Here is a 222,726-nt window from a genome sequence, read left to right as displayed (position 1 = left end):
AAATAAATCAAGAGTTCTTGCAAAGATATTTCCCTATAGAGAATGGTACAAGGTAACAAGTCATAGAAAAAGTACATCTAAGAAAGAATTGGACTTGAGGAAGCATTGGCCTGGTTTCAGACTATATAACTACATAAGGACAGCATTCAAACTAGTAGTATAGAGCCTATAGTTTGATTTTACACTAGATGACTTGCATTAAAAGTAGTGGTATAGACTACGTTTAGGCCTACACTACATGACAACATGCATTAAAAGTAGTGGTATAAACTAATTTTTGCACTACTAACAACATACATTAAAAATAGTGGTATAGACTAACTTTACACTAGATCACATGCATTAAAAGTAGTGGTATAGACTAAGTTTACACTACTGACAACATACATTAAAAGTAGTGGTATAGACTAAGTTTACACTACTGACAACATACATTAAAAGTAGTGGTATAGACTAACTTTACACTAGATCACATGCATTAAAAGTAGTGGTATAGACTAAGTTTACACTACTGACAACATACATTAAAAGTAGTGGTATAGACTAAGTTTACACTACTGACAACATACATTAAAAGTAGTGGTATAGACTAAGTTTACACTAGATCACATGCATTAAAAGTAGTGGTATAGACTAAGTTTACACTACTGACAACATACATTAAAAGTAGTGGTATAGACTAAGTTTACACTACTGACAACATACATTAAAAGTAGTGGTATAGACTAACTTTACACTAGATCACATGCATTAAAAGTAGTGGTATAAACTAATTTTTGCACTACTAACAACATACATTAAAAGTAGTGGTATAGACTAACTTTACACTAGATCACATGCATTAAAAGTAGTGGTATAGACTAAGTTTACACTACTGACAACATACATTAAAAGTAGTGGTATAGACTAAGTTTACACTACTGACAACATACATTAAAAGTAGTGGTATAGACTAACTTTACACTAGATCACATGCATTAAAAGTAGTGGTATAAACTAATTTTTGCACTACTGACAACATACATTAAAAGTAGTGGTATAGACTAACTTTACACTAGATCACATGCATTAAAAGTAGTGGTATAGACTAAGTTTACACTACTGACAACATACATTAAAAGTAGTGGTATAGACTAAGTTTACACTAGTCGCCAACATTTATTAAAAGTTCAAAATAAAACATACATTTTGGTACATTTTTTTACAAATCTCATAGATCCAGATCTAGCGTTTCGTGTAATGTAGTGTAGAAAGTAATTACTTGTATTGTCTTGTATGGCATGCCTCTAGACAAACTGTCTTTACTTCTTATCGATCTGAAATGCGTGATACTGATAACTGGGTATAAAAAGTCAAGTATCTACTGGGTTATATAATGTCTGATGACTTATAATTGAGTGAGATCGATGACTTCTCTACATTAAACACTGCACAGAGACAACCAAGTCTACATCTGACTCAAAAAATAACAGATGGAATTTATTGGATACATTTTATAGGACACTCTCTTTCTATCTTTTTTTTTAAATCTCTTTTCTCTCTCTTTCTTTGTACACAAGTTTATCAAAAACAAGAAAAGCATTCTAAAAATACATTTTTAAATTTTTATAGTTCGTCCATCAACTAAGAACAGGACACACACCACTATTAAATTACCACCTGAACAAAATAAACACACAACTCTCCCTTTGCAGACAACTGCGCCCACCCCTTTGAAACCGTAAACCATATCCTCTTTGAATGCCCCTCCCTAATCCACCTTAGGCAGACCCTACTTCCACTACAGCCCAACATAACCAACACCCTGTACGACAGTGCTGAACAACTGAAGAAAGCAGCACACTTTTTTTCCTTGGCACAGTCAGCAAAAGAGCTCACAGCTCAGTAGCAATAAAGCTGGCTAGAAGAAAAAGAAGAAGAATAGTTCGTCCATCGTGGTTCGATGATGACCACTTTTGTCATCCAGGGGGCTGAGGGCTTTGCACTGGGGTTTTGTGCCACCTCATGTGGCTGGTGAGACCTATGTGAGCCCGGAATGTTTGGCTGCACACTGGGCAGGTTATTCCAGCTGGAGCTAGTGTCGTGGGCCTTGCTTTTCTTCTCTGGCGTCTTTCTTCTGCCAGCGTTGTTCTCTTTTCCTCAGCAGCCTGTGTGCCAGTTTTCACAGCGCGACGCCATGATGCTCTGTCATGTGCCTCTGTCTCCCAGGTGGCTGGGTCTATGCTGAACGCCTTCAGACAATACCTCAATAATACAACTTAAAATACAATAAAATATTTTTTTTAAATTAATTTTAAACAAATTTCGCTTAAGCCGGGTAGCGTTCTCTGTCAGCACGATGTAGCAACGGCTTTAGCTACTGAGCCAGAGATACATTGGTACTTTCATTTTAGAGACATCTATAACTAGATCTAGATCTAGACTTCTGATTTTAAGATTTAGTCTAGAACTAGATCTACTTTTACATTTAGAATCTAGAATCTAGATGTAATTTATATAAGATTTATTACATAATTTATCTATGAACTCAAAGCAACTTTCAATTTAAGCAACAACTCTGTTATCGGTACGCTACGACAGACTACGCTATGTTGTTTTTTTTTAGCCAAATTTAAACTTTTTTTTTTTTACTTTGAAAAATTCTAACAGTTCAACTAGAGTTTTCCTAATGTGGCCAGCGAGATAGTAATTCTTTTCTCAACGATATACTTCAACTCAGAGGCGTAGTGATGGGGTACGATGCCCCTGGCGCCTCCCTTAGGGGGGCGCCACATACAGCCTATATTTTTATGTGATGTTCATGGAAAATGGGGGGGGGGGGGACGCGCCAATAAAGTAATTTGCCCCACTACGCCTCTTCTTCAACTGTTAAATTTCTAGGAAAAACGTTAGAGCCGTTTTAGATATCCAAGTCTAGGTTCCACCTTCCGTCCTTCCGCTAGGTTCCATGAAGTTCTGACTTGTACTGTCTTAAGTTCCACTTTGTATTAGCATTTTAATTGGTAAAGGTTTACAACTCAAGCAATACGCATGAACCTGTACGCTTGCTCAGAGAAATGCTCATATCAAAGATAGAATAATGTCCAAGTGCAATAGACATATCTAATATAATAACAAAAGGTTTAAGTTCTCCGTTACGCTTTAGTCCACACCAGCCAGTAGACTGCTACAGTTGGCTAGCAATGTTTTCTTTGTGACAAAACTACAAGCAGGAACTAGATGTCATGCTAACCAAAAACAAAGGAAGAAAAAAAGACAAGACATGGAGAGAGAGGGAGAGAAGAGTGAGTGAGAGGGAGTGAGAGAGAGAAACCGAGTGAGAGGGAGTGATTGAGAGAAAGAGGAGAAGTAACCCGGAAGAAATTGCTTAACAACGTACAAAAAATAAAAAAAAAATGGGCATAGCACATTTCGTCCATCCAATGTCCATCATTTTTTTTCACTTTGTGACGGACACAAAAAAACTCTAAAATTCCCTATCCTGTCAAAGCCGGGCCCGTTGTCTCTGTCTCCTATCATTACTTTTCTTAGGTTTCTTTCTAATTCAGACGAACAGAAAAAACAAAAGACTACAATCAATCCATCTCATGCAGATAATTTAGCTATACATTTCATCTTTGACAAATTTAATTCAATAAAAAAATTAGTTGGTTCTAAATTATTTACATATCCTAAATGAGGTAAACCTGAAAGATGAGCAGTTATCATTGGAGGGCCACATTGACCTCATTATATTACCTGTAGAGGTCATTGGCCACTTCCCGTATTGCTTGGGGCTGCAATTGTACAGAGATTTCTTTATTTTACATTGTAACTATGATCTTAGTCGCGTAGACTAAAAGATTTTTCTATTTCACATGGCATACGTTCTTTGTAGCCTAGACACACATGCACAAAGTATTGAGATACACACATAGTATTGAGAGACACACATGCACAAAGTATTGAGACACACACATAGTATTGAGAGACACACATGCACAAATTATTTAGAGACACATGCACAAAGTATTGAGACACACACATAGTATTGAGAGACACACATGTAATAAATATTGAGAGACACACATGCACAAAGTATTGAGAGAGACACATGCACAAAGTATTGAGAGACACACATCAACAAAGTATTGAGAGACACGCATAGTATTGAGAGACACAAATGCACAAAGTATTGAGAGACACACATGCACAAAGTATTGAGAGACACGCATGCACAAAGTATTGAGACAAACGCATAGTATTGAGAGACACACATGCACAAAGTATTGAGAGACACACATGCACAAAGTATTGAGAGACACACATGCACAAAGTATTGAAACAAACACATAGTATTGAGAGACACACATGCACATGGCATTGAGAGATGACACACACATGCACAAAGATGAAATGAAATGTAAAAATGTTCTTTTCTTTGCACGATTGAGTTACAATATTTATTTTATGTTCCTTGGCAGTCAAGAGTTACCTTTCGTTAATGTTGTAAATTATTTGTTTTTTTAAGAGCAAACTGTAGAATTTATCATTGTTTGGACTCGTAATGAATCTTCCGTATAAACTCCAGGATTATAATACTCAATAGGATACTGGAAGATATTTACAATCTTTAAAAAAAAATCCATATTTATGGTAAATATTCATTTCTTCATATTTTCTGTAGACATATTTTTTATTTCTTTATAGTTTTGCCTAAACTCACATGGAACGTAATAACACAAAGCATGTTGCTATTTGGCTGTCTCTCAGCTTCGGGTGTAACAATGCGGAAAATTAGCAAAGCAAAATTATTTAAAGTGAAGTGCACAGCTTTTGAAAACAGAATAAAAAAGGAGACCATTTTTTAACCCAGTTTTCTGTACAGTTAGGATTTCTCGTAATGAATCTTTGTTTGGTTTCATGTTCAGTGGGTTTTTTTTAAATATAAAATGTCAACAAATATTTGTGTAAATGACACTTGTAATGAAACAGATAGGAACATGAATATATTGTCTGTACGTGTAGTGAGACCCTTGATTCATAACAAGTCCAGGACATTATAAAGTAAATGTAAAGCTCTATATACTTACATACTATATATCTAACTATACCATTTTCTGGTATGTCCCCCAATGGAAAATAAGTATCTACTCTTATTAGACAAAATTTAAAATATAACTAATATCAGGTTTGTAAAGCTATCATGGAAAAAAGTGTAGCTATATTGCAATCATGAGCTGAAGTGTAGTTACAGAGCAACCATAAAATAAAGTGTAGATTTAGATCAATCGTAAACTAGAGTGTAGTTATAGAGCAATCGTAAACTAAAGTGTAATTACAGAGCAATCATTAACTAAAGTGTGGTTATATACGGTTATCTGCCTGTACATATTATTTGCAAATAACCGATATTTAACAAACTCTAATTTGACTTTATACAAAGGAATACATTGTCTCCCCATAATTGTAGTGGACTGCATCAGTGGTGCATGATGGTCATTTCGAATCGATAAATAATAATGTACTCATTCTGCTTATTGATCTAAGTGAAATGTAAGTACTTCTTATAATGAGAGATGTAAGTACTTAGTATCACGAGGTGTACGCTTCAGGGTCTCAAGAGAAGTGTAAACAGGATTTTTTTCTTAAACATTGGCTATGGAAGATTCAAGTTTCTACAAAGAGTTGTAAAAATGTAATGGAATAAGTAATGTACCTCTATTTTTGTGTCTTTCTGAATAGTTTATTAGGTTTTGTATTTGAAGATTATGGTTCAGTGTTTTATGTCTAATTGCAACTTTACTTATGAGGCTTCTATCCTGAAGGGTTTCTAAATTTTAGTTATTGTACTAAAGGTGTTACTTTAATCTGATGTGAATATTCGTTTGCTGGCTCCCTGTTCCTTCTAAATGCAGAGAAGACTGGGAGAGGGGATTGAACGCGACATTACAATGTTGAGAAATCTAACTCAATCATTTAAAGAATATTTTTTTCTTGAGAGTTGGGTGAGGTGAGGTGTCTAGAATTTGAAACAGCGGCTAACAGAGTATCTCCTCCGTTACATTCTCCCCAATTAAGTCGTATCAGCCAAGAGCACACACCAGTACGGGAGGTTGATGAATTTCTCTGCGAATAGTTCTGCAACTGATACTCCGTAATGAGCTCTGAGGCTCAATTAATTTTATGGTGGAAAAAAATGCTAGAATGTTCTAATGTTCTTGTGTTGATTGCAAATGTCCTCCACCCTTGTTTGCCCATATGAGCTTCAAGTTGTCTCCATGTCCATTTTACCAGTAAGAGTTTAAAGGTTTATAGGGCAAGTACAAATCCAAACATTTAACGCGTGAAGGAAGCAGGGTTAAAGACTATATCTAAAATGTATTTTTTAAACCATGCAGATGTCTAATAATTTTCCCCTTTTTTAACACTGTAGAAGTTTCTTCTTCTTCTTCTTCGTTCTCATTTTACATGTCGTACGGTTCAGATCAGTAATCCTATATCTGAGATGAACCGCGTAGTGGGTTCCAGATAAGGCAGTTCTCTGTATGGTTTTTATTCTATTGGAGGGTTTTGGGGCGAGAGTGTTGTTGAGGCCTCTGTAGATTTAATAAAACAAGGTTATCATACTAATTTAGAGGCGGCGCCCACCAGATCCGTCTATGGACAGGGAATATTCAATTAATGGTCTTGTTTTGATTAGTAAAAGTAATATATTTAAAAGAAATAAATACAAACCTAGTGCTAGATCTTTAATAACACGAACCATTGTGTAGTCAACATGATTTTAAACATTGATATGTACTATCTACACAAAATGTGCATTCTTAACATTTACGAACAAAAATTCAACTTGAGAGTTCTAGACCTTTTGTCCAGCTAAATGTAAGGAACCACTTTGTATTAAATTAAGAACCTTAAAAATGAATATCTCCTCTTCCACAAATAAAGAATTCTAAAGATAGAGATTCATAGCCGGATGGACTACGGAAAATGAAAGAACACGGACAAATGGATATATGCAAATCTATCTTATCTTATCTTATATAATACAGACGTTACTTCAAAAAAGAAGATGATTACGTCCTACGCGTCATGCATTTAGTCATGCATATTAACCAATGACTTAAATTCTGCCAAGTCACTGGTTTTCCTGGCTAGCTCAGGCAACCCATTCCATGCTCTAATAGCACTAGGGAAGAAGGAGTATTTGTACAAATTTGTCCTAGCATATGGGACGAGGAATGTGCCTTTATCTTTGTGTCTTTCAGAGTATATTATTAAATTTTGTTTTTGTATTTGAAGATTATGATTCAGTGTTTTATATATGATTGCTACTTTACTTTTGAGCCTTCTGTCCTGAAGGCTTTCTAAATTTAGTGATTTTACTAAAGGTGTTACTCTAGTCAAATGTGAATATTCGTTTGTTATGAATCTCACTGCTCTATTTTGTGTCTGTTCTAGTTTCTTAATGTTTTCTTGAGTTGAGGGGTCCCAAACAGAGGATGCATATTCTATTATTGGCCTAACCAAGGTTAGATTTGATCTAGATTTAATCTGCAGATAATTGATAACATTATAACTGCATAACGGATCTCTAGCCCGTTTTATCTTAAAATTATTAAATGTTTATTGTTTTATGATTTTTTAATTGTTTTTGAATTATTAACAACATTAGATCTAGATGTAGGTTTCATCTAGATCAGGGGTTCTCAACCTGTGGATCGCGACCCCCTTGGGGGTCGATTGACAATTTACCAGGGGTCGCCTAAGACCATCGAAAAAATGGATTGTTTTGTCTATTCTTCTGTTGCTGTATGTGTGTGTGGGGGGGTCGCGACAGAGTGGGGGATTGTAAAAAGGGGTCGCCGAGCATAAAAGGTTGAGAACCGCTGATCTAGATTGACGTCAGGTGCATATCGGTATGTCCTAATTGGGCGCTGAAAAGGTAATCCATTTTATAGATTCACAACTAAAGCGAATAATCGGATCGAAAAATGTTTGAATAAGTATTATACTAAATAAGTTAGTTAATAAATGGACAAGATTGTTAATAATGAACTATTAATATTTTTTTATTGTGACCTTCGAAGCAGTTTGTTTCGGACCACCAATCCATCAATGAAGCCAGAGTTATCATAGAAGTCTGTGACCCACCTGTGATTTACTTCCCTTAAAGCCTTAAAAAGTGGTGAATTTTTATTTTAACAAAAAATGATTGAATAATGTATTTTTTCAGATGATAAAGTGAACCGTTTTCCTATACCTTTGCAAAATCTAAAATATGAGGATATCGGATTTTCAATATCTTTTTTTTGTTTTGGCAATCTACGGACAGACAAATCACTCAATACTAATAGCGGCCAATAAAAATGAGAATATAAACAATGAGAAGACTACTTTAAATGAACTTTAACTTCGAAATCTCCGATTTTTAATTATTTTTTCATTTTGAAGCCAGCCATTTTTTAAATCGATTTTAAATGAAAAATATTTCCATTTGACATTTAATTCTAAGATTTATATTTCCCTAAAATAAAATATCCTCCAGATTATGTCAAAGAAATAGAATACACTTTTGTATACTTACAATGAAATTATAACATATTTCGCCATTGTTATGACTGTGCCTGTCCATCTCTCTGCAGGGCTATATTATATTAATATGTTATACTATATATACACACAGAGAGAGGCCCGGAGTTTGAATCTTGGTGAAGACTGGAATTTTAATTTTCGGGATATTTAAGGTGCCTCTGAGTCCACGCAGATCAAATTAGTTTGGGGAAAAGTAAAGGCCGTTAGTTGTTGTGCTGGTCGCATGACACCCTCGTTAGAAGCAGAGGACCTTTACATCGTCTGTTCTCTAGATCGCAAGGTCTAAAAGTGGAATTTTGCTTTTAGTGGTCAGTCAATTCATCCCTTCCTCCCCCCCCTCCTGAAAAGTGAACCTCTCCCCCAAGAAACAAATATCTTAACAGCGCTTTTCATTATTTCAAAGTTTAATCGTAAATTTTTATCACAAGCGAAAAAAAAAGCAAAAAAACTTTTACTGCTGAGTAGGGTGGGGGAAAATGTCAGAGTTGAATCCGGTCCCTCCCCTTCTCCTGCATGTGACCTGAACAAAGAAATCTGCGTCTTCTTGACCTGCTCCACTAGTGGACGTTTAGACACACACATCATTGTTGGAAATGACCAACAAGTGGAAAATAGAAGTGAGATTTTAAAACCAATTACTTACACAAATTGAGTCATTTCTCTACAAAAGTACATTCCGTTCGATAACGCGGGACATTCTCGGAGAGGGGTGCTCATCCCTATTGCGTCACCCTCCTCGATTAGCAAGTGTGGAGAGTCATGATTCGTTACGAAAATGTGACAGAAAAAAGAAAAGTCTCTGTTAAAATGACATTTTTTATTTTTATATTTCTCTTCTTTTTAAAAGCCTCTCCCACTCCACCCCCGGCCCACATGTCTCGCTCTCTATTCCATGACTTTCATTCCTTCCTGTGATAGTGAAATGACAAATTGCAATCCTATTTGCTGCTCTTCTGGTGGATCATTCTGATAGTGTCCACTTACAGTCCAAGATCTATGAATTTTTAGTGTGTGTTATTTTTTTGCCAGATATAGTAATTGTATTAAGTTTTCTATGATTGTCGAGCCCTTGGTATTAGAATTGAGTGTACATAAGATAAAGTTGAGTGTACATAAGATAAAGTTGAGTGTACATAAGATAAAGTTGAGTGTACATAAGATAAAGTTGAGTGTACATAAGATAAAGTTGAGTGTACATAAGATAAAGTTGAGTGTACATAAGATAAAGTTTAGCTGGAATGTATTCTTTTTCGTTTGGTCAGAAAGTAGAAAATTGATTAGACTATCATTGCAAAGTAATCGTGTACAGTGATGTATGGCACAGACGTTTTATATGAAGTGTTTACGATTTCAGAGTTCCTCGGCGAGTTTAATATACATATTTGTACTTTTACAAATGAAATTGAAATGGAACAAATTAAGGAAAAAAAATATTCCCAATAGTCACGTGTCTAGATTACATTTGTTACGAATATCAATGGAAGATGTTTAGTGACATCACCCTACGAGAGAACAAGTCGATAAATGGTTCAGGGAAGACAAATATGGTAATTAAATGTGACTTCCGTTTCCGGATTGCTTGTACACACCGAACTACAAATATTATATATATATATACTGACAGATAAATATATCTGTCTGTGGCAGAACATCTTTTTTTGCCTTTGCAAATTCTTGTGTGACTAAAGAGTTCAATCCTTGATACACAGCTACGGCCACAGGTTAGGCATATTTAATCACCAGGCGTCGTTGCAATGCAAATGCAATATACATATATATATATATATAGATAGATAGATAGATAGATAGATAGATAGATAGATAGATAGATAGATAGATAGATAGATAGATAGATAGATAGATAGATAGATAGATAGATATAGATATAGATATAGATATAGATATAGATATAGATATAGATATAGATATAGATATAGATATAGATATAGATATAGATATAGATATAGATATAGATATAGATATAGATATAGATATAGATATAGATATAGATAATAAGCCCTGTCTTCGAGTTATTAGTGAGGAGTGCAGTATTTCCGTGGCTGCGCAGCCCCAGCTGTGACCTACATATTTTGCCACATCCATTGCAAGCGTAACCATTGTCCGCAGGTGGTCGATTTAGATTTTCTTTTCGCCGTCTGCTTTTGTCCTCGGCAGCGGATTTTCTTTTGGTCTCAAATGTGTATCCCGCGACCTTGGTGAGTGACCTCCAGCTGTCTCGTTCTGAGGCCGCATGCAACAAGGTGCTCTCTTCTATGTCAGCCAATGAAAGTTGACGCCTAAGCTGGTCTTTGAAGCGTTTCCGTGGGGCGCCTCTGTTACATCGACCACCTTTTAGCTATATAGATATAGATAGATAGATAGATAGATAGATAGATAGATAGATAGATAGATAGATAGATAGATAGATAGATAGATAGATAGATAGATAGATAGATAGATAGATAGATAGATAGATAGATAGATAGATAGATAGATACGCTGATCTCTCAGTACGAAACAACGATGGCATGAAGCAAGGTGTTGGTTTGTAAAGTAGTAATATGAAGTTGTTGTTTTTTCCAACGTAACCTATATAACATATAAAAAGCATGAAATAGATTTAAGTTATGTTAAAACTATAATGTCATTCAATGAATAGATCCAGAATCTAAATATAGATCTAGAAGGATCTATTTTAATGTACAATCTAAAATCTAAGATGATTAAAATCAACAGGCTTAAAATATTTAGATCTATGATTCTCGAAACGCGATATATTTTGTAATCTGCGTGGAAACTAAAAGGAAATAAGCTTTTAATCACAGATCTGTGTGAATATATCTAGTTCTGTGATTAATAGCCTGTTTTTTTTAAATACGCAAAATGGTATTGTATTATTTTCTAAACTTTTAAAACAAAAGATCAATACTTTTCTGAGACAGAAAAGCGAATTCCAAGATTTATGACAAAAATCCCTTACAGCTTGAAAAGGAGTTACGTACATGACAATCTGATACAAAATTGGCCCTGTTTCCAGTCTAGATATATAGGCCTGTGCTCGTACATTTTCAAGATCTAAGCTTAATTCTAAAAAGTATATAAATGGGAGACTTAAATATTCGGGGTCAGTCCTTTCTATATAGTGCTTTAGTTCAATACTTTGATGGTGAATGTATTATTTCATTTCATGTACATTCTGTCATTTGGATCGGAATTCTTTTCTGCATGTATATTTTTTTTATGATTGAGCGACTATATTATAAACCCTTCTTATGAACTCTATTTCAGGTCTTGTGTTACCCTCGAGTGTTAGTGTCGCTAGATCAAAGTCTAAATCTAAGCTGTACAAGACAGAAGTAAACAACTTACAAAACCTGCATACTGATAGGTGTCTACTACTGTCTACCCGTTAAACTGTTATTGGTTTTTTTTTTTAATTATCAGGCCTGGGACCCGACTACTTTTTATTACAAAACATCAATTCACACTGTCTATCTGTCTGGATGGAGTCTTGGTTATTTCTCCTACATCCCATTCTCGGATCAAGCTGAAACTTTGCACAATTAAATCATTGTCGTTGGCAACACATAAATCAAACAAATAAAAATAACTATTTAGTTAACCAGGTAGTCATTATCAAGTAATTAATTTTGTTTTATATAGAAATGTACTAAGCTAAGGGTAGATTAGCCTTATGTAGAGATTTTGGACCCCGAGTTTGAATTCAGACTCGAATAAATACTTAAGAAAAAAAAATGTAACAGGCAGCACGGAAACCTTCATCCAGATACTCAACAACCCCCTCCCCATAACTTACTAAGCATTCCATAATAATGAAACCAAAAAAAAACACTAATACTAATATTTCCAAAGGCAAGCATTTTACTTTCATAACATTATCCGCACTTGCTAGAGAATAAAGTACAAAACGATTGATTCCAAATAAATGATGCCACTTCACTCAATACAAGCTTTGTTGTTGTTTTTTTAAGTATTTTTTAATTTTATTAGTTTTTCTTCTTTTTAAAAACATAAATGAACATAAACTGAACACACGAATAGAATTAATTTTAAAGCAGAAATTCATTTTGTTTTCTAAAGGAATCCAGCAGAGTGGTGAAATTAGTTCAATACAGAAACACTGAACATTAACAACATGTCGAGGGCTGAAGGCATCACGTACTGAAGAAGACAATTGTCATTAATCCAATACCGTTTATACTAGTTTTAAAGTATTTTTTTTAGACCCAATCAAAGAAGCCGAACGAAGACAACTTACCCTTGTAAGTATTATTTAAAAAATAAAATCGCTGCCTGGTCGTGCGGTTTGGGCGCTGGACTGTCGATCGGATTTATCGACGGTCGAGGGTTCAAACCCTGCCCGCTCCCATCCCCCGTCGTCCTGCGGGAGGTTTGGACTAGGAAGTAAACTATCTTCAACTCTGAAGGAACATCTGAAACATGTAAAACATTTTACAAATAAAATGTAAACTTTGTCACCGAAGAATGTCACTAGAAAATAAAATCTTTTTGTTTCAGAACTCACGGAGGTGCATTACAAAGTAGGTCAAGCTTTATCTAGGTCGAAACTTCTTTTTTTTTTTTCAGGTCACGACAACTTTATGGCAATGTGACGTGGTACTATTAATACTGACAGATACTCAAAGAGAGTGTTGTAATCAATCGTTAAGTACCATCGTCTCGCTACACCTGTAATGTAGGAATCAATCAACTTACACACAAATAGGGAGAAAAAAGAAGCTAAATTTAGACAACGACATAGATCTAGATCTTAAATTGGATCCTGACATATTCAAGTTATTTACATATTATATTGTTATATTTGAAAGAAGATCTATCTATACAGTGTATATATATCATATCAATGTTCAGTACTCTAAAACTACAAACATTTATTCCGTTTCCTCTTAAGAATTGTTTTTAAAGTGACCTCTATTCTACTAGTAATTGATGGCTTTTAATAGTATATAGACAGTGTCGCAATCCATAAATTAATTCTCTTGGAATCAAGTCAGCCACCTGATGTTTCTATATTTGGATGTCAGCGTGTCGAGGATAAAGTTCGCTGGGAACTCATGACTGAAATGGAATGCTGAGAGGGGTTCAGCCTATACATGAAGCTTCATAACCCAGTCCGAGCGTGATCAAAATACAATTCAACACTACATCCAACTAATTAAAACATGTATTCAAAAAAACCTTTACAATCGTCATGCACTCAACTTGAATGTTACTAATGTGATTCCCAGCGTTGGATTTCAACTTAGTGAAACCTTCGCGTTCTACTGTCAGAAGAGCAAAATGATCGTCAACAGATACGAGTTTTAAGTTTGTGAAAATGTGAAGTCTTGAACCATGCACTGACGTCCTGCTAGTGATAAAGATCAAGAAGGCTCTGTAGTGCTTCTGCGTTCTATGCAACTTGGGTGAAAGTTACTGAAAGATTGGAAAGGCCTACACAATTTATGTTTAAATAGTTATTTAAAGAGAAATAATCTGAGCTATTGGGTATCTACAAGTTCCTCCTCGATAGTAGAAGGTGAGCACAATCTCATTTTGTGTGAACTCTATGTGGCTGTATAGTCCGATCTTTGCTGTATGGCTGTATAGTCCGATCTTTGCTGTATGGCTGTATAGTCCGATCTTTGCTGTATGGCTGAATAGTCCGATCTTTGCTGTATGGCTGTATAGTCCGATCTTTGCTGTATGGCTGTATAGTCCGATCTTTGCTGTATGGCTGAATAGTCCGATCTTTGCTGTATGGCTGTATAGTCCGATCTTTGCTGTATGGCTGTATAGTCCGATCTTTGTTGTATGGCTGTATAGTCCGATCTTTGCTGTATGGCTGTATAGTCCGATCTTTGCTGTATGGCTGTATAGTCCGATCTTTGCTATATGGCTGTATAGTCCGATCTTTGCTGTATAGTCCGATCTTTGCTGTATGGCTGTATAGTCCGATCTTTGCTGTATGGCTGTATAGTCCGATCTTTGCTATATGGCTGTATAGTCCGATCTTTGCTGTATGGCTGTATAGTCCGATCTTTGCTGTATGGCTGTATAGTCCGATCTTTGCTGTATGGCTGTATAGTCCGATCTTTGCTGTATGGCTGTATAGTCCGATCTTTGCTGTATGGCTGTATAGTCCGATCTTTGCTGTATGGCTGTATAGTCCGATCTTTGCTGTATGGCTGTATAGTCCGATCTTTGCTGTATGGCTGTATAGTCCGATGTTTGCTGTATGGCTGTATAGTCCGATCTTTGCTGTATAGTCCGATCTTTGCTGTATGGCTGTATAGTCCGATCTTTGCTATATGGCTGTATAGTCCGATCTTTGCTGTATGGCTGTATAGTCCGATCTTTGCTGTATAGTCCGATCTTTGCTGTATGGCTGTATAGTCCGATCTTTGCTGTATGGCTGTATAGTCCGATCTTTGCTGTATGGCTGTATAGTCCGATCTTTGCTGTATGGCTGTATAGTCCGATCTTTGCTGTATGGCTGAATAGTCCGATCTTTGCTGTATGGCTGTATAGTCCGATCTTTGCTGTATGGCTGTATAGTCCGATCTTTGTTGTATGGCTGTATAGTCCGATCTTTGCTGTATGGCTGTATAGTCCGATCTTTGCTGTATGGCTGTATAGTCCGATCTTTGCTGTATGGCTGTACAGTCCGATCTTTGCTATATGGCTGTATAGTCCGATCTTTGCTGTATGGCTGTATAGTCCGATCTTTGCTGTATGGCTGTATAGTCCGATCTTTGCTATATGGCTGTATAGTCCGATCTTTGCTGTATGGCTGTATAGTCCGATCTTTGCTGTATGGCTGTATAGTCCGATCTTTGCTGTATGGCTGTATAGTCCGATCTTTGCTGTATGGCTGTATAGTCCGATCTTTGCTGTATGGCTGTATAGTCCGATCTTTGCTGTATGGCTGTATAGTCCGATCTTTGCTGTATGGCTGTATAGTCCGATCTTTGCTGTATGGCTGTATAGTCCGATGTTTGCTGTATGGCTGTATAGTCCGATCTTTGCTGTATAGTCCGATCTTTGCTGTATGGCTGTATAGTCCGATCTTTGCTATATGGCTGTATAGTCCGATCTTTGCTGTATGGCTGTATAGTCCGATCTTTGCTGTATAGTCCGATCTTTGCTGTATGGCTGTATAGTCCGATCTTTGCTGTATGGCTGTATAGTCCGATCTTTGCTGTATGGCTGTATAGTCCGATCTTTGCTGTATGGCTGTATAGTCCGATCTTTGCTGAATGGCTGTATAGTCCGATCTTTGCTGTATGGCTGTATAGTCCGATCTTTGCTGTATAGTCCGATCTTTGCTGTATGGCTGTATAGTCCGATGTTTGCTGTATGGCTGTATAGTCCGATCTTTGCTGTATGGCTGTATAGTCCGATTTTTGCTGTATGGCTGTATAGTCCGATCTTTGCTGTATAGTCCGATCTTTGCTGTATGGCTGTATAGTCCGATCTTTGCTGTATGGCTGTATAGTCCGATCTTTGCTGTATGGCTGTATAGTCCGATCTTTGCTATATGGCTGTATAGTCCGATCTTTGCTGTATAGTCCGATCTTTGCTATATGGCTGTATAGTCCGATCTTTGCTGTATAGTCCGATCTTTGCTGTATGGCTGTATAGTCCGATCTTTGCTATATGGCTGTATAGTCCGATCTTTGCTGTATAGTCCGATCTTTGCTGTATGGCTGTATAGTCCGATCTTTGCTGTATGGCTGTATAGTCCGATCTTTGCTGTATGGCTGTATAGTCCGATCTTTGCTGTATGGCTGTATAGTCCGATCTTTGCTGTATAGTCCGATCTTTGCTATATGGCTGTATAGTCCGATCTTTGCTGTATGGCTGTATAGTCCGATCTTTGCTATATGGCTGTATAGTCCGATCTTTGCTATATGGCTGTATAGTCCGATCTTTGCTGTGAAAAGCCGATTACTCAAGGAACTGGTTTGTTTTGGCCATTGCAGTATTGCCTGAATTGGCTTTAAGTTTTGGACTTAAATTTTTTCTTTACTGTCGACTATCATCTTTGCCTGGCTACCTGTAATACCAACACTGAAAAACGATCATAGGCTAGTTTTTTTTTTTGTGTTTTTTCTTCCAGTGAGATGTGTTTATTTGGCATTCATCGAAATAGTTCTTGATAGTATCTTTGTATCTCTTGTGTTAACCCCTTTGAGTTCAAGTCGTGTCGTGACACTATTACCTGTAAGAAATCTGAATTGGCAGACGTCTAAACTGAATTGAGTATTACCTGTAATAAACTATGACTGAATGGGAAGTCATGACTGAACTGAGTGTCATGAAACTATTACCATATCTTGTCTTATAAACTACAGACGTTACTTCAAAAAAGAAGATAATTACGTCCTACGCATTTCATGTGTCAATCTAATCATGCATGCTAATCTATGACTTAAACTCTGCTAAGTCGTTGGTTTTCATGGCTGGAAAAAGTCTGAACTAATTTGAGTGTCATGACACTATTGCCTGTGAGAAAATGTGACTGAACTGAGTGTCATGACACTATTACCTGTAAGAAATTGTGACTGAATTAAGTGTCACGACACTATTACCTGTAAGAAATTGTGACTGAATTAAGTGTCACGACACTATTACCTGTAAGAAATTGTGACTGAATTAAGCGTCACGACACTATTACCTGTAAGAAATTGTGACTGAATTAAGCGTCACGACACTATTACCTGTAAGAAATTGTGACTGAATTAAGCGTCACGACACTATTACCTGTAAGAAATTGTGACTGAATTAAGTGTCACGACACTATTACCTGTAAGAAATTGTGACTGAATTAAGTGTCACGACACTATTACCTGTAAGAAATTGTGACTGAATTAAGTGTCACGACACTATTACCTGTAAGAAATTGTGACTGAATTAAGTGTCACGACACTATTACCTATAAGAAATTGTGACTGAATTAAGTGTCACGACACTATTACTTCTAAAAAAAAGTGATACGTATGTTGGTATGTCATATTTCAATGCCTTCGATTAACTCAAAGACTTTCGTCCTAGTATAGAATGAAAAATTGGAATCTATTTAGATAACTTTTCTTGTCCTATCGAGCTGAAATTCCGCACATAAACTTGTGCTGCTTGACAACACATTTTAGTTCCGGAAAAATCATTTCATTGGCTATCAACATATCTTTTTTTTTCTTCATTTACCTTTAAAGCCCAATGATTTGTCAATGAGAATCAGGGGAGTTTATAAATAAATATATAGTGTATTTTTCTTATTCCCGAGTATCAGCAATAACGCTTTTGCATATGGACGCCGCCATGCTAAAATCAGACACAAGATTACTACATTGTTTGAACATAAAGTAAGAATTGATGTTTACTTATACAAAGCTATTAACTACGTCCTCTGTCCGTCTGGGTGGATTATTTTTTTAACTTTTTTTTTCTCGCATTCTCGCATCTAGTTTAAATTTTGCACAATATTTATTTTCGACGGCGAGACATGAATCAATAACATAGAATGAGTAACTAGTTAATCTATTAGTGGTAATTAATTGATTGTGTTCTAGATTAACCTTGCAGTATTGTGAGAAATGGCTGCGGTTGAACGGTGCTCTCATTTTACTCAATATATGCTTTGGTTTTAAAAAAAAACTTTTTTTTATTTTGCTTGTTAATATAAGGCATACTTCATGCAATTGTACTGATATAGATACATTATATTTGATTCCATTTATAATGCTTATCTATCTAGTATCTAGGGGGGGGGAAGAGCGCATTTTGAACCTGGGCTCACTGATACTTGCTTCTCCCCCTGCCAGCCCAAGCATCATGCTGTTATCCTTGAGTCTTGGGTGTAAGTCAGGATTAGATTGGAAGCAGCAATGTGTTGCTATCCCATGAACTGTCTTTAAGCAGGGTGGTCGAGGTGGTTCTAATGAGGTGATCCACTTGTTCCAAATAGGTTCTTCTCTTGACTTAAGATATCGACCGTTTCAAGTAACACAAGCACTAGTTGCTCAGTAAGTGTGTGGCTGGGTGGGTGAATGAGTTCCTCTGTATGTGGTCACGTGTTACTAGGTGTGAAAATATCCTTAGTTGTGTGAGGGGAATGTGTACATCAGTATGTATGGGGGATAGCATATCCTTAAGTATGTGTGGGGTAACATGTTTCTATGTTTGTGGAGGCACGCCCCTCTGTGAGGGAGGAATTCGTCCCTCGGTGTGGGAGCGGCGATGATCGTTATTGTGTGTAGTGAATATAGCCTCAGTGTACATATATGTGAGGTAACATATCCCTTGCATATTCGGTTACGAATATGGGCAGTGGTAGATATCATTTAATGGACATAGTGTTGTACAAGAAACATCGTGATTTAACTGATTGATTTTTCGGATAAAGAAATACAGACATAATGTACATTCATATTATTTCTTTGTTTTTAAATTGTTGGCTTGTGTGGGTTTTTTTAATGTCCTTTCCTTATATTATCTATCATCGTCAGCAATGCAGAAGTGATGTGTTTTTTTTCACAGTTGTCTTTCCTTGCTTATTTGTTGTGAAAACCAGTGTCAGTCAGTGTTTTAAAAAAATCAATTCAAAACGATGTGGTCATTTGAGCAGACGATGTAGAGTTTACCACTTTGTTTGCTTTTATGGCAGGCGAAGTAAAGTTTACCGGTTTTTATGGCAGACGATCAAAAGTTTACCAGTTTAAATGGTCAGATTATGAAAAAGTTAACCAGTTTAAATGGGCAGAGGATGTAGAGTTTACAATTTGAGCAGATGATGTAAAGGTTATTTTTTTAATGACCAGATTATGAAAAGTTTACCAGATTATGAAAAGTTCACCAGTTTTGGTGGGCAGACGATGTAAGATAATGTGTATAACAATTTCCTCCATCGCCACTGCCACACACCTTGAAATGTCTCCTTAGTGTGTCACTTGTCCTAAGGTCTGTTGAAGTCTGTTTAAGCGAGACCAGTCGTCCTACTACGGCGTGTATGTTGTGGGGACCAATGTCACAGCTTCCAATCTCTTTTGTGTTAGTACGTGATGTGTGTTTCTTCATTTCTCTCCTGGCCATTAGATCTTCTGTGTGTCGTGAATGATAGATTGGGACATTCAAACCTCGTCCAACGATGAAATATTAAATAGAATCTTTGAAACTTGTCAACTCTTGTTTCCTTTCTAATAGATTTCTATTTCATAACGAATCGCTTTCAAAAAGTATCTCGTGATATCTGTCTGCAAAAGTACTGAAAAGAGAGAGTGAGAAAGGAAAAGAGAGAGCGAAGAAGGAAAAGAGAGAGCGAGAAAGGAAAAGAGCGGGAGAGAGAGAGAGGGGGGGGGGAACAAAGGAGAAAAAAAAGAAAGAAAGCGAGATAGAGCCCTGGTCCTTCGTCTGCATTACATGTGGCAAAATAAGCAGGTCGCAAATGGGTTTGCGTGGTCATGTGAAATACTGCACTCGAATCAAAGACAATGCCTATCTATTATTATTATAAAACAATGACAAAGTATGTCCATAAGATATAGCACCATTATCATTAGCAGTGCTTTTTTTTTGTGTGGCGGTGCGCACCGGTACGGCGTACCGGTACCTTTTTCATGTGGGGAAATATTATTACTCTTCTTGCATTTTATTATTAATTTATAAATAGTTAAAAGTTAGGCAATACATCACTGAGTACCGGTACCTATTTTTTTTACACAAAAGCACTGATTATTAAGTATATTTAAACAGGTACAATATATCAAGCTTTAAAAAAAAAAGACTTACATTGTAGTGGGAACAAAAGATATAATCTTTCAGAATGCAATGCGGTTATTTCTGCATCTTGGCCGATATGATTAGTCCCATTGAACATTCAGATTCACAAATATCTCTATTAAATAAGGTCACGCTTTTCCATTGGTTTAATTAATCAAACGTTATCAAGCTAAAAATATGTCCATTCAAAATATGCTATATTAAAATTTGAAGACTTTATGGAGATTGCAATGTATGGAGGCGAATTATTAAATTGCAAGTTTTTTTGGGTTTTTTTTTTTTTTGGTGTATCCGGTATACAGAATACGGAATTGTAGGTAAGCGAAGTATTTTCATCAACCATGAAGGATTTTTTTTTCCGTTTGTAGCACAGTAGAATCCAATGTCTAAGATCTTTCGCATGTATCCCAAAGGAATGTTTACAAAGCTTATATCGACTCACTCTGTCGGTCTGGTCAAAGGTTTGAACATGTTTTTTTTTCTCCCACTTTCAACTCTCAGATCTCGTTGAAATTTTGCACAATTATTCATTGCACCTGACAAAACATGAATTAATTAAACGATTAACAAAATATTTAATTAATTATTGGTAATTATTTTGCTTGATATCGAAATAAGGGGAATAAATGTAACTTATTGAGAGATGTGTATGTATATATGGATTTAATCCCCTCTTTATGTGACTAATCAACCGACAGGCTATGTGACTGTTATGACACGATTAGGAGTTTGGCGCGAAAAGCTTTTGACTATTAAAAACAAGACTAGAATTTGAAGTGTATCGTAAGTAAACACAGAATACTCTAGGCAGCTTCAGAGAAAGGTCGTCTTTAGTTTCTGCAGTAGATATTTAACTTAGTGTGTTACGAGCAGATGAGACTCTTAATCATACACCAACAAAGTCATATATATAGTATATTATGGGGACTTTCATCTTGCTTAGCAAATACTATGTTAATAATAGCTTCGTTTACATGACTCCATTTTTAATCCTCCTCTATCTCTCCCCTTTCAACACGCATTCGGACCATTCCACATTCGCATCATTCCACATTCACACTATTCCACATTCGCACCAATCCACATTCACACTATGCTGAGCACGTAAGTATTCAACTTCTTGTTCGACATCATTGATCAGCGTCGATAATTGTCTGCTTTGCTGGCCTTTCGCTTGTATTCATTGGTTTGGTTTCCGATATTTTAGGGTTACCTCCTCCGTTTAGAATTATCTGCACAAGTCGCACGTAGGCGCCTTATAGCGACAAGTGACTAATCCACTGACAGACTATGTGACTAATCCATTGACAGGTTATGAAACTGTGTGACTAATCCACTGAATGGTTATTTGACTAATAATTAAATCAATGATAGGCTACGTGACTATTAGTGTAATCCACTGAAAAGCAAAGTGACTAATCTAGAGGCAGGTTATGTGGCTAACTTACTGTAACCACTGACAGCCTATGTGACATGTTAGTAATCCACTTACAGGATCATTTTTTTTTTACATTCTTTAAATACTTATCTGCACATTTACTGACAGCCTATTTTCATATTCTATCTTAGACTTATTAGTTATTTCCAATACATCAAACAGAATCAAAAAGCACAAGATTCATTCAATGTGTGCTGCACAATTTTAAAACATCAACAGTCAAAACTTCATTGAGTGATTAAAAGAATGTAGTCAAGTAATTAATGTTCCAAGAAACATCAGCAAAGTCCAAACAAACAAACAAACAAACAAACATATACATCAATACATACACACACACTTATATTTTTTTTTAAAGATATACAACAAAAGAATAATGTCTGTTATATTTTAATAAGCAAAATATAAATCTTGATAGACCTCAGGCATAAACTAACACTCTTGTATTACAGTAACTTGTAATCCAGTTCTTGTACACTAACATTTGGATGAAACATGCATACAATGTGCCATACTTCTGATAACTGTACTCTAGCCTACTAGCTTATTGTCCAACATCTAGGAAGGAAATAACATTGACTTCACTGTTTGAAGAGTTCCTTCAGGCATAAACTTCTCCACTTTCGAGAAACAATCAAAAGCCAATTTCTGAAAAGCTGAATGCTCGCTAATCATAAGCTCTCCATACAAATAGACACCCATTGACTGCAATAGAACGATATACAGGTTTCATTAGGCATTTTTAAGTAAATAGGTGAGGAATAAGTGGAAATTAAGTCAAGTGAAACAAGACATCTCTCTAACAGCAAGGGAAAGGGGGGGGGGACTCTTGCTGCTCTCATGATTATAGCAACAACAACAAAAAAATCGAAGGAGTTGGGTTCAGACGTGTAGGCACGACCGAATAAGGGTTAGACTTAACTAGCACCAGCTACCGACATTGTACCTGGCTCAAGCTAGACCTTGAACTAGCCACTCAGCAATCAACAGTTTCAACTTCAGTATTGTGACTTTTTTTTACCAAGAGATTGTTTGGTCTCATCGAATTGTATGATATTTCTACAATAAATGTGTTCATTCCTTTTCAAATGTGTTCGGCTGCAAAGCTTTCCCAAACCCAATCTCGGAAATTTTCAACATTTTTCAGACAATTTTAATCTAATTCAAACTCCTGACTTTAAGTGCCTCCATCAGCGTCAACACTTCATGCCCTATAGTCAAACTGGTTCTTCGCACATGATATTGTCATTGATTCGATCGACTAGATTTGTATGCCATCAAAACAGAAAAAAAAATGTTTCTTTCCCTCTGTTTTTCCCATGAAATCTTTCCCAGTATTTCTTTTTGCTTCTTCCCTTTCTTTCCCACTCATTCTCTAACAGGTGAAACAAGAGAGCGCCCTTCTCCTAAAACTATGTCATATTGTTTACACTCTATTATAATCAATCTGTCTGTAGCTTTGACAACTCTAGCGCCAGAACTACGTGACTTCATGTTTTAAACATGAAATCAAACTCAGGCTTCTAATAGCTTATTCATCGCTCCTTTCAGTCACGTGGCACAATTGATAGGGAGTGAAATGTAAGAGTGACTTGAAATTACAAACCTACTCAGGAGGCCAGATACAGAGAGGCACTGATTGAGTTTGTTGCACAAAGACTACTAAGAAAGGAAGCACAAAGACTACTAAGGAAGGAAGCACAAAGACTACTAAGGAAGGAAGCCCAAAAGACTACTAAGGAAGGAAGCCCAAAGACTACTAAGGAAGGAAGCACAAAGACTACTAAGGAAGGAAGCACAAAGACTACTAAGGAAGGAAGCACAAAGACTACTAAGGAAGGAAGCCCAAAGACTACTAAGGAAGGAAGCACAAAGACTACTAAGGAAGGAAGCACAAAGACTACTAAGGAAGGAAGCACAAAGACTACTAAGGAAGGAAGCACAAAGACCACTAAGAAAGGAAGCACAAAGACTACTAAGGAAGGAAGCCCAAAAACTACTAAGGAAGGAAGCACAAAGACCACTAAGGAAGGAAGCACAAAGACTACTAAGGAAGGAAGCCCAAAGACTACTAAGGAAGGAAGCACAAAGACCACTAAGGAAGGAAGCACAAAGACTACTAAGGAAGGAAGCACAAAGACTACTAAGGAAGGAAGCACAAAGACTACTAAGAAAAGGAAGGACAAAGACTACTAAGGAAGGAAGCACAAAGACTACTAAGGAAGGAAGCCCAAAGACTACTAAGGAAGGAAGCCCAAAGACTACTAAGGAAGGAAGCACAAAGACTACTAAGGAAGGAAGCACAAAGACTACTAAGGAAGGAAGCCCAAAGACTACTAAGGAAGGAAGCACAAAGACTACTAAGGAAGGAAGCCCAAAGACTACTAAGGAAGGAAGCACAAAGACTACTAAGGAAGGAAGCACAAAGACTACTAAGGAAGGAAGCCCAAAGACTACTAAGGAAGGAAGCACAAAGACTACTAAGGAAGGAAGCACAAAGACTACTAAGGAAGGAAGCACAAAGACTACTAAGGAAGGAAGCACAAAGACTACTAAGGAAGGAAGCACAAAGACCACTAAGGAAGGAAGCACAAAGACTACTAAGGAAGGAAGCCCAAAGACTATTAAGGAAGGAAGCACAAAGACCACTAAGGAAGGAAGCACAAAGACTACTAAGGAAGGAAGCACAAAGACTACTAAGGAAGGAAGCACAAAGACTACTAAGGAAGGAAGCAAAAAGACTACTAAGGAAGGAAGCACAAAGACTACTAAAGAAGGAAGCACAAAGACTACTAAGGAAGGAAGCCCAAAGACTACTAAGGAAGGAAGCCCAAAGACTACTAAGGAAGGAAGCACAAAGACTACTAAGGAAGGAAGCACAAAGACTACTAAGGAAGGAAGCCCAAAGACTACTAAGGAAGGAAGTACAAAGACCACTAAGGAAGGAAGCACAAAGACCACTAAGGAAGGAAGCACAAAGACTACTAAGGAAGGAAGCCCAAAGACTACTAAGGAAGGAAGCACAAAGACTACTAAGGAAGGAAGCACAAAGACTACTAAGGAAGGAAGCACAAAGACCACTAAGGAAGGAAGCCCAAAGACTACTAAGGAAGGAAGCACAAAGACTACTAAGGAAGGAAGCCCAAAGACTACTAAGGAAGGAAGCCCAAAGACTACTAAGGAAGGAAGCACAAAGACCAGTAAGGAAGGAATCCCAAAGACCACTAAGGAAGGAAGCACAAAGACTACTAAGGAAGGAAGCCCAAAGACTACTAAGGAAGGAAGCACAAAGACTACTAAGGAAGGAAGCACAAAGACTACTAAGGAAGGAAGCCCAAAGACTACTAAGGAAGGAAGCACAAAGACTACTAAGGAAGGAAGCACAAAGACCACTAAGGAAGGAAGCCCAAAGACTACTAAGGAAGGAAGCACAAAGACGACTAAGGAAGGAAGCACAAAGACCACTAAGGAAGGAAGCCCAGAATAGGAGTGTGCGATCTTTTTGACCACAATTGTAGCGGGGGGGGGAAGGGGTTGCAATATATATAAAACTACTTTTGGGTAGCGTCTACCTTTTTTTTTTTTAAAAGCGGAAACATTTCTTTCTTTTTTTTTTTTTTTAATAACTGTAGAAGTTAGATACAATTTTTTAAATTAGTATTTCACTGAATTGCATTTATAAAGCTCTATTTTTATGAAATCTGATTCTATTTTACGACTCATTCAATTTCAATATTGTATTCGATTTGTATTCCTCATCAGCTATTCCGTTGCATACAACTTCTCCTTCACTTCAAGGGATACCTTGACTTCAATACAATGCAAAAAGAACTGTCCCTTAATCCTCAACATTTCCAATGACTTAATCCTTGACGTTTTCACTGACTAAAGTCTCACAGACCTATTCTTAATCAAAAAGGAAATCAAGTTTGCGGATTCTTTTAAGACTTATGTAATTTTCTGGAAATGGTATGATACTGTTATAAACCGGGTGATGACAAAGATGGGAGTAGTGCTGTGTGTGTTTTTAGACTACGCCAATCGCTCTAGGCCAGCGCTAGACGAGCGATCAACCGTGACGAGTGACAGCACAAGCCAGTTCGGCAAAGACCCGTCTTGTAAATATTACGCACGCAAGTCACTGCGAATGTGATCAACCTGAGTGGTCAAGCGACGTTCCATCCGATTCTAGAAAGCCTGTAGGGACTCTATATAAGAGCGAGTGTGTTACCTCGCAATGTGACCAGTACGGGGCGAAGTCAGAAACAGCACGGTCTGTGAAGTCGGTCCGGAACAGAAGCAAGGTTTTTGGACAGTCAGTGTAATGTTGTTACCAACTGTACAGTATTTGTGAAGTTTTGGAAATTAAACTGTTACTGCTACTTTGGAGCCCAGAGTTGTAAGGTTCTTTGAGTTCGTTGTGTGTGTGGTGTTTGCAGAGAGCCTGGAGAGTGGGAAACGTTACAATACATACAAAGCTTTGACCTCATGGCATCAAGTAAAAAACAAAACACGATGACTTGACTGTAAAAGCAAGCGTTCAACCAGTGTCCAGTCAATATCCAGTCATTTGGAAAAAAAAAACACTTTGTAGTTAGTTATCAGGTAGTACTTAGCTATGATATTGAGTCTGATACCAGGGAGATTCTAATTAAATTTCTAATATTTGCAAGGAAAAAAAAAGAATACGTCTTGAAAATTAATGAACAAATCGCCAAATGATTAAAGACTGAAATTAATTCTTTAAGCAAGTATCGTAGTGTGGACCTATAGTGTATATATACACACGTGAAACTAAGTGCCTCAACTATGAATGATGCAGACGTGTTATTTATAAAGGGAGCACTATGAGACACATAGTTTTGTGAAAAAAAAAATGGGTAATTAAATATAGTGAAATAATGGATAGTCCAGACGAAGGTATGAACCATGGTTCTCACGATTCGACAACTCCGCATATCAGGAACACAAAAACTCGATTCCTCCAAAATATCCGTAGTGTTTACCAGTTCCGCACTTTGCCACCCAAAGGTCTCAATACACACCCAGACCTGCCCCCACCTCGCATTACCCGTTTTTAACAGCAATCTCAACAAAGCCGACGGAAGTAACTTTTTTTTATTAGAAAAATAATAGTTTTATTTAAACATAAACACACTGCATTATAAAAATGAGTGAATATGTAGCAGTTCAGTTCTAAACGTAAATAAATGTAATATAAATGAATGTATAAATAATATTTATTAATGTAACGCTAATGGCAGTAGCTCTTGCCATGTCACAGGTATGTACCACAGGGCAACGAGCTTTTGTTCTCCACTGCCCCACAGTCCGAGACATTGCAGGTCAGAGTTCAGGCCTACTATAATGCAGGGACTCGCGCTAAGTGACGTAAACAACTGTGAGACTAAGTGTTCAAAATGAATGACGCACACATGGTACATATATTTGTTTTTTAAAGACAGAAGATGGTGACAACAGATAGTCCTGACGAGGAGGGCACGAACCTAGACCCTCCATTCTCGACAACTTGGCCTACTAGCAACATTGAGCGTACATGCCTTAAGATGTCAGACTCTTTAATGGGGCCGATACTATGAACTCAATGTTGCCCAATACTTTTAAAAAGTCAATACTATCCCAGGTGATGCTAAAATAGCCTATAAGGAAGCCAATTTTAGCACGGTTACTATAAAAACATATTCCATAACAAGCCAGGTCCTGACCTGATGGTGAATAAGGAAAGTCCTGACGTCATCTAACCACCGCGTGGCATGCTGGGAAATAACTAGTTCGCACCAACTGTGTTGAACCTGCAAATTAAAAAAAAAATCACTGATAGGGAGATTCCATTTGAACATGATTTCATCTTATTCAGTTTCAATGAAGTTGTTTGCAATCAAATATTACTTGAATTAAAACAGTGATCTTATATTAGTTCTACTACGAAAAAGTACACTGAAGTATTAGATTTATATGTTCTTCTTAGGATCCTATTACAATACTACACAGAAAGTTTTGTAACTATGATGTATGCCCTAATCATGTAAATATAAAGATGTTTACATCCGCGCATTTTAAACAAATCGCTGAATGGATTTTTACTGCGTCACGGCCAAATTTTCTAATGTTTATTACTTAACTCCGGTGATAAATTGTGCAAATAGGTCATTTAGATTGGATCATCTCGCTCTCCCAAGGCTAATGTTGTTTTTTTTATAATGCAAACAATCTAAACAATAATGATGGTCTATAATTCACATTTCCCTTGCCCCGCCTCTGGCTATCTTTATGATCTGCCCCTGGAGACTATAATATTACTTAAACAAAGCGGGATGGGGAGGGTAGATGGCTGAAGCTATTCAAAATGTATTTTTAATTGGAACAGGAATAATATCCCTTACAAGAAAACAGATTTTGAAATAGTCTATTGGGATAGACACACAAAAAAAAAAACTGAAATCTATACCTCAGGATTGGCTGTTGAAATCTGAAATATTTCTCTCAATTCTTTGAAATCATTCGATGACAAGGTCACCGAGTCCTCGACAAGTAGATCCAGAAACAAGACTTGCTGTTCTGGTATTAACTGGAGAAAGAAAACAAAGAGAATGAAAAGAGAAGTGCCACAAAGAGAAATAGCAATTTGAGATGTCAAACTTTGCACACACACACAAAACCAACGTTACAAAGGTACTAGTCAAATTATTGAAACCATTTCTGAGTGGGACTTACTATGGTCTCAACATATCATTGCTACGAGGACTTCAATGATTAGGGTCATAAGTTTGGAAAGAAATTGTACAGTATTTGTGGACATGACCAATTAATAAGCTTCTGTTTCGTTCTGTCTCTTAATCTGTTAGTCTGTTGGGACACCACATATGATCAGAATCTCTTAGTATTTTAGGGAAACACACATGATCAGATTCTCTTAGTCTGTTGGAGCAACACACATGAGCAGAATCTCTCTTCGTCTCTGTCTTTTGCCCCGATTAGAGACTTCATCATTGACAGATAAGGTGGCGGCCTGGTCGTGTAATATGCGTTGTCTCGATGGTCTCTGGTAAGAACCCTGTCATCCCCCGCCGCCTGCGAGAAGTTTGATCAAGGATGTATTTATCTTCAAATCTAAAGGATCCTCCCAAAAGTGTAAACCAAACAGGTCCCCGATCATTCCTTAGTGTTGTCTTCCTATCGCTTCTTTTGTCTGCCTCCCCTTCCTTTCCCGGCACTGTTCCCTGCAGAAAAGTCTTTGCGAGCCCTAAAGATCTCGTAATATGTCATTATGGGGCCCGATCGCCATTGTGAGAAGAATTTAACGAGTCAAAACCAAAAAACAAATGTTTTAAAGGATTTAACTGCATTAAAGGTAACCCTGTGTCTCATCAGTGCAGGGCTACAACTTAAAGTATACGTCTGTGTGTGTGTGTTAGTGCTCTATGGAGAGACAATAATACAAATACCCAACTCCCAAACAATAGCTCTACAGTGTACATGAGCAGAACCAATATTAAGTCACATTATTCATTTAAGCACTTTCTTTCCAGAATACAATTCAGAGTACATAGAATACAAAATATAGGGGAGCAAAAAAGGGGGGGGGGGTGAAATTGGAGTCTTCGAGTTTTTCAACTGCCGGAGAGTAATACAAGGTCCACGCTACACCAAACCATGGATAGTAAGTCTCCACTAATGGGCCAACTTGATGGGCTTCGGCAACAAAGTGGACTCGTACAGCGGAAGTCCAATAGCGGGTAAGTGCCTCAGGACATTCAGCTAATTAAATCCAATCCTACAATGATGCAACAGCTCTCACACAGACACACACCAAGGAGCAAACAACAAACAAAGAAAAAAAAAGGGGGGTGGGGCTACAAGGCGTGTTACTGTGTGTTTCAACATATATGTGTTGCATGGTTTTAGGAAATATAGATCATGTGAAGCACAACTAATAGGACTAATTGATGATTTTTCAAAAGGTTTAGATAATAGTGAACAAATAGATGCTATCTTACTAGATTTTTCTAAGGCTTTTGACAAAGTTCACCACCATAGTTTGCTTAAAAAATTAAAATATTTCGGCATTAATGGTCCACTGCATCAGTGGATTAAAGATTTTCTGATAGGGAGAGAACAAACTGTAATAATAAATGGCTCTAAATCAACACCGATAACAGTAAACTCAGGTGTACCTCAAAGAACAGTCTTGGGTCCACTACTATTTTTAATTTACATAAATGATTTACCAAATTGCATTACTTCAGGAACAAAAGTCAGATTATTTGCAGACGATTGCATAATATATAGAACAATAAAAAAAACACAAGACACAGATATTTTACAAAGAGAATTAGATGAATTACAGAAATGGGAATCAAATTGGAGCATGTCTTTCCACCCAGAAAAATATCAGTTGTTAAGAGTAACAAAAAAACTAAATTAAATTAATTCCACTTATCTTATTCATGGCAAACCAGTAACACAGACTAAAAACGCAAAATACCTAGGTGTTATAATAAATGAAAAACTGTCATGAAATCCACATATTGATGAAACTACAAAAAATCAAACAAAGCATTAGGATTTATTAAAAGAAATTTCTATCAATCAAATAAGAACATAAAACTAAAATGTTATTTAACCTTGGTTAGGCCAATAATAGAATATGCATCCTCCGTTTGGGACCCCTCAACTCAAGAAAACATTAAGAAACTGGAACAGACACAAAATAGAGCAGTGAGATTCATAACAAACGAATATTCACATTTGACTAGAGTAACACCTTTAGTAAAATCGCTAAATTTAGAAAGCCTTCAAGACAGAAGGCTCAAAAGTAAAGTAGCAATCATACATAAAACACTGAACCATAATCTTCATATACAAAAACAAAATTTAATAAAATACTCTGAAAGACACAAAGATAAAGGCACATTCCTCGTCCCATATGCTAGGATAAATTTGTACCAATACTCCTTCTTCCCTAGTGCTATTAAAGCATGGAATATGTTGCCTGAGCTAGCCAGGAAAACCAGTGACTTGGCAGAATTTAAGTCATTGGTTAATATGCATGACTAAATGCATGACGCTGTGACAAGTCAAAAACTCGCTGTCAGAGTCACTCAAATTTATCACCGCATTAATTATTATTTTTCCTTATTTATTTATTTTATTTTAATTATTTGTCCATCCTACCCCTAAATCATTCACCCGCGCCACCTTTTCCTCTCCAGGCTAGACTTAGTTGACCACCTTGGAGATAGCTAAGGCGCGTCCTTTCATTTATCTGCCCTTGATCGGGGAAAGGTAGACACACAATCTCTTTTGTCTTGCCCGCCGGATGTCTGAAGGACGGTCGCGGTCGACCCCACCTTGGTTTGAATGCAAGCTAATCCTTCTCCCCCCCCCATCTCTCACGTCTCTCTTTGATCTAAGAGATTACCCTGGTCAACGCACCGCGTGATACTCCAAGGTGCGGCTCAAGTCTACTCCACCCAAGTGTAAGATAATGCTAAGCCTAGGACATTTCCGGTGTCCGCCCACACTTTTCAGGCATATATATAAAGTTAACCAACTCAAATCACCCTCTCTTTCTCATTCGAGCTGAGCTATCGAGTCTGGACTATATCACTCATTCTTTCTCCTAGAGGAATACCTGGTGGTAAGCCGAACTTAATCACAAGTTCCATCTCAATTACTTTGTGCTATTTCCATTGGATATTATCATGTGTATTTTGCTTAGTTCATTTATATTTAATTAGTGCATTGTGTATTTCTCACTGGCGTAAGTAGAAAACATAAACATGTCCTATGTATTTATTTATGTATTGCATTAATCTATTAATGCTATGTTGCTCGATTGATAGTTGATGCAACCATGTATATACTTGTACATCTTATTTTATTTTCTTTATCTCGGCTGACAACCGTGATAATTTTACTAGCGCACTGATACTGCGTTTAGAGAAGATATATGAATTATCTCCCCTTTACTCATTTTACTCTAAGGAGAGTTGCGCCGCTTGAAGGGACATTCAAGCACGCTCCATTGTTCTCGACCCACGGTCATATGCAAACAAAGCGTCTCGGTCACTGACCACCGCCCAACTCACCCCCCCCCCCTTTTCTTTCACTATCCACCTGTGGTGTTTATTTGAGATTATTATTTCCCCTGCTATGTACATTTTTATATTATTACTTTCCCTTTTATGTACATTTTATATTGCTACTATCAGCCATCTATTATTCCAAACCCCATTTGTCATCTTCTCCCAATTATGCTCTAAAGCAATTTTACCAATCTGACGAATGCACCTCAGTCGAGGGCATCGATGAGATGCATGAGAGACATGTCCTAACTTGTCTTTGTTTATCCGCAGCCTCCCTCAGGTGTCTGCCTATTTATGTGCTGAGTGCTATCCAGCACTGCACTGTCCTACTGAGACCTGCCTATTTATCGGATCACTTACCTGCCTATTTATTTGCTGTTGCTGTTCAGTGTCTGCACGACACTACTCAACTCTACTACTTGGCGCTATCGGCATTGCCCGCCTATTCGACAGCCCACCTGTCAAGCTATTAGGTGCGACGTCCCTATGGGCTCAGGTCTGTGTGAGACGTCATAGCTACGCCAACCCTCTGCAACTCACTGGACATATCCTGTCAACTACGCTGCCCACGGCAGATCCGCTCTGCCCGCAGTAACCTTGTGCCCACGGTAGCCGGCCACCCGCCCTACTGTGCCCACTACAGATAATAGATTTTGGGGATTGAGACTCCACAAGAACTATATCGCCGGCGGCCCTCTATCCGCTAGAGCGCCACCTCCAGCTGCAGAACCTCAAGCCAGGACACAGCCAGCTGCGACATCAACAGGAATACCAGCTAAGTCAGAGGACAAAGTGACATACTCTCTCTTATTATGTGCAAGAGTGATGATTAAACATAGGATATACTAGAGATAGATGCAAACCCTCCCCCTTTTTATTATTATATGTATATTTATGTAAATAAATATCCTTTATTTTAACTTTTGTATCTATCTTTCATTGCTTTGTCTCGTTGCGTGTCTGCTCCCGATTCACATGCTGATAAGTGGGGGTGTGATTTCTTTCAAAAATAATCATCCCCTAGACATAAAACGTGCCAAACACACGTCACATTTCCCCACCTGTCACAGACGCGTAGGACGTAATCATCTTCTTTTTTGAAGTAACGTCTGTATTATATAAGATGGTTTTACAAATATGTGTTCTTTTTATTGGCATTTCCTAACGTGCTAAGAAAAAGTCAAAAACCAGGCTCGTAAGCCTCTTTACTACGAAGTGAATGTTATGCTGATAAGTGTGTTGAGTTTATTTTTAAGAGATACATAGTCAATAAATTTGATATCAAGGAACAAAATAGATTCAGTGTTACAGTTTTAGTGTCCATCTTAGCTTTGTCAAACATTTCAGAAATAAGTTGTGCAGTTCTATAAGAAAATAGTCCTATTTTTTTAGTGCATGACTTACAGCAAAGTAACACTTGGGTTCGTATCTACTCCCATCAGAAGTATTGGACAAATAACTCATAAGCTGACATCCAATGAGCTAATAACGAGAGAGTGGCACTGGCCACATCAGAAGTATTGGACAGATAACTCATAAGCTGACATCAAATGAGCTACTAACGAGAGAGTGACACTGGCCACATCAGAAGTATTGGACAGATAACTCATAAGCTAACATCAAATGAGCTACTAACGAGAGCGTGACACTGGCCACATCAGAAGTATTGGACAGATAACTCATAAGCTAACATCAAATGAGCTACTAACGAGAGCGTGACACTGGCCACATCAGAAGTATTGGACAGATAACTCATAAGCTAACATCAAATGAGCTACTAACGAGAGAGTGACACTGGCCACATCAGAAGTATTGGACAGATAACTCATAAGCTGACATCAAATGAGCTACTAACGAGAGCGTGACACTGGCCACATCAGAAGTATTGGACAGATAACTCATAAGCTAACATCAAATGAGCTACTAACGAGAGCGTGACACTGGCCACATCAGAAGTATTGGACAGATAACTCATAAGCTAACATCAAATGAGCTACTAACGAGAGAGTGACACTGGCCACATCAGAAGTATTGGACAGATAACTCATAAGCTGACATCAAATGAGCTACTAACGAGAGCGTGACACTGGCCACATCAGAAGTATTGGACAGATAACTCATAAGCTAACATCAAATGAGCTACTAACGAGAGCGTGACACTGGCCACATCAGAAGTATTGGACAGATAACTCATAAGCTAACATCAAATGAGCTACTAACGAGAGCGTGACACTGGCCACATCAGAAGTATTGGACAGATAACTCATAAGCTAACATCAAATGAGCTACTAACGAGAACGTGACACTGGCCACATCAGAAGTATTGGACAGATAACTCATAAGCTAACATCAAATGAGCTACTAACGAGAGCGTGACACTGGCCACATCAGAAGTATTGGACAGATAACTCATAAGCTAACATCAAATGAGCTACTAACGAGAGCGTGACACTGGCCACATCAGAAGTATTGGACAGATAACTCATAAGCTAACATCAAATGAGCTACTAACGAGAGCGTGACACTGGCCACATCAGAAGATGCAAGTTATAAAACATGCAAACGTGGAAGTCCATTGAACCGTTCTTTCATTCTCTCTTTTTTCATCATTTTTCCTACTTTTTTTTTCCCTGAACTGGAAACTCTATATTTGTTTTAAATATATGCAGATCTTTTATCAACCTCCCACGTGATAATAAAGGCTAAATTTAGAAGATGGGGGAGGGGGGGAAACGTCCATATTTTTAAAATACATTTTGGATTGAGCCCAGACTTAGGACAGCAAAGTGGAGTAAAAAAACAACAAGAATTTTTATGACGTCAGGCTGTTTGTAAATTATGTGGAATTAAACAAAATCGTAGAGAAAGAAATATAGGCAAATTATAAATATATATATATGAAACTAATGGTGTACTTCTAACGTTTTATGTACAGAGAGCTTCCAATGCTGTGAACGTTTGTTTTTTTACATCACAAATTATATTTCGAAAGCGTGACATTAAATTGAAAGTAATGAAATTTTAAACACTAATATAACTAGGACTGGCCAGAGAACAAAACGCTGCCACGACGTAGAGGTGTGTTCGTATCTCACGAGACTTAGGATATAATGGCATATGGAAGAGAAAAAAAAAAGTGGATGATAGATCGAGACAGAAATGCCAGACGTGGTGTATGGCTGAAAGCTATAAGTAGTTTTTATGATGTATAGAAATATTAAGGACATGAGGTCGCTTTGGAAACAATGCCTCTCAAACTACGGTGGACCACTGTTCGAAAATTAGGTTTTCTCTTGATCCGGTTCTGACAACGGCTACAGATTCTCTGTTGGTGCGATGGTGTTCGTAGAGCTAACATATTCAGGGCAGTTCGGACATGGTGTGTAGGTCAACAATGTAATCATAAAAAAAGGAGTTATAGCAAAGAGAAGTCTTGCACATCGTATTTCTCAGAGGCTAAGTCTGAACTCTCTAACAAGACATTTTAAAGTTGCCCTAATCGTATCACAGTAAAGAAAGGGGAGAGGAAGGCGGTGGTAATTGTTACACAGCTTACAGCAACTTACTCTGTTTGTTTGTCTGTCTGGTAGAAAATTTTGATCACGTTAAATTTCTCCCACGACCATTCTCGGATCAAGTCAAAACTTTGCACAAGTATTTCTTGTACCTAACAAAGCATGAATCAATAAAAAGAATTAACCAATTATTCAATTAAATACTGGTTATTAATTTTATTTGTACCAAAAAGAGAAATTTATCTTTCAGTAATAAAGATATATGACTAAATATGTACAAGTTATTTCTCCCACACACATTCTCGGACTAAGTTGAAACTTAACATAAATTATTTATTTTATCTAACAAAACATAAATCAGTTTTTAAAAAAATAACCCAATTAGTGAATTAATTATCGGTAATTAATTATTTTTTCTGAACAACAAGCATTGATATAGCAAGTGTTTCATGTGATTTTATGTGCTGATGCAATGATCAATTACTATTGCTAAACAATGTTATGTAGATCTTGCAGTTTAACACTGAAATGTACAAAGGTTTTCATAAACTATCAGTGTTACTAGAAGGCTAGTACAATGGCTACTAAAGGTCAACCCAAATACATAGATAAAATGTGTGCACTCGGTTGCACAACCCGTCATCGGGGAATGAGCAAACAGGCCACAAGCCAACTAGAAAACACCCATCGGGACAAAGGGGACAAAAGCAATGGCGTAACCAGAGCGTCCTTTGGCAACAAAGACTTCCTGTTCCCAATGTGTCAATAAGTGCGCAAAAGAGTGAAAAAAAAATTTCAAATGCGCACGACTGGAATAATTGTACCCTTCCCATCACAAACACACACATGTATGGTGTGGTGTAGATAGACCAGAGATCTTGTCTTTGAGGAGACTTACGTAAGACAGACTTATACACTTGCCCATCAAGCGGACAAGGAACAAGGGGACTATCTCTCTATAATTATGTCTCTATTTGTGAAGACTTGCCCAAGTCCACATCAAATGTCAACATGTCATAAAGCCACGATGCTTTTACTAGCTGGAATGGAGTTGGGGGAGGGGGGGCATATTAGCATGTGAAATTGGGGGAGGAAAGGGGGGGCAGCCATTTTCATTTTCGATACAGATGATCACACGAAATTTAAGTGTCGAGTTATTATGTTTGATTTGACCACCACCGCCATCTTCCCTTCCCAAACCCAAACAAAGTTCAGAAATCAGGCCAATCAGGGTGGCTTGAGGCCAGATTGGACATCTCAACGTTGGGTTAAGTTAGCATTGTTACATCAGCCTAACTTTTTTTTTCTGTCTTTCTATTTACGTCTGTGTGTGTGTGTCTGACCCCTCCCCCCGCTCTTTGTGGATGTGTCTGTCTCTCCCAATCCCGTCTCTCTGTGTTTGTGAATCTGTCTCTGTTTACCCCTCTCCCTCCTTTTGCCTCCTATATCTGCCTACCTCTCTCTGTCTCTGTCATATCTCTATACTTTCTCTCCTTTCTCTCTATCAAGTTTACGCACGAGTGAGCACACACACTTTAGCACGTTGTTTTTTTTTCTTCACTAGTCATATGCCAACGAACAGACGAGAGTTGGCCCCGTCGGTATTAATTTTAAAACAAAATCAACAAATACTGTCTGTTTCCGCATAATTATTTTTTGTAGTTTATTTAATTGAATTAAACTCAATTTGATCTTATAGTGGGGGACTGCTGAATGTTTTGCGTTGTAAAATTACCAGTGTGTAGTTATAGTCTTGAAGTAGCCCTAGCCATCTTTGCTTTTTTAATCTACATGTCTGATTCTAGATGTCAAATATTTATTATTTCACAAGCCTTTTCAGTTGAGTTACTATCAACTTTTAGAAGTATGTAAGAATATTTTTTCATACCATTCTTGAGATAATAATTAGTTAGAAAAGACTACCCTCTAATTCGGTTTGCTCCAGTATATATAGAAGACCTAGCCATTGTCTGTGTGGCTTTAAATCTATGTACTAAAGTTGGGACAGTGATGAGAAGTGTTCAGATAATGAACTAAACATAGATATTCTATAGCGCAATACGGGATTCGAGATACAGCATGTAAGTGGAAGACTGAGACTTCTTAATAAGTAAAATGTATTAACATGTGAAGAATAAAAGGAAATTAAATATTATACTGCTATTCAACCACAGCAGAGGCAACACGGTGCTCGCCCTTCATGCGTTCCAGAATTTAGGTCACCAATCGATTGGTTCGTACACCGAAAACTTGTACCGTACAAAGTCCTTCATCTATGTAAAAACACGTAGATCTAGTAAAAAAAAGGGTAAATATAAATGTATAAAAAAAAAATGTAAAGCCCTTTAGTATCCCTCCTGTTTGCCACTTAAACCGACTTTACATTGCCTCTTTCATCTTGCAGTGCAGAACTCGTTGACCTCACCATGCAAACAGGGGCGGACTGGGTGTCAAAAGGCATTTCTATACAAGTCCGGCCCATAAATTGTATATCATATGATGGGCCTCCAATTATAGGTCTACTTGTCCTGAAAATAATTATGTTAAGTTTAATGATGTATCAATAACTGTAAGCATGCTCTATATCTTGATAAGAAAGGTATAGGCATTATGTTGCTTATTCATCGCTAACTGTGTAGACCCTTAAAGGATGAAGCCTACAGTAGCACTGTCTACGGATGTAGACTATTACATTATTTCGGAAAATGTATTAAATTAAATTAGTATTAGGACCTACAATGTTGAGTCTGTAAATGATTTTTTTTTTAAACACGACGCTCAGAGGGCCACTTTGTTAAGAGAACATTATAAAACCTTTAACAATTCAATACGTGACAAAGTGGCATTCATGAGACCCTTTAGGTGACCCTACCGGCCCATTTGGGTACCGGCCCACCGGGCATTTTCCGAACGCCCATATAGCCAGTCGGCCCCTGCATGCAAACAATTTGACGCGAGGTCCGAAACATGCGCGAGGTCTTCATATGCCGCTTTTCTTTCTTCTTTAGGTCAATCGTCATTCTGTCTTCCTCTTCTCTCTCTCTCTTCACCAATGACTTTCTTTGAACCAGTGTTTAGAGTTTAAAATTAATATATAGACTGTAAGCAATGATAAAACACAACGATTCGAATCTTTCTTCAATAGTAGGCTGAGTCACACTGACGCAGTGATAACGCTCACTAGACCGCAGTACTTTTGTTTTGCGTGTTTCGGGTGTTCCTTCAGAATTGAAAATTATTGCATCCTAGAAGGGCGGAGGACGGCAGGGTTTGAACCCGGAAACATCAGAACGACAGTTCAGAGCGCATACCACACTATCAGGCAGCCATACTGCCTGTTAATTGGGTGCACGAGCTCTGAAGAGCCATTTTTGAATCGAATATATTGGTCGAACTTAGAATAATTCTTTAAAAAAAAAAAAATTTTAGAATGTTATATTTTATTGACAATCTTTTTTTTTTTTATTTCAACCTTCATAAATGTATTTTAAAGATTTTTTTTATATCATAAGGAAAAAAAAGAAAAACGAAATTTTAGAAACTGTGCAATGAGTGTCCAGTAGCCATGGCCGATAACAACGGCCTAATGGAGATTGAACACATTTATATTTCTTATGGGTTTGTTTTTTTAGGGAGTCAGAAGCAGGCAGAGCGGCGGCAGAAAGATTCCAGCCAAGCCTCAACGCTATCTCCCTACATCTTTCGCCTTTTATCTTTATTCTCAGAATTTGGTGCCAAATAGAAACAAACAAAAAAAAAAACTGAAGTCGGAGAAATGAAGAAATGCTATTTTCAAAATCTGGGACTTGAATTCATAAGGAAGACAACCCCGTACAGTTGTAGTGCATTCTGTTGGACATGGAGGTTGAGACTGCAAGAAATGGAAAGGGGGGGGGGGGGAATCGAGAACAAAAGAAAGACCGGAGACTGAGCAACATCCTGTGGGGGGAGGGGGGAGAAGATCACATTTTGTTGGCTCAGAATGTAAAAAAAAAAAAATCTTTTGACATGAATGTCTTATTAGCCATATCTGTGTCTGGGCCGTTTGTTTCAGGAGACACGCTTAATACATTGTGGATATTGAAGTCCATCATAGATCTACATCTAAATCTGTCTAAAAAATATCCCATTTAAATAAATGCACAAGACTGACATCATGTTGGCGTGCATCGAGGACGGGGATGTAGAACACAAAGAATAATGGAATGAGTGGCTGAGTGGTAAAAACAAAGGAGGGCAGGCTCAAGATCAAATCCCGATTCGAGCTAAGTTATGTCTACTGAGCGCCTAGTGGCAGCACGGGAATCTTCTCCCATATACCCCTCCCCCATTGGTTCACAAAAGTAATTGAATATGAGCGCAGTGAAACGAGCCTGCTATAAGCATGAAAATTGCGCTATATAAAAGCAATTAAAAAAAAACAAACACTAATTGGCACTACTTGAAATAAATAAGCAATACTAACATTATTTATCGGAAGGACATAAACAATGCCAACCTCATTCAAAGAAGTAAAATAAAAACAAGGTTACAAAGACAGTTGGTGTGGGAACACAAACTCACAATCGGCCCCCGAAGTGATCCACCCAGGCAGATAAAAAGGCGGGTTTCAATATTTCCAGTGAGAATATTTGAATGAAATTCTATCAAAGGCGAATGATAGAGAAATGATGGAGAAAGAAGGTTGACAAATCTTGTGTGGTGCCCGAACAGTCCAAGGGATAGGTGAAAGTGAAGGTGGTGTCATATAATGATTTTCTAATTGATGTGATTGTTTTGTAAAGGGCCAATCTCTTATTCAAAGCCTAAAGGGAAAAGTTGCATTTCTTTAAATTCCTTTAGTTATGTGTCCTATATGTGTTCTATTGCTGTGCAGGGCACGCGATAATATGAAAAACTACTTATTAATTGTTGTTTTAAATTATGTTCCACTTATATGCTTATTAAATAGATTTTTTCTCTTTAAATACATGAAAGAACTTACTTAACTTAGCAATACATTTGTGAAAAAAATATTGTTTTGACAAAAATCTAAAACCGTTTACATAAATGTGTAAAAAATATTTTAAATTGTCATCTCCCTTACTAAATAGCCTCTCGTGTTAGTTACTATTAATAGTGAATAGTTGTAAAAATGATGTATTTTTATGAAAACTACTGCCTGCATAGTTGATTTTAAAAATTACATTTTTCACTTTCAGAAAAGAGAAAAGTAGCCGTTGCATCAGAACTTTGAAAGGTCTAAAATATCATGATGTCGGATTTTCAAAATCTTTTCTAGTTTACGAGATCTAAACGGGACAGATGGACGGACAGACAGACCACACAAAACTAATAGCGTCTATTCCAATTTCAGGGGCCTCTAAAAACAACTAACTTTCATTGACTCATAAAACATGGGTGCAGCTTATATACAGTTACATATTGTTATTTGAGAGAACTGAAACGTAACTTCACACCAAAGGGAGCGGAATCTTTTGCAAATGGGATGGCATCGACACATAAGTCTTCTCGTTAAATGGAACAGAGGCTGATAAGGGCACATAATTGGACACAAGTCAATGTATTTACTACCAGCTCATATACAACTAGATGGAAATGAGAAGGCTGACACACTCGACAAGAGTGGGAGAACTAACTCACAAATAAACTCTGCACTCTATCCAGAAGACTTTAAGAAAATAATTGTAAATAAAATAAATGAGAAATGGACGAGCTCTCATCCAAATCACAAGAAAGATGACACTTACTATAAGCTATCCCGACAAGACCAACGTCTAATCTTTCGACTCAGGACCAGACACAATAAATGCGACAACACATGTACCGGAAGCTCAGAATTGGAACCAGTGAAATCTGCCCATGTGGAGTGTCATCAGAGAATGTCGACCACGTCCTCCAAAACTGCTCTCTTTACCAAGAGGCCCGTATAAGACATTGGCCCCAAATCACCCCCAATGGAAAGAAAATTTTATGGAGAGCTCCCTGATTTGGAAACCACTGCGCAGTTCATCTCATGTATTGGTCTAGTCATCTAAACACTCCAACATAACAATGAGAACGAAGAAGAAGAAAAATGTATTTACCTGCAATGATAGTATGTTGTGGGACAGCTTTGACTTTTTACCAACAGATCGGTTCAGTGATTTGCTTAACTTGATGGAAGCAACCTGGAAAAGAAATAACACAAAATAACAAAGGTAGTTCGTGTTTATACAAACCAGCTCGTAGATTTGTTTGTTTCCTAAGCAAGACAGGTAAAATGAGTCTACAATAATTTTGGCACCTCGGAACAGAAGGGAGAGAAACTCGATAACAAAAGCACTTTCGTTTTTATTTTTTTTTTAAGTGAGACAAAAATCCCATTAATTACCTAATTATAGCTGTAAATGTTAACATCAATTACTTGGCTTAACTTTGGATTAACAAAAAGTCATAAGAAAATTGCAAGTGTGGATATGAGAGACTATGAGTTACAAAATATCAGTAACGACAATCCTATCTTCCTCCATGGAGCATGTTTGTAACCGTCAATAGAATATGGTGAAATCGGTTTTTTCCAAGCTTATACCAACTCAATCTCTGGTCTGGTACATATTTTGTACACGTTATTTCCCCCACTTCCCATTCTCGGATCAAGTTGAAACTTTGCACAATTATCTATTTTGGACCAACTAATCTAATCTTATGAACATTTAGCAGGAATAGACAAAGTATAAGGACAGAGAACTACTTGGCACGGCTAGAACATCGCAGGGCTCAGACAGAGCAGTAAAAGATAGGGATACAAACTGAGACATTCGTGAGGCTGGACAAAAGAGCGTCCTGCACCATCTACAAAACAAAAGAAACTATTTTTGCAATCCAAGCTCTTAGAAACATTTTTAATGACGCGTTTTCACCACTACAAGCTCTTAGAAACAATTCTAATGCAGGTTTTCAACAGTACAAGCTCTTAAAAACAATTCTAATGCAGGTTTTCAACAGTACAAGCTCTTAAAAACAATTCTAATGCAGGTTTTCAACAGTACAAGCTCTTAAAAACAATTCTAATGCAGGTTTTCAACAGTACAAGCTCTTAAAAACAATTCTAATGCAGGTTTTCAACAGTACAAGCTCTTAAAAACAATTCTAATGCAGGTTTTCAACAGTACAAGCTCTTAAAAACAATTCTAATGCAGGTTTTCAACAGTACAAGCTCTTAAAAACAATTCTAATGCAGGTTTTCAACAGTACAAGCTCTTAAAAACAATTCTAATGCAGGTTTTCAACAGTACAAGCTCTTAAAAACAATTCTAATGCAGGTTTTCAACAGTACAAGCTCTTAAAAACAATTCTAATGCAGGTTTTCAACAGTACAAGCTCTTAAAAACAATTCTAATGCAGGCTTTCAACAGTACAAGCTCTTAAAAACAATTCTAATGCAGGTTTTCAACAGTACAAGCTCTTAAAAACAATTCTAATGCAGGTTTTCAACAGTACAAGGTCTTAAAAACAATTCTAATGCAGGCTTTCAACAGTACAAGGTCTTAAAAACAATTCTAATGCAGGCTTTCAACAGTACAAGGTCTTAAAAACAATTCTAATGCAGGTTTTCAACAGTACAAGCTCTTAAAAACAATTCTAATGCAGGTTTTCAACAGTACAAGCTCTTAAAAACAATTCTAATGCAGGTTTTCAACAGTACAAGCTCTTAAAAACAATTCTAATGCAGGTTTTCAACAGTACAAGCTCTTAAAAACAATTCTAATGCAGGCTTTCAACAGTACAAGCTCTTAAAAACAATTCTAATGCAGGTTTTCAACAGTACAAGCTCTTAAAAACAATTCTAATGCAGGTTTTCAACAGTACAAGGTCTTAAAAACAATTCTAATGCAGGCTTTCAACAGTACAAGGTCTTAAAAACAATTCTAATGCAGGCTTTCAACAGTACAAGGTCTTAAAAACAATTCTAATGCAGGTTTTCAACAGTACAAGCTCTTAAAAACAATTCTAATGCAGGTTTTCAACAGTACAAGCTCTTAAAAACAATTCTAATGCAGGTTTTCAACAGTACAAGCTCTTAAAAACAATTCTAATGCAGGTTTTCAACAGTACAAGCCTATATTGTTGATGAACATACACATACAGCGTAGAAGCAGAGGACCACAGAATGCGATACCTTTACAATGAAATTATTGATGCTATAGTTGTACACGTGAATTTACGAGTTCATGAATAAGAAGAAGTGGCTTTTATTTTTTTTAATCTAATTTCCGGAAGTGGTTGTCAACTCTCTTAAATCCAGTTTGAAAAAAAACGTTTTACTTTTGAAAAGTGGCAGCATTCAGGTTGTCGCGCGGTCAAGTCAGATGATGTGTTCATTAACTAGAGACAGATGTATAAACAGACCAAAAGTGGCAATATTGATTTTGAAATAAAACCCAGACAACCCAGAAAGTGAACAATACTATATACAATAGAAGTGCTTTTGAAAGCTGATTTCTGTATTGAGTTTTATAATGGTACTATTGAGTTTCCACCCAGCTTTCGTTGCCCACACACAGCAGACGTCATGGACATAAACCAGAATGTGCCCGAAAGAAATAAAATGTTAACATACATTAAAACATTTCTAACGTACTCTACAGTCTTGAGTCGATAACTACTACACATAGTCACTTAAAAATTAATTAGTGAAGTGACAGATTCTTAAGATCAGTGAAATGTGAAACAGTCTATTACATCTTTGACAAATGTATGCAGCCCTGAAAGACAGGTTTCTGTTTTGTTGTTGTTGTTTTTTTCTTTTTTTAGCGAAGAAGAATTTTTTTTCTTTATTATTTTAAAAAATAATAAGACAAAAATCTGGCAGGAGGGGCTTGCGTACGTATTGATTACAAACTTTTAAGACATTGCGTAATGTTGAGGCCGGCATTCATGTTTTGATGGGTCCTTTTTACTTGTATTTTAAAATATCTGCATCTAATTTTCTATCTCACACGTACGGAAAGACTATCAGTCTCACAATATAAAGACAAAACGACTTTTAGAGTTAGGGGATGAACATCATATAGGTTAGTTTTGGCAACAAAAAAAAACTTTACTTCTTATAACTACTTTACAAAACTTCAACATTTTGTGTAGAGTTTAGAGATCGGCGCGTCCAGTCTACATACAATCTACCGGTATATAGGTCTGTGCTTTAGTCTCATCAGCTCGTGATGTAAACTATCGATTTGTTTCGAACAGCACTTTTAACGACCACTTCGTTGCCAACTGTTTACCAAACTTGACGATTATTTCCCCAAAGATGCCCTCCCTCTAGCCATTGCCCGTGAAAGTGGAGCGTAAATAAATGAAGGAACTCTACAGATCATAGCTTCTGAACAGTCTGTCGGATACAGTGACAGAAGGACATGCCTGCTAATTGAGGAGGTGGCGAGGGCAGCGTCCAGGACTCGCTGTGAGGGTGTCGAGTTCCCTTCATTATGCTATCTCGACCAACACTCTGGTTTCATATTATTGTAACTCAAAGCCATTTGATAGATACACGCTGATTTCTATTGCTAAGAAACATCTTTTAAAAAATGTTTAAAGAGTCGCGCTTATAAGCAAACAACGTGGGCGAAGTAAATATGATATATTTTTTTTTTAGTTTTCGCAAAATAAACAATTCGAATTATAATTTGAATAAAATAGACACGATATTTTATTTGATCTAATGTGAATCGAACGAGAGGCGGACAGAAATTAAAAAAACAAAATCGTCTCTCCTCTTTTCAAAATAAGCAAAGAATTAACTAGCAAAATTTAAAAAAAACAAATCTTTAAAAAAAAAAAAAAAAGCTTATCTAAAGGAGGAGAAATTGAAACTTGTTTTGCCTACGTTAACAATGGAAACTTGTTTTGCCTACGTTAACAATTGAAACTTGTTTTGATTATGATGAAGATATAGTGTAGCGTTTGGTTCTCTTCTTCAGATTTGTTTAAACTATCAGCACAGCCACAGACACATAGTTTGTGTTGTATCACAGTTTCTTCTAATTAGTATTTTACTTGGTTATAGTTAATAGACTTTTATTTTCAATGTACTCTCAAATCTATAGGTATACAAATTATAAGCTCTGAATGAATTACCTCTACACCTTCCTTCTCTCTCTCTCTCTCTCTCACACACACACACACACTCTTTCTCTCACTCACTCTTTTTTTTTCGCAAGATAAATTATTCACACACCCCTTTTTTTTCCCCGCTAGTGCAGACAAGCACATATGCCAAGGACAGCTGCCAAAACTGAAATAAATATAAGCCCATGACTTTAGTGCATCGCTCTAGCCGCGTCTAGCGTGTCAAGTTCCGCGAAGGTTTGTGGTGTTCGGACAAGTGCGCAGGCTTAAACCACATTGTATTCCTGCAGTTGACGCTGGTTTAAACCACATTGTATTGCTGCAGTTGACGCTGGTTTAAACCACATTGTATTCCTGCACTTGACGCTGGTTTAAACCACATTGTATTCCTGTAGTTGACGCTGGTTTAAACCACATTGTATTCCTGTAGTTGACGCTGGTTTAAACTACATTGTATTCCTGCAGTTGACGCTGGTTTAAACCACATTGTATTCCTGCAGTTGACACTGGTTTAAACCACAATGTATTCCTGCACTTGACGCTGGTTTAAACCACATTGTATTCCTGCACTTGACGCTGGTTTAAACCACAATGTATTCCTGTAGTTGACGCTGGTTTAAACCAGATTGTATTCCTGTAGTTGACGCTGGTTTAAACTACATTGTATTCCTGCAGTTGACGCTGGTTTAAACCACATTGTATTACTGCACTTGACGCTGGTTTAAACCACATTGTATTCCTGCACTTGACGCTGGTTTAAACCACATTGTATTCCTGCACTTGACGCTGGTTTAAACCACAATGTATTCCTGCGCATAAGGAAAACAAACAACAGAAAGGTGCCGAAAGTAAAAAAAAGGGTGGGGGAGGACTCGCGTGTCTTTATTTTCTGCAAGGTCAAATAAATCCATGAAGACATTGACAATCACAGAGATAGTCCTAATTCATCTACACAATGGAATACATTTCGTGTGTTAGATGGGGCAAGTCAGTCACTCAAGGTTGGCTTTTCACATGGACTCGATATAATAATAATAATAATAATTTCATATATAAAGCGATGTTAACTCTTTCTCTCCTAACTGACGATACCAGCGTTGATTCCACCAGAATGTGGTAAATAATTACGGGGAGAAAGAGTTAACAAAACATAATGTAGTCTCAAGGCCCTGTGATAACATAAACACAAACAGGAGAGTTAAAATAAGAAACTAGTCTTTAAAAGTTTGAACAGACAGGCCTTAATGTTCTTGAATGTAATGAAGCATGCTGTCTGTCTTCAGATCAATGGGGAAAGTGTTTGGACTTCTATACGCTTATAATCTCAACAGCCTTTTCTAAATATTAAACTTCAGAAAGATCCGAGGTTATACAAAGACCGCAACACACAAAGATCAGAAGTTGTATTTATACGGCTATTGGACTCCCCGATGACCTGCTATCCACTGTCAAAAAATGCAAACAAACTTAATGGCCATATCACAAGGTCCTCAGGGCTTGCAAATACCTTCCTACAGGTAACAGTACCAGGAAAAAGAAGAAGAAGCAGACAAAGAACAGAGGTGGGAAGACAAGATAAAAGAATGAAAGAAAGAAATTCTATTCAACCCAAAAGACAGGGAGGAATGGAGAAAGACGGTCATCAGATCTTATGTGGTGCCCCCACGGTTCAACAGACTAAAGGAGAGGAGTAGAAACTTCACAAAGCATTCATTATGAATATCCCTTAATTCGTTTCTCCGTGTATTGCCCAATGCGACGAATCTACGACGAACCCATGAAGCGGGTGTAGACGGTGGAAAAGAAGACTTGATAATAACTTTAAAAGTTTTCAAGACTTTTATTAGTACTTATAAAACACAGCCACGGACACAGTTATATGTACAACAAATATCTACGAGTACAAATACAGAACATGTCATGTACACAAGGGGAAATAGCTCTAAGTACAAAAAGAATACGAATCTTTACAAGAAAACAATCAGATGTACATTCTATGCATAGATACCTGATCATAGATGTCTTGAATGTAAGGAGAGCAGAGCTCGGAGCTCATTGTGTCCAGTTCCTTCAAAAAAATAATAAACATTTCAACGAGACTGATGAGAAAGAAAATAAAAATTAAAACATTTTGGTCTTAAAAGTCTCGTTTCAAGTGTAATAACTCTATTAGCTGCTAGTTTCTATTCAGCATAAAAAGCTTATATTATAAAAAGTTCATACACTTTTAACCAGTGTTGTACGCAGATAGTAGGCCTATCTGTCATACATTAAAGGAAAGACTATGTTCAACTCTGTTGTTTGTGCAATACAAAGTTGTACACTCAAACGGTTAAGGTTGCATTCAAATCTGGTGAGGAAAATGTCTTTCGGTGCGTACGCCGATGAATCTTTCTGGATATGTTTACTTCACAGAGGACATTTAAAATGAATATATTTCAACGAAAGACTAAAAAGAATGGATTTTATGCAAAGGCTGTGTTTCGATCCTCTAAAATAAAGATCTGAATTAATAACTATATAATCTCTGTCCAAATCTCTGTCTAAACCGAAGCATAGTTTTGGTTATGATGTTTAGAACAAATAAAAAACGAAATGCGTGAAGGTAAAAAAAAAATCTGTATCTGACAAACACAACACCGGGTGTTAGAAAGTGAAGAGTCTGTATCTAGCAAACATGACACCGGATGTTAGAAGAGTCTGTCCCAAGCAAACAGGACACCGGATGTTAAAAAGTGAAGAGTCTGTCCTTAGCAAACACGACACCGGATGTTAGAAAGTGAAGAGTCTGTATCTAGCAAACATGACACCGGATGTTAGAAGAGTCTGTCCCAAGCAAACAGGACACCGGATGTTAAAAAGTGAAGAGTCTGTCCTTAGCAAACACGACACCGGATGTAAGAAAGTGCGACTTTTTTGGTTACATAAGAGTTGCAAAAATGTACGTCACAAGTTACATAAGGGGGAGTGCGTGGTGGCCGAATGGTAGAGCGCTGGGCCTCTGAACTGAGGGATTCCCGAGTTCGAATCTCGGTGAAGGCAGGAATTTTAATTTCGGGATTTTAAGGACGCCACTGAGTTCGCTTGACATTAGTTGTTGAAAGTAAGCGGTTGGTCTTTGTTGCTGGTCACATGACACCCTCGTTAACCGTCGGCCATAGAAACAGATGACCTTTCCATCATCTGCCCTATAGATCGCAAGGTCTGAAAGGGGGAAAGTGACTATACTAGTTACACAAAAACCTGTCTCAAATGTGTTTGGCTTTGCTGTCTGTAGACAGAAGAGACACCTGAAGCCACCAACCGCCCCACACCCTCTAGCTAACATTTCGTTAGGGTGGTAATGAGAATGTGTAAAAGTTGTCATTTACCTGAGGCAAACCTGAACTGTCCAGCCAATCTTTACAAACTTGGTCAACGGTCAATCCAGTCTTTCTATTCAACACAATCAAACAAGCAGAAGATGGAATAAAAAGAAAAACAAAACTTATATTAGGAAAAGAACGCGCGCGCGCGCGCGCGCACACACACACACACGCACACGCACGCACGCACGCACGCACGCACGCACGCACGCACTCCGGGACGGACAAATCTGAGAAGGGGGCAGTGTTACGACCCTATTGGCGGCGCAAAAGGGTTAACTATAGGCTCAGCTGACACACACGTGAATCACTCAGGTCAGCGGGGCCATGGACAAGGGACAGTATTACAATTACACGATTACACGCAAATATGACCAATGTTATGGTCATGTGATCGAAAGCCTGCGTGTACGAGTGACAGTGTGTAGGAAAGCGCAGTTCAAGACCGGAGAGCGTCGAGACCGGGACTGTTAGTCTGGCTATGAAGTCGGTCCTGGTCGAGTCCTCATGTGTTGATGTACAAGTCCAGAAAGAGAGACAGTAGAGTTTTGTACGGTGATGTACAGAGGGACATTTTTAGTTGTTGATGTGTTATTGTGTTGTGTTTAGCAGTGTTTACAGAAGGCCTGATTAGGAAGAGAGATCGTAACACTGGTGTCAGAAGTGGGATTTCCTATGGCTTCTGTAAAACTGCTAGATGAACTGAATCTGAAAGAACTGAAAAAAGAGCTGAAATGGCGAGGACTGAAGTACTACGAAAGGAACAACGAAACTCTTAAAGAACGTCTCCGGCAAGCCCTAGTGGATGAAGAGGAAGATCCGAACACGTTCCTCTTTGAACTCGAACCTGATGTGGTAGAGCTCTTGATCACATTTCAAAAACAGATGTTGGCTGGCTTTCAGAATGTGATCAAGGGTGACTCGCAGAAAGAGACAGATGAAGAAACCAGAGAAGAGACCGAGACCAGTAGTTCAACCAACGCTTTTGCTACAGACATATATGATGTGAGTGCCTCCAGCAGCCAGATAGAACAAGACAACGTCGTGTCTTACCTCAAGCCTTTGGCTGAGGACATTAAAGACATCTGTCAATCTGTCAGTGCTGATGAGAGGAACTCGAATCCTGATGGCTGCACCCAGATGTTTGGCAAGAACTTTGTGTGTCGAGCTTTGCAGGGAGAACACCAACTCCAAGGAACCCATCGGCAAGGTCTGCACCCAACAGACGTTTGTCCTGCTGACGATACCATAGTGAGAAGCCCTGATGATGGTCAAGTAAGTGAACTGGAGCCTGATGCTGAAGATGAGGGTCCTTCGCAAGTGGAGTGCTGCCAACTTGCTCCACTAGTTTGCCCTCCGGATAAGCCTGAAGATGATGTGTGCCACTATTTCCCTTCCTGTGGACCTGATACCCATTCCCAAAACCCATCTCTTGAAAGCCCTATGAAACAACCTGATAGGCCAACGATCTTGGTGACCCCTGTCCTGACACATCCCTCCCCATGTGTTAAGTGGCTGCTCTCAGTAGTGAGCGACCAAAGAAGACGACGTCTGCTGAGTCCAAAGTGCATGGCGATGCAACCACGACGTCAGTGCAACCAGGTGAAGGTCAACTGGAGTAGGAGAAAGAGACATACGCAGAATACAACGCAGATGGCTCCATCGAGATGGCAATATAAGCCCATTGTCGCCCCCACCGATAGACCTCCTCCTGCATCGATTCACCTCGACTGCCCATGTCGTGTGATAGATTTTGTCCGGGACGGACAAATCTGAGAAGGGGGCAGTGTTACGACCCTATTGGCGGCGCAAAAGGGTTAACTATAGGCTCAGCTGACACACACGTGAATCACTCAGGTCAGCGGGGCCATGGACAAGGGACAGTATTACAATTACACGATTACACGCAAATATGACCAATGTTATGGTCATGTGATCGAAAGCCTGCGTGTACGAGTGACAGTGTGTAGGAAAGCGCAGTTCAAGACCGGAGAGCGTCGAGACCGGGACTGTTAGTCTGGCTATGAAGTCGGTCCTGGTCGAGTCCTCATGTGTTGATGTACAAGTCCAGAAAGAGAGACAGTAGAGTTTTGTACGGTGATGTACAGAGTGACATTTTTAGTTGTTGATGTGTTATTGTGTTGTGTTTAGCAGTGTTTACAGAAGGCCAGATTAGGAAGAGAGATCGTAACAATATATATATATATATATATATATATATATATATATATATATATATATATTACAATACTGTCAGATTGATTTCCCTTTTTATATAAACAAAATTAATTGCTAATTACTTTTTTTTCTTGGGGAGGGGGGTTTGATTCGTGTTCTACAACTGGTGGCTTATCTAGAAGAGGTTCTCACTCTCTGCAATGAGACCAACCTCGGAGAATCTTCAGTTCTTCGTCCTAGTTGTGTCCTCTTATTTTCAATATCGTTCTGTTGTTTGTTTTGTTTCATTCACTATCTCTACGCTCCATTCTTCCATTGCGGGCTGTTTCGATTTACCTTTTTAAAAGATGTTTGTGCTTCGGCTAATAAAAGAAAGGTAATCATATATTCTCCCGTATTGTGATGATCTACAGGATTAAGCGGATGAAGGTCCGCCTCGGATGTAATAAACTCCGTTTACGCCTCTGACACAAATATTAACTTCTATAGAAAAAAGTAATGTATTCACAAATGTCTATACTACAGTACACTATAGAAAATAATAAGTCATTGGAGGCTTATAGTTGGATTAGTTAATGAAAATACAAACTCAATCCTGTATTATTCTGTCCCATAAATCTCTACAGCATCACGTGACTGGAGCCAGGGAAAGTAGTATCGAATACTTCTGTTTCCCACAAGTCTTATTGTTAATACCGTAGAGTCCATTCACGCCAAGCAATGCTGGGAGACTAATGAATCTTTGGCGTTTTGCTTTTGTTCGTTTTGCTTCTTTTTTTTTTTTAAGCCAGGCCGTAAAGCGTTAAGAGAAAGAGGGAGGAGGAGGGGGGGGGTAGTATAATTGAAGTGATATAATCTCAACCGTTAAGCTTAGCCGGAGGTAAAAACAAAATTGGCTGTGATTAACTGCATTTTGAACTACTCTAATAGTAATATAGCATGATATATTCTAGGATAGAAAACTATTGATTGTGAGCCAATTAGAAAACAAAACAGTGACCGTTAAGAACGAGATAATATAGGGAGCGCCAGTTTGTAGGCGGCCTGTGGGGCAGACGTTCTTTGCATGTTACAATACACAAATTCATAATACACTGTGGCCAATTAGCACTGGGAAGGCATAGCCCTAGACCGCACTAGATGGAAAGAGACGGTGACCAAGAAAGCTATGGACAGTGAAAAAACATGGGCCTCAGATCTGGAAGAAAAGCGTGCCATACGGAAAATGGCCGAATCCTCTACTACCAAAGTGGAAGGCCCCTTAACCTGCGATATAAGTGGACGGGAGTGTCCCTCCAAAATAGGGCTCCACAGTCACATGAAAAAAGGTTCGGGATGAACCATAGTCGTTCTACGACTGAAGGAGGCCAACTAATTAGCACGATAGCCTTTATACTTTAAAAAAAATGTGTTTTGAGTATTCATATAAAGTGCAGACTTAGTTTTCAGACCAAATGTGCAGCCATTCAGAAGATCACGTGTAGCTAGTGAATTGACGAGAACATATAAAGGTCACAAACATTAAGCTCATTCATTTGCCAAATACCAAATGATTTTTTTTTTATAAATGTCAAAAAGACAAAACAGTTTGTTTCCACCACCACCTTCTTTTTTTCCTTTTTAGTTTCTCCCACAATACAGTAGTTGACACTAAGACGTTTAAATCTTGTTTCACAATGTTCAATATAGAAACAGGATAAATCATTTTAAAATCAAGACGACGGATAGTGGACTGTCGTTCGGTCGTCTCGATACCCTGCCCGCTGCTATCCCCAGTCGTCTTGTGGGAGGCTTGGGCTAGGATTCCATTCAGGGGCGTAGCTAGGAATTTGCCATCATTTGGGGGCCCGGAGGGGGTTGACCTCTTTGGGGGACCTGCATATTGCGTAATATTTAATGTAAAAAACACTCATTTGGGGGCTCCCCTCAAGTGGGGGCACGGGGGATTGTCAAATTCTCCTCCCTCCTCCCCCACCCTAGCTTACACCACTGATTCCATTCTCTTCAACTCTGAAGGAACATCCGAAACGTGAAACATTTTACAAACAGACAAGATAACAGTTCAAAAAGCTTGAACTGTGTCCAGTTGGTCTGACGTATGATGGTTAATAGATAAGTCGGTGACATGCCAACTACTTACTCATAAAGACTATAATATTCTGTCAAGCTTTATAGACAAATTGTTTCGTTTAAAAATGATGTGGGTTTTTTTTTAATTTTGTCTCATTTTAATGCAAAACAAAAACAAAAAAAAAACAACAAAGAAATTAAAAAAAAACAATCTTGGTATGTCAAGGGTCGAGTTCAATGTAAATCCGAAACATTGTCGATAATGACAAAAAAACAACAACAAAGATAATGGAGCACTCTTTCTTCATGTTTCTTGGACACTAAATTGGTTTTAAAAAATGTTTTCTAATCGATGAATTGTAAGTGTACATGAAAATAAGTAAGCAACAGAGAAAATATCTGGGATAGTTTTGTTTTCAAATCCTGGGCGTACAATCTAGAACAGAGGTTCTCAAACTGTGGTCCGCGGACTCCCGGGGTCCGCGAGACGACCGTAGGGGGGTTCAAAGAAAGCTGAAAATCGTATACAATTAAAATAATTTCTTTACTAAAAGCAAGTTTTATTCGATCGGATAATTTGACTAACCAACTTGCCCCTCACTACTATACAATAAGTAATTAGGACCTACGAACTATTCTATTCCATAACCACCTAAACCAACAATTTGAAGACATTCTTCACTTGGATATTTCTGACTAGAAAATGAGCCTTTTTGCGCTTAGAAAAACTCAGATCCAAATCACAGATGAATTCATTTTAATAAATGGAGCAGCTTGTTGAAATATTTAAAAAAATTAAAAAAAAAAATCGAGGAACTTAAAACCAATGTTTGAACAAGGAGACCACAAATTCTGTTTTCAAAACAGTTTCCAATTTGATATCAGAGGGTCATTGCACAGAAATTGTTGATTCTTTTCTCGTCTTCTTGTTCAGTAGAACGTGGATTCAGTGCAGTTATGAACGTCGACAAATAAAAGAAACCGACTTGAAATTCATGTTCTATGATATTTGTGGCTGTTATTTACAAACACTGAGCCAAACACAATGTAAATACACTCATAAAAACTCATCAAGTTTATCCAAATCATTTTTTTTTATTTTATACAAAATTTAATTCAATAAACACTCCCCTTCAGCGATATTTATTTTCTACATTTGTAATTAATGTACTATGCATTTATGTAGCCTAAGGGTCAGTGGGCAAATTTAGACAATATAATGAGGTCCCAGGGTAAAAAAAAAGTGTGAGAACCTTTAAAAACATGACCTCGATAAATATATAGTGGGGTCTCATGTTGTTTATATTATACCTGAATTATAATTAAATGGCAGCCACGTGTTTTTGTGCTATAGAAGTAATGTGCTGGAGTCAGCTGGAGTGATGAAAAAAAAAAAACAACTAAAAAAAAAGAAAAGTAATAAAGGATGCTATACTACTTCGTGGTAGACTAGGCATACCCAGAGTCATGGAATGTAGTATTTCAAACATGTCGTTAGTTTCATAAGGAATTTGTTTCATATTCAACGTTTTCAACATTTTCTCAGCAATTTACATTTTTTTTTTCACCAACCCAAGGGATACAACCAAGAAAATGATACAGTGCATTGATTTAAAAATTCAATATTCTGAATATGTAAATCTGTTATGTTATCTGAAGTCTGAAGACCTAATCACTAAAGTAAAAAAAAATAATGATAATAATAATGAACTCCTATACATCTGGAACTGAAACAGAATAGTACTATTGTCTACCATTACCTTGCACAACATAAGCTGCTTAAGAACACAAGAATTTAATGCAATATAGCCACACACAATGAGAATGCAAAACCAATAGGAAATTGTCTCTGAAGCTTATTCACAGATTAAACTATATCTTATACCAGAGATATATTGATGGTTTCCATTGTTTCGTTTTAAAACTTTTGATAACATATCTCATTATAATTCCAAAAAAAAAAAAAAAAAAAGATAAGAAACCTTCAGATTCTTGGTACTTCATATGTACAAAAGTATACCACTAATACAAAATTTCTTGCAAAAAACATGTCTCTGCCAATAAAATTCTATCTGGTTTTGATGTTCTGCTTGTTGTGTCTTAATGGCTGGCACTCTCGTCCAGCCCCAGCCCACCTGCAGTCTTTTTACTATGACAAAGTGTGTACAGTATGTACTGTAGACACCAGAAGAAGGCAACTTAAAATTCATGAAATCGTTTTGGTGTTCAGAGGTTGGAAACTTTATTGACTTAAGGGGGCAACAAAAATGTGTAAAACCTCATGGCTAGATGCACAAAAACTTCAGTACAAAATCTGAAACAATGAGGCAAGTTTTTCTGTACAATCACTTTATAAGTCAGTATAATCAGCTTGCATGTAGGACAGCAGGCATTTCAACATTTCAAGCCTTCCCCTTTAGTTCCAGTACATACAACAAAAATAAATGCACTGTAACATCTAACAACAAAGTCTGTCATTTCAAGTATCATTAAACAAGTCTGTAGAAAGTTAAAAAAAAAAATTGTTGATTTTTTGACAAAAAGATTTCTCAAAGAGTTGTAAAGTTGGTAATGTCAGCTGCAAATGCTAATGTTGCTATTCTCAGTTGTTACAAATATAGCTAGAATAAGGAAAGATATTACTTTACAAATATAGCTAGAATAAGGTAAGCTGTTACTTTACAAACCTAGCTAGAATAAAGCCATTCATGTAGGCCTAACAACATTGTGCAAACCTACAGATACAAGATTTTCCACTTTACTAAATGAATTAACAACTGTTGGTAGCTCTGTGGGGTGTCTTGATTAGGCTATGTTCAAACAAAGGTAAAAACTCAACTTTCAACTAATAGTCAAACACAGGCAAAGGTTAACAATGTAATGAGACAAGCAAGAGCAATTCAATTCACAAAAACTCTTGCTCCTTTGGCAATTAAATTGTTGAAAAATATGAAACTTACTGTTTTAAATTTCGCATGTAATGTTAAAGAGAAACTGGGGTATGAAAGTATATCTTGTGTGCTATTGTACAAATGTTTGTTTTAATCATGTATTGTTTTTTGTAATACACAATTATAAAACAAATTTCCTGATGGATATTATTATTATAAAAATTTAATATATAATGAAGGGAATCCGTCTGTGTCTTCGCTCAACTAAATACCCAAGTCCAAAAACCTTTTCAAATAACAAAACTTGCTTATCTCTAAAGACACTAACTTATGAACTGTTTTCTTTATTCCCTAACTAATCCTAGTCTTGGTTTTTATCATGACATTATTGTTGCTCTATGAAATGAATCTTAACTTTTACATACTAAATTCCAATTTGTAAAGAAAAAATGTTTTGTAAAATGTTTTACATATTTCCGATGTTCCTTCAGAAACCTCCCGCAGGACGACGGGGGATGGGAGCGGGCAGGGTTTGAACCCGGGACCATCGATAAATCCAAACGACAGTCCAGCATGCAAACCACACGACCAGGCAGCCATCCATGTAAACTAGCATAACCTATAACACAAATGTAATTTACTAAAACTATTTATAAAAATAAAAAAATCAATAATGTCTTAAAAAATCTTTTTTTTTTCTATGTATTTTGCTGTAATATCAATGCCAGAAACATCAAACAGAATACATTTTTTTTTTTACAAAAGCCCAAATTACTAGATAACTTGTTTGATGCTGGAATTTCTTTTTTTTAATCATCATGCAAAACTCCATTTATAATCCAGTTTACTTTACCAACTTAAAGCTTACAATTTTCCTACAAATTCTTATTCTGATATTTGAAATCATCAGTTCATAAAATAAATTCAAACTACATACAATAGCTTACCCTAAGTTTGGACACTGTTTAAAAATAAAGTGTAAAAAGTCCTGCAAAAAAAAAAAAAAAGATTCAAACATAAAGCTTTTATTATAGACACTATAGTTGATTCAGAATACATTTAATTAATCTCTTGCAAAAAAGAATATTATTAAAACAGGGTTTTTGTATGTCTTAGAATTTTAATTAAAATATATCATTTATCCTTTGTTAGCTTTTTCTGTATTCCTATATGGTGGTAAAAGCTGGACACTGAACACTGAGGATGAACAAAGAATTCAAGCCTTTGAGAATAAATGCTAAAGACAAATACTAGGTATCCAATACCAGAAAAAGAAGAAAATCGAGTTTGAACTCTGGCTGGCTAAAGGTGATGAACTCCTCAATTCTGTGAAGAGACAAAAGCTGAGCTGGCTCGGTCCTATTGTAAAACATGACTAACTATCAAATGTCAGCCTCCAAAATATATATATATTGTTCATCCATCGTGGTTCGATGATGACCACTTTGTCAGCCAGGGGGCTGAGGGCTTTGCACTGGGTTTTTTTGCATCCTCATGTGGCTGGTGAAACCTATGTGAGCCCTAAATATTCGGCTGCACACTGGGCAGGTTATTCCAGCTGGAGCTAGTGTCGTGGGCTTTGCTTTTCTTCTCTGGCATTTTTCTTCTGCCAGCGTGGTTCTCTTTTCCTCAGCAACCTGTGCGCCAGTTTTCACAGCGCGACGCGAAAATACAGTGGATATGAAGAAAGGGTTGGGCAAAGAAAAGCTGGCTGGATAATGTAAAAGAATGAAAGGAGAAGTCTCTCTCAATATCTAAGAACAGCTGCTGACCAAAAAAAATGGAGGGATTTGGCAACAAGAACTGTCACAGCACCCCTACAATGAAAGTCAAGAGACAGATCAGATGAGATAAGATAATTTTTTTAAAAAAAAGTTAATATACTTTCTAAGAGGAAACCAAATGAAACAGGTTTAACATTATTCTTAAAACTTTTTATAAATCAATAATTTTCAAACTGGTTACATACATGAATTAATTTGACTTCAACTATTTTCTACTTGTCCTGAATCTTAAATTTTAGAAACATAAGTTTATCATGAAATGTTTATTTAGTCAGGATATTTAAAAGACTTTTATTTAAAGTTTAAATGCAATGCCTTGACTTCAACTTCTGTCATTTATAGCTAATTAGACAAATTTAAATCTCATAAGGAGAATTGTTATAAATATTTATCTTTGTTTTACATGTTCCTTCAAAATAGAAGATTATTACAACCTCCCACAAGACAGCTGGGGAGAGAGGCATCAGGATTCAATCCCAGTACCATCAAAAATACAGTCCAGAGCACAGGCAGCCATCTGTACGACCACATTTGTGTGTATGTGTTTCTATATTTCTTTCAGATTGACTTAACTTACCTTAGAGGAAAACAAATGTCCCAGCTGTTGGTTTGTAAAGATTTTTAAAGCAGACAGAAAATGATCACTTCCAGCTTTTTGTTCCAAGTGCCGCAACAAAAAAAATCCCTACACAAAATCAAAGAAAAAAATATCAAGGATTATAAATGATTATATATTATAGGAAATGAATAATAAGAATAATAATAATAATAATCCCAATGATTATATATTATAGGAAATGAATAATAATAATACATCATATAATTTTTTTTCATTACTAGTCTATAGATTTATAAGATAAGATAAGATGATTTGTATTGGTCCAATCAAATGGAAATTCAGTTTGACTACAATTGACCACCTCAGCGTAACTACTATAACAATAACAATATTGATTCAAATACAAACAACATTCATAATATCATGTACTAATAAAGTTCATTGGTGGTCTATAATCTCTTCTTCCTTTTATTTCTTGTAATGCTTCGTTATTGTAAGGAGTCTCTCCAATCAAGTTCTTCTCTTAACAGTCCTGCTAATGATTTCTACATAAAACTGTTCAAAATGCTCAAGTTCATCTATTTTTTCATTCATCTCTTAACTGAATACAAAGAAACATTGGAGTCGAGTGTGGGAATTCCCTGCTGAAGCAATGTTCAAAATTAAAAGGCATTAGCCAAATTTAAAAATAAAAATTTCAGACCATAAGGTAGATGATGTAAATATCATTTGTTTCTGCGGCCCATGGTTAATGAGGGTGTCATGTGGCCAGCACAACATCCAACTAACTAAAGTAAGGACCCAGTAGAACTGGGTAGACTTAGAGGTGCCCTAAAGATCCCAAAATTAAAAATCCCAGTCTTCACCAGAATTCAAACCCCAGACCCCAAGCACTTTACCACTCAACCACCACACCTCCAAATTTTATTTTATTTTAGTTGCTTATATTTTGAACAATTAGAAAGGTCCAACGAGAGTTTCCACTGTGTGGCCAATTAGGTTTTTATTTTTTCCAAAAGATATACATAAACTAGGAAAATCGTTGGAACTGTTTCAGTTTCAGCCAAGTGTACTTATTGAACCCATGAAGAGATTGCAAGCTAATAGGAGTAATTTTTAACAATTACATTTTTCACATTTTATGATAATAATTAAAACTACTATAAATTTGTCTGAATGTTGATTTCAAATATTACTTTTTTCAAAAAAAAAAAAGCCGTTTTTTTACTAGAAATTCACAATTAAAAATTGAGTACATTTTCTTTTTTTTTTTTTTTTTAACTTTTTTTTAGTCAATTACCTTTAAATAATGCACTTGAATTACTGTTTTTTCAGGATCTAAACCATTTTTCACAAAGTTTGGCTCCTGTACACTATCATCAGCATTAGGTCTAGAAAAATATATTGGTCATATTTATTTTGAAGAAAACATATAAGACATTGGAAAAATTATAAAATTTATTGTTGCATGAAAGGTAACTTATTTGAAGAAAAAGAAAAAGACAGGAACTTAATCATAACACATTTTTTTTTAAGAGCAAACTTTCTACAAGACAGTGGGTTGATTGAAGCTATGTAAAAAAATGGAATAAAAAGTGCATAGTGTGTTGTGTTACTCTTGAGACATAACTGACAACTACTGTCAGAGAAAATGAATTTTAAAGATGTTTTTGCCTGATATGAATAAAATTTATCATATAAGTTATTTTTATTTCATAGGATAGGGTCTTGTTATAAAAAAATTAATTTAATTAAAACTTATACAAACAGATTAATATGTTTTAAATAATTATTTCGATCAGTTCCAATTTTTGTCCTTGCAAATTGTTTTGTTGCAGTTGTTTATTCTTTTATTGGGCTGTTATTATTATTTTTACCTGACAATATCTAACTTACCAACAATTTGGAATAGCTAGTAGGCCTAGTATAGAAGCAGGACAAAGGTAATAACAATGACCTTAACAAAATTACCTACCACATTTTTACTACTACTTCTTCCAGTGACAAAACACAAATTAGAAATATTTTTTTGTTCACATTGTTCTGATTTACATTAAAGACTTTGTGATTTAATTGAAATTTGCATTGAAATATATTCAAATAATAATAATCTTTATTATCCATGAGAAAATTTGTCTTACAATTTTGTCATTAAAAAATTTGATTATAACTATAGAAACAAAATATATGTTCACACTAGTATCAGTTACATCTGATAGATCAATTCTATTATAAACTGATTGTCAAGGGGAACAAAGAAGATTTTGTGTCTATTTGTTTTTGTAAACAGTATATTATATCTTCTTAGTGATGGTAAAATCTCAAATCCAGGCCCAGTGGGGTTGATTGTTTTTTTTTTATCTTTTTAGCCTTCTTACAAATGTTTCCTTTAAAAGTTGTCCAAATGGAGTTTGTTTGCTACCAATGACTTTGTCAGCAGCATTTATGATTTTCTGCAGTTTATTTTTATTTTTAATGTTCAGATTGCCATACCAGGCAGTGATATTGAAAATTAAATACTGCAGATGTGAGCATGATAAAATATTGACAAAGCCTTTTCACTAACAGTGAAGGAATACATTTTTCTTAGTCATCATTAAGAAAAATTAGTAAATACTTGTACCTGAGTGTTTGTAAGTGTTCAGGAGTGTTGCTGATTTCTGATAATAAAAGTCTATATTTCATGAACGATCTCAGATTACATCTGCTCTGATATTCATATGGATTCCACTGTTGAAATATTAAAAAAAAACTGTTGAAAGACTTTACAATACAATACCCGGTAGTAATTTCCTAATTACAGAAAGTTCTGTAAATTGCAGAAAACGTTCTTTTTAATGTCAAAGAGATGTTACTTGTATGTGTGTGTATGTGTGTGTTTAATGACTTCTCAAGATCACTGATACTCAAGACTATGAAAGTAGATGACAATAGGGTTAGGGACTAGGGGTGCACCCCTATTAGGGACACAACTGAAAAGTACACACTGAGGTTGAAACAGCAACACTAAATATGTATGTATTTCATTTCATCCCCGGTCACGTCACTTTGCTACTTAAGATCATTACCTTCATGGCAATTCCATGAACCTTGTCTTCTAAATAACAACAGACTCCTTCAGTCAACCACTCTTCTGTCCAATCTTTTGGTCCTGTCAAAATTCCAAACCATGTGTGACACAACTCATGAGCTACTCTGTACATCATGGACAAGTCTGGACACAATAAAGACTGTGACAAAATCAACAGGTGGGGACTGAAAAGTTTTTCAAAAATGAGACAGGCATAAAAAATCAATAAAAAAGAACAAACATACAAACCTTTAAGAAGGATGGTAAATGTAAATATTAATTTAATCAAATGTTTTAGACAAAAATCATATTTTAAGAACTAATCTATCTAATAGGTTAAAGTGATTAAGTTGATGAAATGACAGTTTTAAATTGAAATCCTGTATAAAGTTGAACTTTTTTAATTCAATTTTTCAGGTTGTTCTTAAATTCACTTAAAGGGCTAACTGGTATTTTACAATTACTGTGGAAAGTAAAGGCAACAAGACAAACTAGTTAACAATTGCCAAAGACAATTGTGAACTTTACATCACATAAATAAAATCTATTTTTATAAAAAAAACTAAAAGTCTCATTTTGAAGGAATAAATTGACTATCCTGTAATAAGATAAAGAAAAGGATATATTTTTAAAAGTTAGCTTTAAATAGCATATTAAACAAAACATCTGAAACTTTATAATAATAAACTTCAACAATATATAAATGAATGTTTGTTAAAAGTAGATGAAAATTCAGTTTACAGACTCACCAGGCCATTCCTAGGCTATCGAAACAAGCAGGTGCTATGAAAATAGTGAGATGTTTTAATGGATAGGACCCAAGAGTTGAATAGAGCGCTTCAAAACAATGAGGCAAGTACTGGCATAATTGGTCTATGGTCTGGTCATGTAGACATAGTGGAGAATAAACAACACAGGATGGCACTAGAAGATATACAAAACTGCAATTTTTAGTTTTTGATTGCATTTCAAATCATTATTCTCTTATGTTGCTAGATACATTAATATAGATATAAAATAATTTTTTTTTAATAAGAAAGAAAAAGTTTGTTATTATATAACATACTGTTATTTTCCTTGATGTTAGTGTTTATCAGTGCAGTCATATTTGTAGAAGACCAATCCCCTATAGCTAAAGCAAAAGTAGCAGCTGGCATTGGATAACTGTTGAAAGAATGGTACACTGTCTCATCATCTGAAATATGTTTGAGCCAATTAATACCTCTAGAACTTTTCTTTTGAGTCACTGACTTGTTTATATTGTGTTTTCATTAATATCATGCTTACATGAAATAATCACAGAGCAAATAAACTATTTTAATTCATTTAAACAAATTAATCCAGGTGTGGAGTGTCATCTCTCATCAGTTATAATGGTAATATAATGGTAATATAATCAAAATGGCCACTATGCTACAGAGGACATAGATGTAGAGTTTACTTAAAAAAGTAAAGTTCCCCCTATGATCAATGAGGAAAAATGATGTTAAGGTCATCTGTATCTGTGGCCAATGGTTAACTATCAGGGTGTCATGTGGCCAGCACAACGACCAACTCCCTTTACTTTGCCAACTAAAGTGAGGTACCTATTAGAGTTGGATGAACTCAGGGGCACCCTAAAAATTCCTGAAATTCAAAATCCCAGTCATCATCAAGATTTGATCCCAGGACCCCAGGTTCAGAAGCCAAGCGTTCACCACTCAGCCACCATGCCCCCTAGAGTTTACTTAGGCTCAATGAAAAATGCAAATAAATTACCATCTGGTGATCAATTAAGAAAATGTAAAGAATAGCATTTGATAATGGCTGCATTTTTAGCAACAAAAATAATTTTCTAAGTTTCTGACCATTTTTTCTTCTCCAATTTTACATCTCAAGTATATTTTTCTTAATTTCTCACTTTCATCAAAATAATAAATGTTTCTTCTCCTTTAAAAGCATTTTTCATCTTCACTGAAATTTCAACTGTTTCCAACTAGACCATTAAGCAACCCCAAGGAATATGTACCTCAGGTTCAAAAACTGCTTTAATGCTTCTGCCATCACTCTTAATACATCTTGACTTAATTTGTACTTAGTCTCTTGTATGTTTTAAACATGTGATTTTTTAAAAAGTAAAACTACCATTTCAAGGACATTATAAATAACATCATCATTCTAAAGTACAATACTTCTTGATAACACATTGTTTTAACCTACCTTTTACTTGAAACTTTTCTGGCAGTGTTTCTCCTGTTGTTATAACATTAAAATTCTTCCAGTCATTTGCTAATGTTACATTACAATGCCATGTAGACATTGCCTTTGGCATATCCTGAGATGGAAATAGTGACCTGTTGTTCATCTGATGACCTATAGTGAATACACATGGCCTGAAGCATAATCAAATTAAAAGTCATTCAAGCACATAAAGATACAGGCTTTTTAATTAAATTCTGAAAATAAAAACAAATAAAATAGTTAATAAAATAAAAATGAAGTGTAATTCTTGACTGTGGTAGTAAACATGCTAGCATATTCAGTTCCTTGATTTGAATAATTACATTTACTCACTGACTATAAATATTTATACATATAAATGTTGTGTATGCCTATTGCATGAATGAGTCTATATATATTTTTATAAAGAATTTCTATTTTTTTTAAAATAGGTGTTTGAAAAAAAAAGACAAATTTTGTGTCTTACCTTATTCAATTATTAATTTTCTTAAAGGGAAACACTGATGGTTTTTCAAATTTGAGTTATTGACATATTTAAATTATGCATAAAAAGTTGTAATAGTAAATATTTTACCATTTTTTATTTATTTGCTTAGAAACATTTATATTTAATAAATTAGTCAGTAAATTCTTGACATCCCAAAAATATTGGGGTTCTTTGAGATTTTGTTTTTAGCTCAGTCAAACGTTACATTCCTAAACAAAACTGAAAGAGAAACTCCTGTTTAACCAATTGTATCGCTTCATTCTTACAGTAGCTGTTAGGCTTAGTGACGCCTATGGTACAGTTATATATATATATATATATAGAGAGAGAGAGAGAGATCTAAAAGCATTAGGATAACCAACTCGAGAAAAAAAGTAACATTTTCATCCTTGTCCTAAAAAGAAAATAGATCGTGTGTCTGACTGATTCTAATTGAATGAACTGGTCAGTGTAAAGCTAGTCTAGACTATGTGTAGTCGGTCATGACAAGACAACCAAGCGATAGTGTTTGTGTGTGAAAATACAGGCGAGAAAATACACACTGCCGTGGTTAGTCAAGCATGTAAATCTACTTTCAACACGCATTTTTTTCTTTGCTTACAAGATCTAGATCTAACTGCATAGACGAAGATATATTTCTTATACGAGAATGTATACTTTACTGTATGGTCTCCTGTTATACAATAAGGTTAATAGGTTAGTGTGATGTCACATAGAAAACCAGTGAAAATCTGATCATTCTGGGTGCACAGGAAAATTACATCAGAAAAACACCAATTACTAAGTCATTATTGCAAATAAAAGCAAAAGAATAATATATAATTCATTATCTGTAAATCAAAACACATATTATATTTAAAAAATTGTCAAAACCATCAGAGTTTCCCTTTAAGAATTTTTTTTCTTTGCAGCATTCATTTTCCAGAGAGGAACATACATAACAATGTACCCTTATCTACCAAATTACCGCTATATTTTAATATCTTATTTAAAATAAATGAAACATATTGTTTTTTTAATGACAGTAAATATACAAAAATTTAAAAAGGAATGTCCTTAACGTTTTTGCTTAAAAATATTTATATACATTATTAGTGTTTACCTTTGCATTTGATCTAAAGTCCACATTAATGATGGTCCATTACACTGTGTCCTGTAAATAATTTTGACAACAACTTGGGAGCAATGATCAATAAATTTTGGTAAAGTCATCGTTATCTTACAATCAGACACTGTGTAAGTTACATTGATAGGCTTTTGTTTTTCTAAGTTGTTATACAAAGCATAGTAGTTTTTCATGCAACATTGTGAAATGTGCAAGTTGGAAGGTGGGCTGTTAGTGCAAGAATGTTTAAATAATCCCTCGGGGTGTGAAGGAAAATCATACACATAACAATCGTTCACATCTATTGCAAAACAGTCCAGTGTAATTGTATTTAGAGCTGCTTCATATTTGATAATGTTTGAATTCTTATGACTATGTAGGTCTACAGATCCAGAATTATTACAATTAGTACAGTTAATCTCTTTGACAAGCTCCAGTTTGCTTTCTGTTCTTATGTTATCAGGATTTATGTCAGACTGTTCTTCAAGTGTATTTTTTAGATAAACTTTTATAGAGCGTTGACAAAATATTGTCATTGTAGACTCAAATTTCTTTGAGTCAAAATTGCATTTTAAGTCCAAAATAAAATGCTTAACTTGAACATGTTCAAAGTTGGAAGATAAAGGCAAATCATATTGATGATCTTTGCGTTGATCTCCTTCCATTCTTTTGTTTTTCTTTCACTCTGTTGAGACAATAATTAGAGTTATATATATATTATCATATACGCCTATGTATTATATTTATATGGCTAAAAACTTTTTTTAAAAGGGTATGTAATGCTCTTTAAAAACATAAGCCCTTATCCATGTGTTTTTAAACCTTTTCATGAATTACCCAATTATATGAAGCTATTATATTACTAACATGGAACATTGAAAGCTTTGATGCCCTGCCCAACCCAACGCAACTGTCCTGTTAAGTATTAAAGTGTTTAATCTGACAATTGTAAAAAAAAAAAATTCTCCTAAAGAACGTGAAGAACAAAAAATTAAAACTATTAGTATTACTAAATATTTTTATTAATAATTAGACTTGAGTCTAGTAGGCATACTCTACTCTACAATGGTACTTAACATGGGAGAAATTCGCAGTTCCAATGTAAGAAACTTTTGAAAATAGTAGACACTATAATAATAATAATATAAGGCTTGTCTTTGAGTCCGACGATTAATGAGAAATGCAGTATTTTCTGTGGCTACACAGCCCCAGCTGCAACCTACATATTTTGCCACATCTAGCGCAGGCATAACCATTGCCTACCAGTGGTCAATTTAGATTTTCTTTTCGCCCTCTAAGTTTGTTCTCAGCAGCTGATTTTCTTTTGGTCTCAATTAAATGTGTATTCCGCAGCCCTTGTAAGTGACCTCCATCTACTAGATACATTGAGATTTCTTCTCAAGAATCTTAAAAAAAAAGGTTCCATTGATATGAGACTATATCTATGATATCTCTTATTATTCTTAATACTCTTATAATGTACTAAGTTTTAATTTCTTAAACATTGATAATAATCATGCCATTTTTACTTGATAGATAATGAAACATGGGGAAAAAAACTATTAAGTGAGCAGAATCATTCTTGGGTATCCAGTTATAGTCACTTTATATTTTTACTTATTTTTTTAAGTTATCTGCTTATATGTAAAAGTGTAATTTCTTTTCCACTGATCATCTGATGGGTTGCAACCGTACCGCACCCGGAACCACTGAGCCTGGCCCTATTGACACTACAGGCATGTTGATCATGTTCGCACCTGGGAACATCAATACAACGGTGGAGACTAATCTAGTTGCCTAAGTTGAGAGGCAAAGAGCATATCGCATGACAAAGAAAAGAATCGATATGATAATCATATAGAGTCAATGACAATGATGTGTACTGGAGAGGGAGGGACCTAGCAGTTTACCCTAGATGGGCCTAGCTAGACCTATTCTATAGTCTAAACACATGCACAGACCTATATCTCTATGATCTAGAATCCAGAGGGTCCTGATTTATATAGATCTAGACTCTAGACCATAGATTCTAGTAAAAGTTATCTCTTTATCAGTTTCAGGAAACAAATCTAGATTTAGTCTATAGATCTAGATTGATTTTAAAACAATATTTTAATTCTAGATTCTAGATCTACTTACTTTTTATTTTTTTTTTATCTAGAGATGCACAATTATCAAGATCTAGATGATATAGACTCTATAGCATATAATCTAGATTTAGATTGACTTTTTAAAAAGTCTACTCTCTATATAGATCTATATATAAGGCTACTGAAAATGTGATTGGTATTTTTTATTTTCCAATAGCAATAGTGTCCATAGTGACACTTTCACTTTTTTAGTTATTCTTATTTTATAACTTCTTCCTTTGGATAACTTTTCTTTATTACTTCTACATTTACATAGATACCATAAAGATAAACCATATATTATCAATATAGATAATGATCTAGACTCTAGACTAGATCTGCAATAATAATAGAGGTGGTAATTTCAGTTTCAAGATCTAGATCTAGAGTAGATCTAGACTTATAATTATAAAATTAAAAGTTAAAAAAAAAAAGTTAAGAAAGATAGAATCTCTGTGTTATCATTGTCATTATTAATCATATCACAATCATATCAGATGATGATATCATATTCATGATAAGAATGATATCGAATATTGATCATATTCAATTCATAGACAATACAATTAAAAATAATTATACATTTAATACATACAATAATATAGACATACTACATAAATAGATTTAGTCTACTTATTCCGAGATACTATCAGTATCATTAATTATGATTAATAATCATTATCATAGTCATACCTAGTGAAGTGTCATAGAAATGATAGTTAAAAGGATAGTTAATCATACGATAGTATTATTGAATTAGATTTAATTAGAAGTAGAATTATAGAATGCCAACCCAATTCTCAGGACTTTTGACATTGTTATGTGATTGTGACTGTCACTTTTGTTTTACTTTTAACAGACACTTTTTGTCAAACTTTTGACAGCGAGTCTCTGAATACTAACCATGATCTATCTTATATATTACAAACACACTTGTCTTCAATTCCTTGTATATCAGATACCCATCAATTTCTGTAGCATTTACTCTTAAAGGCTTGGATTGTTCTTTCAGCCTCAGTGTTCAGTGTCAAACTTTAACAACTATTTGATATAGGAGTACAGAGACCACTAGTGAATAATAGTTTTTATTTTACCAGGAAACTGATGTTTCTCTGTCAGATTTTCCACAGTTTGCTCATGCGGATGCCAAGCTTTAACTTGTTTTATCTTTTATTGATCCTCCATATTATTTTTTTCTTATAGGCCTATAATACAGACATTACTTAAAAAAAGAAAATGATTATGTCCTATGCGTCATGCATCTAGTCATGCATATTAACCAATGAATAAAATAAAACCAAGTCACTGGTTTTCCTGGCTGGCTCAGCAACCCAGTTCCATGCTCTAATAGCACTAGGGAAAAAGGAGCATTTGTACACATTTGTCGTAGCATATTGAATGAGGATGTGCCTTTATCTTTGTGTCTTTCTGAGTATTTTATTAGATTTTGTTTTAAAAGTTAAGATAAATCTCAAGTTTCAGGACTTTTGACATTGTCACTTGTTATATGTTTAGCCCTAGGTATTAAAATGAGTCAACTTCTTCTAATGTTTGGCCAGTCAATATTATGCAACATCTTGTACTATCTCCACCCACACACTTTTTTTTTACTCTTTTCAGCATTCATTTCCATGCCAACTGCTCAAGAAGCAGCATCCATTTTTTAAATATCTTTTAACTGGTCTGCATTTTTTGCAATGAGGTCCATATCATCTACAAACCTGAGATTGAAATAGGCTGCCCATTTATGGTCAAACTAGGAGTAAATCCTTCTAGATTCTCCATCATAATATGCCCTAGAAATAAGTTAAAAAGAGCTGGAGATAGAATAAATTCTAGCTGCACTCCTATGGATGTCCTAAAACTTTCTCCAATTCAGAAGTACTGATCTATTTGCATTTTGATATAGGGCTTTGATAACATCAATAATGTTTTTATCTATGTTGAACTCCTCTTCAAATGTCATCATGCCAAATGCAGTCAAAAACTTTTTTTAAGTCTATGAAATGGTGTACCAGTTTCTTTTGGTGTTGAAGGCATTTTTCACTTAACAGTCTGATGCTAAATATTTGTTCAAGAGTACTTCTGTCTGCTCTGAAGCTTGCCTGTTCTTTGGAAAGTACTTCATCAGCTTTTCTCTTGAGCCATTGAGAATTATTCTTAGCATTATTTTGCTCGGGGGACTAATCAGGCTTATTGTATTGCTCTATAGTTTTGGCATTGTCTCAAGTTTCCTTTCTTGGGCAGTGGAATAATTATTGATTGGGCTCATTCTTTTGGCCACGTTTTTCATCCCATATTTTCTGGCAGATTGTCCTAAAACATTTGGTTATATGTGTTTGGGTGGTATGTTTTCAATTCCAGGCGACTTGCCACCTTTAAGTGAAAAAATGCTAGTAAAAACTATGCTATTAAAAGAATCTATTAATGCAAGAAAACATAAAAATACTTGTATAAACCTAAAATAGAGCAGTCTAATTTAACACCATTAACTCTTTCTCTCCTAACCAACGATACAAACGTTGATTCCAGCAGAATGTGGTAAATAATTACGGAGAGAAAGAGATAATAGAATCACAGACGTTTGAGACACTAACCCTTAGATTATAAGTACAACAAATATCACATAAAAAAACAAAGTTAAATCACTTTCTTGTTTAATGTATTATTAGGACAAACACACATTTATAAGTACTCTTTCTTTTCATTGAATGAATTTTCTGAATAATAAACAATCACCAATAGCTAAAGTTTAAATCTTGAATTAACTTAAATGATAAGATTAACACTAATTTTTTAATTTAAAATTATAATTTATTTATTTTACTTTAGGGTTTGTAGGTTTTTGAAATTTTGATGGTGTATTCTGGCATCTCAACATTTTCCAATGACAAAAAACAAATCCAATTCAATCTCATCTTCCAAAAAAGAAATGGCACAAGCAGAAAGTGACTCTGTTATTGCTGGAGATGTGCTGCAGTTTGGAAAAATGATGAAAAAATTGCTTAATAATAAAGAGTTCAGGTATTTTTTTTATAAACAAATTTTTGAAGATGTCTTGAAGCTTTGTATTATTGTTTGGTTTTCTTTGCAGATGGCTGTTAATCACATAAAATCAGAATTATTTTAAAATAGAATAATATTATCTTCTTTAGCAAAAAAACAATGAAGCTCGAGAAAATGTTTCACTAAGCTAAATTCTATTGTACTTTTTAAAATGAATATTAAATTATTGCTGTTCAATAAAAATTCTTAAAAAATGAATGTTTACCTACTAAAAATAGCAAAACCTAATTCTCATATTACTGCTAAAAGTCATGAAGTTTGAAATAAACTGTAACTCTAAAAAAATTTTAATCTTAAACTTTGATATAAGATTTTGTTATTTTATCTTAAACAGTGATATCAGATTTATCATAGGCCCCAATAAGAAACAAATTTATGCTCATCGCTGTATCTTGGCTGCTCGGTGTGCTGTTTTCAAAGCAATGTTTGCTGACAAACCTAACACAGGTGACAATAATGTTCCTTTTGTGTTGTCAGACATGTCACCAGAAATATTCACTGCACTGCTGGAGTTCCTTTACACAAATTGTGTTACGCTATCACCAAAAACAGTTAGTCTTCTTTTTTTTACTAGTAATTAAAAATAATTTGCTTTGAAAAGAATGCTTTTTTTAAGTATTTGAAATGTTATTGAATTTTTGTTTTAGTGCTTTGTTAGAAAAATTTAAATTACTATTTCTTGGTCAGTAAAGAGTAAGAATCCTTAGAATATAGTGTCCTTTTGAAAGATGAAATTTATTTTTATCATTGTTAGAAAGTTTAAGTTTTTTTTTTAATTACTAGTATATTATATTTTTAATCCCTTTGTTAGAAATGAGGGGTCCCAGTGAAGACTGGAATTTTTAATTTCTGAATTTTTAGGGTGCCCCCTGAGTCCACCCAACTCTAATAGGTACTTGACATTAAAAGTAAAGTGGTTGGTCATTGCTCTGACCTCATGACACAGTCTTTAACCATTTGTCATAGAAACAAATGACCTTCCTACCATCTGCCCTATAGATTGCAAGGTCTGAAAGGATTGCTTTACTTTTTTTTACTAGTTAAAAAACACAATTTCATTTCTTTTCTAGTCCGTTTCCACTTATTATATTTAAACAATGACAGTGCAAAAAAACTTAACATTTTAATTGCTATCTAATGTCAATGTATGTGTTTTTTGTTTGTTTGTTAATAGGCAATAGATGTTTTAGCGACATCACTTGAGTATGGAATTGATGATCTAAGAGATGTAAGTTTTTTTGTTCAAAGCACATATCCAACTTATGTTTGCAAAGCTTATCTATAGTCCTTAGATTTACATAGATTCTGTATGTTTGTTAAATTTGAATAGCATTTTTTTTTACTTTGTTCAACTTTCTGCTATCAGCTCTGTGTTGACTATTTGCAAGCTAATATTTCTGCATCTAATGCCTGTGATGTTATGCAAGCTGCAGTAACTTACAATCAAAATGATTTGAAAGAAAATGCTTTAGCCTTCATTGAAGATAACACAGTAGTAAGCTAATAATTACTTGTTACATTTCAATTTTTTATTTTAAATTTTCATTTAGATATTTTAAAAAATTACATCTTCAAAGAAAATACTTTTGTTTTGTTCCTAATTAATTTTTTCCTTCTATTTTTGCTCAGGAAGTATTGAAATCAAAGAATTTTCAAGAAATTAGTGAAGACACTTTAGTCAATATCTTAAGGTCCAGCAAACTTACAATAGATGAAATAGATTTGTGTAAAGCTGTCAAAGACTGGGCAGCAGCAAGCTCTGTAAGAATTGTGTTGAAAGTCAAGATAATTTTAATGGTCCAAACAAAGGAAAAGTCAGTTTGACTCTAATTGTCCACCTCAACAATTCTACTATAACAATAACAATGTAGATGCAAACACTAACAGCATTCACATATATAACATGCACAAACACACTCGACTAGAGCTTTATGAATTAGGCTTCTATGTGCTTCTTGGTCATGACAAGTATCCTTGACCTTAAAACTCCCTGACTGAAAGTGGAATAAAGAAAAGGAGTTTTTAAATCTTTCTGTTCTAGCCTTAATGGAGGGGAGTTAAATACTTCGTCCTGATCTGAAAATGTTTTAAATCTTTCTGTTCTAGCCTTAATGGAGGGGAGTTAACCACTTCGTCCTGATCTGATGTAACTGTAGTTTAATGGGTGCACATTGTCTTTAAGAATTTTGTGTGTTCTAAAAATCAATCTTTCATGAAAAAGTTTTTCGATAAGTATATTTCGATAATTGAACATCATATTTTATAGTTTTTTAATTTTTAAAAGTATTTCTTAAATCTAATTCTATTTCAATCATCTTAACAAAACTCATCAGTAGTTTATATATTTGACTTTTGTCAGGATGATCAGTTACATTTACAGAGTTAAGACTGTATATTATTTATTTTAGACACTCAATGGGAAACAACTCCATGAAGTAGCAAGAGATGCTGTCAGACAGATTAGATTACCCCTCTTGAAAGCAGATGAACTCAAGGTGCTAGAAGAAGAAAATAATAATGATCATTTTCTTCCAGTAAGTATTATATTATGAAAATATCTTAAAACTTTGGTTTGTTATGAATATTTAATGCATAATCAAAAAAAAAAGTGTGACAATCGATGTACAAAGGCTTCTTAAAATATGCAGGCTTCATTGCTTAATTTTGTTAGTGAAACTTAAAATAGCAGTACAGTTTTATCAATATTTCTTTTGTAAACATATAGAATATAGCTGAAACAACCTTTCAAATACATAATTTCCTATTCTTCTTTAATTTCTATTATATAGCTGTTTCACTTATTCATAGCTTTTGATAGTTATAGACACTGTTTTTGAATAAAACCAAAAATGGTTATAGATATTTATTTTTTTTGTTAATGTAATAATGTAATATTAAAATATTTTGTTTTATGCACTTTAGGTTGATTCCTTTTCATATGCGTGGAAACTTCATGCTCTTAAACAAGGTGAAAAGAACAATATCCTTTCAACATGTCGACGTGGTACAGTTTCACGAGAACACCATAAGTTCCTCTTAAAAGAGAACTAAAACTTTTAAGCTAAATGGGGTTCTTAACCAGGGGTGCACATTACCTTGCAGTCACAGAGTGTAATGTTATGTGGTGTGAAAAATCTAATAAAATAAATAAAAAAATGTTAACATTAAAAAACAACTGAAACTAAAGTGATCCATTTAAAGATAGCCCCTTCAGAAGATTAGACAAAACTAAAATGATCCATTTAAAGATAGCACTTTCAGAAGATTTGACTTGTACAAATATGTCTTAAGAGCTCTCATTACTCAAGATTCTCTTCACTAGAAAAATCTTGTCCAAAGGGAGTGCATGAGTATCTATAATATCTATAGTTCATACCTTGTAATCTAAGGCGCATCTGTTTCTGTGGCTTAAAGTTAATGAGGCCAGCACAATGACCAACTGCCATTACTTTTTCCAAACTAATGTTAGATACTCATTAGAACTGGGTGGACTCTGCCCTAAAAATCCCAAAATTCATAATCCCAGTCTTCACTGAGATTGAAACCTGAGAGCCCCCTCAGTTTGGAAGCCAAACAATTTACCACCCAAGCAATTTACCACCCAAACAATTTACCACCCAATATTTAGGAATTAAGTCAAATTTTTGTTCCATTTTTACATTTCAAGGAAGCCAGCCTTCGTGACTGAAGCTCTTGTAATTCTTAGATGTTCCCAGTTGGTGGTATTTCACTTGTTTATCTGGTTGCTTTTGCAACAACTCTGTTCCTATAAGTGTTGTCACTTCTAAGAGTAAAACAACTGTCATACACAAAGTTCAAGCATCTCATGGCATTTGCTTGTTTTTTTTACAAAGACTGCACTTCATTTTTTGCTTTTGACTAGGAAAAACAATAACGAATTTGTATGGGAAAAAAAAAAGTTGAATATTAAAGCAACAATATTTTTTTTACCTAATTAATTCTGTAGGATAACATAATTAATTTTGTGTTTCTGACAAGTTGATTCATGGGGTAAAAGTAAAATATCTATGCAATATGTGTACTCTGTAAGAGGTATATATGTGAACTATTCTGAAATAGATGGAAAGATGTTGTGGCATTGCTAGCAGTGTAAGAACCCCCTAGAATAACACCCCTTGTTAATTTTATGCCAAAAAATATGTTTCTGCTCTTTTATTGTATGAATATATTGTGTTGGTTTCTAAATTTATTGTTTTAGCAGACTTTCTCTCCAATTAAGTGATTTAATAATAATTTTTGTTGTTGTTGTTTTTTTTAATTTACAAACTTAACAAAATGAAAATGTCATAATGTCAGTTGTTACCAATTTGTCCCAGATTAATAGATTAATAATAAGGCTTGTTTTCGAGTCCGAAGATTAATGAGGTATGCAGTATTTATTTAGATTAATATATATTATTTAGACTTTTCAATGCTATGATTAAAAAATTATTTTTAATTAAATTTCTTTTATCTCATTTTTTCATAACTAATTTGATGATAAAATTCTTTTGTTATCATTACTTAAAATGTTTGTAACATATTTAATATACAGAATGAAATAGGCTTCACAAAATAAAATACCATGTCTGTAATATAAACATTCTTACATTTGTTACTTCCAACTTAGCTTGTATCAAATGTTTTTTAACTAAACTTAATTTTTTCAACTTCAACTGTAGCCATTTTTTAAAATATGTATTGTTGCAAATTAGCTTAAGGTTCTAGACTCTTGGCCACACCATAATAAATTATTTTGCCAATCCTAACAATCAACTCTTCTTACTTTCTATAGTACAAATATCCAAGATAGAATCTAAAAATTATTATTCAAAGAACATCCAAAATAGGAGAAAAAAATAACTTTTTACAAAATATCTCTAAATATATTTACGTTGGTAGCCTTCTAGCTTGCTGTTAGTTTGTACCAGACTTAAAAATAAACTTTCTATGTCCTCTTATAAAATGTTGGTGTTTTTTTGTTTTTATCACCATTGTTCACATCTGGGGGGAAAAAAGTGTCTTTTTATCATTCTCAATAGTGCACTAAGTACATTGTTTTTTTTACGATATCATTTAAGATCATATGTGTGGTAAAAATTGACAAAGATATCTATAAAGAGTGAGAAATATTAATTGAATTAAGGTTTTCTTTCAAATTTAAAATCATTTGGACTCTTGTACAATACGGTGACCAGTCCTTTTGTATCCTACCTTATAATGGTCATTCTTACAGTCTTGCCCAGTGTATGTATTGTTATCCCCTGAATGTTGGGGGGGGGGGGGGAGAAGCTACTTATTTATTTATTTATTTTTTGTTTTCATCTGGTTCTTCTCCCTGCAAGAAAATCTGAATGAATATCTTGAAGTGATAACTGTTTTTAATAATTCCAAATATTTATCTTTCTTTACTCCGGATGCCACGTTATATAAACATTGACATTATATGGCATGTTTATTTGAGTAATGTATTTACAGCTTCTTTTGAAGTTTGAATATTTGGTATACAGCATTGTGGCTGTTTGTGTTTCTGTTTCTTTGCATACATATGAATCTTATTATTGCAAATGTAATGGCTTCTGCAAAAACTGTTTATCATTTTTAAGCTGTATCTTATCTCTTTTTTGCTTATAAAACAAAATGTTTAATTATATTTGTACATCAGAAATGCTAAAACATTTATTTTGTTTTTAATTTATTTTTCCCAAATTGTAGACTTCAATTGTTTAAAAATAGAAATGTATTAGATAATTTATTAGTCTTTTTAAATTATGAACTTTCAAAGTGTAAGCATTATAGTTCCATAATTAAAGATTTTCAACTATATTGTTATGATGTGATTTCATTAGAAACCATTTAAAATAAGGCAGTTAATTTTTTAACTATGTTCTTCCTGAACTGTACTTTTTTACTCCTTGAAAATTTAGTAATATATTATTGTGTTTGTCTTATATGCTTTCTGATAAGCCATACTTATATTTACCAAAGTTAAATTGTTTAACACATATGTTCTTGTATCAATAAATGTATGATACAATTTTATATCTTTTAAATACACTATTTCAATTACTACTGCATATTAAAATGTATATCACAACCTAGTTGTTGTTTTTTCTAATCTTAATGAGCATTGAAGTTTTTATCTCGGCCACCATTACTTGAAATGAATGACAACAAAACCAGAAATATGTTATGATGACAAGAGAAAAGCAGACTAAAGAGCAATAGGGCTATATTCAAATTACTAACCACAAGTTTGAAAATGCAGAAACGTTTAAATATTTAGGAAGTATATTATGGTACATTCAAAACAAGAACGTTACGTGGGGTAACTCTAGTCTGACTTGCAGAAATGAAAGAGTTATATTACCATGACTTTATCGTGCTGTCCTGCATGGTTGGGCCATGAAGAGAATTATAAGATAATATAAAATAAGATAACTTTTCTTGATTCAATCAAATGGAAATTCGGTTTGACTACAATTGACAACCTCAACAATATATCTATATATTTCCTATTTAGCCTATAAAAAGTTATACGACTTAAATTCAAACTTTTTGGCTCAATCTTCCTCAGGTTAATACACTAATCACGTAGTCAGCAAAATACTTATGAAAATATACTTTTAAAAATAGGTATCTATTGATATTTTCAAATTTTTAAGTGACAACCTAATTCTATGCACAAAATTATAAAGGGGAACAATTCAACTTATACCAACACATTTGTCAAGTACAATTTCTAACCCTTGTTCGATACTAAACAAAATAATTAATTACCAATAGTTAATTATCTAATTGTTTAATTATTATTTTTTTTAGTGATTCTTGTTTTGTCAGGTAAAGAAATAGTTGTGCAAAATTTCAACTTGATCCGAAATTGGATAGGTCCTATGGGAGAAATATTGTGTACAAACTTTTAACCAGACAGACGGACTTAGTTAATAAGCTTTGTAAAAATGACCTAGTGTCAGAAATAAAGGAACGACTAGCGGCAGGCAACAGACTTTTCTATAACACACAACACATGCTTAAAAGCAAATGTATATCTAGGAAAACAAAGAAAACTATTTACAAAACCATCGTCATCAAGACCAGTAGCCATTTATGCAAGTGAATTACCTGGACGCTGACAAAAACAACAGAAAACCTGCTTAGTACTGAAGATGTATATGGTGTCATACATATGAGAAAACCGCATGAAGGACTCGCGCCAACCAAGAGATATACAATCTATATCATGGGCGTAGCCAGGATTTTTTTCGGGGATGGGTGTATGGATTTTTTCTCACCCCCAACACCCCCCCCCCCCGGAAAAAAATATTTAGATGTATTTATGTGTGTGTTTGCATAATCTTTATTACATTCTGACCCTTCATTCTTTCGGAAGACATTTATTGTGCCATAGAATAGGTTCTTCCTGGAGTTAGTGGAAAAATTGTAGATTCCCCGCCATTACTAGCAAGAGGGTCTGGGGGGAGCGCTAGGAGTTCCACCAGCGCGGGCCTCCGCCCCGCCGCCAAGCACTATTTCTGGTATTGAAAGACAACAAAATGCATATTCTGAGGTATCTACAGTGCATTTTCCTGCTATTAAAAATTTTATTTCAAAAACCTAATGTGCTATTCTTACTGACTTTCGACCCTCCCGCGCCGTTCGGCGCATTTGCCGTCAAGCTGTTTCCAAAAAAAAAATCTGTCACTGAATGTGTGGCGTCAAGTTGTACTAGGATATAATCGCAACTCTTTTTATGCGTAATTCATTTTGTCGGAGAACATGTCCCGCAAACCTCATGCGACGCTCTGTCAAAATTTTACTAAGGGGTCGACTCCCAGTTCGGCATAGGATTTCCTTTATTTAGACCCGATCTCTATAACTGACTCCTAAAATCTGTCTTAGCCATCTTTGTTGAGCCACATTTAATTAAAGGTTTTCAATTTCGGCAGATGACTATTCACTGCACTTTATTAATGGAGCCCCGCCACTAGTAGAAATGTGTAACCTCTCTTGAATACGCTCTTGGAAAATAATTGACTGTGGTTTGCTTTAGATTTTATATCGAAAGGGGAAGTTTTACCGTCAAAATCATTTGTTGGGGGTTTTAAACTAAAAAATCTCTACAGTAATAGAATTTAGTAACGACTAGTTTGCTTTAGAATAGCCTAATATTGAAGATAGAGGTTTTCCACCTCAAAATTCTCTGTAGGGGAATCTTAAACTCAAAACCATCTGGAGAGGTTTTAAACTTTAAAAAAAAAGCCATCAATTGGATTGGCTACGCTCAAATAATTTTAGTGTGTATTTTGCTTTTTTATATTGAAGAAGTATTTTTTTTTGGCATCAAACCCCTCTGAAGGGGGGTTTAAACTCAAAACCCATTTTGGCAACGCTCATCGCATTTTGAGTGCGTAATTTGCTTTTTTTCTTGCTCTGAAGATATTTTTAACTTCAAACCCCCGCTGGCGGGGGGTTACCTAAAATCAAAACCCCTTTGGCTACGCTCATAGATTTTAGAGTGAGTAATTTGCTTATATATATATATATATATATATATATATATATATATATATATATATATATATATATATATATATATATATATATATATATATATTTGAAGAGGTATTTTTTAGCTTTAAACTTCACTAGAGCGGAGTTTAAACCCAAAACTGAGTCAAAACCCATTTAGCTACGCTCATAAAATTTTGAGTGCGTAATTTGCTTTTTTTTATATTGAAGAGGTATTTTTTAGATTCAAACCCCACTGAAAGGGAAGGGGGGGGGGTAAACTCAAAACCCCGTTGGCTACGCTCATAGAATTTTGAGTGTATAATTTGCTTTTTTTACATTGAAGTTTATCGTAAATTTTGGAGGGGGTTTTTAAATCAAAATCTTCCATAACTGTGCTCATGGAATTTGGGGATTGTCGTTCGCATTTTTTTTGTTTTGTTTTATAGAAGAGGGGGATTTAACTGGTAGGGGGTTTTAAACTCGAACCACCCTGGTAGGGGGTTTTAAACTCAAACCCCCTTGGTAGGGGGTTTTAACTCAAAACCCCCTGGTAGGCCTTGGTTGTGCTGGGGAATGTGATGGTTTAGTATTAAAATCTCACCTAAAAAAACAAAATCAAAGCTAAAAATCAGTCACTAAATTCCGATAATATCCCTGGGGGGAAATTTCATTTCGCTCACCCCCCCCCCCGGGCTACGCCCATGTTCTATATATGAAGGCCTCTCCATAGTGACGGAAATAAAGAAACAGATTAATTAAGTTGAGTAGGTAACCTCGAAAAAATGTCAGAGAATATAGGAGCAAACAAAAATTGAGGCAGGGACACAAATATAATAGGTCTACGATAATACCGTGGCTTAGTCTGGGCATTGACACGAAAAGCACAGGATAGATCTGAATAGAAAGATATGTGCTGAATCTAGCCAGGGCTCCATGAGCTGTAGTGCCACTGAGATGGGTGATGGATATTCCTTTTCTGTACCACGTAGCCTACACCAGCCGTGCAGGTGTACTCCATAAAAACGGCCCCTTAAGACTTAAGGTACGAAGTGTGGATAGAATAGTGGCATATTTGTTGGGGCCTTCTTTCATTCTTCTGAGTCTTTTCAGTGCAATGAACTCGGTCCTTAGGCACCCAAAAGTGGATTCTGTTTTGCTTCCCTATTGGCCTGATCGTCTCCTCCAACGACCGTTTCCACCCGAGCGCCACGTTGAGGCTGAGGAGCATTTCCTTGGGCCCCTGCTAGGCCTAGTTGATCCTAAAAGATAGATCTAGTTACTAGTTAGTCTATAGATCCAGATCTATCACTGACATTAAAAAAGATTATAATTTTTGTAAGTCAGGGCGTTAACTCTTATAGTGTAGTTCTAATTCATTTTAATTCTAACCCTTGACCCTATGGCCTGATTAGATCTAAATGATAGATTCTCTAAATTCCTCACGGTTACAAGAAACACAAACGGAAACTAGAATCTAATAGACTAGATTCTAGATCTGTTTAATTTTTAGCTCTACATTTTCTTTCGATGAGTATGTAGATTAGCTCTAGATCTGATTTTAGCCATAATTTTAACTAAAAAATAGTACTTTTTCTTTAAAGCGTTCAATATAGATTCTATGAAGTATAATGAAGTAACCAATTGTCGATAGTCTACCCGGCACGACAGTAGTCAGTAGATTGTCAGTAGATCAAGTAGATGAGAAGAAGTAGAGCAGGAGTACGAGTCGCAGTACTAGACTCTAGATCTAGACTAGTCACTAGACTCTAAGAGATCTCATCTTCTAGATCTAGTGTTTAGACACTTTAGATCTGAGACTTGTGAGACTCCTTACTTCTACTACTTCAACTTCTAGTCATTCTAGATTATTAGTAGATATCTAGACAATACTAGACTAGATCTAGATCTAGATTTCTAGCGTTTAAAGGGAAACTCCGATGGTTTTGACAATTTTTGATATAATATGTGTTTTGATTTACAGATAATGAATATATTCTTTTTTTTTATTTGCAATAATAACTTAGTAATTGATGTTTTTCCGACGTAATTTTCCTGCGCATCCAAAACAGTCAGACTTTCACTGTGTTTCTATGTGACGTCACAAAGGTTTTTTAATCTATTTACTTATTATATAACAGGAGACAATACAGCAAAGTTTACATTCTCGTAAAAGAAATATATTTGGTCTATGCAGTTAGATCTAGGATCTTGTAAGCAAAAAAAATGCGTATTAAAAGTAGATTTACAAATTACATGCTTGACTAATCACAGCAGTGTGTATTTTCTCGCCAGACCACTCAACACACAACAAACACTATCGCTTGGTTTTCTTATCATGACCAACTACACGTAGTCTCGACTAGCCTTACACTGACCAGCTTGTTCGAATCATTCAGACACACGATCTTTTTATATATAATTTACTTCTTGGGATAGGGAGAGGCTTAGATGAAAATGTTACTTTTTTTTTTTCGAGTTGGTTATCTTAATGCTTTTGGATCTATCTATACATGTTTATATATATAACTGTATCATAGCTCTGGACTAGGTGGTCACTAAGTCTAACAGCTACTGTAAGATTGAAGAATGAAGCAATAAGATTGGTTAAATCAAGTTTCTCTTTCAGTATTGTTTAGGGAAGTGACGCATGAAATAACTTAAAACAAAATCCCAAGGAATCCCGTTTTTTTTTTTGAGATGTCAAGAATTTACTGACTAATTTATTAAATATAAAATTTTCTAAGCATTTAAATAAAAAAAAATGATATAATGTTTACTATTAAAACTTTTTACGCAGAATTTAAATATGTCAATAACTCAAATTTGAAAAACTATCGGAGTTTCCCTTTAAGTTTAGAGTTTAGACACTTTAGAAAGTTTAGATCTGAGACTTGTGAGACTCCTTCTAGTTCTAGATATTCTAGACTCTAGACTAGATATTTATATTAGAAAAATTAGATCTAGCTGCTAGTGCTAGCTCTAATGAGTCTAATAAACTCTAATACTAGTAATACAGCTCTATTTATCCAAATTTCTTGAAATTCCTTTAGCTCATTAGACTTTATAGACAGACTTAGACTTTGATTAGTGATTAGATTAGACTAGACTCTAGAATGTTAAGAATCTTACACGTCTTAGGTCTTAGTTACAACTTACTTACTTTTAGTGAATCTAGCTACTCTTTACTCTTAGCTAGATCTACTATATCAAGTTCTAAGTTATAATATATTACTATTATTAGTAGTAGAGTATGATATATGATTATATATATAATATAGATTCTACATATAATATACTATGATCATATTATCATCATATAGAATAATATAGATCTATATATATAGTCTATATGAATATGATGAGATGTATTTAATGTATCTAAAGTAGTAGAGACAGTAGACTGAGAAGTCTATGTGCGTATAGTACATAGTCTAGTGTAATAGGTCCACACTAAAAGAACTAGTCTCCCTTTCGTCTCCTTTACTTCAGCATCTTGTTATCAATCTGACCCACTTTTACACACAGTCCTTACTTACACACTTTCTTTGCTGTTCACTCAACCATGTACAATGAAGGTCAACTGGTCATTTCATACACAGGCACATACGCTGCATTAACAGCCACTCAAAACACATACATTTACTATCACATCTCCCTCCTTGAAAACATTCAGAGTTGTGAGACTCCTTCTAGATATCTAGACTAGATATTAGAAAAATTTGATTTAGCTCTATCATCTAGAATCTATACGGGTGCAGATTTCTTATTGAAATTCCTTTGTTTTAACTCCTTAGACTAGACTCTTGACTATTAAGAATCTTACACGTCTTAGTACTTTTAGTGAATCTAGCTACTCTTTACTCTTAGCTAGATTTACTTTCTACTTTGTTATAACTTAGTAGTTAACTTAGAGTATGATATAATATATTATCATATATGAATATGATCATTATGATGAAACGTCTAAAGTAGTAGAGACAGTAGACTTCGTATAGTATATATATATATATATATACATGCTAGTATATATATAGATTATAGATCAATGTAAAGTACTATAATTATTATAATCTAGATATCTAGTATCTTTTTTTTTTTTACATAGATCTAGATTCTATGACAAATTGAAACTCACAAATTCCGACTACACTAGACTACATGTGCTTGGGTTCATTAGTCACTTAGTGGGAATAAAGTAAATACAAAGTAGTTCCAATCGCCCAATGAATGCCATTTCCTATTATAATTTACTGAATATATATTATGTTAGTTCAGATTCTAGCACAATAAGACTAAGAGCAGTTCTGTCAATAGAAAAATTTCAGTCCATATAGTGTTTTAACAAGATAATTTATGTTTGTTTTTTTATATGTTAATGCAAAACTATTTTTCTTTTTTTGTTTCAGTTTTTGTCATTGAAATATGGAGCATCAAAGTCTTTTAACAAAGCTAGTTGAAGGGTATAACGACATCTTCAAATATGCAGGTATTTTTTTCCTTTGTATTAACATAGAAATGCTATACATTTATCAATTTAAAATGCAATAAAAAAACAACAAAAAATCTATATATATATTTTATATAATTCTCTTCATGGCTCAAGAGTTTGGACAACAAGTAAAGAAAAGATCACTCTTTTATTTCTGCAAGTTGGGCTAGAGTTACCTTACGGAAAAAAAGGGGGGGGAGAACAAGTAGTATTCACCCGTCACAAAATAGCAGGGCTGGACTTAACCGTTATGACCAAGAAGTCAAGGAAAGATCACTCTTTTTTTTTTTTCTACCCCACATAGTTTTTGCGCGAAAAATGGGGGGGGGGGAACAAGTAATCTACTCTGTATTCACCAGTCACTAAATAGCAGGGCTGGTTCAACCGTTGTGGGGCCCTATGCAAAACGGATTTCGCGGGGCCAAGTTTGGGTATGGATACGAGCCTTGCATGTAGCGAAGTCATACATTATATCTTACAAATTCTATTTCCTACAAAGATCATGCTCGGTAGCAAGAATTACCAAATGTTTCAATCTATCTACGAGAATTGTTGACCTCAAGTAATTCTTCATTAGTTTGAGGCGCAAGAAGCTTCTTTCACATGTACGGTTATTGCATAATGCCGTTCTTTTTTCACGTAGAATTCCATAATGAATGACACCCTAAAATGACAATTTTTGTCTATAAATTTCAGGAGATTTGTATGAGTTTTCAAAAGATTTTAATAATTTCCCGATATTTCCAGGACTTTTTTGTATATTTTACAATTTCAGGAGATTTCCATTAGCTCTTGGTAAATCAGGCGGCTGCAGGAAATCTGTTATAAGTTATAAAATGGTTTAATTTAATAATTGACACCTACAATTAGCATGGGACCTATGAAAGTGGGGGGTCCACCACTGCAGTCGCATAGGTTGCAGTGGCCTAAGGCCAGCCCTGCAAAATAGCGCATATGCTACGCCTCCGGTCTACTTGTATAAACATATTTATCTTAATTTTGTCTGATTGCTCCACAGACCCCAGGGTTGAGAACTGGTTTATGATGCAGTCCCCTATACCAAGTCTTCTCATATGCATTGGTTACTTCATCTTTGTCTGGGTATCACCATCACTTATGAAGAATCACAAGGCATATGAACTGCGGAATCTTCTAGTTGTCTACAATTTAGCTATGGTGGCCTTATCTACATACATTTTCTATGAAGTAAGCTATTATAAAATAAGTTATCTTGCTCAACAAAATGAAATTAACCAAAATATACTCAGAAAAAAACAAAACAACACATTTTAAACTAGATCTCTGTATTTCTCTACCTTTTTATTTTTTAATATAAATCATTTATAAAATACCCTTTCAATCATTGTAATGAGATTATAAAAATTATTTATATATATATATTTAAAGTAAATAATTTTTAATGTTGACATTCTAACTAATATATGCACTAAAAACTCTTAATATATGCACTAAAAACATATTTGTATACAATTATTTCTTTTTTTTTTTTCGTTCTTAAATTTTGTTGTTGACTATAACTAATTGTTGTAATTTGGTGTTCACACAAATCCTGAAGTAAAGTTTATCAGTAGTGTATAAGTATTTATCTGTTATTGACTGAATGATTAAGTGTGAAAGACAAAAGAGTGCATGTGTACAGAAATTGATATTGATTATTTGGTATTATACACCATGCTTTCTCCATCACCCATAACATCTTTTTCAAGTGCATGCATATCTACATTGTTTATTTGGCAAAAATATCAAGTAGCTAACATTGCCATTAATCTTATGTCAAACATTCTTTTACCGAGGTTTAGCAATAGTTCCTTGTACTTATTAATTAAAATGAAATTTGATGTTATTAGGCATCATTGAGTGTGTAAGTAATTTATCTTTTTTTTTCCTTTTTTTTTTTTTTTTGTGCTGGAAGAAAATAATTCAAGTTTTATTTGCAGTGGGTGCTCATTAAAGTCAAAGTTCAATTTTGCTTGTAACAGACCCATTAGTGCTTCTACATTTGAATATTCCCTTAAATTATTTTTCATTATTGTTCAAAGTATAGCTTGACAGAAAAACAACCATAGTTTCATTTTTGTGTTTCATGTGGGTGAGAGCAGAAGGAAAATGAAATCCTAGGAAATAACATAAAGGAAATTATTTATTTAAAAATTCTTTTTTTCTGACCTGTGTGAAAGAAAATGTTTGGTTAATATACGTACATCACATCTTGTATGATACTATCTTCATAACTATTAGAGATTCTTGTTTCTTGAACAATGTTTTTGTATTTAAAAGACGCAAATGTTGAGTAAGTTGGGTTTTTTAAGGTCTAAACTAAAACTCTCTTTAATTCTAAATAAATACAGGATTCACATAATGTTTGATACATACAGAGTATGGGCAGAGGGTTAAGAGATTTGAAAAAAAAAAAGTCAATAACAAAGCTAGTTTAAATGCATTTGTTTTTGTGCTAATTATTTGCTTTTAAATATTTTATATTGATCCAAATGTAACACTTTTTTTACTGGCCTGCCAAGCTTTGGAAATTTTAGGATTAAACATTAAGAAATTGGTTGACTGAATATGAGGATGTTTTTTTTATTTTTTTTTTATTTTGTTTTTTCAAGTAATGCATCAACACCTAATAGATGACATTGAGGATTTTTTTTTTTTTTTGAAAACTAAAAATAATTATGGTTGCTGTTAGTAAACTTCATAAAACAAAGATTTTTTTTTTTTTTTGTAAGTTACCGGTATTATTTATACGTGAAACAAACGGTGCACTCAATAGTAATAGAAAAAATTATACAGAGATTGATATAATTTGCAATACTTCATTGCAATACATTTTAATAGCAATCTTCTGTAATCACAAACTTTCATATTTACAGTAGGTAGATAATAAAATAATTTAACAAGCATGCTGACTAAATGAAGGTATGTATATGACAGGAACATTTCATTTAAAGTTAACATTTCTTAATTTAATTTGAATATCTTAACAATAACAAATCTTAAAATAAATATAGGTGTGTGCATCAAAATGTTTCATGCTTTTTAAATATTTAGGGATAGATTTTTATTACCTATTTATTCTGACTTTCATTGCGGCAACCAGTTAGTTTTTGATGTAATAAAAAATATTAAAAAGTCGGGGTCAATAAATAATTGAAATGAAACTTGTGAAGATTTACACTATAGATATATTAAGTGAAATTCTTTGGAAGTATTGAGGAAGGGGAAAAATGGATTTAAATAAATACACATTTTTAGTTAATTCATATATAGAAAAATGTGTTTAAAGTTGTCGCTCTTTGGTTCCAGGACAGGTTACTAATGCTTGTGTCAATTTCTGGAATTTTGTGTTTTCTGTTTAAAAATATTATTTCTGTAATCAAGTTTTGATTTTCTTTGCTTAAAAATCAGCATCTTACTTTTAGTTAATCCTTTTAGTTTTCTGTTTAGATGGACTGATTTTTCTTGTAGTCAATGGACATATTTTTGTACAGTTGGATTATAAACTTGACTTCTAAAGCAAATGGAAGCTTTGCTGCTTAACATTTACCTAATAGTGTTTAGTAGTACTTTGTTTGGTAATAAAAGCGTTCAATCAGTCTTTTATTAACCTGTTAGCTCATCTCTGAATGTCTTTAATTCTGTAATCAGTATTACATTGCATTCAATTAACATTCAAGGCTACTTTACTTTGCCAATAGTTATTTCTTTAAATAATTTCTTAAATATATCTATCTTTTTATTTTTTTTTTTTTATAGTAATCGATTTTAGATTTATTGTTTCAACAGCAATAGCATTTTTTTTTCAACTTTTACAAAATTAGAATTAATATTTTTAAGTAGTAGACCCTACTTAATTAAAGAATGTTGCTATATGTATTGTACAACTTTGATTGCTGTATTGGAATTGAAAATGTATCCATGAATGTGTCTTTTACCATTGCTTGTTTTAGTATGTTTCAGAATATGTAGTATAATTATTTCAAACTTCATTTATTTTCTGCCTAAGGTTATATTCAAGTATTATAGTGTGAACATAATTTTGTGCAAATATTTCATTGTCTTTATATTGCCATTTGATTTCTCCAGTTTTTAATGAGTGGCTGGCTGGCTGGGTACAGTTTGGGATGTCAACCAGTGGATTACTCTAACTCACCACAGGCTTTGAGGGTAGGATATGTACATTTGTGTTGATATAGTTACTTTTTTTTTGTTTATCATGCTATTATGTTCATATGAAATGGTGTTGATCATTTAATTTAAATTTAATCTTTCTCCCTTTAGTAATTGACATGAATTTATCAGCCTAATCTATCCCTATTAGTGTTTCTTGTTCCCAAAGTTTTAGTATTAAAAATTTCTTTTAAGTTTTTAATTCTAATTATTATGATTGCACAACTCATCAGCTTACAAGTAGTATAAGCCAATGTTGTATAGTATATAATTTGATTTATCCACTAGTGTGCATAAAAAAACTAGAGAAATATTTTTAAAATACCTTTTTGAAAACAAAGCTTATATTAAGTGTAATTGTATCAATAAGTTTGGATGAGGCGTGTAATTGAATCTGTAATAGATCTATACTAACAATAACAAATCTGTGCGATTAGCAATATATTTTACCAGTTGTTTTTGTTTAGCTCAATTTCATGTTTTTAGCTTCTCAACGCACTATGATCCACTACTTGTCTGGACCATTTGTTGGGGGTGGGGGGAGGAGATGACGGGATATCTGGGTAAATGTGTGTAAACAAAGTATAAAGGGAGCTAATTGCACTTATACCACCACATCTGTCAAGTACAACTTCTTTCTCTTGTTGAAGATACCAAACAAAATAATTAATTATCTCTAGTTAATTTAGTAATTGTTGTTTTTTTTTATTGATTCAATTTTTTTTAAGTTTAGGTCTGTAGTATAATCTGATGATTTTTTATACTTGTCAATAAGTAAATCATCTTTTGTTTTGTTTGCTAGATGGCAAGTGTCTGCTGGTTGTTTTACATTTCCAAATTTATTGAGTTATTTGACACAGTAAGTACTCAATAATTGTTTTTTTTTTACTTGAATACAATAGTTTTTCTTTTTATTAGATTTTCCATTATGGTAACTTTTATTGATTTGATTCTTGTATTTAAAAAATAATTTTTAAATTCCAATCTTTTCAATATTTCCCTTCCTTTGGAATAGATTTTTTTCATCTTGAGGAAAAAGTTCAATCAAGTTTCATTTCTTCACGTGTTTCATCATGGCATCATGCCAATCTCATGGTGGTTTGGTGTCAAGCTAGTCCCAGGTATTCTAAACTAAATTTATTATCTTATTGCACTGGACTAGCAAAGCATTTTTTGTTCATTAATGTTTAGCAGTCATATGAAATAATGATAAATTTATGCCACATTTCTACTAATATAAGCTTGTATAGTTTGAGGTCCAAGTTTAAGGCATTTGTTTATATTTTGTAATAAAAACAAGTGGCTACTACATGAGCTCATTGTTTCTTTGCAGTCTAGAATAACTTTTGTCTTTGTTTTAACAGGAGGATTTGGCACCTTTCACTCGACATTAAATTCCTTCATTCATTTAGTCATGTACACCTACTATGGCTTGTCGGCACTGGGCCCAGCTTTCCAGCAGTACTTATGGTGGAAAAAATACATGACAAGCATGCAAATGGTTAGTATAAACAAAGAATTTGAACATCTTGCCTGAAGTTTTAGGATTTGGTATAAAAATTATTTATTGTTCCTTAACTTCTTAAGTAATTTGTAGATTAAAAATAAAATTGAGGGGAAGAGGCTGCAGACATTGTCGGTGACAGATCTCTATGTAGACAGCTTGCCACCCAATGCGTCTGGGTCTAAGTAAGTTATAGAGTTATAACTTTGTTTTCAAACATTTGCAGACTGGGGGATCTTGCCTTCTAAAGTTAAGTTGTGTAGCTGCTTTCACATGCACTATCCACTTTTTAAGGTCAATCTTAATGAAAGATAATCCAATGAATCTGTAAAATCCAATTGATGTTAAAAATTATAATAAGACATCAGTTTCCCACAATATCACCTTCCCAGTCCAAATTAATTTTTATCTGTCCTACACAGCCCCGTGACCATGTGTGACAAAATAGGGAAGCTCTACATTAATTCTTAAGTGTTAAGGATATAAAACAGGTTCATATGTTATAAATCTCTAGTTTTACTGATTTTAATTAATTTATTTTATAAATGCTTTCATGTTTGTTTTATTTTTCAGATTCAGTTTATTGCAGTAACAATCCACTCCACTCAACTGTTGTTTATAGAATGCAACTATCCAAAAATCTTTGTCTATTGGATAGGATTCTATGCTATTATATTTCTGATCATGTTTGCCAATTTCTATGTCCAAGCCTATTTAAAACCCAAAACAAGTGTTGACATCAGAACAAAAAAAGTTATGAATGGAACTTCAGAAAATGGAGCCAAGGCCAAGAGCAGCTAACTAGAAGTCTATTTATGTCTAACCCTAACCAGTATTGTAACTTTCATCTGTAAACATTTGTTAATTTAGGGCTAAACATTTATTCAAAGTTTTCAATAATTTGGTTGTCCTTACAACATTGGGTATTTGTTAAAAAAAACAACTGATGAGAAATTATGTTAAAAGTCATTGTTGAAAAGTGACAATTAATTAGTAGTTTCTACATCAAAGCTGTATGTGTTATTCTTATGATTAGGCTTTTACAGTTCTAAAAAGTTACTTTTTATGCCAATATTTTATTAGTTTTTTTTAATTTTTATATTAAGTCACTTTCAATCTCTTTGAACATTTTGACCTGACAGCAACCTCAGTATTCTCCTGTTGTGGTTATCTTATATGAACAGGGACCTTCTGAAAGTATATTGTCACAGTAAACTATAAAGTGAGAACAACATAAGCAAAGTTTGCTCAACTATGATAAATTGTAACATTGCAATGGAGCTATTCATTTTTAAAAGATTGTTTTGATGCAAGAATCCAGAAGTTGGAATTGAAAAATGTAGAATAACACATCTGATTATTTAATCAGCATAATATGTTTTTTATTAAAAGATAAGAACATAACATCTATACATAAGATAATAATATAAGGTGTAAACATTGCTTGTTTTATTGATACCTGTGCATTTGTTTGTGATTGTTTCAGAGTAAGTTGGGATCAAATTGTATTTTTTTATATTATTTTTTTTATTTTTGAATCAATTTTATAAATGTATTTGTGACATTTTTCTAGATTTGTTTGCCTACAATGATGTCAAAATGTATTAATTAGTTTTTATATTTATTAATTTTAGACAAATCTTTTTTGTTGTTGTTTTTTTAACTCAATTTTTGTCTAATGTTATACAGTTTGTTTTAGTTGAGTGTGACATTACTGAGCAACAAGCAAGTTTAAATCCAGTATGAACTTTGAGCTTATTACATTATAATCCCATAGAAGCATTCTAAATCACTGCTGGTGGTGTGCTGCCTAAGTTGCTTCACATTAACACCCTTGTGATAATTTATTTAGTTAGTTCCTGTTGTCTTGACCATACTTTCTAGCCAGATTCACTATGAAATCAAAATTTCAATGACTAAATGAAATGCTAAACAACTTGGCTAAACCTTTTTGTAACTGCCCCATACCTAATTTGTAAACAGCTGGAACATGACTTTTGTATAGTTTAAGGAAGACGTGTAAAATGTGTAAGAGTATAAAAGTATCTTTCTTCATTCACTTAATACTAAGGTTAAACATTTTTATTTAATCGTCTGTACTTTCATGCAAATATTGCACATTCAAAACTCTTGTAACTGATCTTAGGCAATTTTTAAAAAATGATGTACAGTAGAATGTCGTTGATCTGTACGTTAGTTATCTGGAATTTCAAATATCTGGACATCTTTTTTGTTTTACCTTGCAGTATCTAAATGGTCTTGTTGATGTGCTGCTCAAGATCAGAAAATATTTCAATAATGGTAGGCTACTATGTATAGTGCTTTTTCCCCTTTATTTCAATTTATAAATTTTCTTTTTATTTTTGGTGAAATGGACTGTTTTTAATATTCCATATTCTGTTATCTGGACGTTCGATTATCCAGACAGACCCCATTCCAAATTTATCTGCATAATCGACATTCTACTGTATTGACTAGTAAGTAATAATCTAAAAATTCCATATACTTATACCGGTACATAGATAGTCATTTATCTCTGATTATCTTCTTAACATGTCAAAGAACATATTAAAGTAATACAATTTTTTTTTTTGCTATTTGTAAAGCATTTTTAGAGAACTGATGCTATGGCTAACTAGTAGATTCATCTTTTTTTTTTTTTTTTCTGAAAAATTGACAAAATGTTCAGTCCTTAAGTTTTTCCCCTTGTTGCAATCACTTTGAAGCCACACGACTTGTTTCTCAGTGGTATCACTGCTTAGTACCTACCCCTTGTCTTCTCTTTACATACACATAGCTTTAAATCTAAGTGTAGACATATACTGGTACTCAAGATCTGTTGTAGGCAATTAGTTTAAAAAGTGCTTGTGCTACTTGATCTTGTGTGTGGATAAATGTGTGCATGAGTCATAAACCACATTCAAATTGGAACATATTACTTATTGTCACCTCTCTGCACTGCCATTATAGTTTTAAATATAACCAAAATAGTAAATTTATGTATTATTCAATGTAGAAAATTTAAAATATAAGCCTTTTATACCTGTAATGAGTCACCTCGTACTTCAGGATGTCTGTTTCAGATAAAACTGAGCTAGTAACATACTCTAATTTTTTTATATTCTGAATTGTAAACTGATACCGATACTAGTAATACATGCGCAATAACTGATTCAATAAAGTTGTGTTGTTTTATTCATACAAGACAAAATAGTTCCTTATATGATATAACTTGTGTTTTATAAAATCTAAAATAATTTTCAGTTTCATATATATTTTCCATGATTTTGTGTGTGTTTAGTGTAATTTAAATCTAAATTATAGACCTATATTGGTCATACTTTGAACCACACTTACTGATAAAAAAGTTGATTTAAGATACCTCTTGTACTATTCTGAAAGCATTTTGTAATTACAGCTAGTTATGTTGACGAAAGCTGAGCTGGTTTGGTCATATTGCTAGACATGACTCACTGTCTTAAGTCATCCTTCAAGGTACAGTAAAGGGTTGTCGAAAGAAAAGCTGGCTGAATAATATAAAAGAATGGACCTCTCTCTCTCTTGATATTTCAGCTGCTGACTGGGAAAAATGGTCGAACTACCCCTATGATGAAAGTCAAAGGTCAGATGATGATGTTGTTGACTATTTCATTTTAATTTATTAAAGCAGAGCTTGCATAGAATGCAAAAATAATTCTGGGAAAACATTTAAGAATGTATGGACCTTACTCTGAGTCAGACAACAGAAAGCGAACATTGAAGGGGAAAGTAGTTGTGATTTTAAGGGACAAAATACAGGGGAAGAAAAAAAGCTATAAAGTCATTTTAAAATGCTTCTCTTGGTCCTATCAAATAGCTGCATAATAACATGGACTTGCCTCAGGTATAATTAGACAGTCAACATAATTAACTTATTAACATCTGTTATTTATATTTTTTTCTTGGCAAGGTTTGTAAATAAACTTAAATTGAAAAATGTTTATTTTTGTTGTATACACAATAGCTCATTTGTAACACAGACATTGCTTACAAATCTTATGTTGCTTTTATCTTTCTAAACTATTTATTCTAAGCTGTCTTCAGTGTGTATTCAAATCTAAAAGACTATAGCAGATCTTTCCGCTACCTATACCAAATATTTATCAAAGATGAACTATCTATTTTGTTTACATATATACAAGTTGCCTATTCTTCCATTGCTGATGTCCAAACACTGTTAACTTATTTGTTTTACCTTATATATTTTATACATATATTAATGATCCTATTCTACAAAAATGTTTAAAATCCAGTTATTACCAGTAAGAGTAACAATAAAAAAAAACACATTGCAACATTTTGGTGTCTTGTGTTCTAGGGCCTAATGAAAAATCTCTACTTGGAAAATATTTTTAACCAATGGATGCTCAATAAGTGCTGTTCATAAATTGTTTTTAATAAGCTTTTTTTTCTTATGGTTTAGAAAAAGAATGCTCTATCATTTAATGTCTATTTGTTATTTTTGTAATGACATCTCTTTAGTTGAGCAATGCTTGACCTTAGGTTAGTCATTATATTGTTTTTAATTAAATCCATAAAGAAATAACTTAGTATTTAACATATTGATTTTGTTTGATTTATTTCAAGGTAATTTAAATTTAATCAAGTATACCAGTATATTTTTGTAAATATTAAACATATTTCTACCTCCAAAGTCTTGTGGAAAAATCCCATACAGCTTTCAGAGTGGCATAAAGGCAGCAGATACATTGTCAAATCAATAAGTGGGCAAGTAAATTGACATACTGCAAACTAGTAACATAAAAGAATTTTTTTTTTAAATCAATTTCTCCTTTAAGGAGATATGAACTTACATCTCATTCTATTTATTTCTTGTAATGCTTCAATATTACAAGGAGTATTTCTAGTGAGCCTTCACAATCAATTTCTTCTATTAAGAGTCCAGATAATTTCTACATAAGATGTAAAATGTACATGTACCATTCCCAGTGAAGCAAGTTTAAAATTGACCAAATTAAATTTTAATATGATTATATTTTGAAAAATTATAATGGTCAAACAAGATTTTTCATTGTGTAATTAGTTAGTTGTTGATTTCCCCCCCCCCCCCCCCCCCCCCAAAATATAAAATCTAGAAAAGTTATTTATTGCTCTTTTCAAAATCCAAGTCCAGTCACCCACCCATGAAGAGTTTGCAAGCTAACAAGTCAAGAGGGATTCTAAAAATGTATCTCTAAGTGCCATTAATGTATTTTTTTGGAAGAGTTTATCTTCAACTTCACACCAATGTCATTGCTCAAAAGGTTACTTATACAAGGCCTTGTCAACTGGAGGTAGTCAAATATACTAATATAACATTTAGGTTTGTTTTCAAGTATTCCACTTGGCCAAAATGTAACCTACTCTACTCATCTGACTTAGACAAAACCATCTCTGTAATGTAAACAGTAAAAGTGTCCCTTTCAGACCTTTGATCAGTAGAGCAGATAATGGTCATTTGTTTCTTTGGCTGATGGTTAAAAAGGGTGTCATGTGGCCAGCACAATTCAAAATCCCAGTCATTGTCAAGATTTGAACCTGAGACATCTCGGTTCAGAAGCCAAGTGCTATACCAGTCATTAGGCTAAGTTTTGTAAGTTTAATCTGTTGTGCCTAATTTTTTATTTGACTTTTATTTATATCAATAGGCTGAATAGGTTATCAAAATGAATTAGATTATTGATAGTAATAATTAATAGAATTGATTAATAGTTAATAGGATTCTTAAATCACTTTTTTTTTTTTTACTCATAATGAAAAAAAACGACTAATGAAATAAAAAAGAATTTCATTAAAGAAGTCAAATTTGCTCTTGTACTTTAAATCTTTAGGACTGAATTATCTTTTCATTTTCTTCATTTCCAGATTTATTATGTCTAGAACAGGGGTGGGCAACCTTTTTCAATCGAGGGCCGCATTAAAAAAAAAAAATTAGGAATGGGGGGGCTGCATATAAATTATATATATATGTATGTATATATATATATATGTATATATATTTACAACTTAGAAAATATACATGTATACTGTATTAAACATTTACATCTTTTTTTTACACTACTGCTTTAGGAATTACAAGATTTAGAAATTTCTGAAACCAATTTTACGAATATTTTTAAAAATTTTGTTATTGCCTTTTTTACATCACAGCAATTCATCACAACAATTCGGTTGTACTTTGTACTTAATGTAAAATATTTAATTTTACACTAGTGCATAATGTTCTGGAACTGTGGTGGAACTAGCTAACTAGTTGTTATCCTTGTGACTGCTGTCAAATTACAGCTTGTTCACAATTTATGTGGACCCAAATAATGTACAAATTTAGCATTAATTTTTTTTTTATAAGTGTGGAAATACAGCTTCTGGCACCCATAAAACTCCTGTGAAAGGTCATAATTTGCTTTCAGGTATTTTGTCTGGAGCTGAGTCAGCCTTTGTACTTCTGTAATGGTGAAGTGGGGATATTGAAAACTGGTTTCAAGATCTTTGTGTCTTAAAGTTTGCATTTTAAATTTAACAATTCTTTTACTTTTCAACCATTTTACTAGAAACCTTTCAGCAAAGGAAAATGATTAAAACTGTCTTCACCTGCTTCTCTGGAGAAATGGACAAGTTTTGTTTGGAAAGATGTATATACATTACATGTGAAAGCAACCCATTGAGATACTAGCGATGAAAAACATGAAGTCTGTCTTCACTCTTCATTAGAAATGTTAGTAACAAAGTCACAGTCAATATCCTTCAAGGAACATAATAATTTCTTCATTGAGATCCCATATTCTTCTCAACACCTTGCCCTTGCTAACCCAGTGGACACCAATGTGATACCAAACATTGGAATGTTTTGTTTTCACACCTTCAAGTACTTCTCGGAACTGTTTGTGATTTAGTCCCCTAGCTCTGATAAGTTTGATCACTGATAATTGGGTCAATAACATGTTTGATATTCAATGCAGTTCTATGCAAACTTTCCTGTGTAGAGTTTATAGTTGGGATATTGTTTTTTAATTTATTTAAAAAAAAAACTGTTTTACTCAGTCAAAGCACAGGCTCCATCAGTTGTTACACTTGCCATCATGTTTCAAGCCAACTTAACACTTTCAGCACAGTTCTTCATAGCATTGAATAAATACTGGCCCGAGTTTATGTCTTTGACTAAATGGATGGAAATATTGCAAACAAGCATAATTTTCATTTGCTTTAAACTTTTTAGAATGACATGCAGAGACAATGTTTCTTTAGTCTCTTCATCATAAGAGATAAGAAGATAATTAAAAATTATTTAATTATATTTTTTCCCTTTATTATATGTTTAATCTGTGGGCACACCTGAATTCTGTAGGTGTTCGCGGGCTGCATCTGGCCTGCTGTCTGTAATTTGCCCACCCCTGGTCTAGAACATAATGCAATAAGCTTAAAAAAAAAAAAATCTTAAAATATTAATTGAAAAAAGATAAGATCATGAGAACTTAAAACCATTTTTTTTCATCTTGGTATGATTAAACTTTTAAAATAAAACAAATAAATATACAACAAATGAGAAAAAAAAAAAATATTTATTTTAAAAACAAATGACTACCCGGTATTTGAAAAGAAATAGACTTCAGATACATTGATCAAGTATTTTATATTTGACCAAACTTTCAGCATGCCTTGCATTCAACTAGCTTCAAAAAGTAGAACAAATAAATCATCAAACGTATTAGTGCTAGAATTCTTAGCTGTATCAGTTTCTTATTAGATATAGGTAAGAAAAAATTGTATTTTTAAGTCTTTTTTTTTAATCCAAAGATTAAAAAAACAACAACATTTGTACAAAATATTCACACAAATAGTGTACACAATTTTTTAGTTATTGTAGTTCTAATTTAGACATCATCATACCAATCACTCTGCCAATGTTTCTAAACTTTCTTTGCAAGCTATCCTCTTGCTCCTTTCTTTTAATCGCTTCTCCCTTTCATATTCTTTAAGCCTCAAGACTTCACTGTAAATAAATGATCAATTGAACAGTTTAAATTTTAATTGCAATAATTTAAATGTACTCATTCAAATATTAGTCTAGGTTTTGTTCCTCACACACACTCAATAGCTAGACTCACAAAGAGAATACACTGAAGTTTTTAAAGTAGTTGTTAATTATACCCATCTGTGACAATATGTTTGACGTGTTGGTAGATGTTACGATGAGATTGAGTTGGTCAGACAATGCGTTTCTGATGTTCTAATTTTGCATAGTTCTCTCTATTAAGCATTTACAGACTTCTCAAACAATATCGTGATGCAGGAAATACTACTTCAAAGTATAAACTCAAAACTAAAATCTTCTTTAAATAAATACAAAGCTTTTATTCAAGTCCTTGTAATCACTTTAATAATATACACACTACATAAAATGTACAATACAGTTCAATTTAAATTCTTTTACTTTAGTCACAGAACTCTGTTGGGCCTCAATACTGGTATGCAAGTCTTTAAATACTACTTCTTGCCCCTTCTAGCATCATCTAAACTAGTTTTAAAGCTTAGGGAAAAACCATCAATGTTTTTGTTGTCAACAAAATACAACCATGAACTTGGACTGCAAATATTCAATCTAAAAATAAACTTAGTGCAACAGCTGCTTTATGTTTTTTACATGACACCATCAAAATATGAACTTACTCCACATGCTAGGCAAAATTGGACAAGTGCTCCTTCTTCCAAAATGCTATTATTGCATAGAATGGGTTGCATAAATTCCCCAGGTATAAAAAAAGAATGACTTAGTAAAGTTTAACTCTCTAATTAACATGCAAGAATAGATAGACATGTAAATAAGCATAGGACATAATAATCATGACATAATTATCTTCTTTTGAAGGAACATCTGTAATAAGATCTTAAAAGATAAACACTTACTCTTCTTTTTCACATTGCTCCCAAGCATGGAACTGATGAGAACACTGTGCATGTGTATTTGGAAAGTGTTGTTGTCGACACTTGATGAGTTCCAAAAAGTAATCCACACAATAATCTCTTTTGCTTAATGGGATGTTGGCTTTATCAAGTTCTTCCCTGGTAGCTTTTATACCTGTCATAGTTTATCATATTCACATTATTATTTTAAAATCAAGGATATTATTTTTGTATTTTAAAATTTTAGAATTATGGATAGAGATTTTGTACACTTCATTTAGATAATACAGCTTAACTATTCTAGGCCCATAAATCTAAAATATTAACAACTTTTAATTTGTTAAATAAAAGAAGAGAAGAAAAACATGCAGCACTTTGTATAGCGCAACCTTCATGCTCTGGTCCAATCTCTTTTGTGTACATGTGGGGGAATGGGATATCTGGGAGAAGGTTTCTGTGCTGCCTTTAGACACTCAGCAAACACAACTCAGCTTGAGTCAGGATTTGAACTCAAACCCTTCTTGATAAGCAGCAAAGCAGTTTATACCACTCAGCATCCCACTGGTTACCAGTATAAAAGTAATGCAGAGTAAAAATCTAGTCTTTATATACCTAGCTGAACAAGACTACATTTAATTTAATTCTTACAAGGCTCAAGAAAATTATAATTCCATATCATTAAAACAATGAAATTGTAATGTCATCATTTATAGGTACTCATTGTCAAAATTTATATAAATGATGACATTACAACCTGTCAATGAGACTTGTTTAAAGTGTGTATGAGTTGCAAGTTATACTTAATACTTGTAAAGGCACCTAAACAAGGTTTACAAATATTTTTAGAAAATATTTGCCACAAGCCATAGGGTTCATTGTTAATATAATTTGTGTTTTTCTTCTGTCTTTTGTTTAAATAATTGTAACACTCTATACAGAGAGACAGAAACTATAAAACTGAAAGGAAACAAAGAGAGCTCCACTCTTGCAATAGACAGGAATGGTAGCCTATAGTTAATTCTCCCTAAATCTGTTTGAGTATCAATTTGTGTCTTTCATAATTAGCTTTAAGTGTCTATTTGTCTTATATTGATACAAATTTTTAATTGTGTTCAATCATTATCAAAAGATATGTGTGTCTCAATTATTAAAACAATGGCTTGTTGTTGTTTTTTATGGATTTAAATTCAAACGATTTTGCAACTTGTATTTCTTTTTGACTATTTAATAAAACTTTTGGAAAAGCTTTTTAGAAGCTGCAGAGGGCTAAATGCATAATAATGACTTTTTGATGGGTTTTTATGTATTTTCTCATATGTTGCCTAAAAAAAAAGCCTTGCATTGAAGACACAGTGATTTCCTTGGTTCACTCAAATTTGTGAACTAATATAAATGTGTTTATATCATATTTTAGATCCATAATATCCAAGATTAAAAAATGCGCTGGAAAAAAAAAAGACATAATAATAAAATTTGAGTTCTCTTTGAAATGAAACAAACACTAATGTTAGTCAGTAACTTTATGGGATTACATCAACTAACCAAGTTCACACCATATGAGCATTGTGCCATTCAATGTACAAAAGCATTGGTTAGAACAGTTTGATTAAACCCCAATAGTGCTCTCAATCAACAATATCATACTGATACTGCCTACCTAGATCTCTAGATAACTGTAGACCTACTTAACTACTGAACTATCTTAACTAGATAAATCTAAATATATTTAAAATTACTGATTACTATCTAGTGTTATAGCTTAGTAAATCTCTGTCTAGATCTAGAATTTAGTCAAAAGCCACTAGACATATCTAAATAGACTAGTTATTCTACCTACTTCAAGTCTATAACCGTAAAAAGTCAGTTAAGTAGATCTAGCTAAGTTTAAAGTACTAGGCTAACTTTTGACAGTGCCACCCCGCCCCTTCCCAACAAGAAATATTTTGTTTGTACCCACACAAGCTGAAAATCTAGGGTAGGCTCTAACAGTGGGGGTTAGGTGGGCTTATATAATGAAATGAAAAATAAAAGAAACTTAAAGGTTTTATTTTGCATAATTATTAACAATATGTTATGAATACAAATTTACATATTAATAGTTTATTAAAGCTAGTCCATTAAAACCTTAATTTTTTCTAAATTAGTGTTTCATAGATAATTAAAAAGTTTTTTTTTGTAGATATTCTTAGAGAGGCAGCAGATTGTCCCCATCAAGCAAGGAAGTTTGGGGTAGCACAGAAAGATCCCACAGTTGGGTACAGGGCAGTGCTCCAGCACCGAGCAGTTTTCTGCGCTCTGAGCTTCACAACTCATTTTTATTCATGGTCAATGACCCATCCTGACAGTAGTAAGAAGAGCACAAGTTAAAAGTGATTAAAGTAAAAAAGGGACAGGTTGATATTGAAGTGTTTTCTTAAAATAGAGCACACTATTCATTCTAGCAAAAAAAAATTATAAAAAAAAAACAACAACAATAATCAAATAAAGTATAATAAAAAAGGAGGCAGCACTGGCCATTACTGTTATGTGAGAACATTTGAGTTACATATATTATACAATAGCACAACTACGTCAGTAATGGGCAAGATCATCTTCATGTTAAATAAGTAATCTTGCTGTGGACCTTTTAATTTTTTGTTACTCACAAAAGTTGCCAACATAAAGATGTAAAACAGTAGGGAGATTTTTTTACCATTCTAATATAAAAGAAAGCCGAGAAGAATCGCACTAACAGAGATGTTTTGAAACGCTTTGTATAAAAATGCTTTAGTGTCAATATTGACTATTGTTGCAGACACCTCTCGAAAAAACGTCAAACACATTTTAAAAGGACCTTATTAGAAGATAAATTTCAAAATATTTTTAAATGTTAAACATTGGTAATAATGTCAATGTCATTTCACTTAGTTAATAGTCAAACCTGAATTGATAACTATGAATAAAACTATATCTATGATAAAAATACTTCTTTTTATTTTGCTCCATAAAAAGAAAATCGACCAACATCCACCCCACTTGTTGTTTTTTTTATCAGGACCTCATACACTTTAGCCCTAGCTAATATTATCCTAACTAGCCTAGTAAAAGTTTCAGAAATTCTGCTATTGGCTAGTATAGGCTAGTATAGGCTGTGTTAACTGCTAAATTGCTAGATCTACTACTAGCAGTAATCTAGATTTTATACTAAATTATAGGTGTATTTCAATTTAGAATGTTTTTTTAACTTAATTTAAGTCAGTGTAACACTGTGAACTGTGACTGTAACACTAACAGTCAGTTACAGTGTAACTCACAATTCAACTGTGTGTGTAGATCTAAATCTAATTTACCCAGTGTTATGTGTACAGTTCTACAGGCTAAGGCTAAGGCCTACTTTTAACTTTAACTTTACTAGACTTTAGACTTAGTTTTAACTTTTAAAATTAACGATACAGTGACTATGTCTACACTACAGTACTACAGTGACAGTGGTCTACAGACAGTTATTTAAGTGAGTTAAAACAATAACAGTCAAAGTGTGAGTGTGACTACACTGACTTAACAATAACAGTACTACTACACACTGACTGTCACTACACGTAACACTACACACAGTCACAGTGTCACAAGTGTGACTACAGTTACTGTAACAGTACAGACTACGTAACAGTAACAGTTACTAGATCTAAATCTAGTAGTATAATAGTAGGCATGGACTAAAATGTCTTACATCGTTCTTTACGACCATTTGGAAAGCCTAAAAGTGGATCAAATGTTGGTGGTTTATTGAAATCTGGTGCAGTGTCAGGATGGGAAACATATGCATACCACATATTCCCCATTGTTGATATCGTCGACCTCCAAACAACACAGTGGAAGTAATCCAAGTTTTTATCGAGGTAGTTAAAAATGTAAACCTTAAAAAGCCGGGGGACAAAAATTAAAGATATAAATAATGTAATTAATGGTCAATAGTAAATATATAAATTTAGATGTAGATAGATCTAGACCTATGATACTCGCTAGGACAATGATCCAGGGACCCACGCACTGCTAAGGCCTCCTCTGCGTGAGGTCCTAGGACATTTAAAGGTCTAAAATGTTATATAGGTAGGGGCGCCCGCAGGATTAAAAAAAAAAGGGTAGGGGGTGAAAGTTGCAGCCTAGTATATAGATTATTATAGATCTAGCTCATTATATAGATCTAGTCGTAGGTTCATCTTTCTTGTTATATACGTGTTTAACCTGCCAATATAAATTTACCAATATGACTTCACTCTATCACTCTTGTTCAATGGAACTTTCACATTTATCACATTGATGATTGAAAGACTAGGCCTAGAGCCTACTGGCAAGCATTTCCTCTTCGGGAAAAACAAAACATTTATCACATTAGCTTAGTTTAGGCGTGTGATTAGCCGTAGCCTATATGCAAATGAAAACATAGGCCCACGTCATGACTGCCATTGCGTAGAGTATTTCACAATATTTAAAGTGCAAAGAATTGCAAGCCTATATCGTAGCCTACGTAGTACTAGGCCATCAACTCCTGGTTAGCCTACTACCATTAGCCTATAACTTCTCGTTACAACAAATTCAGTAGCCTACTTGTAAACTTGCTACGTATTATAAGAAGTTATTTGATTTCAGGAGATTTGATACGAGTTTTCGGGAGATTTTTAAAGATATTTCCAGGATTTTTAGGTATATTTTGCTATTACAGGACATTTCCTGTCACCTGATGCACATACCTTGCCGTGGTGTGACAGCTTGAGTGCCTCAATGACCCTCAGAGCTATACCGGCGGGAGCTCATCACTCCTGGCAGGTACTACCAAGCCGGACAGGTCTGTTAGGAAAGAGGCCAGACAAAAGGTGCATCCCCCTCCCCGGGACACAGGGGTTGTGCGATAGGCTAACAACCTGTCCATGGAAAAAAAAAGTGTTATAGAAACCAGAACAAAAGCACAAACACTAAACATTGTCAGAGGCGAAAGTAGAGCTCCACAAAGGAGACTTATGAAGCTATGCAGGGAAAGTCGAACGAATCCTGTGAGGCCGATCACTCTACTTAAACCAATGAAAAAGAAACACTTCCTTATTCAGAAGGCAGCATTTAACTTGGGAACATGGAATGTCCGCACTTTACTAGAACCAGGTAGATGTGCACAAACTGCCAAGGAAATGGCCAACTACAAACTACAGATCCTGGGAATGAGTGAAGTTCGATGGAACACATTCGGTGAAACAAGACTGCAATCAGGAGAAACCCTTCTCTTCTCTGGAAAGGAAAAAGAAGATGACTTACATGAAAATGGTGTAGCACTACTACTAAACAAGGAAGCTTTCAAAAGTCTTTTAGAATGGGAACCAGTTTCAGAACGAATAATTAGAGCCAAATTTTTGTCTAAGTTCAAAAATGTTCACATCATTATGTGCTATGCTCCCACCAACCTTGCAAGTGATACTGACAAAAATACATTCTATGACCAACTGCAAAGTATAGTTGACAAAATACCTACAAGAGATGTTTTGATCGTCATGGGAGACTTGAATGCCAAAGTGGGAAGTGACAACAGAGAGAGAGAGAAAAGTATGGGCACCCATGGACTTGGCACCATAAACGAAAATGGAGAAATGTTTGCAGACTTCTGCACATTTAATGAATTAGTGATAAGAGGCAGCATTTTCCCCCACAAAAAATGCCACAAAGTGACATGGGTTTCACCAGACAATAAAACAGAGAATCAAATCGACCACATTACCATACGGCGGAACTGGAGAAGCACATTACTAGATGTACGAAACAGAAGAGGAGCAGATATTGGCTCAGACCACCACCTAGTTGTTGCCAAACTAAAAATGAAGCTGGCCAGCAATAAAACAGAAAGAAACAAAAGGAAAAGATTTGACCTAGACAAGCTCAACAACACACAGATTAAAAAGGAATTCCAACTATCCCTTCAAAATAGATTTGCTGTGCTACAACTAGATGAGGCCAAACAAAGCGTCGATAAATCTTGGCAAAATTTCAAAGAAATTATTACTGAAACAAGCAATGAAGTACTAAGCCTTAACCCTAAGAAGAAAAAACAGTGGATTAGTGACGAGACATGGAAATTAATCGAAGAAAGGAAATGCGCTAAACAGGCAGTTAACCTAGCAAAAACAAGAAACCACAAGCAACAATCAAAACAAGACTACCAAGCAGTTTCACAGAAAGTCACCAAAATGCTTAGACAAGACAAACGATCATTTTACAATAATCTGGCAGAACAGGCAGAAGAAGCAGCAGGTAAAGGAGATATAAAACAACTATACAAAATCACCAAACTTCTCAGTACCAAAAAGGCTAATTGCAATGTTCCAGTCCGAAACAAATACGGAAAACTACTTTCTTCAATAAATGAACAACTTGAAAGATGGAAAGAATATTTTCAAGAAGTGCTCAATAGACCTAAATCACGAAATCCACCAGATCTAAATGCAGGACCAACACTAGACATAAACATGGAAGAAATAACAAAAGAAGAAATAAGGAATGCACTCAAACAAATGAAGACAGGTAAAGCAGCTGGAATTGACAACATACCACCCGAAGTCCTAAAAGAAGGAGGAAGTGAAATAGTTGACCAAATGCACAAACTATTCAACAAAATTTGGTTAACAGAAACACCTCCGGGTGAGTGGAAAAAGGGCTTGCTAATTAAAATACCAAAGAGTGGAGATCTATCACAATGTGAGAAATGGCGAGGCATCACTTTGCTGTCAGTACCAAGCAAGATTTTTAGCAGAATCCTACTAAACAGAATAAAGGGAGCATGTGATGAACACCTAAGGGAAGAACAGGCCGGATTCAGAAAAGGGAGATCTTGTGCTGACCAAATAGCTACACTCAGGATAATTGTAGAACAATGTGTCGAATGGCAATCTCCTCTCTATGCAACTTTTGTTGACTTTGAAAAAGCTTTTGATAGTGTCGACAGAGAATCTATCTGGACAGTAATGAGACATTATGGGATCCCCAATAAAATAATAACCATAATCAAGAACCTTTATGATGGTTTCACCTGCCAAGTAACCCACTGTGGCAAGCTGTCAGAGGAATTTCCAGTCACAACAGGAGTCAAACAGGGATGTCTTCTTTCACCACTCCTGTTCCTTCTAGTACTGGATTGGGTCACAAAAGAAGCCTACTCTAACGCAGGGAAAGGAATCCAATGGACTCTCACACAAAAGCTGGAAGATCTGGAATTCGCTGATGACATAGCCCTATTATCACACAGACTACAGGATATGCAAGAAAAGGTCACAGCTTTAAGCGAAGTAGGAAAAAGAGTAGGCCTCAAAATAAACCACCAAAAAACTAAAGTACTTAAAGTAAACAATAAACAAAGTGGAGACATAGTATTGGATTCTCAGACAATAGACCAAGTAGAAAATTTTATATACCTTGGGAGTGTAGTCAGTATATCAGGTGGAACAGATGAAGACATTAAACGCCGTATAAATCTAGCACGTCAGACATTTACACAGCTAAAACCAACCTGGAAATCTCCTTACATCTCAAACAAGACTAAACTAAGAATCTTTAATTCTAATGTCAAGGCTGTCCTACTGTATGGTTCTGAAACATGGAGAACAACTGAAGCCACAACAAAAAAAAATACAGACCTTCATCAACAGATGCCTGAGAAATATCCTAAAAATACACTGGTATGACAAAGTAGAAAACACCAAACTGTGGGAGATGAGTGGACAGAAAAATATAGAAGTGCAGATCTTAGAGAGGAAGTGGAGATGGATTGGTCACACCCTTAGAAAAGATACCAGCAACAGAGCTAGGCAGGCCATAGAGTGGAACCCCCAGGGAACAAGACGCAGAGGAAGACCAAAAAGAACATGGCGACGCAGTGTACTTGAAGAAGCAGAGAAGACCGGGAAGAGCTGGGACACCATCAAAAAGCTAGCAAGAGACCGTGGAGAGTGGCGTGTTTATGTCGAGGCCCTATGTTCCATGAGGAACTCAAAGGAATGATGATGATGATGACAGGACATTTCCAGGAACCCCCTTGGGAAATCAGGAAGCCGCGGAAAAACTTTTATTATTTATAAGTTATAAAGTTTTAATTTAATAATTTACACCTAGCATTAGCGCGGGGCCTAAGAAAGTGCGGGACCCACTGCGACCGCGTAGGTTGCAGTGGCCTAAGTCCGGCCCTGCATATACCTAGTGTGTAGCTACCATATTTCGCGAGTCTACCATGTTATAGGTAATCACTTTCTGGACAGCTCCACGGCATATTAGATTATCTGGACGGAGTTAGTGGGTCTCAATTTACCACCGTAAAATCTTGGAGATAAAAGACCGATCAAAGTCCCCCAGTACATTAAAGTAACGCAGTGAGAGCTAGTTTTGCGCTCTCTATTATATATTCAACTCCACGAACATTTTGACCAGGGTGCCACTTTGAGACCGTAAGAGCCGGAATACCGGGACACTTTAATTTGCTACCATGTTTTCTACATATAATATTTGAGCTGCCTTCTCTGTGTGCGCAAAATGTTCATGTAGCTACGTCTATTTTTTTTTCATCTCTTTACTGAACAACAAATTGAGTCGAGTAAGGAATTTCTCGCTGAGGCCTTGTTTAAGAAAAAGCCAAAATTTCAAATTTAAGCGATGTAAAATAATAACATAGATTATCTGTAATGCGTAGGAGTGAGAAATAGATGGATGGCCTGGAACAGAAGAACATTAACAGCACACGAGAAAAAAAAATCCCCCAAATGACATACAGAAGTCAACGTCATGCCTCGTGCCTCAGATAACGTATCCAGACTAGTCCTGACCTGAACATTTTATTAGAAGAGTATATCTATTGAACGCAATGATTAGATGATGCACTCCATTGTCATGGCAACATTATTAGATCTTTATTTCTGTGTTTCTTGCACTCTAAAAGATTTGGATAGAGAAGACCAGGCCGTGGAAAGGGAGTGCTTTGAGGAGTATATTATGTATATTATATAGGCACCATCTACATAGACTATGTAGGCCCTATTTCAAATAAGTAAGTACGAGACAGAATCGAGATAAATATACATGTCCATACTTGAGTGATGTGGCCGACACAAGATGGTGCATGTGTTTGAGGTGTGAGTGGTATTGCTGTGCTTTTAAAACTACTTATTCTTGTGATTGTGGCATAGGAGGATCTACATGGTTATCATTTGTTCCTATGACCGAGCTCAGAGGCCCTTCAACTAGAAGAGAATAGTCTATCTATCTATCTATCTATCTATCTATCTATCTATCTATCTATCTATCTATCTATCTATCTATCTATCTATCTATCTATCTATCTATCTATCTATCTATCTATCTATCTATCTATCTATCTATCTATCTATCTATCTATCTATCTATCTATCTATCATCTATCTATCATCTATCTAGCTATCTATGTGTGACGTTCTAAATCTATATATTTAGTACATTATTAATTATTATACATACAGAGTTAGTGGTGGTTGAGTGGTAAAGCGCTTGGCTTTGAGTTCGATAGAGCGCCCCTGTGTCCACCTTACTCAAATGGGTACCTGACATTAGTTGTGGAAAGCTGGCTGTAACATAGGCCTATTGGTATTATATGTACATTTGCACACTAGCTCGTCAGTGTAACACCGCTTGTGTTTGCGTAATAAATGGAGTTCCTAATATGTCTTCCCTCTTTAACACTAGTTTGTTATTTGCGTAACACGAATATTCTACATGGTGTCAGAAGTGGCCACATGACACTCTCGTTATCAGATGAATCATCTGCACTATAGATCGCAGGGACAGAAAGGGTTACTTTACTTTTTTTTTTTTTTTTTTACTTTATTATACACACATTCTAATTACTGTAATACATATAGACCCTATATAGCTGATGTACTTTTCTGATTATTTTCTCACAATTCACAAACCCCATACTCAGGTCTAAGTTAATTACACATCTGCAAGAAAACGTTCTGCCTTGACCATTCTACCCAGTGAAAAGCTTTTCTTCTTTAATCAAGTCAGCATTGACGGCCCAACTGTAAGCAGGTGCAGTCCTCGTTCCCCAGATACACCAACAATTGAATATTTTACAACAGTCGTCTTCAGTTCCACGCCATCCTTGCCCATACAGCGACTAGTCCTCCAGTCTCCACGTCGTTCCACAGCACTCACAGAGCTTTAATAAATGTTTGTCGATCCAAATCAATCGATTCTTTCCTGATTCAATTAAATCTCTGGAGAGAGATGGGTTTATTTCCTGTTGCAAGTGTCGTGTACAATATATTTGGTTATTTAATGAAATGTGTGAACGTTAAAAAAAATGAAAACAGCAACACAGTCCGAGTCTGTAAAACAAATAAATGATTAGAAAATTTAATTTGGGGTTTTACTTACTAGTACCGGCATATTTATTTTCAAATATTTTTACAAAGCTTACATCAACTCACTCTGTCTGTCTGTCCGTCTGTCTGTCTGGTAGGTAGAAAGTGTGTACACGTTATTTCTCCCACTCACATTCTCGGATCAAGTTGAAACTTCGCACTATTATTCATTGACATAGACAAGACATGAATCAATAAGCAAAAGTAACCAATTAGACAATTACTAATTATTTTGTTCAATAGCAACAAGGGAAACTAATACTACAGTATTCACAGATATGGATATAGTTGTTGGGTTTCGTCCCCTTGAATAGTTGTAAACGCTATTTCTCCCTAAAGTTTTCTCCGATCAATTTGATACTTTAAACAATTATTTATTTACCTAACAAAACACGAATCAATAAACAAAAATACTCAATTAACCAATGAATTATCGATAATTAATTATTTTGTTTGATATAGAATAGCGGAAATAGCTTGTACATTATTGTTAAATATAGTTATAAGGACAGAGTTCTTCCCCTTTAGAAGTTTTTTTAAAAATATGGTTGCAATATTTTGCTTGTTTTTAACTGTCTGCGAGTAGGCCTTTTTATTTATACTATTTATGTAGTATTGCAATAGTCCAAGTTGTTGAAATATTGCTCAAAAAATCTTAGCCTGTTTTTTTTTTACGTCTCAACGTCTCAGACTCGAGAGGTGTCCCCTCCCCAAGTATCTGGTCACCTTACCTACAACAACATACATATCTGGTCACCTTACATACAACAACATAAATATCTGGTCACCTTACAGACAACAACATACACATATCTGGTCACCTTACATACAACATAAATATCTGATCACCTTACAGACAACATAAATGTGATGAGTTCGATGACCGCATTGACTAAGAAGTTTATATGGACAGATTGATGTTTGTATGTCTGAGTGAGTGTGTGTGTGTGTGTTGACAGTAATGACCTGTGAGTTATAAAGGTAGCCCAGTGTTGAGAAGCTGATGAACTGGACTACTCGAGCTGTTGACAAACGTCCAATGTGTAAATGTGTGAATGTCTATGCTAGTGATTTCCTGTTTTCGATCGATATAAAAGTGTAACAAGTTTGAACTAGACACGATGAATGCTTAGACAAAGTCGTACAGGTGCTCTTTCTTCCCTAGTGCCCTTTAAGACACTAACAAACATGCACGACTTGGACTCATTAGGTTGACTCATAGGATGTATTGATCTTTTCATTGAAAGGAAAGTCTGTAATTTATAAGATAAGATAACAAACGAATTAGAGGTTTCTTGGCTGTGTCGATTCTTAAAGAATAAAATAAAGAATTAATTCACAACATTAATGAATCTATACTATCTATTGACCAAAATCTAAGACGTGTGATTAACCCCATTTATACATGTCAATGAATGAATTATATGTCCTATGTATCAACTAAGTTTTAGACTATCGATCCTTAAATGAAACGTATTATGATTACTATTTAATGGTCACTTAAACTCTTTCTTGATAAGGGATGTTGCTCCTGAATTACGAAGAGACTTTAAATATACGAGGGAACTAAAAGTAACCCATTCTTTTACTTGATAATTATTAATTACAAGTCCATATGCGTATTAGAGTAGCGTAAAGAACAATTTATTGAAAAGCCCACACGAGAACATAACATTCTTCAAATTCCATTGTGAATTTTATCTCTAAAAAAATGATTCCATTTACCATTATCAAACATTCCTAATAAGCTTTCTTTTCCTGCTTAAAAAAAAACACCACCAAAACTAATGAAACAAATACTTAGAAAACTACTCAGACTTCGATTATATTGATCTCACCCCTTCCCATTAATACAAACGACCTTCTGTTGCTGCTTTGGTTAAACCAATTAAAATCTGATAACATCTTTGTCAGTATATTGAAGTTATCTGTATACAAAAAAAGATATCAACACAGCCAATCCTTTAATAACTTAGCCTTAAGACTAGAAGATTTATTCTGGGCACCCATGATTAGGACTCGACATTTCCATCCAATAGTGAAGCAGCTTTGTTGGCGGCTGAGATATTGAATGGATTTGAAGCTGTTTATTAAGTTAGTTTTTTTTTTATATTGCTTAATCTTAAATTCTAAGGGTAAGTGTAGGATTGGCATGTGCGTGTGTGTGTGTGTGCTAAACCAGAAGTTGGAAATTCCGTCCCAAATCGCAATCATAGCTGTGACTTGCATGTTAACACCCTCCATAAGAGATCTCTGTGTGAAGTGTCAGCAAGGGAAGAAAAGGTCTCAACTCCCGTAAGATTACTTCTTCCCTACCAAAGGGATTTATTCTGGCCTGACACGCCACTGGACGAAATGAGATAAATACGAAACACTCGAATTATTCCCCGAGAAATCTTTCCAGTGTTCAATTTATGTGAGGACATAATGCGAAAGTCAACAAAACTGGGTTTGGGCGAGGTTGTTAGCGGTGGCCCCTATAAAAGAGTTGTCTCCTAACAATGCGTGGCTAAGAAAGAGTTAAATCCCTTGCTTGTCTACTCCCAATATAGGTGGCAGTACTGTCACAACTTTCTCATAAGGACACGTGCAGTAATAAAATAAGAATAGCAAGGCATTTGTAGAGCAGTCATTTTAATAGATCAATACACAAAGAATCGTATCAAATTAAGTAAATTAGGCTTACCAATCTGTCACGTAGATCTAGAGGACGGAAGAACAAACTAATATGCCAAATGTAACATGTGTTTAGCTCAATATCCTAGTTAATTGTTTATGGGCCTATATATAATTCTTTGGATTTTTAATTCTAGATGTTCTATTCCCGTAGAATATATCAAGATCTAGATCTGCTTTTTCTTTCTCAATCCCTCTCTTTTTCTCCCTTTTTTTAGCTTCCCCCTTAGTTTTAAGGCTAAGACAACACATTTGATTCTAGAGAATTTACATTTTATGTTGTATTTATTTTCTACACACATGAGCGCGCGGACATCCTCTCGAGAAAAAGAAATGAAAACATTAATTTGACTTCATTGGGCAACTTTTTAGTCGTCTACAATGGCGAGTCATGTACCTATTATTATTGATTTTATTTAGCTTTATACACATCCAATCACTCAACTATTTCCTTTTTTTAGGAAAAAGAAAGAAAATATGCCTAAAATAATTTTTTGAAAATACGGTAGTCTATTTTGTGTCACTAAACATTTGTATTTATGACTTATATTTAGAATGCGGTCTTTTGCTGAAATACTGAAAAAAAAAAAACAACAACAATGTTTCAAGGTTTAACTATGGTTTAACCATAACAGAAATCTTAATTTTTTTTTCTTTTTGCGAATGGCGGTGTTTATGCCCCGAATATATCAAAACGTTTCTTAGTGAGCACCTGAGAGGTATGGAAGCCTGTGTACGAAATTTCGTGCGAATCTGTACTGCAGTTGATGAGATCTCTTGAAACATACATACATACATAAATGAATCAGTGGTATTTTAGGAATATTTACAAGATAGGCCTATATAACATATATATGTAAGTATGCCTGTATTCTGTAACACTAGACCATATTCTTCCCACTGTTGGTATTTTAATTTTTTTTTTTTTTTTGCTTTCTGCACTATGCGAATAGATTTGTTGAATGAATTCAAAGTCTACGAGAATATTATAGGCCTACCAATCGTCAACACAGTCCCTGTTTACAGAAGCTATAGAGAACTTCTCTATTCCAGATCTCAATAACTGCATACATTTGTCACGTCATTACCTCAATTTTCAGTAAATTTTGTTGTAGTTTACAACACGTTTGTCTCCCCTCAAAAGTAGGTAAGTTCTAGTTATTGTTCATGCTTTTTTTCCCACTAGCCCCTAGGCCTACTTGTTAAGACCTACTGTAGTGAGTTTCCCATAGTAGCTTAAGTGGGTCACAACGGTAATTTAATTGCTTGTACATTGTTCAATTAAAACTAAATAATAATATGACCCCACACCCAAAAAATAAATTGTATCAGACCTCTTTTTTTTATTATCGTCTATAATATTCTCAATATCTTCGAGAGATTTTGGTAAAAATGTCACAAACTGTTTTGAAATGCTAGCTAAAAAGTGTAACAGTAGGCGGCTACGGTTTAGAAAGTCGGAACAGTTATGCTTGTGTTGCATAAATATATACCGTCATCCCAGTTTTGAAAGAACAAGTCTATAACAGAGCAATATCAGATATGGGAGTATATGGCACAGGTGTGTGTGTGTGTTTTTTTTTCTAACATCAGTAAATGACACACGAGAAGAATATATTAATTGAAAATCATTACAATGATCTGTCTATCTGTCATGCAATAAATATTTAAAAAATAGCATATTCAATTTAAATTATACAAAGTATTTATTTACACTGCAGTTTGCGTAAGTTATTAGTGCTTAATCTTAAATGCTGCTTCGAGATGGGGTATGGAATGGTGGCCACTCCATAGGCTACCCAGGAAAGCAGATTCGATCCTCGGGGCTCAATCTCAGAATATATATCATCCAGGCTCCCCATATTATGTTATTGTTCAAGTGCGCATTAACTTTACAGATATAAAAATAAATAAATAAATTGACTAGTCGTGGACACTGCCTGTCCCTCGATACGTCACAGTAATGGATCTTTGACCTTTGACACATAAATGGAAAGCCTTGGTGGAGCGCATCGTTACAGCGAGGGAAGACGAGGAGATAACATCAACCATGATCAACCTACAGCCTGCAATGGCATGCATCTAGATCTTTTTATAATGTTATAATTGATAATCAAAAACATTCGATTCAGACCATTTCAAAGATAAAAAAAAATCCTCCCAATCCATTCTAGGCTAAAATGCAAGATTTGCAATCCTAGGGATTTAAAAGTAGATCTAGACGCGTAAATCTAGATAGAGAATTAATGTAGCGCAAAATAGTTCAAAGTTCAAATTCAAGTCAACATCGAGAACAAAAGTAGGTCATCTTTAGAAGCATTACGATTTGTTTGCATTTTAGAGAGGATTTTTAAAAAGTTGTATTCCTTGACAGATATATGAAGAAGGATTTATCTAATAGTAATAATATTATAAATAATATTAATAGTCTAAAAAAAATCTGAATCTATCGAAACAGCAATAATATGTTTGAGTAAGATAGAAAAAAAAATGCAAATATCCCATAATTCCATTGTATTGGAAACCTCACGCGAAAACGAGGCTATCAAAATTGGGATTCCCCTTAGCAGCCGAGTAAGTTATTTGGTAAGTATTGACATTTCTATCTATTGAATATTGCTGTCATCGATCAGAATTTCTTGTTATATTGAGTACTTATGAAATCTACAGTTGTCATTAAACCAGGTCCTATTTATATTTTAGGTCCTCTTTCACCACTTTTGCGATATGAATGTATCTTTCGTTGGCTTCCTCTCTGTCCGCACTTAGCGATAGCTTGTTTTGTTTACAATCCGGGTTGTCCTCTATCCACATTAATCGAACCTGAATAGCAATATATTTTATAATTTGGATATATCCTAAAGGCAAGATGATAATTAAAGTTTATGTTTCAATGCCGATTTCTGATGTTTGAACGATAGGATGGCTTGTTTGAGATCGATTTATCTACCCCTTTAGATTTTATATTCTTAGCTTCTTTATTCGGAACCCGCTTTCGCCGCTAAGCCGTGTGGCCGCAGCCCACTTCCAAATAAGGTGCGCAGTGACATTTTAGGGGCGTGTCTTTACAATGTCACAGCCCATCAGGGTGACAGTAATTCACAAACTACTGGATAGATTTTCCAAAAGTTAAACAAAACATGATTTTTTTTCTACAAGTGACTTCCGAAAGCTACTGTATTTGTGAACGAGATATTCAGATTCTAAACTTTGAAAGAACAATAAATGTTGTAGTCTAGTGTGTGCTATATAGATTATGTAGAGAGTTTCAACTAGTTTCAATAGATTCTATTTCACTTTCAGGAAGTGGTTTTTGTGTTTTTAAGGCACCTCATTATACAGTATATGATAGAAAAGTTTTGAATAAATCTAGAATCTAATAGCTTACTGAATCTGCATCTGATAAAATATTTCTTTATTTGGTTCCTATTTTTCTTTTTGGAATAAAAACAAATGCAGAGCTTTGTGTTTCTATCGCCGTCTAGAGAGTAAGTCGAATGAATTAATGGAAAACGATTGCTTGATATTTAGATCAATAAATCAATAATACTTAGACCTCAATTTTAATATAACAAAAAGGCTTCAATTTTTAATTGTCTGTTTTCTACATTTAGTAGACACAGTCTTCATATGACATATTAAAGAGAGACAAATTAATAGATAGGTCTGTTTTAAAAAAGGCTAAACTATTGTTATCTTTTGTTTATATTGAAAAAAAATGAAGACAATGAACAAGTCATTGCCGTATTATATGTTTACAAATTATAGTTTAAATGCCATTTCATTTAGTGTCGCCCTAGTACTACTAGTCTAGATCAAGCAATATTTTGTTTTTAAACTGATTTCTGAAAGGATGCGTTAACAGAAAACTAGTTTGGTTGCACAGTTAACAAAATGTTTGTCCGCATCACACCGGCAAGTTTTGTGCCATGGAAAGATTATTTCGTTTCTTTGAAGTAGTTTTAAACTAACCTTAGGTTCCAAATTTCCAGTGTCATCGTTTGAGGGAAATCAATACACTCTAGTAGTGGAATATTCGCCTCTCAGTTACGCGTGCTCTCTGTGGTCTTTGTTTGCTTGTCCCTCTAAATGATGAGCACAGACCTTCAACGATCATTAGCAATGTTTCGTTTTAATTTTTGGCCCAAACAATTTTTCCCGCCGGCTCCGGGCAGCGGTGGTATGGACAACCCAGCGTTTATGCCCAACCTAACATCTCCTGCTCTTATGGTTCTAGCTTCGACCACAGAAGGCAACGAGACCCCAAGGCTCCCAGGTCCGCCAAATCCATTTACTGGCCAGGGCATGGACAAGGATCTCCCTCCTCCTCCACCTTTCAGCTCAGCAAGCTTCGCAATGTTCCGGCCTGGAGACCCCTTCTCGCCGCCACTGTATTCCCCCTTGTCGTTTGTACGTCCAGGGATTGACAGGCGCTTGGCGATGATGAACCATGGAGTACGTCCTGGAGCATTTCGACCCTTGGGTCCTGAAGGTTTAGAAGGCACGTATCACTCAGCATTTTCCCCGGCTAAGAAAATCAAATCCGACGACAGCTCAGCAGCAACGTCCTCTGCAGAGATCGGGCACCAAAACGAAGGCGGCTACTGCGACGATCAGTGCCCAGACGAGAGAGACACGCCACCCGGAGTGAAGGAGGAGAGACCGTCAAGTATTAGCTCTGCTGGGTATGATACAATATCTGAGCCCGAATCCGGTGACGCCTATGAACGGGGGACACCTGACTCTGAAGGAAGAGCTTTAAGAAGTAAGTTCATTTAAAAATCTAAGTATACTCTATATGTGTTGTCTTGAATTGTGTAGTTGCTTTTATGTGCTGTCTTGAATTGTGTAGTTGTCTATATGTGTTGTCTTGAATTGTTTAGTTACCTGTTTGAATGAAGAATGCTTATACAAGCGCTATTTGGTGGAAAGGGACCACAATCTCTATCACATATTAATTATTATTGTCAGAGAGGAGGCTTAATTGATTTTTTTTTTAGAAATTTTGCCGCCACCCAAACGGACTAGTCATCAATAAAATTTATTTGCGCGGAAATTGTTTTTTTTTCTTGCTCGAACTTATCTAATAGTCTAGCCAGTCCAAAGTGTTTCACTAGACCGAGCCTGAATCAAACATACACCTGTCTCTGTTATCAGGATACCATGTATGGTAATAATTATGTTCCTATTAGTCTTTTCACGTGATTAACCCTCTGTCTCTTCAGTTTATTTACATTCGGCCTGTAATGCTGAACAGTAACCAAACAACAACCAAAATAAAAGAACAGCTAGAAACAATGAACAAATCAAAAACAACGATTGCTGGTTTTAAGGAAAGAAGAGAGTAGTGGCATGACCAATGAAAGACATTACACTATCTAACCAAACGGTCAAAAATATTGTCTAAACTTTTATTGATGATCAGTCAGATTTTTCCTCTCTTTCCTCCCCCCCCCCCTTTTCCGCTTTTTGTTTGCGTGTTGTTTATGCAAATAAAAGAAAACCGTTTTGAAACTAAAATAATAAAACATAAATATTTTTTAATGCAGATTTCTTGTCGATTTGAAATGATTTTAAAACTATGATTTTGTCGTTTTGTGTTGGTGTATCGCTATAAGAGGCTCATCACATAATTAGACGTAACAAGTGGCGCCACATGTAAACAAAGAAATAGTTTCGAGGCAGAAGTAAAACAAAACAACAAAACCCACAGTGCTAGATTTCGTTATAAATTTTGAGGTACGCCAATCAACTTAACGATCATGCCTTACTGACACATCCAAAGACGTCTATGTCTCAGAGGTTATGTTATTGTGACACAAGTAGACATCACATTTTCACACACTACTTGTGCAAAGCATGTACATTTTGGTGACATGAAACGATTACGCCTAAATGACCATGAACATTGTACCCAGTGTCCAGCTTGATATAGCCAGTTATCTTTGATGATGGGCCTTTCAATTTTTTATTTTTTTCTAAGAGAACATTAGCTCTTCCACTGTCTGTTGTAATGGACATTCTTATTTTTAGCGGCCCACGAAAGGGGAATAGACGCTATTAGTTTTGTGTGGTCTGTCCGTCCGTCCGTCCCGTTTAGATCTCGTAAACTAGAAAAGATATTGAAAATCCGGCATCATGATATTTTAGACCATTCAAAGTTCTGATGCAACGGCTACTTTTTTTCTTTTCTGAAAGCGAAAAATTTAATTTTTAAAATCAACTATACAGTGTCTTAATAAAATACACCATTTTTACAAATATTCAATATTAATAGTAACGAACACGGGAGGTTATTTAGTAGGGCAGATGACTATTTACCATATTTTAAACACGTTATGCAAAAAAAATAATTTTGTTGACATTGGTATTGCTAAATAAGTTTTGTCACACTAACTACTACAGTTACAAAAAAAAAAATGTTTACTTTTATTTTTAAAGACAACTAATCTATTTGGCATGCATATAAGTGGAACATAATTTAAAACAACAATTAATAAGTAGCTTTTCATATTATCGCGTGAACTGCGGCGCGGCACCACATTATTGAACACTAAATTAAAGGAAGAAGAGGTTTTTTTTACGGACCTGTTTATTTCTTTACCTTGAAGCTTTGAATAAGAGATTGACCCTTTACAGAACAAGTAGATCAATTAGATAATCATTATATGACATTAGTTAGGCCAGGCTCACATCGAACTTCACTTTCACCTATCCCTTGGTCTGCTGGACCGCTGTGGCACCACACAAGATCTGTCAACCTTCTTTCTCCATTCTTCTCTGTCATTTTCCTTTGATAGAATTTCATCCTGACATTCTTTCTAAACATATTGAAACCTGCCTATTTACCTACCTAGGTGGACCACTTCGGGGGCCGATTTTGAGTTTGTGTTTTCACACAAACTGTCTTTGTAACCTTGTTTATTTTTTTAAAATTTGGTATTTTCTTTTTAAGAGACACCCCCATCCCTTTCCCAAGCTGTTTTCAGTAGCTAAAACTGTCATGTTTTTCTCCCCATTTTGTTTTCTTCTTGGCATTGTACAATTACAAACTCTAAGCATTTGTTGAAGCAATGTCAATAAAGTGTAAAAACATAGACCTTTTTATTTTTTGCTTTTAAGTAATATTTTGTGCCTTGCCGTTGTAGCATCAAGAAGGTCAACAACAGCTTTTAATGTGTTGATAGTAAATAAGCAAGTTGGTACCTCCCATGTGTTGATTGTACTCAGTAGTGAGAGAACGCAATAACAGGTGATTTTAGGCTCTTTTATCGCTTTATTGTATATGAAGGTAATTTTCTTGCAAATATTGAACAAGACAAACTGTTTTTTTTGTTTCTGCACCTAACTGAAGAGAGGTCTATCCCATCAAGTTCTCCTACAAACGTATATGATGTTCCCTTAGCTTTTTTTCTAGGGCTCAGTTTTGAGAAATGGATAACAACATAGCCTAACTTACTTAGACTTAGATCCTCCCGCGTCTTTGGGTGCATTGGTTGGCAAAGATCTGTTACTGGCAAGGTCTGAAGCCTCTTCCCACCTGGTGTCCACTGATCGAAGGTTCTCCGTGAAAGTGTTGCGCCAAGTTATCGGAATATCACTGTTTGCGCTTTCCTCGCATTGGCCTCCATGTCATCGCTTCACTTGGTATGGGTAATTCATTTTGTCTCACAAACCTCATGCGGTCGCTGTCTGGCTTCCAAGCAATTAGCAGCCTAGACTACATAGGCAGAAGCTCAAACTCTTTCACCCTTAGCACATTATATATATAGGGTTATTTATTCATATAAAATGCAAGAAAAGTATATATATATATTTACACAGTGCTTTTTTTGTGACAGTACGCACTGGTACGGCGTACCGGCACCTTTTTCAATGTGGGGTATACTTTTCTTGCATTTTAACGACGTTTATTATTTATTTATTAGTAGTTAAAAGTTAGGCAATCCATCACTGAGTACCGCACCTATTTTTTTTTACACAAAAACACTGAATATATATAAATATATGTATTTCTCTAAAATGTGCATACGTTATAATTAATAACAACCACTAATGCTCTCTTGCTTTTAGACTTACGCATGTCTCCTAAGAATGTGTTGTAGTAAGAAATTACAGAAAAAAAAATAAATTAAATTTTAGTACTTTAATTAATGTATTGGTTCACATTTGTGCTATTAATTAGTTCATATTGCAACATTTTAAAACAAAATTGGGGACAGTTAAAAAAAAATAGATATAGACTCGCTAGAGTGAGAGTGAATCGCTAGTTGATCTGATCTTTGAGAGTGAATCGCTAGTTGATCTGATCTTTGAGAGTGAATCGCTAGTTGATCTGATCTTTGAGAGTGAATCGCTAGTTGATCTGATCTTTGAGAGTGAATCGCTAGTTGATCTGATCTTTGAGAGTGAATCGCTAGTTGATCTGATCTTTGAGAGTGAATCGCTAGTTGATCTGATCTTTGAGAGTGAATCGCTAGTTGATCTGATCTTTGAGAGTGAATCGCTAGTTGTTGTGATCTTTGAGAGTGAATCGCTAGTTGATCTGATCTTTGAGAGTGAATCGCTAGTTGATCTGATCTTTGAGAGTGAATCGCTAGTTGTTGTGATCTTTGAGAGTGAATCGCTAGTTGTTGTGATATTTGAGAGTGAATCGCTAGTTGATCTGATCTTTGAGAGTGAATCGCTAGTTGATCTGATCTTTGAGAGTGAATCGCTAGTTGATCTGATCTTTGAGAGTGAATCGCTAGTTGTTGTGATCTTTGAGAGTGAATCGCTAGTTGATCTGATCTTTGAGAGTGAATCGCTAGTTGATCTGATCTTTGAGAGTGAATCGCTTGTTGATCTGATCTTTGAGAGTGAATCGCTAGTTGATCTGATCTTTGAGAGTGAATCGCTAGTTGATCTGATCTTTGAGAGTGAATCGCTAGTTGATCTGATCTTTGAGAGTGAATCGCTAGTTGATCTGATCTTTGAGAGTGAATCGCTAGTTGATCTGATCTTTGAGAGTGAATCGCTAGTTGATCTGATCTTTGAGAGTGAATCGCTAGTTGATCTGATCTTTGAGAGTGAATCGCTAGTTGATCTGATCTTTGAGAGTGAATCGCTAGTTGATCTGATCTTTGAGAGTGAATCGCTAGTTGATCTGATCTTTGAGAGTGAATCGCTAGTTGTTGTGATCTTTGAGAGTGAATCGCTAGTTGATCTGATCTTTGAGAGTGAATCGCTAGTTGATCTAATCTTTGAGAGTGAATCGCTAGTTGATCTGATCTTTGAGAGTGAATCGCTAGTTGTTGTGATCTTTGAGAGTGAATCGCTAGTTGTTGTGATCTTTGAGAGTGAATCGCTAGTTGATCTGATCTTTGAGAGTGAATCGCTAGTTGATCTGATCTTTGAGAGTGAATCGCTAGTTGATCTGATCTTTGAGAGTGAATCGCTAGTTGATCTGATCTTTGAGAGTGAATCGCTAGTTGATCTGATCTTTGAGAGTGAATCGCTAGTTGATCTGATCTTTGAGAGTGAATCGCTAGTTGATCTGATCTTTGAGAGTGAATCGCTAGTTGATCTGATCTTTGAGAGTGAATCGCTAGTTGATCTGATCTTTGAGAGTGAATCGCTAGTTGTTGTGATCTTTGAGAGTGAATCGCTAGTTGATCTGATCTTTGAGAGTGAATCGCTAGTTGATCTGATCTTTGAGAGTGAATCGCTAGTTGATCTGATCTTTGAGAGTGAATCGCTAGTTGTTGTGATCTTTGAGAGTGAATCGCTAGTTGTTGTGATCTTTGAGAGTGAATCGCTAGTTGATCTGATCTTTGAGAGTGAATCGCTAGTTGATCTGATCTTTGAGAGTGAATCGCTAGTTGATCTGATCTTTGAGAGTGAATCGCTAGTTGATCTGATCTTTGAGAGTGAATCGCTAGTTGATCTGATCTTTGAGAGTGAATCGCTAGTTGATCTGATCTTTGAGAGTGAATCGCTAGTTGATCTGATCTTTGAGAGTGAATCGCTAGTTGATCTGATCTTTGAGAGTGAATCGCTAGTTGATCTGATCTTTGAGAGTGAATCGCTAGTTGATCTGATCTTTGAGAGTGAATCGCTAGTTGATCTGATCTTTGAGAGTGAATCGCTAGTTGATCTGATCTTTGAGAGTGAATCGCTAGTTGATCTGATCTTTGAGAGTGAATCGCTAGTTGATCTGATCTTTGAGAGTGAATCGCTAGTTGATCTGATCTTTGAGAGTGAATCGCTAGTTGATCTGATCTTTGAGAGTGAATCGCTGGTTGATCTGATCTTTGAGAGTGAATCGCTAGTTGTTGTGATCTTTGAGAGTGAATCGCTAGTTGATCTGATCTTTGAGAGTGAATCGCTAGTTGATCTGATCTTTGAGAGTGAATCGCTAGTTGATCTGATCTTTGAGAGTGAATCGATAATTTATTTTAATTGTTAGAGTAAATTGCTAGTTTCTTTAATCTACGATTTTCTTTAAAACCCCCCCCCCCAACTTAAATTTGGAAAGGACGTGGAGATGGAGAAACAATAAATAAACTCTGCACACATACAGACACACACACACGCACACACCCATCTTCATTTACATATGTATAGGTTGGTGTACACTTGTTAATTTCGCCTTTGAAAAGTGCAGTCTTTGAAGCCTGCTTGTTCTCAAAAGAGATTATCAGAAGTTAATTGAACACCTTTGGGTGACAGTTGAACCTTCTTGTCTAGTGTGGAGCGCAACGCTTGCCCACCCACGGAACTGTGGATCGGTTTCCTTGTCGTCCACTCCATCTTACAGATGTAATGTAAGTGTGTGTGTGTGTGTGTGCGTGTGCGTGCGTGCGGCGGCGTGTCTCACGATTTATTTACTGGAACCTCCCTTACAAAAAAAAAACAAAAAACTAGAGGTAACTGTATCCCTCCTCTTCAGCCTCTCTCTCTCTTGAGGTTCTCAGTCGTTTGACTTTGTGGAGCTGTGACATTCGAGTTGTGGCATTCCTCACCCATACTCCCCCCCCTCCCTTATTTACTTTAGCTCAGAGGTTAATTTTCTGAGTGTTATCTGTTCAAAGAGAAACTTCTAGACAAACCAAAAAATGTTTCTTTCTGAAAGAGAAACCATCTGATTTTATCAACAGATCATTTATAATGGTTCAAAATTAAAATCGATTTGTAGATTTATTATCAAAAAATTACCTACCAAATCATTGATAAAAACAAAACTCCATGCACTGACCTCTAGCGTGTAGCTCAACTAAAAGAATAAATTTGATTCCATGTAGTCTTTGAATAATGACTCTTTTTTTTTTTTTTCAAATTTGAGTACAAAAAAGTATCTGTTTATTTTATTTTGGTTTTTCTTTTTTATATAATTCTTGAATAGCCTAGTGTTAATAACTTGATTTGTAGAAACTGAAAAAATGTGTTTGTCACTTTCTTCTCTAGCTCAATATTTATTAGAACATTAGGAAAATAATAGGCCTACATAACAATTTAAGTCTAGCCCCACATTCTGAAGGAATAACCGCTATTGTTTTTGTGTTGTCTGTTTGTTTAGATGTTGTTCTCGAAATAAGAGCTAGTTTTGGTCTTGTGAAAACATTTTTTTTTTGTTTAAATTAATTATGCATTTTTATTAACATATAAAACCATTTAAAAAAAACAACAGAATTTATAAAACAGCTTTTCGTCTTATCTCTCTATAGTTTCATACCCACAACTGGTAGGGCTGACTGGGTGCCAAAATCGGCCCTGGTATACTTATAATAGTATTTGCATTCTCTGTTTGGGACCCCTCAACTCAAGAAAACATTAAGAAACTGGAACAGACACAAAATAGAGCATTGAGATTCATAACAAACAAATTGAAACGAATATTCACATTTGACTAGAGTATCACCTTTAGTAAAATCACCAAATTTAGAAACACTTCAGGATAGAAGACTTAAAAGAAAAGTAGCAATTATACATAAAATACTGAACCATAATCTTCAAATACAAAAACAAAACCTAAAAAAAATACTCGGACACAAAGATAAAGGCACTTGTTATGACAAATTTGTACTCCTTCTTTCCTAGTGCTATTAGAGCATGGAATGGGTTGCCTGGGTCAGCCAGGAAAACGAATGACATGGCAGAATTAAGTCATTGATTAAAATGCATGACTAGATTGACCTAGGAACACGCGTAGGACGTAATCATCTTCTTTTTTTCAAGTAATGTCTGTATTTCATAAGATAAAAACCGGCCCGCAATGGCTTGCCATATGATGTGCATCTTTTGGTATTTGTTCTAATAATAACTTTTGATAATGCTTGACAATTGAACGGAAGCATGCCAAGCTGGATTTACGTAACATATTGTATTTACACAAGTAGTCTGAACGTTACTAAGCTTGTCCCTGGCCTTTTATAAAAGATCTTTACAGATTTCACAGTGTAAACATATTTTCAGTAGTAACAAACTAGTCCTATACTGCCCTTCTAATGAGTTCCAACTGTTTATACATACTAAGAGATTAACGAATAACATGCGGCCTTTTCTGTGTAGAATTTTAAAAGTCGCGGCACTTAGGGAAATCTATTAAGAGACCCTGAGCTTAGAAATTAGTAACAGATTTACCAATATTATGGGTTAGTATCGTATACAGCCGTCTATAAATCTACCTTTACTGAAATTGACACATAGCGTGTACAGTTGGTCAAGTCCGTTGCAAGATCCTTAGATTCCTCCGCTACGACGTTATCCACTTATCATAGGTATTCAATATGTTACCAAACATGGACTATTAAAGAAGCGCAAAGGGGGAGCCGAAACATTGAGAGATAACATAAAAAAAAGCATTTTAAAAAGTAAATTTAAAAAAATCAATTCTTCCTTTATTAAACTGAGTGGTCAGTTATTTCTTGTTCTATTTCTTTTTGTGTAATGCTTCATTAAAGCAAGGAGTTTTTCCAGTCAGCTTTCACAATCTAAGTCTTTTATTATAATTCAGCTAATTGTGAACATAGTTAGTTGCTCAAAATGTTCATGTACGTCTATTTATGTATTCAACTCAATTACGAAATACAACGAAACATTTGAGTCAAGTTCGGGAATTCAAACTGAAGCGTGTTCAAAATACAAAGACACATTACGGTCGAGTGCGGGAATACCCATTGAAGGGTGATATACTCTTCTACCAAATTTAATTTTAAGATGATTATATTTTTAAAAACTTTTAACGGGCAGATCAGAGCTTCAATGTGTGGCCAATTAGCTAGTAATTTTTTTTGTTACCCAAAGATATACATAAACCATCAAATTGTTAGGAAAGTCGTTAGAGCCATTTTCTAAATCAATGTCCAGGTTCCACCCAGTGTCATGAACCCATCCCAATTTTCACATTCTAATAAAAAGAATTGTAAAAATAGGTAGAATCCATTGTCAAGAAATGCTAGTTCGGCATTAACGATAACATTCACGTCATTTACTCCAGTAGATCAAGCCATGTTAAACTGAAAAAAAAACAACAAAAAAAAAAACACTCGTATCCAAGAAGATACAGACTTAAACCCTCAAATTTTTGAATAGATAACTGCGCCTTCAACTTCCGATGCCTTGTAACAAGTGGCTCTACACCCGATCACGAAACAGTCTTGTGTCTTGCGACGATAGTATAGTAACTGGCGTTGATTTACCCGAATTGGCGTTAACGACTTATGTTTGAATAGTTGAATAGAACAAGCCAAATATATTTATATTTTAAAAAATCCTTAAAAAAAACAAACAACAAAGATTATATAAGAGGAATAACTCCACATTTACAATATGTCAATAATAACCCTTTTTCGATATTAAACAAGAATAATTAATTACCAATAATTAACTTTTTTTTTAATCGATTCATGTTGTTTTAGGAACAATCAATAATTGTGTAAAGTTTCAACTTGATACGAGAATGGGTTTGGAAGAAATAAAATGTACAATTATTTAGGGGACAAAATGCGACATATTTAGCCATATCTGAATACTAAATGATTCATTTTCCTTGTTGGTATCAAACAAAATAATTAATAACCAGTAATCAATCGGCTAATTGGTTATCTCTCTTTTACGCCAATGAATAATTGTGCAAAGTTTGAACTTGATCCGAGAATGGGTGTGGGAGAAATAAATAACGTGTTCAAACTATTTACCAGACAGACAGACAGACAGACAGAATGAGTTGATATAAGCATTGTAAAAACAAAGAAACTTGTTTCTTAGTTCTACATAACATAAACTTGTTTGGGAGATTACAAGCAGTTGACAGTTATGCTCTGACTTAAATACAATGATCATGTGAGCAATATTTCATCAGAACATAAGTATCTCCTGATTTTCTTACAATGTTTATATGGAATTTCCATATTTCATTTAATCAAGTTAATTTGCTTTTATTTACATTTTGATTTTTAGTTGACCCCAAAGAGATAATGGAAATTAGTTTTGTGTGGTCTGTCTGTCTGTCCGTCTGTAACGTTTAGATTTCAAAAACTAGAAAGCTAATAAAAATCTGATAATATATTTTATAGATTTGTACTGACAACGGTCTTTTTTGTCTTCAAAAAGCGAATCCTTTTGCTTTTTAATAATAAAATATGTAGAACTTTTTTCCCCCGAAAAATACGACACTTGAATAAACATTATTAAAAGGCTGATATATAGTATATGTGCACTAATAAAAGTATGTCAGTGAGAAAAATGAAATAATTTTTGTTTCTTTTAGTAACATTTAAATATTTAAAAAAAGTTTTGTTCTTGGTGAAAGTTTTTAGTCTACTACTAAAAGTTGACCGAATACGTTCATTATTGTTTTGAAAAGCAAAGTTTGCTATTCCTATAACATATTGCTATTCATTTTGAAATCAAGTTTTTAATAGGCAGTAGTTTGTATTATTGATTAGTAATACACTCGCCACCGTTACACCAGCCCAAAAAAAAAAAAAAAAAAAAGAGAAATTAAAAGCCCTTGAGACACTTGAGCTAAAGAAAGGATTTTTTTTTCTAGACACCAGGAGTGAGAGATTGACCTTTCACCTCTGTCCCACGGTTGCAAATCAACTAGATTCTTTAATGAAATACGTTTTACGTGGTATCTTTGAGTAATGACCCAGTTACTTCTGCCGTGGCGAGGCCGGAAGCTGAGACCATTATGATGCCCTTCGTATTTTTGGGGTCATAATCATCATCGTCTGTCCCTTGACTTTCGTCGTAGTTATGCTGTGACAGTTTGCGTAACAAAATCCTTCCACATTTCCCGGTCGGCGGCTGTTCTTAGGAGAATGTCACGATATGGATGTGTATGGCCATCATCCAAGAGAAAGCCGAAACCACAGCGTGCGGCACCCGCGAGGAGGGATGTGGCGAATGGGGCAAGAGCTAACGGGCTTAGCCTTTTTCCTTGCCTCTTGCAAGATATTCCCCACGCTAGGTTTTAGCTTTTTCCACCCGTTCGTCTGTCGGCTGCAACAAGCACCAGAATTTAGACATTTTGTCTAAAGTGCTAAAAAGTACACACAAATAATCAAAGGCTTTTTTAAAGAAACATTATTTAAAAAAAGAAACGTATTTATCTTGTACACCGGTGACTCCATTTATGAGAATCGTCCACAAGGTGTGCGTGTGTGTGTGCGTGCGTGTGTGTGTTGGGATGCGAGTCAGATAAAGTTTGTCAAGAAAAAAAATAAGCAAATTTGTTTTTAAAAATTGAAGTTGAAATACTTTTTAACAACGTCACACACTCGGAGTGGAACCAGAGTGGGCAAAGGGTGGGTGGACGCGACTCTCGAAAACGGTTCTAACGACTTTCCTAGAAATTTGACAGTTGATGTATATTGTTACTAGCTCGTTGGCCTCACTGCGAAAACTCTAGTTTGACCTTTATAATTTCTCAAAGTAGAAATAGAAAATAATTTATATTTGGCTAGAAAATCTTTATCTTGAACAAACTATATGTCTTCGGGTATTTCCGCACCTAGGTCCTATTCATTCAAGAGTTTAATACATTAATGTTCAGGAACGTCTTCTTCTAAGTCTAGATCTAAAGGTCTATCATTATTAGAATATTATAAAGTCTAGTAGATTTATACATTCGCTGAACCAGGATTTTCCCCAACAAATGAATGTAGCACAAACTAAACAGCTCGAGTCCTTTTAAATCATTGACATTCTATGTTGATTCCCCTGTATTGTAATTAATTTTGTGTCACCCAAAGCTGATGGCATTGAAACTAAAAACAAACATTTTGAGAAATGTCTTTCTCTACGTAAAGGGAAATAAGAACCGAGAACTTGGTGTCAAGTCACTTTGTTTTATAAATGGTTTAAGACCGTGTAAGTACTTGTATTACCCGAACCTAAGCCTGTTTCTCAGTATTATAATGCTATTTCGTAATGTTCTTATGTTATGTCTCAATATTGTGATGATATTTATTATGTTTTAATGTTATTAATCAAATCGATATTAAAATGATACTTTTCTCGAGAAGCCCTTCAATGGAATTCATATCAAAAGCATAAACTTCAGGAACGCGATGAAGTTATGCGAATAGTCTTTTATTGAGTTCATTGGTTTCATCCCTTGCTAAGTGTTTACATGGTCAGATTGCTAGATTTCATAACGAGAGATTTCAAACTGCTGCTTCATTGTGCTAGATTTCATTGCTAAATTTCATCATGAGAGTATTTCGGACTGCTTTATTTAATTATGTGGGTTATTCAGAGTTCTGTATTCCACTATGAGAGCTTTCCAGATTCCTGTATTTCATTGCGAGGGCTTTTCAAATTTCTATATTTTAATTTATAGTGGTCATTATTTTTACTGACATTTTACTTCATACTGTTATTTGCTTCTTGTACCTGCTGTGGCTATATTCAATCTGAACTGAGAACCACTGTTCTCCAACACTATGATTTATACGCACGCTTCACGGCTTGATTATCTGATTGCTTTGAAATATTCCATTAGCATTAATTAGCCATAAAACGTTTTCTATCGGACTGTCATCTTGGACATGGAATGTAGAAAGCATTGCTGACACCAGATCAACCCGCAGGAAGCTTCTCGCTATTTCTTATCAAGATTTTTTTTAAAAATCTGATCGTAAAGCTCACAGCATAGATATACACTTTTGTAAAGTGACCTTTTACCTTTTAAAAACAACTTTGGGACCCTTCCTTCATGTCTTTCTTTAAAAGTTTAGCAGAAGCGATTCGTTTCTCGGAGAAAAGCAACTTGTTAAAACATTCAAATTGTGGTCATCTTGAGCTGTCGTCAGTTGAGCAGATTGTCTGTTCCCTGTGTCCAGCGCAAGGCAGTGAAAGCCAATCTGTAGCAATTAGAGAGAGATCAGTGCCCGTTTGTCTTTTAATCCTGTTATTTGGGCTTCCCACTTCTTTCCGGAGCAGATAGTCCAGCACTGCACTTGGCTGGGAGCCGGGTGGAAAGGGATGGGGTCAATAGGGCGTATGGAGGGCTTAATGTCGAGCTTATACACGTCCGAGTATTGCACTATCAAGACCAGATTCATCAGGAGGCAGCGATGACACCAGCTCGACTGGGCAGATTAAAGTTGAGACTGTGCTATTCATGGAGGAAGATTGGCCAACATTACACGCTTGCCCATTACTGTTAAGACGCGTATTATTTCTATGACCTTCTCCTGTGAGATTGGCCTCCCAGTGTAACGAGTGATCCTGAATACCCCCCCCCCCCCCTGTTCCCCGGCTATTCCTCAAAATGATGTGCCTTAAAAATGACGTTACGTCTTAAGAAAAGGGAGTGGGTTGGAAAGAGAGGGGGCATGTTTGAATACGCCTGTATTTAGCAGTGCGGTCGGAGCTTGGCGAATGCTGTTCTTTTTTAAAGTACTCTTTTTTTTTTATGTTCCATCGCTAGGCAGAATAGAAGTGAAAAGATCTAATATTCCCATTCCGAGAGTTATTAGTTTCATTTAACGCTCTTTGCATAGCAAACTTTTGTGTGGTTATAGAAATGAACAACTTTAAAAAGAAAATATAGATTGCAAAAAAAGAGTAGATGCAAAAATTTTTTTTAAGAATTTTTTTTTGGGGGGGGGGGGGTTTTCTATGATGCAAAGTTGACAGTTTTCGATTGCGGTGAATGAAAAGTAATTCCTGTGTTTATAAGGCCACTGGTTGTGAATAGTTTGTAGGAGCAGGCCGTTTAGCGTGAGGTCCCGGTGCGATTCGGTAGGCATGAAGGGAGTTGTTGATCAGCTTGTCACTTCTCTTCAGAAAGGCCAGGTTCTCTCTTGATGATTTAGTGCCGTATTTTGTCTGGCCTTTCATGCGCCTGCTTGGGCCGCTTTTCACTGGGTCTCTCCCCCCCCCCTCTCCCTTTTCACGTACTCACTTTACTTCGGCCATTGTGGCCGGTAATAATAATAACATATAAAAAAAAGGGGCAACTGTTTAGATTGTGTTCACTCTCTTCTGGTACTCTTCCTGGCAACTGTTTTTGATCAGCTTGCTGTCCCTTTGTGCTGGGACTTAGATCTCGTGTTGATTGCTGACGGGGAGCAACAATAGCTTGACAGAAGATCGGACTCCGGTGCCAAATTGTGTTTGCTGATTTTCACCCAGCTTTTGTAACACTGTTTTATGGGGCTTTTGACGCGACCATTCTCCACGCTTTTCATGCAGTCGTTAAAAGTCAAGACGGCCGGTGACCCCACCCTTCGCCTGCCCCAAACACAGACAGAGGGGACGGCGTGTCATTTATCTTCATTATTTGTCCCCTAACGTGTCAGTTTGTCGACTAGCGCAAGATTTTAATGTCTTCACTACTTCTAAGTGAAGTTCCTAAAAAAGAAAGAAAGAAAGAAAGAGAGAGTGAAAGAGAGTGAGAAAGGAAGTAGAGAGTGAAGGACAGACTAGGAGAGAAATAAACATTTCCCTCTTCAATGTGTGAAGTCTTTCTCTTGGGTACTTCTTTCTTGTTTTAAATCCGAGAGAGTTCCCCAGATTTCTAAAGATGCTAGGATCCAATAGAAAAGCCCAGGAGAAGGCACTGGAGCTGAAACTTTGCTCATACATTATTAACTACCATTTACGGCAATTTTCTCCTTGAATACCGTCCTTGAATGCCAGGCTACCAAGCCAGTTCCCGGTAAGACATTTAAACATGAACAGACCGGTAGTAGAGATTTCTGGGTCCATTGTGGTCCACTGCGTAGATGGGGGACTTACAGCGGCCCAGCAGCTTAAGCAACTACTCCGTGACCACCCTATTTTGTGGTCAGTTGCTACTAGATAGAAAATGGAAGCGCACCTCCTTTCTATTTGTTTTCCTTTACCGTGTCCAACTTTTCAACTTGTTCATAGTTAACGTCATCATAAGTACGCGTTTTATTTTGTTTTGCTGTTATCGGCCCCCGAAAAGGGAAAAGATGCTATTAGTTTTGTTTGGCCTGTCCGTCCGTCCGTCCCGTTTAGATCTCGTAAACTAGAAAAGATAGTGAAAATCCGACATGACAATATTTTAGACCATTCAAAGTTCTGATGCAACGGCTACTTTTTTCTTTTCTGAAAGAGAAAAATCTTATTTTTAAAATCACTTATGCAAGCAGTTTTTTTTTAATATATATTTAAAAAAAAAAAAGTTTACTATTTTTTAAAGAGAAAAAAATCTATTTAGTATGCATATAAGTCAGACATAATTTAAAACATTTAATAATTAGTTTTACATACATATTAAAGCGTGAACTGCTATTAACACACACATAGGTACACACTGAACCAAAGAATTTTTTTTTTTTTTTTTTTTTTTTTTTTTTTTACGGATATGTTTTATTCTTGAGGAATAAGAGATTGGCCCTTTACAGAACAATTAGATATTCATTATAGGACATCAGTTAGGCCAGGTTCACATCTAACTTCACATTCACTTTCACCTACCCTTTGGTCTACTGGACCGCTGTGGCACCACACGACATCTGTTAACCTTTTTGTCTCCATTATTTTCTGTCATTTGTCTTTGAGAGAATTTCATTCTGATAATATTGAAACCTGACTTTTTACCTGCCTGGGTGGACCACTTCGGGGGCCGATTTTCAGTTTGTGTTTCCACACAAATTGTCTTTGTAACCTTGTTTTTAATATGTTGAAAGTAAATCACAGAAACAATTCTATAACCAGAAGTGCGGAGCTGGTGAGTGAGTGGTATTGATTCCCCCCAGAGACCTTTAAGAAGTTTTGGTTTTTAGCTCTACGTTTGGGTCAATAGTAGCACCTGAAAATAACTTGTTTGGATGGCTCATGAGGAAAGAATGTTGCCTTTATTTGTGTTTAAATTCAAATGTTGTCTACTTTTCTTTTATAGATGGCTAATTTACACTTGACTGGATACTTTTATAGATATTAGTTGGAAAATACTTTTCAGAACAGTTCACAGTTTAAGTTCACATGTAAAAGACGGATCAAAGTTTCAACTTTTTTGTTTCATTTTCCTCAACGAAAAAAAAAAAAGCAAATTAAAGTATAAAAAAAACAAAGCTTATCTAAAGGTGAAGAACTCTTCCTTGAAACTATACCTACCAATAATGTACACGTTATTTTCCTTATTCGATATCAAATAAAATAATTTATTGACTAATTAAGTATTTTGTTTATTGATTCATGTTTGTTAGGTACAATAAAGAATTGTTAAGTAAAGTATCAATTTGATCGGAGAATGCGTGAGGGAGAAATAGCGTTAACAATTATTTAAGGGGACTAAATGCGAATCACTTGTACTTTTTTTTTTTTTGTAAAGTTTAATACTAGCAATGTCCTTGATTCCGAATATTAAGGATGAGTGCAGTTTTTCACTTTGTTACGCAAACCCATTTGCGACCTGTATATTTTTCCACACCTGATGCAGACAAAGCCGTTCTCCGCCGGGTGTCTATTTAAGTTTTCTATTCGTTTCCTGCACCTGGTCTCTAGATTATTAAAATCAATAAAAATCAATGACAACAGAGATGAAAATTATTTGCTCCGATAGGACAAGTAACAAAAAGACAATTTCTTTTACAAAGACAATGCCTCCTTTGTGAAGCTTATATAAGAGTGAATGAAATATTTTATAAAAATAAGCAATTTTTACCCTGTCGGCCCCAATCCAATCCCAGACAAAAAAAAATCACGTATAAATCTGCTCAGAGTATAGAAAATTCTAGTTTGGTGATATCGACCCAGCCTTCAAAATAATGAAAGACAGTAGTCTAGAATAGAATAGTGGATCTAGTTATAGTTCCCTTATTAATGTTGTGCATTAAAAATTGTATAAGAATTGTATACATATGTAGGCTATAAATAATCACAAATGTTTTCTTCATATGACGGTGCGCAATATGTTCCTGGACGTCTATTTATTCCACTCTTGATTGAATACACGCGGGAAATGCAACTGTGTTTAAAATAATAGGACGTAAACCAAATTTACTGATTATATAACTGTCAAACCAGAGTTTTCCCTGTGTGACAGTCAATTAGCTAGTATTTTTTTTCCCAAAGATATTCATAAAATGTCTTATTTCTTGGAAAATCGTTAGAGCCGTTTTCGATGTCATTGTCCGTCCACCCACCCAGATTTTGCCCATGGAAAGTTTGCTAGCTAATAAGTTAATTGTAAACAACTAGTGTCCATAGTTTCGGAAGTATACACGCATTTGTATGCAGCTATTGAAAAAATCGAACTTTTTCATGTTTTTAAAAATGGTTAATACGTATTTGCATACAATATTTATTCATAATATTAAAGAGGGCAGGCTTTCGGAAGACCATAATAAGCTGTACAACCTACGACAAGTAGAATATATTTCAAGCACAATGAGGGTAAAAGTGAATTCACATTTTCAAAAACACAAGCGTGAGCGATCTGCTTTTTAAATCTTGGTTTTGAAATGGTTTATATGCATTGCACAACTTCTGGCTACTTCATTTTAAAACCACATTTCAGAAGACCATAATTATACACCTAGAACATCGATATTAACATCGCATTTGAAAAAAGAAATACGGCTATTACTGTATAAAATCTAAACGTGACAAATATACGGACAGACAAAATATAGACATTTTTTTTTATACTTTTTTTCTACGGGGTGGGGTGCTAGCAAACTGTAATCTACAAAAATGTGACTGAAGTTGCTGCAATGCAATTAACACTTAAGCATACCGTATTTAAAAAATCGCATATCTCAAGTCTGTCAAATCCTTGATATTTTTTTATAGCAAATCTTATGCTATGGTGATGTTAGATTTCACATGTTCGTAATAAGCTAATTTTCATCCCGAGATGAAACCATGCGTTCATTTTAAGACGTTAGCCTTATCTAGATAGACCGCGAGGACATGACGCGAACTGTTGTGTAGTTCCAGTTTTATTGCCGTGACCTCGGCCTCTCACGCCTCGAATGGGACTGCCAACTTGAAAGAAGGAGCCATCATCATTTTATTTGAGTTTAATCTAGATGCTCTAGTCGCATGGCAGATTTGTGCTCTTGGCGAAGCTGAACAAATCCAGGCGGAAACATCTTTGCACAAAGGTTTGGCAATACGCGTTTTAGAATCTTTCGAATGCCTTAACTTGGCCCGCTGGAAGGTTTTTGACTCCACAAACAATTGAACAGACAATACATGATCGAGACGGGGGTGGGGGAGGGCAACGTGTGCTAACTGGGGGCCGGTGGATACTGCCAGATTTGTTGGGTGATAACGCCCCTCGCGTGACACGCCAATTATTATCACGCGTAATGTTGAAAGAAAGTTATGATAGGCGGATAAGCTAGTGTCTTGATAGCTACAGTGCGTATCGTGTTCATCGTCTTTTGGTCTCTTTGAATTGTGTACAGTACACAGTACCCCCCCCCCCTCCACCTCCCCTTAGTCTTCCAACGAATCAATGTAGTGGTGCCCGCAAGGTTTTGTTTATGACACCAGTGTTTCTTTGAAGGCGTGTGAGAGGTTCTTATGACTAGAAGCAATGAAGACTTTATACATTTAACAGCAATGTTTTGTCCGTTAGAATAAGGAGGCGCGGTGGCTGAGCGGTAAAGCTCTTGGTTTCCGAACCGGAGTCCCGGGTTCGAATCCTTGTTAAGACTGAGATTTTTTATTTCGGGATCTTTGAGCGCCTCTAAGTCCACCCAGCCTGACATAAGTTGGGGAAAAGTAAAGGTGGTTGGTCGTTGTGCTGGCCACATGACATCCTCGTTAACCGCAGGCCACTGAAACAGATGACCTGCCCTATAAACCACAAGGTCTGAAAGGGCAACTTTACTACTTTAACATTAGAATAAGTTATATAGTTGGGGAGCGAGATTTTCCTTAGCATAATATCAGCGCCAGATTGTGTCCTCTGGTTCACATGGGAAGTATATAGCGCCCTCAGCTGTCTCTACCAGAAATACATTTTAAACATATTGATAATAAAAGATAGTTCTTTGCTGGAAACTCCTCCACATTCGGAGTTTACATTAGGAAATATACTAATGACAGAAATACGTAAAAAAAAATATTTAAAAAAAAAATTATCTACTGTAAAAGGTTCGTATATCTTGAAATGGCGCCCATCTCTACACTGGCGCCCTGAGCTTCCTTAGGTGTGACCATCTTCGTTAACACACTACATTTCTTGTGTACTTCATCATCATCTTATTGTTCAAACGTCACAATTATGTTTCGAATAAAACGGCTATAACCCCCATGATAGAAAAGACAATAAGTTAATTCAATATATATTAGCCTGGATGTACGTTGTGATTCATCGTCTGTCCCTTGACCTTCGTCGTAAGGTTGCTGTGACCGTTCCCGTAACCAAATCCCTCCACTTTTCAAGGTTGGTATTAATTAACTTTTTTTTTTACCCAACCCCTCTCTATAAGCAATGTTCATAAACTGCTTAATTCGTAATGGACTTCACTCTATATTCTGTCTGTTATATCAAATCTTAATTCTATATGATATTTAGTTATAAACAAATAATTGAACAAAGTTTAGCCAGTCGGAAATATACTTTAATGATCAGTAATACACTGTTGTAGAGAAAAACTCTTATAATCTATATGGGATGTCCAAAAAAAAAACTTTGATAAATCTGCATTTTCTTTATGGCGATTCCCTTTATAACTAGCGGTTTCTCATAGAGAAAGTAATTGTCTCTGTTACATTAGATTGAAACTGTAGAGTTTCTTAATAAAGAAGAGTTCTGTTGATGTCTTGGTAGATTGTGACATGCGCATTTCATTCCATCTTATTCTGATACGAGGGCCAAGATTTAGACTGCTTTATTAATCCAATAGCCACTGAATAAAGACCAGTGTCTTTGTCGTTGGTCTGACTGAAAGTTGTTATAAGCATTGGGATTTCGAATAATGTCTTTTACTGACCATAGACATCAGTGAAGAGAAGTTAGGTGTTATTAAGGTACATAAAAATATTGAAATCTTAACACCTTGCGGGACTTCATTTGTTATCTTATACAAACATTTGCTTTTGCAAAATACAGTTAAATAAAAAACATTAGGCAAAATGATAGAAAAAATGTTCAGTATGCATATTTTAGTAAAAAAAAATTTTTTTAGTTTATGAAGGGTCAACGCATTGCCGTATATTCGGAGCTGCATTTATTTATATATTACGAGCACACTAGAAGCGAACATTTCTTAACCACAATAGTGTTGCCAACCGTAAGATCTTCATTGTGGGGGCCACTCTCTTGTGGATACCCAGGAGCAGTAGCCCCTCCCGTTCTCTCTTAAATCCGGTCCTGATGAGCACTGGTGTACTCTATGGAATAGTCAACGTATTTGAATCTGGACTATATTTATATGTAAGCATTTCAAAAGCTTTCTCTGTGATTCCTTTATAACGTAACTCTCTATAACTTAGTTCTGGAACGAATAGGTTGCTTTCTTGTGCTAATATCTCGGCGCATATCTCGGCGCAAGATTTGAGGACCATTGGCTTTGAATTGATTTTATGACAACAAATTTCGAAGATCTGCTCCGCGATTACTTCTCTTTGTGATCTTAGGACACTAAAAAAAAAAAAAAGGATGGGGCTAGAACTGAGCGTTGGTTTCCACTAGTCATGCAAGTCTTCTGGCGGAATGACATTTATTTATTTTTCTCAGCTAACCTCATGAGATCATAAAAAAAAAAAAAAAACTGTAGGTTTACTTGGACAGAAACGAGCTGCCTTAGATCTAGAGGTTTACCCACCCGAACATTTATTCTTCTTCTTTCCTCTTGAAGCCTTTTTTTTCCCCCGTTTTGATCCGGACCATTATTTTCTCATTAAAAAGTGGCGCACAACACTGTAGTATTATTTGCGTCTTTATGCTGAGTTTTGAGATATCCGCGCATAGAATTTGTATTAGAAGAGAAGTTGGTTGAAAATCTAAGTCAAAGCGCTCTCCGTTCATTGAGAGACGTTCTTTGTGCTAATGGCTCTGACTCCTTCGTTACGGATTTGTGACTGCCGGGAATATCATTTCTATTAACGTTTTCAACGACAATACAGGCCGGTGATACGCCCGCCCCTTAACTACGGAGGTGTGGGTGGGTGGAGGGCGAGGAACTGTTTGCCAAGTCGTTAACTCTATGACCGGGAAGTATGCTCGGTGATTCCCAATATTGTTTCGGCCGGGGAGGGTGGTGGGCCCCAGAACTCGAGGAACGGTGTCGCTTTAGACGTATACATTTTGTGGAACGTAAACTACGGATTTGAATTAGTCTTAGAGAATAAATCTGGGGGTTGTTCCGTATTGAAATATCTCCGCCACCAACCGCTCCCTCCGTGCCACGAAAGGCCTGCAGGTGTGCGGCGCGTTAACCGCGGGGAGCTTGTGCCGTCTTAAAGTTGAAATCCCCCCGACAAATACAAGAGTTGACAAAATGAAGACCTGAGAAGTACGCGATTGTCTTGCTGGTTCTGTCCCCATGTTTCTTATCACTACCTTTCTCCATAGACCCGCATTGACAAGTTTTGAAAAGAAACTTGGAACTTGAGGGACACAATCTAGTATATGGCGTAATGAAATAGCTTATTTCATTGTTTTGTCCAAACAGAGTATAATACCGAATGTCGCTTTACGTTTTACCTGTCACATGACTTTTAATGATGTGCTGTTAATGAGAAATCAATGTCTCCGAAGAGTTCCATTTTATCACATGGACTCTTTTCTATATGTCATTGATCGAATGTGATCAGTGATTTGATTCTAACGGACGTTCTTGTGCTTGCTATAAGCATGAACGTTACGCTATATAAAATCTATTCAAAAATAATAAAGATGGCTGATGAGGAACCATGAATAAAGAAGCTTGAGTATTTAAAAAATAATAAAGATGGCTGATGAGGAACCATGAATAAAGAAGCTTGAGTATTTAAAAAATAATAAAGATGACTGATGAGGAACCATGAATAAAGAAGCTTGAGTATTTAAAAAATAATAAAGATGGCTGATGAGGAACCATGAATAAAGAAGTTTGAGTATTTAAAAAATAATAAAGATGGCTGATGAGGAACCATGACTAAAGAAGCTTGAGTATTTAAAAAATAATAAAGATGGCTGATGAGGAACCATGAATAAAGAAGCTTGAGTATTTAAAAAAATAATAAAGATGGCTGATGAGGAACCATGAATAAAGAAGCTTGAGCGAACGATTGAATAAGTACTTCGTGTCCTTACTTAGAGAATTTTTTTTGTCACAGTGGGCACGTGATCGTTGAGGTGTCGTTCTTCATAGGATGGGTTCTAGTAGTTCTTGTTGACTGAGGGCGGCTAGAACTAGAGGGGAATAATATATTCAAAATGTATGAAAATAGAGAAGGGATTGGTTATTAATCTTTGAAAGTCAGTATTTGATGATCAATAACAATTATATTTTGTGTTCAACTATTTCTCTTGTATCTCTCTCTCTCTCTCTCTCTGTTTGTATTTCTGTTTGTCTCTCACTCTCAACAAACGTACATGCATATAGTATAGGTCTGTCTATTGCATAATTTTCGTAATTAAATTAGATAAAAATTAACTTACGTTATTAACTGACTTAGTGTGACCGACACATACATAGTTTTTAATTGCAGTAACATAGCCCTTTTAACGTCCTCCCTGTTCTAATGGACTAGCATGATTTATATATCTTAACACAGTGATGCCCAACCTAATTTAACCCACGGGTCATTTTAGTTTGTAATTCTCGTGTTGCGGGCCACATGACAGAGTCCCATTTCATAAACTTGATATTTAATAAATGTTAAAGGTGGTGGTACCAATCCATCAGAGAAACGGTGATAGCCCTAACGTAGGTAAAGGTACGTTTTTCAATCTTGGAGGGGAGAATTTTTACAATTTGTGCTGATGTTTCGGCGGGCTTAATAGAACCACGGATCTGGCCCACGCGTCGTATTTTGGGCATCAGTCTAGTAACATATGCACTCGTATTGCGACAATAGAATAACAAAGGGACACAATGTAGAGCGTAAATGTGGTAAAAGTATCTTAAAGCATGTCCAAAAAAAAAATGACTGCGATATGGAACTAATTCTACGACAATTTGTTTTTGAGACTATCCATTTCTTTTAACGGTTACTTTTATCGTAATAAGCTGAGAACATATTGACCTAATGCGACTTCTAATGAGACAAATTTGACCATTAGAAACTTCTTTATGTAGCACAGCTGTGAAGCTGTGAAGCTATGCAGCGGCAGCTTTAAGGGGTGGTAGTAGGGCGACAGCCCCAGACACCTTGTCTTATGGGGCTCCGCAATAAAGGGAATTTTTTATCACCGTCATTCGTGGCTCTGCTGTGACACTCGCTCAGGGCCCCGCTCCTTATTAAGGCCTCCACTGTGTTGTGAGAGTAACAGGCTTCCGATTGAGGAAGAAAATATTATTTTGATTAGCACATTTATAAATAATTAATAAATATTATTGTAATTTGGTCTGTATTCATTTCCTTGCAGAAGATAAACATTTGAACTAACCAAACAAATCTCCCCTTTTCTCTTCTTTGTCCAAAGGAACGTGTGTATTTTCACCCTCTATTAGGCAATTTTATTGGCAATTCTTTAGGCAATCCTTTTTCTTGTTGTTCTGTATTTTCTTTTCGACTTCTAGACATGCATCTGTAGTTCTTGACTAGACTAGAGTTCTTTCGAGTCGACTTATTGATTCTACACAGATGTTTTGACTTGATGTTGCCACAAAGCTGCTAATAGCGACAAGCACGACTGAGCTATCTTACTGTTAATCTCACCCAGTGGTTGTGTTGATACAAGGATTGAGGGGGTTCTTAGTGTACAATATGTCTCTGCCATGTCACTAGTCTCAGGGGATTAGAGATAGCATGTCCCAAGACTGGTTTAATATAAGGGCTGTTCCTTTTCTAGCAATACCGATAGTACAAAGGCAATGTTGATCTGACACAAGTCAATTGTTTGACTCGAGAAGAGAGCTACGAGTTGATATGTACAAAGAACAGAATAACAGTAAAAAGGCAACTTTAAAAAATTAATCCATCTTTGTGTGTGTGTCTTCTTTCCTCACTCTCTCACACGCACACGCTCATAATACGACATTGAAGAAAATACCATGTAAAAAAATAAAAAAAACTTCCTTTCAGACTTTGCGATCTATGGGCAGAATATTAAAGTCACCTGTTTCTGTGCCCCGCGGTTAACTAGGGTGTCATGTGGCCAGCACAACAACCAACAGCCTTTACTTTTCCCTAACTAACGTCATTAGAGCAGGTGGACTCAGAGGCATACTAACCATCCCGAAATTAAAAATGCTTCTTCACCAAGGTTCGAGCCCGGGACCCCTCGGGCACCTTAACACTCAGCAACCGCGCCTCCAAAATGCTATATATTTTCTTGAAATGAAAGAAATTCCAATACCACAAATCAGTGGATCTAACACTTTGTGTTTCTTCTCTCCCATACAAAAGCCTCATTTCCTATGCGCTCATGTAAATTTTGGTTGGATTTCAAAGACTCGTGGCCCGTACAGTAAATAGTGGACTCCACTAACTCCCTGAAAACATTTTGTCGCTTTAATCAGCGCCAGCATTCGCGTGTTTGTTTAACGGCAGGGGCGTAGCTTCAATAAGTGCGCCCGCTCATCAGCCATGGGCCGGTTGTGTCAGGTTGTTTCACGTGACTTGGTCTAGTCCATCTGACGTGAGATACGGTCATTTGCAGGTTAATTGTTTATTTCCATTAAAACTTTGCATTCATTTGGCGCTCACTCGGCGTAAACTTAAAACACACACACACACACACACACACACGTCGAGAACAAGCAAATATCGTGGCAAATAATTTAGATTTTTTTAAAAGCGATTTGCTGGTAGAGTTGAATGGAATTGATTTCATTGATTTAACTAGCGCAACATTAAAAGGAAAAAAAAACTGATCCAGTTTTCAGCAAGTGATTTTTGGTAAATTTGATTTCATCTTTGTTGTTTAGTTTCACCAATCACTGCTTCTACCTTGAAATTATGTTTGTGTTTGTTTGTTTGTAAGCTAAGACTCTTTCTCTTGCACTGCCAGGGGCGAATTTCATTAAGTGGAAATACAAGAGGTCACGTCAAATCGTTCATAGACATATGGTTAAAGTGTAATATTCCCTATATTGGTTCACCTGACAAAGAGACTTTCAATAGTTCACCGACAACTGGTTCACTAGACAGAATGGCTTACTGACATTTGGTTTACCGACAATTAGTTCACTAGACAAAATGACTCACTGACATTTGGTTTACCGACAATTGGTTCACTAGACAGAATGGCTCACTGACATTTGGTTTACCGACAATTGGTTTGCTAGACAGAATGGCTCACTGACATTTGGTTTACCGACAATTGGTTCACAGGATACTAACTTATTGTTAATAATCTGCTCGCATTTTTTTAAAAATGCATTATAAATATCTACTAGAGACTAGCATTATACATCTAAATTAAAAAGAAAAAAGATTTATTAATTGTAACAGAATATGTAAATATATGATTTATTTTTTAAATTGTAGTCTCCTTTTAATGTTGTTTCACTTTGCGTTTCGCTGCGTTGTAATATCTCTAGCAGTATCACCCAATAATTGGCAACAAGATTTGATCCAGAGACTGGCATTACACATCTTAACTTTAAAAAAAAACAACATATTTATTACCAAAAAAAAAAAATAAATAAAAAAATAAGTAAATAAATAAAAATGTGCAAATAAGTGATTTTCTTTCTTATTGTATTCGCCCTTAAATGTTGTTCCTCTTATGTTTCGCTGCATTGTAATAACACGAAAACTGGCAACAGGATTTGATATAAATTCAGGGCCCTGAAAGTCAGGCCTATTTTACTTCCACTCGATGACATCTAAATAGTTGTATCATGTGACACGTGATTAGAACGTGTATTTGTGTAAAGAATTTTATTCCTTTTCTCCTTTTCCAGTTGTTATTATTAACATTGTCTCATTCTGTTTCTATTCGCACAGAGCCACGTAAAAGGGTAGCACACGACGGACATACGCCATGTTGTCCAGTGTGTGGTCTAACTCTGAGAGCTGGAGAGTTGGAGGCTCATCTAATGTTGGAGGTGGAGAAACTGGACAAACTCAGCAGGTAAATGTTGACCTTAGTAGAGAGACACGTCTGGACTGTAGTGTAGCTTGTGCATTTAATGAGCGGGCAGTTTTCTTATTCTTTACGTTTCCTGTTTTTAAATTAAAAAAAAAAACAACAACTAATGTTGCTACTTATGGAAATAGTTGCCCCAGTGTTAGTGTTGTGACAAAGTTTTGATCATACAATTTGTTTGTCCCTGGTTTTCAATTATCATTGACTATTCGTCCAACGATATCGGGGGAAAGATGAAGACCACTTCTTTCATCGCGAAGGTAAAATGGGAGTACCGGGGTAGGTATTTTCGTGAGCCACATTGTCCCATAAAAGTTTTGGTTGCGTACTGAGAATGTTATTGTAACTGTAGCCTGGGTGGACCGCAGTAATCTTCAGACTCTTTTGTCTTGCTGTGTGACATCTTCGACCTAGACGTCAAACTAACACATTACATTCCACTGATAGTAGAGCTAGGTGTTTCTCGGCTTTTATCAAATCATGAAGAGCTGTTGTTTTTACATAAAATGGTTGAATTATTGCCCCTGATTTTTCATTTTAAGCCACAAATAGAAACGATAATTTTTGATGAAATGTTGCTTCCATAGACTTATATATAAACTACCATACACCGGACATGGAGATTTTTTAACACAACCAAAAATGTGAAATTTTTTTAGAAAGTTGGTTTGGTTTTGGTTTTAGGCACATCGGCACAATTTTTGGCCATGTTGTGCCTGCATTCCTTTAAGGACTGCTCTCTCTCTCTCTACATAACAAGGGCTAGAAAGTTGGAGCAAGGCGTTGTTTTGTAAAATAGTTAAAAGAAGTAAAGTATTTTTCTTTTTTTTTTTCGAACCTTACCTATGTAACATAATTTAATTTTTAGATCTAGATCTAGTAATTGAACATCAAAACTGAGACTACTCTCTTCTTATAATTATTTTGCAATGTTTAGATACATAATCTTGAAAGATCTAGGTAATCAATCTATTCAAATAACATGAATTATTTCGATCTAATATTTTTGAAACATTTTCTCAATAGAAACAAACAGGAAATGGCTTTGTTTCATATATTAGCGTGAATATTCGAGAAATGATTTTGCATTATTTCTAAACTTTGAAAACTAAAGATCATTACTTTTCTAAGACAGATTGATTAGAGCTTAAAAAAGAGTTTACGTACATAAAAATCTATATATGTATAGGTCTGTGAATCGATCAATCGCGGATAAGAATTCATTTCCGGTTTCCAGTCTAGTATAATATATAAGTCTATGGTTGCTTCAGTCCAAATAAGGAAAGGGTGACCTTTCTTTGTAAAGAATATTTTGTTTTGAAAATAATTATGGTGTAATGCACAAATTAGGAGACAAATTTCTTCATGGATCACAAAGATTATGTTTATTATTATTATTGAAGTACTTGCTGTAGGTTTTTAACTATTAATTATATCAATTTAATTATTATCTCTACCTTCATTTTGGGTTTTCTACTAGCGATATCATCTTTAAACTTTCAAACTCTCAAAAGACATATACGGACGCTTTACAAGTCTAACATATAGTCCAACAGTGTGAAACAGTTTGAGACGCTGACCATTCTTCTCCTTCAAAGCCTATTTAAATATTGTGAAACGAAACCCCCACCCCCTTTATCCCTGTTTCATCACAGCACTCACATACACCTCTTTTTTTTTTACCACTCCAGGCTCAGTGGCCATCATAAAGTGAAATGCAGGACATAAAACTAAAACAATAAACTTAAGCCCTCGAAAAACATATCGATCCAGTAGTGCGCTCGCGCGGGTGATGTCTCGATCAGCCCCCAAACCTCTTCTTGATTGTTTCCTTAGCTATCTGAGGGCACACAATCTTCATTAGTCTCAATATTTCAATAAACGTCGGGAGCCGGAACGCCATTTTACCGTCGCGAGCAGGAGGGAACCAGATGGCGGAATTCCGATAACAATTCTCCAGGAAATTTAATCAGGCGTCCTCGCGCACCCACGTCACACTTCATTTTACCACCCTCCTCTTTCCCCCCTCGCTCGCTCTACGTTTCTTGTCTTCAGTACCCTCCTCCTTTATGCACACCGCGCCCCCAGAAACTCACGTGCGCTACTGCTAGGTAGCCACTACGTGTGCCCTGCGGGCGGATAGACAGCTAAATCACATTTCATGGGACACTCACGCAAACAATGGCAGTCGTTGGACGCCCGTAAATCTCGTCTGCAGCAGTCCTTCAGGGGGAGACTACCGCTCTAAAAGAGCAACAGAACGGTGGAGCTATAAATTGGTGTCCACTCTTGACCAACTGAAGTGAGTCTAAATCTAGTTACATATAAAACTGACCAGTGGTGTACCCACCTTATCGTTACATTTACTTCGATACTTAACACCTATCTATAAAAATATCAAAGTAGATTGTGTAATTTAATTAATCACACGTAATATTACAAAGAAACGAATTGCAAAGTAAACTGTTTAGTTGAAAAAGTTCTTTCGATACATTTCCAGTGCTAGTTTTAAATAATGTCTGAATGTTTAGTATTTAGTGTTTCCACTTATAGGGAGAGAAGAAGATAAAATATTTCTATATTAAGTATACAATTCAAGTCTTTTATCTGTTTCTGTTGTTGTAACTCTTTCTCGCACTCCCTGTGTGTGTCTCTAAATGAAGTCTAGTAAAACACTAAATTAAGACTAGTGATTGCCCAGGCAATGAATAATCGATAAGTTAACATGTTACTTGCACACAATTTATTGGTCCAGCAAGAAAGTGCTCGATTGTAATGGTTATTATCCGTAGAGCAGCCATAAATTTATCTGGGTCGTGCGCTTAGCCGAATTTTAATTATTTGTGTTAATTTAAAAAATACACATGGCTACACACACATGCACAGACACACACACACACACAAATGGTTTCTAAATGTTCCCAGATATATTTAAGACTCTAGCTTTTAACCACCGGTTGAGACGAAAGGCAAATGAGTTTTATCTTTTACTAAAGCGTTCATGTAAGGAATATAAAGCAATAGCATGTCAAGTTATTGACAAAACTATATGAGAAAAAGAAATGCCTAACTAAAAACAGAAAACGCCTACTTAAAATTATCATCACTTAGGACCTAGTGCTTATGAGATCTATTAAATAGGCTAACATAGTTGGCATCACTTTCTAAGAAGAAAAAAAAGGTAATTTTCCTCGGCTTCCAGCAGAAGTACATTTTTGGTTTCTGCTCATACGGAGTCATTGCAATTTTCAAAGGAGATTTTTTTTTGTCTCTTCCCCCCCCCCCCACCCTTTGAACAGTTATTTTGGTCCTAAATCTGTCAAAGTTGATCTCCCCTTTCAACACTCTGGTATTTCTTTTTTCTGGACATGATCACTGACACCGTGAAATAAGTCCACCAGTTTTCAAGTACCTACTCAGTCGACCGCAAGCACCGAACGTCCTAACGAGGGGTTAAATTCCAAACAAATAGCTTTCCTAAGGAGAGCTTCGGGAATGGGCTGATTAGCTCCAGTGGTCACTGTTGACCATTACAAATCTTGAATTCTACTTGAGGGGGGGGGGCTTTAAGTGGTTGTTATGCTCCCCTTCTCTGGACTTCCATAAATGTCACTGACCTGGCTATTTATGGGCGGTGAAGCAGGACATTAACAAAAGATGATGTGGTCATTTCAATTGTCGTTTTCTTTCACTGTTCTGACTCCGTCTACTTGCCATGCACGATAACAAGCTTTGAGTTGGAAGTATATATGTCATAGCGACACAGCCAAACAATGTAATGACACGAGTGACTTATGAACAGTTCATAATGAGAGGATATACAAGCATTCTGTTGACTGGTCAGTTTTGGCTTTCTTTTTTTTTCATCCACTAAGTGTTATTTAAATTTGGTTCTATTTTATGTTGTTGTTTTTTTAAAACTTGAGCGAAAAATAATGTGTTTTTGTTTTTTTTTAACTTGATCGAAAAAGTAATGTTGTTTTTTTAACTTGAGAGAAAAATAATGTTGTTTAACTTGAGCGAAAACTAATTTGTCAAAAGAATATGATGATGGTTATCAACGGGGCGTGTTTTACCAAATAAAAACAAGTGCTAACTATTGCTGAGTTACGCATGTAGAAAAAAACACCACCACCTTAAGTTAGGAAATATAAAATTATACAGTTTTATAAAAGTGTCTTTTAAGTGTTGTTGTATTCACATTTAGAGCGTCATACTTCTGAATGTGTAACTGCAGGAAAAACTGTTTTAGTTTTTAGTTGTTATTCAAGGTCACACCAAAGTAAAAAACAAAACAAAACAATAACAACAAGGAAGCACTGGAAGTATAAATGAAACTTATTGTCCTCTGGTCATCTTTAGTGCCTCCAGATATCTGAGATTTTGTTTGAATATTTGGGAAAGAAATGCTTTGAAAATTGTACTTTCGGTTCTGCTCGTTTATTAATAAAAACGCTTTTTTTTTTTCAACATTAAAGAATGCTGGTCAATCCACAGATCTACAGTTTGTAATTGCTATGTAAATCTCTTATCTAAAGTTGACAAAACCATTACGTATCTAGAGTTACATCTGTATTAGTTGCGGTCACGAGATTCTCGTGTGTTTTGTCGTTTTAAAATCGAAGAAAATAAAATTTTGATAAATTACATTTTACATTTTCTTTTTTTTTTTTCCATTTAAAATAATTCAAATACTTTTCATATTCATTTTTTATGCTACTATACGTACAATTAACATATAATTACTAATTAGTATTTAAAAAACATTTCTCATTGGGCAGTTGTTAAAATTGAAACAAGGAAAAAACAACTAGACAAGGAATGATATTATACTGTAATGCTCCAATAGAAACATCCGCCCATAGACTTGATCCATTGTTAAACTGGAATCTTCGTTTTCTTTCATTTATCTTCGCCAGACTTGGCTCATCGTTTCGTTATGTTAATTTCCGTCAAACTTCATGTACATGGGATACTTTCTGTTCCCAGTGGTAACCTTAGCTGACGTTACGGCTTGTCACCACCTCTTGTTCCGCCATACAATCTTGGGGGGCCACCCCTTACGTCCAGATAGACCCTACTGCCGGTTGGAAATAGTGGAATAAATTCACACCTGCTACTGGTGAGGACTCGCACCCGGCCCCCGCCCTTTTAATAGATTAGTAAACATAAGTTGGTGGTGCCAGTGCGGGAGCAGAGCCTGAGAAGGGGGCGCCAGTTTAGATGCAGCCCCTCAACCTGGTGTGTCAACTGGCTCATTAAATTGTAATAACCGCGTCAAAGCCTCAGCCGTGGGAAGGTCGTTCAGAATGGAGCTACGATAGAAATTCGGGATTCATTAAAACAAACGAGACAAAACCAACACAATTTTTTTTCTTCTAGTCATAAAAGTCGCTGTGTGTCGGGAAGGGGTTAGTGCTATTTAAAAAAAAATGTGTATGTAACAAACTTTTTTGAACTTTCTCTAGCACGATGTCATTGACAAACTTGTCAGAGGAGTGTTTTAATGTTGTTTTTTTGTAGACAATTTGCATTTGTGTGTCTTGTCATTGGACTCAATGGCAAGCTGACTGGGGTAGTAGATTGCCAATAGAATGGAACACTTCATCTGGAACGTAGCACATATACATGGAAACAATATTTTGTCTTGACGCCTGGGTCATTAGAATTAAATCTATTTTAGCATGAGCGTTTCGTATTTACAATTTTTTAAAAAATTTGTTGCCGAAGACGATCCACGATCATTATCCAGTCCAGCAGACGCAGTTATATTTAGACTCACACCTTTTGACCATCTTGGTTTCGCGTCTCCTTTCACGCTTGGACTCTTTGTAGATCTCGATCGGCTTAACGGACGTGGCCCACGAGTTTCTGAGGTTACAAATGATTAGCACATAGAAATCTAAGCTGTTCTCACTTCTCTTGGCACTCAGACTGCCACGGGGACACGACAATTCGTTCACTGACATTTCGTTCACCGACAAATCGTTCACGACTTTTCGTTCACGCGACTATTCGTTCACCAGACATTTCGTTCACCCGACAATTCGTTCACGCGACTATTCGCTCACGGACTATTCGCTCACAGACAACTTGTTCACCGACATCTTGTTCACCGACAGTTGGTTCACGACAAATCGTTCACGCGACAAATCGTTCACTAACAATTCGTTCACAGACAAATTGTTCACAGACAAATCGTTCACTGGATATTTCCAAAACCAAAACATTGCTAGAGATCGGGCCTGATCCGAAATTCTTTGTCAATTTTTGTTTGTTTGTTGTTAATATTTTGTTAACGAGGACAGTATGGGATAAAAAATTATACTGAAAAGAAAAAAGAGATCTTACAAGCAAGCTGAAACATTTAAATGGGCCCTCACTTTACTATAGGTAACATTTTTACTTTCAACATGTAGGCCTTCTTTTACACTCATGTCCATCATGTGGTCTTGTTCGACCTACCCATATTTGCTTATCTTTCTTAATAGCGGTCCAGATGTTTAATTAACATACCCATTTTATTGATATCTTGTTAACAAAAACAAATCTTATCTTATATAATACAGACGTTTCTTTAAAAAAGAAGATGATTACGTCCTACACGTCATGCATTCTGCCAAGTCACTGGTTTTCCTGGCTAGCTCAGACACACTAGTATTTTTTCCACAATCCTTTTAGTGTTTTTACGAGAGATAATTTAGATTTTTAACAATGGTACTAGATTTGGTACAATATATGGTTTAACTGTTCAACTCTGAACGTCACATACTATAGATACAGATCTAAGGTTAATACTTATCAATTAAGACATCTAAGAAAAAAGAAAACTAATTACATATACAACACTAGGAAATATTTTGGTTCCTTATCAAAAAAATATAATTTATCGCAATACAACAAAATAAAATTGTTTCAATAATTTTGTTATTGAGGTCCAAGCAATCAAATTAGTCTACCAATGGGTGGTCACATATAGAAACAAAAGTTAACTAAAATAAAAATAAAACTTCTTTTAAACTTGATGGAAAGTACTATACTAGTGCCTAGTAGATATTTTCAATGTAGACAGATTGAACATGTGTATAGGCAATGTCCAATAAAGTTTTATTACTTCCAGAGGAGCCAGTCTGTCTCAACTCAACTCAACTAGGTGTCAACTAGAGTAGCCAGATGAATGGGTAGATTCCCGGTAGATGAAAAAAAAGAAGGGGGTGTAAAGGTATATTAAAGGTGAAAGTAAAAATGTTACCTAAAGTAAAGTGAGGGCCCGTTTACATTTTTCAGCTAGCTTGTAAGATCTCTTTTTTTATTTTTTTTTATTTTAAGTATAATTTTTATCACATACTGTCCTCATTAACAAAATATCAACAACAACAACGAAATTAAATAAACTCGGATTTGACCTGATCTCTAGAAAGTTTTTGCATTTGGAAATAATAGCTACAAAAGTTTTAATGTAAATAAATTAAACACGCGACGAGAATATATAATATTACTATATGTTACTATCCAGTGAACGATTTGTCTGTGAACAATTTGTCCGTGCCGTGAACGAATAGTCGCGTGAACGATTTGTCGCGTGAACGATTTGTCGTGAACCAACTGTCGGTGAACAAGTTGTCGGTGAACAAGTTGTCGGTGAACAAGTTGTCCGTGAGCGAATAGTCCGTGAGCGAATAGTCGCGTGAACGAATAGTCGCGTGAACGAAAAGTCGTGAACGAATTGTCGTGGAACTGACTGCCACTTCGCTTCACTGTGTAAGTTAAATATGGAAAGAGGAAGGGGTTAACTTATACATTTTCTGTCCTTCCTCTTACCCTATACAGCAGTTATTCCAAAGACATCGGTGTCAAGACTATGTATTAGTACGTTATGTATTTTGCAAATAGTAATAATAATAAACAAGGTTACAAAGACAGTTTGTTTGGAAACACAAACTCGAAATCGGCCCCCCGAAGTGGTACACCCAGGCAGGTAAAAATAGAGGTTTCAATATTTTTAGAAAGAATATCAGAATAAATTTTATCAAAGGAAAATGACAGAGGAATGGGGAAAGAAGGTTGACAGATCTTGTGTGGTGCTCCGATGGTCCAGCAGACCAAAGGATAGGTGAATGTGAAGGTTAAGCTAGATGTCAACTTGGCCTAAATGATGTAATATAATGATTTTCTAATTGATGTACCTATAATTGTTTTGTAAAGGGTCAATCTCTTATTCAAAGCCTCAAGAAAAAAAAATTCCTTAAAAAAAAATAATTCTCCTTTTCCTTGGCGTGCATGCAACACACTTAGGTCATGCTATAGTATTTAAAATTACTTATTAATTGCTGTTTTAAACTAAGTTCCAATTATATGTATACTAAATAGATTTTTTTCTCTTTCAAAATAAAAGTAAACATTTTTTTTTTAATGTAGTAGTTAGTATGATAGAACTTATTTAATACAATTGTAAAAAACAAATTGACAAAAAAAAAATCTAAAACCGTTAGAATAAATGTGTTAAAAATATGGTAAATAGTAATCTCCCTTGCTAAATTGCCTCCCGTATTTGTTACTGTTAATAATGAATAATTGTAAAAAAAAAATGGTGTATTTTTTATGAAAAAACTGCTCGCATAGTTGATTTTAAAAATTAAATTTTTCGCTTTCAGAAAAGAAAAAAGTAACCGTTGCATCAGAACTTTAGATGGCCTAAAATATCATGATGTCGGATTTTCAATATCTTTTCTAGTTTACGAGATATAAACGGGACAGACCACAAAACTAATAGCGTTTATTCCCCTTACGGGGGCCGCTAAGAAAGGATCAGGCAGTCAGCTATGCCCTTTGAAAGCATCGTCTAGTCTCGGGATTGAGGTCAGTGCGAAAATAAAATTGCCTCGAACTGAAGGGTAGAAACAACTAGATGCAGAGAACTGTGCTGCCTAAACTACGCCTCGCGGGCCACACCCAGCGCTTGACGCGATGCTGTCTGGTCTCTGGAAAAGTGTGCTCACAGTGCACCATGATGCCCTAGGGCCTAGAAGATTGGTTCCTGTGTGGGATCAACAGTTTTGTTAGAGATGATGACACGTGTGTCTAAAGGGTTTATGTCACCTGCCCCCCCCCCCTAAAAAAAAAGTGCCCTATCATTTAGAACCGCTTGTGTTTGTATGCGTATGGAACTTCATTTATTACTCTATTTTATTTGCCTCTGTATCGCTCCTTTAGACACTTTATAATGGTCAAACCAGAGTTTTCCCTGTGGGCTAGCTAATTAGCTAGTATTTTTTCTCCGAAATATGTATATACATACATTTCTAGGAAAATCGTAGAGCCAATTTAGGTTGTTGTTTGTTTTTTTTGACTCCATAAAGAATTTGCAAGTCGGTAAGAGGAATTGTAATATGGAACCTTCTATCACACATTAGTGACATAATATGTAAAAAATAATAATTTTTTTTTTGTGTTCATTTTTTTTCCAGATGTGGTAGAAAATCTTCGAGAGATACAACACCTCAGGGTAGAAAGGTAAATATTTTTATTCTATTTTATTAATACATCCTCGACCTTTTTTTGTTTTATCTTTTGTTCCTTATATTCTTAACAACGTAGAAGCCTAACGCCAATAGGATACACCACTATGGTAATTTTTTCTTTCTTTGGTATGTTAATGTAGCTTTTTTTTAGCATGCTGCGGCGGTGGTTATTTGAGCAGCCTGTGGTATTTCAATATAAATGGAATGATAATATAAACATGTGTCTGATAAGTTCAACGTGTAGGATACTCGATAGCTACCACCAAACGAAATAAAATATATGCAGGATTATGAACAGGCTGCTACTCTTTGTCAGTTCGGTTTCCAAACACTGCCGCTACAAGGTGGTGTCACTGCGGGTGTCGTCGGATGGGGGCAAGGGGGCAACCCGCAGTTCGGAATTCGGCAGTGGTCCCAGGAAGCTATTCACACTATAATTGTACGATTTGTCTCCTTGTCATTTGACAACACCACTTCAGACAGGCATCCTTTATCCTGAGACTAGATAATGGCTGTCCTAGATGGCGTGAGAAAAAAAAAAGGGGAAAGGGGGTGAAGTTTAGCAGCGCCTGCAGGTGATAGGAGTAATCATGCACAGCTTAAAAGATGGGGCGTTGTTAATGTGGTGGCTAAGTGGTAGAGCTTCTAGGTGTCTCACGTTGGGTACCAGGGGAAGAGGAGAGATCCCTTGAGTCCACCCAGTTCTATTGGCTACCTGGCATTTCTTTTGGAAAGTGAAGAAAGTTGGGCGTTGAAAAGCTTTTATTTGGATAAATTTATAATAAAGACAAAAATCTCACCCCCTTTCACTTTTAGGTTTACGGGTAAATAGCTCAACTTTTCTACACACACACACACACATTACGTCTGGTTATGTGGCATGAGTTAGTCTTTGAAGTTTTGACACAGTTTGTGTATTTTTTAAAAAATCTATCTATCTATCTATCTATCTATCTATCTATCTATCTATCTATCTATCTATCTATCTATCTATCTATCTATCTATCTATCTATCTATCTATCTATCTATCTATCTATCTGTCTGTCTGTCTGTCTCTCTCTCTCTCTCTCTCTCTCTGTCTCTCTCTCTCTCTGTCTCTCTCTCTGTCTCTCTCTCTCTCTCTCTCTATGTGTGTGTATATATATATATATATATATATATATATCACTTAGAAACTGGGTCGAAGGGGCGTGGCATAACCGCGAAGTAATGGACGGAGTTCATAATATCTAATTTGAAGAAAATATTTTTAATCTGTAATGAGCAATACCATGTCAGTTATTTGAGTTTGAATGAAATGTCACATTGTATCTGTTAAAAAACACCTAAAGCTTTTTTTTTTTTTTTTGATTTTTTCTCAATCAATCAAGACATAACCATGACTGTTTTTTTTTCTTGATTTCTTCTCAATCAATCAAGACATAACCATGACTGTTTTTTTTTTTTTTTTTTTGTTTATCTGTTGTTTTTTTTTTCTTTTCTTGAAATGAAATATGTAATACAATAACAGGGGAACTAATCAACTGGCTTTGGAAAGATGTACAAGTCAGATCGATGTCTAGCTTGGAAGTGAGAACACGGGCCTGGCAGAACAGGGGAACAGGTGTTATTACTGTACACCTGGTCAGAGCTTTGTCGTAGTAAGGGGCTGGCCTGAACGAATCTGTCTAATGAAATCTTTCGCGATGCATACTCTTGCGTGCGTTCTAAATCGTCTGCGTCAAGACAGTGTTAAGAAGGATTAAACAATGACATTGCCTAGTAAGTGAACATGTTTTGGCAGTGGTTGAGCGTACCTTATGAGGTAACCCAGGTCAGCGAGTCTCAGGGCTTCTTAGACCTTAGCCAGTTGCCCGCCTTGTGTACTGTGTTGTTTTGGAACCCCCCCCCCTTCCCGCTGCCCATCACCACCATTCCTTCAACGTGTGGCATGTAATAGTAAAGATGTCCTTTTACAATGTGTCCAATATAACAGAGACCTCAATATAACAGAGGCCTCAATATAACAGAGGCCTCAATATAAAAGAGACCTCAATATAACAGAGACCTCAATAAAACAGAGGCCTCAATATAACAGAGACCTCAATATAACAGAGACCTCAATATAACAGAGACCTCAATATAACAGAGGCCTCAATATAACAGAGACCTCAATATAACAGAGACCTCAAAGACCTCAATATAACAGAGACATCAGTATAACAGAGGCCTCAATATAACAGAGGCCTCAATATAACAGAGGCCTTAATATAACAGAGGCCTCAATATAACAGAGGCCTGATATGATTACAGGAGTACACAAACGTACAGAAAAGTAAATTATAATGTTTTAATTTAAAAATAGTCAACACAGAATCGTATTACTAACAACCTATTAAGCATTTCCTAGTTCACAGGAGGTGTTGAAAGTTGGTACTACTGACTGGCACGTGCAGCATAGCTCCGGGCCACCCTGTATAAATCTTAATGGTATCAATAATAGGCCTACAACTTGGGCATCATATGACCTCATTCGAGACCAATCTTTATAGGAGGCCTAAACACTGACCTGCGACGTCGCAACTTTGTGGGCAGTTTTTACCAGGTTGCGACGTCGCAACTTTGTGGGCAGTTTAGACCAGGTTGCGAAGTCGTAGGTCAGTGTTTATGCCTCCCATAACGATTGGTCTCTCTACATTCCGAGGTGTGTCCTACAGGAAAAGAAATGGTTTGGGTGGGAGCAAGAGAATACATTGGTGCATAGTGTTTCTCTCTACATTCCGAGGTGTGTCCTACAGGAAAAGAAATGGTTTGAGTGGGAGCAAGAGAATACATTGGTGCATAGTGTTTCTCTCTACATTCCGAGGTGTGTCCTACAGGAAAAGAAATGGTTTGGGTGGGAGCAAGAGAATACATTGGTGCATAGTGTTTCTCACTACATTCCGAGGTGTATCCTACAGGAAAAGAAATGGTTTGGGTGGGAGCAAGAGAATACATTGGTGCATAGTGTTTCTCTCTACATTCCGAGGTGTATCCTACAGGAAAAGAAATGGTTTGGGTGGGAGCAAGAGAATACATTGGTGCATAGTGTTTCTCACTACATTCCGAGGTGTATCCTACAGGAAAAGAAATGGTTTGGGTGGGAGCAAGAGAATACATTGGTGCATAGTGTTTCTCTCTACATTCCGAGGTGTATCCTACAGGAAAAGAAATGGTTTGGGTGGGAGCAAGAGAATACATTGGTGCATAGTGTTTCTCTCTACATTCCGAGGTGTGTCCTACAGGAAAAGAAATGGTTTGGGTGGGAGCAAGAGAATACATTGGTGCATAGTGTTTCTCTCTACAACCCACTCCGTTCAAAAAGAAAAAAAAAGGGAGACCAAAAAGCTCATTGATTTTTTTTTATTTGCTTCAAATCATTTGAACAAAAAAAAAAGTAATTGTCTGAATAACTGGCATTTCTTGACTATAGATTCTCTATCATTACTAGCTCGAATAACTTGTAAATCCGGAACAATTAGTTTCAGGTGTCCTGGTAATCTGTGAGCTGGGGGCAAGAGAACGTGATCCCTGTCCGTGCTACAGATCCCAATAGAACAACCTTACATAAACATGTCACGGGCGGGATTGAGGTGGTGGGGGGGGGGGGAGTAAAGAATATGGGCCGGGGGTATCCACCTGATACGCGCAAGAAATAGCCAGAAAATCCGTTTCGACAAGAACTAGTTGGCGTAGAGAGAATCTGTGAAGGAAAGATTTGTTTCAAATCTAATCTGTTGACAATCGGCCTTATGTTTTTGAAACGTTTAATACAGGCAGACATTGCAGAAAAGAGTGCCTATGTTCTTGTCAGGGCATACAAGAAAATTGTATTCCCGCATCTTCCCTTCCTTCTATTTTTTTCCTCTTCTTTTGTTCCGCTAATAGCGAAGCCCGGGATTTCGGCCGTTTTTTTTTTTTAAAAGAATGATCTCCCCTAGCAAGGCAGACGGGTTTGGTAACAACCGATAGCAGTATCGAGCAGGTGCCGAATCAGCGCTCTCACCTAGGTGACAGATTCTCTGGAGTGTCTCTACTTAACAGGATACGCCTAGGTGTGGTATTACCCATATTCATGAATGTCATCGGACTTCTCCCCTGCCCGCCCCCTCTCCTTCTTTTCTTCTTCTCATGGCCTGCGCATACCTCGCCGGGCCCCAGCTAATGAAACTGGGGAATGCCAGGGCCTGTTGTCCTTGGGGTCCACCTGAGCTGAGTGACAAAGTGGCGTTGCGGTGCTGCTAATTTGTTGCCCTCTAGTGTGTCAGTGTCATTTTATTACGCCTGATGTCGTCGCCCACCTGCAGAGGTGTGAAGCCTACGGGAGCGGATGCTACAGTTATGGAAATAAAAACATTTCTTTTTTTTTTTTGTATATAAAGTTTTGTTCTAAAGTTCATAAATTCAGCTCAGTGCGTTGAAGTTGACATTCTTCTGCCTCTATTTGGAGACACTGCAAACTTATTTACGACTGGACATGTGACAGAGTGGGCTCGTAACTTAGTTCATCTTCAATCTAAACTTTTGGCTATTTTTTTTTTTGGTCTAAAATGTATTTCCGGCTATATGTTGGGTTAAAAACAATATTAACCCTCGGAATTTATTATTTTTTTGGTTAGGGTCTTCAGACAATTAAAAAAATTAATAGATTTAAACATTTTTTTGGATTCAATGTAGCCTAATCAAATATTTTTTTTTTGTAATGAACAAACAATTTTTTTTTCTATTGATGCTGGAGTATGTTTATCAAAATAAAATATGACTCCCCTTTTTAAGACAATTTTATGAGCTACTGGTATTTTACTAAATATATACCTAGCATGAAACATAACTATTGCATTAAAATATATTATATGTGCTCTAAACTTATATATGCTCACTTCCCTAAACACCAACATGCACTTAACACACACACACACACATATATATATATATACTTACACACTTAACATATTTATGCCCTAAACATAATTATCACTAATGGACAATAGAACATATGCAATTATCTAAGATATCATGCACAAATTCCAATGTTTAAATAAAAAGGTGTAGCAGGTAGGTCTACAATCACTTAACATGTAATGTACTTAGCATAAATATGCTCCCAAAAATATAGAGACTTCAAAGATATACAATCATTCAACATATGAATGCACTAAACATAAGACCTGTTGGGGAAAGGAAAAAGGAATTTAAAAACATAGTGGCTGCCTGGTTGTGTGAATTTGTACGCTGGACAGTCATCTGGTTATCTCGATGGCCCTAGGTTCATACCTTGCTCAATGCTGTCCCCCATCCTTTGTGAGGTTCAGACTAGAAAGTAGATTATCTTCAAGTCTGAAGGAACATCGGAAGGTGTAAAACATTTTATTTTTCAAACAAACAGTTTTGAAGGTTATGTTTTTAATCTATTGCTCTGAAACAAAAGCAAAACACAGAAACTCAGTAACTATGATTTGAGGGTGGTTCTATAAATCGGAAACAAATAGTTACTGTTGCACATATATTTTGTTGTACAAATACTCAATATAGATTTATTGAGCTTGACCAATAGAATTCCTCTTACGATCCATTTCACAATTTATTCTAGAGTTTGCCCTCACCGTCTGGTTCACGTAAAGGTAAAGATTCACCCCCACCAGAAGTTGCCTCCAGATCACGATATGATGTAAGTTGTTCTCTACAATAATTGGCTGTTAAAAAATTATAATAATTTTAATGATTATCACAAGTTACTTGATCTTAAAGATGAAAGAATTTAAATATTTATTATTACAAAATGTAAGTCATTGTAAATTGAAAGTAAAGAAAGGAAAACAAATATTTTTAGTATCATGGGAATAATTGGAGTGGTTTTTCTTTCGTTTAACAATACACACATTTACCTTGTTTCATGTTGTAGTCATGTTAAGAGAGGTATTGCCTGTGGACAAATCATTACAGATAATATTAATATCACTTTCGAAGCAAAAAGAATTTTATTCTTCTATGAAAAATGTATTATTCCATAATCTTGATTTTAGTTCTTAATAGAGTTGGTGCACATTGACCTTTGACATGGCTAAAAGCTTAACTAATTAGTTGTGTCTTAAAGCCCCTCACTAGTAGCAGATCATAGCTTAATTTTATGCAAACAGTTACAGTAGTCTTGTATTCTTACTTATCATCCTAAGTTAAACTAAAATTCTTTGCTTAGAGTTGTTGTTTCTTGTTTTTTATTTGACGAATTTGGAAATGCGTAGAGGTAGGGCCTACTGTATTAGAATAGTACATTTTTAAATGTCTTTTTAATTTTAAGTTAATTTAAGTTAAATTGAAAACTTTTATAATGTTTTTTTCCTATTAGAATTTTCTTCGGATACGATGTAATCGACAGTCAAGATTAAGTGGTAAGTAATATTTAAGTCATCTAAAGCTTGAAAAATAAATAAAATGCTATTAAATAGCTATTTTTGCTGACGCTAAATAGGTTACTTCAGTGATAGTTTTTTTCTAGAAAGTTATCTAGTTTTGTTGTAATCATACATTTTGTTATTATTTGTTTGTTCCTGTCGATATAGTTTTAATGCAAATATATAAATGTAGTTTTGTCCAAAAATGTTTTTACTTTGCTATGCTTCCTAGCCGGAGGTCCCAGGTTCAAATCTTGGCGAAGACTGGAATTTTTTATTTCTGGATCTTTGGGCGCCTCTGAGTCCACCCATATATAATGGGTACCTGACATTAGTTTAGGAAAAGTAAAGGCAGTTGGTCATTGTGCTGGTCACATGACACCCTTGTTAACAGTGGGCCACAGAAACATCTGCCTTATAGACCTCAAGGTCTGAAAGGGGAACTTCAATTTCTATCCAAATCATGAAGTAGCATGGATCAAGATAGAAATTCTTTGAGTATAAAATTATGCTGAGGTGACTGTTAGATAGTAAATATTGAAGGTGGCAGTTTTTCTTGACATTTAAGACTTTATAGCATTGTTTTAATCTACTATCGGCTGTGAATTACCAACCTGAGACGACAAGACCAAACAGTAACATTCTTTGTAAGGTGTTTTTTGGAGGGGATCAAATGTGACTGAATGGCAGCACCTGCAATGTCTCAAGTTCTGACTTAGTGTCTCATGTTTTCATGGATTGTTCTATGTGTGAGATCATTGTGTCGTAAAACCAAATCTACTCAGAGACCATGAAATGGAGACATTTTACTGTTGTTTCACTGACATAGTTTCTCATTTTGTACACCATATCTGTCTCTGTACTTTACACACTGCGCAAGGATTAATTCTGAAATATCAGACGAGGGATATGTTTTTGGTGATACCACTGGAGGTTAACAGCTGCTTGAGATATCATCATGCAACACTTCTCTCTTGGCGCAGAAATGCATATCAATTGGACACAACTACAAATTTGTAGAAGGTGTATGAGAAATAGTTTACTTGTTGGATCAGTTTCAGTCTGGCACATTTTTGTTTGCTGTTGTTCCTGTTTCATATGTATCTCATGTCTATCACCAGTACAAAAATGTGAAATTCAATTACATTTTATTTGCCATTTCATTAATGTAAAAAAAAAATGGTTCAATGTCCTTGACATTGTTGTTAATGCTGCCTAAAGTGTTAGAGCTAGTGAGAGCTCACATTTCTGTTCTATCACTTTAACAAAGGTATACACTGTATACAAAGAAAAATTGACACAATTATCAAAAACTTTGTAAGAAACTCTGATAATTTCTGAAAAAAAAAATGGATATGCTGTTAATCTAATCATTTATATTAATCATGTTGAAATCAATATGGTCACTCACTGATAAGAGTTATCACATATTATTATCTTATTATAGCTGTTATTCCTTTTGTAAACTTTGGTTGTAGTGTTAGAAATGTGTTCAATTAAATAATGGTGATGATGGCTCATGATAAGGTACTATATGTTTTATATAATTACTTCTGAAAATTTATGAAACTAATTAAGAAATTAGGTTTATATTGCATTAATGTAACAACCATTTTGGTTGTAATTTTAAGAACATTAAAATGCAAAAATAAAATATGCTTTTTTGTTCCAAGTTATTCCTTGTTGTCTAAATTAAAACAGATATTGAATTGATTTTTGACACATGAAGTTATGAAAATTAATAACAATAAGTAAAATAATTGTTTATTTTAATTTTACTAAAAAAAAGTCAAAACAAAAACAACATTAAGTCCAATGTTCACTTTTTTACCCCTTATAAAGTAGATCAGTTTTGTCAAAATCCTTACACATCCAGGGTATTTATTACAACCACTAAAACCAACATTCATGTATTCAAATACATCTAGAGGGAGACAATTTATTTCTTTATATTATATCTGGATACCTATAGCAGTCTGATGAGCTTTTTTTTTACTGCTCCTTCAAGAGTTACAGCCCCTTAAAATGACATCAGATTCTAGTGTTTTTAAGAAACCCGATACTCTTTTAGACACTACAGGCTCTGTAAATGGGAAAATGAAATGTTATTTTTATGATCTTGCTGGACTAGCAATGAAGGTATTAGTTGTAAGGGAAATAATACATTTTTAGAAAAGGTGGACTAGATGGATTATTTTCTCTGGGGGTCTAGAAGTGGATAGTCTTTTTGTCTTTTTTTTAAATATTAAAAACAAAAACAAAACAAAAAAAACAACAACCATCCACCTCAGTTCTTTTAGCCTGTTTTAAGACATGAAATTTCACTTTCTTGTTTGTCTTTCACTTAAATTTACAGTTTTATATAATACAGAATCCAAAAAAATCAGCAGACAGCTACAAATAGAATTAAACTAAAGCCACTAGGACCACAGACATATATATATATATTATATAGATCTGTGACTAGGACTATTAAATACTAATTCACATATTACATACAAAAATGTCTACAAATAAAATAGTCTCATTGAACAAAGAAAATAATGTATAACTAATATCATTAATGAAACTTAACCTAATAGACTGAATAAAGACTTTGTTAAAGTACCCTCATCATCAGAAGATAAAAACATCCAAATAAATTTATCCAAAGTTGAAGCCTTATAAAAAATAAAACATAAAAGAAATAAAATATTATTAATAAAGTGACACTCAACCAATAGATTTTAATAGATGACTATTGAATAGGTTTAGGTAATGTAAAAACAAAGGGGCTATTTTATTAGACAAGAAATTACAAGTATGACCCTACCATAAACTTAATAAACTATTTAGAAAGAAAGATTGCTTTATTAACTTTCTAGCCTATAAGAATACTTTTCTTTTAAAGTGCTGATTGAGCTAATAACAGGAAGTCTGAATTTATCTGGGACATCAGTGATTTAGCACACTTCAAAATCTCTATGACGAACAACAGCCCATACAAAAGCAACAGGCAAGGTTTGAACCCGGTACCATTGAGATGACAGTCTAGAGCACATACCACATGACCTGGCAGCCATCACTGTATTAATCATAGCTACCTAGAACACTTTATGAATAATAGAAATGTGTTGGATATTTAAATATGATTATTAGAATAGAAACTGTATGCTAATTACCATCTCTACCATTTATTTTTGCTATATGTTAAACTTTACTTCTGTTTTCCCCTAAAATGATAAGTTGTCATTATTTATAGCCAGGAGTCGTAATAAGAAAAAGAGACCAGGAGATGAAGGCGTAAAAGAAACAGTGTGTCCTATTTGTAATGAGAGGGTGATGGGTGTGGCAGAAGATCTCAATGCCCATGTGGAGATGTGTCTCAAGCAGGTAGTATTGACATAGTGCATTAAGATGTTGACATTGTTATAATTGTATAATAATCTGTAAAGGCCAACACAAAAAGGCTTATTCATACACTCAGGCTTACTATGAACCTATTAATTATTGAAAAACAATTTTAAAATTTTTAACTTTAGGCAACAGTATTTAGTTTGTTTTTTTTTAGCTTTTCAGGTATTCTACTAGAATGTATTTATTTGTATTTCCAAAAATTAAACTATTATGTTCATTTTAATTTTTTTTTTCCTTTCAACAAAATTTTAAATCAATTGTTTAAAAGGGCTATTTGATAGCTAATAAGAATTCTTTTGAAATGTTAAAAATGTAAATTTGAAATAATTGACCTTGACCTTTATGTGTTTAGAGAACTGATGGAGAGGAGGAGCCTGTAGATGTGGAAGGAGAGTATGAAGAGTATGAGTGGGCGGGGCAAACTAGGGTTAGAGCCACTTCCTTATTAGAAGGAGGATATTCTGGTAAGTTAAAAGCTTACTGTAATGGATTGTTGTGTTTCTAAAACATTGCAATAAAACTTTTTTGTAATGCTGTTCTTTATATTATGTATGGAACATTTCTCTCTTGTATACTTTGAAAGTTCTAGAACCAAGTGATAAGAAAACTAACAAGTTTTGCATTATAAACAAAATCTTAACTTATTCTTCTTTTTCTATGTTGCATGTCTTAAAATAGGTGTGTCAGTTAAATTAGTTATATTGACACGCATGTGTATACATTTTTTTTAAATTTTCTTTCTTTAAATAGGTCAAGGCTTTCAAACTGTGACAGCCAGGAAAGGCTCAGATGAGGATGGTGAACTTAATGTGGATGGTGATGACACAGAAGAATATGGAAGACCTCAGTATCTTTTCAAACTAATGTACTTGTATTTGTAATAAATCAACAGTGGACAATTTTTTTTGTTCCTCTCACATTTTTTAGCTCATGACTCTGTAGTGGTGTCCAACCTTTTTGGCCTTGAGAACTTGGGCCACATCACTGATTATCTGTGGCTTCATCTGGTACTATGGGCAGATGTTTTAAAGGCCTGTTATAACCAAGACATGAATAGGGTTTGGCAGAAGAGCCATAGTTTGGGCATTACTGCTATAGGAAAACAGTTTTTGGAAAATTATTGATTATTGATATTAATCTGTTGCTTCTCCCTGCTATTGCATTAATGCTCTTCTTTTCTCTAGAAATTCATGAAAGATAATTTATTGTAGCCTTTGAAATAGTTTATCTAGATCTATCTGTTCCTCTTTGTTATCCTCCTATTGTGCCATTGTTGAAGGGCCTGGGCATTACATTTATTATAGTGAAAAAAAATGCCAGTAATACATTTTAATTCTAATATTTCATTATTATTATTTATTTAAAAATAACTGAAACCTTATCTTCTTATCTTATACAATTCAGACGTTACTTCAAAAAAGAAGATGATTACGTCCTATGCATCATGTATTTAGTCTTGCATATTAACCAATGACCTAAGTTCTGCCTTGTTGGTTTTTTAACCTTGACTTAAAACTAAAAGATTCAGTGAAAAAGACATCCTGCCTATCGGCTCCAAAGAAACTAGTCCTCCCAGTGATACCAAGTCATCATTAAAATATGAATCACCAGAAAGAAGGTAGTTGCAAGATTTGATTTTTCTTTTCTATATGTTCTTCTTGAATACTTCATATAAATATGAGTGCTTTCAACAATTGAAATAAAAGGGTTTTCTCTTACTCTTCTGCACATTCAGTCTAGTAAACTGGTTAACAAAGCAGGTCAGATGTCCAGCAAAACTGGAAGTTGTTTTGTTTGGATCTATATTTTTTTCTGGGGATTGTATTTGAAATGATTACTTATTGATATTCTGTCATTTCAGTCTATTATTTGATAAATCCATGCGCATTTGCCTCGTATTGAGAAGAACACTTAAATAATAGAAAGACTGCAATGCTGAAATGGCTGAGCTGTTAACGCTTGGGCTCCGAACATGAAGTCCTGGGTTTGAATGTTGATGAAGACTGGGATTTTGATTTTTTGTGATTTTTAGGGTGCCCCTGAGTCCACCCAACTCTAATTGGTACCTGACTTTAGTTGGGAAAAGTAAGGTGTTTGGTCATTGTGCTGGTCAAATGACACCCTGCTCATTAACCCTTGGCTAAAGAAACAGATAACCCTAACATCATCTGCCCTATAGATCGCAAAATCTGAACTCTACTTTACTTTTAATAAGGAGGCATTGTCTTTGAGTCCAAAGAATTAGGAAAAGTACAATATTTATGTCACATTGACCTAGCCCAAACCTACATCTCACAGGGGTCTAATTTTCTTAGTTTGAAATGCAAAAAAAAAAAGAAATGCACTAAATCTTTATTTTATATATGTCTTTTTACTGTTAACAAATACACACCATAATGTGTATTATAAAGATCACTATATTTTATTTCTTCAGTTATTCTTCAAGGACTGATACTGTCAAATCAGATGGTAGGTTTATTGTTATTGTTGTTATGTCAACATGCATTTAATAAACTGGGTACTCTGAAGCTTGGAGTTTGAAGTGATAGCTATTTAGCAGACAAGATATTTTCTTGTGGGATTCTGTAAAGTTGGTGGTTAGTTTTGAATTTTTGTGGACCTGTTGTAAAGTTAATATTTAGAGTTAAAAGTTACATTTTAAGTCCAAAATACAGTGAGTTTCATCTGATAAATAAATAAAGGTAAATAAATATATAAAGAGAGAGAAACAGTCTGTTTAACATAATCAGTGAAAAACTATAGACTTTTCTTATTTAGAAATTAATTTTCCATAAAATGACTATTTCTTTACATCAGGTGTTGGTTGCAGTAAAACTTTGTACGAAGGATTTTCCCATTCCAGCTGTGATCAAAGGTGAAAGCCTTTATTTTGTGAAATGTTTTTTTCTTACTAAATTATTAATACCGATATTTTTACTATTTGTCCTTAGATTCTGTTGTTGTTTTTTTAAATTATATATTTCTTTTTATAGGGGAGATGAGCAATCTGCATTAATAGCAGCTCTCAGATTGAAATTACGTGACCTTGAAGCTGAAAAATCATCCAAGCAGAAATGTCTTATTTGTATGGTGAGTGACACCAATGCCTAACTATAAATGTCTGCTTTTAACTTGAAATAAATGTCTTCCAGTAAGAGTCACATATGACTTCATGTGAATAATTTTTTACTATAATCTGAAACAGATTTCTCCTTGGTCTCTGGGAAGCTTTTCTGGTCCCCAGAAGGAGTTGCCCATGTGTCTTAATTCTTTTCTCCATCTTATGGGTGTGATTCAAAGGAACTACACACTTTAAATTTGGCACTAACTCATTTGAAAAAGCTGTGTATTTAATGCAAGACCATGAATATTTGCTTACTTTTTTTTTTCTTTAACCTTATGCTTCTAAAGAGGAGAATGATTGTTGAGAGATGTTGCTAGATTAAGAATTAATTGAGTATGAAACTTTTTGTTTTCTAGTGTTGCATTGCATCTGCTTCACTGATTGGTCATTCTCTTGCTTTGAAATCTGAATATCTTGTTTACATACCCCCAGGGCTGGAAGATCATCCATAGCTAAGTGGTCTGGCGGGTACCAAGTGGTTCAGAGTGCCAATATTTGCAAAGGATGTTACTGATTGTAACCCTGTGACACTCACAGCTAATGGCATTATTTTTTCTAGCTTCTATGTCATTATTACATTTACTTTTTGTAACTCAAATTTTGGCAAGTTGTTGTTTTGTGATCAAGAATTTCAATTTTTCAGTGTTGTCTCTGTGGCCATTTCTTCTATTTTCTCAATATTTGTTTTCATTTTATGAAGTTGACATGTTTGTCTTGTCATTGTAAAGACAGTTATGCATTACATCTAAAATATAACAATACACTATATGCAGCACCAAGGCTGTAGAAAGTTTGATTAAGTGAGACTCAACCAATAGAGAAACTTTCTTACATTTGCTGTTGGTTGAAGACATCAAACCATCTTCTGCTTTTCCTTCCAAAAAAAAAAATTGAATGATCAAATGTATAAAATCATGTCTTGTAATTTATTATTTTTTAAGATTGATTCCTACTTTATGAGGCTGATGATGCATTTTCAAATTTCCTTTTCCTATGATTAAAAAGAAAATTTAATCAATTGGCCAGAATGGGAATTGACCCAAAGACATTCACATTGTTCTCTACCAACTCAGCTAACAAGCCATACAACCATGTGCAACATTTCAGCTTGAAGTAAATAATTTCATCTTTTTACTTGAATTTTGGACTCCCATTTTAATCCGTACATTCACACTACTTGTGCTTTTAACCCACTTCCACCTTTTGACTATGAAGAAAGTGTAAGCTATTACTAGGAGTGAAAATAAAATGTAACCAATGTTTTGAAGTGACTGTAACATAAAAGATAAATGGTAAAATGAAATACAATTGGTTTTGCATTCGCATAAAGGTTTCCTTTTCCCATGTTGGCTATTCGCCATTACTTTTAGTCGCATCTGCATCACACTTTTATTTGTTCAGCTTTTATTTGATTTGCACCAAATTGGAAAAGTGTATTATGGAGACCAAATGTACTGCAAGGCATTTAATATTAGAGAGATAGAGTGGAACTGTTTTTTTTTTTTAATAGAATAATCAATTTTATAATTAAATGAAATGTTTAGCCAGATAAAACTAGTAATAGCAATGTTTTATATTTCCTGTATCTCCAGGATTCATATAAAACTCCATTAACTTCAATACAGTGTTGGCACGTCCATTGTGAAGCCTGCTGGATGAGGACTTTGGTAAGTAATTTATAAAACTTGAATTACTTAGATTTGGGAGCTAGAATTGGACAACTGTTTATGCACTTATTGGTTTTGTTTGTTGGAGTCATTCATTGTAAGACAAATTTCCTCATGGACAATAAAAGATTATTATTATTACTGATTATTATTATTACTTTTCTTTCAGGGCGCCAAGAAGCTGTGCCCACAGTGTAATATGATTACTTCCCCTAATGATTTGCGCAGAGTTTACTTGTAGGCATCTGTAACAGCACTGATGAATAGATGTGTTTGCGTGCTATGCAACACGAATGTGGATAGGAAAAAAAACTTCTATTTTTATATCAGAATAAAAGTTTAAATAATAATAATAAAGTTAAAAATAACCTATTTTAACTTAACTTTTTTATTAGAGTGTGTTAGGCTTTTGTTCTGTTCGATCTCAAAATTATAGGGCTCATTAAATAAAGCTCTATCTACATATGTATATATGCACACATTTAAATAACATTTTTATCAAATTAGAATAAGTGCATCTAAAATCTGTATATAAAATTTTTTAAAACTAAGAATGTTTGTTGATAATGTAATGTTGATAGCATAAGGATATTACTTGTAAATGCATTTAGTGATTTATTTCCTTGTATTTCTAAAATGATAAAAAAATAACTTATAGTCATGCATCAAATTCTCTTGTAATTTTTTAAAACTGCAATTTGTTATGCTCTAAAACATTTTGTTTGTCATACCAAAAAGTGAGCAAACTGATGTTTGTATATAAATGTATTGCCATGTTGTATAGAATGACTTTCTGTTGATTGACTCATAGAGTTTTAGATTCCAGAATTGTTGATTTGGGGACCTTAGTAGTTTTATTCAGAATATTTTGTTTAGAAAAGATTTTTTTAAAACTTAGTTGTTGATCTACACATTTGTTGTCAATAAAATGTGATTTGAGATTGCCAACTGTCTTTTTCATTTTTTGCTGAATATTATTGTATTATCTAGCTACAGAATGTATCATGGGACTGTGACTTGATTCCTATTTACGATTGTGAAGGCATTTCTACACAATCATTTCTAGTTCGTAAAGTATATATCTAGGCTAATTTTAACTGTGTAACTATACAAAATATGCACAATTTTGCTTGCAAGGTAACACCATCCAAACTGTCCAGCTGCTTAACTAATCTTTAAAAAAAATCACTAGCCCATGCCTACATTATCTGTGTCAAGTCACATTAAAAAACCACTGCTACCTTTGCTGCCATAACTAGGTCAAATAGTCTCAAAGTGGGTGACTTCTGTCCATTAAGGCAAGAACTGAATACTACAAATACTCAGCACTGCTTATTGACAGGGAAGTATGAAAAAGATCACAATTTCTATGTTGTAATTACTAAACTTTTGTGAATTGTGTCTTCTCTTTTTGTAGTTTTTCTATAGACAGTTGTTTCTAATGGACATTTATTATGAAATAGTAACATATTTTTTTATTTCAAAATGTAGTCTCAGTCTTAGAGAAAATTTCTGGGGTCGTTAGCTCTAAGAAAAATAAATGTTTCTTAACATTTTGAAATCCAAGTGAAATATCTTTCCATTAATTTTTTTATAGTATTTAAAAAAAAAGGAAAAAAAAAGAAACTTTTATTGAAAACATTTCATTTTAATAATAATTATTATTTACACAACTGATTGAATATTATCTGGTCTTCTATTTGATTTTATCAGTTGAACTGTATTTTTCTCCTGGAGTCAATTCATATTCTTCATATTGTGGAAATGGATCTGAAAACAATGAGTGGAATATAAAATGTATATAGAATTGTACACTACTGTCCCATTTTACAACTGAATCTAAGTAATTTTTAATCAAGGTAAATAGAAGTCAACAGAATACTTGATAATATATTAATTTATAACAATCTCTATATATCAATTATTATTTTTAAAGTTAGAACATACAAAAAAACAAGTGATTTACCTATTTTATAAGAAAATAATATTTTGAATGATTAGCACTATTAACCTCAAGAATATTCACAATAGATAATAATAATTATAATGACAATTCCGAAGATTAAAGTTGAGTGCAGTGTTTTTCATATGACTATGCAAACCCAGTTGCGACCTGCATATTTTTCTGCATTTTTTTTTTGTCCATGACAACATATTTAAGTTTTTATCTTCAGCCTGTCTTCAACAGGGGCTTTTCTTTGGGTCTCAAATGTGTGTCCCTTGCCTATGTGAGAGCTCTCCAACTGTCTTTTAAAATCCATCTGCTTCCAGCTATTTTCCTCTATCTCCAGTGAGAGTGAAATCATGACTGAGTTGATCTTTATAGCTCTTATGGGATGGGGGGGAACTCTGTTACACCAACCTCCTTTAAGCTTGTCAAATAAATTCACTTTTGGCATGCAGACATCTCTCATGTGTGATAAGTGTCTGATCCAGCAGAGGTGTCGAATGGTAATTAGTGCTTCTCTTCTGTCCACACAGACCTCCAGCAGTTATTTGTAATGTAGTCTTCCCAGTGTATGCCCATTATACATAATAAAACAGAATGAACATATCTTTGATAGTTTATCTTAAAATGGTTTCAACAACTTAGGATTTGAGTCTGAACGCAATATTGAAAAATACAATAAGGTTATTCTGATTAACATGACCACATCAAGATGTTGATCTTTTTGGTTCTAGTAATTGGATGGTCCAATGACATAAAACATGTTCTGTATTACAGACAGGATGTTGCATAATTATTGAACTTAATATGTCCTAAGTAATGACCATTATTGTGTGACATACTAGGACAGCAAAGATTTATTAATGGCAATGACCTCAGTCCCAAAGATTAAGATAAGAGTAGTTTTTCACTTTTGACTTTAGATGCATTCTATGAAGCACCCAGGTCTCAGGAGCCATACAGAAGTGTGCTGAGAACCATTGCTTTATAAACATTGATTTTTGTTGTTAGGTGAAGAGACCTATTCTGCCATATTCTCAATTGGAGGTGACCAAAAGTGCTGTTGGCCTTAGCAAAATAGTTATCTATTTCTTTAGACAGTCATGAATCAGTGAAACATAAAGACAAGAATAACTCTCACCGTTCAACAAGAGAACAGACTTAATTTAATTTTCAGCTCTCCTTTTTATTGTCCAAAACATTTTCTTTTTAGAGACGAAATGAATGAATTTGAAGGTAACAAAATGTTATTTATACAATTTTTTAATGTACAAGTCCCTAGGAAAACAATTTAGAAACCAGATAATCACTCCTGGTGTATCAGAAAAAAACTTAAATAGAGAATCTAAGAATCAAACACTTACTCCTGTCTTGACTTGGAACAATGTTTTCAGTAATCACTTTAGCTGAAGGAGATGGCTCTGAAATCTACAAACAAAGGTTTACATTTATTTAATTGCATTGTTATTAAACATTAAAATAGTCAAATATACTCTTTTAATGACTTGTGGGGGAGGATCCAGTATAAAAATGTAAGAGCTGCTAAGGGAGGGTTCATTTTTTTTTTTGGCTTTCTTGTTAACAAAAATTATTCCTCAAGAGATCTTTTTTTTTTTTAAACAATTCTTACTATAAGCTTGCATTCTCTTCATTTTTCCACGGTGGGAGAAAAGAAAAAGTTGGAAGGAAATAATTCTTATACATACATTTTCTTTCAGAAGGGCTCTAACTTTTTCTAAAAATTTGACAGTTTTATGTATATCTTTGGGGAAAAAAAAATAGCTCAGTGTGAAAATTTTAGTTTGACAATTATAATTTTTATCAATGAAATTTCCAAAGGACTGGGAAGAAATTTTTTTTTATGACACTTTACATCATATGGCTTGGGTGGGAATACTCCTTGCAATAATAAAGCATTACAAGAAATGAATAGAAGCTTATTTTACAAGTACCGGTACTTGTTTTAAATACAATATTCATTTGAAGTATACTTTTATAAAAGTTATATACCAGTAGTGCAATTGGAATAAGGAAGAAGGCATTTATTTGTTTTTGAAATGACCAAATAGTACTATGAAATGCAAGTTGTCTTCAACTATAAATCTCATAGAAGGCATAAGGAGACTACAGTGATTAATGATGACCTTTGCAAGAAACAGACATTGCCTTAACCCAGATAAAAGTGAGAGAGATATATTGGACAGAAAACATGGTAGAATTCTGGTCAAGGCCAAAAGTTTTCTCAGCTTTGCCAAACTATAAACATAAATAATTTATGAAATCATTAAACTTATGTTATAAAATCATGAAATCAAACCATAACTTCCTCTAGGCATACAACTGAAAAAAATATACAAACTTTTCTCCCTGAAAATTTCCTTTCCAGCTCTTCGGCTCTCTTCTTTGTCTGGATCCTTTTGATGTCATTGCTTTCTATTTCCTAAGCATCAAAAACATTTTTTTTTTTACTTTTACAAATGAATAAAAAGTTAACTTTTACTTGTCATGCAGAATATATAAAAAAAACCTAGAAAGATTTTGTAAAGAATTAAAATTACAGTGAAACCTGCTTTATTGCTCAGCTGCTATGTAAAATTTTTTAAATAATTAATAATTTTTTAAAAATAATAATAGGCTCAGGTTCTTTACAGTGTTTTGTAATTTTATGATAAATAAGGACGACGGTAATGGTATTATACAATATTTCTTAAGTGGAAATGCCATCAGAATTTAATTCTTTAAAAAAATTGTTGATCTACCTCAACACTTGGTGGGTTTTTACGCCTTCCTCTGAGCCAAGCTGAAAAAAAAATAAAACAAATATATTGTATAACAGAATGTTAATTTTAAAAAGTATATTTACAAATCAACAATGCCAATAAAGTTCATCAAACTGCTGACATGACAAAGTCATCTAGTGTTTGATGAGATAGTAGTGCAAAGTACTCACTACACAAGCAAGGTTAAGTAGTCTCTTAGTTTATTTTGTGTTTTGTTTTCCCAGTTGATTCAGTGCAAGTTGAATGCAGGTGACTTTCTGAATCTTTTTTTTTTTTTTTTTTTTTACCTCAGTGGCAATGGGAAAGGTGAATTGAGACCATGGCTATGTCCCAAAAATGATTTAAAGAAATTCTCAATACAAATCTTGTGAAATAAGCTAAAGAAATCCCAATATTACTGAGGAAAGAATTTTGTGTAAAAGAAGACTTCAGATCCAGAATAATCTATAAAATTATGTGGGAGGTTACCCAGTATTGGTATGCATTACAACTGAACACATATTAGTATTACCATCACAAAAAACAAAATGTAAAATGACTTGGAATGCTGCCTTGTCAACTGAAAGAACTATGATAACCACTTTAGAACAATCTGCATTTTCAGCCACAACAGACTCTGTCCCAATGTAAGGTGAAATAATATACACCTGTGAATCTTGCAGCTTATAGTTTTAAGTTTGAATTTAATATATATATATATATATATATATGTGAGAAATTGTCTGTCTTAGATCTATAACTAACTTTATCCCTCTCAAGAAATACAAAATTAACTTGGTACCTAAAATTCTAAAAAGAAATATGGAGCTATTAAAAAAAAGTTAATGAGGTAGGTCATTGATTGTGTGATATCAAAAAATTTCATTTTATTATTTAGATAAATAAGAGATAAAAAAATCAACCTTCCCATTCAACAGGAGTCTCTGGAATATCAACATTTTGTGGGTCCTTTTGCTTGATATAACGGGATGCTCGTAAATTATGAGCTTCATCTAGAGAAAAAAATTATTTCATAACAAATTATTTAATTTTGCTAGTAAAAGTCTAAATATGATTCTTAAACTATGTCAGTGGGACCTAAATAAAACAAACAAAACAAGGGAATAAGAAATTAGCTTTTTTTCCCCCTAGATAATATATAATTTTATTATTGTACTTATTGAAAGGTCTCTAAAGGACTAGCAAATATGATATCCTTTTAAAACTACACAATATTACATGCAGATATAGTTTTGTTTACAGAACTGATAGGCCAATTCCTACATTCATCATATACATTGTTGGTTTTTCATATTTAACTTTTTGTATCTTGTTAAGAGGATTTTTGTTTTCCCTGTTCAGGTAGGGAGATTTACTTCTAAGGGGAGTTTATTCATTCAAAATGAAAAGATTATTTTTAAGACTATGTCGCTCCTCTCCAAGAAAAGTTGCCCCAGTTTTGAACAATGTTTGTGAATGTGCATGTCAACAAGATAATAATTTTTTTTTTTTAGAAACACTGAAAACAGAATTTACTATTTGCTGAAAGGAAATAAGAAGGAATGATGATCTATTTATTAATTTATAGCTCTAAATCTATTCCTAACATGACAAATTACTATGGTGATATCGCTGTGTTCATAAAAAAGCAAAATGATTCTACATTTTTTTTTTCAGATCTATGCCTTAATTGAATTTAAGACTCGCCTACTTTTGTGAGACGTTGACTCATGCTTGTCACAAACAAAATAGTTATGAAATTAGAATAATACTAGATCTATTTATTACCTCCTAATTTTTCAAAATACATGTTGCCAAATTTGTCAGATCCTACAAATGTATCTTTTTGTTTTACAGAAAACAATGAGTTTTTCAAATTAATGAAAATGCGGCTAAATGTTCCAATTCGTTTGGCCATTTTTTGTTGCTGTCAAAGAATCATGCAATGCATGATATAATTCTGTGGTATAAAAATAATTAGACATTATAAATCAATATCAACTTTTACTGTTACACATTTATCTACAGCTAGACACCAGCAGTCACTTATTAACTATGAATAGTATGAACTTTATCATAGAATGTATTAGACTATAGTGTCACATATTATGACTTAGACTTAGAGACTGTTATACTATAGTATAGTAAATACTCTTTAATAGGTTCTATATGATATTGTCTAGAGTAGATCTAGTGCTACAAAGAGCAGGGTGCCAGGACATCCGCTCTGTTATCAGCAGCAGACGCCTTGGCTGGTTTGGCCACGTTCGTAGAATGCCAGTAGGTCGACTTCCACAGGACATCCTGTGTATGGCGATCTAATAGAAGGCAGGAGAGCCACTGGTCACCCACTTTTACGCTATACGGATGTATGCAAACGTGACATGAAGCTCTTTAAAATTGACACTGGCAGCTGGGAAGAGGTGGCACTGGATAGATCCACATGGAGAGAGAGCATAAAGGAAGGGTCAAGGATTGTAAATGTCATACACAACAGAAGCAGAAAGAAGGGTGAAAATGCAACGGCGCCTGGTGATTATATATGCCCAACCTGCGATCGAGCTGTGTATAAAGGATGGCCTCTTCAGTCACACAAGAAGTTGCAAAGGGAAAAGATCGTCTCTCGAGACGTAAAATGCCACAGAGATCTAGAATCTAGATCTAGACTATTCTAGACTTAAGTCACTTAAGACACTTAAGTTAAGACTAAGACAAGAATAATCTCACTCATTCTAAGACACTTTGATTTTGATGACTTTGTTAGTTTGTAAGTTGTCGACAGACTAACCCGCTCACTGGTCTATAGATCTAGTTATAGTTATAGACTCTAGTAGTAGAATTCAAGTACATAGCTCACTGGTCTATAGATCTAGTTATAGTTATAGACTCTAGTAGTAGAATTCAAGGGTAATCATGAAGATGAGCCTAGAATCTAGATCTAGTCTTTTTAGATCTAGATCTATATTATACAATATTATATAAATATTAACTATATTACAATTAAACATGTAGCCTAAATCCTTAGTCTACATACTCTAGTAAACTCTATATTTTACTATAGACTATATACTGGTCTATAGGTCTAGATTTAGTCCACTCTACTCAGTCTACTGTAAACTTTTATTAATGATTAATTTAATGTCTAATAACAACGGTGACCGTGAAAGCGAAAGTTCAAAACATTTAAAATTCACAGTGACCTCCCTTTCATCAAACGTTTTTATTTTGAAAAGTTTATTATTTGATTAGCGACAGGGGAAAGCATTCTTTTTGCATAGACAAATCAAGTACACCGAAGCCGAAGATCTTAGAAAGTTTTTAAGATTTACGCTGCATTATAAACTTAAAGAAAAAGTAAAATCTAGATTATAAAGTGTCAAAATTAACAAAAGCAAAGTCTCTGCCATGGATAGAAATTAGACCTAGGTTCTGTGGTAATTAGATTTTAGTATTCAACAAAAATACATTTAGAATAGTAACATTTATATAATTTATAATATTTTTTTTTCAGTGATGACAAGTCAAAGTGAAACTCTCTGAACTCTCACTCTCATGAATATGAATGATGAAACCAACTCTCAGTCTTAGTCTTAGGCTAGATTGGCTCAACTCTTGATCTAGATCCATATAGATCTATAATTTTATAGTAACTAGATTCTAGATCTAGATCTTTCATAGAATATAAATATAAACTAGACTAGAATCTAGATCTATTCTAGTAAAGGCCAAAGGAATTGCACTAGTCTGTGACTGGTGACTAGTGTCACTAGTGACTAGTAACTTACAGTTATATTATATATTATTATAATTATTAAAAAATATATCTAGTAGTTATGTTGGTAAAACTTCCCATTGATGGCCCCTGGTTATTCAGGTCAACTATTTGGCTGATGTACTGATGTGACCTCATTTGCACATGCTAGCTCTACTTTTACAGTTGTTATACAAAATCAACCATGGTTAATGAAACATATTATGCTTTAAGAGACTAGACTAGATCTAGAGCTATGTAATATAATAATCATACTTTACTATTGAATTATGTATACTGTATATAATTATTACAGTATTAGGCCTAGCTAACACTAGATTTTATATCTTTTCTAGAATGTAATAGACTAATTCTATGCTACACTGATTTAAATTCAATTTATGATTATTTGTATAATTATTAATATATATATATATATATATATATATATATATATATATATATATATATATATATATATATATATATATATATATATATATATATATATATATATATATATATATATATATATATATAAATATAAATATTCTAGATCTTATTTACTCAACACAACTTTAAATTTCTAGACATTATATTTCTAGAAACTATCTTATTGTAGACTAATAGGAGAAAGGGTCAAACAAAGCATTTTACTTTAGGTTAATGTGGTGGTTGAGTGGTAAAGTACTTGGCTTCTGAACTAAGGATTCTTGGGTTCAAATTTTGATAAAGACTGGAATTTTGAATTTTCTGCCTTTTTAGGGTACTCCTCTTTGGCAAAAAGTAAAGGTGGTTGTCATTGGTTGATATGCTGGCCAATTGAGACCCCCATTAACTGTGAGCTACAGAAAAAGTTGACTTTTACATCATCTGCCCTATAGATTGCAAGGTCTGAAAGGGGTACTTTACTTTATGTAGTCAATTAATCGGTACCAACATGTGTTCAGTTTTTGTTAACACTTTACTGAACTGTGTTTATTTATCAAATTACATTTCTGAAATTTAGACTTGTATATATACAGTAAAATATATATTTAATAGTAGAAAAAGATGCTTTCCAAACATTTTTGAACATCTACCACTTGGTAAGGTTCAGTAAAATGAAATACTACTGTCAATGAACTTGAATTTGTTAAAGTGTTCTTTATAACCATTATAATGAAAATGTTAATTTGCTAAAAGAGATACTTATCTAATTAAATTATAATTATTATGGAATTATTTAAAAAAATGGGAGTTGTATACATTTAAAATGACTTCAAAATCATATGCATATTTTAGTCAGATTCTCACTTACTAGAAGAATCTTAATGTTTTCAAACTTGTTTGCAAGAGATGACAAATTTTTCAATATTAAAAAGCTCAAAAAACCTTAGCAGAACTTTTCCTCTTAAAAACCTTCAATCTTCTGTATGGAAGAGTAATGTCTCATGGTCAGAATCTATATCTTGACACAACTGACAGAATAAATGTCCATTCATTGTCTTGTGCAAAGTCTCATTCTCTTCTTGCTAATGTATGTTTTTGAAGGAAGATAGAAGAAAAACTTAACAAATTATTTTGTTGCCTGGCTCTTGCAATGAAGCCAGCTGTTGTTTCTGTCATTGCTGGGGCTCAGTCTGAACAAATTGCTTTGCACCAAAACCAAAATATATTTTTCTCTGGAAGAAATTGTTGATCAAATTGAAAATTTCACATTCAATTGTTCTCTTGGGTAAAGATCAACAAAGCAAAATATTGTCACTAATAATATCTTTATAATCATGGACCTTGAACACAATCAACGAACCAGACTTGTGTGATTAGATCCCATTGCTTAGAAAACTCTTTATCAACTTTGAACGGTATATCAGTACAAGGTATACTTAAAAAATGGTGGCCAAACAGTGTTGAACATGGTTGATAAAAAATTTCTTTAGCTGAAATAAGCACAAGTCAAAACTGCATACAGATCAGGCATGCACACCGTACTAAATACAAACAATATTTTATATGAAATACCAAACTGGCACATGTCTGGTATTACATCATTTCTTGATTTTTATCTATCTAACTAATGGTTATTATTAAAACTTAGATGGAAACGTATAAAAAGAGGAAAAAAATTGAAGAATCAAGACATTGGATCATGGAAACTATAGGAACCACATGAGTACCATTTGGCATTTAGAGTATCACCAGTGTGCGCTGGAAAAGCACTGTTACAGAGTTGTTAAGGAAAATTTTAATAATAAATTATTTATCTATTTGCATTTGATTCGAGATCTATATTGGCTATCAAAATAATTTTTGTTTTTGTTTTTTTGTAGGTGATGGCTAGTGACACTACCAAATGGACTGGGAAAATAAATTCTATAAACTAGTAAAAGAAACTGAAACAAATATTGCCAAAGCAAAGGTAGTTTTTTTTTCTTTTTCTAATCAGTTCTGTTAACATCTGAACAAGTTGAAGCTGTTTTAGTTGGATATAGGAGAATGTTTATTAGAATTCATTTCTTTTTCCTTGCTCAACTCCATAAAAAATAGATTTGATAGATTTTGAAAAAATAGATTTAAAGCTTGAAAACTTTGTATTTTGAAATTAAGTTTATTTCAAGCATTTAATATAGTCAGTACAGGTAAATATCAGAATATGTTGGGTTTTTTAAGTTTTTTTTTTTTTGCTTAATTTGTTTTCTACAGAAGATGTTATTTTTAAACTAAGATTAGTTTGCCAACATGAAGTTCCCTGACTGACACATTCCTCTTAGCACAATGTTGTTGACTGATGTTCTCTCTTGCATGTGACCTTCAGTGTTCCAACATAATCAGGGTCAATTCAATTTTGAATAGTAGTTACATTTTGTTGAACAGCAATAGCATAAGTAATATAAAATTGTCATAAAACAGTGAGTGTTTATTATTAAATGAGAGTTAATGTGCTTTATTGTCTAATTCTCAAGTTTGAAAGTAAGATCAGGATTGAACACTTTATGGAACATTAAGATGGTTTTTCATTGTTCTGTCAACATGCTAGTCTCATTTATAGTTGGCTACTTCAATACCTACTTGTTCTCCAAAGATCCTGGTCTTAAAAAGAAATTTCACTTACAGGCTTTCATTTTTAATAATACCGATACTGTGATATGCAAGGTTGAGATGTTCCTTTAGAAATGTAGGTTATTATGCCATAGCTCAAACATTAGGGCAGAAAAAGATGTGGGGTTAGGATTCAGAACCAACCATTTCAGACTCATATCACATTGATCACAAGGCCAGGCAGCCATCCTAATACATTCCATGTACTTGCAATCAGAGTATACACATTTTTATATGCATTAACCATGCTGAGAATAATTTGGGTTATAAACTATAAAGAGTTTACATATAAAAATTTAAAAATCTCTGTAATAAAAATGTTTAGATATCAAAAGAAATGTTACTTTTATTTAAAGGACAAATTGTCTGGAAGTAATAAAGTGCAAGCATCAAACAGAAGGTTGTACTCAGGGAATCGTTCATCAGACCATTTGAGAACTGCAGAACTACCAGAATTGTTATCAGTGCAGCCTACAATATATAATACAGCATTGTATCCATTTGATGAAAACATCCTCTTCACTATGAGTTCAGAACAAAGAAGACAGATTCTTAAGATGAAAGAGCAAATTGAATCTCAAAATCGGGTTTGTATTTGATTCTGTAAAAACTAGTTACAATGAGAGAAATAATTATTTTCTTCATTTTTTAAAAAATTATTTCTTCTATCGACTGATAATTTAACATTACTTTGTTGGGCTGTTGAGTTAACTGGATCTAAGGCAGAGTTATTAAGTCATAGAATGACTCTGATTCATTTCATAGAGCACTTTTTCATGTGAACATAGGGCCCTGTTTTGGAGAGTCATTACCATGAACATACAACCCAGGTAAAGGTGGCATTTTGTTTTGGTGGTAGATGAACCAGCCATTTTTCCTTTGGCTTGCTTTTCTTCCAGAACTGAGTTCATTGTTTTCTTTGTCACCATGTTTCTCCACATAGTGCAGTCTAGGGCTATATCTTCCCAGTGGAAGATACAACCTTCTGCCGTATGCGTTCTTTTACTCTCATCTTCTAGGGATAGGTGGATTAAATTGATACATATTTTTTGTAAGTGTGGTAAGTATGTTTGTTTTGTTCTATTTAAACTTTAATTTAATGTTGTTTCAGAAGATTATAATTTGCTCTTCCATATTGTCTTGTTTGTTTGGTATGGTCATTTCTCTGTAAATAACCCAGCTTGTGTCTTAATGGTTGAGACACTCTTTGGCTCTTCTTTATGATGGATGATGTACATGATCTTATTTTATTTTCTGTTACAGACAATGGAAAAATTACATAGACTGATTAAATCTTTGGATCAAGAAAGAGATTATTATAAACAGCAAATAACTTTGCTGAAAGGTAAAACTAATTAAATGGAAGATAATGGTAGAGTTGATGAAAGTAAAGTACTACAGTTGTTTTATTTACCTGTTTAACAATATACTCAGTTTCAAAGTGTATAATAATTTATTTCTAAAATCTTTTCACACTTCCTCTTATCAACTTGCAAATTACCGTATTTGTGGGGTAAAAAAAAACAAAAACCTGGGTGGACACGGCTCTCAAAAACAATCTAACAATTTTCTTAGAAATTTTACATTTTATGTATATCAGAAAAATGCTGGGTATCATATACCAGGAAAAGAAGACAAATGAGTTTGTAGTTTTACAAGTCAACACTCTGGCTGACAGAAAGGAAGAACTCCTCAATACTGTAAAGAGAAAAAAGCTGAGCTGGTTTGGTTATATTGTATATCATTGAAGATATCCTTCAGAGACACTGGCAAAGGATAGGTCAGGCCCCAGCTTCACATGCCTGCATCCAACATTACAAGGCAAGCCCTCACCTGGAAACCTCAAGGAAAGACGAAGAGGGGACAGCCCAGGAATACATGGCACTGCGATTTGGAAGCAGATGTGCAAGACATCAGAACAGTTGGAGAATCAATATGCCTTCAGGAAGCTGCTTGGTGGCCTATGCCCAGATGTTTAAATCTGTATCACCAAAGTAGTATTTTATGTATGTGATCAACCAGGATTTTTTTTGGGAAAGGGTAGTCAATTGGGGCAAGGAAAAAATAATTCCTTGTTTATCTGTCAATCATTAGTTATTAAAGCAAAATAATTGCTCTCACAAAAAAGTCATCAACTTCATAAAGGAGGAATTGTCTTAAAAACAACAACTTTTTTTATATTAATTTTTTACTAATTTTTTTTGTCACTTCCCCACTTTTCCTCTCTACTAGATCAAGTAGATCTACTGACTGACAAAATAGATTCTAACTTTGATCTGAATAACAGTGACAGGAAAATGGCCATGATAAAAAAAGAAGTTATGCATGAAATTGAAAAAGTCAAATCCATGTTACACATCTACACTCAGGAAGTCAAGAAACCATCTTTACCCAGATCTCCATCTTTGGATTTAAGGCAAATTTGTGTTTTTTTATTTCTCTGTTTAGTCTGTAAGAATAAGAAATATACTAACCTAACCCTAACTACAATTTTTTCTGTAAATTTAATTTTTTTTCTCAGAAAGGAGAGTTTTTCACATAATCTTGATCGACTACGTGATGACTTGGATTTAATGAATAAAAGAATAGGTAATTCTAAGGAAATAATTTACTTTGATGCTCTAATACTCACCTTATGTTTTGATTAATTGTACCTACCTGAAAAAATGTATTACTAAATATAAAATTAAATGCAGATAACTCATTTATTTCAGACAGTTATGAATTAAAGCTTCCATAGTTTACCAAAATGAACTAAAATATATATCTACTAGGCTTTAGTAAAACTCATGTTAGCTAGTAATTTTGCTTAAATGGAACGTATTGTTCTTGACATTAGTATGTTCTCCTCACATATAGATGTTTTAAAAAAAAGTACAGAAATTGTTATGATATTGGATATCATTAAAAGCTTAAGCCTAAGCTGTACATATAAATGCATCAATAAATATATTGTCTTTATAATGTTTTCTATAGACAGAATGGAAAATTATCAGCTTTCTGATCCTGCCTTATCACCTCACTCTTTAAACAAGGTAAACATTTGGTATACTGATACTATAATCTTCTAACCAAATAATTTATTATATTTTTAGTCAAAATTTATGCATTTGTTTACATTGTCAACTATACACTTGAAGTCAATATTAAACAGTTATTATAATAACGAATGTGACAACCATTGGACCTTATGAAGCGCTATATAAAGTATATAGAATGGAACATTATCAGCATCTTTTCTCCCCGTAGAGAGCAAATGTTAAAATTTCCCTTCATAGACAGGACACACTGTACGTATTAAAATTTTCATCTGCTTTTATCTCACTGCAAATACTTTTCCACCTTTATGAAACTGTTACAATTTCCTTTTTTTGGAAGTCTTAATTTATTCCATATTAGTCTGACTATATTACCTCAATAATCAAGTATAGACAAAGACTTAAATTGTGGTCTTAACCAGTTGAAAAAGGAACCAGTATCACTGTTTTTCCCATGACATAGACTGAAAAAAGGAATCCCATTCCTCAGCATCAAAAAGCTGGCTAGAAAAAGATAAATGTGTTTGATTGAATTGTTTCCAACTGTAATTGAGTTACAAATAGTGTCAAAGACATTTTATTTGGAATTCCTTTTTTGTTTCCAGAAATATACCTCAGTTCATAATCAAAATCCTGAACATTTATTTTCATCAACTTATTCTGATATCAACTCTTTTGAGTTGCAAAAATTGAGGTAAACTTATTGTTCATTTTTTAATTAAAAACTCATATTGGGATTTAAAAAAATATGTTAACATGATTACAATATACTCAATACAAAAACAAGTACAGTAATAAAAAAAAAGTCAATTTCTACGTTATATTTTAATAATACAGTAAACTAGACATGTATAATTTGTCATTGAATAATAAAGAAATATTTGCCTTATTAACAAACTCTATCAACTGATAGATACTGTATATACTATTTAAAAATATTTTGTATGTAGATTTATGCTATTATAAATCAGTTTTAATCACAATCACAAGAACTCTAGTTTTCATGTGCTTTTTTTTTTCTTTTGAATAAACAGTAGTATCATCTTAATGTTTATTATCTTTAGGTGTAGATGTAAAGGACATACAATTAACAAATTAAGTTGTTAGTTCAATTGAAATCAAAATGTTCTAAGTACATATAGTCTTAACACAGATATTTAGGATAAAATGTGTTAAATGTTCTACTAGATTAGCCATTGGGTCCATGAACTCTAAGCTGGATACTCTTGAAAAGAAAATAGACAGACCACACCTTACAAGTACTTTTAGCAGGAGAACTTCTTATCAAAGTAAGTTCAAAATTGTTACCGGTACTTTTTTTTTTTTTAATAAAATGAAGTAAAAAAAAAACAAAATTACATACAATCCTTTCAATCCATGTATTGAATTAATGGTACACATTTTAAAAAAATCATGATCTTATTATGGTTGTATATATAGCCAAAATTAAGACCAGAGTGAATAAGTGACTACCTAAAATGTTTGAAAAAAACAAAATAAATAAAATTGTGATGAAAGCATTCAGTGATGAGTTCAAACAGCTACTTACTATTCAACTTCAATTATAAAATAATAAAGGGGCAGAATGTCAACTTTTGTTTTGTGCCTTATTTTAACTCTTACTTGTTTATAAACAACTGTCATGTCAACCCCTCAAACTATGTTATTAGTTTCTGTTCTATATAAGGCTAGTCTTCGAGCCTGAAGATTAGTGAGGAATGCAGTATTTCCTGTGGATGCGCAGTGCCAGCTGTGACCTACATATTTTGCCACATCCAGGGCAAGCATAACCATTGTCCGCAGGTGGTTGATTTAGATGTTCTTTTCGCCGTCTGCATTTGTCTTCCGCAGCAGATTTTCTTTTGGTCTCAAATGTGTATCCCACGGCCTTTGTGAGTGACCTCCAGCTGTTCTATATATGACTAAATAATTTCCATGTTATCTTCTAATAAACACATTCTAACATGCTAGCATTTAACTCTTACAAAATATGGAATTTCTCTCATAAAAAAAAATGTAGAAGATTGGTTTATTTTATTTATTCTGTTAACTACAACTACCCTTGAAAGTGTTTGCAGAGCAGGATTATAAGTATTAAAAATATTTTTAAAATTTATTTATTAGGTAATTAGTTGTTTAGTACCCGGTATAACAGACTTGTCTAAATTCGAAATGGCATCATAAAAAATAGTTTTTTTAAATTGATTCTTGTTTTGTCAGGTATGGTACAAGAGATAATTGTGCAAAATTTAAACTTGATCCGACATTGGGTGTGGGAGAACTAATGTGTACAAACTTCTTAGCAGACAGACAGAGTGAGTTGATATAAGTTTTGTATGAAAACCGATTAGAATTCTTGTTTTGTCATGTATGGTACAAGAGATAATTGTGCAAAATTTAAACTTGATCCGACATTGGGTGTGGGAGAAATAATGTGTACAAACTTCTTACCAGACAGACAGAGTGAGTTGATATAAGTTTTGTATGAAAACCGATTAGAATTTTCTGAGATATTTTAACTTTAGCAAAAGAATTATGTAAGTTCTCGCATATTTCCATTTTTAAATCCAAATGCTTATATTTCAAGACTATTTCTCAGTCAAGTAAAAAACAAATCCATTTACTGGTAGTCCAAAATTAAATTTGTATATAAATGTAAGGAAAAATCCCTTATGGGAAATAAAATTCTTAGGCAGTTTAGAAAAAGAAAATGTACTTGAATCTAGAGTAAATCATTAGAACTGAAATACACATTGCAAGAAATATTACTAATATAAATACAATTGACAGCAACAAGTATGTCAGAACCATAGGCAAGATTAGTTAAATATGTTATAGGTGCCTTAAAATCAGAGTGAAATAGAATATTCAAAGTTACATAATATTATAAGGGGCATTAACTGACACTTATCAACAACACTTTTAAAAAATCCTGAAAATTGTCTAAAAGTGCTATTAATAAAATATGCTTTACTCCATTGAGGCATACAGACTCTGTGCTAATGTCTTTTCTATTTTTACTTCACTCTTTATCATTGATCTACCCACTCTTTATCATTGATCTACATACATGACTATTCAACAGAAACTCCACAGTCTTTGAATTACTTAAGGAAGTTGTCCTTAGAAAAAAGTAGAGAAGAGAATGATTTAGAAAGCAGTCTCTCTGACTTGTCAAGCATTGTAAGCTTAGCAGATGAAGATGAGGAATCCTATCACAGCTCAAAACATTCATATATACGAGGCAAAAGTAAATACAGATCACAAAAGAGAGGTAATATATATATATATTTATAATAGATGTTTTTCCCATTATATAATATAAACATTAGGCTATGTAATTCTAATAATCTTGATCTTCATCTTCACTTATCCCTTGGCACCTTACAGTATATGTCGACAATCTTTCCCCATTCCTTTCTTTTTCTTTGGATAGAATCTTTTGCAATGACAGGTCCGTCCATTCTTTTATGTTGTCTTGCTATCCCTTTCTCCTTTTGCCTCTATTTCTTTTTCCTGATACTGTTTCATGAAGAAAGCCTTTGTGAGCCCTGAGAACCTTGTGATATGGCAATAAAATTTTAGTTTGCGTTGTTAAGGGCCCAAATTTGAAATAGACAGTTGCGCGCCTAGTCCCACTGCTCTTAGATCATTAGGAATTTTTTTATGCCCACAGCTCGCTGATAGTATATATTAGAGATATTTAGTTCCAAAGTGATTATAAATTTGGCTTGCTTTTAAAATAATCAAATCAAGTATATTCAGCATTTGACAAGCTACGAGTCTGTGACTTCTTTTGAAACTGACAAACGGACCCAAAAGTTAATTTTCTTTCCTTGCTTTCCAAGTTTTACACTAGTTATTTTCCTTAAGTCACCTTCCTAACTGGCCATTTGGTATGCACACTGGACATTAGTCTCAATGGTCCCAGGCTCTAATCCTGTCTGCTGCCATCTCCTGCATCTTTTGGGAGGTTTGGGTTAGGATGTAATAATCTTTAATTCTGAAGGAACATCCGAAACATGTAAAAAACAACAAAAGTGGTACTACAATAGAGTGCTCATCTGCATAACTTTCCCATTGCTTATTTTGACTCTGTGATTGTCTTCATCATCTATAAATACTAAATTCCAATTCTTGTATCTATTTTTCATGGGCATAACTATTACAAGAAGTCTTAATGTATCAAGATTTTAGTTATAATAATGTTGGTTATTGACTGAAAATGTGTATGTGTCTTAAGTTGAAAAGAATATTTTATAAACATATTTTAGATGTTACTTTTACTGCTTTTGATTCATGAGATTTGTTCTCTCTTCTCAGTCAAACCAGAATTGGAACTAAGTGACCTTGACCTCAGCGATGAAGATGACTTAAGCTTTGATGCTGATTATTTAGATGTTTAAATTTAATGTTTATGCCCTTTATTTATAGCAAACAATATGACATTTACTTTGTTGCTATCTCATATGCTAATATGCAAATCACAATCTCAGCAACTGAAAAATAATTCTAGAAAATGGCCTTGATGACCTTATGGAAAGAAAAAAACATCAAAGAATGAATTGATTTAACATTTTTTTTTATCTTTAATTCTTCTATTGTAACATTTTGAGTATACAGAAAATATCAAGCATAAAAATCTATATCAATAGTCTTAGGCACAATATTTGAGTTAATGTGATAGTTAGCTAGCACATTTTTATAACACAAATATCAAAATGACAATAATTTTAGACAAATGACCAAAATATCTTTTTTTGTCAAAATGAAATATTTTATTTATTTATTTATTGCAATGTTGCTTTTTATCACATCACATATTGACAATGGATTATAGGTAGTGTCCCTTTCACTGATAAATGAAATAAAAACTGTGAGGATGGTAAATGTATTAGTATAGTTGGCTGAAAAACAACATTTTAGAGAATCGTGAAATAAAAGCATCTGATGATTTTAGCTTTTAGTTTATTCGTAATGTAGGGTAAACTTCTGTGCTAAATTTTATTTTTTTAAACATTTTTCTCAAATAGTAAAGTAGAGTGCAGTATTATGCATATATTTCAAAACCAATATATATATACATAACATTTGAAACTAATTATTTCTTTATTTGGGCTCAATTTTGAAACACAAAATATGTTTTGAGAACCATGCATAACTAAGTGGGCCTTCATCACATTATAACTTAAGTTTCAAAATTAATTATCCAAAGACAAATTAAAAAATTATCTCGGATGACTCTTGAGAAGTTTACTGTATGTCAAATGTCACAGACAAATTTTGACTCCTTTGAAGATTTGTGATAATAACTAAAATATGTGTATTATTTCATATGTTGATATCTGTAAATCTACAACATTGTTTAAAGTTAACATTTTGTATCTAATTACTACAATATTATAATTACAGACAATCTTGAAAATTGATGCATTCTTAACTAACCTATGTCTTAAAGTATAGTATATGGATTATTAAGTTAGAAAATATTTTTTCCCAATTTTTCCTTTCACTTTTTAAAATTCCTATTATTACTTTTACATTATATTTCATGTAAAATTATTTCAGTTCTTTTTATTCTTATGCAGTATATATGCATATTATAAATATACATATTTATTTATTTATATATTGATATATTGTTTCCACAACAAATGGTTCACAGATAACTAGTTCAATGAAAATGTGTTCCCAACAATTTGTTTACTGGACAATTGATTAAAAAGACAACTAATTCATACACAGCTGGTTCATCATTTGTCCAAGAACCATTTCTAGGATGGAACTCATTGCTGTCTGTGAACCATCTGTCATGATCCCATGCTATATAATGTGTGTGTGTCTCTAAATACAAGTATGTCTGCATATGTAACATTTTGTATTTGTACAAATTACACTGGTCAACTAATTAGTGCAAAAATAATTTTCTATACTAATTTCTTATCATTTTGTCTTGACTTAATATGAATATGACACTTAATTAAATTACATAATTGCCCCAACCCCTTTTTTGTTTAAATTTTGAATTGTATATAATATTACACTTTCACATTTTATTAAAAGGGCAATAGCTTTTAAATCAGTAAAGACAGATATATTATATGGAATTCATTAGCTGCTTTAAATTATCATTTGTCTTGTGCATCATACCAATTGAAAACAAAAGTTTACAATTTTTAGACTAGAGTTATAAAAAACAACCTACAAAATGTATAAAAACCATGGATAAAAACCCAGAGATAATGTGTCATCACAAAAGAAAAACATGTTGTCATTTGTCCTCATTAATATATCTAGAAAATATTCCAACAGAAGTCATGCACTAGCATGTCCTTTCCAATGTAACTGGTTTCACTGCAGACACAACACTTGAGTAGACTAATCTAGTCTTACATCACTTTGTTAACTCTCTCACTAATAAACTAAGCTGTAGTGATTGTATGTGCTTGCTAGACTCATCCATCCCACAATGCCACATCATTTTATTGACTGAAAACAGCAAGATGTTTTGTGTTTTCTTTGGGTTTATTTTTCCTAGTGCATCACTGTGAACACTCGCTGGTCTAAATATGGCTCATTGTTTTTGCCCACTACTTGTCTTAATTACCAACTTTTAAAAAAATGATACTTTTCTTTTGGTTTGCTCATGTCAGAGCATAGGCCTACACAATTTTTAGCATTACTGTTTGCTTCCTTTAAAAAGAAATAAAATTAGTGTTATATAAATTACAATTAAGCTTTTCAGTCAAAGTCTGAAATATTTTAAATAGTCAGCCTTTTGAAGAGGCTTTTCAACTACACTTTGTTAGAAGCTTTGTGTAGCTTGAAAAACAATATCCCTCTTATCTTATGTGCATGATGGTATGATGCAATAAGATGCAATATAACATCCTTTTAGGTTTATTTAATATGTCATTGAAGTCCAAAACAATAAAATAAAAAAAAATGTTTTTTTAAAAACTAAAACTAAAGTTTCAGTTTACAAATACCCTACATGGCTTAGTTAGTAATGATTTATTTATTAATAAGTGTGAATGCAATATAATTTGATTTAATATATATATATTAATGCAGTATTTGTATCAAAGTCTTTTTTTTTAAATCTGTGTTGTAATATAATTTTATACATTTTAATTTTATAACTGAATACAAAATCTACTCAAGTTCTTGTTGATAGAATTTTAATATTAGCATTGCAGCAAATAAAATATGTACACTCATTTTATTGTATATCTAAAGATCAGTATTGTTAATTAGTTTTACATTTAACAAAAAAGTATTCAATTTTAAATGTATATAAAAGTGTTACAACAATAAAAAAATTATATATAAAGTTTTTCATGTTGCTTATTCCTAGTACCCACAAAAGCAGATCCCTGGAGTACCTGATAACTTTTTACTTTAAACAATAATGGAGATAAAATATTTTTCCATTATTATTTCTACTATTTAGATATTTGCTCACACAACAATAAAAAAGTTTAATTAAAATTTTGTTAAATATCTGTAGGCCTACCTAATTAATTAACACTGTAAGGCATCCAGTTTGTGCTAAGTATTTATATAGTGGAATGGTATTTCGCAGACAAAAACCATTCTTTAGGACAAATATGTTGACCACAATGACTCAGTATCCTGAGATGACTAGTTTGTGGACAACGGATTGCTGTAGATTTAATTTTGGAGTTTCCATCTCCTAGACTTGCTGCATGCTTACCTATATAATCATTCAATTCTCAATGTATAGGCCTACTTGTTTACGGTACCAGGAGCATTAAAAAAAAATTCTTAAAATTTATAGCCTATAACTTAAGGATTTTATTAAGGCCTTAAATTAACTTAAGGCTAGAAGCAAAAACTATCTTCAAGTAGGGCCTATCAATTTCAACTGTCAAACAAAAGGAAGAAGGAAAATTCACAGCAAACATTATTTTAATATAGTTCTATAAATTGAACTAAATATTTTTTTTTCAATATAGATCTAATATTATAATATTTATTTAAATATATATATAGGCCTATTCATCTGTTTATTGTTAGTGACTGTTAGGGTCAATTATAAAGTAATGTTTTTATGAAAACAATTAATGAGAATAATTTAAATTAGATTTCTAGTTCTGTAATTCATCTAATTCTCTTTGTAAACTTTCTGTATCTTGTGTTGTATTTATTGTTCTATATATTATGCAATCGTCTGCGAATAATCTGATTTTTGTTCCTGAACTAATGCAATTTGGTAAATCATTTATGTAAATTAAAAATAGTAGTGGACCTAAGACTGTTCCTTGAGTTACGCTTCGGTTTACTGTTATTGGTGTTGATTTAGAACCATTTATTATTACAGTTAAATTTGTTCTCTCTCTATCAGAAAACCGTTAATCCACTGATGCAATATGGGCCATCAATGCCAAAATATTTTAATTTTTTAAGCAAACTATGGTGATGAACTTAGTCAAAAGCTTTGGAAAAATCTAGTAAGATAGCATCTATTAGCTCACTGTTATCTAAACCTTTTGAAAAATCATCATATTAGTCCTATTAGTTGTGTTTCACATGATCTATATTTCCTAGAGCCATGTCGGTATGGAGTAAGGACATTATGTTTGTCTAAGTCTCTAAGTGGTTTATGATAAATGATGTTGCTACATATTATGTGTTCTAGGATTTTACATGTGATGCTGGTAAGTCACCCGTAAGTCAAGTAAGTGATATATTATTATATCTGGTATATTATGCGCTCAAGACTGTCATCCCCATTCACCCTCGCTGCTGCCATGCCCGTACTATACTATGCTGAATCGAAACTTTACTAGTAGGAGTAGGCCTATGTCAGGCTATGTTGTGATTCTCTAATAATCTTCAAATCTGAAAGAACACCCGAAACAATCAAAATTAAACATTTAATCTAGATCTAGATATCTTAAATATCTACATGTAAAACTTAATAAGTCAAACAAAACATTTTTTTTTTATCACTCCGAATCACGGTTATTAGTCTACAGAAAAAGAGCCAATCCTTGTCTTTATTTCAATAGCTAAATCTAGATCTAAATCTAGATCTATACTCTATGTATAATCAATCAATGAGGTATGTCTCTCTTTTTTTTTCTTATTCAAATTATTCATATTTACTAGACTAGGTCGACCCGCCCTCTTTTCCAATAATAACTTAGTATTGACGTCACTTCCTATAAGAAGCCATTTTTTTTTATCATCCAAAGACATTTACTGCTTCCTCTTTGATGTGTAGAATTACCAATCCTTTTTGTTTAGGATTTTCTCAAAAATCACTTCATAAGTTATAAAATCATTTTTCTTCTGCAAGTTTTAAAGAAAATAAGTTACTATGCCTCGGTTCTTTCCAAGCAGAAAAGGTAACAAAAACAATGATAATAAAACTCCCGCTGATACAAGTAATCATGCGAACGATTCGCCCCACCCAAACTCGAATGATAGTACAGCTGGAAACGATGCCAACAGTGGAAATAATGGAGGATCAAAATCAGCACGGCCCAATTCAGAAAATATTCCTCCTAGACCCAAGCTTGTTTTTCACTGCCAACAAGCTCACGGGAGCCCCACGGGTATTATTTCTGGATTTACAAATGTGAAGGAATTATACCAGAAAATTGCAGACTGCTATGATATACCTGTTACTGAAGTAAGTAATAGATCTAATTACTAATTAAATTAGTAAATTATTAGTATACTTAGACTTAGTACTACTAATAGTAGAGTAAAGCTACCATATCAGGCATCTCACCTTATTTTTATTAATGTGTTATTTTGATCATTAGTAAAGTTAGCACAGAAATACTGTGTGATCCATTTTTCTATTTTTTTAACACATTTACTAGTTTTGTATGCCTGTGACTGTGCAAGATCATTCAAGATGGTTTTTCTAGGCCCTTACTAGACAATAAAGTACACTCATACTGAGTCATAGTGGTATGAAAGCGTGTTATTTTGACTGTATACATACACATGAAATATATTACACTTCCCTTGCTTTCCATTAAACCTATTCAGAGCTACAGTGGGTGTTTGATAAGGTTTACCATTTTAGAAAATGCTACAATATCAAAATTTTTTATTTAGTGTTAATGTATTATTATGCAATGTTTTCTTTCTTTAATGTTTAAAGCAAAAATAAGCATTTAATCAGTAAATTTTTAGTATCTTAACCCTCTTAAGACAGAGCATTTTACTTTAATTTTAGCATATTGTCTTGTGCCAAAAAGACATCTATTCTATAGCACTATTTCCAGACTAAGCACTTCTCTTACAAAAAAAATTCCTAATAAATAAACTATTTGCTTTACATGCACAAAAATATATTATTGAAAAGAAAGAATGAACTAATTTAATCTTATGGAATCTATCAGAAATATTAACAATTATTAAAATAAGCCTTGGCATTTAGTGGTAGGCTGAATGTTTCCTTAGGCTTTTTTTTTTAAATATATAGTTCCCGCATTTTAAGGGAGTTTTCAATCTTGGCAATTTTCACCAATGCTGACATAAATGGAAACATCTTGAGTCTGAAGACTGTAACCGGAATATCCATGGGACAAGGTGGGGTTGGCCAATGGTCCATTCTCCACCATCCATAGAGCTCTCCAAATGGAACATTTCTGCAGTAGAAAGCTTAAAGTGGACTGTGCCCTGTGGAATCATCACATCCTGGATCCAGGCCCCTTCACGATATCACATTCACCAGACACTGCGCCCACCCCTTTGAAACCGTAAATCATATATCCTCTTTGAATGCCCCTCCCAAATCCACCTTAGGCAGACCCTACTGCCACTACAGCCCAACATAACCAACACCCTGTACGACAGTGCTGAACATCTGAAGAAAACAGCACACTTTTTTTCCTTGGCACAGTCTGCAAAAGAGCTCACAGCTCTACAGCAATAAAGCTAGCTAGAAGAAGAAGAATTAAAATAAGCCTGGTAGTTAATTTGCATAATTTATGCACATAAAATTCCAAAAATGTTTTTCAGAACAGAATTAAAAAGGTAAGAGTTTTTAAAGAAGTTTTAGGCCTGAATAAGCCCTTATACATGTGTTTAGGGAAACAAGGCACATGGAGACCCTTCAGACACTTCTATCACATTATTTAATACTACTTCCCCCTCCCACCGGTACCATTTAGATAAGGGGGAGAAATGTAGCTATTCTGTCTGTTATTTTTAGACAACTTAGAATAGTGAGTAACTATAAGTCTAATGCTATCTCAAGAGATAGTATTAAAATTATCAGATACCGGTACATATATACATACATATATATATATATATATATATATATATATATATATATATATATATATATATATATATATATATATATATCAGCTTTCTGTTCATTGTAATAAATTTTCATTCTTATAATTGTAATTACTATTGTGTATATATATATATCCAATTTAAGTCTATTTTCTATTTCAGATATTGTTTTGTACTCTCAACACACACAAAATTGACATGACCAGATTGTTAGGTGGTCAGATAGGTTTGGAAGATTTTATTTTTGCTCATGTCAAAGGTCAACCAAAAGAAGTTGAGGTCACAAAATCAGAAGATGCCCTTGGCCTCACAATTACAGACAATGGAGCAGGATATGCTTTTATTAAACGCATTAAAGAAGGAAGCATAATGGATAAAGTGCCTTTAATAGCAGTTGGAGATCATATTGAAAAAATAAATGGAGAAAGTCTAATTGGTTGCCGACATTTTGAAGTTGCCAAAAAATTAAAAGAAATTGAAAAAGGCTCCACATTTGTACTTAGAACAGTAGAACCATTGAAATCTGGTTTTTGTAAGTATTCACTTCAAACTTACATGAATTGAATTAAGAAAGAAACATGCTACCAGTTTATTAGATTCGTAGCATTTTCTTTACACAGGATCTCGATATTTTAACAGATTATATTTGTTGGTGCATTGTCTTGTGATTCTTTTGGGTATTACTTGCAATAGTCCTTAAAGTTTGGAAGTTGATAAAGATTTAGGCTCTTTCTTGTATTGTAAGGCATGTCTTAAGTGACAGTTTCCATTTCTTTCTTGTATTGTAAGGCATGTCTTAAGTGACAGTTTCCATTTTTAGGCAAACTTGCTTCATACCAATGCTCATGTTTTTTCTTTCTTTAGCCAAAAAAAAAGTTATGTTTGAAAGTTCATTTATGAATAGAAGCCAACTTTTCTCTACTCCTGTTTTGGTGTAGTTTCAATTTGTTCATAATTTTATTGTGGGAACCAGGATTATCTGTAAATGAAGTACTCACAATAGGCTTCAGTTAGGAATTTTTTTTTTAAATCTGTGTCAGAGTCAGCTTTTTGATTGCTACCTGTTTAAAGTTTGTCTCTGTGATGCAAAGCTTGTGGTGCATGCAAAATTCGGTCTGTCTTTGGTCATTCTCATTCATCTTCCCCCCAATCTTAGGTCTTAAGTTCAACCTTAAACTTTAAAATTTGTGAGTTACAATATTTTGAAATAAAAAATTGTTTCAGGAAGTGAAAGTGAAAATCAGTCTAGTGAAAAAGACATAACTCTCAGCCACATTAAAAGCATAAAAGGTTAATAATAAGAAGTCTTATGTTGACACAAGTTGAATGGGGTGAAATGTAAAATTAAAAGCACAAATCTTATATAATGAAAATATTAGATGAATAGCAACATGTGATTGTTAGATATTTGCAGTGATAACAAAAAGATTCTTGTGTTACTATCTTTTAAAAACTTTTCATCATACAAAATATTAACAGCTTATAGTTTTGTGTAGAATGTCTGTCCCGTTTAGATCTCGTAAACTAGAAAAGATAGTGAAAATCCAACTTTATAATATTTTAGACCATTCAAAGTTCTGATGCAATGGCTTTTTTTCATTTCTGAAACCGAAAAATCTAATTTCTAGAATCACCTATGCAAGCAGTTTTTTTTTTTTTTTTTTTAAAAAGTTCACCACTTTTACAACTATTCACTATTAATAGTAACAAACACAAGAGATTCCTTGGTAGGGGAGATTACTATTGACCATATTTTTAACACATTTATGCAAACGGTTTTAGATCTTTTGTCAAAAAAAAAATATTTTTTTTTACATTTGTATTGCTAAGTTAAGTAAGTTCTGTTGTACTAACTACTACATTTACATAAAAAAAATCTATTTAGTATGCATATAAGTTGGACATAATTTAAAACAATTAATAAGTATTTTTCATATTATCTCGTGCGTTGCCTTATGGCGATAGAACACTGAACTAAATGAAATTTTTTTTTTCTTGATGAATAAGAGATTGTCCCTTTACAAAACAATTAGAGCAATTATATATTCATTATAAGACATAAGTTAGGCCAGGTTCACATCTAACTTTACATTCACCTATTCTTTGGTCTGTGGACCGCTGGGGCACCACACAAGATCCGTCAACCTTCTTTCTCCATTCTTCTCTGTTATTGTGAATTTTGAATATCATAAAGTTTTATGCTTTCTTCATACATTGTACTTATAAAAATAATATATTTTCATTTAGGGTAAAAATTCATCAGTAAGCATTCATTAGCATCTTAATATTATTTTTAAAACTTAAATGAATTTGAAAGTTTTTTTTTTTTCTCAGCAAACATTGGGCCCTCAACTGGCAAGAAGGGTAGTGGAAATCTTGGTTCTGGCAAACAAACACTTAGGCTAAGGTCATCTGGGCCAGCCACTGTAGAAATAGTAAGTTGTTATACTAGACAGTTACATTATCATTGACAGATTTTTACTAATGATTTTTTATGTTAGAACACTTTCTTGTTATAATTTTATATAAATAAAATTCATTTTTTTAATCACAATAATTTTAACATCATAAAATTTCCTTTTAAAAAAAAATGGTTATAAAAACTATTAAATGTAGTCTGCAATTTGAGTGCTTATATTTTTATTTGCAAGATTTTACCTAGTTATTTTTTTTTACATTATTTTTTGTCTGTTAAAAACATTTTAGAAGTGAAATAATAATACAAATATTCTGACCTCTCATGTTTTAAATAATTTTCCCCATTTTTTTTTTTTTTTTTAACTTTTAGCCTGATGAAATTGTGACTGTAGCCACTGACAAGATAAATAATTTACTTGAGTCTTTTATGGGTATCAATGATACAGAGTTAGGTAAGTTTGACTAAAGAATTTTTGAAGTTCCTATTTTTTTTTTAAATGTTTGTAACCCAGTGCAATGAAATTATTTTAAATTACTAGTTAAACTTAGATCTGTGAATCGGGTAGCAAGCTGTCACCATAAATATCTTTCTTTCCACCTGGTGTCCACTAATCTGAGGTCCTCCATGAATGTGTGGCGCCACATGTGACCTCTCTGTTTTGCTTTGTATTGGCTCCATGTCACTTCAACTCTTGGTATGTGTAATTCATTCTGTCGTAGGAGATGTTTTGCAAACTTCATGCAACACTCAGGGTCACAACCTCATTAATTGGTAGAGTCCCTGTTCAGCATAGGATTTTTGTTTGAGATCCAATCTCTGACCCCTAAAATCCATCTTAGTCATTTCTGCTGTGCCACATTTAGTCTTTCTTGAATTAGACAAATGACTTCCATGTCTTGCATTTATACCTTGCTGTTAGGATGACGATTTTATATTCTTATTTATATTTTTCAGACGTCTTTGTTCTATAAAACTGGGTAAAAATCTTGTCTTAAAATAGGGGTCTTAAAATATTTATTTTACTTAATGTATTGGCTGTCTGCTGTTCCTTTTGACCTAACAGCATTGGTGGGGCGTCTCATCATTGTTTCTTAGTCAAAATTTTCCCATTCTATGAAGCAAATAGAGACAGTAAAAAACAAGATGAAGATTTTTGTAACAATAGGGAAATTTAAACTGACTACTTTGTACCGCTTTAGAGAGGCAGTTTTTATGAAGGTTTAGATTTAGCTTGGCGATATTTGATGGTTCCCTTCATTTTTATTAAACTGCTTGTTGGACATTCGCTATCAGCGCCAACTAGCTTATATTCTTGGCCTTTCACCTGTTATTTGATACATTATTTGAGAGTTACCTCCATGTGACTTATCTGCATAAGAAATAGCGTGGAAGCGGCCTAACATATTAGATGTTGTTTGATGGTTGTTGTTTTTTTTAATGTATATTTATATTTAGTAAAATCACTCTTTGGAGTTACCCCCCTTCCCTTAGTATTTTGAAACATAATGCAGGGCCTGTAGCTATTGAGTAGCAAGAACAGTTGTGAAATAATTTGATGAAGTTAAGTAAGTTTCTAGTCAGTTGTTGAAGTCAGTTTCTTAAGTAAAAGTTAATAAAATAAGATTTGTGAAGTCAAATAGTGGACTGTGATATGACCATGTTAAAGTGAAGTTAGAAAGTTAAACAAAGCTAAATAACATATACATAGATATTTGTGACTAAAAGAGATCTGCGTAAATTATATTCATCTAATATCTTCTGTGTTTTGTAAATGAAATGTAATCAGTGAAATGGTAATCATTGTTTTTCTTTTAAACAAAACAATTATTATTATTATTATTATTATTATTATATAAAAACTAAAATTTTTTTAAATTCCTTTTCTTTTGCAGCCCAAACAATATGGGAAATAGGAAGAAAAGCTAATAATCCTAGTGATTTTGCTATTGGTATTGATGAATCAGATCTTGGAATGTTTGGATTTACAGATGATTTTGTATTTGATTTATGGGGAGCAATTTCAGATGCAAAGAGTGGGAGATTGAATCAGGTGTCTGCAGATTTTAATGAGCAGTTTTAATAATAGCCTCCAAAGTTGTATCCCTTTTATATTTTTTTTTTATGTTTGTTGTTTCTTATTGTATATGTGTCACAACTATTGTGAGTTTGATATTCACAATTGTCAAATTTGTTGATGGATTTCGCATTAGATGTGTGGACAAAACTGTGAAAGTATATGAGAGTCAAATGTTAAAATTATTCTAACCCACCTTTAATTTGTGTTGAGAACATATCAATGAATTTGGTCTCAGAAAGACTTGTGATATATACAAAATCTACACTGTAATGAATAATTTTTACTTACATGCGTAACATTAACCTAGGCTGTTGATTTTGTTGGTTTTATTGAAATATATGGATTACATTCTAGCTATACAGTCATCTGAAATTTTGTTTCCTTAAAAACTGGAATAGTTTCAGCCTTAGTGGAGGAAGTCTGTGATAGTGTTCGTTTCATCATTAGATGGTTTACATTTGTTGAACACAATTCTAATAGACTAAGATCTTTGTATTAGCTAAGCTAAGTCCTGCCCAGGACAACTTACTTTTGCTTATTTCACTTATTCTGTTTACTTTTGTGCAGGAAAAAGATTCTAATATAATATTGAAGCTGATAAATTAATGTTTAGATGGTTGTTATTGTGATTTACAATTTTCCATATTCCTAGTTAAATTATTGAAAGTCTTCTGTTGGATTGAGTATGATAAAGAATGGCTGTGCCTTTGTGGTATTTTTTTTACAAATGATTTTTCTAATGCTGTGCACTGTATAAAAGCTTTATTCCTAGAGACACATGAGTTGCATATATTAATGTAGATAGTACAAAATTGAAAAATTAGTCTTTTTTTTTTTTATTTTTGGCTGTTTTAATCATTTTTTAGTTGAAATCTTGAAAACATCATAGAACTAGTCTTTAATTTAACAGTATCCATAAGGAATTTAAAAAAAAAAAAATTCTTACACCATGTTACCATGACTTGTTAAATATACCTGAACAAGAGGACATTATTACACTATAAGTTACAAATTTCCTGTCACTATTTTTATTGACCTTTATTCTCTTCCTCATCCACCCTGATTTATGACTATGCCAGAAAATCAGCAGCTAATATATCTATCCAGACTTTTCAGTATGCAATTAAATAGAAAAGAATGTATCATGAATAAATAAAGATATGTACTTCACAGAAAATTCATTGTAATATTGAATCAATCTTAAGTGGTTCTTTTTTTTTCATTGCTCATGTTACATAAAAACCAACTAGGTTGTGCTGTGTGCATTTAAGTTTTCAAAGTGACGCTGCACAAAATTAATAGTCCTTATTTAAATGGAAAAAAACAAGTTTAATCCTAGAAGACATTCCAATTATTTTAAGATTCTTTTTCTATTCCAATTGTAAATAATTTAATTAAAATTTAAGATTGAGTCTATGTACTATTTGAAAATTTTACACAAGTTTATTTCTTTCCATTAATCAGCCACATTCCAAGATATATTTTTGAAAGTCTTAGCCTTTATTGATTGTTAATATTTATCACATGAGCTTTCATGCTTTATATTATAATGTCTAATCTTCAAACAATTGTATGTGTTATCGCCTTATAAAAACTGTTTCATTAAAAAAAAAGTTGTATCATAATAATAATTCTGTATTGCACATGACATATTTATACAGTGTACTGTTCTCCATTTTCATATATGCAATAATATTTTAATGTGACATTAATTGAGTTTTGAAATTATCAATTGACAAGAACAGAATGAATCCAATTTTTTTTTTTTTTAAATATATAACCTTCTTTAGCTTTTTATACAACAGTTAAAATACTTTTAGATTCACTGTACAATATATTTCATTACATTTACACCTTATGCTATTAAATGTATTAAAATGAACATTCAGGGTCATAATGATTCAGATTACAATGGAATGCTACCTTAAAGTAATATAGTGTTAAGAAAAATATTTTGTGTTTTAGATTACATGTAGCTCATGAGGTGGTGTGCTTTTTTTTTTTTTTTTTTTACTCATTTGCACCCGAGTAAAACTGTTAATTCTCTAGTTATACACTTAAGTACTGTGCTTTTTTTTATAGTGGTTCATTTAATACAATTGTGTCTAAAGATAAGTGCCAACTTGATGAAACATTCAGTTTCATGTAACAATGAAGCAAGGCTTAGCTAGTAAAGACCAAACCTATCTGGGCTATCTAAAACCTGTCATTGGTTGTTGTTCTTTCAGGATATGCATAGTCACTTCTGAATTACTGTACACTGGATCTAACAACTAATAGTGTATACTTTGTCATAGTCATGTTCAGTTAATTTTTTTTTTGTCATTTATATATATATACCGGTATTTTTTTTTTTGTTGTAAGTTAATGGCATCTTGAAGTGGAAAATTTAACAAGTTTCTTTAATTGCTTTATTTGTAGACGTTTTGTTAACAGTAATTCTGTTTTAACTATAAAAATGTTACATTGTGTCCATTTTAAAAATAAACACAAAATGTGCTCAGTGATGAAAGAAAGTAACCACAAAATATTTTTTTTTTTAATAAATTTATTTCACATAGGGTGTAATTAATGAGTGAAACAATTATATATCTCATACCATGTTTTACACTCAGCAAAAAACTTGTATATAGATCTTGTGTTTTTATAAAGTTGTGGATTACATACATTCTTTTTACACTTAGTACTGTATATCTTTAGTTTTTTTTAATAGTGAAAAAACTGTTTGACAAACTTACATTGTAACATAACTTTTTTTTTTTTTTCTTACTTTAGGTCTATGCTTTCTATAATGATAACTCTTCTTCAAAATCTTCTGAAATTGATTTTATAATAGAATCTCCAAGGATATATTCTGTTACATTTAATTAAGTTTCTTCTATAAATTTATAATCAGAAGCCCAACATATTCAGTATAAATTATAGGGTTTTCAAAACGTCATTATTGTGCCAAAATTTACAGGAGTAATTTTTTTTTTTTTTAAGGAAGCTGTCTGAGGGGAGAAAGCATGTGAAATCTTGTGCTCAAATATGCGTTCAACTTTCAAAAACATATTCTTTGTTCTGTATATTTTTTGTAATACATTAAATTATCACAGGTGAGGTGTAAGGAGATACTGTAACAAAAGTTTCTATTGTGTCTTAACAATTCATCTTAACTAGGAAACAAAAATCAAAAATGATTTAGCATGAACAGCATTAATCTTGATTTTTTTTTTTCATCCTATTTATCTACATTTGTTTTATTTATTTCATTATCATTTTCAGATACTGTTCCAATTTTCTAAAAAAAAAACAGGTTTAATTTCTTGTGAGCTGAATCCTATCACTTTGTATTTCTCTCATTGCTGTATATTGAAAGAAAAATAAATTGAATGAGACATGCACATCTCTTTTTGTTGTTGTCTCTTGTTTATTATGTTTGTTTGATTGGATGAACTTGTGCCGTAAACACTTTAATAATCAATGAAGCAACAAATTGTTGATATGCTTTTCTATTGTTTGAATTAATTTAAGCTTGAACTAGAAATGATAAATGTATGTACAAAGATATATAAAGCAGATACAGGATTCAGTAAAAATGATCAATAAAATGAGTAACTATTTATTTTTAAACTAGCGATAGCTCTCTCGTCCCAAGCTACTACCACTCCTTTTATATCTTTCCTTAGAATAAAGAACCGTGACATCTCAATACCCTGTTGTTGTTTTTTTTAAATTTCACTTATGTTAATTTTATTTCCCTTCTTTAGTCTTGAACTAAGTTTTAATCGGCGTCTTTCTGGTATTTAATCGTGGATACGCATGACCTGATTTGAGATAGGAACACTGACCTCATTTTGTGAACAATGAGGTGTCACGTGACAGTTGTAAAAGTTTGAATTCTTAAATATTATTTGATAGATTGAATTCTAAACCAAAATTTTATTTATTTGTTTTAAATACATTTTAACTAACAAAAAAACTAGATTTGAATTTCTCATTTTTATGAAATACTCAAATTATATATTAATTATTATTATTTTTTTTTATTCTAGGAAAAACATGAATTTCTTTTAGTGTCTTTTAAGAATCATTTTGATTGAATAATTTTTAGGGACTTTCATTAAAGCTTGAAATCTTACATATTTATAAAATTCTAAACCACTATTTATTATTAAGTATTATTAATACATGTACCAATTAAACTAGATTAGACATTTAAAATTGTTTATGAAATACTTAAATTTATATATATATATTTTTGTATTTTATATGCTAGCACAAAATGAATTTCTTTTCAAGTGTATTTTAGGCATTATATTAGTAGTTTGAATAAGATTAAAAATGTATCCCTAAAATGAAAGTTGAAGGATTAGATTAACATGATATCCATAATTGATAATATATTTATTTAAATAAATTATTGCATAAAACCAAATTGAACTCTAAATTAGTTTAAAAACAAAATACAAAGCCTTATTAAATGATGTCCTTTAATTTACGAGGTAAGTAAACATCACTTAAATAGTTAGAACTAATAGCATCCAAACACTGTATTTCCACCTTCTTTTTCAATTCTATAAGAATGTCTAGCTAAAAATAAAACAGAATAAAAACTAGTCACATGACAGTAAAAAACAGGACTGTAAAATACTTTTTTACATACCCGGTACTACAAACATTGTTAATCTTACTCAACCAAAGACATTGTAAACAATCAATTTTCTCCCCCCCCCCCCCCCCCCTTTTTCAAATATCAAGTGGGCGATGGAGACACACTGTTGCCTAAAACTGCAACAGTCTGTGTCTCCATCTCTCAATACATTGTCATGACACATGAATTAAGCAGATGATTATACTGGAAACTAAAATATAGCAGTCTAAATAATGCTATTCATTTCACCTAGCAAGTTTGTGGTTGTATTTTTAACATATCTAGTTCTCTTTATAAATACATTGTGACTATGCATGAATGCATCACAAGGTGTTTAAACTAAAGTTCTAATAACCTTTTCATTGCCATAGTTTTCTTTAAGACCAGCAGCAAGTGAGAAACAAGTTACTTATAGTAACATTCCAGTTTAATGCTGTGATTATTGTTAGGACAGATATTTTGACTACTTGCATAGAATGGTATTTGCATAAGAGCTGGCATTGTAGCAATTAAACATGTTACAAAGGTTGATATTTGCTATGGGCATTTTTCTTAATAACCTAGAGATGTAATTATGCAAAATAATTTTTTTGCAAGTACCTGAGACTGCATATATTCATCATGTTGAAAGTAAGGTCTGCTTTTCAAATGAACACACATCTGAAGATGTCTTGGTGACAGAGTACACAGAGTAGAATCTGGAATGTGACACCTTGAGGGAGAGATACAAAACAGAGCTCATGCTTTTTGTACAAAACAAATTTTAAGAAATATCAATGCAGACAGCAGTGTGAATGCAACAAAATCATAACTACACTGGTACTATCAATTTTAAGAAATTTTTAGTAATGTATTTGTTAATTTTTTGTTGTTTTTTTTTATGTTCCATTTCACAAAAATGTTATAACCTTTTAATTTCTTCAGGTAAGATTCCAATCCATTGCACTGAAGGTAAAGCAAGTGTTTGATCTAACATCTGATTCTGTAAAACATTTTTAGACATTTTTTACACAAACATGACAAGAAACTATCTTTTAAATACATATATACATAACATACTATCAGAACTTTTAAAACACAAAATGTTTTAGGACAATCTGCCAGAAAATATGGATTGAAAAAACATAGCCAATCATGTATGTAGTATAAAATTAAATGGCCAAACAGAAGAAGTTGACTCATTTAAATAAATAGGATCAAACATAATGAGAAGGAGGATAATAATAATAATAATAATCTTTATTATCCGTAAGGAAATTTGTCTTACAATTTGTGCATTACACCAAACAAAAAAATTATAACTATAAGAAACCAAAGTGTACATCCACACCAGACTCACTCATAATTTACATGTGACAAAGTTTATACCAGGTTGTTGTTATTTAATGATTTGATTGCCAGGGGAACAAAAGAGGATCACTAAAAAAGAACTGCTAAGAACAGCTGTTGAACAGGAAAATTGGAGAGAGTTGTTTACATGAACTGTCACAGCACCCTTAAGACAAAAGTTAAGGGATAGATGAGATGCATGCAAGATTTATTTTCAATGCTAAAAACAAACCAAATTTCCATTTTGTTGATTTAATGTAGGTCAAGTGATTAATGTGAATATAAGAAAAAGATTTAACAAATAAGTATGAAACTACAGCATAAAAAGAATATCAAATTTTTCATCAGTTACTTAGACAACTTTCAGAACAACTTCAATTGCAAAATTGTAAGAATAAATTATATTAAACAATACACATCTTAAAACATAGATCAAGCTAGAAAATAAAAAAAACAACAACAGATCTATTCATTCTCACTCATAAAATAATTGATTTAAAATAAATATACTGGTATAACTAACAAAGCAATCAGCTCACTAAAAAAGGAATTTATGACCTAAATTAGAAAACGGATAAAGTTACTATGTAAGAAACTAGTGATGTTAGACCTACCTTAGATCCAAATTTGTAAACAGCCATAATCTCAATACCGTGAGGATCAGCATCTACCAAAACAAAAATAGGCAGCCTTTGGCGAGCATAAATTTCTTGTAGCAGGAAAAGTGTACCATTATCTGGATAGCCTTTTCCCTATGAAATAAAATGTAGCATTTTAAACATACATTCTACCAGCCTGTAACCTATGTCTACATCAAACTGTAGTATACATACATCATACTATAGTACACACACACACACACAATCAACCTGTTCAATACACTGAGTCTAAGCAAACTATAAAATATTTTGAAAAAACAAAGGTCATATAAGGGAAAGATATGCATAAATTACTCCCATATCTCTCAATAAAGCAAGATGTATTATTTCCCTTGTTCTATATAGAAAAATGTTAATTAATTACCATTTATTAATTAACTAATTGGTAAATTTTTTTATTGATTCAAGTGTTGCCATTGACAAGGAAAAATTTTTGCAAAGTTTAAACTTGGTCTGAGACTGGAAAGTGGAAGCAATAACATGTACAAGATTTGTACCAGACAGAGTTGATAGAAGCTTTGTAGAAAAAATAAATAATAAGCCTACTGTTATAAGAATGCATGTTTTCATTTTTTTACAGAACTGATGGCTCATTAATTTCTGAAAAGTGGCATCTTTTTCTACCACCAAGACAAATTTAGCTTGCGTCTGAAGATCTGAAGACATAAAAATAATTTAGAACATTTTCTAATTATCAACTGATAAACTAGTGTATTTCAATACATTGAATGCTTATATAAGGTAAGATGGTATGTCACAAATGTTATATAATAATAATAATAAAAATATTATTAATAATAATTTGTTAGTTTCCTTAAAGATACTGTTGAAATAAATTCATTTCTAGGTTTACTACTAAATTTTATGTGTTTATATGGACAGATTTTAGAAAAGGCAGACCATAAAAATATTATAACACAACTTTTAAATACTTATTGGTTATGTACTTTGCATATCTCGGGAATGTGGAGCAATAGGAACACCCTTGAAAAAAAAAGGAATATCCAATGACATGATATATGATATGATATACAATTAAAAAGGTAAAATTTATACTTTAATTGAAAGAAAATATCAGCATAAGAAACTCTATTGGTAACTTCTGTGTTCTAAAACACTTTTGTTCAATAATTCAATTGTGTAAGTAATCATTATTATTTTGATAACAGTATGGACAGTATAGAGGGACTTCTTATGGTCCGACAGTTACGCTGGGCAGGGCACGTATCCCGTATGGGAGACGAACATATGCCAAAGGCAGTCTTTTTTGGTGAGCTAAAAGGTGGTCAACGTAACAGAGGCCCCCATAGAAATGCTTCAAAGACCAGCTTAGGACTCGAAGACAAGCCTTATTATTATTATTGATAACATTATTTTAAAACAATTAAGGGTATTCTGTTAAAAATGTAATATAGTTAAACATTTTAGTTTTTTAATATTTCTTTTATTTTAAATTTCCAATGTTCTTATGTATAGTCTTTTTCTAAGAGTGAGCTTACCACATAAATCACCTTTATAGTACAGAACTAAGAATGATCAACAATAGGATACACATGCAAAAAGTTAAGCAAATCATTCCCTCTATATCATTTAAGAACATGATGGAATAAATAATAAGAACACAAAATGTAGTGGTTCTCAACATTTTGTAAAATTGATGACCCTATTCTATAATAAGGTATCATCTTCAAGTAGAAAGATTTGTTAAAAACTAGATGCTTTTTTACAACTAACATAAAGCCTTTGTTTCAAAATCTCCTATTTGACATCTGCAATCTAAATTTCATTGTGTTCTCAATAAAAAAAAATGACATGGAATCCATGAAAAAAAAGGTCCATCATATTGAATGTGTAGGTTTATGAGTTTGGTCTAAATTCTGTGTCTAAAAAAAGGCTTTAGTTCTTCTATTCACTTACAATTGCTGTATGCTGGCAATCAATGAAAATCCCTTCACTGTTTTCAAACTGAAGGTCCCCTGATACTAAACCTTTACTTGTAGCAAGCTGTGGATTTAAAATGACTAGTTTTGAGACAAGCTTTAAAGCACACACACACAAATTATATTAATAGTAATAATTTTGTAAAGGCTGCAAGAATGGAAATTACTAGAAAAAGGGAAGAAAAAATGTAATATCAATTGTAGACAAGACTCTCCTTCCAAATTATGGCATCATTTTAAATCACATTCTAATGGGTTTATAATGCAAAGTATGTGATGTAAAAAAAGTAACAACCTGTTCAAATGTTATTTTTGGTAGCTGTAAATTATACAGAGAACAAAAAGTGGATTGCGTTGATAGCAATGTTGTATCGGGTATAAGTAAAAAATGTCAGAAATAATATAAAATAAAAAAATACTCATGAAATTCGAAAATTATTTTAGTTCTGAGCATAAAATGACACGATAAACTCTAAACACACAAGCAAAACATTAACAGTTTTCTAAAAAACAAAATTCATTTTACATTCACTACAATAAATTTAAAATGACTGCAATGGGAGGAAGGGTGTTTGGTAGAAATAGTAACTTAAATATTTCTTAAAAAAAAAAGGATATTACTTATTCTAATTTTTTTTTACATGTTTCTGACAGTCCTTCAGGAAGACAGGGGATAAAGGGGGCTAGATTCGAACTCAAAACCATTGTGGCAACAGTCTGAAATGCAAATCACACAACCAGGCGGACTTTTTTTTCATTTATAAACCACTTTTTAGGATGTAATTAGTGGCATTGATATTTCCAAGGTTTGACATGGCAAAGCCCAATATAAACAATTGCACAGTTACAGACTTTTGAACTTATGAATAAACTTAATTAAGAGCTAAGCAAGGTCTTGAACAGGACTCTGTATTCTTATCCAAACTTACAATATGTAATTCCTGCCTAGGTACTTTCAGCATACTGGCTATATCATCAATGATTCTATCAATAAAAGCTTGACATGGATATAAATCTGGGTATTGGTAGAAAATATCTCTGAAACAACAATACCAAAACATCATCCTTAAATTTGCTGGAATTAAGTTGATAAAAATATTATAGAACTGAAATCTAATGTTTAAGTAATTAGAATATGTTATATAAGAATATATATTAGCTCAGAAAAAGAGACATTATATGTACAAGCTATTAAGATTATCATATTTCAGTTTTTTGCACCAAAACAGGACATTTTGGCATAGCTGTTTTGGCACAGGATGTTTTGGCATGAAATGTTTTATTCATATTATATATGTTCATTCTATTATGTCTTTAGAAGAAGGATACATATCTATGTTTTGTATGAGTGTTTGTGTTCAAACTTATGTTTTTATGTTAAAAAAACAATAGTTTTTTTTAACCATTAGATTTGGAATTTAAGTTTGTTGTGTAATTATTTTTATATCACTAACATAATAATGTGTGTGTGGGTTTTAATATTGTCCAAAAGCAAAATGAAACCATGATGGATGTCATCCTGTGCGTTTCGCACACCTCTCCTATAATTTATAGGGGTGGGGAAACAAGTCAATATCATGGTCTCAGGTAGGAATCTGACCTATCATAGTTTGTATGTTTTACGTGTTTCATATGTTTCTTCAGAAATGAAAAGTTTCCACTAAATGGCAGGGGATTATGGCAGGCAGTGTTCAGACTAAGGATCATCAAGAAGACATGTACCAAGTACAAATCACACAACCAGGCAGCTATCCATAGATAGCAATATTGGATTTCACAACTTTTTTAATACTATATATACAGTGCTTTTTTGTGACGGTACGTACCGGTACGGGGTACCAGCACCTTTTCAATGTGGGGAAAAAATTATTTTCTTGCATTTTAACGTTTATTACTAATTTATTAGTAGTTTAAAGTTAGAGCAATCCATCACTGAGTACCGGCACCAATTTTTTTACAAAAATAAAATTACTATATATATATATTATATATATATTTATATATCTATATATATACACCGTACTATAGTATGGTATAGTGAAAATTAAAAACTATGTTTATTTTAAAAGGTTTAGTGTTTCATAAATTATTGTCAGAACCTCGTGCCAAAACAGCTACTCCAAAATGTCCCATACCCTTTTTGCACTATGGTAGACTTAACTTTGTATATATTATCAAATTACCTTTTTGTGCAGTATTTTCCCTCTTGCACTAGAGTGTAAATAATTTTCAAAATCTTCAGCATGGTGGCTAGCAAAAAAAAAAAAACCTGATCAAATTTGTTTTTGTTTTACATGTTTCTGATGTTCCTTCAGAATCAAAGAATATTACATCTTAACCCAAACCTATCACAGGCTGTCAAGGGAAGGCAGTGGGCAAGGTTCAAATAAGGGACCATCGAGATGACAGACCAGAGTACATATCACATGACCCAGTAGCCATCCTTTAATTTTTTGCATATGCTAAGCTAATGCTTTTTTTTAGGTTACTGTGGTGAGGTGGGGTTATAATTTTTTTTTGTCTTTGCATGATCATAAAAAGATGCATAACGTTTAAAGAATAAACAAGGAATTTTTGTTAACATTGCATTTAAAGGAATTTTTAAAATTAATTCTGTGATCCTGAAGTTCAAATTTTCCCTTTTCATGGTGAATAATAAAATATATTAATAATAATATATAGCATGATGCTAAATAATGGAAGAGAAACAACACCACACAATCCAATAGACAGTCATTTTCTATAGGCTACAGTTTTAGCAATGGAGTAAGCCAGAGATGTGTTAAAAAAAATACTGCCATGACCCATATAATTTTTGTACTCAATTTTTTTAAATATTTATTTCTAAGGCCTTCCAGTGTATTGCTTTTCTTTTATCTAAATGAATAGAAGCTTATGATGTTAAACCCATAGGATCAACAATAAATAATTTAGGAAAGTGAAGGTTCTATTTAGTTTAATATAACAACATTTAATAAAGTATTAACTTAAGTATATCTTCAATATATCTATTTTATTATTTGTTTTTTATTTATATTTACTACTTAATACTTGACCACTAACCAAATTTCTTGACAGACTTTGGTTTATTTTCTTTGAATTCAACTTGTACCATGGGAATTTCAGCACTGGTACTTCGAACACTGAAAGTTAACTTGTAAACATTAAAATGAAAGTCTATGTATAATGTAAAAATAAGTTTATCCTTTGATAGGATGTAAATTGGTCATGGAATACAAGCTGCTTAATGAAGAGTTATGGATTCAAGTTCTGGTGAAGACAAGATTGTAAATGAGCACCAGCTGACATTTGTTGAAGAAAGTAATTCCTTGTGCTGGCCTTAAAACTGGCATAAATACCATTATACTGTATTGATTATGTAAGAAAAATATAAATATATAATAAAAATATATCTTTACACACCTATTCTAACCATCACAGAATTGTTAACACAATTTTTTAATTAGACTAGCATAATTGTTCAATATCGAAAAAAGAATAACCATTTTTTAGCATCCCCTGAAATGGAAAAGCCACTATTAACTTAAAAGGAGATTGGAAATCTAATTTCATAGCATTTTGAAGAATACAAAATTCTGGAGCAATGGATTCTTTTTATATTCTGATAGCAAACTATTTTGTTTTTAAATTAAATATGTAAGTCGATACTTAATAAAATACACCATTTAATATCCTATATTAAGGAAGGGGGTGGTGATTATTTTGCATTTTAATATTAACATACACATATACATACAAATATACATACATTTTTTGCCATTTGCTATGATAAAGTTATAAATATATACATAATAGTAATTTATTTGTTTTCTGTTCCATGAACTACTAATAATTCACCAATTAGGTTTATTTTTGTTTTCAAAAAGAATTCGTTTTGTATAAACTTAATTAATGAATGCATTTTAAAAGCAAGATTTAAAAAGTAGTATTTACTGTATTTATTACTTAATTTCTAATATTGCAGAGGCCATGACCAAAGGGAAGCAGTTCTTCCAAAGGCCATGAATGAGGGATTATAGCCATACATGTACAACCCCTTCTACATAGATCATCGGGCCATAGGCCAGGCTTAAGCTGAACAATATCTTAATAACAATCAGTCCATTGAATGCTAATTAATTATTGAATACTAACAATCGATCTAATATTAATAACAACATTTGCCAGCCAAAGAATACAACCACATCGGCAACACTTTCACCCTGCATACATCTTTGTGTGAAGCATAAGCTCTTTCTAATCTATTTTTAAGTTCTATTTACATCAAAATTTATTAATAAAACAGTAACCATTATAGATGTAGATTTAGATCTATATCTAGTATTTACCCTTGTCCTTGCATCACACTTGGCCATTTCAATCGCCGAGGATAAAAAAGACTGGGCTGTTCATCTTTCAATGTAAGATTGATTATGTCAAGACAGATATCTTCAATTTTGAGAAGGATACCATGTCCTATTTCAGATACAAAGCAGTCTTTTCTCAGTTCCATTTTTATTTTTACTTACAATGAGGTCTAGATCTATAGAAATAAATCTAGATTAGATATAAATAGATCTAGTAATTGATGATATGAATTATGAATAATAATAATAATCAATCATAATCAGTATAGGATACTAGTCTAGATTCATGGGCGTAGCCAGGATTTTTTTTCTGGGGAGAGTTTTTGTGAAAAAATTATTATTTTTTTTGCATACTCACACACACATTTAAATGTTATATACAGACCTATAGGCTTACGCTCTCAATATACATAGTACATTAATCAATTTTTTCAGGTCTTTTACATTTTTTACCCTATAATTAATAATAATAGTTTTTTTATGACAAAATGACAGTTGAAGGAACCAAACCTAAACTGGTGGCCAGAATCGCACAATCCACAGCAGCAGTTGCAAAGCTTAAAACAATATGGAAAGACAAAGGTTTGGCCTTGAGATATGGGAAGTGATAGGAAGACAACATCAAAGAATGGATGGGCCTGTCATTGAAAGAGATTTTTATTCAAGGCAATAAAAGACAGAGGGGAATGGAGAAAGACAGTCAAAGATCATGTTGATCTAAAAAACAAACAGATTATGGGATAGGTGAAGTAGGTACTCTTTTACTTGCCGGCTAGAGGGTGAACTTCAAAATCTCCTGGCTACAACTATGGACTTTGGTGACAGTGGTTTTGCTTTTTTTTCTTTAAAGGGTGTGGGGGTTTGAGGGAGATTTTACAACCCCCACACCCTTAGGCTACACTCATGGCATTGGTGACGGAAGTTTTGCTTAAGTTTTTATTGGATGAATCATGAAGGTTTTCAGGTTTGGAGGGGGTGGTTAATCTCAAAACCTCCCTTTGCGATGCTCATGGAATTTAATTTTGTGACTACACTTTTGCTTTTAGTTTTAGAAAAACTGAAGTTTCGCTAATTATATAGTCTCTTTCCTCCCCTCATTTGGGCGAATGCCCGGTAGGCCAGTAGGCAGGGGCGGACTAAATATATGGGCATTTTGACAAATGCCTGGTTGGCCGGTACCCAAAATGGGCCAGTAGGACCATAGTAATCATCTTTTTTTAAATAAAGTCTGTTTTTTATAAGATAAGGGCTGCATGGAACAGCTATCGATACATAATTAAACTTAACATAATGATTTTGAGGATAGGTAGACCTAGAATTATCTTATCTTATATAAGTTATATAATACAGACGTTACTTCAAAAAAGAAGATGATTACGTCCTACGAGTCATGCATATTAACCAATGATTAAATTCTGCCAAGTCACTGGTTTTCCTGGCTAGCTCATGCAACCCATTCCATGCTCTAATAGCACTAGGGAAGAAGGAGTATTTGAACAAATTTGTCCTAGCATATGGGACGAGGAATGTGCCTTTATCTTTGTGTCTTTCAGAATATTTTATTAAATTTTGTTTTAAATGTGATGTTGGTAAGTGATACTGGTCTGTAGTTTCCTGGGTCAGATTTTTCTCCTTTTTTAAATAGGGGGTGACATTAGCTTTTTTCCAGTCCTTTGGTACTCAGCCCTGGTTAAGCGATGCCTGCACACTGAGGCTAGCTCATTGCTTAGTTCTTTGAGTAATCTAGCTGGAATAGCATCAGGTCCAGAAGCTTTATTTGGTTTGGTGTTGGCTAATAGATTGCACATTGCATACAAATGCCCGGGCCGATTTTGACACCCAGTCCTCCCCTGAAATATTCAATTATATTGACATATTGTAATAATTTGTAATTCATTTTATTCATTGAGTATATAGATCTACATATATGAGATACTATATTATTTAGCAATACACACACACGGTCACCCCGCGAGGTGGGGTGGAGGGGGTTAACCCCGAACCCCCACCACCGGCTACGCCCATGTCTGATTTAGACCTATTATTACTTAAACTTAGAGAGTAAAACGTATCTAGATCGAATCTAATAATGTAGATGTATAGCTATCTAGATCTATGTATAATAGGCTAGATCTAGATCTAGACTAGATTTCATGATTTAAAAATAAAGTAGCAGGTGACTTTTCGTTTGACAATGTCTATAAATATGTAGACCTCTATATATCTAGATCCATTGTGGTACTATTCCGTATTTTAATTGTACTTCCGTATACGTAGATAGATCTATTTCTAAGTAGAGTATCGTTAAGGTTTAGACACTTTAGATCTAATAATTTAAACAAACAAGTAGATCTATAATACTACATTTCAAACCATGTCAGCTATTCCTGACCCGCAAGAAGTTCGACATTTGAGCTGATCTTCATTTCTCAAGAAAAGTTCCAGTCATGGCTTTTTGTTAGTCGAGTGGGAATAGACTTAGAGTAACTAAACTAAGAGTATTTCGAAAGAAAACTGCTTCCGTACATTTAGACGAGTCTAGATCTATACAAAATCTATTTCTATATGTCTAAGAGTCTAGATCTAGATTCTAGACGACATAGAATATAGATATCTAGATCTAATCTAGAATGACTACATAGATTCTAGAATCTAGATATGATCTAGATCTTTATTAATTATGGATCTGATTGTTGGATTCATTCTACTCCAGTGTCAGTGATGTAATTCTTTTTTTTTTTTTAATTCTGATATCTAGAATATAATCTAGAGTAGTAGAGTCTATAAATAGTATAATCAAGTATAATAATCTAGAGAGTCTAGAGTCTAGAGTAACTTACGTTTATATCGAACAAGTTAACTTAGTTAAGCTCATTCGCCGACATTTTTTATGTTTGAATTTGTGTATCTCCGTAAAAATTAGACCTAGAAAAAAACTGATTGTATCTACTATCTGTGAACTCCTCATCCATTTTCCTTAAAAAGTAGGCATGTTTTATTCTATTACTACTCATAGACTCATAGTTAAACTTATATTTGATGTTAAAGTGGGTCAGGTTGATGATTTCAAAAGCTTAAATTATCGAACACTTTTTTACCTTTATCTTATCTTATCGAACATATTAAGAACTTATCGAACACACGAGAAGTATGGTGTTTTAAAAGTGTTATAATCTTAAAATTTTGTGAAAAGTATGGTGTTTCAAAAGTGTTATAATCTATTTTTTTTTTATTTATATATCATTTTCTTTTTACGCCATGTCAAGACTGACAGATTTTAGTCATTTTCACATGGTCCACATCGAAGGAATCTATCACTGATCAGCTCTGCTTAGAAACTGACGGTGCTAAGCCCAGTAATGCATTACTGTAGTACTTTTTTAGGTCTAAGCTATTTTGAGACATAAGGCCATTAATAAATTAAATCCAGATATTATTTATTTGAGGGAGAGCCTAATAAGCTTTGGTAGCCAATAGATAATCCCGCCTTCCCCAAGTCATTGCAGGACACAACAGTTTACTTGGTTGACCTAAAAACAAAACATACAGTACGCTGCCCTACGTAACTAGCCGCCGATCTAGCACGCTCAGTGTATGTAACAGCCTAAAAGTCAGTGCTAGATTTTTTCGATCTGGGCGGGGAAAGGGGGGGGGGTGCTAAAAAGCTATGGTAGCTTGCGAGCTGTGTTACCTATAGTAGATAGATCCGCCCTCCCTAAACCACCTGGTTGACCAAAAAAAAACAAAAAAACACCGTATTTTAGAGCATCCTTAGTATTTGTCACACACACACAAACAACATATCTATATATCTATCACGCCTAGTGTTTGTGACCTAATTAGCGGCTTGACCGTAGGTACTCGAATGATGGCTCCTCCCCCTTTCCCCTCAACGTTGTTCTTACTACAACTTGAACAATGTTTTGGGGCTGTGTTGGTGGCCTGGTTTACACCTGTGTGTTGGGCTGTCACTGACCATTTTTTTTTTGTTTTGTGCTAGTCTGGTGGCTGCGTTTGGATTGAGTCTTGAAATTTATGTTGTTACTTTGCACTGAAAAAGTGTGAATGTTGGAGAGTGGAATTGCGTAAGAAGAAAGCGCAGGTAAGGGTGTGTAGACAGAATAAGAGAGTGGTTAAATGTTTTATTGTTATTATTTTGAGTATTTGTGATGTTTCAAAGGAGTGTCTTTGTAGCACATTATGAGCTTTATCATACTTTATGGTAATATATATAGGCCTATGGCCTATATAATTTTATAGACCCTGCGCCACACGTCTAGATCGTGAATCACAACTGACTATGTATTTGAGGCTGACGTCATATTTTAATGGTCGATCAATTATTGATGATCTCTTGATAGTGTCTTGATTGTTTCTCTCCCCCCCCCCCTTTTTTTTTTTTTTTACCTACCAAAGTCATTTTTATTTCAAAATACCATATCTATATTCTATACCTCCCCCTTAGCCCTTTCGTTTTATTAATTTCTCTTCACATCAAGCACATGCGCTAGGTATTTATTTATAACACATAATTCAGAAGTTAATAGAATGGGGCATCTGAAAAAAAAAAGACAACTGGATATATTCTAAATCATTGTTCCTGTGTTTATATTCTAAATTGATTGCTCCTGTGATTTCACAACAATGATAATAGCATCAAACTATATGTGTCATAAAATCAAGCTTTTAAAATGGGTACAATTAGTGCATATCGATGTAAATCTATTTACTTAGAAAAATATAGCACATTTACGGTAAACCACAAAAAGCTGATACAAATTGTAACACATGGGTAATTTATATATGTACTTTGCATTACATTATTTAAAAAAATAACAATTAAAAAATATATAATTTAAATATTTTGTCTTCTTTTGGTTATATCCATTTGATGTTTATTTTTAACATTAAAATGGTGTTCGATATCTTACGAAGCTGATATTGCTTATATAAAGACAGCTATTATCGAACACCCCTTTTTTAAACCTCAATTTTCATATTTAGGCAGCAAAGGACGCTTCGAAAAAAAAATAGTTGCAAATATTTCTCAACCTAATTAGAATTAGAATTAGTAGGTTTTGTTGAGCTGAAGCATCATTGGCATTAAAAATACCCTTAACCCGAGACTCACTTCACTCTTCCCAAGAGGTCAAAAAAAGTGAAATTTTTATACCAATATTACCAGTGCAGTTTGAATATAAGTAAAAAAATTATCCTGGGGTGAAAATGAAACTAAATATAACTTAAACTATAAAGAAATGGACGATGCACAATAGGAATGGACTAGTCTCGTCATAATCATCGAAATAAAGGAGAATTTAAAAAAATACAATGGGGTGTTCGATAAGTACCTTAAAACGAAGGTGTTCGATAGATGTAAGTTACTCTAGTCATCTAGTGAAGTGCCATCCTCATCCATTGATTGGCATTGCTGGCATTGGCCAGGCATTGGCATTGCCATTATATATGATTAGTACCATTACATCATTACTGATCTCGAGTAGTGCAGTAGAGACAGTAGAATGAGTAGATCTATAATATTAATTTAAATTAATTCTATATAATATAGATCTAATAAGTTATTATAACATTATAAGTATTCAGTATAACTCAAGTCCAAGTCACTGTTCTCAGTATTCTGAGTCTATAGATCTATAGTATTCTATGTGACTATAGAATCTAAAATTTAAACTTTAAACTAATATTTATAAGTAAAATTATTGAATTTATTCTAAATCTACTATCTTAGTATCTAGATTCTAGAGACACTAGAGTTAGAGCAGTTTATTTAATCTGGACATAAATGATAAATGAATTCTGTCACTCGCTGTTATTGTGGTCATTAAATCTTTATTTTGATTAGAGTAGTTTTTATGCTATTCGGACACCTATACTGCTATAGGCCCAAATTTGAAAGTTTGACTTTGACAGTGCATTATTTGACAGTGGTTCGACATAGAAAAGAAAATGAAGTATCAAAATCTTCTTTAGTTTAAGGAGAATAAGGATGACTACTTATATTTGTACCCCTAACCTATATTTGTTATTATATTTAAGGTCAAAGAGGCAGTGTGTTTTCATTTAATTCGGACAAATTTAACCCACATTATTTGATTCCGGACACCATTTAAATATAATTTATTTTGGACAGTCTCTATATTTATATATGAAACACCTTTTAAATATAATTTATTTTGGACAGTCTCTATATTTAGGCATCAATAAACTCAGATTTTAACGCTATATTATCATTAACTAAATTTTAAGATCCCCAGGCATAGCCCCTCACATTAAATCATTTAGAAAAGATGTTTTGAAATTATGCATAAATATGAACACAAAAAATAAAAATATGAACACACTTATTCTACCTAAATTAGGTCACTGGGAACTGACTTCTATACCTACTTTTAGACTTATTTTATGTTTGCATGATTAGATGTGTGTTGAATGTTTGTGTTTTTTTTTTATTTATTTAATAAATTTCTAATACAGATGATCTTTTGTAGTATAGTACAGGTAAGGATAGCCATTCTTGCCTAACTGAGTCCTCTATATTCTCTCTATATATAAATCTATTAGATATATCTAGTAGGTCTAGATCTAAGCATTTAACTTCATTCAATGTACCAAGCTCACTCCAAACATTTGCCCATTTATTCTCTCTAAAACAAAACAACAACAAACGAACAAATATAATATAAGATCATTTTTATTGATGTCCAAAACTGGCTGTCCGAAATAAATTTTGGTAAGAAAATCATAATTTAATTCGGACACTCTATTAATTTTTTTTTTGTATGGAATCAAACAACTTAGCTTATGAATCAAATAAAGCAGCTCCAAAAACAGAATATATATTACCGGGCTCATTAGTATAGACTTAGCCAATCAAAAAATATAGTCTTAACCCTAGGAAAAGGTAAAGTCATCCGGGTAAAATAGGAAAATACAACAACCTGACTTACAAATTTGAAATTCGTTTATTATTATAGAATATAGATATTAGATCTAGATTTTAGATATGTACATCTCTAGAACTCTACTATTCATAATCTTCATTATAAAGTTCATATTCTCTAGTGACTCTCACTCTAGACACTAGAGTCTAGACAAGTCTAGAGATATATTTATTGATAAAATTAATTATTAAAACATTAAGATATATACTGCTAAAATGCTATTTATTGCTCTTCATTTGTTGAAGACTGACTGAATCTAATTATTATATATATTGTCATTATTGAAGTGAACTTAGTACAATACCTTTAACATTAACAGCCTTTATTTGTCTATTTACCTCTAGACTCTAGAGTACTCTAGAATAATCAAAATGTCTGGGATGCTTTCTGCTGCCAGTGTTGACTGGGCTAATAAAATTAGGTGTAATGTGGTTGATGGCTTAAGACAAAGTTTTCATGATGGAATATTTACTGACATTGAAATCGAGGTATTTTTTGACTCTTTTACTGGTGAATTTTTTACAAGCTTGTTTTGTAATATATTTCAGTATAATTTTATTTTCTGTTAAAAATGTCAGATTAGCTTGTAAAACCTTAATGAATCTTATTTATTGTTGCTTGTGATATATGTATGTAATTTTGTAGAATACCTCCAATGTCTAATATAATTTTATTATTTACAGGTTAGTGACTGTGTTTTTCGATGCCACAAGGTTTTTCTTTGTGCTATATCAGACTACTTTCTGGCTATGTTCACTTCTGGGATGAGAGAAAGTGTTGACAGCCGAGTCACCATAAAGGATTTGTCTGGATCAACATTCAGGGCTGTGCTGGATTTTTACTATACTTGTGATAGGTAATAGATATTTAAATTGGAGTCTTATTGCTGCTTTAATGTAAAAAAATGTGAATAGTTGATTGATGGATCAATTGGAATTCTCCAGTTTTATTTTAAAATACATACTCAGTCTAAGCCTACTTATATTAACCAGTAAACCTGTTTTAACTAGCAATCAAGCCATAATTGCTTGGACTGCAAAGTAGGCATTGTAAAAAATGTTTGTTTGTAAAATGTTTTACATGTTTCGGATGTTCCTTCAGAGCAGAAGATAATCTTCCTAGTCCAAACCTCCAGCAGAATGATGGGGGATGGCAGCGGGCAGGGTATGAAGCCAGGACCATTGACACAACTGAATGACAGTCCAGCATGCATACGCACAAACAGGCAGACATTGTGAATGTCTCCTTGTTTGAGTTAACCATCTTTCAACAAAATAAGTGAAGGTCCTGTTTAGAATCAGCTTAGATGTGCAAACAAACATGAACAACAACAAAATATTATATATAAAGTATTTAGCAGACTGAAATATAAAGTGTCTTAATCAAAACTTGAATTGTATGACAATAAACCGCTGAGCGTGAAATAAAGTACAAGATATATATGTCATTTCTCCCTAACCTTTGAATTAAAAATAGGCTTTAGTAAAAACATTAGTTAGATAACACTAAATACACTGCAAGTACCAGTGAAAAAAAAATGTTGATAATAGTGCTTTTAACTGACTTAATCTACATTGCTGGTGAAACTACATTCTTAGTGAAATTAATTTTCTCTATGTGACTAACCAAAATGTACGTATGCTGATCAGATTTGAAAAATTTATTGATCTTCAGAGACACACTTCTAATAAAGACAATGATTTATTTTTATGAATAAGAATGCCAAGATTGTAAGCTTCTCAGAAATTAATTTTTACATTTAAGAATGTATTTGTTTTTTTATTGTTTTACCTTTAAATTAGTTTTTTTTTAAATAAACAAATTCTGTACTCAAATCGTCATTCATTTGTAGATCTGTGGTCAATACTGATACAGCAGAAGACTTGCTACGAGCAGCTGGTCTGCTCCAAATGACAACTTTACAAGACAATTGTGAATCTTACTATGCAGAAAACCTCAATGTAGACAATGCATTAGCTGTCTGGGACCTTGCGCAATGTTTACACTGTGAGGCCCTCGCCGACAAAGCCAAACGTTTCATCTTGGCCAACTTTCTGGACATTTACACAGAGCCAGATTTCTTACACATCGATGCAGAGCACTTGAATGAACTGCTAGGCGACGATGACCTTAGGGTGCCAGATGAAGACTATGTCTGTGAAGCAGCTGTCTCATGGCTAAGACATGACATTGGCAGTCGTGCCAAATTTTTTAATGACATCTGTGTTAATTTGAGATTAAGATACCTTTCTGAAGATTCTTCCAACAGATTGCTCACGTTTATTAGGAATGAATGCCATTTAAAAGATAGTATTCTCGAAGGACTTACAGAGAACAGAAGATACTCATTCCCAGAAGCTTCCAGTGCAGTAGCTATGGAAACACCCTTATCTTCTAGAAACTATGAGAACATGCTTGTAGTAATTGGAGTACATAAAGCAACTGGCATCCTTCCAACTGTTCATGCATATAGTTTTAACACAAAAGTAAGTCATTCTATTTTTGAATTTCTCAGAAATTCTTGAATTAGTACTAAATTTCTACTTGAATGTAATATATATATATATATATATATATATATATATATATATATATATATATATATATATATATATATATATATATATATATATATATATATATATATATATATGTATATATATATATATATAGTTCCCCATTTCAGACCTTGCAATATATTGGACAGATGATGTAAAGGCCATCTGTTTCTGTGGCCCACAAAAACAAGGGTATCATGTGACTAGCACAACAACCAACCACCTTTACTTTTCCCCATCAATTGTCAGATACCCATTAGAGCTGGGTGGGCTCAGGGGTGCCCAAAGATCAAGAAATTAATTTTCACCATGATTCGAACCTGGTTCCCCTCGTTTGGGAAGCCAAGCACTGTACCACTGATCCTTTTAAATATCTTTGAAATTCTTGAATTAATACTGAATTTCAATTTAAAAATATGCAACTTGACACTACCAACTCAAAGAACTTGGAAACTCAGGTTTCCAAAATAACGTAAAACTTTATGTCCAATAAATCACAACCAATACTGTACAATTGGCAACATATAACACTGACTGTACAATGTTCTGCCTTGGATATCTGAACCAACATATCAACTCTGTACTGCTGTAGCAAGAACTCTACTGGCTTCGCTTTACCTTGTTGAACTCTGTTGTAACATACTGAATTGTAGATGGGAAGTTGTGACTGACTTGACCCTGATACTTTCGCTCTTTATATAGGGTTCCTAATATATATTCTAGAATGGGCCGAAACATCGCTTGACCCTTCTGATTAATCACATGACCACATCTCTCCTGACTGGCCTAAGGTTTATTCACAACACCGATCCTTCCTGAACTGTTACTTGTCTTGGCTTGTCATAGTTGACCGGTCATCTAGCGCTGGTCTGGGGTAATTCGCGTTGTCTAAAAACACACACACCACAACCCCCATCTGTGTCACCATCAGGTTGATAACAATATATATATATTTATTTCTATTCAGAAAATAGTTGGAACTTCAGAACTTATTTTTTGTTTATTAAAGCCTTGCTTAATCTCAATGACGATTTAAAATAAAAAAGCTATAAAATATTGTGAAATAGTAATAAAAACATTTTCTCTCTATATATAAATGATTTAAATTGTCATAGTCTTTTATTAGACTGTATGTTGAACTCTAGAAAATGGTTAAGTAGTAACAATATCATTTCATGAGGGCTCAAGCGTTTACATTATAAGCAAATAATTACATCTGAGACTAATTTATACTATTTTCAAGACATCAGATTGATTTAATAAAACAAGCAAAATGTAAAAACTCCTTTTTTAAAAAAAAAACAAAGCTTATCTAAATAGGAAGAACTCTGACCTTAAAACTATATCTGCCAATAATGTACAAGTTATTTCCTATTCGATATCAAAAAAATAATTACTTACCAATATTTAATTGACTAATTGAGTATTTTTGTATATTGATTCATGTTTTGTTAGGTACAATAATAATTGTTTAATATATCAACTTGTTCGGAGAATGCATGAGGGAGAAAAAACGTTAACAATTATTTAAGTGGGCTAAACCCAACAAATTTAGCAATATTTGTGAATACTGAAGTATTAGTATCCCTTGTTCTATTTAACAAAATAATTAATAACCAATAATTAATTGTCTAATTGGTTATTTTTTTTATTGATTCACTTCATGTCTTTGTCAAGGAATAATTGTGTGAAGTTTTAACTTGATCAGAAAATGACTGTGGTAGAAATAATGTGTACACCACTTTTTACCAGACAAACAGATAGAGTGAGTTGATATATTAAGCTTTGTAAATAGAAGTTATCTTGTTGAACTTTAACATCGTCTGTTTTGCTAGTCAGTGATGAATTAAATTATTTCTTATGCCTTGTATTATAACTAAATGACTTTGCTTTGCAATTTATGACCGTTATTTTGGGACATTTGTAATAGGATGCATCTATTCTCTCGTTTAACAGATGTGGTTTAAACTAAGCTCTTTGCCATTTGATCCTGGAGTTGGTTATGCAACATGTGTTTTAGACAACCAGCTTTATATGTCTGGAATATCTCTTCGCAAAGCATATGTACTACGATATGACCCTTGTGCCAACTTGTGGGAGGAGTGTTGCCAGATGCCAGAGAAGAGACGCTACCATGAAATGGTTGTAGCCTGCAACCATGTGCATGCAGTGTGTGGCTGGAATAAAAGGGATGGTGTCTTTACAAGCATCATTCAATATCATGTCACTGATGACTCCTGGACTAGCCTTGGCAATTTGCGTGTGGGTGTCTATTCTGCTTCTGCTTGTGCAGTCGAAAATATCATATATGTATTTGGTGGACGGGCAGATGACAGTACCCGCAAGAGAGATATACAGTCTTTTAACATCAATACTGGGCAGGCCACGATAATCAACCAGTTTCCCTCTGCAGTGACTGAGAGCAGGGCTATAGCTATCAACTCCTCCATGTATCTAGCATTAACTAACGGCTCCATCATGAAAGTCATGGAATCTGGGACCCTCTCACGACACAGCGTCCTTCCTAACTTTGACCGGTTTAACTTTGGACTCCTCCAACGTGGTAGCAGTATTCTTGTTGTAGGCGGGGACACACGATACCCATCTGGTTCCAGTCAGTTTGTAGATATTTTAGAGGTAAATGGACATGATGGCAAGGTCAAAATTCTTCAAGATCGTCTGTTCAATAATGCCAGTGCAGCTGCATGTAGAATTCTTCTGATACGTCGAGTTATCCTTCCAAGACTGTCTGTTCCTGGGATTCCCCAAGAGCAAAAATTCTATCACTAGTTGTTGTTCTTTGAATCACAATGATGCACTTATGCACTTGTTTTTTATCCAATATTTTTCTTTCCAGCTTAACTGTTTATGTTAATACACAGATAAGATAGATTGATATGAATGACTGATAGATAAGATAGATTGATATGAATTACTGATAGATAAGATAGATATGAATGACTGATAGATAAGATAGATTGATATGAATGACTGATAGATAAGGTAGATTGATATGAATGACTGATAGTGCACTTTATTTTACACAACATTTCTCTAGTCATATGTTTTGATCTCTTTTTGTGTGTTATAAAAAAAAAAAATTCACTGTCTTTATTAGACCTCCAATGGTCATTGTTTCCAATGGAAAACATGGTCACTTGATAATATTGTTGTAGTCTAAAGTAATTGCCAATCAGAAAAAATATTTTATTTATTTAATATCATTAAATTATATTGAAATATATAAATGTATCTATAAAAGAAATGCCTGTTTAGAATTTGTTTTCTATGGCATTTTATGTCTTTAGAAAAGATCTTTTCCCTTTACTTTGCAAACCAATCCTAGATACACATCTGTGGTCATAGGTTGAGAATTTGTGATCACCAGACACTGCAGATGCAGAATATGTTTAAAAGCAAAATATTTACACATTACCAAATACTTTCATATTATATCTAATTAAAAAACACATCAATTTTGACTTTGTACATTATTGATGCCGAAAAATGATTTTTAAATTCGTTATATAAATAAATTTAAATATTTTTATTTTTCATTTTTGAATATTTGTTTTTTTTATGCCTGCTTTAAGACTTAGTAAAGAAATATTTTGTTTTTGAAATAATAAAAGAAAAATTTGCCAAGCATATACAGATTTCATTGTAAATAAACATTAATATCAAATAGAATCTTGAAGCACATAGTTTATGAATGTTACTTGTCTGTTGCATGTAAAGTATATTTTTATTGACTTTTTGATGACTGGGTAGAGTAGAGTAGCTTGTAGAAGAATATGATCCATATCCTGTTGTTGTTTAAATCAAAATTCTTGTCAATTAGGTGAAACTTAGAAGGGAATTCATTTTTCTTACCCTAAGCTATTAAATTTTTTTTTCTTCCGTGAATATTATAAATTTCTTTCAAATAC

The 222,726-nt window shown here is 34.0% G+C and overlaps 10 protein-coding genes across 27 annotated transcripts in view; 6 read left to right on the top strand and 4 right to left on the bottom strand.

The window, feature by feature from the left end:
• Positions 1-22,185: 22,185 nt before the first annotated feature.
• LOC106064144 (aminopeptidase O-like) lies at positions 22,186-67,299 on the bottom strand. Of its 7 annotated transcripts, none has more exons than XM_056029500.1 (17): positions 67,038-67,222; positions 65,877-65,965; positions 65,278-65,328; positions 63,668-63,840; positions 62,535-62,663; positions 62,218-62,392; positions 61,467-61,653; positions 61,022-61,128; positions 59,699-59,789; positions 58,417-58,524; positions 57,003-57,043; positions 48,923-48,986; positions 47,560-47,619; positions 41,528-41,611; positions 28,287-28,406; positions 27,544-27,630; positions 22,187-22,522 (listed from the first exon to the last, which is right to left on the bottom strand). In XM_056029500.1, exons 2-17 carry the CDS (start codon positions 65,912-65,914, stop codon positions 22,376-22,378), a joined length of 1,662 nt encoding a protein of 553 aa, XP_055885475.1. In that variant the 5' UTR covers positions 65,915-65,965; positions 67,038-67,222; the 3' UTR covers positions 22,187-22,375. The 7 variants fall into 7 exon arrangements, with proteins under 7 accessions (XP_055885473.1, XP_055885469.1, XP_055885472.1 ...); XM_056029499.1 differs by lacking the exon at positions 67,038-67,222 and adding an exon at positions 66,810-66,995; XM_056029498.1 differs by lacking the exon at positions 67,038-67,222 and adding an exon at positions 67,242-67,299 and having other exon boundaries at positions 22,186-22,522; positions 65,278-65,965.
• A 328-nt stretch (positions 67,300-67,627) lies between these two features.
• LOC106064137 (BTB/POZ domain-containing protein 19-like) lies at positions 67,628-76,576 on the top strand. Of its 2 annotated transcripts, XR_008777933.1 has the most exons (9): positions 67,628-67,764; positions 70,242-70,433; positions 70,810-71,026; positions 71,650-71,703; positions 71,842-71,970; positions 72,105-72,236; positions 72,884-73,009; positions 73,398-73,610; positions 74,157-76,576. XR_008777933.1 is itself a non-coding variant. In XM_013222639.2 (8 exons), exons 2-8 carry the CDS (start codon positions 70,297-70,299, stop codon positions 73,524-73,526), a joined length of 924 nt encoding a protein of 307 aa, XP_013078093.1. In that variant the 5' UTR covers positions 67,628-67,764; positions 70,242-70,296; the 3' UTR covers positions 73,527-76,576. The 2 variants fall into 2 exon arrangements, 1 of the variants encoding a protein (XP_013078093.1); XM_013222639.2 differs by having other exon boundaries at positions 73,398-76,576.
• Positions 76,577-80,195: 3,619 nt separating this feature from the next.
• On the top strand, positions 80,196-94,274 carry LOC106064126 (elongation of very long chain fatty acids protein AAEL008004-like). 2 transcript variants are annotated; one of them, XM_056029515.1, is made up of 8 exons: positions 80,196-80,321; positions 83,393-83,472; positions 84,494-84,681; positions 87,583-87,663; positions 88,469-88,525; positions 88,682-88,787; positions 89,031-89,167; positions 89,744-94,274. In XM_056029515.1, the coding sequence occupies exons 2-8, from the start codon at positions 83,409-83,411 to the stop codon at positions 89,969-89,971; spliced, it is 861 nt and encodes a 286-aa protein (XP_055885490.1). In that variant the 5' UTR covers positions 80,196-80,321; positions 83,393-83,408; the 3' UTR covers positions 89,972-94,274. The 2 variants fall into 2 exon arrangements, with proteins under 2 accessions (XP_055885490.1, XP_013078081.2); XM_013222627.2 differs by lacking the exon at positions 80,196-80,321 and adding an exon at positions 80,379-80,517.
• Positions 94,275-96,749: 2,475 nt separating this feature from the next.
• On the bottom strand, positions 96,750-102,057 carry LOC106063963 (NADH dehydrogenase [ubiquinone] 1 beta subcomplex subunit 7-like; the record flags this gene model as incomplete). Its single annotated transcript, XM_013222452.2, has 3 exons — positions 96,750-97,199; positions 98,114-98,285; positions 101,820-102,057. Coding segments are annotated over 3 exons (510 nt in total), but the record flags the coding sequence as incomplete, so codon positions are not given.
• An 11,578-nt stretch (positions 102,058-113,635) lies between these two features.
• Positions 113,636-166,925, top strand: LOC106064115 (E3 ubiquitin-protein ligase Rnf220-like). Of its 3 annotated transcripts, none has more exons than XM_056029507.1 (15): positions 113,636-113,778; positions 115,430-115,957; positions 141,721-141,847; positions 151,330-151,375; positions 156,993-157,070; positions 157,749-157,791; positions 161,036-161,166; positions 161,543-161,654; positions 161,941-162,037; positions 162,713-162,808; positions 163,625-163,659; positions 164,008-164,065; positions 164,184-164,280; positions 165,907-165,981; positions 166,151-166,925. In XM_056029507.1, the coding sequence occupies exons 2-15, from the start codon at positions 115,498-115,500 to the stop codon at positions 166,220-166,222; spliced, it is 1,527 nt and encodes a 508-aa protein (XP_055885482.1). In that variant the 5' UTR covers positions 113,636-113,778; positions 115,430-115,497; the 3' UTR covers positions 166,223-166,925. The 3 variants fall into 3 exon arrangements, with proteins under 3 accessions (XP_055885482.1, XP_055885480.1, XP_055885479.1); XM_056029505.1 differs by lacking the exon at positions 113,636-113,778 and adding an exon at positions 114,322-114,680 and having other exon boundaries at positions 114,982-115,957; XM_056029504.1 differs by lacking the exon at positions 113,636-113,778 and having other exon boundaries at positions 114,322-115,957.
• Positions 166,926-167,608: 683 nt separating this feature from the next.
• LOC106064080 (NADH dehydrogenase [ubiquinone] 1 alpha subcomplex assembly factor 2-like) lies at positions 167,609-173,860 on the bottom strand. Its single transcript, XM_013222578.2, has 7 exons — positions 173,723-173,860; positions 172,477-172,648; positions 171,612-171,701; positions 170,689-170,729; positions 170,289-170,369; positions 169,294-169,357; positions 167,609-167,751 (listed from the first exon to the last, which is right to left on the bottom strand). Exons 2-7 carry the CDS (start codon positions 172,604-172,606, stop codon positions 167,678-167,680), a joined length of 480 nt encoding a protein of 159 aa, XP_013078032.2. The 5' UTR covers positions 172,607-172,648; positions 173,723-173,860; the 3' UTR covers positions 167,609-167,677.
• An 88-nt stretch (positions 173,861-173,948) lies between these two features.
• Positions 173,949-185,488, top strand: LOC106064065 (repetitive organellar protein-like). 2 transcript variants are annotated; one of them, XM_013222569.2, is made up of 11 exons: positions 173,949-174,114; positions 176,752-176,840; positions 177,877-178,107; positions 178,784-178,865; positions 179,753-179,936; positions 180,042-180,109; positions 180,497-180,555; positions 181,164-181,252; positions 181,747-181,847; positions 183,644-183,832; positions 184,882-185,488. In XM_013222569.2, the coding sequence occupies exons 2-11, from the start codon at positions 176,775-176,777 to the stop codon at positions 184,962-184,964; spliced, it is 1,152 nt and encodes a 383-aa protein (XP_013078023.2). In that variant the 5' UTR covers positions 173,949-174,114; positions 176,752-176,774; the 3' UTR covers positions 184,965-185,488. The 2 variants fall into 2 exon arrangements, with proteins under 2 accessions (XP_013078023.2, XP_013078014.2); XM_013222560.2 differs by having other exon boundaries at positions 173,949-174,122.
• Positions 185,489-189,752: 4,264 nt separating this feature from the next.
• On the top strand, positions 189,753-199,732 carry LOC106064055 (PDZ domain-containing protein GIPC1-like). The gene is made up of 5 exons (XM_013222549.2): positions 189,753-190,219; positions 192,013-192,382; positions 194,185-194,285; positions 194,639-194,720; positions 196,162-199,732. The coding sequence occupies exons 1-5, from the start codon at positions 189,905-189,907 to the stop codon at positions 196,347-196,349; spliced, it is 1,056 nt and encodes a 351-aa protein (XP_013078003.1). The 5' UTR covers positions 189,753-189,904; the 3' UTR covers positions 196,350-199,732.
• Positions 199,733-200,718: 986 nt separating this feature from the next.
• On the bottom strand, positions 200,719-211,794 carry LOC106064020 (meiotic recombination protein SPO11-like). Of its 6 annotated transcripts, none has more exons than XM_056029509.1 (12): positions 211,642-211,794; positions 209,260-209,453; positions 207,974-208,053; positions 207,094-207,160; positions 205,840-205,948; positions 204,888-204,974; positions 203,918-203,954; positions 203,517-203,626; positions 202,926-203,063; positions 201,891-201,964; positions 201,583-201,694; positions 200,719-200,921 (listed from the first exon to the last, which is right to left on the bottom strand). In XM_056029509.1, exons 2-12 carry the CDS (start codon positions 209,421-209,423, stop codon positions 200,808-200,810), a joined length of 1,092 nt encoding a protein of 363 aa, XP_055885484.1. In that variant the 5' UTR covers positions 209,424-209,453; positions 211,642-211,794; the 3' UTR covers positions 200,719-200,807. The 6 variants fall into 6 exon arrangements, with proteins under 6 accessions (XP_055885484.1, XP_055885483.1, XP_055885487.1 ...); XM_056029508.1 differs by lacking the exon at positions 211,642-211,794 and adding an exon at positions 211,326-211,483; XM_056029512.1 differs by lacking the exon at positions 211,642-211,794 and adding an exon at positions 211,326-211,483 and having other exon boundaries at positions 200,719-200,917.
• Positions 211,795-211,864: 70 nt separating this feature from the next.
• Positions 211,865-222,726, top strand: part of LOC106064011 (kelch-like protein 24) — a 12,110-nt gene continuing 1,248 nt past the window's right edge. The window contains exons 1-5 of one of the 2 annotated variants that reach the window (XM_056029502.1): positions 211,865-212,000; positions 216,584-216,727; positions 216,923-217,095; positions 218,092-218,725; positions 220,754-222,726. The exon at positions 220,754-222,726 is cut by the window's right edge and continues 1,248 nt beyond it. In XM_056029502.1, the coding sequence (XP_055885477.1) occupies positions 216,611-216,727; positions 216,923-217,095; positions 218,092-218,725; positions 220,754-221,587 (1,758 nt within the window). In that variant the 5' untranslated portion in view covers positions 211,865-212,000; positions 216,584-216,610 and the 3' untranslated portion in view covers positions 221,588-222,726. The remainder of the gene's footprint in view (positions 212,001-216,583; positions 216,728-216,922; positions 217,096-218,091; positions 218,726-220,753) is intronic. The other variant, XM_056029503.1, reaches the window with a different exon arrangement.

This window comes from Biomphalaria glabrata, chromosome 5 (assembly GCF_947242115.1).
Source record: "Biomphalaria glabrata chromosome 5, xgBioGlab47.1, whole genome shotgun sequence".
Taxonomy (NCBI): domain Eukaryota; kingdom Metazoa; phylum Mollusca; class Gastropoda; family Planorbidae; genus Biomphalaria; species Biomphalaria glabrata.
The sequence above is the reverse complement of the archived record's forward strand: the minus strand, read 5'-3'. Positions and strand labels throughout refer to the sequence as shown.

What these genes read in the sequence shown, in the direction of transcription:
- LOC106064144 (XM_056029498.1), bottom strand. Translation starts at nt 65,945, where the DNA reads ATGGAAGGAGATCAACGCAAAGATCATCAATATGATTTGCCTTTATCT. An exon ending in GACATTTGTTTTCCTCTAAG is followed by an intron (nt 57,044 to 58,416) that starts GTAAGTTAAGTC and finishes TTTTTTTTGCAG; the next exon opens with GACTTTTTACACTTTATTTT. An exon ending in ACAACATACTATCATTGCAG is followed by an intron (nt 28,407 to 41,527) that starts GTAAATACATTT and finishes TTCTTTCTCCAG; the next exon opens with TTAATACCAGAACAGCAAGT.
- LOC106064137 (XM_013222639.2), top strand. Translation starts at nt 70,297, where the DNA reads ATGACAAAAAACAAATCCAATTCAATCTCATCTTCCAAAAAAGAAATG. An exon ending in CTTAATAATAAAGAGTTCAG is followed by an intron (nt 70,434 to 70,809) that starts GTATTTTTTTTA and finishes TATCTTAAACAG; the next exon opens with TGATATCAGATTTATCATAG. An exon ending in ATAATGATCATTTTCTTCCA is followed by an intron (nt 73,010 to 73,397) that starts GTAAGTATTATA and finishes TATGCACTTTAG; the next exon opens with GTTGATTCCTTTTCATATGC.
- LOC106064126 (XM_056029515.1), top strand. Translation starts at nt 83,409, where the DNA reads ATGGAGCATCAAAGTCTTTTAACAAAGCTAGTTGAAGGGTATAACGAC. An exon ending in TGGTGTCAAGCTAGTCCCAG is followed by an intron (nt 88,788 to 89,030) that starts GTATTCTAAACT and finishes TTGTTTTAACAG; the next exon opens with GAGGATTTGGCACCTTTCAC. An exon ending in ACATGACAAGCATGCAAATG is followed by an intron (nt 89,168 to 89,743) that starts GTTAGTATAAAC and finishes TTTATTTTTCAG; the next exon opens with ATTCAGTTTATTGCAGTAAC.
- LOC106064115 (XM_056029505.1), top strand. Translation starts at nt 115,282, where the DNA reads ATGATGAGCACAGACCTTCAACGATCATTAGCAATGTTTCGTTTTAAT. An exon ending in TGAAGGAAGAGCTTTAAGAA is followed by an intron (nt 115,958 to 141,720) that starts GTAAGTTCATTT and finishes CTATTCGCACAG; the next exon opens with AGCCACGTAAAAGGGTAGCA. An exon ending in TGATACTGTCAAATCAGATG is followed by an intron (nt 163,660 to 164,007) that starts GTAGGTTTATTG and finishes TCTTTACATCAG; the next exon opens with GTGTTGGTTGCAGTAAAACT.
- LOC106064080 (XM_013222578.2), bottom strand. Translation starts at nt 172,606, where the DNA reads ATGGCCAAACGAATTGGAACATTTAGCCGCATTTTCATTAATTTGAAA. An exon ending in GTATTTTGAAAAATTAGGAG is followed by an intron (nt 171,702 to 172,476) that starts GTAATAAATAGA and finishes TTTTTTCTCTAG; the next exon opens with ATGAAGCTCATAATTTACGA. An exon ending in GACTCCTGTTGAATGGGAAG is followed by an intron (nt 170,730 to 171,611) that starts GTTGATTTTTTT and finishes TTTTTTTTTCAG; the next exon opens with CTTGGCTCAGAGGAAGGCGT.
- LOC106064065 (XM_013222569.2), top strand. Translation starts at nt 176,775, where the DNA reads ATGGACTGGGAAAATAAATTCTATAAACTAGTAAAAGAAACTGAAACA. An exon ending in TCTCCATCTTTGGATTTAAG is followed by an intron (nt 179,937 to 180,041) that starts GCAAATTTGTGT and finishes TTTTTTTCTCAG; the next exon opens with AAAGGAGAGTTTTTCACATA. An exon ending in ATACAGATCACAAAAGAGAG is followed by an intron (nt 183,833 to 184,881) that starts GTAATATATATA and finishes CTCTCTTCTCAG; the next exon opens with TCAAACCAGAATTGGAACTA.
- LOC106064055 (XM_013222549.2), top strand. Translation starts at nt 189,905, where the DNA reads ATGCCTCGGTTCTTTCCAAGCAGAAAAGGTAACAAAAACAATGATAAT. An exon ending in ACCATTGAAATCTGGTTTTT is followed by an intron (nt 192,383 to 194,184) that starts GTAAGTATTCAC and finishes TTTTTTTCTCAG; the next exon opens with CAAACATTGGGCCCTCAACT. An exon ending in GGCCAGCCACTGTAGAAATA is followed by an intron (nt 194,286 to 194,638) that starts GTAAGTTGTTAT and finishes TTTAACTTTTAG; the next exon opens with CCTGATGAAATTGTGACTGT.
- LOC106064020 (XM_056029509.1), bottom strand. Translation starts at nt 209,423, where the DNA reads ATGGAACTGAGAAAAGACTGCTTTGTATCTGAAATAGGACATGGTATC. An exon ending in AGTGTGATGCAAGGACAAGG is followed by an intron (nt 208,054 to 209,259) that starts GTAAATACTAGA and finishes GTTAACTTTCAG; the next exon opens with TGTTCGAAGTACCAGTGCTG. An exon ending in AAAGTCTGTCAAGAAATTTG is followed by an intron (nt 207,161 to 207,973) that starts GTTAGTGGTCAA and finishes TTTTTTTGCTAG; the next exon opens with CCACCATGCTGAAGATTTTG.